The sequence below is a fragment of the Stegostoma tigrinum genome, chromosome 2 (genome assembly GCF_030684315.1).
Source record: "Stegostoma tigrinum isolate sSteTig4 chromosome 2, sSteTig4.hap1, whole genome shotgun sequence".
Taxonomy (NCBI): Eukaryota; Metazoa; Chordata; class Chondrichthyes; order Orectolobiformes; family Stegostomatidae; genus Stegostoma; species Stegostoma tigrinum.
The window spans coordinates 121,048,303-121,336,660 of NC_081355.1; the positions used below are offsets into that span (position 1 = coordinate 121,048,303).

The 288,358-nt window shown below is 43.6% G+C and overlaps 2 protein-coding genes across 3 annotated transcripts; one reads left to right on the forward strand and one right to left on the reverse strand.

Annotated features, from left to right (window-relative positions):
* Nucleotides 1-55,789: 55,789 nt before the first annotated feature.
* Nucleotides 55,790-88,818, reverse strand: enkur (enkurin, TRPC channel interacting protein). Of its 2 annotated transcripts, none has more exons than XM_059638934.1 (5): nucleotides 88,562-88,818; nucleotides 80,197-80,342; nucleotides 77,549-77,769; nucleotides 63,409-63,555; nucleotides 55,790-58,518 (listed from the first exon to the last, which is right to left on the reverse strand). In XM_059638934.1, exons 2-5 carry the CDS (start codon nucleotides 80,273-80,275, stop codon nucleotides 58,345-58,347), a joined length of 621 nt encoding a protein of 206 aa, XP_059494917.1. In that variant the 5' UTR covers nucleotides 80,276-80,342; nucleotides 88,562-88,818; the 3' UTR covers nucleotides 55,790-58,344. The 2 variants fall into 2 exon arrangements, with proteins under 2 accessions (XP_059494917.1, XP_048418563.1); XM_048562606.2 differs by having other exon boundaries at nucleotides 88,504-88,810.
* Nucleotides 88,819-91,196: 2,378 nt separating this feature from the next.
* On the forward strand, nucleotides 91,197-174,302 carry LOC125447038 (threonine synthase-like 1). The gene is made up of 6 exons (XM_059641980.1): nucleotides 91,197-91,233; nucleotides 104,846-104,951; nucleotides 115,461-115,502; nucleotides 150,877-150,978; nucleotides 154,372-154,735; nucleotides 171,845-174,302. The coding sequence occupies exon 6, from the start codon at nucleotides 171,874-171,876 to the stop codon at nucleotides 174,130-174,132; it is 2,259 nt and encodes a 752-aa protein (XP_059497963.1). The 5' UTR covers nucleotides 91,197-91,233; nucleotides 104,846-104,951; nucleotides 115,461-115,502; nucleotides 150,877-150,978; nucleotides 154,372-154,735; nucleotides 171,845-171,873; the 3' UTR covers nucleotides 174,133-174,302.
* Nucleotides 174,303-288,358: the final 114,056 nt, after the last annotated feature.

Below are 288,358 nucleotides of genomic sequence, written 5' to 3' on the forward strand. Positions count from 1 at the left end.
TCCCTGGAGCTGTGAGGCTGCAGTGCTAACCATGGAGCCACTGTGCTGCCCCATCTTAATTTTATATACTCTTATCAGATCATGCCTCAGCCTCTGCGCTGTAGTGAAAATAAAGTTTAACCTCTCCTGACACCTAATACATACCAATCCAGGCAATACCCTGTAAGCCTCTTTTGCATTCTTTCCAAAGTCTTAGGGCGGCATGGTGGCTCAGTGGTTAGCACTGCTGCCTCACAGCACAGGGACCTGTCTGTGTAGAGTTTTCATATTCTCCCTGTTTCTGCGTGGTTTTCCTCCCCACAATTCAAAGATGTGCAGGTTAGGTGGATTGGCCATGCTAAATTACCCATAGTGTTCAGGGGTGTGTTCATTAGGTGGGCTAGAGGGGGATGGGTCTGTGTGGGATGCCACTGATGGTCGGTGTGGACTTGTTGGGCCAAAGGTCCTGTTTCCACACTGTAGGGATTCTATGATCTCCACATTCTGTCGATCGTGTGATGGCAAGAATTACATAGGATTCTCCAAATAGGGCTGCAACACAACTTACCAATTTTTATTCCGTGTCCTGAGTGATGAAGGCAAGCACGTCCAACAACTTCCTTATCACCTTATCTATTTGTGTTGCCACTTTTAGGGAGCTATGGACGGGCACTCCAGGATCCCTCTGTATATGAACAATCCTGAGGGTCCTGCCTTTTACTGCATACTTTTCTTTTGCATTTACCCTCCCAAAATGCATCACCTCACACTTGTCTGGTTTAATCTTCATCTACCATTTCTGTGCCCAACTTTTCGGCTAATCTATATTCTGCTTTATCCTTTGACAGCCTTCCTCATTATTTTCAAATCCACCTATTTTTATCATCTGCAAACTTAATAAGCAGTTCACTGACACTTTCATCCTAATCATTTATATACACTACAAGCATCAGAAGTCCCAGCACTCATCCATACCAAATACCACTGGTCACAGACCTCTAGTCAGAAAAACACCACTCCATAATTACCTTTCTGTATTTTATGTCCAAGCCAATTTTGTAACCAATTTACCAACTTCCTATGGATCTCATGTGACTTAATCTTTCTGATCAGCCTACAATAAGGGACCTTGTCAAGTGCTTTAGTAAAATCCATGTAGACTACTTCCACTGCCCTACCTTCATCAATCATCTTTGATACTTCCTCAAAAAAACTCAATCAAATTTGAGACGCGAGCTATGCTGACTATCCCTAATAAATCCATTCTTTTCCAGGTGCAAATAAATCCTAAGGATTTAATCCAATAATTTCCCTATGACTGATGTAAGGGTCAATGGCCTATAATTTCCTGGATTATCTCTTGACTATTCTTCAATATTCTGGGATCTCACCTGAGGCTAAAGAGGATGTAAAGATCTCTGTCAAGGCCCCAACAACCTCCTCCCTCAGTATTCTCAGATAGATCCCATCAGGCCCTGGGGACTTATCCACCTTAATTTTTTGAGTCAGATGAATGCATTTTCGCACGTGGGGTGATATTTTGAATCCTTAGATTTCGCTGGAATGAGCTGTCTCCATTAATTAAGTTGCTTCCATAGAGGGGGGATTAAACACCACAAAAGATGACGTTCAAAGCGTGAATATAAAAAAACGGTCTCAATGCATTTTAAAAACGCCATGAATACTCCCGTAGCCAAATTACAAAAGATCTTAACTTTTAGGATTGGGACATCTTTGCTGGCTGCACTCGTAGATGACCGCAGCTTTGGAATTTCATGGAATGGGATTATCACAAGTAACAATGGGAGGTATCTGCCAATCACATACTTGGCATTACAGTCAGGTCGCTGTTGACTTGCTTGCCCGAGCGTCTCGCGTCACTGACTTCTCCATAGAATACATGCAGCAGTGAAACTGCTTCTTTACAGTTTGGTTGATGTTATTTACAGCATGTTTGCTGTCAGCACCCAAGCTTTCAGAAAGGATTTCCACTTGTTATGACCAAGGTTGGAGGAGTGCACAGTCCGTCCCTAGCCCCACCACTTAACTAGTCATATAATAAATTTAAATACAAAACCATGTTGGGATAAAAAAAATCAACATGACAAAATTATTGGTTTATTTTGAAAATATTTTATTTTGCCCGATATAAGGCTGATCAATGCACAATTTGAAACAGTAATTTGAAAGAGAGAACTTTCTGGGCAGAGGTTACCTTTGATAAAACACTTTGGCTAATATATTGTTCGCTTTTGAGAGAGCAAAGAATAAGTTACGAATTGTCTAGGCAACTTTCAGTAAGTGTCCCGGCACAGGTAAATGGATGTCACTAAACACTGACAGTTGTCACTATGAATTGTGCTGATGCAGAAATTCTCAAGGATTTTGTAGCTTTTCAGGACAGTGGCATTAGTTATACATGTCTCACGCTGGTCTCTCTAAAAAAGGGTTTGGCTCAGAATGGCAGTAGGATAGCTGGTAGCAGTAGGCAGTACCCCAATTGAATTATAAACAATATAAATGGAAATCTTAACTCTTAATAGCCACATTGATTTACAGTAAATAAGTGCAAGAAATAAGCTTAAGCTATGTGACTTCCAAGAAATGTCTTTAAAAATACTATTCCAATGATCTTTAAGTGACATCTTTAAAAGCAGAACAATCCTGATGAACCACTTCAGCACTCCCAACTGAACCATTGTCCATAACCTGGTTAAACATTACTGTCCAAAAATATGTAATAATAATGTATCTCATAACACACTGTGCAGCTGGAATGTGACTAAAAGTGCAAGACCATGGATGTTTCTGCTTGCCACCCTGGCAGTGGTATTGAATAATTAATTTCAGAACAATTTATCACTCCACTATTATTTTGAGGGCCATGAAAACTCAATAAATACTTACTAAGACACTAAGGCCATGGCTGTGTACCATAAGGGAAGGGATATTATCTTTGTACACACTTGATACCTTGAAGATTTACTTGCACCAAATTTGGAGCAGTATTGCAGTACACTCAAAGATGTTTCAAATTGTATTAGACCATTATGATGTTAATGATTTCTCCCTATGAGCGGACTTTAGTATGGGAAAAGCTGTGGAAACTTCAAAGCATCTACCATTCACAGATGACCTGGACCAACAGCCAGAAGATACATCTGTGCAAATATGTGACCAATCAGCTGCAGAGATAATGCAGCCTTTTAAAGAAAACACTTTCAATTAACTCCATAATCCAGCTAAACTATTCCAAGTTCTTTCGACATGTGTTTAAGATCCTAATCTGATAAAGTTCAACAAGAGTTTAGCTCTGAACCTACCATCAGAACCCTTGAATACAGAAGCACTCTCTGTAACAAAAACGGAAAATGCTGAAGAAACTCAGCAGGTCTGGCAGCCTCTGAGTAGAGAAAACAGCATTAATGTTTTGGGTCCAGTGACCCTTTTTCAGAAAATATCTTTGTATTGCCTTAATCTACTTTATACCAAAATAACTTGTCCTAATTATTTGTGATGGATATATGTTTAAAGTATATTGCCCTAATACTTTCTGCATCCTGTGAAAAGTTTCAATTTCTTAACCACCTCTTTGTAAACACTTGTCACCAACTCCAAGTTCATCTCCAGAAAAAATACAAGAAGCTCACAGATTTCTTTTTCAGTTGCATTGAGATAACCTGATCAGTTGCCTCTATTTTTGCTCCACTTACACCAGTATGCTAGGCTAAACTTCCTCCACGGCTTTACTGGCCAAGCTCTGAGCTCAGATTTCTTTGTTTTCTCTTCCATCTCCTGTCATACTCTCTCCAATTTTGTTCACGACCCCCACCTCTTGATCTCATTCCCAACAAACTGCCAATTCACCAACTTTCCTTCCTAGTCAGAGAAACTTCTTAGCATAAGAGCATAAGACCTGGAGCAGTCACCATACTCTGGAACAGAGAATTCTACAGATTCATGGCTCTTAGAAAAGTACTTTTTCCTCATTGCTGTTTTTAAATCTGATCCATTGTCCTAAAATTATAAGCTCTCATTCTAGATTGCCCTGAATGAGGAACCATCCTTTCTATGTATATTTTTAAAATCCACTTTAACATCTTATATACCTTAATTACATCTCCTCTCATTCTTCTAAGCTCCACAAAATTTTCGCAAGATTGCACTTGCAGGACATTCCAGCTGGAGCTTCTCTGCTTTGCCAGTTCTCTTTCCACATTCTTTCTTTTTTACCTTCTCTTTTCTGCAAATTTTCTTGCCCCTCCCCCAACACCAGCCCCACCATCTTCTAACTTGTTACACTTATCCAGAGGGAATGGAGAATGGAGGTGTGCCTGAGCCCAGCCTGAAGTGGGAGACAACTCAGAGACCATGGCAGTGTGGAAAGCAAGTCACAGGCTGGAGCCCAGAGTGGAAGGTAATCCGAGCCCAAGCTGGGCTGGAGGTGAATCCTGGAGGCAGGTCCTGAAGGCAAATCCTGGGCTGGAGGTCAGTGGTTAGAGGCAGCGAGGCCTTGTGTCCCGAAGCCTGATGGGCAAGTTCTCAGTGAAAAGGACTAAAGCTTAAGTACTTTTTAAAGATCATTTTTACTCTTACACTGTACTTAGAGTAATTTGAGTACTTTTTAAAACTTAGTATTCCTATGCTAGACTTTTTTTTTGCTCTTTCGATTCTGTAACAAACACTTACAGTGTCTGCACCTAGGTGACCTGTACCTAAGATGGTGCCAAAGCAGCGACATGACAAACTTTTCACTGCAGTCACTCGAGTGCAAATGACAATAAAGGTTGTTCTACTCAGAATATGTGCCTAAACTGCTCAATGTCTCTTCAGAACACAAACCCTTCATCTCTGGGATCAATCTAGTAAACCACCTCCAGATTGCCTCCAATACTGCTACATTCCTTTTCCATTAAAGGGATCATAACTCTGCACAATACTCCAAATGTAGTCTCACTAATGCCTTGTACAGTTGCAGCAACACTTCTCTACTTTCATAGTCCGTTCCTTGAGAAATAAATACCAAGATATTGTCTTCCTTATTACTTGCTGTATCTATGTTCTAGTTTAGCGCAATTCATGAAAGAGGATGTTCAGATTTCTGTGCACCTAAGCACTCTGAAGTTTCCCTCTATATGGAAAATAACAGTTGCCTCTTCTAAAATACTGTACTTCTTTGCTTCAAATCTACTGTCGTCAGCCTTGGCCTACAAATAAAACTTCATGGCCTTTCCATCCTTGTAAATCTTTGCCTGAGTTACAACCTCCCTTTTCCCTCCAACGTCCTTCAACATGGCATCACAACCCAAATTCATGCAGATTTTTTCTTCTGATTAGGTTTCAACCCCATTACAATGCAGAAGCTGTTCTTACAAAGTCACAATTGGCACCTTGCGTTACTGTGACAAAGGTAAAATATTATTCCTTGACCCCCTAGAACTGCCTTTGCTACAACTGATCACACTGTCTCCCTTCACTACCTTACCACTGTTATCTACTCTCATACTTTTCCTCTGGTTTTCCCCTCCGCAAAGGATGTCATCTTGGGTTCCCTATGATTTGTCACCTACAGCTCCTCCTCAGCCACATCGCCTGTAAACACAATGTTGATTTTCCTATTTACTCGAATACCTGCTCTATCTTATTCACCACACCTTTAAAATGATCAGACTGCCTTTTTGACCAGTATCACATGAGCAGAAATAATTAAGTACTGGGAAAGCTGAAACCATTATTCCCAGTTCCTGGCACAAATTGCACTCACTAGTCATTGACACCACACTTTAGTTGGCTTAAAGCTGAACAAGATTTTTCACAAATTTGTTGTCATTTTGATTTGGGAGGAACTTCCAATTATATACATGTGTCATCATTATACAGGCTGCTTCCATATCAGCTGATTTGCCACATCTCATTTGCTTCTGAAACTGACATCTTTATTATTTTCAAACCATTCCAACGCACACAAGGCCACTCCTACCCTCCGCACCTGAGGAGATTTAAAATTCAACGTGTAACAAGTTTTGTTCACTCGTCTTCCATCTGACACATGCCAGCCTCTCTTGTTAAACAATGGCTGCAGTTTAAAATTCCCATAAATTCCTCCATGACCCTCCCTCTCACTAGCTTAGTAATATCCTTCAGACTCTTAATCCTCTGAGATATCTGTTTTCTTCTACTTCTGGCCTCTTTCTGCGAACGGTTGCCTCAAAACTCTCGACCACTGTACCTCAGTTACATCTTTCAAGTTATTGGATCAAACATTCTTCTCTGACCCAGCTTTTGTTTATCTGCCTTAGTATTTCCTTATGTGGCTTGGTGTCTTCTATTGTTTATGTGCCCTATGAAGCAGTTGAGGTTTGTTTATTACCTTAATTGTGTTATATCAGTATAAGTTGGAGTCATTTTTGTTTTTGTTGCATGTTCCTCTCAAGTGTTGGTGGTTGAAATGCCCCTCATGATTAAATATTCCAAATCCCACTAATGGTTAAATTGGATAATATCAAAAAACAAGACAAGGGAAATCATGATGAACATTTTACCTGCTTCCAATGATTGCACAACAGGCAGTCAGTCATCTTCCTGCTGCCTGATTGCTGCAATGGTATAGCTACCAAACTTCATGTTACTTTGCTGCATGCATCAGCATAGAACATAGAACATAGAACATTACAGTGCAGTACAGGCCCCTCGGCCCTCGATGGTTTCACAGGTCGACGCAACAATCTGAAGCTCATCTAACCTACACTACTCCAGTATCATCCATATGTTTATCCAATGACCATTTAAATGCCCTTGAAGTTGGCGAGTCTACTCCTGTTGCAGACAGGGCATTCCACGCCCTTACTACTCTCTGAGTAAAGAAACTACCTCTGACTTCTGTCCTCCATCAATCACCCCTCAATTTAAAGCTATGCCCCCTTGTGCTAGCCATCACCATCCTAGGAAAAAGGCTCTCACTGTCCACCCTCTCTAATCCTCTGATCATCTTGTATGTCTGTATTAAGTCACCTCTTAACCTTCTTCTCACTAACGAAAACAGCCTCAAGTCTCTCAGCCTTTCCTCATAAGACCTTCCCTCCATACCAGGCAACATCCTGGTAAATCTCCTCTGCACCCTTTCCAATGCTTCCACATCCTTCCTACAATGCGGCGACCAGAACTGTACGCAATACTCCATGTGCGGCTGCACCAGAGTTTTGTACAGCTGCAACATGACCTCATGATTCCGAAACTCAATCCTTCTACCAATAAAACCTAACACACTGTACTTCCTTTTAACAACCCTATCAACCTGGGCGGCAACTGTCAGGGATCTATGTACATGGACACCGAGATCTCTCTGCTCATCCACACTACCAAGAATCTTACCATTAGCCCAATACTCTACCAACCTAAACAACTTTTGTCATTGAACTCCAATATGCAGGTGGCTCTTGTGTTGTCCACTCCCAGTGAAACTGAGCTCCAGGTCATTGTTAACTTCAGCTGTGAGGATTTTAGGAAAATGGGCCTTCCATTAAGCAGTCAGAAAATTGAAGTGCTCTTCCAATTAGCTGCCACAGCACAACATCCTTCTGCATCATCCTGGTAAGAACGGACAATTTTCCATACCTTAGGACACACTTCTAAATGAAAGCAGATAGCAATATGCCAATTCTGATTTTGGTCACCTGAGGAAGAGCTTATTTGAGAGCCAGGGTCTCAAACATGGACAAAGGTCATGGATTACTGCTGCCTATGTAGTTCAGAGACTTGGATAACTTACAGCAGGCACCCCAAACACTGGAGAAGAGCCACCAGTGGTGTCTTCACATTATCCTCCAAATTCAGTGGCAAGAACAACAGTAATGTCCTCTCTTCAACCAGCAAGGCCAGTATTAAGGTGCTAATCCCTCAAACCCAACTCCACTGAATGCGATAAGTAGCTCATACGTCTTAACACCAGATTCCCAAAGCAACTACTTGAGTGGGTAAGTAAAAACCAAAAGAACTGTGGATGCCATGAATCAGGAACAAAAGCAAAGTTGCTGGAAAAGCTCAGCAGGTCTGGCAGCATCTGTGGAGAGAACAGTTAACGTTTCATGTCTGGTGACCCTTCCTCAGAGGTACTCTTGTGGGTAGCTGGTTGTGAGAAGAGACTCCCAGGAGGACAGCAGGAATGGCTTAAGGATGTCCTCAAAGAATCCTTGAAAATGACAAATGTATGTGTTGACTTATGGGAATACCTGTCTACAGAAAGAGAAAAATGGAGAAGGTTCATGTGGCAAGGAAACAAATAAATCAAGAAATGTGGAGCGGCAAAACCAAGGCACAGACTGAGGGCAGAAAACTTTAACCAACGTATCTACACAACCTTCCGAGTATTACCTTTACTATGCGTGGTAGTGTCTGTAGATCACCGATTGGACTTACCAACATTTCAGAACCCATTAAACCAACGTGGAAGCAAATCATCCAGGGAGTTGTAAAGAAAAGTGTTCTCTCTCTATCACATGGCAATTCATACATGTTTGACTAATGTAAAATCAGAAAGTGCTGGAGAAACAGCAGATTCACAGCATTTGTAGAGAGAAAAACAAAATTAACATTTTAATTCCTTTATGACTCTCCTTTGGCACAAGTCTGATTAATGTTTGACGTCCAGCAAGCCAGAATGTTGTGAAAGACTTGTTGGCCACATTGTAATCTCATGAATTTCCTTTGCCTGTAGTGAGATGCTGTTGGCCCTGTCCACCTGAAACTGGGTGGTGTTTTGAAATGAAATCTTTATAAATTTCCATTTCCAACATCTTGATTTACTACTCCAAAATCCAGGACCTAATTGTAAAAAACCTGGGCTGGTATTGGCCTCTCAAACTTCCTGTCTTTTTGTGTTTATGTATTTTAAATGTTGTGATGAGATCTCATTCGAAGAGCAGATAATCTGCAATATGTCACTTTCCAGTGGCCTTAAGTTCCATTCCATTCCAGTGACCTCATGAACAGGGCGGTGGATACTGAACACCCCTCTCTCTCTTATCATAATGTCACTGGACTGGAACTTGATGATGTAACTGCATAGGGAACAATACAAAAATATGCATTCACATAAATCTGCATCTAATGAGTAACTTTAAAGGACTCGAGAGAGAATCAGATGAAAAACACCCAGGAATGATAGCTCCCTTTGTAATACTTTGCTTATACAACATTCCAGATGTATTTCAGTTTAATTTAAGTGATTAAATGTTTACACAAAATGACACAGGGTTTAACTGCTATTCAGTGTAGTTGGCTATTCAGAATTGTCATGCTAACTTTTTTTGCAAAAAGGTAGCTTGATTTTTCTACTAAAATGAAAATATGATTAAGCCAAATACTTCATCTTATTCTGATAAATGAACCAATGGTACATGATTTTTAACATATCCCTGATTCCTTCTCTCTGTAGGAGGTTCTTTGTAAATAGATTTCTAATTTAACAAGTGAGGAAATTTTGCTCCACACTGCTGTCAAGGTTTATTATGATATTAATCTTATTATACTGGGGCATTGTCTCTGGAGAAAAATACAATTGTGTGAAACATGCTAGCCAAATTCATTGCAAATGTTAACAAATGAAGTGATGAACCGAGTGGCCACCTCTTCATTGTTATAGTAGATTATGTAATCTTGAGGGAAGTAATTTCCTTTCCTACTTCTGCAAAAATGCAATTAGAACATAGAACATAGAACAGTACAGCACAGAACAGGCCGTTCAGCCCACGATGTTGTGCCGACCATTGATCCTCATGTATGCACCCTCAAATTTCTGAGACCATACGCATGTCCAGCAGTCTCTTAAATGTCCCCAATGATCTTGCTTCCACAATTGCTGCTGGCAACGCATTCCATGCTCTCACAACTCTCTGTGTAAAGAACCCGCCTCTGACATCCCCTCTATACTTTCTTCCAACCAGCTTAAAACTATGACCCCTCCTGTTAGCCATTTCTGCCCTGGGAAATAGTCTCTGGCTATCAACTCTATCTATGCCTCTCATCTATTGATGAGCTGATATTTAAATATGGCCTTTGTGAAATTATAAATGAGAAAATATTGAGTTGACTAGGATGGCAATTATCAGGATTATCAATACGGTGTTGGGTGATGCTATCTTTTTAAAGTACCAAAGTTTTGTTCATATTTCTGTGATCCTATTTCCCATACCTTCAATTTACAAGATGCTTTCCAGGGCAGGATCTGGTGTGCAAGGTATTCGTCTGTTTAGAAGTAGTAATCAAAATTGAAATCTCCTTTGAGGTTCTTTCACAATCTGCTTGTCAATTCATCACTAATATTGTCTAAGTATAATTTTTTAATAAAGACCTATGGTGTTGGCATGACAAGATCCCAGATGACAGCTTTACAATGCTCCAGAGGTAAATTAAAATGATTGAAATTAATAGTAACAGCTGAGACTGGCTGAAGAAAACCTCAAACATGGATTAGAAAAGAGCTTTTGCAGTGGTTTATCTTTGCTGTAAATCTAGATAAAACTGTGTATGTCTCTGACAGTCCAAGGGTCTGTGAGATCACAAGATTATTTAAACATCTTTGTAGCATTGTAGGCTGCTCACACTACAAGTTCCCCAAATTATAGATCTTTCACAGACATACGAAACTTTAATGTGAGCTTAGCAGGTTCTCCAATGCAAGTGTCCAGGCAAGTCATTTATTAACAGCTATGCCAAAGTTGTGAGTTAGAAAGTGGTGTCACTTCAATGACATTGCCAAAAAAAACCTTCTGTGTGAGCTACGATGAGACCAAAACAAAGTACAATTCAACAAGGAAGTACAATGACTTTGTTACTGGATGAGTGATGTAGAGCTTGAACTAGTGAACCGGGAACATGAGCTAAATACATCTCAAATAAGAGCCAATACCAGTAATGGTGACGGTGAAACACTGTGCATTTGTGAAACTATATCAGGTTCACTAAAGTTCATGGCTCCAGACTCAATATAAAGTGGCTTTTCCCTGTCATCTGAAATGGCCTAGCAAGCTACTTATTGCTATTTAAGAATGTGGCAATTGCCTTTTTAATGACAGTGAAAACAACAAATGCAAGCATTCCAGTGATCACCACATTCCAACGAATAAAAAAATTCTGCATTTGAATAAACATGGACCATGAACCACTACGTATTAGGTGCAGAACAATTCGGATCACGTCAGGTACAGAATGAACATGCTTGTGTCATGGAGACAACAAACACACTCTTATCACGTATGGAACAGCTCATCTCCAGCACAAAACACACTTGTGTGATGCATGGAATACATACATTCATATCAAACAGAACAAACATGCTTATGTCAAATTTGCCAGCATTTCATAATTTTCTTTGGAGGACCCCAGCCCTATAAGGGGCTTGACTATATGTATCAATGTGAACCCTTTTTTTTATTATATTTGACATCGCTAACAGAAGTCATCAATTTACGATAAATTGACAGATGGTTTTTGTTTGTGAAAGCAGACTAAGATCTAGGTTGAAAATGACAAACCTCATTTTATGTGGAATATTTCCAAGGTGGCTGAGACAGGACAATGTAAAAGGTCAATAGTCCATTTGGGTTCTAGAAAGGTGTGGCCACTTTATCAATGAATTACATCACTCTGTGCCTCTGTGATTTGAGTATTACTAATACGGATATTGCTGTCGCATAGCAATTCATTGTTCTGTCATTAGTTAGACATGTTTCTGCATGTTTAGGTTTCCACATTTTGTGTGGCAAGTTTGCTGAAAGTATGAGCTGGTATGCAGTAATGAAGTTTTTGATTCACTGTTGGGACATAGGCATCTCTGGTGGGGCCAGCATTTGTTACTCATCCCTAGTTGCCCTTGAAATAATGAAAAGGAACCAAACATCTGGACCTGACTGAGAAGCAGAAATATTTGTGTATTTTCCTAATCAGTCAGAATGTAGGATACTGAAATAAACAGACCGTGCTGGAGATGGAGATTTAAAGGCCAACTCGAATCAAATCTGATGCAGAAAGTAAAACTCAAAAGGGAAAGAAAGACTTTTGAAGAGATGATGAAAAAGAGACAAAGGAAAAGTAAATAATTTAAAATTCTAGCTTTAACATTTAAAAAACTTCAACAATATTTGGTACATGAAGGACTAGGCACATTAATAAGTAATTTTCAGAATCAACACAGATATTTGATTGCAAGTAACACCTACCAATTTGTTACAAGTGTACTTACACTTGTAATGGCAGCACATAACTTTCTGAGGCTTGTTTAGCTTCTGTCTCCAACAAAAATCCTGCAACTTATTAAAATTCACTTTGTTTCAATAATATAGCAATGTGAGGAGTCACTATCATGTAATTCAGATGGCAAAAACTTGGCATTTGCAACTATATCAGCTCTAATCCCTCAACTGAAGTTCCTGCACCATCTACAAATAAACAGCAAATGCCACATTAGACTTAACTGTTATTTTGACAGAAAAATCAGGCCCATTATTTTATGCTATTTCAGTATCTTTTCTGCACTTACTTGTGGAGACTTAAAGAGAGGAAATAGGGATTTTAAAACCTGTCATCCCTGCTTTCCCCATCATCATGTCCTAAAGGAGATGGGGGAACTCGTGGATTTCTATATTGCTCAGATCAAGACCGTCTGATCTGCTGCCTCTGTCACTTACCATACTTGCACTAACCTATTGAGCTTGTTGAGTATTCTCGGATATCTTAACCTCTCCTTAATACATCTCTAGCCACATTTTCCAGCAGTCTAGTGTCCATTCTTGCCTCTCTTTTAGCTTTAATATATATAAAAAAAACTCTTGCAATTTGCTTTTATATTAATAGCTAGTTCACCCTCCTATTTCATCTTATTTGCCCTTTTTGCTTTTTTTTAAGTGATCTCTGTTGGTTTTTAAAGGCTTTCAAATCATCTGGCTTCCCACTGATCTTCACCAAATTGCATGCTTTTGCTTTTGTTTTTCCATTGTCCCTGACTTCTCTTGTCCTCTCTTGAGTATGTTTCTTCTTCCTTGGGATTAAGTTCTGCTGTGCCTCACAAATTACCCCCGGAAACTCATAAACATTTCGCAAATTATTTTTCTTGGGATCCACTAAAACCTGATATTCCGAGTCCACCTACGTACTGAAGTGCCCCATTATTAACGTAACAGTACCTTTCTTACATGTCTTTTCTGTCCCCGATTTGTTTCCTGTACCACATCCTGACTACTGTTAGAAAGTCTGTTCATAACATCGATAGGGTTCTTTTCTACTTTGTGGCTCCTCAGCCCCATCCACAAACATTCTACACTTTCTGACTTTATATTTCTTCCTGCAATTGATTTAATTTCATTTCTTACTAACAAGGCAACTCCACCCTGTGCTCACCTGCTTATCCTTTCAATAGAATGTATATCCTTGGATTTTTAGTTGCCAGCCTTGATCCCCTTGCAGCCATATCTCTGTGATACTAACATCATTGTACCTGCCAATTTAAGCCTGCACTGTAACCTCAGTTACCTTGTTTCATAGTAACATGAACAAAGGACTGGTTGGCTAACAGGAAGTGGAGTGTGTGCATAAACTGTGTCTACATTTGGTGTTGGTAGGCCATGATGAATGGTGTGGCATGGTTATTTATGTTGGGGGGCCAATTGTTTATCATTTAAATGAATGAGTTTGATGGGACTGAATAAATGGTAAATAACTTTGCTGCTTATACAAAGAATGGTTATCAAGAGGATACAGAAATCTACAAAAGGTTGTGGACAGTTTATTGAGTGAGTAAAAAGTTGGGGGTTGGAGTGCATTGGAGTAAACATGAACTTGTACATTTTGGTGGGAAATTTAATAAAGTAGCAGATTTTTAAATGGATAGAGACGCAGAACTTTGAGGTAAATAGGCAACTGTGTGTTTTGATACTATATAGGTACAGCAAATGGAAGTCAGATGGAAAGTAATTTATTATAAGTTGAATGGAATATAAAAGAAGGAAAATATACCGCAGCTGTACAGGGCTTAGGTGAGACTGGAATATTGTGTACAGTTCTGGCATCCAAACTTGAAAGGAAGATATGAAAGCTCTAGAAACAATTCAATGAATTTTCGCTTGATTCATTCTTGGAACAAAGTGCTCATCTTCTGAAATAAGCCTGAATTGGTTGGCTATTTCAATGTACTACTGGCTGTCTTTTCCATGTTCCAGCTTTTATTAACTTGAGGTCACCCAGAACTTTGCTGTCTGTGCCTTAACTTGCAGCAAGATCCATTCCCCTATCAATTGTTTCTGACTGATCTACACAAGGCAAAGTCTTGATTTTAAGATTTTCATCTTTGTCTTCAAAATCATTAACAACCTTACATGTCCCAGCCTCCGATCTCCTCCACTCACACATAACACGTTGTGACATTTGTACTTCTCCACATCTGGTTTCTTGTACCTTCCCAGATAGAATCATTCTATCCTTGGCAGCCATGCTTTAAGTCACTTCAGCCCTTAGCTCTCTGGAATATATTCCCTGCTCTCATTTCCCTCTCTAAGTCACTTTTCCACTTGAAGACCCTTCTTAAAACCAATTTATTCACCAAGCTTTCAATAATCTCTTACTGGAGATTGTCATTGCCTATCGCTACATGGCAAAAATGTTGTAACTTGTCAGCACAAACCTGAATATTGTTCAGTTCTGGCTGCATCTCGCCAGTGACTGAGGAGTCACAAATGATGCTGAACATTGTGCAATCATCGGTGAACATCCCCATTTCTGACCTTATGATGGAGAGAAGGCCATTGATGAAGCAGTTGAAGATGGTTGGGCCTAGGACACCGCCCTGAGGAACTCCTGCACAGATGCCATAGACCTGAGATGATAGACCTCCAACAACTGTAGCCATCATCCTTTGTGCAGGAATAATTCCAAAAAAACAGGCTTTTCTTCTTGATTCCCATTGACTTAAGTTTTTCTTGGGCTCCTTAATGCCACAGTCAGTCAAATATGGTCTTGATGTCAATGGCTGACACACACACTTTCCCTGGAGAATTCAGCTGTTTTCTTCCCCATCTTTGGACTAAGACTGTAATAAGACCAGGATCTGGGTGATCTGAACATCAGTGTTACTTTTTCGCAAGTCCTGCTTGATAGCACTTTTGACTTCCTCCATCATTTTACTTGATTGAAATGCAAATGATGATTGAAAGCAAACTAATGGCTTTAATCTGCTTGAATGATTTATCATACCTCTTGTGTATGAAACATTTTGTGCAATTTTCTACTTGGTCAGGTAGATATTGTAGCCTATAGAAGAGCTTGGCTAAGGGAATGACAAGTTCTGGAGCACAAATTGTTTGTACTATTGCTGGAATGTTATCAGGCCTATAGTGTTTGCAGTATCCAATGCCTCCAATCATTTCTTGATGTTTTGTAGGTTTAGCTGAATTGTTTGAAGACTGGCGTCTATGATGCAGGGTGCCATTGGAGGAGACTGAGATGGATCATCCATTTGGGACTTCCAGCTGAAGATTATTGAGATGCTTCAGCCTTACCTTTTGCACTAATGCATTGGACATCCCCATCTTTGAGGATGGTAAAGTGAGTACCACTTGGGGGTCAGCTCAGTTGACTGGATGGTTGCTTTGTGATGTAGAATGATGCCTACAGCACAGGTTCAATTCATGCATACCCTTCACCATGAAGGTCCTGCCTTCTCATTATAGCCTCTCACCCGAGGTGTGGTGACCCTTAGGTTAAACTCACTACCAGTTGTCTCTCTGCCATGAGAAAGCAGCCCTATGGTCCCCTGAGATTAAGGTAATTTTATCTTTACCATTAAGGGTGGGGGTTATTTATGGAGCCTCCTCCCCTGTTGTTGACTCGATGTGGCAGGGCTGCATTGCTTATAGCTGATCTGTTGATTGTGGAATCCCATAGCTCTGTCTATCACTTGCTGTTTATGTTGTTTGGCACTAAAGCTGGCTCATTATGTAGCTTCATTTGTTCAATTCCAGCTAAGTACTCATCTGGTGCTGTGCCTCACATGGCCTCCTGTAGTCTTCATTGAACCAGGGTTGATTATGCTGATGATGGAAGAGTGGGTGATATGCTTTTTCATGGTTGTATTGAAATATGATTCTGTGGCTGCTGATGACCTAACGTGGTTCACAGTTGTCTATTTTGAATGGCACCACATCCACAAAAATCTACCCCTTCCACCACCTGATGCTCAGTTGCAGCAATGTGCACAATCTACTAGATACACTACAGAATTTCACCAAAGATCGTAAGATAGCACCTTCAAAACTCATGATCACTCTCATCTAGAAGGACCATGGCAGGAGATGCATGGGAACACTAGCATATGCAAGTTCCCCTCCAAGTCACTCATTATCCTAAATTGGTAATATACCACTGTTCACTAACAGAATCATGCGTGCACCTACACCTAGTAGACTGCAGCTGTCCAAGAAGGCAGCTCACCATAACTTTGAAAAAATTCAAAAAGGAAGCATATTATCTGAATGATGCATGATGGTAGACTCTGAATTACAGAGAGATCTGAGTGTCCTAGTACATGAATTGGAAAAGGGTCATATACAGGTCCAATTATTAATTAGGAAAGCTAATGTAATGTTATTCTTTATTGCGAGGGGAATTGAATACAAAGTAAGGGGGTTATGCTTCAGTCATATAGTACATTGGTGAAAGCTTGTCTGAAGCACTGTGTACAGTATTTAACAAAACCAGTTTTCCTTATTTAGGAAAGAATGTACATGCATTGGAAATAGTTCAACGAAGGTTGACCTGAACTGCGTGGATGACTTATGATGAAAGGATAGGGTTAAATCTGCTGTAGTTTAGAAGGGTAAGAGATGATTTTGATTGAAATATATAAAATTCTAAGAAGCCTTGAAAAGGTGCATGTGGAAATGATCTTTCATCTTGTGAAAGAGTTTGGAAGTTTCACTGTTTGAGAGTAAGGTGGCACCCATGTATAACAAAGTTGAGGGGAATGTTTCTTCCACAGGTTTGAGAGTCTTTCGAAATCTCTTCCTTTTAAAGGTGCTTTAAAACAAAGTTTTGAAGGCAGAGATGGATTAATTCTTGACATGCAAAGTGAGAGAAAGGTGGTTATGGTAGATGGGATACAAAATTCAAAATACAAACAGATGTTGTTAAACTTGAAAGGATACAGAAAAGATTTACAAAGATGTTGCTGGGTTTGTTGGATTTGAGCTTTAGGGAGAGGCTGAAAAGGCTGGGTCTATTTTTTCTGGAGCATCGGAGACTGAGAGGTGACCTTACAGAGGCTTATAAAATCATGAGGGGCATAGATGGGGTGAATATCCAAAGTCTTTTACCCAGGGTGGGGGAGTTCAAGACTAGAGGGTGTAGGTTTAAGGTGAGAGGGGAAACATATAACAGGAACCTAAGGGGCAACTTTTTCATTCAGAGAATGGTGTATGTACGTAACAAATTGCCAAAAGAAGTGGTGGAGACTGGTACAATTACAATGTTTAAAAGGCATCTGTATAAGTACATGAATAGGAAGGGTTTAGAGGGATATAGGCCAAATGCTGGCAAAAGGGACCCGATTTATCTAGGATATCTGGTTGCTATGGACCAGTTGAACCAAAGGGCCTGTTTCCATTGCTATACAACACTATGGCTCTATATGAGCCACGTCTGCTATCCTATCCCTGATAACCCCACATTAGGACAGGGAGAGTGCAGGGAAGTGGAGTTGAAATGCCCATCAGCCATGATTTAAATGGCGGAGTGGACTTGATGGGCTGAATGGCCTTACTTCCACTCCTATGTCTTATGGTCTTACGATCTTAGTGAATGGCAGAGCGAGTTTGATGGGCCAAGAAGACTATGTCTGCTCCTGATTTGCTGCTGGTATGGTGATTTACCTTCAGACTCAAAAACATTTCTTCGTCAACATCTTGAACACTGGTATCGCAGTCATTTCAGATTGGTTGAATATTAGGATGCAAATATAATTCCACGCCAGTGACTATTTGGGACATCTGTTACACTCTGCTTGCTTTAGGATGGAATTATTTTGTAACCATTTAATGTATTCACACTCTCCACAACACAGAAGGGCAGGAGCTTCTATTTATTTTTTAATCTATCTAATAGTGTAGGTTAGATGGGCTTCAGATCGGTATGACAGGTCGGCACAACATCGAGGGCTGAAGGGCCTGTACTGTGCTGTAATGTTCTATGTTCTATGTTCTATCTCAGAACAAAGCAAGAAGCAGGAGCCTGACAGGAAAGAACAATGCTTCCCGGGCTTTTCCCCCTTATCATAAATAAATAAATCAATTTATGTTGATCCTTGCTTGCTTTCCCTGCATATTTAACTATTCATTAGGGAGACAATAATTGACACCGAAACTGTCTTTACTGAAGGGAAATGAAGTAAGGAAGATGAATACGTGTAATATTGGTATATGGGGAGTTAGCAAGCAAAGATCCAATCTTCAATAGTTGGAAAGACAAGTTTTAAAGGGAATGCAGATTAAATGACAAGCCTATTGTCTGCCATGAAAATCCTAAGACTTAGCTTTGACTTGGACCAACAGGAGGAAGTGCTATTAATTTAAATGGTGTTTGACTAAGAAGGTAAACAGGTATAATGGGAACTGCAGATGCTGGAGAATTCCAAGATAATAAAATGTGAGGCTGGATGAACACAGAGGGCCAAGCAGCATCTCAGGAGCACAAAAGCTGACGTTTCGGGCCTAGACCCTTCATCAGAGAGGGGGATGGGGTGAGGGTTCTGGAATAAATAGGGAGAGAGGGGGAGGCGGACCGAAGATGGAGAGTAAAGAGGATAGGTGGAGAGAGTATAGGTGGGGACGTAGGGAGGGGATAGGTCAGTCCAGGGAAGACGGACAGGTCAAGGAGGTGGGATGAGGTTAGTAGGTAGATGGGGGTGCGGCTTGGGGTGGGAGGAAGGGTTGGGTGAGAGGAAGAACATGTTAGGGAGGCAGAGACAGGTTGGACTGGTTTTGGGATGCAGTGGGTGGAGGGGAAGAGCTGGGCTGGTTGTGTGGTGCAGTGGGGGGAGGGGACGAACTGGGCTGGTTTAGGGATGCAGTTGGGGAAGGGGAGATTTTGAAACTGGTGAAGTCCACATTGATACCATTAGGCTGCAGGGTTCCCAGGCGGAATATGAGTTGCTGTTCCTGCAACCTTCGGGTGGCATCATTGTGGCAGTGCAGGAGGCCCATGATGGACATGTCATCTAAAGAATGGGAGGGGGAGTGGAAATGGTTTGCGACTGGAAGGTGCAGTTGTTTGTTGCGAACTGAGCGGAGGTGTTCTGCAAAGCAGTCTCCAAGCCTCCGCTTGGTTTCCCCAATGTAGAGGAAGCCACACCGGATACAGTGGATGCAGTATACCACATTGGCAGATGTGCAGGTGACCTCTCAGTCTCCATCTCAGGCAACCAGCTTGAAACTGATGTCCATTTCAAGCCCACCGACTCCCACAGCTACCTAGAATACACCTCCTCCCACCCACTCTCCTGCAAAAATTCCATCCCCTATTCCCAATTCCTCCGCCTCCGCCGCATCTGCTCCCACGATAAGACATTCCACTCCCGCACATCCCAGATGTCCAAGTTCTTCAAGGACTGCAACTTTCCCCCCACAGTGATCGAGAGCGCCCTTGACCGTGTCTCCCATATTTCCCGCAACACATCCCTCACACCCCGCCCCCGCCACAACCGCCCAAAGAGGATCCCCCTTGTTCTCACACACCACCCTACCAACCTCCGGATACAACGCATCATCCTCTGACACTTCCGCCATTTACAATCTGACCCCACCACCCAAGACATTTTTCCATCCCCACCCCTGTCAGCTTTCCGGAGAGACCACTCTCTCCGTGACTCCTTTGTTCGCTCCACACTGCCCTCTGACCCCACCACACCCAGCACCTTCCCCTGCAACCGCAGGAAATGCTACACTTGTCCCCACACCTCCTCCCTCACCCCTATCCCAGGCCCCAAGATGACATTCCACATTAAGCAGAGGTTCACCTGCACATTTGCCAATGTGGTATACTGCATCCACTGTACCCGGTGTGGCTTCCTCTACATTGGGGAAACCACGCGGAGGCTTGGATACTGCTTTGCAGAACACCTCCACTCAGTTCGCAACAAACAACTGCACCTCCCAGTCGCAAACCATTTCCACTCCCCCTCCCATTCTTTAGATGAAACGTCCATCATGGGCCTCCTGCAGTGCCACAATGATGCCACCCGAAGGTTGCAGGAACAGCAACTCATATTCCGCCTGGGAACCCTGCAGCCTAATGGTATCAATGTGGACTTCACCAGTTTCAAAATCTCCCCTTCCCCAACTGCATCCCTAAACCAGCCCAGTTTGTCCCCTCCCCCCACTGCACCACACAACCAGCCCAGCTCTTCCCCTCCACCCACTGCATCCCAAAACCAGTCCAACCTGTCTCTGCCTCCCTAACCTGTTCTTCCTCTCACCCATCCCTTCCTCCCGCCCCAAGCCGCACCCCCAGCTACCTACTAACCTCATCCCACCTCCTTGACCTGTCCGTCTTCCCTGGACTGACCTATCCCCTCCCTACGTCCCCACCTATACTCTCTCCACCTATCCTCTTTACTCTCCATCTTCGGTCCGCATCCCCCTCTCTCTTTATTTATTCCAGTTCCCACTCCCCATCCCCATCTCTGATGAAGGGTCTAGGCCCAAAACGTCAGCTTTTGTGCTCCTGAGAAGCTGCTTGGCCTGCTGTGTTCATCCAGCCTCACATTTTATTATCAAGGTAAACAGGTATTCAGTTTTCAGTCGCCATCAAAGAACCCTTTTCATGCACAACATAGGCAGTGGCTGAGAATGACTCACTAACTCACATCACGTTTGGAAGCATATAGGAACTGAAAATCCGTTCAAGTCCTAATTTTCCATTGGATCTGTAAAATCATATTTTCACTTGCATCGTCAAATTGACAACAGCAGTATCCAGGTATTTAAAACGTCAAAAGTTAAGCAAAAGACTATTTCAGATGATACATATTCATCTGGTAAAATGTGGAAAAGTGATCCCTCATTCTGCTGAATAGACAGGTGACAAATTTGGCTACAGACTATTATAGCTGAACATCGTAATCGGTTCAGGTGTTATCTAGTTAGTGTGTTTGTCATTTAATCTGCATTCCCTTTAAAACTTGTCTTTCCAACTATTGAAGATTGGATCTTTGCTTGTTAACTCTCCAGATACCAATATTACACGTATTCACCTTCCTTTCGTCATTTCCCTTCAATAAAGACATTTTCGGTGTCAATTATTGTCTCCCTAATGAATAGTTAAATATGCAGGGAAAGCAAGCAAGGATCAACATAAATTGATTTATTTCTTTATTATAAGGGGGAAAAGATATTGCCACAAATTCTTTTCCAATTTATGACTTATTCTTGTTATTCATTGGTTGCACGATAATTCTGTGCAGGGCAATTAATTACATCTTTGGGGATTAAAGACACATGCAAATAGGGAAATTATTAATGATTCATATGGAATGTCATGTCTGGACAATCTTAAATATAATCTAAGATAATAAAATGTGAGGCTGGATGAACACAGCAGGCCCAGCAGAATCTCAGGAGCACAAAAGCTGACGTTTCGGGCCTAGACCCTTCATCGAAGGGGTCTAGGCCCGAAACGTCAGCTTTTGTGCTCCTGAGATGCTGCTGGGCCTGCTGTGTTCATCCAGCCTCACATTTTATTATCTTGGATTCTCCAGCATCTGCAGTTCCCATTATCACATAAAATATAATCTATTGCTTTTAGTATTTTTCTGCTACACTTGTAAACAAATATATTGTTTTTATATAAACCGTTAATATTTTGAATTATTTATACAATTGCTAACTTAACAGGACATGTTATCAGTTTAAAGCCTCCAATGGAAGAAACTAGACAAATAACAGTAAGGATTTATTCTCACTGGATAAAATTGTAAAAATAAGCTAAGATTGCTTCAGTATATATTTGGCTGATGAAACGGCGATGCCGTCAAGTTTGAATTGTTGCCACAGAAGCTCACAAAGACATATTTTAATGGCTATTCAATCACCGTAAAATAAAGCTAGGAAGAAGGGTCTAGGGTCTGAAGAAGTGTCTAGGCCCGAAATGTCCGCTTTCCTGCTCCTCTGATGCTGCTTGGCCTGCTGTGTTCATCCAGCTCTACACCTTGTTATCTCATGTGAATCTGTATTCAGCTTTGTGATCAGAGTTTGTACATTCAGTGTAACGTTATTTCAGTAGCTAAATTCCTACTGGCTTTCTGTCGCAAATTTGATTGCCATCACATTCCTTTACATGGGGCGGCACAGTGGCTCAGTGGTTAGCACTGCAGCCTCATAGCACCAGGGACCCAGCTTCAATTCCAGCCTCGGGCGACTGTCTGTGTGGAGTTGGCACATTCTCCCTGTGTCTGTGTGGGTTCCCTCTGGGTGCTCTGGTTTCCTCCCACAGTCCAAAGATGTGCAGGCTAGGTGGATTGGCCATGCTAAGTTGCCCGCAGTGTTCAGGGGTGTGTGGGTTATAGGGGGATGGGTCTGGGTGGGATGCTTCAAGGGGCGGTATGGACTTGTTAGGCCGAAGGGCCTGTTTCCGCACTGTAGGGAATCTAATCTAATTTTCTGATCATCTTACTAAATCCCAAGTGAGCATATTTACATATACTATAATTTGAGACATTAGCGCCACGGGTCCGAGTTCCCATTTTTTTTAGGACCATACTGTGTTAGGCCATGGTGCAGCAGTTGCCAGGATCAGCTGAAATAGATGGAAGTGAACCTGGAAGTTGCGGATACATAATGATTCCACAGCCATGAGTTTCTAGGTACAGATATTTACACAAAAATCACTTCACGCCCTTTTCAGTGCAAACAGCAATATGACAATAAGTTAATCTTACTCATTTTATTCTTGAATTGTTATTGTGTGAATTAAATGCATTGGGGATTATCACCCTGAATCTTTTTAAGACTCCTATAAGAACTTGCCCTTTATTTATCTGAGAAGAAATCTGTTGGTACACTTCAAGTAGAATTGTCAGCGGAAGTGTTTAACCTTGTTTTTGTTTACATTCTAAAATTGTCATGAAATATTCACCAGAGACACAACAATCAAAAGAATCAAAAAGAATATGGTCTTATTCAAATTCCACCACAATTTTGAGTGTCAGCTTTACGTCTTTTATAGAGAAGGTGCAGCTGGAGCAGTTTTAGATTCATTGATGCCAATTTTCTCATATAGATGGTATAAGAATTATTTGCAATGGATATGAGGCTTGCTTCCCATTTTCATCCACTGATGGCCCCCCCCATTATAGCAGCTTTTCTTCTTCCCAGACTGACCTTTACCAATTCCTGTGTCTGCCCAACTGCTGTTCTGGCTCTAGGCTTCATCTCCACCTATTGTTTACTCCTTTTCTCAGCACCCCCCCCCCTTCCCCCATCTTCAGTATATATACCAATCTTTTTCCAACTACAATCAATTCTGATGAAGGGTCACCAGCCCCAAAACATTGACTCTGCTTTCCCTCCACAGATGCCGCTAGGCCTGCTGAATTTCTCCAGCTATTCCTGTTTTTGTTTCAGATTTCCAGTATCTGTAGTTCTTTGTTTATTCTTATTTAGCTCTCTCTGGTTTCCGTTCTAAATCTGTAATATGTGACCCTATACCGATGATTTAGAGCCATCAGACACTGAAAACACTGGGTGGTTTTTAATGTCCCACCCCAGAAAGGGTCAGCAGGAACATTCAATCAGGTGGGAAACTTTCCAGTTTAGACCCTGCTTCCAGCTCGACTAAGAAGCTTAATTAATGCCCGCTTAAGGACCTCATCCCATTCCTCTGGTATAAACCCAGCTGCAGGAGCGGTCGGGTGGGGAATGTGGCCATGGAGTGCTGCTTGCAGGCACTTCATTCAATGGAGCTGGCATCAGGAAGGGTGAGGCCAGCTGAGAACCAGACGCTTTGCCCTAACTGCTGAACCCCCCACTTCACCCCACTCCTTCACAACTCCCACTCTGTGACTCTGCGTGCCCTTCTGCTGTGTTTACCCATGGCTTGGAATCTACAGATGATAACTATGCATCTCAGTGGTTAGCACTGCAGCCTCACAGCCCCAGGGACCGGGTTCGATTCCAGCCTCGGGTAACTGTCTCTGCGGAGTTTGCACATTCTCCCTGTGTCTGTGTGGGTTTCCTTCGGGTGCTCCGGTTTCTTCCCACAGTCCAAAGATGTGCAGGCTAGGTGGATCGGTCATGCTAAATTGCCCGTAGTGTTCAGCGGTGTGTGGGTTGTAGGGGGATGGGTCTGGGTGGGATGCTTCAAGGGGCAGTGTGGACTTGTTGGACTGAATGGCCTGTTTCCACACTGTCGGGAATCTAATCTAATCTCACGTGGTCTCAAATTGGCTGCAGCCACATCTTTCCTGATGGCACTGCTGGACTTTGAAATGCTGCCATCTTTGGGCAGATGGTGCTTCTGCTTCCTCCCAGCACCCACAGTGGCACTTACTTCAACAGAGCCTCCCCAAAAGATAAGACACAGTGTCCTCAGCAGCTCTGCAGGCAGCAGGCAAGACAGCTCCTGTCTCCATTTAATAATGTACACTGTTGGTGGCCAAAACCATGCAGAAATGTAGGAACAGGGCAATCAACCATATTCTGCTGTTCTGTTATTTAATCAAATTATGGTTCTTCTATGCCACAACTCTACTTACTTGCTTGTCCCTTTGTCAAAGAAAGATCTAGTAATTGCTGCCAAGAAATGCTAATGACTCAGCATCTTCACCCTTCTGGGCAGAGTGTATACAATGCCCCATGTATGAAAAAAAATTTCTTGCTTTCATTCCTAAACAATTTACCATTAATTTTAACATCATGTTCTTATTCTAACTTCTCTCACACCATGTGGGCATCACTGCCAGAACCAACATTTATTGTTGGACCCTAACTGCCATTGGGAAAGTCGTGAAGCAGCTTTCTTGAGCTTCGATAATAAACCCACAATGCTGCTTAGACGGGAGTTCCAGGATTTTGACCCATTGACAGTAACAGTGATATATTCCCAAATCAGGATGGTGTGTGAGTGGGAGGGGAATTTGTAGTTGGTTACATTTCCATGAACCTGTTGCTTTTGTCCTTCAAGGTGTCAAAAGGTGTGATCCCACTAGAGAAATAGTTTAACTTTATTTCCCATCCCTTCGTTCACTTAAATGTCTATCAAATAAAGCGTTAATTTCCTCTGTACTGATGAAAACAGTTCCAATGTTTTCAACCTCTCTTTCCATTTATATTTTCTCATTGTCATGACAACTGAGTAAAAGAAAGTGTGTGAGTAAAAGACAGCTTGTGTGACCACTTTGTTGGCATTTCCAGTCATTTTACAAGCAAGATCTTGTGCTTCCTGTCTCCTATGTTTTGAGTTCTCCAACTTGCTCCGACTCTGACCCCTCTTTTTCTTGGCCAGTTACAGTGCTCCAATGAAGTTCAATGTGTACTTGAGGAACCAGATTTTGTCTTTGCCCTTGTCAGCCTTTTAGAATCAATATTGATTCTGACAATTTCAATCATAACCTCTGCCTCCCTTTTGTTTTCTTTTTCAGGTACTGCTTTACCTTGTTTCTTTATCTATTCCTTCATGTTGCATTCAGACCTTTACAGCTCATCTGGATGTGCTTTTGTTTCACTGCTGTACTCATTACTACTCTCCTTGGCCTTTGTATCACAAAACCTTCAGTCATTTAAACTCTCATGCCTTCCATCCTACCACAGGGCTTACTTTTTGTCCTTCACTCTCCTCTTGCCACTTGTTCAATATCCATTATATGACCTGTCCGTCTTCCCTGGACTGACCTATCCCCTCCCTACCTCCCCACCTATACTCTCTCCACCTATCTTCTTTTCTCTCCATCTTCGGTCCGCCTCCCCCTCTCTCCCTATTTATTCCAGTTCCCTCTCCCCATCCCCCTCTCTGATGAAGGGTCTAGGCCTGAAACATCAGCTTTTGTGCTCCTGAGATGCTGCTTGGCCTGCTGTGTTCATCCAGCCTCACATTTTATTATCTTGGAATCTCCAGCAGCTGCAGTTCCCATTATCTCTCTCTCCATTATATTTCCGCCTTGCCCAGTTCTGATGAAGGGACATCACAAACTGAAATGTTGTGTGGAACTTCCAAGCTGCATCAGAGTGGTATATAGGATGTCCATGGGATTGTTTTAGAGTTCTGCCCCACCGCCAAAAGTCAAGCGAGGCCTGAAATGGCCCAGAAGTATCTTTGGTGAGCAAGCATTTCAGTCTGAGCTTTAAATTGACAGTTGATATTTACTCAGAGAGTGGTAAGGGCATGGAACGCCCTGCCTGCCAATGCAGTTAACTCAGCCACATTAGGGGCATTTAAACAGTCCTTGGGTAAGCATATGGATAATGATGGGGTAGTGTGGGGGAGGGGCTTAGATTAATTCACAGGTCGGTGCAACATCGAGGGCCGAAGGGCCTGTTCTGCGCTGTATTATTCTATGTGCTATGTTCTATGATCAAAGCGTCAACTGTCATTGGCAGAAGAGAGCTCGAAACATCTCCAACCATTTATGTCCAGAAATATTTCTTCAGTTCACTCCCGACAGACCTGGCTCTGTTTTGCTCACTATGCCTTCTCATCCTGGACACCTTGACCAATTGAATAGTTTCTGCCATTATAACTTATCAGTCCACCTTAATATCTTGAAAAAATTGATCAAATCATCCATTCATCTTCTAAATTTCAGGGTTTATAAGCTTGGTTTGTGTAATTGGTTCTTGTAATATAATACTTAGAATCCAGGTATCAAGCTGTTAAACTAACTTTGCACCACATCCAAGGCTAATAGAAGGAGGTGTCCTGGTTATATTGCTCACAGGACTCCTGGCATGTATCTAATCACCATGGTTTTGTATAGCTGAAGCATGACCTTTTTCTTCAGAATTTTAATTCTCCAGATTAAGGTGTGCATTCTATTAGCTTCTTTGAGTATGTTCAATGCCAATTCATGACATTTTATTATTGGGGTTTGAATTAATAGCCACAGGGAAAAATGTGTATTGTTTCCAAAGAGTCAGCATGGGTTTGCTAAGGAAAAAGGTATCGAACGAAGTTATGAGGAAAGATTGTAAGTTAGGCCTGTTTTCTCTAGAATTTAGAAGATTCAAAGGGTAAAATCTGTTTGAAATCTTCAAGATATTTACAGGAAGTGACAGGGAAGGTAACTATAAACTATTTCCACAGTTAGTAGATTCTAGAACTAGGGGACATCATCTGAGTATTAGGGCCAGGCCATTCTGGAAAGATGTTAGAAAGCACTTCCACACACAAACTCTCTTCTGCAAATGGATGCAACATCAGTTGTTAATTTTAAATCTGAGATCATTTTTTGTTAAGCAAAGGTATTAATGGATATGGGCCAAAGGCAGGTATCTGGACTTACGCCAGATCAGCCACGATCTTATTGAATGATGCAATGGGCTCAAGGGACAGAATAGCCTATTCTCATCCTATGTTCCATTGTTCTTAATGTGCTGGAGGTTTATGAAAAGGGTTTATGACAGAAGGCTGTTGATATAGTATACACATAGAACATAGAACATAGAACATAGAACATAGAACAGTACAGCACAGAACAGGCCCTTCAGCCCACAATGTTGTGCCGACCATTGATCCTCACGTATGCACCCTCAAATTTCTGTGACCATATGCATGTCCAGCAGTCTCTTAAATGACCCCAATGACCTTGCTTCCACAACTGCTGCTGGCAACGCATTCCATGCTCTCACAACTCTCTGTGTAAAGAACCCGCCTCTGACATCCCCTCTATACTTTCCACCAACAAGCTTAAAACTATGACCCCTCATGCGAGCCATTTCTGCCCTGGGAAATAGTCTCTGGCTATCAACTCTATCTATGCCTCTCATTATATTGTATACCTCAATTAGGTCCCCTCTCTTCCTCCTTTTCTCCAATGAAAAGAGACCAAGCTCAGTCAACATCTCTTCATAAAATAAGCCCTCCAATCCAGGCAGCATCCTGGTAAACCTCCTCTGAACCCTCTCCAAAGCATCCACATCTTTCCTATAATACAGCGACCAGAACTGGACGCAGTATTCCAAGTGCGGTCTAACCAAAGCTTTATAGAGCTGCAACAAGATCTCACGACTCTTAAACTCAATCCCCCTGTTAATGAAAGCCAAAACACCATATGCTTTCTTAACAACCCTGTCCACTTGGGTGGCCATTTTAAGGGATCTATGTATCTGCACACCAAGATCCCTCTGTTCCTCCACACTGCCAAGAATCCTAGCCTTAATCCTGTACTCAGCTTTCAAATTTGACCTTCCAAAATGCATCACCTTGCATTTATCCAGGTTGAACTCCATCTGCCACCTCTCAGCCCATCTCTGCATCCTGTCAATGTCCCGCTGCAGCCTACAACAGCCCTCTATATTGTCAACGACACCTCCGACCTTTGTGTCGTCTGCAAACTTGCTGACCCATCCTTCAATCCCCTCATCCAAGTCATTAATAAAAATTACAAACAGTAGAGGCCCAAGGACAGAGCCCTGTGGAACCCCACTCACCACTGACTTCCAGGCAGAATATTTTCCTTCTACTACCACTCGCTGTCTTCTGTTGGCCAGCCAATTCTGCATCCAAGCAGCTAAGTTCCCCTGTATCCCATTCCTCCTGACCTTCTGAATGAGCCTACCATGGGGAACCTTATCAAATGCCTTACTGAAGTCCATATACACCACATCCACAGCTCGACCCTCATCAACTTTTCTAGTCACATCCTCAAAAAACTCGATAAGGTTTGTGAGGCATGACCTACCCCTCACAAAGCCGTGTTGACTGTATTTGATCAAGCCATGCTCCCCCAGATGGTCATAAATCCTATCCCTCAGAATCCTTTCTAACACCTTGCAGACGACAGACGTGAGACTTACTGGTCTGTAATTGCCGGGGATTTCCCTATTTCATTTCTTGAAGAGAGGAATTACATTTGCCTCTCTCCAGTCCTCAGGTATGACTCCAGTGGAGAGCGAGGATGCAAAGATCTTCACAAGTGGCGAAGCAATTTCATTTCTCGTTTCCCAAAGCAGCCGAGGACAAATCTGGTCCGGGCCTGGCGACTTGTCAATCTTAATGTTTGACAAAACTTTCAGCACATCAGCTTCCTCTATCTCTATCCATTCCAGCATGCACGCCTGCTCTTCAAATGTTTCATTCACTACAAAGTTTGTTTCTTTAGTAAAGACAGAAGCAAAAAACTCATTTAGGGCTTCCCACACCTCCTCAGACTCCACACACAAGTTCCCTATGCTATCCCTGATCGGCCCTACTCTTTCTTTAACCATTCTCTTATTCCTCACATAAGTGTAAAATGCCTTTGTGTTTTCCCGGATTCCTTCTGCCAAGCCTTTCTCGTGCCCCCTCCTGGCTCTCCTCAGACCTTTTTTGAGCTCCTTCTTCGCCTGCGAGTAATCCTCTCTAGTTGAACTTGACCCTAGCTTCCTCCACCTTATGTAAGCTACCTTCTTCACTTTCACAAGAAGCTCCACCGCTCTCGTCATCCAAGGTTCCTTTATCTTACCCCTTCTTGCCTGTCTCAGAGGGACATATTTACTCATCACTCGCAACAACTGTTCCTTAAACAGTCTCCACATGTCTATAGTTCCCTTACCATGGAACAATTGCTCCCAGTCCATGCTTCCTAACTCGTGTCTAATCGCGTCATAGTTTCCTCTTCCCCAATTAAATATCCTCCCATTTTGCCTAATCCTCTCCTTCTCCATAGCTATGTAGAATGTGAGGCAGTTATGGTCACTATCACCAAAATGCTCTCCCACCACAAGATCTGATACCTGCCCCGGCTCGTTTCCGAGCACCAAGTCTAGAATGGCCTCTCCCCTCGTCGGCCTGTCAACGTACTGAGTTAGGAAACCCTCCTGAACACACCTTACAAAAACAGCTCCATTCAAATCTTCTGCTCGAAGGAGGTTCCAATCAATATTAGGAAAGTTAAAGTCACCCATTACAACAACCCTACTGCGACCACACTTTTCCAAAATCTGCCGACCTATGCTTTCTTCAATCTCCCTGCTGCTATTGGGGGGCCTGTGGTAAACCCCTAACGAGGTGACTACTCCCTTGCTGTTCCTAATTTCCACCCATACTGACTCAGTAGGCAGATCTTCCTCGACAATGGAAGCTTCTGTAGGCTTCCAAAAGGTGGTCAATATGCCACAGAACAGACTGGTAAGGAGTTTTAAAGGTAAAAGGTACAATAACAATGTGGATATAAAATTAGCTGAGAGATAGGAAACAGAGTATTAATATGTGGGTATTTTTCAGACTGGAAGAAGGTTTGCAGTGGAGCTCCCTGGGGGTTGATATTGGCATGCTGGCTTTTCTTGATCTCAGTGTGCAGGAGACAAAACTAAAGTTTGAGGATGACACAAAACTTTGGGGAACTGTAAACTTTGTAGAGGCAGTGTGTATTGGCAAAAAGGACATTTGCACACTGCACTGGCCAAGTAGGTGGCAGATGAAACTCGATGCAGAGTAGCATGAGGTAAAGCTCTTTTGTACAAACAACGCAAGAAAACAGTATGAAACAAAGGATACAATTTTAAAGGTTCGGCAGGAACACAGAGACCTGCATGTACCTGAACATAAGCTGCTAAATGTAGCGGGACAAATAGAAAGACCCTTAAATAAGGCGTACAGTATTCTAAGCTTCTTATGTAGGGGTATAGAGTACAAGATCTGGCAGGTTATGCTGAACTTACATAAGACACTGGTTGGACATCAGATGGTGCATTTTGGACAGTTCTGACTAAATGTTTTGGAGAAAGTGCACAATGAGGTTGACGAGAATGGTTCCAGTGATGAGGCACTTCAGTTACGAGGAAAGATTGAAGAATTTTGGATCTGGTGCCTTGGAAAGGAGAGAGCTGAGGGGAGATTTTGAAGTAGTTTTCAAAATTATGGGATTGTGGACAGAGTGGACAGGGAGAAACTTTACCCACTCTTAAAAGGAATGCGAACTAGAGAATACAGTTTTAATGTGTTTTGTTCAAGAAGCAAATGTAAGGTGAGAAAAACATGTTCACTCAGTAAGCAGTTAAGGCCTCAAAGGCAGTGCCTGGAACTGTGATGGAGACAGGTTTAAGTGAGGCATTCAATAGGGCATTGATTATTTAAATAGACACAAAGTGCAGAGTTACATAGAACATAGAACATAGAACATTACAGACAGTGCAGGCCCTACGGCCCTCGATGTTGTACCGACCTGTCATACCGATCTCAAGCCCATCTAACCTACACTATTCCATGTACATCCATATGCTTGTCCAATGACGACTTAAATGTACCTAAAGTTGGCGAATCTACTACCGTTGCAGGCAAAGCGTTCCATTCCCTTACTACTCTCTGAGTAAAGAAACTACCTCTGATATCTGTCCTATATCTTTCACGCCTCAATTTAAAGCTCTGCCCCCTCGTGCTCACCGTCACCATCCTAGGAAAAAGGCTCTCCCTATCCACCCTATCTAACCCTCTGATTATTTTATATGTCTCAATTAAGTCACCTCTCAACCTTCTTCTCTCTAACGAAAACAGCCTCAAGTCCCTCAGCCTTTCCTCGTAAGACCTTCCCTCCATACCAGGCAACATCCTCGTAAATCTCCTCTGCACCCTTTCTAAAACTTGCACATCCTTCTTATAATGCGGTGACGAGAACTGGACACAATACTCCAAGTGCAGCCGCACCAGAGTTTTGTACAGCTTCACCATAACCTCTTGGTTCCGGAACTCGATCCCTCTATTAATAAAAGCTAAAACACTGTAGACCTTCTTAACAGCCCTGTCAACCTGGGTGGCAACTTTCAAGGATCTGTGTACATGGACACCGAGATCTCTCTGCTCATCTACACTACTAAGAATCTTACCATTAGCCCTGTACTTTGCCTTCCGGTTACTCCTACCAAAGTGCATCTCCTCACACTTGTCTGTATTAAACTCCATTTGCCACCTCTCAGCCCAGCTCTGCAGCTTATCTATGTCTCTCTGCAACCTACAGCATCCTTCGTCACTATCCACAACTCCACCGACTTTAGCGTCATCTGCAAATTTACTAACCCATCCTTCTACACCCTCATCCAGGTCATTTATAAAAATGACAGACAGCAGTGGACCCAACACCGACCCTTGCGGTACACCACTAGTAACTGGTTACAGGGAAAAGGCAGGAGTTTGGCAGTAAGATTATAAACTCAAAGAGCCAGTGCAGACATGGTGGGCCAAATGGCCTCATTCTGCATTGTAACACTTTTGTGATTCTCAGCAACTGGAGCCTCAAGTACAATGTCCCATTTGTTTGTTTTTTGTTACCTTTTTAGCTGCTTGTCAAAATATTCTAATAAAGCCAAAATACTGTACTTGCTGGACATCTGAAACAAACACAGAAAATTCTGCGAAAACTCAGCAGGTCTGACAGTATGTGTGGAAAGAGAAACAGAATAGATATTTTGAGAGAGATAATAGGAACTGCAGATGCTGGAGAATCTAAGATAACAAGGTGTAGAGCTGGAGGAAGACAGCAGGCCACGCAGCATCAGAGGAGCAGGAGAGCTGATGTTTTGGGCCTAGACCCTTCATTGGAAAACTGCTTTGAGTCTGGTATGACTCTTCTTTATCACATCAAAATAATCTGTTCTGCTTACTTCAAAGAAAATCTTACTTTATTTCTCAATTTCAGTTCAAAATAACACTATGCATGTTTTTCCAGAGTGAATAACATTTGCCATGCATTTGCCCATATTATTACCCTCCCTGCGACTTTCTGATATATTCCAAAATTGCTACAATATTGGATAAATCTCTGTTGTTCAGGAATACAGTGGCTTCTTAAAGACAAAACAAACTTACAATAAACTGTATCAGCAGATATGATTCATAACTTTTAATATGCATGGCATCTGCAGGGATATTGTCAACAGAGAAATATTAATTTTATCTCAAATAACTTAATAATTAGGTATGGAATTTGGCATAAACTGACTGTGTCCTGATATTTGTGCCAGGCCACATCAGAAATGCTGAATGAAATTAGTACAATTGGATGGGACTTAAATTCTATAGAGAATTTAAATTTCTTTCTTTCTCCTATTTCACAGGGATAGATTTTTCAACTGAACCAGCACTCTTTAATCAGACTTACAGGCATGTTTTTATAAGGTTTGTATGACCTCAGGCAGTAATGAGTAATTTCGGAGCCATGCTGCGCACTTATGCTCTGTCATGATTCTTAACAGTGATTTTAAGGGCTTTAATTCTGTTGTTTGATTTTAATCATTGCATCCTTCAGTTGGCAAGAATACCTTGTATTTTTCAACCAATAAGCTATTTGTGTTTGAAGGGCTTCAAGCAGCAGAGATTAAGTCACAGAGGAACATTTATTTTCGAAGTAATTTCTCATCCCAAGCCTACAGCATCTGCTGCAAAGCTAGATGGGATGTTAAGCTTGTTGACTTCGAGTCATTAACAGTAAAGAGACAATTTTAATCCAATTCAACTAACTGAAACCAGATGGTCAGGCAGCAAAATTAGGCCAACAACTTACCCTCTCTGATCCCACTAAATTCCCATGGGATGTTCCCTGTTTTAGCAGGTGAGTGGGACACCACCAAAAAACAGTTGGCTCCTGAATTTATATGTGGAGGTTAGTCCTTGGTTTCATCAGCAGGGCCTAGCTGCTTTTTGACAGAAGGCATGTGCTATAATTTGTTGCAATTCCTCCCCAGGCCAACAAGGAAGTAATCAGGAATGGAGCCAGAAGAGACACGAGGTACCTGGTAAATTCATTTTCTTAATTTGTTTTCTTGCTACCCATGAAGTGCAGGATTTAAGGAGTTCAGTCAGGTGTTGACTTCACTCTGAAGATGATTCTTGTCTGCATGACTCACACCAGAGTCAAAATGTAAGCTTAAGGGTGGAAATGAGTAATAGAATAATGCTTCTATATTGACAGTTGGTACGTAGCACAAAGCTTGTAGAAAAAAATAGTGTCAAAATATTTCTTTTCAAGATAAAAACCAACATTTGATACTGTTTAAGAGGAGACTGCTTATCAACAAATCTTTTTAACTAGCAAATGTCAGAGTTTTAAAAATATATTTCATTCAAATCATGAGTTATTTAATATCACATAGCTAGAAAGATACAGAGAAGTGTTTTATTGCCACAATAAAACACCATTTTGAGTTAGAAAAACAATAAAAAGAAACTACATAAATAGAGTTCATTGTCTATACAAAGGGTCTGCAAACAAAGCTCATTCATGGGATGTGGGTGCCACTTAAATGCCTATCCTTTCCTAGCGGTCAACCTGTTCTTGTGGGCAGTATTTATGTTTCTATTCCAATTCAGTTTCTGGTCAATGGTAATTTCCAGGAAGTTCAGTTGTTAGATTTTTTTTGTTGGAGGTGGTTATTGTGGCAGTTGTATGGCATGAAGGCTACTTGCCACTCATCAGACGCAAACCTGGATTGTCCAGGTCTTGCTGCATTTTGACATGGGGTGCTTCAATATCTGGAGGTGCAAATTGTGCTGAATAGAGTGCAATCGTTGGTGAATAGCATCACCTCTGACCTGATGATGGAGGGAAGATTGTTGATGGAACAGTTGAAGATGGTTAGATGGAGGCAGTATCCTGAAGAAATCCTAAAGTGATGTCCTTTTTATCTGAGATGATTGTACTCTGACATCTGCTCGCATAGAGTCATACAGCACGGAAACAGATCTTTCCGTCCAACTCCTTCACGCTGACCACATTCCCCAAGCTAACCTCATCCCTTTTGCCTGTGTTTGGTTCATATCCCTCTAAGTCTTTCCTATCCATGTATCTGTCCAAACATCTCTTTAAAAAAAATTGTAACTGTACCTGCATCTACTGCTTCATCTACCCGTTCATTCCACATAAGAACCAGCCTCTGTGTGAAACTCAGCTGACACTCTGGTCCCTTTTCAATCTTTCTCCTGTCACCTTAAACCTAAGCCTTCTAGTTTTGAACTCCCTTGCCACAGGGAAAAGACCTTTGCTATTCCTGTTATCGATGCCCCTCATGATTTTTTATAAATGTCTATAAGGTCGCCCGCTAACCTCTTGCACTCCAATGAAAAATGACCCAGGCTCTCATTGTAACTCAAACCCTCCAGTCCTGTTAATATCCTTGTAAATCTTTTCTGGACTCTCTCCAATTTGATAAGATCCTTCCTATAGCAGAACAACCAGAATCATACACTGTGCTCCAAAAATGGCCTCACTAATGTCCTATGCAACGTGATTGGTGTGTCTCAAACCAGTGGAAAGTTTCGCATGGTTCTCATTGACTTAGTTTTTCCACAGCTCGTTTGATGCTGCACTTAGTCAAATGTGGCCTTGATGCCAAGGGAGTTACTTTCACCTCACCTTTGGGTTTAGCTCTTCGGACTAAAGCTATAATGAGGTCAGCTATTGAGTGACCCTGGTGAAACCAGAACTGAGCATCAGCGACCATGCTGCTCTCTTTAAAAAAACACAGGAAGTTGGAGAAATTTAGCAGGTCTGGCAGAATCTGTAGAGAGAGAAACAGTGTTGATGTTTTGAGTCCAATAAGACTCTTCAGACTTTCCGAATGTCCTGATTTCAGAACATTTCAGATTTCCAGCATACTTAGTATTTTGTTTTTATTAGTAATTTACAAGTGCTGCTTAATAGCAATTTGACAATCACTTTCATCGCCCTACTGATGATGGAGAGTTGACAGTAATTAGCAAGGTTGGACTTGTCCAATTTTTAATGTCCAGGACATACCTGGAAAATTTCCTGCGTTGTCAGCTAGATGCCAGTTCTTTAACTGTACTGGAATAGCTTGGCTAGAGGTGAGGCAAGTTCTTGAGTGCAAATCTTCACTATTATGATGGAATGTTGTCATGGTCCATTGCTTTTACAGTGTCCAACAATTCCTTGATCACATGGAGTGAAATGAATTGGCTGAAGGCCGAAACCTTTGATGCTGGGTCTTCATGAGATGACTGAGTTGTTTATCCACTCTGTACTTTCAGCGAAGATGGATACAAATAGCGAGTTTTGAGAAGATTTGTAGCTCAGGTTGAGGTTCTGGATGTGAGTTTGCTCGCTGAGCTGGAAGTTTCGTTTTCAGATGTTTCGTCACCATTCTAGGTAACATCATCAGTGAGCCTCCGACGAAGCGCTGGTGTTATGTCCCGCTTTCTATTTATCTGGTTAGGTTTCCTTGGGTTGGTGATGTCTTTTCCTGTGTTGGTGATGTCATTTCCTGTTCTTTTTCTCAGGGGATGGTAGATTGGCTCCAAATCAATGTGTTTGTTGATGGAGTTCTGGTTGGAATGCCATTCCTCAGCAATAAACCCAAACAAACAGACAAAACGGGCCCAGAAACCATAACCACTCTCCCCTACATCAAAGACATTTCTGAAATGACTGCCAGACTACTCGGACCTCTTGGCATCAGGGTAGCCCACAAACCCACCAACACACTAAAACAGCAGCTAATGAACTTAAAAGACCCTATACAGACAACAAATAAAACGAAAGTCATCTACAAAATACCTTGCAAGAACTGTGACAAACACTACATTGGACAAACTGGCAGAAAGCTAGCCACCAGGATACATGAACATCAACTAGCCACAAAACGACATGACCCACTATCACTCGTATCCTTACACACAGATGAGGAAGGACACCACTTTGATTGGGACAACACATCCATCCTAGGACAAGCCAAACAGAGACATGCACGAGAATTCCTAGAAGCATGGCATTCCAACTGGAACTCCATCAACAAACACATTGATTTGGAGCCAATCTACCATCCCCTGAGAAAAAGAACAGGAAACGACATCACCAACGCAGGAAATGACATCACCAACCCAAGGAAACCTAACCAGATAAATAGAAAGCGGGACATAACACCAGTGCTTTGTTGGAGGCTCACTGATGATGTTACCTAGAATGGTGACAAAGCATCTGGGAACAAACCGGCAAGCTCAGTGAACTAGCTTACATCTCGAACACAACAAAGACCCACTCTTTTGTGGACCGAGAGGAGGAGAGTGCTATCTTGGAGGTGAAAGGAGGACGTCGGGTTGGCTGTGCACCCTTGCGACCAGTGGATCTTAATACTGGCTTCGGCCTAACGCTGGTTCAGGGGAGCAGCCAACGTGCAACGATGGCTGCAGCAAGTGCTCGTGCCCCAGGTCAGGGGGTCTGGAACACCATCCGTGTTTCTGTAAAGAAGGTGGATGAAGGTGCGCCTGTGGACCGCACCTTCTTTGTGAAGAGGGTCCTGTTGGACTGTTGTGGGTTCGCTGCTGCGGACATTTACTGCCTGCAGGATTTCCCCGGAGGAGGGTTTTACGACGTGACCTTCAGGAGTGCCAAGCTTTGCGAGCGCTTCCTGGACGTTTTCAAGGAGAAAGGAGGTGAGGGCCCCCTCTCTGTATTGACTGCTGTCCAGCTGTTTGTGATGCCAGCGCAGAGGAGCCGTATGGTGACTGTACACATGTACAACACGCATGTGCCAGCAGTTGATGTCCTGACCTTCCTCGGAAGGTATGTGAAGGTGGAAGGGGACCTAACTGACATCATGGACCCCTTTGGCATCTGGACGAGTAAGATGCAGGTCAAGGTGTCGCTGAGGATGGGCGCAGACGGGAATGTCGCACACCCACCGTCCAGCTTCGCGATCGGCGGGAGCAGGGGCTACCTGACCTATGCAGGGCAACCTAAAGTCTGCCATGCCTGTAGTAGGTCAGGTCACATGGCGGCCGACTGCAAAGCCACCATCTGCAGGGAGGAGGGACACCTTGCAAAGGATTGCCCACGAGAGAGAAGCTGCAACCTTTGCGGGGAAGCGGGCCACTTCTATAGGGCATGCCCACGGTGGGGTACCACCTACGCCCAGGTCACCGGCAGGGGAAATGCGGGGCCAGCCCCCCCCGGAGGAGAGGAAGGCACCAGGGCCCAGCAAGGACCCCACTAATGTGCAGGAGGGCCCAGCCCTGCAGGATGGGCCCGAGGCCAGCAAAGCACCCCTGCAGGCTCCGATCCCCCCCGACAACCCGGAGCCAATGGAGGCGGCGACAGACGACCCAGGGGAGTGGACAACAGTCTGGAAAGTGAGGAGGAAGGTGCGTCGACGGGCCCAGGAACCGCAACCATCAGGCGGGAAGAGGCAGCTACAGGGGGGCTATAAGAGCTCCTCTGACGAGGAGGATTCGGAGAGGGCCCACCCGAAGCAGAAGTTAAAGGTCTCGAGGGGGGAGGAAAGCAGCACCCCGCTTCCAGGTGATGGGAGGCGTCCTGAGGCTCCCTCCGACACCCAGTCAAGTGCCGCTGGAGCACTGGAGGGCCCCCCGGAACTTCCAACCGGGAAGGAGGAAACAGCGCGTCCCCAGCCTGACCCGGAGCCGGACCCTCCTGCCTCCGCACCACTGACGGGGGGATGCCACCCGGAAGGCAGCACGGACGGTTTCCTGAGCTCAGAGAGCGTCCAGCAGTTAGCCCCGGCAATGGGCATGAAGGGACAGATGGAGGGGCTGGACCTTGGACCTGGGGAGGGTACTGCGGCCACTGCCCACAATGGGGGTACGAGTTGCGAGCATTAATGTGCGCAGCGTCAAGTCAACCGCGAGATGTGTGTCCACATTGGCCTACCTGACCACCATCAAGGCGGACCTCCTGTTTCTGCAGGAGTGCGGGATACCGCACATCGGCAGGTACGGGAAATGGTCCGGCGCCTGGACCTGTGGGCCTTCGATCTGGTCGGGGGGTAACAACTGTCGCTCCTCGGCCTGGCTATTCTGCTGCGGGGGCGCGACTTCACCATCTCTCAAGTTCAGGAGGTGGTGGGGGGGCGCCTCCTAGTGGCTGACATCACCTATAGGAACGCTCCCCTGAGGCTGATCAACGTGTACGCCCCAGCGGTACGGAGTGAGCGGTTGGCTGTCCTGCAGCGGCTTCCACCCCTGCTGGCTACGTCATGGCCGGCCATCCTAGGCGGGGACTTCAACTGCATCATTGATGCAGATGGAAGATCCAGCGTGGGGACAGCGGGTGGGGGGAGTCAACTGGACGTCATGTCCAGATTCCTGATGGGCACGGTGAAGGACGCCAAGCTGCTCGACGTCTTCAGCACCCCTGCAGACGGAGCGCAGCAGAGGTACACCTGGTCGCGGCCAGACGGGTCTATCCGCTCAAGGATAGACTTCCTGTTTGTGTCACGGACGTTCTCGGTCAGATCCACCGGTGTCGAGCCGGTGTTCTTCTCTGACCACTGCCTCCTGTTGGCCGACTGTCACTTACAGGACGACCAGCCGGCCGGCAAGGGGACGTGGAAGCTTAACACGCCTCTGTTGACCCCGGAGAACGTCGAGGAGCTTAAGAGGGAGTACGTGGGTTGGAGAACCGTGAAACCCCTCTTTGAGTCTCCAGGCGACTGGTGGGAGACGGTGAAGGAGAACATCAAGAGGTTCTTTGTCCTCAAGGGTGTTCAGAAGGCAAGAGAGAGGCGGGGAAAGCTGTCGCGACTCCAGAAAAGGGTGCAGAACCTGCTCCTTCTGCAGTTGATGGGGGTCGATGTCACGGAGGACCTCTGCGAGGTGAGGGGCCAGCAAGCCTCGCTCTTCGCCGCGGAGGTCTCCAGGATAATCTTCCGGTCCAGGGTCCGCTCCGTGGAGAAGGACGAGACGTGCTCACGTTTCTTCTTTCAGAAGGTGCACAAAGAGAGCTCTGTGCTTAGCCGGCTGAAGGAGGACGACGGCTCGGTGACGTCGTCTCGGCCCGACATTTTGAGGATCAGCAGATCCTTCTATGCCGAACTGTACGACACGAAGCCCACGGACAGCACGGCCTCCGAGTCATTCCTGTCGTCTATCACGGAGGTCTTAGATGACGGCATGAGGGAGTGGCTGGATCGGCCGATATCCCTGGACGAGCTGGCCAGAGCCCTCAAGTCCTTGCAGAGGAATAGGACTCCCGGAAGCGACGGCTTACCGGTCAAGCTGTATTCTACCCTGTGGGACCTAGTCGGCCAGGACCTGCTGGAGGTGTACGATAGTGCGCTTCGGGCAGGGGAAATGTGCAAGTCCATGAGGAAGGGCATCATCACCCTCATTTACAAGAGGAAGGGGGAGAGGGAAGAAATTAAGAATTGGCGTCCCATTTCACTTTTGAACGTGGACTACAAAATCCTGGCCAAGGTCATTGCCAACCGGGTCAGGTCTGTCCTGGAGTCAGTGATTGACCCTGACCAAACCTGTGCTGTGCCGGGCAGGAAGATCGCTGAGAGCCTCGCACTCATCAGGGATACGATCGCCTACGTACAGGACAGACGGGTGGACACCTGCCTCGTCAGCCTGGACCAGGAGAAGGCCTTCGACAGGGTCTCTCATGCTTACATGAGGGACGTCCTCTCCAAATTGGGGTTCGGGGACGGCATCCGCAATTGGATCCGGCTGCTCTACGCCAACATCGTTAGCGCAGTCTCGATCAACGGGTGGGAATCAGACAGTTTTCCTGTTAGATCTGGAGTCAGGCAGGGCTGCCCACTCTCTCCTGCCTTGTTCGTGTGCTGTGTGGAGCCCTTCGCCGCCTCCATCAGGAAGGACGTGAGCCTGAAGGGCGTGACTATCCCAGGCAGCGGAGGCCTACAGGTCAAGACGTCCCTGTACATGGACGATGTCGCCGTCTTCTGCACCGATCGTTGGTCGGTGAGTAGACTATTGGACATCTGCGGCCAGTTTGAACTGGCCTCGGGTGCCAAAGTCAATAGGGGTAAGAGCGAGGTCATGTTCTTCGGGAACTGGGACGACCGCTCCTTCATCCCCTTCACCGTCAGGACAGACTACCTGAAGGTGCTGGGTGTTTGGTTTGTTGGAGCTGGGGCATGCACTAAGACTTGGGAGGAGCGTATCGCCAAATTGAAGCAGAAGCTGGGCAGGTGGACGCTCCGGTCCCTCTCCATCGCGGGTAAGAACCTGGTTGTCAGGTGCGAGGGGCTTTCGGTACTGTTGTATGTGGCGCAGGCCTGGCCTATTCCCTGGACCTGCGCCGCTGCGGTCACCCGGGCCATCTTCCACTTCATTTGGGGGTCGAGGATGGACCGGGTCCGCAGAGACACCATGTACAAAGACCTGGGAAATGGGGGAAAGGGCGTACCGAACGCCACCCTCGCCCTTACGGCTACCTTTGTGTGCGGCTGCATCAAGCTGTGCGTAGATCCTCAGTACGCAAACACCAAGTGTCACTACTTACTGAGGTTCTACCTGTCCCCGGTGTTGCGAAGGATGGGCCTGGCCTCATTGCCGTGGAACGCTCCGAGTAGTTGGACCGTCCCGTACCACCTGTCCTTCGTGGAGAAATTTTTGAAAGGAAACACCTTTGACCACAAGGCCGTCAGGCAGTGGTCAGCACGTAGTATCCTCGGGACCCTTCGGGAAAAGGAGAGGGTGGATCCCGTCGTGTGGTTCCCCATGCAGACTGCCAAAGTCATTTGGCAGAATGCCTCATTGCCAGAATTTTCAAACAAGCACAAGGACATTGCTTGGCTGGCGGTGAGAGGGGCTCTGCCAGTGAGATCCTTTATGCATGCCCGGAATCTCTGCGCCACCGCACGCTGCCCTCGAGGAGGCTGCGGGGGGGACGAGACTGTCGATCACCTCCTTCTGGAGTGTGCCTATGCGCAGGAGGTCTGGAGGGGGATCCAGTGGTATTTGTTGAGGTTCGTCCCTAGCAGCTCCGTGACACGGGACTCCGTGCTCTACGGGCTGTTTCCGGGGACGCACACCGAGACCAACATCAACTGCGCCTGGAGGACCATCAATGCGGTGAAAGACGCTCTTTGGTCTGCCCGCAACTTGCTGGTCTGCCAGCTGAAAGAACTGACCCCGGCCGAGTGTTGCAGACTGGCACACTCCAAGGTCCAGGACTACGTGCTGAGGGACGCGCTAAAGCTTGGGGCAGCCACCGCCAAGGCGCGGTGGGGAAAGACCACCGTGTGAGCCCCCTCGTCCAGAAAAGGGAAAAGAACCCTATCTGGTAACTGGGCCCAGCTGGCGCCTTCCCCAACTGGTCAGGGGGCCAACTGGGACTGTGCGGGGTGACCACTGCCGGGGCGGTTTCTTTGCTTTGTTTCTTTTTTCTCTCTGTTTTGTTTTTTTCCTTTAGTTGGTGTACGTACCCACGGGTAACCTGGAGTGGCTTGCATGACTGGGTAGGTGTATGAACGTTTTATTTTTTGTACATTCTATGAATAAAGTATATTTTTTCAAATAAAAAAAAGTGACGAAACGTCTGAAAACGTACCTTCCAGCTCAGTGAGCAAACTCACATCCATGGATACAAATGTTTCAGCCTTATCTTTTGCACTGACGTGTTCCTTAGTTTAATAGGAAAGATTGCACTCCGGGAAGTACAACACCCCTTCGGAACTGCATCAAGGTGTCACCCAGATTCTGTGCTCAAATCTGGGAGTGAACTTATAACCATTTAATTTAGAGGTGAATGAACAACCTATTCAGCTAAGTTTATAAACAAGGTCATGAGCTCTGCAGCTGATACATTTGCTTTCAGTCAAAAGCTAGCTGGTTGTAATGCAGAAATGAACAGAAGTTTGTGTACTTTAATATATTCTATTTATCTTGGGATTATAAATTTCAATTGCCTGGTTAACTTTAACTCTTTCCCCCCGATTGTCAAGGCATGAATTTTGCTAATCTTGCTTTGTAGCTCAATTCCTTGACATGTGATCAATTCCTGATGCACTTTTCTGGCTCACTTGGCAGAAGTATTTCCTTCCAATAGCACGGTGTCCAGAAATAAATAGAATAGGTTTATAGGGGCCTGAGTGACTTGGACTGGGGGTGAGATTTATGGCAGAACTGGATGAGAAGATATAGCGCAACATTGTTTTTGAGGTTGCGCAAACCCAGTCTAAGGTCCTAATATGTTCTAGATTTTGACTTGCAAGTTTGAAAAGAATCTAAAATTAGCACTTAACGTTATATAATGCATGGGCTGTGTATAATTATCCACAGAACTGTCAGTATAATTTATCGCAATCAGAGTAATTTAGTATAATGTATTAACTATCATGCAGGAAAAGCAGCAATTGAGGAAGCAAGATACCACAGAACAGTGAAGTTGGTAATTAGGTTATCTGTGTAAGTTGTATGTTAAAGAATGAATATTGGAAGGAATATGAGGGAAATTTCTCTGTCTTTCCTTAAAATACTATTATGTTTCTTTTAATCTCTACTTGAGAGGGCTGGTTCATTTTAATGTTTAATCCAGGTCAGCACCGTTGACAGTGCAGCGCTCCCTCAGACCGATGCAGTCTGGATGATGTACTCAGGGCCCTAGATTGCAGTTGAACTCATAATCTCTGATTTAAAGTCTTCAGGAAAACTGTGGAAAGATCTTGAACTGTATTAGTATCAGTTCTCTGAAGTCTGTCTTTATGCAATGTCAATTTAGAAATTTAAACAGTGTAATATTTTCCACAAATTCCATCAATTTACAAAACATCGGAACAATTTAAAATTAAACACTCGGCCACAAAAAAACACAAGTGATAAAGGACCATGATACTTTAAATTAGCTTTCTATAATCTTTAAAGTCACATGACACAATAATGAAGTTGCTGTATTAATTTCTCTTTCTTTTAGCCTCTCTGCTGTAAAAATGAAGCAAATTTGTTCACTCACATTTCGACAAAATCGGATATTAGTTTCACAGTTATGACAAAAAAATTTTGTTCACGAGAGGTGGATGTTACTGGTTAGGTCAGCATTTATTGTCCATTCTTAATTGAGCTTGAGAACGTGTTGATGAGGTACCTAATGACCTGTTACAGTTTGTGGGATGTAGATACACCACTGTCCTGTTCAGAATGAATTTCCACGATTTTTACCCAAAGGCAAGAAATGGCAATATGTTGGCTTTTGGGGAGGTGGAGGGCTGGGAACAAAAGCAACAAGTCAGAAAATAGCACAAGTTAGAGGTTAATAGGATAAGCAGACAGGGCCAGTCTAATGATCATGATGGGGGAAGGAATCACACAAGATCAAAACCGGAGTTGAAAGTTGGAGCAAATGATAGAGATGAGGCTCGGTGTTATCAGGGATTAATAAAGAAGGATGGCGAGTGTAGTGCACAAGGAAGTATTAAAAGAGAAAGACAAACCAGCAGAACCTGTTTTAAAAACTGTGTACCTAAGTGTAATTTGGAATAAATTTGAACTGAAGGCACAAATAAAGACAATGGGTAAGATCTAGTGGAATTGTGAAATGGGGTTATAGGAAGATCAGGACTGGGAGTTCAATGCCTAAGGGTCCTCAGTTTTCCAAAAGGATCAACAAGGGGCAGGAGGTGGAGTTGCTTTATTGGTTAAGGACGTATTAAGAAATGATATTGGCACTATGGAACAAAATGTTGAAACAGTCTGGGTGGAAATAGAAACAAGGAAAGAAACCCCTTGGTGGGAGTAATTTACACATCCCCGAACGTTACTTCTGAAGTGGGGCATAGGATACTCAGACATAAAACCAACTATGATTGGCAGGAGCAGACAGCTGACCATAGCCAACTCCATGACTGTTTGAGGACTGTGCCCATGACTGATGACACCAGGACTCCCTGGCCATTATCAGCTCCCACTTGGGTAGACTGAAGACTGACCCAATTTACTTTCTGACATGGACATTGTGTTGAATAAATATGACGTGTGTTTGCTGCTCATGCAAATGACATTGAGATAGGCCTTGCTTGTTCTCCTGTGATTGTACCACCTAAAGAATATTCCCACGAAGGGTGAAGATAGGGCAAAAAAATCCAAGGCTTGCTTACAAAACAAATACAGATTAATTTGAAGCAGGAAAACTGTGCTTGTGACAAATGTAATGTGGAAATACCAGGCTGAAACTAAAAAGTTCAAAGAGGAATAACAAAAGCTATGAAAAGAAACAATCGGTGTACGAGAAGAGACTAGCAGCTAACAAAAAATGCAATCTAAAAGTCTTCCAGTGACATAGAAATACTAAACGGTGATAAAAGAAGCAATATAGTTGATTAAAGACCAAAAAGATTGAGAAACAGAAGGCACTGATTCAAGGTACTTGGCAATAGATGCAACGTTAAAATGAAGACCATCTTTTTCATGCAGTCAGTGGTTGGGATTAGAAATGAACTATCTGTGAGTGTAGTGGAGATTGGGTTATCTGAGGCTTTTTACAGAGATATAAGTTACTTTAGAAAAAACAAAACAATATAGGTCTGTGGAGAAAAAGCAGGGTAATGGTGATCGAGTTTTTAAGTGGGATGTGGCTAGGTTAGGCTACCCTTCTCTAATTGCCTGAAGGAGTTGGTAATGAGCTGCCTGCCTGAATTGCTCAACTCCATGGAGTGCTAAAGCACCCAGAGAGGGAAATCCAAGATCTTGACCTTGTTACAGTCAAGAAGTAGCAATATTGTTCTGAGTCAGGCTAGAGCACGGCTTCAAGAAAGTTGCAGATGATGGTTTTCCCGTGCATCTGCTGTTCCTGACTTGGTAGTTGATAGAGGTTGGTGTGTTGGAAGGTGCTGTCTAGGAAGCCTCAGTGAGTTGTTGCCATGCGTCTTCTAGATGGTATGTGTTGTAAGTTGGTGGTGGAGGTTGAGAGCTTTAGATGTGATGCCAATCAAGTCGGCTGCTTTATCCTGAACGGTATCAAGCTTCATGAGTATTTTTGGAGCTGCACTCGTCCACGTAAGGGGAGAGTATTCCATCACACTCCTAAATTGGTCTTGTTTTGTAGATAATGGAAGTCAGAAGATGCGTTACTCATGATGAGTTCATAGTCTCTGACCTGCAGTTGTAAGCACAGGAATGATGTGGGCAGTCCAGTCAGATTCTGGTCAACAATAACTCCAGGATGTTGTTGGAAGAGATTTTAGCGGTGGCTTTGTCGTATCAGTTGGATAACAATATCACTTTGTAAAGTCCTAATTTACATTACATTTGGATGTATTGCAATTGTATCAAACTTGATTGAACTGTGTGATTTAGAAAACGTTTCCTTGAAAAGAAGTAGCAAAAATACTAAGTAGAGAAAAAAAGACTTGTAAAATGTTAATACATGGTCTTGCATTTGGAAACTCCATTTGAGACGCAGATAATATTGGAAATTTTCAGTCCACTTCAAATGCAATGTGCTTTTTTAAAATCAAAATGTAAACAATTACTTGCTGTTATTAGGTTACAGTGACAGATGTGATAGTAACCATCTTGCTTCTGTCCCTGTAGGTTATGCTGCCTAGGAAACAGGTCAGGCTGCAATGCAGAGAAATGAGTAGCCAAAGTTAGATCCACCTACAGGCACTAAAAGTTGCCCCAGGCAGAGTAAGATTTCTCTTCTGATTTTCATTAATGTTTACTGAAATCCAAAAAGCCTTGATGAGAAACAAAACAAATATACATTCGATTGACAGATTGTTTGTTTGCGTTATTAATGATCATATCACTAACAGATGATTGCAAAGCCATACTGGAAAGGATTATTTATGTGTAGTTCTTTATATGTAGGTATATGATCTATTGAATAGAAAGTTGCTTTCCCTAGTCTAGCCAGAAAGTGGGAATAAGTTTAGAAATGCATTTCAATACCACAGTCATTGAGATTTGTACTAATGTAAGATCTTGGATACAACTAGGATTCCAGTGAACAGGCAGCAGGTTGGGCCTGAGCGAGGTATCAACGCAAGCTATAGCATTTATGGTTATCCTGGATCACTTCCGATAAAGGGTTAATTTGAGAGCACGAATAGAAAGTGTGTATAAATTTGTCATTCTGGTCTCAGTAATAGAAGAATGAAAATTTACGCTTTTCTCTATCATCTTTCATCATCTCAGGACATCACAAGGTACTTATTATTGTGTTGTCACAATTATATTTTAGAAATTGTGCCACAGTCAATTTGCCGACAAGAAATTTGTACAAACAGCAATGTAATAATGACAATGTTGCTTATTTCTGTGATATCAATTGAGGAATATGTAATAAACAAGACATTGGAGCTAACTCACTTCTTTGAAATAGCACCACAAGATCCTTTATATTTAGACTCTTAATATCATATCCAAAAGACAGTACCTCTTCAGTGCAGCACTCCCCTAGAATTGCACTAAAGTTTCAACATTAACATTTGTGATGATTGCTTGGATTTTTTTGCGACTGATGGTAACTCCAGGATGTTTGTGGAAGAGGTTTCAGCAGAGGCTTTGTAAAATCCTAATTTACATTACATCAGTATGCATTGCAATTGTATCAAAATTGAACTGTGCCTACTTACCTGTGTTTCTACATTGCTGTGCATTTACATCTTTTTTTTTAGATGGTTTCTTCAGAAATGTGAAGCATACAGTTCGCAAAAGAACTCTGTCACAGCACTGGAGAGTCAGGAGTGAGACTGAGCATGTTCCCATTTTTAACACATTCAGTAAGGTGAGCTTAAATGTCCAATGTCAGTGAAAAGGTGAGTGGATGAATAAGTGAATAGGCAGAGTGGTGGGGTGGATAGGTAGATGAGGTGGAAGTGTGTGGAGTGTCAGATGGGTAGGATGAGAGGTGGGTAGGGCGTTGGTAGGTGGGGTGGCAGATGGGCTGGCAAATTAATGTTTAAGTGGGTATTGAGAGGCAGTCAGGTTAAATAGGGATGGTTTGTCAGATTGGGGATAATCAAACTAGGTTGGGGAATGAAGATTATGGTGTAGTCTGGATATCAGGGGATCAAGAGGGGGTGAGTTCAATGTGAGTTATTGGATGTGAATTGTATAGTTAACCAGGAACTAAATCTTTCTTTCTAACATTTCTTAGGTAACTTTTCAGGTAAGTACATCAGAACTGTTGAATGTCTCCAACACTTCTGTGAAAGGTTGTCTGGCTGGAAGAGATTGCAGAGGTAGGGAGGACTGAGACTATGCAGGTCTTGCCTAAGAGAATTGCTCAAACCTTTTACCCAGGTGTTCTTCCCTTGCGTGACAGACAAAAGGCAGGGAACCAACTAAGAATTTAGTTAAACAAACCCTTCTTTATTTTATACCATAAGCACTAATGTTTAATATAATACATATTTTAGTTGCAACATTTACTTCTTACTTCATCTAACTTCAACTTTAGTTCATTTCATCACTTTAGTTGACTTAAATCACATTTATCTCTAACTTTAACTTGATAATTTTTTGGCTTGAATCAAATGCTACCCTGATTCAAAAGAACTGGCCAGCTTTGCTCTTGGTGTAGATCTTGCATTGTGGTTCTTTGTCTTCTCTGAAGATACTTCAGGGTGTGTACTTCTTAAATGTTGGTCTTGAAAGCTACTCCTGCAAAATCCTACGTTCTGCTAACTTTTATCACAAAAATGGGTGCTCTTCCTCTCAGAAACACTTCTGGCATTTAGTCAATGAATTGACTTAACCCTTACCTCATTGTTTGATCCCACCCAATGTAGTTTTACTGGGAAACAGCTCCCAAATATTAAACAGCAACATTCCATGCTCTCTATGAGGTATTATGGTGCCAGGCTGTCTAGCCTACCACATGACACTACTCTTCTTTGGTTAACACAGGAAACTGCAGGTCATAGTTTACAGATCACAACATGTCCTGACTGCAGCTTTAACTGAGGTCAGAATTTAAACTAGCTTGATCAAAATTCCGAGCATGTTTGATTGTAGCTCTTAAGCATTTCTGCTGAAGCAGATGCAAAGTCTGGCAATGGTACACGGGTGTAATAGTCATTCTTAGCGATGGATTAAATATCTGGTTGGAGCTCACCTTGGGATCAAATATCATACTAGCATTTCAAACAGTCTAGTTTAGCATCAAATAATTGCTAGGAAGAAGGATGGAATTTCTAGCTAGGAAATGGAGTTTGGAGAGGATACAGAAAATAATGCTTTCATTTCCTAATGTTTATTTGGAGAAAATATTTGCCTATCTAATCCTGGGTGTTGGAGAAGCAGTTCGATAATTGAGCAAGAGTGGGAAAGCTAAGCATTTGAAGATGTTGCCATTTTAAAAGTAATGCTGCGCTTTCAAAAAATATCACTATGAAACAAATTAAGTGAGAAGTATTAAACAAACATCAAATAAATATCTCTTCATGGTAGATGGCACAACTTACATTCTGGAGATAATGGGGAATTAGGAGTCTAGAAAACAAAAACGACAAATGAAAAAAAACAGTCGAAAGAAAATGGTATTGGAGAAATTTGTGGGACTATGTGGTATCATTTTCATGAGCTCACTGACTTATATCCAAAAGTTATAAAAGAGACAGTTGCAGAGATATAGGAAATACTGACTTTGATTTTTCAGAATTCCATAAATTATAGAACAACTTTCAAGAATTCCACAACAGTCAACTTATTTCAGAAAAGAGAGGAAAATGGAGAACTTTAGACCCATTACCCTAGCATCAGTATTATGCACAATACTAGAAATCATTATGGTTTGGATGAGGCCCTAAATGATTAAAAAAACATAATATCATTAAGAGTCAACATTGACTAATGAGAGGGAAATTGAGTTTGGTAAATCTTTCAGATTTTTGGAGTCATAGTGTTGTACAGCACAGAAACAGACCTTTTGGTCCAACTCATCCATGCCAAACAAGTCTCACTTGCCTGCATTTGGTCCATATCCCTCTATACATTTCCTAACCATTTATCTACCAAATGTCTTTTAAATATTGTAATTGTACCCGCATCTACCACTTCCTCTGGAAGTTCATTCTACATTCGAACCAACATCAATGTGAAAAAGATGTCACTCAGGTCCCTTTTAAATTCTTCTCCTCTCACCTTAAACCTATGCCCTCTAGTTTTGAACTTCCCCACCCTAGAAAAAAGACCTTGGCCATTCACCTTAACTATTTTATAAATCTCTATAAGGTCACACCTCAAGCTCCAGTGAAAGAAGTCGCAGCCTATACAGCTTCTCCTTATTACTCAAACAGTCCAGTCCCAATAACATCCTTGTAAATCTTTTCTGTACCCTCTCCAATTTAATAAGATCTTTTCTAAAGCAGGGCAACCAGAACTGTACACAGTACTCCAAAAGTGGCCTCATCAATGTCCTATGCAACTGTAACAAGACATCCCAACTCTCATACTCAATGGTCTGAGCAGCGAAAGAAAGTCTGCTAACAGCCTTCTTAGCCTAAGGTTTTGGAGTCGATCTGTAGCTTGGGTTGTGGGTTTTGAGGTTGGTTAGCTCGCTGAGCCAACCAACCTCAACAACCTTCTTAACAATCCTACCTACCAGTAAGAGATAGTAAGAACTGCTGATGCTGGAGTCAGATTTAATACAGTGTGGAGCTGGAGGAGCACTGCAGGCCACGCAGCATTTTTAAGAATGGTCCTAAACCGAAATGTCAACTTTCCTGCTCCTCTGATGCTGCCTGGCGTGCTGTGCTCCTCCAGCTCCACACTATATTTTCTCTCCATACCTTTCAAAAAACTATATCCCTGGATCCCTAGGTCTCTCTGTTTGACAACACTACCCAGATGTTACCATTAACTGTATAAGTCCTGCCCGTGTTCATCTTAGCAAAATGCAACACTTCATATTTATCCATATTAAACTTCACCTGCCACTCCTCAGTCCATTGGCTCAATTGATCAAGATCCCTCTGCAGTCTGAGATAACTTTATTCACTATCCACTATACCACCAATTTTGGTGTCATCTGCAAACTTACTAACCATGTTTCCTAAATTCTCATCTAAGTCATTTACATAAATGACAAACAACAGTGGACCTAGCACTGATCCCTGCAGAACACCACTGGTCACATGTCTCCAGTCTGAAAAGCAACCAAGATTAAACTGGCAAGATAATAAGGGGGAATCAGTGGATGGCCCGAAAGGTCAGCTTTTGTGCTCCTCAGATGCTGCTTGGCCTGCTGTGTTCATCCAGCTCCACACTTTGTTATCTTAAATCAATGGATGTGTTGTATTTGGATTTTCATTAAGTATTTGTTAAGGTATCATACCGAGAGTCATTATAATAAACGGGGACACATGCACATATTAGCATGGATTGAGGTTTGATTATTGAGAAGGAACTAGGACTAGAAATAAACACTACACTTCTTAGTTGTTAAACTGTAAATAAACATATAAAGAAGGGTTAGTTTTTCAACGACAGTATTTACAATTCATAACTTAAATTAAGCAACTGAATCCAATATGTCTAGAGTTATTGCCAATACACGGTTAAAAAGAACCATTTCTATAGCACCTTTAAAGGCTATCGGACACTACAGAAAATTTTACAACTGTATTTCTTTTGAAAAATGACACTATTATAATATATGAATCACTGCACTTAATTTTCAAATGTGAAGTTTTCACAAATGTAATAAAATATTTTTGGGATATTGATTGAGAGATAAACATGAGACAGGACACCAGGCATAACTCCTCTGCTCTTCTACATAGGAGCCCCAGGTATATGCACCCAACTGGCCTCAGATGGACATCTCATCTGAAAACCCTGGGGGGAGATTGAACCCAAAACCTTGTGCTTGAATGGTAAGAGCACTGGAGCTGACATAGGGAAGTAAGCATTGAGGATGGCACAGAGACTGCAGAAGGGTATAAAGTATGTAGGCAAAAAATGGCCACTAGTGCAATTTATGACAAGGTATCAAATTATCCATTTTGTAAGAAAAATAAAAATGTAGATTTTTTTGAATAGTGAAATGGGAAATGTTTGTAATCAAAGGTTGGTTGTAATTGTACATGAATCACATAATATTAACTCACAAGTACATTGAAAAATTAGGAAGGTTGAATTTTGTCAAAAATGTTGTGTTAATTTTTGATTGGTTCATAGTTGGAGGGTTTCTTTCTGTAAACTCTAGAGAAATAGCAATTTTATAGCGTTCACCTCATTAAGATTGCACTATGACCCCAAAGCACCACTCTTAGCCAAGGAAATGCTTTCCTCTGCTGGGACCTTCCAGGTTTAGAGTTACTGCTACCATATTTAAATTTGCCAGAAATTGCCCTTCGTGTGCAAGAATTGCACTGGGAATGGCTGACAGAAGCATGTTGGCATCCTGCATTGTTGATAAGGCCCTGAAGGCCATGGTGGATGACATGGCGGAGAACAGGCTCATTGTCTTTCCATGAGACAGCCAGAGGATCAACAATGCAAACCCCGTCAGCCTGAAGTAAAGGTACCAGCCAGCAATGCAGGAATAGGAAGAAGGTTAAAGATCCTGTGTGCCACTAGCTTCTCTCTGCTATCTCACACCCAATGCATCTCTGCTATTGCACCCACCTCCTACTGAGGATCATGATCTACAATTTTTGCCATTGCCTGCAGCATCTTTTCTCACATGGTTTTACCACCCAATCCTGCAAAATTACTAAGCCTTCCCAACCTCTGAACATCCAATCATTCAGTCAGGATAATTCATTACCCTTCCTCCATCTGCACCAACACAGCTGTCAACCACTTTCATTTGACTCAGTCCCTCCTTTTGTCTCATTGTCAGAGAAGGTTGCCTGTAGTAGGGCTCAGAGTGTCAGGATGGGTGGTGGGATACCCAGCACTTATTGCCTCACGCAGTATGAGAAGATCCTTGAACAATGGGAGATTATGTGGTAACACTGGGACCTCAATGTCACAGAAACCAAATAAGATTCATTGACCATTGTGTTACTGTCCCAATACCACCACTAGGCATATTCTTAACAGGCTTCAGCTCCCATTTGGATATTCATTCCTGCTGTTGTCTTCTGCAGGTATCAGAGGCATCCATACAGTCTCAGTGCTCAGGGGACAAGCTCCATCAGCCAATATCTCCTCCATCATCTGACCTCTTAGAGGATCTATGCAGCAAGGCCGTATCCTGTACCCTCCACCAGTTCATTTCTTGACGCTTTGGCTGATACTGCATCTAGATTAGAGTCCAGAGCATATTCTAATGAGCACATCACTACCATGTCTCTGCTGAGGAAGAAATGCCCCAGGTCGCTGGCACCCTTGTAGAACTGCTAGAGTCCAAACGTCTGCAGGAGAGCACTCCATGGCATTGGTCACTAATAGTTTTGCCAAAATGCACTAGCTGTCACGGGAGCAGCAGACAGATTTGTCAGAGACACTCAGCAAACTGGATTAATGTTGGAGCAGTCCATCAATTTGTACCATGCTGGCTTTGGCATGCGAGCATTTGGCTTTCTCCAGAGACAGTTTAATGGCTGACATAGAGAGCAGATCCAGCATGTTCAGTATCTACCGCCTATGTGGACATTCTTATACACCATCTTTGTAGAAGACAATGGGGGTGTGGTGTTGGTGAATGAGGAGCCGACAACATTCTAGATGTTGTCCTTGCAAGGAATCAGGGTGGTGCCAGTAGGAACCCAGCTGGATGTAGAACTACATTCAGTCTCTTCTCAGCTTCCTTCAGAGGTACTTATCCCTTCCAACCACCACCTACCAACCCCCATCCACCCAACTAACCTTGCCTACAATTCCCAAAATAATGGAAGTTCAATCTAATCACATTGAGCTCACACTTGGACAGGACTGTCTCAACATGCTCGACCTCTTCAGTCACAAATTCACCGGGGGTCACCCACCCAAAGCACCAAGGCCACCAGCTGTGAACCCAAAGACTACATATAGATTTAATAGGATATAATGGGAAAAGGAAAATTCATTGTAATTATAATACCACATTTGGAAATACATGTTCACTGTTCATTATCAGATATGTGAGCAACATCTTAGTTGCAATTGTAAGAATGAAGATAGAGTGGCCTGCTATCCTTAGCAGGGCACAATGTTCTAACCTAGTCTTAGCAAATAGCTGTTCTTTCCCTAGCTCCCATTTCAGCATGAAACTGTCATATTTGAATGAAGGATCATCAGATTTTATGAAGACTTTCTGTTCAGTAGAAGTTCAGATTACAAAACAATGTGAAAGTGGAAACGAAACAAACCAGTAAGTTTCTTTTTCAATTTGGATTAAACAGGGGATGCTGGCCTCTGCAACGTCAGAACCTTTATAACAAAAACAGAAGTTGCTGGAAGAGCTCAGTAAGCCTGGCAGCATCTATGAAGAAAAAAATCAGTTAATTTTTTGGGGCCGGTAAACCTTCCTCAGAGCGGATATATTAACTCTGATTTTTTTCTTCACAGATGCTGCCAGACCTGCTGAGCTTTTCCAGCAACTTCTCTTTTTGTGATCAGAGATAATGGGAACTGCAAATGCTGGAGAATCCAAGATAACAAAATGTGAATAGGTGAACACAGCAGGCCAAGCAGCATCTCAGGAGCATAAAAGCTGACATTTCGGGCTCTCTGATGAAGGGTCTAGGCCAGAAATGTCAGCTTTTATGCTCCTGAGATGCTACTTGGCCTGCTGTGTTCATCCAGCTTCACACTTTATCTAACTTCTCTTTTTGTTCCTGATTTACTGCATCCGCAGTTCTTTCAGTTTTTATTAGAACATTTATAGTCTGTTGAAAGTGGTTTACAAAGAAGGCCTGTCTGGGTTGTTTTGTAGGATGGTCAGAGTGGTATTCCTTTAGATGAATGTCCTTATTTTCCTGTCCAGTGCAATGTTCCCACAGATCCTCACCACTCGTCACCATGTCTTATTCTATCCTTCAGTTGTCCACAACTATTATCCATGGATAATAGTGTTTTCTGTTTGTACCATACTTCAACAAATCCCAAGACCTGATAAGCATGGGAGTCTGATGTTGAAGATATAGCTTATGGTCCTTGTTGGCACAAGTGGAAGCTGGGCATTATTAGACTGCATTCTGTTACCTCTAAACGGAGAATAGTATCATTGTCCCTCCCTTATCTGCATGGCATTCCATGCAAGATTAGCATTTTTGAGAATTCTAAACCTTCACCACATTGGCAGGAAAGCTTTGGATGAAAAATCTGCATTAGGATGCTGCTTTTTATATACTGGAAGTTGCTGCTGGTTCTGGGATCCAAGATGGCTGTGTTCCTCATCAAAGTCTGTGGCACTCTTGGTACAACAGGCACATAGATGACAGCATCTTCCATGTCTAGATGCGCTGAGGATGGTTCCATGAGTCTACGTGGGCAATTTCAGAAAAAGCTTCTTCAGCCGTCGCAGTACACAATAGTGACATTTAAACTCTTATAACATTTTTACATGAAAACCTGCAACAGGGTGGGCAATGGGATATTTCCACATTAACCTTCACAATGATAACTTGATTTAGATGTATGCTACACATACTGCTTGGCGCACATACAGTGTGTGATTATAGTGTGTGAGGAAGAATGAGAATTTCTCCCATACGTTCCAAATTGTGCAAAAAAGGCAGATTACAGGGTGCACAATTTATAGTCGAAGGTGTGAAGGGAGCAACTCCTGGACATTACACAGATCTTAGAATGTTTGTGAATTATGGAACTTTGGTGAAACTTTATATCTTGCTTGACATTATTCTGTTTCACATGATATATGGATTAATTTGTACTGTTCAATGACATGGTCAAGATTGCTTGTAGCCAGGACTTTAAGTTGACATAGTTGGTCAATGCATGAGGTTCATCTCCAGAATTCAGATAACAAATGTCTTTAATCTGTATTATACAAGTGTTTATTCAATGTTATTGCCCTTTTGAAGGGCCTCATATTGCTCACAAGTAGATCCCACTATCACAGTTAAAAAAATCTTAATCTTCAACTCTTGGTGTTGAAACAGTCATTTTCATTTAGATACATAGAACAGTAAATTATGAAGACGACAAAAAGGAAGTTGCACCAAGGTACAGATGGGATGTAAAGTTGCTACAGGACATAGATAGGTTAAGTAATTGGTCAAAGTAGTGGCAAATGGGCTTTAATGTGGGAAAATTTGAAGCTGTTTATTTTGACAGGAAGAATTAAAAATGCATGCCATCTAAATGGCGAGAGGTTGCAGACCTCTGAGATAGAGAGAGATCTGGGTGTCCTTGTTTATGAATCATATTGGTACAGCAGGTAATTATGCAAGTTAATATATATGTTATCATTTATCACAAGGAATCAAATGCTAAAATATCTGGGGTAGTGTGCATTGTATTGGTCACTTTAACGAAAGATGCAAATACATTGGACGCAATTCAGAGAAGGTTTGTTCGATGTTTAATGGGTAGGTTGTCTCATGAGGAAACATTGAACAGGCTAGGCTTGTATCCACTCCAGTTTAAAAGAGAAAGAGGCAACTTGGATGAAACACAAAATCCTGAAGGGTCTTGACAGGGTCGATGTGGTCAGGAAACTTCTTGTCATGGAAGGACCTACACCTAATCACAGTTTAAAAATCATGGATCATCCATTTAAAGCACAGATTAGGCAACATTTTGATCTCTGAAAGGCTCGTCTTTGGAACTCTGTTCTGGAAAAGGTGGAAGCAGAGTCCTTCAATATTTTTAATACCAAGATAGATAAATTCTTGTTAAGCAAAGGCATTCATGGTTATTAGGGGTTGGCAAAATGTTGATATAAAGTTACTATCAAATCAGCCATGATCTTATTGAGTGATGGAGCAGACTCGAGGTTGAATAGCCTTCTGTTCCTGATTCATAATGTTCCTATCAGGCATTTTGGGTAGTGGAGCTGAGATAATCATACACAACTTTGTTGAACAGTAAAGCAGACTTGAAGGATCGAGCAACACACTTCAGCTTCTATTCCTTACACTGAAGTGTCAGGCTAGATTTTGCACTCAAGTTATTGGAGGATGACATGAACTCCCAACCTTCCCAAAAGGAAGAACACTACTTACTGAGCTGCAGCTAACATCCAGCATATTAAGTTGTCCAGCATCCTTTGGGAAGTATAGCTGTAACTGCTTTTGTTTCTAACTTACTTCAGTCTTTGTGTCAAAAATAACATTGTTAGAGACAATGCATTCTATTTTCAACTTCTGCAGCTATTTTGCTCCAAAGCTTCCTTATATACTCAAGTTATATCATTTAAGCATAGATAGGGGCTCAGTCAAGGTCATCATAATAAGGGCAATTAGCTTCTTCAATTCTCTGGTTTGCCATCATGGCATATGTCATTTCATTGTACTGACGTCCTTTCTTTGTAAATTTATTGTGCAAGTGCTATGTCAATATTTTTTGTATGTCCATTATGGCCTGTACTGTAATATTACAAGAATGTTTTTACTTTGGTATTGCTGAAAAAAATACTCTGTTGGAATTCTTCATCTTGCACTCCTCTGGGCAACATGCAAAAATTCCAGTTCAAGTGGAAAAACAACATTCATGCTGCATGACAGAAAAGAGTACCAGTTGGTTAACAAGTGACCTCTGATTAATAGAGGGGTCGGCATTGGCAATGTGCTGATAAATGCTGATGTACAGTAAGCTGTCAGGTTTTCCTTACATTTTAAACTAGACTGTGGTCACTGCCCTTAGATGTGAACAAGCAAAGGCATGCCATTTTGTAGACACAAAGAACATGAACATGTGTTGCATCTGGTTCAATTCATGAGACTGGGTGTTAGACATGGCTGGATCTGTGAACCAACTGAACAACACTGCCCATAGTATAACTGTTGGCTGAGCTCTTGCATTGGCCTGATGAGTGCAAGATGAAAAACTTCAACAAAACATTTTTTTCAGCAATACTCCAGTTTGGTACTTTCAAATAACTATTCTTGCTTTACTTTTGTGATACTTCTTCTGCAAGTTCCTTTGAACGATGAACACCAAGTTCACTTTCTCTCATACGTGTTCCACTATCCACTGTAAGTTAGCGACTTTTGTTGCTCAGTTACTTGAATATGCCATATCAAAACCTTGCTTCTCTAAATGCAAATCCAGTGACAGTTTCTCAGAATAAACCACTGTTATTGATATACAATGAATATTTAACATTTGTACAATACATTGTCATTTATAACAATGTGTTGTCAAATGAAGTAAAAGGAAAACTTAAATTGCAACTTTGTTGTCGATGTCACAAATTCTTCATTTTTGTGCTTCCATAAGAGAATCCTTTAAGTATGAAATATGTAGAAACTTTTACATGCACAACGACTAGGATCAAAATTGGAACAAGATTTGCATAATAGTTTTTCTAAAAAAGTAATATTAAGATGCAATGAGCTTATAATTGAGAAAACAACATTATCTTGGGCTTTAGTTTCGTGGAATGTAGATAAATTTATGTTTCTCAAACACGTCAATGTCTTGTTCTAGTTTTTTCATTTTGGTCTCAAGTAGTTCCTTGTGCATTTGCTTTGAATGAGTGTCTATCAAAATGGAAAGGCTTTGATAGGCATGATTCAGCTCTGCCCAATTCTTCTTGAGTCCCTAAAATAGAACCAGAAACAGAAAAGCAAATTAATCAACACTTTGATTAAACTTAGAATGAAATTTCTTTAACAGTTAACATTACAATAATTAAATTAATTTAACTTATTCAATCCTTAAAAGCAGGAATGATTATTTATGACTCTTTAAACCATCCTTTCTTAAAATCATTCACAGGATGTCGGCATTAGTGGCTAAGTCAACGTTTATTAATATAGAACATAGAACACTACAGCACAGTACAGGCCCTTTGGCCATGATGTTGTGCGGACCTATTATCTTACTCTAAGATCAAACTACCCTGCATACCTGACATTTTACTATCATCCATGTGCCTATCCAAGAGTCACTTAAATGTCCCTAATGTATCTGACTCTACTACCACCGCTGGCAGTGCATACCACAATTTCCACCACTGTGTGTGTAAAGAACCTACCTCTGGCATCTCCCCTATACCTTCCTCCAATCACCTTTAAAATTATGTCCCCTCATGACAGTCATTTCTGCCATGGGAAAAAGTCTCTGGCTATCTACTTTATCTATGCCTTTTATCATCTTGTACGCCTCTATCATGTCACCTCTCATTCTTCTTTGCTCCAATGAGAAAATCCCTAGCTTCCTCAACCTTTCCTCATAAGACCTACCCTGGTAAATCTCCTCTGTACCCTCTCTAAAGCTTCCACATCTTTCCTATAATGAGGCAACCAGAACTGAACACAATATTCCAAGTGTGGTCAAACCAGGGTTTTACAGAGCTGCATCATAAACTCAATCTCCCTGCTAATGAAAGTCAACACCTTCTTAACAACCCTATCAACCAGGGTAGCAACTTTGAGGGATCTATGGTTGTGGACCTCAAAATTCCTCCGTTCCTCCACACTGCCAAGAATCCTGCTATTAACCCTGTATTCTGCATTCAAATTCGACCTTCCAAAATGAATCACTTCACACTTTTCTGGGTTGAATTCCATCTGCCACTTCTTTGACCAGCTCTGCATGCTGTCAATGTCCTGTTACAACCTACAACAGCCCTCCATGCTATCCACAACTTCACCAACCTTCGTGTCATCAGCAGACTTACTAATCACCCTTCTGCTTCCATATCCAAGTCATTTATAAAGATCACAAAAAGCACAGGTCCCAGAACAGATCCCTGCGGAAAACAACGGGTCACCGAGCTCCAGGCAGAATACTTTCCATCTACTAGACAGCCAATTCTGTATCCGGACAGCCAAATTTCCCTGAATCCCATGCCTCCTTACTTTCTGACTGAGCCTACCATGGAGAACCTTATGAAACGCCTTGCTAAAATCCATTTATACCACATCCACTGCTCTACATTCATCAGTGTGTTTTGTCACATCAAGTAGTTTTCAATTCAGTAAGGCTTGTGAGGCATGACTTGCCCCTCACAAAGCCATGCTGTCTCTCAGCAAACTATGCTTTAACAAATAACCATAAATACTCTTGCTTAGAGTCCTCTCCAATAATTTGCCCACCACAGAAGTAAGATTGACTGGTCTGTAATTCCCAGGATTATCCTTATTCCCTTTCTTGAACAAGGGAAAGACATTTGCCACCCTCCAATCATCTGGTACTTTTCCAGTGGATAGTGAGGATGCAAAGATCAAAGACCATCACTAAAGCTACGGCAATCTCTTCCCTCGCCTCCCGTAGTAACCTTCGGCATATTCCATCAGGCCCAGTGGGATAATCTATCCTCATGTTTTTCAAAATTTCTAGCACATCCTCCTGCCTAGCAAACGACAAGGTCCCTCTCATTCTTGAATACTGACGCAAAGTATTCATTAAGGACCTCCTCACCTCCTTGTAATTCCCCCTCCCCCAATTAAATACTTTCTCATACCATCTGCTCCTATCCCTTTCCATGACTGGCTATAGTAAAGATCAGGGAGTGGTGATCATTCTCCCCGAAATGTTCTCCCACCAAGAGATCTGACATCTGGCCTGGTTAATTGCCAAGCACCAAATCCAATCACGGTCTTCCCGTTAGTCAGCCTATCTACATACCAAGTCAGAAATACTTCCTGGACACATCTGACAAAATCTGCTCCATCCAAACTATTTGCACTTAGGAGATTCCAGTCTATATTATAGAAGTTGAAGTCACCCATGACAACAACCCTATTACTTCTGCACCTTTCCAAAATCTGTCTCCCAATCTGTCCCTCAGTGTCTCTGTTGTTATTGGGGGCGTGGTCTATAGAAAATTCATTATAAAGTGATTGCACCTTTCCTGTTTCTGAATACCACCCATACTGACTCAGTGGACAAACCCTCCTCGACGATCTCACTTTCTGCAGCTGTGATACCATCCCTGATTAGCAATGCCACTCCCCCGCCTCTTTTATATCCCTCCCTATTTCAATTGAAATGTCTAAACACCGGAACATCCAACAACCATTCCTGCCCTGTGATACCAAAGTCTCCGTCATGGCCACAATATCATAGCTACAAGTACTGATCCATGCTCGAAGTTCGTCACCCTTATTCTTGACATTTTTTGCGTTAAAATAGACCATCACATTGACTGCAACTTTGCCCTATCAACTGTCTACCTCCTCACAGACTCTCTGCATTCTGTATATGCCTGTACTACAGCTCCCCAATCCTCTGATCAGTAGCTCTGGTTCTCATCCCCCTGCCATACTAGTTTAAACCCTCCTAAAGAGCACTAGCAAACCTCCCGCCCAGGATATTGATTCCCCTCCAGTTCAGATGCAGTCCTTCCTTCTAGTACAGGCACCACCTTCTCCAGAAAGTATCCCAATGATCCACATATCTGAAGCCTTCCCTCCTACACCAGTTCTGTGACCACATGTTCAGCTGCACTCGATCTCTCTTCCTAGCCTCACTAGACCATGGCACCGGTCGTAATCCTGAGATTACTCCTCTGCTCAGCCTGCCTTTTAGCTTCAAACCTAATTCTTTATATTCACTTTTCAGGTCCTCATCCCCTTTCCTAGTTATGTCATTGATACTAATGTTTCCACGACTTCTGGCTGCTCACCTCTTCCCCTTAAGAATTCTGTAGACTCGATCCAAGACATTCCTGACCATGGCACCCGGGAGGCAACGTACCATCTGGGAGTCTCATTGACAATAACAGAATCTCCTGTCTGTTCATTGTATCACCTACCATTATCGCTCTCCTATCTGCCCGATTGAGCCTGGCTCTGTGACTCAGAAGGCAATGCCAGAGACCTGACCGCTATGGCCTTCCCCTGGTAGGTTCCCCGCTTAGCAGTATCCAAAGTGGTATACTTATTATTGAGGGGAATGGCCACAGGGAATCCCTGCACTGTCTGCCTATTCTCCTTCCCCTTTCTGACGGTCACCCAGCCACATTTATCCTGTAACTTAGGTGTGACTACCTCTCCATAACTCATCTCTATCACCCCCTCAGCCTCCCGAATGATCCGGAGTTCATCCAGCTAGTGCTCCAGTTCCCTAATGCAGTGTGAGAGGAGCTGGAGTTGGGTGCACTTCTTGCAGGTGAAGTCGGCAAGGACACTAGTGGTTACCCTTACCTCCCACATCTGACAAAAGGAGCATGCAGCTGCCCTAGCTTCCATCCCTTCTGCTCCGATTTGCCATAAGAGATAGAGAAAGAAAAAAAACCTCACCCTACTGACTCTTCACACAGTCTCTTTTTTGGTTAGAGGAGGTGGATGGGTGGAAGACACCACACGTGTACTATTTCGGGTTTAGCCACTGCCTGAATATATTAGTTCAATTACCCAGCAATCCCTGGGTCTGTGTTTGCTCCTGCTCAGCCTTTGCTCTGCCTATTCACAAGGCAAATATTTTATAGTTTATTGCCACCTCTTGAACCACTTATAGCAATTTGATACAATCTATAGCTTGCAAAACCATTTTACTGGGCTGAGAGTGTAGAATCACATGTAAGCCAGACCAGGTAAGGATGACAGATTTCAAAACCAGACGGGTTCTTACCTCATTCAACAATGGTCATCATTACACTAGCTTCTTAATTCCAGATTTATTACTATATTGATATTTCATCACCTGCTGTGGGACATTATCTCACATCTGTGGATTAGTAGTGCAGTGACATTACTAATACTTCATCGCTTTCCCCCCTTCTACTTTGGAGAATAGTTTGTGGTAATGCTATAAATATACAAATGCCTTGTTAAATTAGACAATTAATGTTTTGAATATATTAAAAAATTGCACTGATTTTCCATTTTTTCACAGATCTTGCCTCATGTTCTTCTTTTCAGATTTTTAAATTCACTTACTCAAAATCTACCTGCCCCCAGCCTGACGAAAGGGAGAATGTGAGGAAGATCTGTTTTGCAGCATATGGTAATAACACGGAACGAAATGTGATGGATTCAGAATGTTGAATGATACCAAAAGGACACTGGATAATAAACTTGCAAGGCTACATGAAGAACATCTGAGAATTGGATTGACTGGATTGCAAAACAAGAATGCATCATGGATTCGGAGAGCCAAATATCCTCTTTCTGTGCCAAAATGACACTATGAAGTGTGATTTCAAGCATAAATGCACTAGCTATGGTCTAAAAGCATGAATTGGGAAGTTGGGGAAGGTGCTGGCATGATGCTTGACCATAAAAAGATTGTCAACATGAACTGGGAAGGAGGTTGGGACAACATAAATAGGAGACAATGGAAAAATATACCATTCTGAATTCATACAGAGACGGAGAAGACAGTGGGTGTAAGCTACATTGGGAGAATTACAAGATAACAGAATGGTGAAAAAGGTTTGATGGCCTCTTGGCTTATTCCTTTTCATTTCTTTTCTTCTGTTTTGAAATTTTAGCCAGATAGCTGATTTTTCCATTATACCATGAAGTGATAATCATTGCTAACCGATAACACGTTGTTCCGCTCCTCTTCAGTCAACATTTTCATGGAACCTTGCCGTATACGCTCTTTTACATAGGCATCATATTCTTCTTGTGCTTTCTTCTCCTCTTCAGACTGCTTGATTAGATAATCTGGGATTTGACCAAAATCCTGCAAATGAAATTAACCCATTGAGTACTAAGTATCCATTTTAATGCTGAATTAATATTTAACACACATTTGGATACTGGAATCAATTCCAGATGTATGATTCTGGAATATGTCTGTTGACTTTAAACATAAGTAAACATTAATGCATGGTATGCAATTCCTATCTACAAACTTTTACATAATATTAAAAGTTAAAATGTGAAATGATAGTTAAACATTTCAAATTAGCATTGCAATGTTAAACATTCACTTACCTGTCACACTTACTTATAACAACTACCTGTCATATCAGTATGAGATGCTGTAATAGGACTACCAAACTAAATCACACTTGTGATAATTACTTGTTGTAGCACTAGGTGGCATTGCAAATCACTCAACTACTTCAAAAGAAAGTTTTTGGCACTTCTTTTCATCAGTAACTAAAACTTTTAGTATCGAAAATATGAAACCTGGTCTTTACAATTTCAAATAATTTCATATCTCACATTAATGGTTTAATGTATCCGTTGATATTTTGTCATTTTTATTGTTTGCATTACAATTTTTAGTTGAAAGCCTCAGCCTCTCCTAAATGATCGGATTTTGAATAGATTTTGCTTTTGCTTAGTTCCAAGATCCAAGTTCCCCTCCAAGCCACGCACCATCCTGACTTGGAAATATATTGCCATTCCTTCACTGTTGCTGGGTCAAAACCCTGGAATTCCCTCCCTAATAGCACTGTGGGTCAACCCACAGCAGAAGGACTGCAGCGATTCAAGAAGGCAGCTCACCACCACCTTCTCAAGGGCAGCTAGGGATCAGCAAATGTTGGCTGCCCGTATCCCACAAATGAAAAGAAAATTCTTTGGCTTAGTTAAAAGTAAAGTTTGAATATTAAGCAAGTGCAGTGTACTAAACATTCTAGAATGCATCAGCAACAAGTCAATCTGCTAGAACATTTTCTACAACTTTTAGTTGCTTTCATCCACTTGTTTTTCACAATATTTGAAGAAAAACTACAGGTCATATTTGAAAGCTTGATTCAGATTCAGTTTGTACAAATGTAAGAGAAAGAGTGAAGGATGAAGAGGGAATGATAAATAGCAGACCAAACTGTTACATGTATATTTTGTTACATGTTCCATAAATTTCAGAAGATATATTCACCTTGGAGCTAGAGTTTGAGTAATAATCGCAATGGGTGAACTCGATGTAAAGTAAGTACAGTCAGTATGGATGAAACCCAATACTTTCTGAAGAAATGATGGAGTTATCAGTGCAGAATTTTAACAGCCAAGTGGATGTCAGTTTAGGTATTGGTGGAGCTAGGGATTAGTGAATTAAAAGGTGGCACTGAGTCAAGAACCTGACAAGATCCCATTGCTGGCGTTTAACTTGTAATGCAAACAGGATATCCCTGTGGGGCTATTAGGTAAAGAAATTTAAATATTGTAAGATGCAGTTAACTTTATCAGCCACTACATAGGTTTCCTGGGTATTTTCTACCAGGGGTTCACAAGATTAGAGTGTAGCAGTGATTAATTGAAATGTGAAACTAACTAGCAGGAATCCTTTTAAAGAATGAAACCTCAAAATGTGTTCTATGTTCAGTGCAAGACTTTATTCAGATAGTTCTGAGTTACATTCAAGTCAAAAGTTAATTCTCTCTCTCTGCACACAGATGCTGCCAGTCCAGCTGAGCATTTTCAGCACATTCTGCTTTTATTTCAGTGAAAGACTTTTTTGTGCTTGAAGGTTTAGTTGAGAGAGTTTGATTTTACTATTTTGAGGGTCATTTCCTACATTTTGGAAACAATTTGAATTACCTTGGAGTTTACTCATCTTCGTCTAACTTCCCTGCTGTGAACCTGCACTACATCATGGGAGTAACAACTTAATGCAGCAATAACCTGGACCTGTGATGAGAAGCAGCAGGGGGAATAACCGCAGTAACAGCAAGTGGCTGCAAAAAAATGCAAGAGTGCCAACAGTGGCAGAATTCTCTGCAGCCAGCTACCACTCCATAAGACAGTAGGGATGGAGGATGGCTATTGACTGTGTTCCAGTTTGAAGGAGGTGATAGTCCCAGCGCAGAGTGTACAAGCAATAAGCATCCTCAACATGATGGAACAACAGTGCCTCTTCAATAGGTCATCGTTGACATCTGCAGTCTCATGGAAGGAGGCCTGCTTCCAAGGCGGCCAGGTGGGTGACCATTCCAGTTACCAACAAGATTATCAATGCCTTGAATGTCTTGCTGCTAATTCTTCAGTTCGCGCGAGAGGTGTGTTAGTATCTTCTGTAGAATCTCACATTCTGTTGCCTATAAAATGTATCTCTCATGATACCGATGTCTTATTTCTGAAAGCCACCACTTAAGTACATTTTGATGTGGATGCCGCTAACAAAAGGTGGTTGTCAGCTTCATTGCATTGAAAGGTTTTTCACAGGCTCATAGACAACTACTGGCTCCACACATGTGGGATCCAAGGTATCTCAGTTCAGCCAGGAGTCCTTATCAATTGCAAAAGATTGCATTTCTTCAGTTTGCAATAGTTTTCGCAACCAAAAATTCATCATGCGTCTACTTTAGATATCCAGGGAGCTACTGCTATCCATTCATTCTCGAGCAGTCACATCTTGCACAGTTTTTTGATCTGCCACACAGTATCAGTGGCAGCGTCCTGAGAGGGTAGACCTGGCCAATGACTCCAATAAAGGAACTGTTTGTGAAATGAACAGCCAGAGGATGTGGTAGATGCAGGTGCATTTATGACATTTAAAAAACATTTGGACAGGTACTCAAATAGGAAAGGATTAGAAGGATACGGGCCAAATGCAGGCAAATGGGACTAATTTAGTTTGGGAAACTTGGTCAGCCTGGATGAGTTGGACTGAAGGGTCTGTTTTCATGCTGTTTGACTCTATTTAGGAACCTTACTGGTGAAAACAAGCAGAGAAACAACAGCACTTATGTGGACCAAGTGTAGTAATGGAGCAACAGATCTAAAAGTGCCATTTATTATATCCTATTAAAGGCCTCCAACAATTGCCGTCAACATCACCTTGTAAAACTGCAGCCAAAGCAAAAGGTAGAGAACGATTGCTATCCTTCTCCAAGAAGCCAGCTGTGACCATAATGCCTGAAACTACTGGCAGAGAAGCCTTATAATATCATAAAGGCATGCTTTCCCTATCTGTGCACATAAGGAGGTCCGACAGTCCCATCAGAAGTGTTGTGCTCACTCCTTAATTCAAATAATTCCTACTGTCAATAATCCAACCATCAACCTCTTACCCTTTCATCCTTAAAATGAGATCATAACCAATCACACTACCATACATACTATATAGGGTCAATAATAATGCAACAGAGAGAGGTCAGAAGAATGAGAATTTCAAACAAAATGTTATGGTGCAGAGGGAGGCCACTTGGGCAATTGTGTCTGCACCAGCTATCCAGGGTGACTTTGTGCTAATCTCCTGCCTTTTCTTTTTTAAAAATATTCACTAGTGGGATTTGTACTTCGCTGGCTGGCCAGCATTTTATTGCCCATCCCTAGTTGCTCTTGAGAAGATGGTAGCGAGCTGTTGCCTTGCACTGCTATAGGACACTCTTGTAGATCATTTCTTTTTAAATAATAACCCAATGCCCTCTTGAATGCCTTGATTGAACCTGCCTCCAATACAATTCCAGGAAGTGCATTCTAGTCCCAAACAACTCTTATATGGAAAAGTTTTCTTTCCTCACCTCTCGTTTGCTCTCTTGCAAATCACTTTAATTACATGTCCTCTTATTTTTGATCCTTTTATCAGCAGGGACAGTTTCTCTCTTATCTACTCTCATCTCTCTCATGATTTTGAAAACTTCAATAATGAGATGTCCTCTTAGCCTTCTTCTCGCCGAGGGGAACGGTCCCAATCTCTCCTATCTATCTTTTTATGAGTGAAGTTTCTCATTTCTGGCGTCATTGTTATAAACATTTTCTGCACTCTTCTCAACACGTTTACGTTCTCCCTACAATTTGATGCTCAGAACTGTACAAAACTAAGTACAAGTTAGGAATATGATTGAATACTTTCCACATTGCTGGATGACTGCTGCTCCGATAACATTCAAAAAGCTCAAAACCATTCAGGATAAAGCAGCTACTTGGTTGGCACCAGAACAACCACTTAATATAGTCACGATCTGCACTACCAACAACAGTGGTATCAGTGCATACCATCTACAGAACAAACTGGAACAACTCCCAAGGGTTCCTTATAGAGCACTTTCTAAACTCATGTCTTTTCCCACCTAGAGTACAAGGCAGCAGATATGAGAACACCAACACCTGCAAGTTTTCCTTTGAGTCATACACCATCTTAACGTGGAACAATATCAATTTTAGGTGGCATAGTGATGCAATTGTCAGCACTGCTGCTTCATAGTAGCAGGGACCTGGATTCGATCCAAGCCTGGGATTACTAACTGTGTGGAGTTTGCATATTTTCCCCATGTCTGCATGGGGTTTCCACTGGGTACTCTGGTTTCTGCCTACAGTCCAAATGCATTCAGGTTAGGTGGGTTGGCCATGCTAAATTGCTCCATAGTGTCGCAGGGTGGGTGGATTAGCCACGGCAGAAACAACAGAACTGAGGAAACATTAACTGACTTTTTTTCTTCACAGAAGCTGCCAGACCTGCTGAGCTTTTCCAGCAACTTCTGTTTGTGTTCCTGATTTGCAGCATCCACAGTTATTTTGGTATTTAGCCATGGCAAATGCAGGGTTAGGGTAGGATGTTATTTGGAGGGTTGGTGCAAAATTGATGGGCAGAATGGTTCCTTTCTGCACTGTAGGAATTGTGAGATTTCCTTACTACTGTTAGGTCAAAATTCTGGAACTCCCTCTCTAATAGCACTGTGGGGGTCCCCACACTTCATGATTCAAAAAGGCAATACATCACCACTTTCTCAAGAACAATTAGGGATGTGTAAGAAATGCTAGTCTAGTCCAGTGTACACTACATCCTATCCATTCATGAATTAAAGAAACCTGGCTATGGTTACAAAATAGCATTTCTGCCTGCACAGATGGTGGGAGCTTAAGTTGTGGTGTCACATAACAGGGCCACAAAGTGCACAAATGAAGAATGGAACCATTGTCAACAAAATAAAGATAAATGTTACGTTTATTTATTGTCTCACAATCTCAGGACATTCTAATTAATTATTGTTTAAGTGCAGCGACTACCATAATATAGGGAAAATTGACAACTAATTTTCATTCAGCAAGGCTCCACAGATTATTGAAATAAATACCAGATTATCCAGTTAAATGACGTGAATTGGAAGTTAATTGCTAGCCAGAGTAATTTCTTCTTTGAAAAGTCATGAGGAATTTTTTTTGCATCCATGATGGCAACTCTGACTTAGCAGTTATTTACTACTGTACTGAGGCATCAGCATAGGTTAAAAGTTCAACGATCTGAAAGGAGGTTTGAATCCCTGATCTTCTGGTTTAAAAGGCAAAACTGCTAGCTATGAAATAAGTATGTCACATTGACAGCCTTATCTCCCCATCAGCAACACAAGTCCCTTCACAATTCCACTGTTTCATATCATATTTTCTGTAGTTTTTCTGGAAAGGGAAGTTGTTGCATTATGTGCATTTGAAAGAAATTGCCATAAACAGAATATTTGCTAGTTAATAGTACATCTAAATCAGTATTTTCTGGAGGAGAGACTACATGCACAGAGGAAAATGGGTGCCATTTTGGGAAGGAAAAGGAAACATCAGAGCTGAACAGACATGATCAGGAAGCTCTACTTTTCCTAACAAACAAGTCAGAGATAAAAGATTAGAAGAGAACTGCCAGTTCAAGATGGTAATGAGATAAATTGCATAGGGTGCTGAGAGTTTAGTTCTCTGAAATTCTAGTTATTTGAAATCTCACCCATCATTATTCAGTCACACTTACTTCACAATTTAGAGTACACACTCCTAAAATAAACATTTCTTGTATACCTCATTAAGAAATTTGACAGCTCCATAATATCCATTGTGATTTCTGACTCAGTGATTCTGGCATGACACCTTACTTAAGTCCCAGCCCACACACATCCACTTAGGAGGAGGTTTAAAAAAAATGAGATCAAAAGCACAGACATGGATCTGCTTATGAAAATATCTTCTGCTAAGAACATTAGTAGAAGGACCTTCTGTAAGGTTGAGTATTGATAATTATTATTACTACACATTCTTGAAAATTATTAATATTTAGCATATATTTTCAGGTTCTGCATTGTGCAAACAATCACAATTTTAGTAGATTTTTTGATAATAGGTAATCCAGTTGTATGAATTACATTAGTGAGGCAGGTTTGCAAACCCAAAACTGTACCATAGATTTTTCAAAGTCAGTTCATATCAGTCTGTTGTATAAATACCTACAGGTTCTTACCTTGTGACTGTGATAGTGATCATTTAAGTCCCTCCTGTGTCAGTTTCATCTCCAAGATATACCAGGTACAAGCTACTTCCTTTTATGGTTTGCTAGCTGTCAGTTTCCTTTATAAACTTTCTAACTAACATTGGAAAAATATGGGCTTATTAGAGATAGACAGCATGGCTTTGCGCAGGGAGATCGTGCCTCACAAACCTGATTGAGATTTTTGAGGAAGTGACAAAGATGATTAATGAGGACAGCAGGACAGTGAATGTTGTCTACATGAACTTCAGCAAGGCCTTTGACAAGGTTCCTAATTGTAGGCTGGTGCAGAAGGTGAAGTCACATAAGAATCATGGTGAACTGGTAAGATGAATACAGAATTGGTTTGGTTAAATAGACAGAGTAATGGAGGAAGGTCATTTTTCAGTCTGGAGATCTGTGGTCAGTGGTGTTCTGCGGGGATTAATGCTGGGACACCTGTTGTTTATAATACATAAAAATGACTTGGAGGTGAAGACAGGTGGTCTAATTAGGAGATTTGTAGATGACACGAAGACTGGGGTTGCTGCGGATAGTGCAGAAGACTGCCAGAGGACACAGTGGGATGTAGTTAGGCTGGAGACTTGGCAGAAAAATGGCAAATGGAATTTAAAGTGAGGTGGTGCATTTTGAAAGGTCTAATAGAGGAGGGAAGTATGTGGTAAATGACAGAACCATAGAATCATTAACATACAGAGGGATCTAGGCATCCAGGTCCACAGGTCCCTGAAAGTGGCAACACAAATGGACAAGGTGGTCAAGAAGGCTTATGATATGCTTGCCTTCATTGGTCGGGATGTAGAATATAAAAACTGGCAAGTAATGTTGCAGCTATGTAGAATTTTAGTTGGGCCACATTTGGAATAGCGTGTGCATCTGGTCATCACAATACCAGAAGCAGATGGAGACTTTGGAAAAGATATAGAAAAGGTTTACCAGAATATTTGGAGGGTATTAGCTTTGAGGAGAGATTGGACAAATTTGGTTTGTTTTCATTTCAATGGTGGAGATTGAGGAGCAACCTGATTGTAATTCTGTAAATTTCTAGAGATATAGAAAGAATACAGTCGGAGTCTTTTTCCAGGACAAGTTAATTTTTAAACACAGATAGGTGATAGAAGTAGATTCAATAGCAACATTTGAGAGATACCTTGGCAGATACATGAATAGGCAGGAAACAGAGGAACATAGATCATGTAGAGGAAAAAGATTTTTGGTTTAGAAAGGCATCATGTGTCAGCACAGGTTCAGTGGGCCGAAGGGTCCGTTCCACTGCTGTACTGTTCTTAGCACTTAGTATTACCTAAATTTACTTGCTCCTTTGAAAACTAATTCTACCAAAGTAACATTTGGAGGCCAATTTACATTTTTTAACTTATATGTTGATTTAAATAAATAAGTCTTTCAAAAAACTGTCTTAAAACTCTTAATTTATATAGTTGTTTTTTCATGAGCTTCTCTTAACTTCTAATTTAGGTGAATAATATGTAATTTGTACCTTAAGGTATTAGAGTTCAATATCACTTTGGGTAATCTGACCAAACATAGTCAATCTGTGGAAGCCATTGGTTGTCTGGAAAAAGATGCAGTGTTTTTTAATCGAGGTTTGTCCCGTGACATAGGACACAGTACTCTACGGTCTGTTCCGCAGGATGCACACCAGGACAAACATCTATTCACCCGAAGGGCCACCAACTTGTTGAAAGATGCTTTTTGATCTGCCCAAAACTTTTCAGTCTTGCAGAACAAGTAGTTGACCTTGACCAAGTGTTGCAGACTAGCATGCTTTAAGGTCCAGGACTATGCGCTGAGGGCTATACAAAAGTTTAGGACATCTGCTGCCAAGGCACAATGGGAAAAGACTACATGGGGTTTTTCCTTCTGAAGTTAAATGGAGGTCTGTTCAGTTGTCAGGCCCTCCTGGTACCTCAAGTGCATGTAAATGTAATCTTGTTCAAATAAGAAATGCTTTTGGTTTGTCTGGATAAAGTCATATTCTAGTGTTTGTTTGTCATATTGATATGCTGCTGTACAGAACAGACTATTTTTGTGACAGAGATGGTAGGAACTGCCGATGCTGGAGAATCTGAGATAACACGGTGTGAAGCTGGATGAATACAGCAAGCGTGAAGAAGGGTCTTGACCTGAAACGTCAAACTTCCCTGCTCCTCTGATGCTGCTTGGCCTGCTGTGTTCATCCAGCTTGACACCGTGTTATCTCAGACTGTGTCTCAGGCAACCAGCTTGTAAAGTTACGTGCAACAGTCCCTCTTCCGCACCTACACAGGCCCCAAACCCCACCTCTTCCTCCGGTACATTGATGACTGTATCGGCGCCGCCTCTTGCTCCCCAGAGGAGCTCGAACAGTTCATCCACTTCACCAACACCTTCCACCCCAACCTTCAGTTCACCTGGGCCATCTCCAGCACATCCCTCACCTTCCTGGACCTCTCAGTCTCCATCTCAGGCAACCAGCTTGTAACTGATGTCCATTTCAAGCCCACCGACTCCCACAGCTACCTAGAATACACCTCCTCCCACCCACCCTCCTGCAAAAATTCCATCCCCTATTCCCAATTCCTCCGCCTCCGCCGCATCTGCTCCCACGATAAGACATTCCACTCCCGCACATCCCAGATGTCCAAGTTCTTTAAGGACCGCAACTTTCCCCCCACGGTGATCGAGAACGCCCTTGACCGCGTCTCCCGCATTTCCCGCGACACATCCCTCACACCCCGCCCCCGCCACAACCGCCCCAAGAGGATCCCCCTCGTTCTCACACACCACCCTACCAACCTCCGGATACAACGCATTATCCTCCGACACTTCCGCCATTTACAATCCGACCCCACCACCCAAGACATTTTTCCATCCCCTCCCCTGTCTGCTTTCCGGAGAGACCACTCTCTCCGTGACTCCCTTGTTCGCTCCACACTGCCCTCCAACCCCACCACACCCGGCACCTTCCCCTGCAACCGCAGGAAATGCTACACTTGTCCCCACACCTCCTCCCTCACCCCCATCCCAGGCCCCAAGATGACATTCCACATCAAGCAGAGGTTCACCTGCACATCTGCCAATGTGGTATACTGCATCCACTGTACCCGGCGCGGCTTCCTCTACATTGGGGAAACCAAGCGGAGGCTTGGGGACCGCTTTGTAGAACACCTCCGCTCAGTTCGCAACAAACAACTGCACCTCCCAGTCGCAAACCATTTCCACTCCCCCTCCCATTCTCTTGATGACATGTCCATCATGGGCCTCCTGCACTGCCACAATGATGCCACCCGAAGGTTGCAGGAACAGCAACTCATATTCCGCCTGGGAACCCTGCAGCCATATGGTATCAATGTGGACTTCACCAGTTTCAAAATCTCCCCTTCCCCTACTGCATCCCTAAACCAGCCCAGTTCATCCCCTCCCCCCACTGCACCACACAACCAGCCCAGCTCTTCCCCCCCACCCACTGCATCCCAAAACCAGTCCAACCTGTCTCTGCCTCCCTAACCGGTTCTTCCTCTCACCCATCCCTTCCTCCCACCCCAAGCCGCACCCCCAGCTACCTACTAACCTCATCCCACCTCCTTGACCTGTCCGTCTTCCCTGGACTGACCTATACCCTCCCTACCTCCCCACCTACACTCTCTCCACCTATCTTCTTTACGCTCCATCTTCGGTCCGCCTCCCCCTCTCTCCCTATTTATTCCAGTTCCCTCCCCCCATCCCCCTCTCTGATGAAGGGTCTAGGCCCGAAACGTCAGCTTTTGTGCTCCTGAGATGCTGCTTGGCCTGCTGTGTTCATCCAGCCTCACATTTTATTATCTTGTGTCTGTGACTTTGTTTTATATAAATATATAATTGTAAAAAATATCTTTTTATATAAAGTATAAAAAAAGTTACGTTAAAAAAATCATTGTGTAGCCTTTCCAATAGGAATCCCAGATTTGTGAAGTGTGGGAATCTCAGTATAATGGGTACCCACAATAACACATTTGTCTTAATCATCTTTATATTAAGCTGCCAGTCTGAACAAAAGAGATAGAGAAAAAAACCTGTCCTAATCCTGCTGCTTGTTGATGATTTGTGTTACCATAGAATCAGTATGGTGCACCAATATCAACTAAGAGTATGTACTCTTTGCTTTACTGTCCAGCTGAATTTCCGACATAAAATTGCAGTAGTCCATTTTCCCTATCCAATTCATGTTGTTCCAAGATTTCTGCAGCTTTTCCCGACTGAATTGGACATCTGCTTCACCAACAGGTATGGACTAAGGATAGCTCTTTAATATGGAAGCACGGGCTGTTCCTCACAGCCACTCTCAGAACTCATTTACCTCTGCTTGATGGTGAGGAGTGCCCAGCTGTGGTTCTAAGATGCAGTGCCCTGCACCTCTAATTAGACATTCATCAACAATAAGATAGCACACTTACAGAGGCATCAATAACGTACGTATCTTTTGTGGCTTTACAGGATAATCTCTGGTACTGGACAGCAACGAGAAGGACCTTACATTAGTAACCATTTGTATTACTTTAGTCCTGCTCCACTTGTATATGCAATAGTGCTGCCAGGATGCAAACCTGCAAAATATTTGTGTGTGTAATTTCAACAATCTCAATTTCTTCAGAAATATTGCTTCTACAGAAATCCATGGAGAGAAAGCAGAGTTAATGTTTTGGGTCCAGTGACCCTTCACCAGAATTGTTTGTAGATAGGAAAAAAGGTTGGTATGTGTGCTTAAGATGGGTTGGGTGAAGGAGTAAGTGCAAATGGAGCCAAGAGAGAACAGGAGTTGGGCAGACAAACAAATGAATAATGGTCAGCCTGGGAGAATCAACAGCTGCTAATAGGGGTCACTAATAGCTGATATTGGTTGGTTGTGGTAGCTGTCCATGTGATGACAAAACCTGGTGGGTAGGGATGGGGTAAGGACTCCCGCCTCCTTATAACACCAATGGGATTCCTCGTGTCTTCGCTAACACTATCAGCATCCACATGCAAAAGATCATTAGCCACCATTTCTGCCACCTCCATCAACAGATACGTATTCCTTTCTCCTCCCCTCCCTTCTCAGCTTCCACAGCGACCACTCCCTCCAGGACACACTGGTTCACTCCTCAATAACAAAGTGTGGGGCTGGAGAAACGCAGCAGGCCAAGCAGCAACTTAGGAGCACAAAAGCAGACATTTCAGGCCTACCCTAAGATGCTGCTTGGCCTGCTGTGTTCATCCAGCCCCACACTTTGTTATCTTGCATTTTCCAGCATCTGCAGTTCCCATTATCTCTGGCTCACTCCTCCTTTGCTTTCAATGTCTCCCCATAACCCCATAGTACCTTGCTAAACTATCACAAGAAGGTGTAACAACAGCACCATTTACTTCCTCCCTCCTCACTATATATGGGTCCAGGCACACTTTCCAGATGAAGTAGCAATTTACCTGCACTTCACTCAATCTAGCCTACTGTAGTTGCTGATCACAATGCGCTCTCCTCTACACTGGGGACAAAATCACAGACCACTTTTAGGTGCCCGCTTTGCAGAACACCTGCTTTCTGACTGCAGAAATGACTCTGAGTGTCAGTTGCCTGCCACTTCAATAGATCACCATATTCCCTGATCAACATCTCAATCTAGGGCTTGCTTCTGTGCTTCAGCACTTCAGCGAAACTCAGCGCAAAGCTGGAAGAACAGCACTGCATCTTCCTTTTGGGAACCTGACAGCCTTCAAGATTTAACATCAAGTTCAATAATTTTATGGCTGAAGCACCTTCTCCCAAGACCTTACCCCACCCCATACACCAGGCCTTGTCTGGTGGGCTGCTACTACATACTAGCCATTGTCAGCAACTAATGAAACCCATTAAAAGCTGTTGATTCTCCCAGGATGACTATTAGCCATTCCTTGCCTGCCCAAATAGTGTTCTCTCTCAGGGCCTCATCTCCACCAATCATTTACTTCTCACTCCTTCTCATCTTCAGCATGTACCAATCTTTCCTCACTACTATCAGTTCTGAAGAAGGACCATTGAGCCCGAAACATTAACTCTGCTTTCTCTCTACAGATGTACCAGGCCTGCTGAGTTTTTCCAATAGTTTCTGTTTTTGTATCAGATGTCGTAGCTTGTTCTTTGGTTGGCTTCAGAATAATCTGTTCTAAGAAACTATCTGAAAATATGCTACAAACTTCTTTACTAGACTACTTTTGTTCCTCATGATTATTGCCTGCCATTCTGAAAATCTTTCATTATTTCTTCCTTTATGCTCCACCTTACCAAGTTAGGGGGCTGTGCATTAATCTCAGAAATGACTTCTTGCCTTTATCATTTTTCATCTCTATCGAAATAATTTTGAAATCCTGGTTTCATGAAATTAGGACATCCCTTTCTATTTTGCTAATTATTCACTAGCAAAGCCACCCCTCTACATTTTTCGTAGCTTAATGTCCTGTCTAAATTTCCTGCAACTCCAAGATTTGGGAATCAGGCTGGTTCGGTACGGCAAGTCCCGGTGAGAAGGCAAGGCCTCCATGAACTGGAAGTGAGGCCTCGAAGTCCAAAGCGCAGCATGGTCTAGAGACTTGGCCCGGGCGGTTTGGAGCACGGTGCTGGAACTGACTTGGTGAAATGACTAAAATTCAAGTACTTTTTAAAAAAATTCTTTATTCTTATGCTGAATTTTATCATTAATTCTTTCAAGTCTGGAACTCATGCTTAAGTATTTGTGCCTAGGTATCCCGTACCTAAGAAGGTATCAAAGCTGAAATATAACAAACTTTTCACAGTACTCATTTGAGTGCATGTGACAATAAAGCTAATTCAGTCCATAAAATTCTGTAGTCTGTCTCTATAATAACTAGCAGTTCTTAAGTATCTGTGCTTTAATACAGTGGCAATTTCCGGCATGATCTTTCTGAAAAGTAATCTGACTTTTAAGGGAAGAAATTATTTCTCAACATGAAAATTTGAAATATTTTAAATTGTGTGGTGAAATGGGGTGGTAGATAGGGGTGGTTCAGTGATTAGCACTGCTGTCTCATAGCACCAGAGACCCTGGGTCAATTCCACCCATTAGGAACTGCGTGTGTGTGGAGTTTGCACATTCTCCCCATATCTGCATGGGTTTGTTCCAGGTGTTCCAGTTTCCTCCCGCAGTTCAAAAGATGTGCAGGTTAGGTGAATTGGCCATGCTAAATTGCCCATTGTGTCCAAGGATGTGCAGGTTAGGTGCATTAGCTACAGGAGGTGCAGGGTTACAAGGACAGGGTAGGGTGTTTAGGTCTGGGTGGGTTGCTCTTCAGAGGGTCAGTATGGAGTTGATTGTCAAAATGGTCTGCTTCCACACTTTAGGGATTCTATGACAAGATAAATTCAGTATTTGAAAGACAGCCTTTTGTGCAAGGGATGGAAAATATTTGGTAAGTGAGAAGTATGTAAAAAGAGTCATTGAGGATTTAAAAGCTGACACAAGAAAGGTAAAAAAAAACACAGCAAATATTCATTCTAATGTATTAACACACAAATACTGGTATCTACCTTTCTGTAGAGTTGAGTTGGAAGAAGCCCTGATGGTTCCAAAAAGATTTTATTTCCTTTTCTAGTATCAACAATGATTGGCACAGGTTTCTTGGGGACTGACATCTGAACGTCAACTATGTTGGCTTGAACAAAGTTTTTCTTGGTGCGAAGTCCCATTAGTGGTTTGTCAGATGGGATGGAGGATTTAATTCCTTCTACAGGAACTTGGTAAGGTTTCCCTGTGAAGTTAAACAGACTGAAATAATGCAGATTGCAGACTTATTTTATGACCACCGATGTTCAGCAATGGCTCAAAACGAGATGTGATGTGATGTTTCTCCACCCAAAGGCTGCCTGGGAACTGATACATCACAGGCACCTGTGGACATGGATGAATTGACAGAAAAATTCTGCAAGCTGTAATTACTTTCTAACAAGTGTAGACACTGCCTCATGTAGTGCTAAGCAATATAACATTCTTAGTCTATGCTAAATTAACTGATCTCAGCTATGGCAGTGGATCATCTTTCTTGATTCCAATAGCCTTTAAGTAGAGAGAACGAGTTAGTAAAAAAGCATAACAATGGGAGGAATCTTGACTTCATCTGGAAAAGTAGCTCACTGAAATTGCACCATTTATTAATAATACTGAAATTTCCCTCAAAACCAACATTCATAGAATAACTTGATAATTTATATGAAATTGGCTGTAACATCTAAAATGCCCCACTCTTCAGCTATAACTGGCAAAAAAAATCTTTATCAGCTAGTAGCCAGGGTTCACCTTTACTACAAAAGGTTTGAACTCAAGCTTGTGTGAAGATGACAGTTATAAACTGGTGGTCCTCAATCACATATTAATATGTGCCAGGGCAGATCAGCCTGCATAAAACAAAGGCATTGCACAAAGAACAAGAGGGTCAGCATTTGACTTTCTTCTCACAAGGCACATCGTTATAAACTCAGCTCAGCAACAGTTATTCCAGAGGTTGGACTCAATAAAATGACATTTTGCAGAATGATAAATACTACAGAACAGGGGAAAGCTCTTCAGCCCCAATACTGATACTTCCATAACTGTGTACCTTTAATATACTTCCCATTTAAATATTTACTTCAATTCCTTTTCAGTGATATTCTAGAGTCTATTTCAATAGCCACTATGGTATAACATCTTCTGGTCTAATTGTCTTCGGTGGTAAAAGCAACTTTGTCCCTTGGTTACAATTAGATCCTCATTTTCCATCCTCTTGCTCCATTTGTCACATGGGAGAGAAATCTGTTTATACATCGTAAAGCCTCCAGACGTTATTCACCTTTGGTTGCCCTTCTCTAGCTATTATTCACACTCATTATGGTGCTGCCACTGCTTCTACGTCAGCAAAAAATTCCTGGTTTCGACATCAACCTCATTTCACTGTTGCATCTCTCTTCACTCCTCCCAGTTTGAGTTCCAAACCTTCTGTTATTCAATTTGCTGAACCATTGTCTCTATTTCCCTCAAACCAGCTTCGAAGCTTTGCTCTTTCCTCACCTGAGCGCCATGCAATTCTTCAAGTACCTCTCCATTCCCCCTTGAGAAATAAGCTCAAAACACATTTCAGTCACCTTCTTGCCCACCCTAATCTCTTGAAGGCAACCCTCCTCCCTTCTGTTCTATGTTTCAATTCACCAGACACCCTCACCCCACTCTGATGTGAGACCTCCTCTACTTGTTAAAATATGGGATAAATGAATTAGGGTCACAGATCATTGACCTCACTTAATAGAATAAAAACCTCAAGTGGATAAATGATTGGTTTGTTGTCTTTGCTCCTCTCAATAACCATGTTCCCACACTTACATCCTCTTGCCATTTTCCTTTCTATTGGCTGCAAGCTCCAACAATCGCTGCAATTTTTTTTCCTCCTGGCTCCATATATCTACATCCTGGCTCCAGGTCTCCCTGATCTTTTATTCATTTTTTCTTTCTTCACTCGTCTCTATTTCCAGAGTCTTTCTTCCCTCATCCCAATCCCTTCTCTTCAATTGTAAATCCCATTCTGTAGTCATTCTCACATCTTTTCCCATTTTTCTTCTTGCCTCCAAACAGTTTCCATTCACTCTCACTATTCCAAATTCCTGAGCCTTTGCCCTGTGTTCAGAATGTAAACGCCACAGATAGGGATAGTATCTGACTTTATTTGACATCCTGCAATAATAATAACACATGGAAAAGAAAATCAGCTTGTACATACAATGTAAATGCAATATGCCCAGTAAAAATTGAAAGCTGTCATCATGCTGTCCAGACTAAGTAATGAAGAACAACACTTCAATAAATACTGACAGTCAAAGTGGGTATTAATTTCTAGCCTCAGTTGTTTTACCATGAATGAATGAACTTAAATGTCAGCCAACTCTGTAGCTTGTGGACCAAATCCATGCTGACACTACTAGTAAAGAGTAGGCTACAGTCTGTGGTTTTACAACTATTAAAATTGATCAGTGAAAACAGCATGCTGTGGGTCAGCTCTTGGAGAAATTACCAAACTGTGGTTTAGAATCCCACGAAAGCAATTCTCTACTTTCAAGGTGAATGACCCTTCTAAAAAAAAATTAATTTCAGTTTACAGTTAAGATATTGGAAATAAGGAAACCTTTTGCAATATTTTGCAGAGACTTACTTTCTGGTAGCTTTTGTTCCTTGGAATGCTTCAACAGATGGTGCTTTGGACAAGGTGGGTCAACTTTCGGCAAACCCATTGTTTTGTGCGCTGATTTCTTACTGTCCCAGTCTTTCTGTACAACTTTGCGCTGTTTTGAATGATAACTGACGACAGGAAAGAAAAATTCTAAATGTTTTTGAGCATTTTCACATGAATAAACAACCAGCTGTAATTCCGGCACAACACCAGAGGAAAAATCTATCTATAAAGTAAAACCCAGTTGAGACATACAGCAAAAATTAATTCCAACCAAGGAATCTTCAACCACTAAAATAGTATGTTGCACTGCAGAGACAGTTATGTTTAAATTACAAAGTATTTTCTATTAGATTACTTTATATAGACATCCTGTATGGCACTATCTCCATACTAAAGAGTTAAGACTTTGAACAGAACTTACAACTCTAGACAGGGAAATCATGAGGCTGCCACCAAATTGCATTCCAACACAACTGCAACCGCACGGTCCAGCACATTCCATATCCTAACATTACTGTCATGCCAAGATTTCAATGGCTCAAAGAAGAGTAGAGAAGGGCATGTCAAGAACAGTACAAGGCATACCTTAAAGAAAAATGCGTTAACCTGGCATAGCTAAAAACAGGACTACTTGCGTGCCAAATAGCATAAGCAGCTAGTGATGCAAGAACAAAATGATTCATAGCCAACAGATCAGATATAAGCTTTGAACTCCTGCCACGTCTAGTTGTGAAAAGTGGTGGACAATGAAACAACTCGCTGGAGGAGGTGGTTCCACAAATACCCCATCCTCAATAATACACATCAAATGGAAGAGAAAAAGGTTGAAGCATAAGCAATTCTGGCTGAAGATTTTTGCAAAGTAGACTATTCCTCTCAAACTCCTCCAGTGGTCCCCAGCATTAAAAATTCACAGATGCCAGTCTTCAGCCAGTTGCATTCATGCTACATGACATCAAGAAATGTTTAGAGGCACTAAATACTGCAAAGGTTATGGACTCTGCGAATATTCTGGCAACAGTACTGAAGACTTTTGATCCAGAACTTGCCACACACCTGTTCCCATGCAGCTACAACACTGAAATTTACCTGACAATATGGAAAACTGCCTAAGTACGTCCTGCACAAAAATAAACAGGCTAAATTGAACTCAACACATCACCATTCCAACAGTCTACTCTCAGTCATTGGTAAAGCAATAGAAGGTGTCAACAATAGTGCTATCAAACATCATCTGCTCAAAATAACTCTGTTTTGCCCGAGTTATTCAGCTCCTGACCTCATGAGAACATTGGTCCAAGAGACATGGACAAGAGAGCTAAATTCCAGATATGAAGTGAGAGTAACAACCTTTGATATCAAGGCTGCATTTGACCAAGCATGGCATCATGTAGCCACAGCAAAACTGGAGTCATTAGGAATCGGGGAAGACTGTCTGCTGTTGAGTCATATCTGGCACATTGGAAGATAGCTGTGGTCAGTGAAGGTTAGATATCTCAGTTTCAGGACATCGCTGCAGGAGTTCCTCAGGATAGTGTCCTAGGTCCAACCATCTTCAGCTACTTCATCAATGACCCTCCCTCCATCATGAGTGAGGATGTTGCCAATGAGTGCACAATGTTCAGCTACATTCACAACTCCTTAGCTACTGAAACTGTGCATGTAAAAATGTAACAAGACCTTGACAATATTCAGGTTGCGCTGAAAACTGGGGTGTGACATTCATGCCACACAAATTCCAGGTAATTGCCATCACCAGTAAGAGACAATCTAATCACTGTCTCTTGGTAATGCCATTGATTGTCATCACTGAATCACTCACTATCAACGTCCTGAGGTTACAATTGAACAGAAACTCAGCTGGGCATGTTACATAAATATACTGCTACAAGAGTAAGTCAGAGGCTAGTTAGGAAGGCTGCAGCAAGTAAATCATCCCCTGACTGCCCAAAGCCTACCTACCATCTACAAGGCACAGGTGAGGAGTATGATGGAATGCTCCCAAATTGCCAAGATGACAGCAGCTCCAACAATATGCAAGAAGCTTGACACCACTCAGGAAAAGGCAGCCTGCTTGGCTGGCACTCCACCCAAAAACCTTCAATCACCACCACAGAAATAGCAGTATGCACTGAATGACGATCTCCAAGACACACTGCAGAAATTTGCCAACGATACCAAGACTGCACCTTTCAAACCCAAGCTCAGTTCCATCTAGATGGACAAGGGTAGCAGATAGATGAGGACACCACGACAACAGACTTCCTCTCCGAGCCAATTGCCATCCTGACTTGGAAACGTATCACTTTTCCTTTACTGTCACTTGGATCACAGAATTCCCTTCCTAAAGGCATAGTAGGCTTACCTGCAGCTCATGGCTATATTGGTGCGAGGCGGCAGCTCAGCACCACCTTCTCAAGGGCAACTAGGGATGAGCAATAAATGCTGGCCTAGCCAGAGATATGCATGACCCCAAGTAAACCAAAGAAAACAAAAATCCTTGTCAATCACTTCTGTAGTTCCTCCAGTGTAATCTCAGTCTACCTTTAGTGTAGCAACCAAAATTGCACACACTATCATACAGTCATAGACTAATAGAGTAATATAGCATGGAAACAGGCCCATCAGTCCAAACTGGTCCATGCTAACCATGGTGCCCACTCAGCTGGTTCCAACTGCCTGCATTTAGATCATATCGCTCTCTAAACCTTTCCCATCCATGGACCTACCCAAATATAATTTTTAAATATTGCTATTGTACCTGCCTCAACTACTTTCTCTGGCATAACATTCCATATACAGACCACTCTCTGTGTGAAGAAGGTCCTTCTTAAATTATTCCTCTCTCACCTTAAAACTATGCTCTCTAGTTTTCAATTCTCCATCCCTGGGGAAAAGATTATATGCATTCATCTTATCTATGCCCCTCATGATTTTAAATATCTCAACAGGTTCACCTGTCATTCTCCCAAGTTCCAAGGAATAAAGTTCTATCCTGGCCAAACTCTCCCTATAACTCAGGCCTACTCTTCCCGACAACATTCTTATAAATCTTCTTCGTGCACATTCCAGTTTAACTGTGTCTTTCCTATAAAAGGGTGACCAAAACTGTACACAATACTCCAAGTGCGGCCTAACCAACGACTTATATAACTGTAACATAATGTCCTGACTCCTATAATCAATGCCTCGACCGATGAAGGTTAGCATGCTAAATGCCTTCTTTACCACCCTGTTTACCTGTGACGCTGCTTTCAACAAACTATGTACTTGTGCTCCTAGGTCCCTCTGTTCGATAACACTCCTCAGAACCTTACCAAGCACTGTATAAGTCCTACCTTGGTTTGACTTTCCAAAGTGCAACACCCGAAACTTATCTGTATTGAATTATTTGCCAATCCTCAGCCCACTTCTCCATCTGTTCAAGATCCCTCTGTAATTTTTGATAACCTTCCTTGCTATCAACAATACGTCCTAATTTTGTATTATCATCCTCGAACTTACTAATCATGCCTTGTACATTCACATTCAGGTCATTTATGTAATTTGTTGGGTATAACTTCCCTCTGAGAAAGCCATGCCGACTATCTGTGACCAAACCTTGCCTCTCAAAGTGGAGATTAATTGTCTTCTTCAGAATTTTCTCCAATAGTTTCCTTACCATTGAAAAAAGGCTCTCTGGTCTATAATTTCTTGGTTTATCCCTACAATCCTTAAAATCCAACCAGCTGTCCTCTAGTCCTCTGGCACCGCCCCTGTGGCCAGAAAGGAATAAAAAATTTCGGTCAAAGACCCAGTAATTTTCTCTCTCACCTCTTTAGGAGGTAACACGTGACCTGGGATTTGTCCATTTTTAAGCACACCAAAACCTCCAATAGGTCCTTAAGTCCTATGACAATCTGCTCAAGAAACTAATACGTGCTCTCCCCGAATTCTGTGTCTACACATTTCTTAATAAACCTTTTCAGAAGTGTTATGATACACCTCCAAAGCAGGTGGGACTTGAACCTGTGTCTTCTGGCTCAGAGGGACAGGTACTACTACTGTGCCACAACAGTCTTAAGTCTGCAGCTACATCCTCCTTCTTCTCATTGATGACAGATGTAAAGCACTCATTTAACACCCTAACAATATCCTCTGGCTCCATGCACGAGTGTCCTTAATAGGCCTTAGTCCTGCCTCCAATGTAGAATGGACTATCTTGGGATTTCACCCCACTTTAACCTGCCAATATTTTATTTCTTAATGCCCCCTTTATTCTCGTAATTGCTTTCTTAAGAACCCCCTTGCATTTTCAGGAATTAACTAGAGCCTCCATTCAGTTTCTCCTTTTCTACCTGGCAAAAGCATCTCCTTTCCTTCTTATCCAGACATCAGTATTCCTAGGCATCCAGGATTCTCTGGGCTTGTTGCTCTGACACTTCACCCTATAGGAAACGTGTTGGTCCTGTCCTCTCCCCATTCCATTTTGAATACACCCCGCCTGTTCTGTTGTACATTTTCCCACAAATAGCAGTTTCAGTCTGCCTTGGCCAGATCCTGCCTTCGCCCAATTCAAAATCATTTTATACAGACCATCATTTTCCTTTCCCATAACAAACTTAAATCACATCGTTAATGTTTCTGAGGAGCTATTCTATTCTGTCAGCAGATCCAAAATGTTAACTCTGTTTTTTCCTTCACAGCTGCTGCCAGTCCTGCCTGAGCTTTTCCAGCAACTTTGATTTTGTTTCTGATTTACAGCATCCAAGGTTTTTCAGTTTTGAAATCACACTGTTGTGGTTGCTCTCACTAAATCCTTTTTCACTGTTACCTTAATCATCTGTCTGACTTTGTTCCCCAGAATTAGGTTCAGCACTGTTCTGTCCCTAATTCGATCTTCTGCAGGTTGATTCAAAAAGCTTTCCTGAATACATTTCAAGAGATCTGTCCTCTCTAAAATCTTTACTCCATGAAAATCCCAATTAATGTTGGGCAAGTTGAAATCCCCTAACACCATACATAGAACATAGAAAAGTACAGCACAGCACAGGCCCTTCGGCCCACGATGTTGTGCCATGGAATATTCCTAATCCAAAAATAAAATAACCTAACCTACATTCCCCTCAATTCACTGCTGTCCATGTGCATGTCCAGCAGTCGCTTAAATGTCACTAATGGCTCCGCTTCCACGACTACCACTGGTAAACTATTCCATGCGTTCACAACTCTCTGGGTGAAGAACCTTCCTCTGACGTCTCCTCTATACCTTCCTCCTAGCACCTTAAAGCTATGACCCCTTGTGGCAGTCAATCCTGCCCTGGGGAAAGGTCTCTGGCTATCAACTCTATCCATGCCTCTCATTACCTTGTACACCTTGATCAGGCCACCTCTCTTCCTCCTTCTCTCCAGAGTGAAAAGTGAATACTCTATTATACAATTACTCTTTTTTTTACACTCCTCAGATGAATATCTGCTCTTCTGTTGTCTGTTTTTTCTTTGGGGGTTGGGGGGGAATCCATAATATACTCCCAGCAATGTGAGTTCCCTTTTTATTCCTAAATTCTGTCCACACTGCATCATTTGAAAACCCTTCCAAAAAAAATCATTCCTCCCTATTGGAGTAACTAACTTGTTAATTAATAGTCCAATACCATCTCTTCTATTGCATCCTCCCCACCTCTCCTAAAGATCCTAAACACCAGAATGTTGTATTGACACTCCTGTTCCTTCCTCAACCACATTTTTGTGATGGCAACAATATCAGAATTCCATGTGTCAATCTGCACCCTTAACTCTTCAGCTTCACGTATGATACTACTTACACACTTGCAATTCAATATAGCTGAACTCTATCTGTCTTGGCTCCTTTATTATAGTAAGTTGTGTCCTTATTGTCCTAATACTCTGTGTCCCACCCTCCTGTTGAACTAGCTTAAACTCCTCCCAACAGCTCTAGCAAACCAATACACAAGGTTCCATTTTGGTTCAGATGCACAATGCTTCACTTGTGCTGGTTCAACCTTTCCCAGAAATGGTCCCAGTAATCCAGGAATCCCTCCTGCCTGCACCTTCTCTATTGCCATGTATTCATCTGCCCTATTCTCCTATTTCTATACTTGTTAGTACTCATGTTAAGCAAATCATCTAAGTCAATGACTGGGAATTTAAATATCATTTAAAAGATTATTAGCCTCCAAGGGGATTGCAACAGCTGGTGATTGCACAATATTCCATCCAGCTTCCTTCACCATTTCTCTGATAATGATATATATGAGTAGCAAGCCCTGGACAACATCCAGACTTAGGCTGATAAACAGGGAGTATTACAATCCCCGTAGACACTAAAAACGTTTTAAAAGAGATTTTCAAGTGACTAATAGGTGGAACAGAAAAATAAGGTTCCACATTTTAAAATTTTTACTGTAAACAGAGGATATTACAATCCCTGTAGACAATGAAAGAATTTTAAGAGATTTTCAAGTGACTAATAGGTAGAACTGAAACACAATGTCCCACATTTTAAAACTTTTTCTGTAAACTTCCTAACAAATCTGTCTCTAAAATTGTCTGAGGGGTAGAATTAGCCACGTTGTCTTTCCTGTGAAAACAACACAAAGAAATGTGAAATCTTTTTTAAATGATGGAAAACTCCAAGGTATCTATTTCAAAGCCACTGAGATCTATCGTGTAACAGTCTCTTGTTTGTTACAATTCCCATAAAGTATCTAAATTTTATAAAGAGATGAATTTCCCCTGCAACTGACAGGAAGAACTAAAAGGACAAGATGTTAAGAATTGTTCTTTGCCAGAAAACTAAAAACTTACAGAGATCAAACATTACTGAGTGGCAACTAATACATTAATCTCAAAGAAGCATGATTTTCCATTTACAAAATGTTTCAGTGCGCCATACTTTGAACAGATTTGTAGCATTTCAAGAACAGTTCCACAGTCACTCCTAGCTCGCCAATGGAATGTCACTTCTCCCTACCACGTCAGCCTCCAGTTCAAACAGCAGCTGTCTTTTTAACATCTTTTTACTCCCACCTCAACAGATTTCTGTTCGCGCCTCTCCTCTTATGACAACCAGATCATACAGATATGTGTCTGAGCTGAGGTGTTTATCCAGAATTCCATGTTTCATTTTGAATGAAAAGTATATTTCATAGAATAAGTAATATTTACCTCTCAAATGCCAAACAATAACCATCTCCAATAAAAAGGGACATAAACTATATCTGCTTGACATTTAATAGCAATATCATCAGCAAATCCAGAAGAAATACTTTCCTAATGGTTATTAGTGATCAGAAAACTTAACTGGACCAGCTGCATAAATAAATAGTCAAGATAAGGTATCCTGCACCAAGTGACTCACCTTAGCCCCAAATGTCTGTTCACTACCTCTTCACAGCATTCAGGAGATTCAAGACCAGGCTGGACAAAGCTATACACTTGACTGCAAACCATTCTCCAAGTTAAAGATTCAAAAATTCTAAAACCATGCTTCTTATCCCCCATTATTTGTTCTTCTCAGACACATCTTTATTCATTCTCTCGTTCTTTATGCTTTCCACTTTTGACTCAATTTCTCTCATTCCGTCCCTTGAGAGTCTCCTTTCCATTCATTCCTTCTCTTCATCTCAATCTCTGCGGCTTTATATCACTTTTCTGCCCCCTTCCCTTTCGGTAAATTCTGTCTCCCTCAGTCCTCCATATCAAAGCAAAATCTCTCCCTCCATACTCTAGCTCGTCGTTGACTCTCTCTCTCCAAACCATAACTCCGTTCCCTTATACCCTCTCTCCAACCATCACCTTCACTCTAACCGCACTCACCTGTTCCTTCTTTCCAAACTCTAAGATCCAGATTCCCTCTACCCTCTCTTCCCTCATTTGAAAAACCCCACTCTCTCTCCTTCCATGTCTCCAAATCCCCTCACTGTCCTCAACCCGCACTCATTCACTTTTTTGTCATTTTCTCTGTCCGTCGTCCCTCCTCTCCTTCCGCCTATCCAAGCCCTCTGTCCGTCGTCCCTCCTCCTCTAAACCCCATCTTTTTCCTCCATGCACTTCTTCCCTCTCTCCAAACTCCCCATCTTTCTCTTCCATCTATTCGCTCCATCTCTCCAAACTCCCTCTCTCCATTCCCCACATTCTCTTTCTCCTTCCCTTCCCTCCCCACATTCTCTCTCTCTCTCTCTCTCCCCAAACCCCCGATCTTTCGATGGGTCTCCTACTCCCTGAACGACACCTGGCGGGGTCAGTTCCATGTTTTGGAAACAAGCATTCTGTCCGGAAACTCACTTGAGGCGGTGGCGAGGCGGAGGCTGGGGCCGGGGCAGCAGGTTGTAAATACACTCACTCGGAGTCTCGTCGTCCATCGCGGAGATCCGACAAACCGTTTGAAGCTGGTGGAACGAGAAAGACCACGAAGCCACGTTGCCATAGCCACCGTTACCACCAACAGACTTAGGCCAGCATACGTCATTTCCGAGATAATAAGATGTGAAGCTGGATGAACACAGCAGGCCCAGCAGCATCTCAGGAGCACAAAAGCTGACGTTTCAGGCCTAGACCCTTCATCAGAGAGGGGGATGGGGAGAGGGAACTGGAATAAATAGGGACAGAGGGGGAGGCGGACCGAAGATGGAGAGTAAAGAAGATAGGTGGGGAGGTAGGGAGGGGATAGGTCAGTCCAGGGAAGACGGACAGGTCAAGGAGGTGGGATGAGGTTAGTAGGTAGCTGGGGGTGCGGCTTGGGGTGGGAGGAAGGGATGGGTGAGAGGAAGAACAGGTTAGGGAGGCAGAGACAGGTTGGACTGGTTTTGGGATGCAGTGGGTGGGGGGGAAGAGCTGGGCTGGTTGTGTGGTGCAGTGGGGGGAGGGGACGAACTGGGCTGGTTTAGGGATGCAGTAGGAGAAGGGGAGATTTTGAAACTGGTGAAGTCCACATTGATACCATATGGCTGCAGGGTTCCCAGGCGGAATATGAGTTGCTGTTCCTGCAACCTTCGGGTGGCATCATTGTGGCACTGCAGGAGGCCCATGATGGACATGTCCTCTAGAGAATGGGAGGGGGAGTGGAAATGGTTTGCGACTGGGAGGTGCAGTTGTTTGTTGCGGACTGAGCGGAGGTGTTCTGCAAAGCGGTCCCCAAGCCTCCGCTTGGTTTCCCCAATGTAGAGGAAGCCGCACCGGGTACAGTGGATGCAGTATACCACATTGGCAGATGTGCAGGTGAACCTCAGCTTAATGTGGAATGTCATCTTGGGGCCTGGGATGGAGGTGAGGGAGGAGGTGTGGGGACAAGTGTAGCATTTCCTGCGGTTGCAGGGGAAGGTGCCAGGTGTGGTGGGGTTGGAGGGCAGTGTGGAGGGAACAAGGGAGTCACGGAGAGAGTGGTCTCTCCGGAAAGCTGACAGGGGAGGGGATGGAAAAATGTCTTGGGTGGTGGAGTAGGATTGTAAATGGCGGAAGTGTCGGAGGATAATGCGTTGTATCCGGAGGTTGGTAGGGTGGTGTGTGAGAACGAGGGGGATCCTCTTGGGGCGGTTGTGGCGGGGGCGGGGTGTGAGGGATGTGTTGCGGGAAATACGGGAGACGCGGTCAAGGGCGTTCTCGATCACTGTGGGGGGAAAGTTGCGGTCCTTGAAGAACTTGGACATCTGGGATGTGCGGGAGTGGAATGTCTTATCGTGGGAGCAGATGCGGCGGAGGCGGAGGAATTGGGAATAGGGGATGGAATTTTTGCAGGAGGGTGGGTGGGAGGAGGTGTATTCCAGGTAGCTGTGGGAGTCGGTGGGCTTGAAATGGACATCAGTTACAAGCTGGTTGCCTGAGATGGAGACTGAGAGATCCAGGAAGGTGAGGGATGTGCTGGAGATGGCCCAGGTGAACTGAAGGTTGGGGTGGAAGGTGTTGGTGAAGTGGATGAACTGTTCGAGCTCCTCTGGGGAGCAAGAGGCGGCGCCGATACAGTCATCAATGTACCGGAGGAAGAGGTGGGGTTTGGGGCCTGTGTAGGTGCGGAAGAGGGACTGTTCCACGTAACCTACAAAGAGGCAGGCATAGCTGGGGCCCATGCGGGTGCCCATGGCCACCCCCTTAGTCTGTAGGAAGTGGGAGGAGTCAAAAGAGAAGTTGTTGAGTGTGAGGACGAGTTCAGCTAGGCGGATGAGAGTGTCGGTGGAGGGGGACTGGTCGGGCCTGCGGGACAGGAAGAAGCGGAGGGCCTTGAGGCCATCTCCATGCGGAATGCAGGTGTACAGGGACTGGACGTCCATGGTGAATATGAGGTGTTGGGGGCCAGGGAATTGGAAGTCCTGGAGGAGGTGGAGGGCGTGGGTGGTGTCACGGACGTAGGTGGGGAGTTCCTGGACCAAAGGGGAGAAAATGGAGTCCAGATAGGTGGAGATGAGTTCGGTGGGGCAGGAGCAGGCTGAGACGATGGGTCGACCAGGGCAGGCAGGTTTGTGGATTTTGGGAAGAAGATAGAAACGGGCCGTGCGGGGTTGGGGAACAATGAGGTTGGAGGCTGTGGGTGGGAGGTCCCCTGTGGTGATGAGGTCGTGAATGGTGTTGGAGATGATGGTTTGGTGCTCGGGTGTGGGGTCATGATCGAGGAGGTGGTAGGAGGTGGTGTCGGAGAGTTGGCGTCTGGCCTCGGCGATGTAGAGGTCAGTGCGCCATACTACCACTGCGCCACCCTTGTCTGCGGGTTTGATGGTGAGGTTGGGGTTGGAGCGGAGGGCTGCCCGTTCTGCGGGGGAGAGGTTGGAGTGGGTGAGAGGGGTGGAGAGGTTGTGGCGGTTAATGTCTCGACGGCAGTTGGAGATGAAGAGGTCGAGGGAGGGTAGGAGGCCTGGGGGTGGTGTCCAGGAGGAGGACTTGTGTTGGAAGCGGGTGAAGGGGTCAGTGGAAGGAGGGTTGGGTTCCCGGTTGAAGAAGTAGGCATGGAGGCGAAGACGGCGGAAAAACTGCTCTATGTCCAACCGTGACTGGTATTCGTTGATGTGTGGTTGTAGGGGGACAAAGGTGAGCCCCTTGCTAAGGACTGACCGTTCGTCCTCAGTCAGTGGGAGGTCTGGGGGGAGGGCTCAGTGTGGCTGTCTTCTCTGGGGTTGCTGGCTGTGGAGGTTGTGGGCGGAGCGATGAGGTCGTCGGCCGTGGGCGGGGTTCCGTCGGCGTCGGCCGTGGGCGGGGTTCCGTCGGCGTCGGCCGTGGGCGGGGTTCCGTCGGCGTCGGCCATGGGCGGGGTTCTGTTGGCGTCGACCGTGGGCGGGGTTCCGTCGGCGGTTGGAGGATGGGGGTGGGCGGCAGCAGCTGAGGTGAGGGTGGTGTGTCGGGTGTTGTACCTGGACGTGGAGGTGGTGACTGCAGCAGCGGTTCCGGAAGTTCTGTGGCCGGCGGAGGCGGATGTGACGTCATCGGTGGGGTCTCCGGCCGTGTCCTCATGGTCAATGGCGGCGGGTGCATGGTGGGAGAGGGGCAGGGACAGAGTCGGGATTTGGGAGGCGCAGGAATCCTCTAGTGGGTGGCAGGGGCCCGTGAGTTGGTTGTACTTACGATTTTTGGTGTCCAATAAAGCTGAGTGGAACTGGGTGTTCAGTCTGTGGATCCTGCGGAGGGTAAAAAACAGCAGGGGTCCTTTGCAGGTCTGGGAGATGGAGGCTCTGAGCTGGGGCAGGCTGGATTGCAGTGTGTGGAGGTGCCGGCACATGGCTGCGAGTGTCTGTTTCAGGAGTCGCAGGGAGAACCGCTTCTGTTTCAGTCATTTCCGCCCCGCTGCCCTATCTGTGCATGGTCAAAACATTGACCAAAACCTGCCCCCACCCGTGGAAGGGGAAAACCAGAAAGACAAGGGAGATTCCATGCATTTGTGGGATGTGGGCTTCTCTGACTGGGCCAGCATTTCTTGACCATCCCTAATTGCCCTTGTGAAGGTGGTGGTGAGTTGCCTTCTTGAATCGCTTGCTGTCCACCTGCTGTAAGTTGGCCCACAATGCTATTAGGGAGGGAATTCCCAGATCTGACCCTGCAACAGTGAAGGAACGGAGATATGTTTCAGGTGGTAATTCTATAAACTTCTTCACCAAAAGGGCTGTGAATCAATGGAATTCTCTGCCCGGTGAAGCAGTTGACACTACCTTGTTGAACATTATTAAGGCAAAGATTGATTTTTGAACAAGAAAGGAATTAAGAGTTCCAATGAGCAGATAGATAAGTAGAGCTGAGTCCATAAAAAGATCAGCCATGATCTTACTGAATGGCAGAGCAGGCACAAGGGGTCAAATGGCCCACTCCTACTCTTGTTTCTCATGTTGTTAAAGTTTTTCCTCTCACTTTGAACCTATGTCCTTTTTTGTGAAGACAGTAGTGATGTATATGTCAGGATGGCGAGTGGCTTTAAGTGGAACTTGAAGGTGGTGCTGTTCTCATACGTCAGCTGCCCTTGTCCTTCTAGATGGAAATGGTAGTGGGTTTGGATGGTGCTCTCTGAGGATCTTTAGTGAAAAAAGTAGAAATAAAGATAGAAAGTAGGTGTTAGTTGTGATGAAGTGGGAAATATTACTGAGGGGAATGACAGTGGATAGGTAATGGCAAACATTCAAAGAGCGAATGGGTGAACTGCAAAAAAATGTTTATTTCTATCTGGTGCAAGAGTGCAGAGAGAACAGTGGCTAAACAATGGGGTATAATGGAAGTTAGTTATAATACTAAATGCAAACAAGAGGTATACAAATTGACAAGAAAAACACCATAAAAAGTCCTGAGGATTGCGAACAGTTTAGAAGTCAGCAAAGGAGGATCAAAAAATTGATTAAGAAGAGGGGAAATTGAGTAGAGAGTAGGCTTGCGGGAAGATAACTGTCAAAGTTCTATAGGTATGGTAAAGAGAAAAAGATTGGTGAGAACTGTTGTAATTCCCTTACAGTCATTAATGCAGGAATTTATATGTGGAACACGAAAAAGGCTGACAACCTAAATTCATACCTCTTCGCAAAGGAGGACATAGGTTCGAAGTGAGAGGAAAAGATTTAAGGACATAAGAAATAAGAGTAGGAGTAGGCCATTTGACCCCTTGAGCCAGCTCTGCCATTCAGTAAGATCATGGCTGATCTTTTTGTGGACTCAGCTGTACTTATCCACCTGCTCATCATAATCCTTAACCCCTTTATTGTTCAAAAATCAGTCTTTGCCTTAATAGCATTCAACAAGGTAGTCTCAACTGCTTCAGAGATAATAGGAGCTGCAGATGCTAGAGAATCTGAGATAACAAGGTGTGGTGCTGGATGAACACAGCAGGTCAAGCAGCATCTTAGGTGCAGGAAAGCTGACGCTTTGGGCCTAGACTCTTCATCAGAAATGTTTACTGACGAAGTGTCTAGGCCTGAAACGCCAGCTTTTCTGCTCCTAAGATGCTTCTTGGCCTGCTGTGTTCATCCAGTCTCACCTGTTTCACTGGGCAGAGAATTCCATAGATTCACAACCCTTTGGGTGAAGAAGTTTATAGAATCCCCACAGCGTGGAAACACGCCATTCAGTCCAACAAGCCTGCACCAACCTACCGAAGAGCATGCATGCAAACCCAATCCCCTATTCTGTATTTACCAGAGCTAATGCACCAAAGCTACACATCTCTGAACACCACAATCCACCTAAATTGCACATCTAAGTTCTTTCTCAACTCTGTCCTAACTTTTGAGGCCTTGTCCGCTAGTTCTAGTTTTATCTGACAGTGGGAACCTCCCTGCTTCTATCTTATCTATTCCTTCGTAATTTTATACATTTCTATCTGATTCCCTCTCATTTTTCTAAATGCCAATGAATATAATCCCAGTCTACTCAGTCTGCCCTCATAAGACAACCCTCTCAACTCTGGAATCAGCCTAGTGAATCTCCTCTGCACCCCTCCAGTGCCAGTATATTGTGTCCCAGTAAGGAGATGAAAACTGTACAAAGTACTTCACATGTGGCCTCGACTGCACCCTATACAGCTGCAGCATAAACACTCTATTTCTAACGATGACTCTAAAATGAGGGCTGTAGAGCCAAAGTATGCAGAGGACACTGAAAGTCTACAGAGGAACATAGGCTTAGTGAGCGAGCAAGGGTCTGGCAAACGGAGTACAATATTGGTAAATGTGAGGGCATCCATTTTGGTCGGAATAACGGCAAAATGATCTGTCATTTAAATGGTAACAAAGTGTGGAGCTGGATGAACACAGCAGGCCAAGCAGCATCTCAGGAGCACAAAAGCTGACGTTTCGGGCCTAGACCCTTCATCAGAGAGGGGGATGGGGAGAGGGAACTGGAATAAATAGGGAGAGAGGGGGAGGTGGACCGAAGATGGAGAGAAAACAAGATAGGTAGAGGGGAGAGTATAGGTGAGGAGGTAGGGAGGGGATAGGTCAGTCCAGGGAAGATGGACAGGTCAAGGAGGTGGGATGAGGTGGTAGGTAGGAAATGGAGGTGTGGCTTGGGGTGGGAGGAAGGGATGGGTGAGAGGAAGAACAGGTTAGGGAAGTAGAGAACGGCTGGGCTGGTTTTGGGATGCAATGGGGGGAGGGGACGAGCTGGGCTGGTTTTGTGATGCAATGGGGGGAGGGGAAGAACTGGGCTGGTTTTGAGATGCAGTGGGGGAAGGGGAGATTTTGAAGCTTGTGAAGTCCACGTTGATGCCATTGGGCTGCAGGGTTCCCAAGTGGAATATGAGTTGCTGTTCCTGCAACCTACGGATGGCATCATTGTGGCACTGCAGGAGGCCCATGATGGACGTGTCGTCCTAGGAATGGGAGGGGGGAGTTGAAATGGTTCGCAACAAACAACTGCACCTCCCAGTCGCGAACCATTTCAACTCCTCCTCCCATTACTCAGACGACATGTCCATCATGGGCCCCCTGCAATGCCACAATGATGCCACCCGTAGGTTGCTGGAACAACAACTCATATTCCGCTTGGGAACCCTGCAGCCCAATGGCATCAATGTGGACTTCACAAGCTTCAAAATCTCCCCTTCCCCCACTGCATCCCAAAACCAGCCCAGTTCTTCCCCTCCCCCCATTGCATCACAAAACCAGCCCAGCTCGTCCCCTCCCCCCATTGCATCCCAAAACCAGCCCAGCCGGTCTCTACTTCCCTAACCTGTTCTTCCTCTCACCCATCCCTTCCTCCCACCCCAAGCCACACCTCCATTTCCTACCTACGACCCCATCCCTCCTCCTTGACCTGTCCGTCTTCCCTGGACTGACCTATCCCCTCCCTACCTCCTCACCTATACTCTCCTCTCTACCTATCTTGTTGTCTCTCCATCTTCGGTCCGCCTCCCCCCTCTCCCTTTTTATTCCAGTTCCCTCTCCCCATCCCCATCTCTGATGAAGGGTCTAGGCCCGAAACGTCAGCTTTTGTGCTCCTGAGATGCTGCTTGGCCTGCTGTGTACATCCAGCTCCACACTTTGTTATCTTGGATTCTCCAGCATCTGCAGTTCCCATTATCACTGTCATTTAAATGGTGTAATTTGTGGCATGCTGCTGTACAGAGGGATCTGGGTGTCCTTGTGTACGAATTGGTTCGCAAGTGCAGCAATAATTAAGAAGGCAAATGGAATATTGCTAGGAGGATGGTGTTTACTCAGTCCCCAACTCCAAAGTATCTATGTAAGTTGTAAACAATTGCAGTCTCAACGCTGATCCCTGAGGCACCCCTACTAGTCGCTAATTGCTAACCAGAAAAACACCCACTTATCCCCACTAGTTGCTGTCTGTTAGTTAACCAATCCTCTGTCCTTTGATTATAAAAGTCTTACCTCGCGTGACTTGGCCTTTCTGTTGTGGTGGGAGTTGAGAAGGAAGTGCGAGGGCATCCTGGGAAGGCAAGCGTTTCGATTATAAAAGTCTTGCCTTGCATGTCTCATTTTTCAGCAGCGGGGGAGAGGTGAAAGTGAGGACCGGTGACTGCCGGGAATATATTTGGGCAGTGGCTGAACCTGAGACGCTACACATGTAGTGTCTCCCACCCGCCCTCCTCCTCTAACCAAAAAAAATGTCTCAGCGGTGTGTTGGTTAGGTAGGGTGTTTCTATTTTTTTCTATTTCTTCTGTATTGTGTAATTGGTTAAAATTTACTTTGTTAATTTATCTATTAATTGGTTATTTGAAAAAGACCATAGCAGAGAAGTATTGGAAAGTATTTAACTCATAAATTTATATAAAGTAATGCAGTAATTAACTACGTAGAGATGGCTGAGCAGGTGATATGCTGTATCTGTATGATGTAGGAGCTGGCTGATCCCATTGTGAACAGCACTGACCACATCTGCAGCAAGTGTTGGTTGCTGGAAGAACTCCGGATCAGAATTAATGATCTGGAATCTGAGCTTCAAACTCTGCGGCACATCTGGGAGGGGGAGAGTTACCTGGACGCTATGTTTCAGGAGGCAGTCACACCTGGTAGATTAAGTAACTCAAATTCAGTAATGATCAGGGACAACAGGGTGTGACTGCAAGTGAGGCAGCTAGGGGGATTTTGAGTTCAGGAGTGGAGGAGCCTCAGCTTTTGACTTCATCCAACAGGTATGAGATACTTACTCCCTGTGGAGATGAGGAAAAGGGCTACAGGGAGGATGAGCCAGCTCACCATGGCACCATGATGTGGGAGGCCATTCAAGAGGGGGGATCAAAAATACATGTGGTAGTTATAAGGGATTCTATAGTTGGGGAATAGATAGTATCCTTTGCAAGCTGGATTGGGAGTCCCGCGTGGTGTGTTGCCTGCCCGGTGCAAGGGTGCAGGACATCTCTGTCTGGCTTGAAAGGATATTGGAGCGGGAGGGGGAGGATCCAGTTGTGATCCACATTTGGACTAACAACATAGGCAAGGCAAGGATGGGGGACCTGTTTGGGTATTATCAAGCACTAGGAATGAAATTAAGGAACAGGTCCTTGAGGGTCATAATCTCCAGATTACTGCCTGAGCCACGTGCAAATTGGCTTAGGGATAAGAAAATTAGGAAGTAAATATGTGTCTAAGGGAGTGGTGTGGGAAAGAGGGTTTCCATTTCATGGGGCATTGGCATCAATTTTGGAACCGGGCGAATCTGTACTGATGGGACGGTCTCCATCTGAACCGATCTGGAACCAGTGTTCTCGCAAAAAAGATAAATAGGGTGGGCACTCAGACTTTAAACTAGTGAGTTGGGGGGAAGGGAAAGGGAAAACGACAGGGAATGTGATGGTAAATAAAAAGGTTAGCATGTGTCAGGAGGGTTTAAGCTCAAGGCAGACTGTGAACGAAGCAAAAAGGAAGGATAACTCAGGTGATATTATTAGAGATGTTGGGAATCATGAGGGTAAGAAAGCTAGCATAAACGCACTTTTCCCAAATGCTCGTAGCATTCGTAACAAGCTTGATGAGTTAACGGCACAAATCATCTCGAATGAATATGATTTGGTAGCCATTACGGACACATTGTTACTGGAGTTAAATATCCAGGGTACCAGACTATTTGGAAGGATAGACACCAAGATAAGGTGGTGTAGCTCTGATATTCAAGGATGACATCAAGGCAGTGCTGAGAGATGATACAGTTTCTAAGGAGAATGAGGTTGCATCCATTTGGGTGGAAATTAGAAATTCGAAGAGGAAAAAGTTACTGATAGGCGTGGTCTATAGGCCACCAAATAATAACATCACTTTGGGGCAGACAATAAACAAATAAATAACTAATGTCTGTAAAAGTGGTACTGCAATTATCATGGGGGATTGTAATCTACATGTTCCAGCTCGGTCAGGGTTACCTTGAGGAAGAGTTCGTTGAGTGTATCCGTAATAGTTTTCTGGAACAGTATATAATGGAACCGATGAGGGAGCAAGCTATCCTAGATCTGGTCCTGTGTAATGAGACAGGAATAATTAACGACGTCATAGTTAGGGATCCTCTTGGAAGGAGTGATCACAGTGTGATTGAATTTAGAATACGGATGGAGAGTGTGAAGATAAAATCCAATAGGGTCCTGTGCTTGAACATGGGGGACTACAGTAGAATGAGGGAGGACTTGGCTAAAGTAGACTGGAAACAAAGATTTTATGGTGGGACAGTTGACGAGAAGTGGAGGACTTTCAAAGCAATTTTTCGAAGTGCTCGGCAAAAGTATATTCCAACGTAAAAGGAAGGACTGTAAGAAAAGGGGTAATCTGCCACGGGTGTCTAAGGAAATAAGGGAGGCTGTCAAATTGAAGGAGAAGGCATACAAAGTGGTCAAAAATAGCATGAAACTAGAAGATTGGGAAAACTTTAAAGGTCAACAGAAAGCCGCAAAAAGAGCTGTAAAGAAAAGCAAGATAGAACATGAGAAAAATCTAGCACAGAATATAAAGACAGATAGCAAAAATTTCTATAAATATATAAAACAAAAAAGAGTGGCTAAAGTAAATGTTGGCCTTTAGAGGATGAGAAGGGGAATTTAGTTATGGGATATGTTGAAATGGCCAAGGCATTGAACAGATATTTTGTATCGGTCTTCACAGTGGAGGACACTAATAACATGCCAGTAATTGACAAAGAGATGAAGGTAGGTGAGGACCGGGAAACAATCATTATTACGGAAGCGGTAGTGGTGGGCCAGCTAATGGAGCTAAGGATTGATAAGTCTCCTGGCCCTGATGGAGTGCATCCCAGGGTACTAAAAGAGACGGCAGGAGAAATAGCAGGTGCACTGGCAGTAATTTTCCAAAATTTGCTGGACTCTGGGGCAGTCCCAGCAGATTGGAAAACAGAACACTGGCAGTAATTTTCCAAAATTTGCTGGACTCTGGGGCAGTCCCAGCAGATTGGAAAACAGAAAATGTGACACCATTGTTTAAAAAGGGAAGTAGACAAAAGATGGGGAGTTATAGACTGATTAGCTTAACCAGTGTCCTGGGGAAGATGCTTGAGTATATTACCAAGGAAGAAATAGCAAAGCATCTCAATAGTAGTTGTGCTGTTGGGCAGATGCAGCATGGGTTCATGAAGGGCAGGTCATGCTTGACAAATCTTTTGTAATTCAATGAAGACATTACGAGCCAGGTGGACAATACCCAGTGGATGTGGTGTACCTAGATTTCCAAAAGGCCTTCGACCAGGTGCCGCAGAAGAGGCTGCTGCATAAGATAAGGATGCATGGCGTTAGTGGTAAAGTCATAGCATGGATAGAGGATTAGTTGACTAACAGGAAGCAAAGAGTGGGGATAAATGAGTGCTATTCTGGCTGGCAATCAGTGACTAGTGGTGTGCCTCAGGGATTGGTGTTGGGACCGTAATTATTTACAATTTATATAGATGATTTGGAGTTGGGGATCACGTGTAGGGTGTCAAAGTTTGCAGATGACACTAACATGAGTGGCAGAGAAAAGTGTGCAGAGAACTGTGAAACTTTGCAGAGGAACATAGATACGTTGAGTGCGTGGGCAAAGGGTCTGGAAAATGGAATACAATGTAAGTAAATGTGAAGTCATACATTTTGGTAGGAGTAATAGTAAAAGGGATTATTACTTGAATGGTAAAAAGTTGCAGCATGCTGCTATGCAGAGGGACCTGGTTGTCCTTGTCCATGAATCACAGAAGGTTGGTCTGCAGGAACAACAAGTAATTAGGAAGGCAAATGGAATTTTGTCCTTCATTGCTAAAGGGATTGAGTTTAAAAGCAGAGAGGTTATGTTGCAGCTGTACAAGGTGCCGGTGAGGCCACACCTGGAGTACTGTGTGCAGTTTTGGGCTCCTTCCTTGAGGAAGGATGTACTGGCACTGAAGAGGGTGCAGAGGAGGTTCACTAAGTTGATTCCGGAGTTGAGGGGGTTGACTTATGAGGAGAGACTGAGTAGACTGGGATTATATTCATTGGAATTCAGAAGATTGAGGGGGTTCTTACAGAAACATATAAAATTATGAAGGGAATAGATAAGATAGAAGTAGAGGGCATGTTCCCACTGGCAGGTGAAGCTAGGATAAGAGGGCATCACCTCAAGATTAGAGGGAGCAGATTTAGGACTGAATTGAGAAGGAACTTCTTCACTCAGAGGGTTGTTAATCTATGGAATTCCTTGCCCAGTGAAGTAGTTGACGCTACTTCAATAAACATTATTAAAGCCAAGGTAGATTTTTTTGGACAATAAAGGAATTAAATGAGACGGTGAGAATGCGGGTAAGTGGATCGGAGTCCACGAAAAGATCAGCCATGATTTTATTGAATAGCGGAATGGATTCAAAGGGCCGAATGCCCTACTCCTGCTCATAGTTCGTAGGTTCTTATGTATCCATGCTACTACATTATCTGTAACAGCATGCATCTTTATCATAAATGCTCATAATGTCCTCAAAGAATTCCAGTAAAATAATTAAATGTAACCTGCCTTTTATGAATCCATGCTGCATCTGCCAGATGGGACAATTTCTATTCAGCGGTCGGCACAACATTGTGGGCTGAAGGGCCTGTTCTGTGCTGTACTGTTCTATGTTCTATGTTCTATGTCTCAAAATTTCTTCCTTGATTATTTATTCAAGTATTTCCTCCACAACAGAAATCAAGTTAATGGGCCTATAGTTATTTGCCTTTTGTCTACCCCCTTTATTAAACAGTGACATCACATTTGCTGCTTTCCAATCTGCTAGAACCACCCCAGAGTCGACCCAATTTTGGTAAATTACCATGAATGCATTTGCTATTTCTCCTGCCGTTTCTTTTAGCCCCATGGGATGCATTCATCAGGACCAAGAGACTTGTCTACTTTTAGCTCCATGAGCTTGTCCAACCCTTTAGTGATAATGAACATTTCTTGGTTGACATTTAAAGATTTCCCAAGCTTCTAGCTTCCCACTAATCTTTGCTACTTTGTATGTATTAGCTTTAAAATTGATACTCTCTATTACCTTCAATATCCACAGCTAATTACCTCTTTTCCTACAGTCCTTCTTTTTCATTGATATATACTTTCTCTGAGCTCTGCGAAAATCACTTTGAAAGTCCTTCAATGTTCCTCACCATACAGTCCTTACTCCCAGTCTATCTTAGCCAACTTATCCCTCATTCCATTGTAGTCTGCTTTGTTTAAACACGAGACACTGGTATTAGATTTTACCTTCTCAACCTATTTTAAATTCAACTGTACTGTGATCACTTGAACAATATGTAATGGAACCTATGAGGGAGCAAGCTATCCTAGATTTAGTCCTGTGAAATGAGACAGGAATAATTAATGATCTCACAGTTAGGGATCCTCTCAGAAGGAGCGATCACATATGGTCGAATTTGAAATACAGATGGAGCGTGAGGAGGTTAAATCCAGTACTTAGTCTCCTTTGTTTAAGCACAGGACATATGATGGGATGAGGGAAGAGTTAGATAAGGTAAAATGGGAGCAAAAACTTTAAAGTATTAAATTGAGCAACAGTGGAGGACTTTCAAAATGATTTTTCTGTGCTCAGCAGAAGTATATACCAGTGAGAAGGAAGAACTGTAGGAAAAGAAATAGTCAGCCATGGATGTCTAAGGAAATAAAGGAAAGTATCAGATTGAAAAAAAACATAAAAAAGAGCAAAGATTAGTGGGAAATGAATAGACTGGGAAATCTTTAAAGGCCAACAGAAAGCCACAAAAAAATTCTAAAGAAAATTAAGATAGATTATGAGAGTAAACTAGCTCAAAATATAAAAACAGGCAGCAAAAGTTTCTATAAATATGTAAATCATAAAAGTGTGGTGAAGGCAAACATTGGTCCTTTAGAGGATGCAAAGGCCTATTTAATAACTGGGAATGAGGAAATAGCCAAGACATTAAACAGTTATTTCATGTTGGTCTTCACAGTGGAAGACAGAAATAACATGCCAAAAACTGATAGCAAGAAGGTTATAGCAGGAGAGGATCTAGAAACTATCGTTACCACTAAAGAGGTAGTGGTGGTCAAGCTAATGGGGTGAAAGGTAGACAAGGCACCCAGCCTGGATGAAATATATCCCAGGGTACTAAAGGAGGTGATGGGGGAAATAGCAATGGCACTTGTAATTATTTACCAAAATTCACTGGACTCTGGGGTGGTTCCCACAGATTGGAAAACAGCCAGAGCGACACCACTGTTTAAAAAAGGAAGTAGACAAAAAGCAGGTAACTTTAGGCCAGTTAGCCTAACTTCGGTGTCGGGGAAAATGCTTGAATCTATCATTAAGGAAGACATAGCAAGACATCTGAATATAAATTGTCCCATTGGGAACACCCAGCATAGGTTAATGGAGGGTAGGTCATGTTTAAGTAATTTGGTGGAATTCTCTGAGGATATTACTTGCATGGTGGACAATGGCGAACCTATGGATGTGGTATATCTGGATTTCCAGAAGGCATTTGACAATGTGCCACACCAAAGACTGCTACGTAAGATAAAGATGCACGGTATTACAGGTAATGTATTGGCATGGATAGAGGATTGGTTGAGAGTAGAAAGAAAAGAGTAGGGGTAAATGGGTGTCTTTCTGGTTGGCGGTCAGTGGCTAGTGGTGTGCCTCAGGGATCAGTGTTGGGACCGTAATTGTTTACAATTTACATCGATGATTTGGAGTTGGGGACCAAGTGTGGTATGTCAAAATTTGCAGATGACACTAGGGAGAGTGGTAGAGCAAAGTGTGCAGAAGACACTGCAAGTCTGCAGAGGGATATTTATAGTCTCAGTGAGTGGGCAAAGGTCTGGCAGATGGAGTACAATGTTGATAACTGTGAGGTCATCCATTTTGGTAGGAATAACAACAAAATGAATTATGTTTTAAGTGGTAAAAAATTGCAGCACGCTGCTGTGCAGAGGGACTTGGGTGTCCTTGTGCATGAAGTGCTAAAAGTAGGATTGCAGGTGCAGCAGGTAATTAAAAAGGCAACTGGAATTTTGTCTGTCATTGCTAGAGGGATGGAGTTTAAAAACAGGGAGGCTATGCTGTAATTGTATAGAGTCCTGGTGAGGCCACACCTGGAGTACTGTGTGCAGTTTTGGTCTCCTTACTTGAGAAGAGATATACTAGCATGGGAGGGGGTACAGAGGAGATTCAATCAGTTGACTCCAAAGTTGAGAGGGTTGGATTATGAGGAGAGATTGAGTAGACTGGGATTATTTTTATTGGAATTCAGAAGAATGAGGGGAGATCTTATAGAAATATATAAGATTATGAAGTGAATAGATAAGGTGGAGGCAGGGAGGTTATTTCCACTAGCAAGTGAAACTAGGACTAGGGGGCACAGCCTCAAAGTGAAGGGAAGCAGATGTAGGACTGAGGTCAGGAAGAACTTCTTCACCCAAAGGGTTGTGAATCAGTGGAATTCTCTGCCAAGTGAACTGGTTGAAACTACCTCACTGAATGTGTTTAAGGGAAGGCTAGATACATTTTTGAACAGTAAAGGAATTAAGGGTTATGGTGGGCAGGCGAGTAATTGGAACTGAGTCTCAAAAAGATCAGCTATGGTCTTATTAAATGGCGGTGCAGGCTCGAGGGGCCGGATGGCCTATTCCTGCTCCTGGTTCTTATGCTCTGATGTTCTTATGATTTGTTCAGTCAAAATTGTGGAACTCCTATCATCCTATGTGGGTGTACCTGCACTAAAAAATGCTGGGTCCACTGCTTTTCAACAGTAATATAAATGATTTGGATATGAACATAGGAAGTATGCTTAGTAAGGTTGCAGATGGCACCAAAATTGGAGATGTAGTGGACAGTGAAGAAGGTCACCTCAGAGTACAACAGCATCTTGATCAAATGAACTAATGGGCTGAGGAGTGGCAGATGGTGTTTAATTTAGATAAATGTGAGGTGTTGCATTTTGGTAAGGCAGATCAGGGCAGGACTTATACATTTAATCGTGAGGTCCTGGGAGTGTGGCTGAACAAACAGAACTTGCAGTGCAGTTTCATAATTCTTTAAAAATGGAGTTGCAGATAGATAGGATAGTGAAGAAGGCATTTGGTGTGCTTTCCTTTATTGGTCAGTGCATTGAGTATAGGAGTTATTCGGTCATGTTGCAGCTGTACAGGAGATTGGTTCAGCAACTTTTGGAATACTGCATGCAATTCTGGCCTCCCTATTATAGGAATTATGTTGTGAAACTTGAAAGGGTTCAGAAAAGATTTACAAGGGTGTTGCCAGGGTTGGAGGGGTTTGAGCTGTAAGTAGAGACTGAGGCTATTTTCCCTGGAGCTTTGGAGGCCGAGGGGGTAACCTTTATAGAAGTTTATAAAATCATGAGGGGCATGGAGAGAGTAAATAAACAAGGTTTTCTTCCCAGAGGGGGGAGTCTGAAACTAGAGGGCATGGGTTTAAGGTGTGAGGGGAAAGATTTAAAAGGGACCTGACAGGCAACATTTTCATGCAGAGGGTGGTACATGTATGGAATGAGCTACCAGAGGAAGTGGTGAAGACTGATACAATTACAATATTTAAAAGGCATCTGGATGAGTATATGAGTAGGAGGGTTTAGTGGCGTATGGGCCAAATGATGGCAAATGGGACTAGATTAACTTAGGATATCTGGTCGGCATGGACAAGTTGGATCGAAGGGTCTGTTTTTGTGCTCTACATCTCTATGACGTCATGGCTCTGTGGCCTTAATATCAAATAATGGTCATTCTCACTTCTCCTCAGGAATTCAGCTCTTTTGTCCATGGTTGAACCAAGGCTGTAATGAGTTCCAAAGCTGAGTGGCTCTACAGGAACCCAAACTGAGCATCATTGAACAGGTTATTGCTAAGTAAGTGCTGCTTGATGACACCACTGATGACCTCTTTTATCAGTTTACTGTTGATTGAGAGTGGCCTGATGGTACAAGTAATTACTCAGGTTGTACTTGTCGTGTTCTTTGTGTATAGAACTTACCTTGTGGTGTGCATATATATGGTCCCCATGGTACCTGAGATGTTGGTCCTTGATGTTAAACATGAAGACACTTTGGAGCAAGCTGTGAATTGAAGTCACTAGCGACTTGCTCTGACCTCTATGGTGAAACTTTTATATGTTGGGCACCTTCCAAGCTGGGGTAGGTGACAACTGCAACGCCTCCTGGTTGCTGTACAGATAGAGAGCATTTATTGCATGTCCTTAGTTGCCTTTGAGAACGTGATGGTGAGTTGCCTTCTTGAACCCCTGCAGTCTCCAAGTGCTGTAGATTGACCTATAATGCCATTTAGGTTTGATTTACAGGATTTTGACCCCAAAACACTGAAGGAATGACAATATATTTGCAAGTCAGGATGACAAGTGGCTTGGATGGGAACATGCAGGTGTGTCATTCCCAAGTAACTATGGTGTTTTTGTGAGGGTTCCCATGTTACAATGTTATCATTGACTGCACACATGCTAGTTTATGGCCAGTACTGTCACAACTCTAAGTAGAACCACAAAAATGTGTTCAACTTCTCCAATATATAGAAGAGAACATTACAGCACAGTACAGGCCCTTCGGTCCTCAATGTTGTGCCGACCTGTTATACTGATCTCAAGCCCATCTAACCTACACTATTCCATGTACGTCCATATGCTTATCCAATGACGACTTAAATGTACCTAAAGTTGGCGAATCTACTACCGTTGCAGGCAAAGTGTTCCATTCCCTTACTACTCTCTGAGTAAAGAAACTACCTCTGACATCTGTCCTATATCTTTCACCCCTCAATTTAAAGCTATGCCCCCTCGTGCTCGCTGTCACCATCCTAGGAAAAAGGCTCTCCCTATCCACCCTATCTAACCCTCTGATTATTTTATATGTTTCAATTAAGTCACCTCTCAACCTTCTTCTCTCTAACGAAAACAGCCTCAAGTCCCTCAGCCTTTCCTCGTAAGACCTTCCCTCCATACCAGGCAACATCCTCGTAAATCTCCTCTGCACCCTTTCCAAAGCTTCCACATCCTTCTTATAATGTGGTGACCAGAACTGGACACAATACTCCAAGTGCGTCCGCACCAGAGTTTTGTACAGCTTCACCATAACCTCTTGGTTCCGGAACTCAATCCCTCTATTTATAAAAGCTAAAACACTGTACACCTTCTTAACAGCCCTGTCAACCTGGGTGGCAACTTTCAAGGATCTGTGTACATGGACACCGAGATCTCTCTGCTCATCTACACTACCAAGAATCTTACCATTAGCCCTGTACTTTGCCTTCTGGTTACTCCTACCAAAGTGCATCACCTCACACTTGTCTGCATTAAACTCCATTTGCCACCTCTCAGCCCAGCTCTGCAGCTTATCTATGTCTCTCTGCAACCTACAGCATCCTTCGTCACTATCCACAACTCCACCGACCTTAGTGTCACCTGCAAATTTACTAACCCATCCTTCTACGCCCTCATCCAGGCCATTTTTAAAAATGACAAACAGCAGTGGACCCAACACCGACCCTTGCAGTACACCACTAGTAACTGGTCTCCAGGATGAACATTTCCCATCAACTACCACCCTCTGTCTTCTTTCAGCAAGCCAATTTCCGATCCAAACTGCTATATCTCCCACAATTCCATTCCTCCACATTTTGTACAATAGCCTATTGTGGGGAACCTTATCGAATGCCTTGCTGAAATCCATATACACCACATCAACCGGTTTACTCTCATCTACCTGTTTGGTCACCTTCTCAAAGAACTCAATGAGGTTTGTGAGGCACGACCTTCCCTTCACAAAACCGTGCTGACTATCCCTAATCAGTTTATTCTTTTCTAGATGATTATAAATCCTATCCCTTATAACCTTTTCCAACACTTTACCAACAACTGAGGTAAGGCAATGATATGACTGGGGAGACTAAACATGAATTTATGAAAGCAAATCACATTTGATAAACCTGTTGACTTTTTTTGAAGATTTTACGTGAAACACAGATGATATATGTGGATTTTCTAAATGCTTCCAAGAGGGATCCACATGGGACATTAACAAACAAAATTACAGCACGTGGTATTGAGGGCAATACACTAGTATGGACTGAAAATTGAATAGCAAACAGTAAATTGAGAACAGGAACGAATGGATCACACTCAGGATGGCAGGATGATACTATGAGGGTATCAGAAGAATCACTGCTGGGGTCACAGCTTTTCTCAAGACATTTAGATGATTTGGATGTGGAGATCAAATTCAATGGTGATAACATTAAAGTAGGTGGTAATACGAATTGACAGGAGGATGCAAGGAGACTTTAAGTAGACTTGTATAGAGGAGATGAATGGGCAAGACCACGTCAGATGGAAGATAATGTGAATGAGAAAGAAATAGAAATGGGAAATACTTTCTTAAATGGTGAGAGGTTGGGAAGCTTTGACGAACAAAGGTTCATGGGTGTCCATGTTCATGAGTCATTAAAAACTGGGATGCAAATGTCATGTTGAGCTTCATCGCAAGGGGATTGAAGTACAGCAGCAAAAAATATCTTCCTACTGTGATATAGATGCTTGGTGAGATGGCAGCTGAGGGGATCCAGCAGCAAGATTTTTTTTTCACTTGTTGTTGTGTATGTGGGGCTCATGAGCAGTAGGATTCTGGGAATCAGAGGCATGGACAGATGGCTGACTTTCAGAGACCACATTCTTGTCTGCCATCTGTGTCTCCAAATTGGCAGGCAGGTCACCTGTTTTCCCAGTCAAGAAACTAGCTACTTTCTCACCTGCTAAGACAGCTGGTAATCTGGGAGGAAGAAAATTCAAAGTGTTAAATGGAGAATAAATCACAATTTAAGGGTCATAATTGGTGTTAAGTCACTAAAGGACCTTTTTGCCCATAATTTAATTGGTGAGTTGGCAAGAAATGAGGGACTGTCTGGCCAGGACCAAATCACCCAATTATTTACCCTTTTGTTGGGGCTGTTGTGGTGCAGTGGCAGTGTTCTATCTACTCCAGTGTTGTGCCATAATATTTATAAATTCTTTTTTACCTTTCTTGCTACTCCTTTCACCATTTCAAGGAAGGGGAATACTGTGTAGTTTCAGGTTTATGACCTGTCACCATATAATTCAGGCTCTGTCTCATTAAATTCAACAGCCTCTCTATCCCACATTGAATATTGTAGATATTCAATTGACACTTCCCTTTCTGAGACTTCTCTAAAACAAATTTCTATTCAATTAATTTTTATCTGGGCTGTATCTTGTAGTTTACTGCTTTAGCTGAAAAACAATCTTCCTGCAGAACTTGTGAGCATTTGCTTAAAAACCTAAGCACACAAAAATATGGGTTAGTTACAGCTCACCAAGAAGGTTACATAAGCAGGATTTTCTCTTTCAGCTTGCTATTTACTAATTTAGTAGTGTAAGAGTTACCCTAAAGTTTACACCTATCAATTAGTTTCAGCAATACACCTATTATTAAAGTGAGACTACTGATCAATTCAAACACCCAATAAGGAAACAGGTATGTGAATGAAATGAACACAGCAATTGGACCTAGGCATAATATCAGTACTTAATTCATTACAAACATTTTATGAGTTGGATGTCATTAGTTTCCCTCAGAAATATGGGCACAATTTACAATCCCTTTGCTTGAAATTGTAAAGCTTGAAAGTTCTTTGGCTTTAATGCCCAAATGTCATTGCTTTTAAACTAATGGTGAAAATGAAAGAATAAAACAATTGTCCCCTTTTAATGTCTGCTATGAGAATCATGTATATTTATTAAAAATGTATATGTACTTTGAATAACATATATTTAAGCATAATTTGCTGGAACATAGGTTCAATTTTTCTACTACATATGGTATGGGGGTTGGTGGGCTCTGGAAGCCAGTGTGATTACCCAAAATACGTGAAATCTTGGCAGTGAATTCAATCTCTAAGTGCCTGTTTTACCAGGTTACTTATTTATTCACATTCTTTGTATGATTCAAATATAATATAAAAACTTGGAAATCACAACATCCATGACTCTGTGCACATGATAAATATCACAAATGAATGTTCTTAATATCTCAAATTTTATGTGTATGTTTGAATGTCTGTGAGGCTGAATACAAAAGCTGAATGCTTTGGCTTTAAAATTTCAGGCTTTCGCAGCTGGCAGGCTTGGTGATGTTTTAAATTCTGCATCTGATCACGTTGAATTTCATTTTAAATGGAAAATATAAATTTATCTTCAAATGATATTAACTTACAGCCTCCAAGTAGTCTTATACATCTCACAGTTCAAGGGGTTTATATTTTCTTAAGCATATTCTCCCACATGATTAAAATGTGGCATGTTGAAATATCACTGGCATAGCAATTGCCTTGGCCCCATTAGATGTGCATTTTGCCTTATGTAACTGATGTATTTCGTGCAGTGTATCAGGCTCTAATTCAAGGTTGGTGGTGACCTAACTGATTGGCAAAAATTAAAATATGATAGTATAATTTAGACTATAGCCTGTGGCTGACCTCACCATGGAAACATGGCACTAATGTGCAACAAGCTCAGAAGTGGGCTGAGAAAGTGGCTTATTGTTTTTTTTCACGTTTCTTGTGGGCTGAGGCAAACAAGAGGACCAGGCTCATGTCTAAAACTTAGGCTTCCTCAGTCCTCCATTTCCACTCCCCTCCTTGAGCCAGATTGCTTTTATTCCTGAGCCCTTTCCTATGTATCCCCAGCAGACCTTAAATGTGTCATTCTTAATGCAGTTCTGGATATCTCACGTTATTGAGTTTAGGTTCACGTCATTAATGTACTTGATGTATTTAATTGAGGCCAGGGATGAATATGATATTTTAATCAAATCAGTGAGGTGTGACAAGTCTCATGTATGTCCCACTTGCTCCTGCTTTGCTGATGGTCTTGATTTTAAATTGGTAATGAAGTTCATACCATATTCTAAATTTGTTTCAGTTGTTTGGATATTGCTAACATTGCTAGTCCATGGCACAACTTTGACAGACTGAGAAGTCATTTGGGTGAGTTACATAGATAACAAAGTGTGAAGCTGGATGAACACAGCAGGCCAAGCAACATCTCAGGAGCACTAAAGCTGATGTTTTGGGCCTAGACCTTTCATCAGACAGGGGGATGGGAGAGGGTTCTGGAATAAATAGGGAGAGAGGGGGAGGAAACAGGTGAGTTACATGCCAGTTTTTGTCAATCCTGGTATTCTAAGAGAAGCCCTGAGACCTTCTGAAATATCCGTCACCCTTCAGGGAGACAACTGACCATAACTTCACACTTTCAGCAGTTAGGAAAACGTTGTTTGTGGAATTGAACCAGCACACAGCCACTCTGTTTCTGATGTTGGAGTCACTCCTGGAAACATTATTACACAGTGCAAGACCTAAACTGAGAAAAAATAAATTACATAGTAACAGGCAGCCAATTTAAGCATATTAATCCCTATTAAGTGCAAAAAGGTTATTTATTTGGAAACCCATGCTTGATGATTATATGAAGAAAAAAGATCAAATTAAAATAAACTTCACTCCTAAACTGATAATGATATTACAGATGTAGGACCTGTGACATAAGTGGTCACATCTTTCACATACTTAAAGCTTTTGTACACTTTCTGAATTATTTGAATTCATACAACTGTGTGTTAACAGTCCTCTAATTTTGTCAGGGAATTTATTTGTAAGGAACAATCATCGGTTACAATTTTTATTCAATGGTGTCTAAAATTTGAAGCAAAATTAGCTCAATTGGAATTTTTTTAATACATGTGGTTAACAGCAGGAAAAGAAGCTGGTGATCTACAAAAAGAAAGCTTGCTTTAGTTTGTGATACAAATGCTCTGTGAAATAAGAATTCCCATTTTCAACATTCTCAGAATACTTGAAAAGGCTTTCTATACTACTGAAAAAAACCAAAAATCCTTTGAAGGTTTTCCACCTTTGATCCATCTGCCATATTATAATCAAAGATTTACAACAAAAGTGGTCTGAGGTCAAGCTGAAGTGTTATAGCTCCTTCAGCTTTGCCATGAATACACAGAATAAATAATTACTTATAACTCAGCCAGATTTTGTTATAGAGATATTAGGAACTGCAGATGCTGGAAAATCTGAGATAAACGAGGTGTACAGCTGGATGAACACAGCAGGCCAAGTAGCATCAGAGGAGCAGGAAAGCTGACGTTTTGGGCCTAGACTGTTCTTCAGAAGAAGGGTCCAGGCCCAAAACGTCAGCCTTCCTGCTCCTCTGATGCTACTTGGCCTGCTGTGTTCATCCAGCTCTACACCAGATTTTGTTACATTTTATTTTACACTGATTTATTCAAATGCAAAGAATTCTCACAAATTCACACATACAAATTATCACAGTGGTTAAAATATCTACTTTCTATACGTTAATATTCATTGGTCAAATGCATTTCTAAAATGTTCACAATTTTGTTCCAAACTAATCTACACTGACGTGGATGTGGGTGCAGGTGACAGTCAAAAACTGCAGGAGTGTAAACTCGTATGTCAGCAGCTTACGTCAGCATTGACATTATATATCATGAAAATAGATTCATATATAGCTTTGCGTTTTGCACACTCCTCGTTCTTCACTTGTACTTCCAGTGGCATAATTAATTTGGTACATCATCTCCTCACACCTGAACATTATTTTTAAAGTGAATGCATAGAATTACATAAATGTTACGAAGTAGAAAGAAATGTAATCGGTTCACATACTTATTGTCAACTTAAGTAGTGGTCCTCAAGCCATGTGCTTGCTATGGTCTAATATCTCTTTATTTACCCTGCTCTTTTAAAATATATCTTTTTTCTATTCATTTCATGGGATGTGGGCATCGCTGGCTGGCCAGCATTTCTTGCCCATCCTGCTTTCTTGAACTGCTGCAGTCCTCCTGCCACGGGTTGATCCACAATGCTAATGGGAATTGCAGATGCTGGAGAATCCAAGATAATAAGATGTGAAGCTGGATGAACACAGCAGGCCCAGCAGCATCTCAGGAGCACAAAAGCTGACGTTTCGGGCCTGGACCCTTCATCAGAGAGGGGGATAGGGTGAGGGTTCTGGAATAAATAGGGAGAGAGGGGGAGGCAGACCGAAGATGGAGAGAAAAGAAGATAGGTGGAGAGGAGAGTATAGGTGGGGAGGTAGGGACGGGATAGGTCAGTCCAGGGAAGACAGACAGGTCAAGGAGGTGGGATGAGGTTAGTAGGTAGATGGAGGTGCAGCTTGGGGTGGGAGGAAGGGATGGGTGAGAGGAAGAACAGGTTAGGGAAGCAGAGACAGGTTGGACTGGTTTTGGGATGCAGTGGGTGGAGGGGAAGAGCTGGGCTGGTTGTGTGGTGCAGTGGGGGGAGGGGACGAACTGGGCTGATTTTGGAATGCGGTGGGGGAAGGGGAGATTTTGAAGCTGGTGAAGTCCACATTGATACCATTGGGCTGCAGGGTTCCCAAGCGGAATATGAGTTGCTGTTCCTGCAACCTTCGGGTGGCATCATTGTGGCAGTGCAGGAGGCCCATGATGGACATGTCATCTAAAGAATGGGAGGGGGAGTGGAAATGGTTAGCGACTGGGAGGTGCAGTTGTTTATTGCGAAACGAGCGGTCACACCTCCTCCCTCACCCCTATCCCAGGCCCCAAGATGACTTTCCATATTAAGCAGAGGTTCACCTGCACATCTGCCAACATGGTATACTGTATCCATTGTACCCGGTGTGGCTTCCTCTACATTGGGGAAACCAAGGCGGAGGCTTGGGGACCGCTTTGCAGAACACCTCCGCTCGGTTCACAATAAACAACTGCACCTCCCAGTCACAAACCATTTCCACTCCCCCTCCAATTCTTTAGATGACATGTCCATCATGGGCCTCCTGCAGTGCCACAATGATGCCACCCAAAGGTTGCAGGAACAGCAACTCATATTCCGCTTGGGAACCCTGCAGCCCAATGGTATCAATGTGGACTTCACCAGCTTCAAAATCTCCCTTTCCCCCACCGGATCCCAAAACCAGCCCAGATCGTCCCCTCTCCCCACTGCACCACACAAGCAGCCCAGCTGTTCCCCTCCACCCACTGCAACCCAAAACCAGTCCAACCTGTCTCTGCTGCCCTAACCTGTTCTTCCTCTCACCCATCCCTTCCTCCCACCCCAAGCTGCACCTCCATCTCCTACCTACTAACCTCATCCCACCTCCTTGACCTGTCCGTCTTCCCTGGACTGACCTATCCCCTCCCTACCTCCCACCTATACTCGCCTCTCCACCTATCTTCTTTTCTCTCCATCTGCGGTCCGCCTCCCCCTCTCTCCCTATTTATTCCAGAACCCTCACCCCATTCCCCTCTCTGATGAAGGGTCTAGGCCTGAAACGTCAGCTTTTGTGCTCCTGAGATGCTGCTGGGCCTGCTGTGTTCATCCAGCCTCACATTTTATTATCTTTGATCCACAATGCTATTAGGCAGGGAATTCCAGGATTTTGACCCAGCGACAGTGAAGGAACAGTAATGTATTTCCAAGTCAGGATGGTGAGTGACTTGGAGGGGAATTTGGAGATGGTGGTGTTCCCATATATCTGCTGCCGTTTTTCTTCTAGATGGAAGTGGTGGTGGGTTTAGAAGGTGCTGTCTTCGGATTTTTGGTCAATTTCTGCAGTGCATCTTGTAGATAGTGCACACTGCTACTACTTTGCATCGCAGTGGTGGAGGGAGTTAATGCTTGTGAATGTAGTGCTAATCAAGTGGGCTGCTTTGTCCTGGGTGTTTTCAAGCATTTGAGTGTTGTTGGGGCTGCACTCATTCAGGCAAGTGGGGAGCATTCTATCACAGTCCTCACTTGTGCCTTGTAGATGGTGGACAGGCTTTGAGGAGTCAGGAGATGAGTTACTCGCTGCAGTATTCCCAGCTTCTGCTCCGTTCTTGTAGCTACTCTGTTAATGTGGTGAGTCCAGTTGAGTTTTTGGTGAATGGTAACCCCCAGAATGTTGATAGTGGTAACATCATTGAGTGTCAAGGGCCAGTGGTTAAATTGCCCTTTCATTGGTGATGGTCATAGCCTGGCATTTGTGTGACGTGAATGTTACTTGCCACTTGTCAGCCCATGTCTGGATGTTGTCCAGACCTTGTTGCATTTGAACATGGACTGCTTCAGTATCTGAGGAGTCATGATTGGTGCTGAACATTATGTAATCATTGGCAAACATCCCTACCTCTGACCTTATGATGGAGGGAAGGTCATTGATGAAGCAGCTGAAGCTGGTTGGGTCTAGGATACTACCCTGAGGAACTCCTGGAGAGATGTCCTGCAGCTGAGATGATTGACCTCCCACAACCACAACCATCTTCCTATGTGTCAGGTATGACTCCGGGGAGCATTTGCCCCTGATACCCATTGATTCCAGTTTTGCTAGGGTTCCTTGATACCACACTCGGTTGAATGTAGCCTTGATATCAATGGCTGTCACTCTGACCTCACTGATCTATTCTTAAATGTTGATTTGGGACAGAGTTTTAATTCTGTGCAAGTGAAACTAACACGTTATCCCAGAGACCAGGCAGAGTATCATTCTCTATCAACATACAGGAGTTACCATTGACCAGAAACTGACTTGAGCTTTACAGACAAATACAATGGCTGCAAGAGCATGTCAGACACCAAGAATCCTGTGTGAAGTGTCTCACCTTCTGATTCCCCTTCCATAGCCTCTATAACATCCACAGGGCACAAATCAAGAGTCTGACGCAATATTCCCCACTTGCCTGCACGAGTGCAGCTCCAACAACACTCAAGAAATGTTACTCCATCCAGGCGAAAACAGACCTTTTGATTGGCATCACATTTACAAAGATTCATTCCCTCCACCACCAATGCTCAGTAGCAGCAGTGAGTACCATCCACAAGATGCACTTCAGATTTTCATGAAGGCTCTTAGACAGCAACTTCCTAACCTATGATCATTACCATCTAGAAGAACAAAGACAATGGATGACATGAGAACATTACCACCTACAAGATCCCCTCCAAGACATTTACCATTCTGATTTGGAAATATATCATCTTTCCTTCAGTGTCAGTGGGTCAATTTGCTGAAATGTCTTCCTTATCAAACTACAGCAAATGAAACTGCGGTGATTCAAGACGACAGCTCATCACAAACCTTCTCAAGGACAACTAGGGACAGACAATAAATATTAGCCCAACCAGTGATGTACTCATCACATGAATGAATTTTTAAAAAAAACTCATTACAGGCCACAAACATTTTTAACTGGCACCTTCCTAATATAAATAAACAATTGCTTAGCTTCTGTTACATCTATTAATCTATGGTCTTTTTAATCTATTTTCCATTTCTCTAGGTCCTTTTCAACATCACAATGAAAGAAAACACCTTAAAAATGGTTAGTGATTCAAAGGAACACAACTATGTTCTGTTAAAAGCAGCAATCACCATTCGCAAACACAAGCAAGGCAATTGATTTTCCAACTGAGTTAGAAAGTGAAATGGAGAAGTCTCCAAGTGATGAATCACCCAGCACTGGTGAGCAGCAGTGGGTACTCAAAGCAGGAACGGTACTGGAAACAAATTACTAATGTCCTTTGCCATCTCTGCTAAGTAGACTTGGAATGAGGCCATAAAGGTCTCATATGCCAAAGCTAAATTACAGCTCCAGGTAAGTAGCTACATCAGGGGTTGGAAGTCATGAAAGGCATTTAACCATCTTAGCGGTAAGACTACTTCAGTTTGTTTGGTGTTTGGTTCCTAGTACATCAGCATTCTGCAATCTACCTTGAAAATGTGGTGACCTCCATTGATACTACAATTAGCCCTTTTTGATTTGATTTGCTTTGATTTATTATTGTCACATGTTCGAAGATACAGTGAAAAGTAGTGTTTTGCATGCTATCCAGACAAATCATACCTTACATAAGTACAACAGGGTAATAGAACAGAATGCAGAATTTAATATTACAGCTGCAGAGAAGGTACAGAGAAAGACTTAAAATGGAGACTTAAGAGACTAAAAGAGTTATAAGAAATGTGAGGGGGACAGATTGCAAAAAAATTGCCACGCTCCAGTGCCATCTTCTTGGATTACAATAGGAGTCAACGTTTATGTCTGTAGCTGAAGGCTCAAACTGTTCTCCAGAAAGTTCAGAGTTCAAGTCTGCCTTGAACTTGGACAATCAAGTAACTAGCTTAGAGAAATTGGTGGAATACAATGATAGTGAATTTGAAGACATCAAAATCTCCCTCATACAGCCTTTCAGCAAATCAGCGGGAGTGATCGGTTATAGGCCGAGGGGAGCAACAATGGTGCAATGGGAAGAAATCTTCTCTGGTCTAGAGGAATTATCACTGTACTATTAATCCATAGACCCACGTAATGTTCTGAGGACCCAGGTTTGAATCTCACCACTGCAGATGGTGGAATGTGAATTCGATAAAATTGGGTTTTGAATCTAACAATGACCATGAATCGATTGTTGGAAAAACACATTTGGTTCACTAATGTTCTTCAGAGAAGGAAACTACTATCTTTATCTGGTCTGGCCTACACGTGACTCTGGACCCACAGCAATGTGATTGACTCTTAAGTGCACTCCAGGCATTTAGGGATGGGCCTTAAAATGCTGGTCTAACCATTCTGTGAATGAACAATAAAACAAACGTAGGCACATGCACTCCTTCACCTCTCTCTCACGTCACTACCAGTAATGAACAGGATGGCAAGTAGGTCACGCTATCCAACAGCAAATGAAGAGCAGTCTAAGAAGTGCCCTAGGTTGATCATTATTGCATTTCAGCCTAAAATAAAATTAAATCTTTATCACATCTGGAATTTTGATCAGAGATAATGGGAACTGCAGATGCTGGAGAATCCAAGATAATAAAGTGTGAAGCTGGATGAACACAGCAGGCCAAGCAGCATCTCAGGAGCACAAGAGCTGATGTTTCGGGCCTAGACCATCAGTCTCTTTCTTTACAGCTCTTTAGTCTGCACTTCAAGAAATCATTAACTTTGAGGTTGGCTTTTGGTTTTAGAGGTGACTGAGGAAAATATTGATGGTTTCATTGTCTCAGCTATTTTTTGCCCTGCCTGGTTGCAATGTGTGTGTTACCCCAACTTCTTATGATTTCCCTCTCACATTCATTTTTCAGCTGATGTTGCTTCAAATTGTCACTACGCCTTCTTCAATTCCAGTTCAGGTTTGCAGGTCATGCAAAATGGGGCAACTACAATGGTTAAAGTTTAAATAAAAACAAAATACTGTTGATGCTGGAAAATAGCCAAAGTGATACCCTTATTTAAGAAAGGAGAGAGGCAGAAGATAGAAACTGTAGGCCAGTTAGCCTGTTCTCCCTCCGTCATTGGTAAGATTTTATAGTCTATCGGTAAGGATAAGGTTGTGGATACGTGGAAGTGTATGGCAAAATAGGGCAAAGTTAGCATGGCTTCATTAAAGGGAGGCCATGTCTGACAAATCTTTAAGAATTCTTTCAGAAGATAATGAGTAAGTTAAACAAAGGACATCAAGCGGACAAGATCTATTTGAATTTCCAGAAGGCCTTTGACAAGGTGCTGCACAGGAGGCTGCTAAATAAACTAAGAGCTTATGGCGTAAGGGGCAAGGCACTAGCACAGATAGAGGATTAGATGACTGGCTGACCAGCAGAAGGCAGAGTGTGGGGATAGAGGGACCTTCATCAGGATGGCAGTAACTAGTGGAGTTCCACAGTGGTCAGTACTTAGACCGCAATTATTCATGTTATACATTAACGAGCTGGATGAATGAACTGAGGACATTGTTGCAAAGTTTGCAGGTAAGACAAAGGTAAGTGGAGGGACAAGTAGTATTGAGGAGGTGGGAAGGCTGCAGGACTTGAACAGGCTAGGAGAGTGGACAAAGAAACAGTAGATGGAATACAATGTTGGAAAGTGAAGTTACGCCCTTCAGTAAGACAGATAGACACATAGACTACTTTTTAAATGGGGGAAGTCTTTGGAAATGTGAGGCACAAAAGAATTTGGTTGCCCTAGTTCAGGATTTTCTTAAGGTTAACATGCAGGTTCAGTTGGCAATTAGGAAGGCGAATGTAATGATTTCAAGAGGGCTGGCATACATGAAACGAGGTGTTCTACTGAGACTGTAAAAGGCTCCGGTCAGATGACATTTAGAATATGTGAGCAGTTTTGGGCCTAATATCTGAGAATGGATGTGCTGGCTTTGGAGTGGGTCCAGAGGAGGTTTACAAGAATGAGCCCAGGGATGAAGGGCTTGTCATATGAGGAGTGGTTGAGGACTCTGGGGTCTGTACATGATGGAGTTCATAAAGATGAGGCGGTATCTCATTGAAACTTACAGAATACTGAAAGGCCTGGATTGATTGAATGTGGAGTTGTTTCTACTAGTAGGAGAGATAAGACCTGAAGGCACAGACTCAGTGTGAAGGGATGCCCGTTTAGAACTGAGACAAAGAGGAATTCCTTCAGCCAAAGTGTAGTGAAATTGGAACTCATTGCCACAGAAGGCTGTGGAGGCCAAATCAATTTGTGAATTTAAGATAGGGATGGATAGGTTCTAGATTAATAAGGGGTTCGAGGGTTATGGGGATAGGGCAGGAGAATGGAGTTGAGAAACATATCAGCCAAGATTGAATGGTGCAGCAGATTCAATGTGTCAATTGGCCTAATTCTACTCCTTCATCTTATAGTTTATGCTCTGGCCATAAATATGTAGATTTTAGTGATCTAAGTTCTTGAAGGTTAGTGAACCTTTAAATAGAGTTTTGAGTCATACAGTCATACAGCATGGAAATAGGCCCTTCAGTCCACCTTGTCCACACCAACCAGACATCCTAATCTGACCTTGGTTAGGAAGAGGATAAAGTTACAGGAAGAAGGCAGGACAATGGGGTTGAGAAACATATCAGCCAAGATTGACCAGATGGACTGATTGGCCTAATTCTGCTCCTCCACCTTATGGTCTTATGATGATAACTAGCTCTCTATTTAACCAGAGAGCTAAAAATAAAACTTCATGGCATCATGCTTGCTCTGGATTTTGGTAGCTGTTTCGCTCCCATCATTGTTTGAGCGAGGATCCGCAAGGATGCCTGCATCACCCACATCATGACAGAGCTGATGATTGCTGGACTGACTGTTGCCTAACTGAATCTACTACTTCCATGATAACAAAGTGTGGGGCTGGATGAACACAGCAGGCCAAGCAGCACTCAGGAGCACAAAAGCTGATGTTTCGGTTTGTGCTCCTGAGATGCTGCTTGGCCTGCTGTTCATCCAGCTCCACACTTTGTTATCTTGGATTCTCCAGCATCTGCATTTCCCATTATCTCTACTACTTCCATGAACCTGGTGAGAGGAAAAAAAACCAACAGCAGCAGAAGTGCTGCCACAAGAAATTCAATGTCAATAGATTCAATGTCTCGACCTACTCAGTCAGTGCCTCAAAGTCAAGCAGGCAACTTGAGGTTGGTTGGCTCGCCAAGATGGTTTGTTGTTCCGCAGATGTTTCATTATCCTGCTGGGGAACATCATCAGTGCAGCCTTCAATGAAGTGTCGGTGTGTTTTCCCGCCTGGTTTTTAAACTCTGGACTCCATTGAGCTGGATTGCCTTACTTCTGGCTTTTCTTTGTAGTAGAGTGTATATGGGGTCGAGTTCTATGTGTTTATTGATGGCAACACCAAAATCCTGGGACAAGCTAAGCAGAGACAGGCACAGGAATTCCTAGAAGCCTGGCACTCCAAGAAGAAAGCCATCAACAAACACATTGAACTTGACCCTGTACACACTCCACTATGAAGAAAAACTGGAAGTGAGGCAGTCCAGCTCAACAGACCCCAGAGTTTAAAAAGCAGGCAGGAAAACACACTGACGCTTCATCGGTGGCTACACTGATGATGCTACCCAGCATGGTAATGAAACGTCTGTGGAACAACAAACCAGCTCGGTGAGTGAACCAACCACAACATCCACAACGCGAGCTAAAAATCTTCTCCAAAATTAAGCTGGCAATGTTCAATTAACAGGAACCACAGAACAGTCACAGTGCCTTGTCTGCCCTTAAATCCCTCATAAACAGCAGCTATGGTGAAACTCTATTTTTAATGCCTGAAATATGGTGGAGAGGCACTCCTGACATGAATACTTGGATTCAACTTCCTTATCTGGAAGGAGGGAAGCATGCCTATGGATGCTGTAATTGTGAACATCTTCAAAGAAGGAGGTAAGATGGATCATGGTAACTACATAAGGATCTCCCTGCTGTCCATCACAGGGAAGGTCATTGCAAACATTTTCCTCCATCACCTCCCCACAGCTGCTGAAGAGTTCCAACTGGAGTCACATTGTGCATCCGTCAAGAAACACAGCATGTAGTTGCTATTGCAGATTGCAATAGCAAACTGATTTTTTTTTGAAAAGTTATCATTTTGTTCAAGATTATTGGCCTGGATTTTTTTAGATTTTGCCCTGCATCTCCAGTTATTTGATGGAAACAACATAGTTACCTTCTTTAATCTCACAAAGTCCTTCAACTATTAACTGGGAGAGACTGTGGAGCCTCTCTTCCAAATTTGGCTGCCCACAAAAATGAGTCAGTATCCTGTTTATTGTATGACATGTAGCAAATAATGATCCTCACTGACTGATCCATCACAGACACAATATGAGTGCAAACTGGTGTCAAGCAAGGCTGTGCCATCAAATCAATACACTTCCTCGGTGTCTTACTCTATCCTATAGGGAAACTTACAACTAGTATGCAGCTAATCTGCAGGATAACTGGGAAACTATTCAATCTGTGGCATCCTCAGTCCAGAACTGAGACAATGCATCCTCAGTTGTGAAACTCATAATTATTGCTAGGACGTGAGGTGAATGGTACACATATTACGTAACTTTGCCTCTCATACATAAGGTGGGATTGTGTTTAAAAGCGATTAAGGACATCGTGCTGACAACTTCTCCTGGGTCGCGTTTGCTTGGACAGATTACTCAAATAAATATTGCCTTTTTGACAGGCTGATTGCTTTTAAATTGTTTTCTATTTAACTTTTTAAAAAATTGTATAGATTTGAATCTTATCTCAACAAGTAAATGTTGGAGAACATTGAACTATCACCTAGGTTTGATGGCTTTGTACCTTTGAAGTTCCTGTACCTGGGTGATCATATAAGGTATGGGAGTATATGGGTGGCTCAGTGGTTAGCACTGCAGCCTCACAGCACCAGGGACCCGGGTTCGATTCCAACCTCGGGTGACTGTCTGTGTGGAGTTTGCACATTCTCCCCGCGTCTATGTGGGCTTCCTCCGGGTGCTCCAGTTTCCTCCCACAGTCCAAAGATGTACAGGCTAGGTGGATCGGCAATGCTAAATTGCCCGTAGTGTTCAGCGGTGTGTGGGTTATAGGGGAATGGGTCTGGGTGGGATGCTTCAAGGGGCGGTGTGGACTTGTTGGACCACAGGGCCTGTTTCCACACTGTAGGGAATCTAATCTAATCTATTGTCCAAATCAGTTTAACTGATCATTGCATTGGCTAATGACTGGGAATCATGCCTATGCGGTTTGAGTTCTATTAAATCCCATTCACTGCCATTGTTAATGCACATATAGTTTATTTCACTTCACTTAGAATATTCTTATTCACTGTAGCATTGCATTTTATTAATGCATGCTGTTTTATGCTTTTGATTGCTTTGAAATATGTGGTAAGTTGTGGACAGGAAGGGAGGAGTTGCTAATAAACTGGTTACATATGTGCAGCTGGCTTCAGGGATCAGGATAGTGGAATTGTTCCATTGGCTCAGAGTGAGGGAAAGAAAATGTTGATCCTTGCCTTTCAGTCAGAGGAACCTAGCAGGGGTGGGATGGAGAGGTATGATAACCTCTATCATAAATATTTTTTGGCAGGAAAGTCTGTACAAAGATGCAAGTCTGTGAAACAGTACTATGGTGAGTGCCTGCTGGAATATAGCCTTTCTTTAGTTATCCCAAATATATCTTCTACATAATCCTTGTTATGCTCAAGATAAAGTAGAATGTCATAATTATTGCTAGGAAGTGAGGCAAATGGTGCACATATCACATAATTTTGCTTCTCATACATAAGGTGGGATGTGTTTAAAAGCGATTAAGGACATTGTGCTGACAACTTCTCCTGGGTCGCGTTTGCTTGGACAGATTACTCAGATAAATATTGCCTTTCTGACAGGCTGATTGCTTTTAAATTGTTTTCTATTTAACTTTTTAAAAAATTATATAGATTTGAATCTTATCTCAACAAGTAAATGTTGGAGAACATTTGAACTATCACGTAGGTTTGATGGCTTTGTATCTTTGAAGTTCCTTGAAGTTCCTGTACCTGGATGTTCATATAAGGTATGGGAGTAGATTTACTTCTTCAGCACAGAAAGGGCTATAATCTACGTGAATCACAGAATTTCTGAGCACTTGTCCAAAACCTCTGAGCAAAATCTCTGCTGATTTACAGTACATGGACTGTAACAGTTCACCGGCACCTTCTCAAGGGAAACTATGGAGGGGCAATAAATGCTGGCAAGGCACAGATGCTCACATCTCATGAGTGAATAGAAAAATCAAAAAGTCATAAGTTGGCTGCAACTTTTAGGTTGCAAAGCTCACTAAATGCAAAAAGCCAACGTCATTTCCCAGCAGAAGGTCAAGTCTCTATGATCCTTTCCTTTGCAAAGCGATAAATACAAGCTATTATTCCTGATAAGTCGTGGCTCTAGTGCACTTTCACGTGTTCCTAAATGCCTTCTTTTTACCATCTGAAAGCACGCAGAACTAAATGCAGTACTTATGTTTGATTTCCTAAGGTGCTGTGACATCTCCACATTGCATTCTTGTCAAAACAAATTCTTAACTGTGAAAATTAGGTATGAGCTGTTTCTCATTTGACACTTTGTACTAACAGGAAAGCCACTGAGGATAAACAATTGTCTTTCTGCTTTACAAGATTTTATTTCTGGGGAGGAAGACATTCTCCATCAAATATTTGTCAGCAATATCATAAACCTAATGGGGGAAATTCCCTCAGATTACCATTTCTCAAGGAATCATAAATTATTTTTGTGTTTTTCCAAAATTGTTTGGAATATCAAACGTCCATTGTCTCCTACACTTCCTGGTAAGAATGCAAAATCAGTGAGATTTGCGTCCTGTTGAGATCTGCCAGAAGCAAATCTACAGATTGGCCTCACAATAATCATCCAGAGCTTGCCATCAAAGGAGATCCTGTAATCTCATGGATGAAAGGGTCCATTGGTTCTTGCTTTGGAGCAGCCGAAGTAGCAGTATTAGCTATGGATACACCACAAAACATCAGGGACCCAGTTTATTTCCTTTGAAGTATCTTAACATATCAAGGAAGTGAAATTAATTTACAACACAGTGTCTTTTGCCATGGTATGCAGAGTACATTGCTATACATTGGAATGACTGACAAGTAACAGAGTATTACTGAATCTTAATAATTAACAGTGTGGAGCTGGAGGAACACAGCAGGCCAGGCAGCATCTCTTGCATCGGCATTTCTTATTAATTGTGACTCCAGCATTGGCAGTTCTTATTAGCACCATTTCTGAAGAAGGGTCCCGACCTGAAACATCAGCTTTCCTGCTCCTCTGATGCTGCTTGGCCTGCTGTCTTTCCCCAGGTCTACACTGTGTTATCTCTGACTCCAGCATCGGCAATTCTTACTATCTCTCATTAGTGAATAGTTGTTTGTAGGACTGTGTAAAGGCAGCCAGTAGGGTTTCCCATGGGTTAGTACTGGAACCATTATCTTTCTGGATCTACATCATGACCTAGACTTGGGTGTGCTGGGCACAATTTCAAAATCCTAATGATGAGAAGAAAGGGGCTTTGACAAAATTTTAGGGTGCCACAGTGGCTAGCACTGGTGCCTCACAGCACCAGGGGACCGGGTTTGCTTCCACTCTCAGGTGACTGTCGATGTGGAGTTTGCACATTCTCCCTGTGTCTGCATGGGTTTCCTCCAGGTGTTTTGGTTTGCTCTCACATTCCAAAGATGTACAGGCTAGGTGGACTGGCCATGCTAAATTGACTGTGGTGTTCAGGGATGTGTAGATTAGGTGGGTTTTAGGGGGTTGGGTCTGGGTGGGATGCTCTGAGGGTCAGTGTGGATTTGTTGGGCCAAAGGGCCTGTTTCCATACAGTAGCGATTCTAAGAAAATGTGTCTTTTTCAGCAATACTCAACTTCTGTACAACCAAACAATTATTTGTAATCATGATATCAAAGTGTGCAGCTGGATGAACACAGCAGGCCAAGCAGCATCTCAGGAGCACAAAAGCTGACATTTCGGGCCTAGACCCTTCATCAGAGAAGGGGATGGGGAGAGAGGGGGAGGCGGACTGAAGATGGAGAGAAAAGAAGATAGGTGGAGACGAGAGTATAGGTGAGGAGGTAGAGAGGGGATAGGTCAGTCCAGGGAAGATGGACAGGTCAAGGAGGTGGGATGAGGTCGTAGGTAGGAAATGGAGGTGCAGCTTGAGGTGGGAGGAAGGGATGGGTGAGAGGAAGAACAGGTTAGGGCAGTGGAGACAGGCTGGGCTCGTTTTGGGATGCAGTGGGTGGAGGGGACGAACTGGGCTGGTTTTGTGATGCAGTGGGGGGAGGGGAAGAACTGGGCTGGTGTTGGGATGTGGTGGGGGAAGGGGAGATTTTGAAGCTTGTGAAGTCCACATTGATACCATTAGGCTGCAGGGTTCCCAAGCGGAATATGAGTTGCTGTTCCTGCAACCTTTGGGTGGCATCATTGTGGCACTGCAGGAGGCCCATGATGGACATGTCGTCTAAGGAATGGGAGGGGGTGTTAAAATGGTTTGCGACTGGGAGGTGTAGTTGTTTATTGCGAATCTAGCGGAAGTGTTCTGCAAAGTGGTCCCCAAGCCTCCGCTTGGTTTCCCCAATGTAGAGGAAGCCACATTGGGTACAGTGGATACAGTATACCACATTGGCAGATGTGCAGGTGAACATCTGCTTAATATGGAAAGTCATCTTGGGGTCTGGGATGGGGGTGAGGGAGGAAGAGTGGGGGCAAGTGTAGCACTTCCTGCGGTTGCAGGGGAAGGTGCTGGGTGTGGTGGGGTTGGAGGGGAGTGTGGAGTGGACAAGGGATTCACGGAGAGAGTGGTCTCTCCGGAAGGCAAACAAGGGTGGCGATGGAAAAATGTCTTGGGTGGTGGGGTCAGCTTGTAGATGGCGGAAGTGTCAGAAGATGATGCGTTGTATCCGGAGGTTGGTGGGGTGGTATGTGAGAACGAGACAGATCCTCTTGGGGCGGTTGTGGCGGGGGCAAGGTGTGAGGGATATGTTGCGGGAAATGCGGGAGACTCGGTCAAAGGCGTTCTCTACCACTGCGGGGGGAAAGTTGCAGTCCTTGAAGAACGTGGACATCTGGGATGTGCGGGAGTGGAATGCTTTATCCTGGGAGCAGATGCGGCGGAGGCGGAGGACTTGGGAATAGGGGATGGAATTTTTGCAGGAGGATGGGTGGGAGGAGGAGTAATCTAGGTAGCTGTGGGAGTCGGTGGGCTTGAAATGGACATCGGTTTCTAGCTGGTTACCTGAGATGGAGACTGAGAGGTCCAGGAAGGTGAGGGATGTGTTGGAGATGGCCCAGGTGAACTTGAGGTTGGGGTGGAAGGCGTTGGTGAAGTGGATGAACTGTTCGAACTCCTCTAGGTAGCAAGAGACGGCGGATACAGTCATCAACGTAACGGAGGAAAAGGTGGGGTTTGGGGCCAGTGTAGGTGAGGAAGAGGGACTGTTCCACGTAACCTACAAAGAGGCAGGCATAGCTTGGGCCCATGGCCACCCCCTTTGTCTGTAGGAAGTGGGAGGAATCGAAAGAAAAGTTGTTGAGGGTGAGGATGAGTTCGGCGAGGCGGATGAGGGTGTTGGTGGAGGGGGATTGGTCAGGCCTGCAGGACAGCAAGAAGCAGAGGGCCTTGAGGCCATCTGCATGTGGAATACAGGTGTATAGGGACTGGACGTCCATAGTGAAAATTTGGTGTTGGGGGCCAGGGAATTGGAAGTTCTGGAGGAGGTGGAGGGCGTGGGTGGTGTCATGGACGTAGGTAGGGAGTTCCTGGACCAGAGGGGAGAAAATGGAGTCCAGGTAGGTGGAGATCTCCACCCCTCTCACCCACTATCAACCACCTCAACATCTCCACCCCTCTCACCCACTATCAACCACCTCAACATCTCCACCCCTCTCACCCACTCCAACCTCTCCCCCGCAGAACAGGCAGCCCTCCGCTCCAACCCCATCAAACCCGCAGACAAGGGAGGCGCAGTGGTGGTATGGTGCACTGACCTCTACATAGCCAAGGCCAAACGCCAACTCTCCGACACCTCCTCCTACTGCCCCCTTGATCACAACCCCATCCCTGAGCACCAAACAATCATCTCCAACACCATCCATGACCTCATCACCTCAGGGAACCTCCTACCCACAGCGTCCAAACTCATTGGTCCCCAACCCCGCACAGCCCGTTTCTATCTCCTTCCCAAAATCCACAAACCTGCCTGCCCTTGTCGACCCATTGTCTCAGCCTGTCCCTGCCCCACCGAACTCATCTCCACCTATCTGGACTCCATTTTCTCCCCTTTGGTCCAGGAAGTCCCTACCTTCGTCTGTGACACCACCCAAGCCCTCCACCTCCTCCAGAACTTCCAATTCCCTGGCCCCCAACACCTAATTTTCACTATGGATGTCCAGTCCCTATACACCTGTATTCCGCATGCAGATGGCCTAAAGGCCCTCTGCTTCTTGCTGTCCTGCAGGCCTGACCAATCCCCTGCCACCGACACCCTCATCCGCCCAGCTGAACTCGTCCTCACCCTCAACAACTTCTCTTTCGATTCCTCCCTCTTCCTACAGAAAAAGGGGGTGGCCGTGGGTACCCGCATGGGCCCCAGCTATGCCTGCCTCTTTGTACGCTCCGTGGAACAGTCCCTCTTCCGCACCTACACAGGCCCCAAACCCCACCTCTTCCTCCATTACATTGATGACTGTATCAGCGCCGCCTCTTGCTCCCCAGAGGAGCTCAAACAGTTCATCCACTTCACCAACACCTCCCACCCCAACCTCAAGTTCACCTGGGCCATCTCCAACACATCCCTCACCTTCCTGGACCTCTCAGTCTCCATCTCAGGTAATCAGCTGAAAACCGATGTCCATTTCAAGCCCACCGACTCCCACAGCTACCTAGAATACACCACCTACCACCCATCCTCCTGCAAAAATTCCATCCCTTATGCCTAATTCCTCTGCCTCCGCCGCATCTGCTCCCTGGATGAGGCATTCCACTCCCGCACATCCCAGATGTGCACGTTCTTCAAGGACCGCAACTTTCCCCCCGCAGTGGTCGAGAATGCCCTCGACCGTGTCTCCCGCATTTCCCGCAACACATCCCTCATACCCTGCCCCTGCCACAAACGCCCCAAGAGCATCCGCCTCGTTCTCACATACCACCCCACCAACCTCCGGATACAATGCATCATCCTCCGACACTTCCACCATCTACAAGCTGACCCCACCACCCAAGACATTTTTCCATCGCCACCCTTGTCTGCCTTCCGGAGAGACCATTCCCTCTGTGAATCCCTTGTCCACCACACACTCCTCTCCAACCCCACCACACCCGGCACCTTCCCCTGCAACCGCAGGAAGTGCTACACTTGCCCCCACTCTTCCTCCTTCACCCCCATTCCAGACCCCAAGATGACTTCCCATATTAAGCAGATGTTCACCTGCACATCTGCCAATGTGGTATACTGTATCCATTGCACCCAGTGTGGCTTCCTCTACATTGGGGAAACCAAGCGGAGGCTTGGGGACCGCTTTGCAGAACACCTCTGCTCGATTCGCAGTAAACAACCTCACCTCCCAGTCGCGAACCATTTTAAGTGCCCCTCCCATTCCTCAGACGACATTGTCCATCATGGGCCTCCTGCAGTGCCACAATGATGCCACCCGAAGGTTGCAGGAACAGCAACTCATATTCCGCTTGGGAACCCTGCAGCCTAATGGTATCAATGTGGACTTCACAAGCTTCAAAATCTCCCCTTCCCCCACCACATCCCAACACCAGCCCAGCTCGTCCCCTCCTCCCACTGCATCCCAAAACCCGCCCAGCCTGTCTCCGCCTCCCTAACCTGTTCTTCCTCTCATCCATCCCTTCCTCCCACCTCAAGCCGCACCTCCATTTTCTACCTACAACCTCATCCCGCCTCCTTGACCTGTCCGTCTTCCCTGGACTGACCCATCCCCTCTCTACCTCCTCACCTATAGTCTCCTCTCCACCTATCTTCTTTTCTCTCCATCTCCGGTCCGCCTCCCCCTCTCTCCCTATTTATTCCAGAACCCTCTCCCCATCCCCCTCTCTGATGAAGGGTCTAGGCCCGAAACGTCAGCTTTTGTGCTCCTGAGATGCTGCTTGGCCTGCTGTGTTCATCCAGCTGCACACTTTGTAATCGTGGATTGTCCAGCATCTGCAGTTCCCATTTTCACTGATACGTTTGTAATCATGATTTGTGAAAGATATGAAATTGAAAATGGTAACGTACTTAGAAGCTGCTTGAAAGTACTTTTAAAGTTACATATCACTGCTCCAATGACATTCCACTTAATGCCCATTTGGGCACAACATTTATAAGTAGACTCCCATTGTAAAGCTGTCACAAATTTCTCTTTCATTTTTTCATTCAGTCTCATTTGCCACAGCAATTGTGAAAAGTGTATCATTTAAATTATATGATGGAGTTTTGACAATACATGAACAACCCACACATGTGGTTAAATCATATGACTGCTGGCACATGTAATAAGTGATCCCTTATACAATCTATGTGTGTTAAATATATTATGTAGCTGATGCAGAAAAGAAAATAAATTTCTGAAAGAAGCAAAAGAAATTGAACAGATAATACATTTACAAAACAAAAAGAATAAACAAAATCATCTGGGATTCATACTTCTGCTTTTGGAATTTTTTTGGTAATGTGATTAGTAAGACAAATAATTAGTCATTACTAATGTTATCCAGGAGAGAGATCTGGGAGATAATTTGATAGACAACACATCATAAGAAATAGAAACACCAATAGACTGTTTGGGCCCTCGAGTCTGCTTCTCCTTTCAATAGGCTCATGGCTGAACCAACCTTTCTTATATCCACTTTCCTGCATTTTCCCTGTAACCCTTGACTCCCCCATTGATCAAGAATCTATCCATTTCAGTTTTAACTACACATAAGGTCTCTGTCCCCTCCGCTCTCTGTGGCAAGGACTTCCAAAGACTCAATTCTTTTGGCTATCTCTGGCTCTGAGGTTGCAGAGACTTCAGTGTCAGCAGTGAAGCAGCCTGGAGCCAGGACCCCAGCAATGCTGGAGGCAGCATCTGGAGGAGCATCAGATTGAAGCAGAGGTATGACACCAGGCCCAGGGATCCATCTAGGATGCAGTGGTTGCAGTTGTGGCAGCAACAATGGATGTGGGCCCGTAACCACGACCCCGTTAGAGGCTCTGACTGATGTCGAGCAACAAATGGAGGAGCAATGGAGGGTAACAAAAAGAAGAGGGAAGGATGAACTCTGTTGCAGTAAAATCTTGCATTATATTCAGTGTTTCAAAAAGATGACGGAGCATGGTAACACTTTACTTTTTGCCACAAATAAACAATTTTCACCGTATTTTGTATTCATGTGAAAAATAAATCTAAATCAAAAATTAACATCTAAAATCAAATTAAAAATAAAGATGTAGTAGACTTTAAGCAAATCAACAAAGGAGAGAGCAAAAGTGAAGGTTTAAAATTGGCAGGAGAGATTCGTTGGTAAAAGGCATAATGATGCATTCTCAGCAAAAGGATATAGTAGTAGGATAGTCTGCCCAAGGTGGCAGCAAATGCATCATGGGGGAACATCTTGCTGTAAGACACTGAGATGTCAATCTACCTACCTGCCTGGCAAATACATGTAGTCAAAAGAATTGCCACATTGGAAAGTGGATGAATGCTAGTCCTTAGTCTAGATTCAGCCGCTATTGGTCCCATCAATAATGAGCACAGTACTCAGACGGTGCAGGGGTTGGCCTTTTGTTCAGTCGTCTGCTCAGGCCAGTCGTAGTTAGGTGTTACGTCTGATTACAGCTGAAGAAGTGAGCCATAGCTGGGAAGGGATTACTGCCAAAAGGCGTGGGGGAGTCAAGGCTGGGATGTTGGGAAGGCAGAGGCATTTTTGGGGCAAAGATGGTGACCTGGGCACTCAAAGTGTAGGGGAGGAGGCAGAATAGCATCAGAGAAGGAGTAGGTTAGTAGCAGTGATGACCAGCATGGCTTACAGAGGCAAACTGAGGACCAGGTGGAGCCCAGTACTGATGGTGTCCACCGTGATCTGTATTCCTGCCATCAATTGCTGTTCTCTGGATGTGAAATGTAACTGGAAAATGTTTGGGACAATGCCCAGGGTTAATGGAGATGATATCAATTTGATGGATGAAAGCATGGAATCCATGTGTGCTGGATTCTAAGATATTAAAGGGAAAAATACATGAAGCATTTGTTTGCAAACTCCAGCTTTGTAAAGGTTTCCTCAGCCATTTGCAATGCATGCAGAGTGAAAGCACTTAGCGTTTGAATGCTGGTCATAGACGAACTACATCATGCCAATATCACATGTAAATGTAACATTAGCATCTCAATGATACAGAGGTTAGTGACAACAACTTAAAAAGAGGCAAATGCTAGCCAGAAGCATCCCATCACTTGTGAAACTTCCAGGATACTGTGGGAAGTGGGGAACATCACTTCATCATTTGGCAGGTAAGTATGACAATGGACTCCACTGAATGCAATGATTGAACAGTAGATGCAATCCTGCAAAAGGGGTCAGAGTGCAACAGGCACTCCCATTTTGATGTATTGTGTTCGTTTCTCGACCAGCACTGCCTCTTAACCAAGTTGGATCAGGGCTGTGATGGAGCAGATGATAGGGCTGCTAGGTTCTAGTGTACTGTGCTCTGCACAAGGCAGTGAGGCAATACTCTGGATGCTAAGCAACTGGAGAAATGGGGCAGCCTTCTGAGGAAAATGATAATACTAAGGACGGGATGGCTCTCTTGTTCATGACACATCAAGTGTTACAAGCCAGGTAGGGCCTTATTGACATCAATTTGAGGAGATGAAAGCTGGGGGCCAGCAGACTATCATAGAGCATAAGACAGTCATTGACCTTGATGCCAGCATTTGGTTTGCACTGTGGGAGCGAAATGCAGCTTCAATTTGTTTAGTTTGTGTTGCTTTTGCTGGCTATAAATAAAAACTCATGATTGCAATATTTTTGTGAAGAAAAAAATCAGAGTTAATGCTGCTGAGCTTTTGCAGCAACTTCTGTTTCTGTTCCTGGCTTACAGCATCCATAGTTTTTTGGTTTTAAGATTGCAACATTCCTGTTGCTTGCCAGTTTGTGATGTTCCCCTACAGGACAATGACAAGTCGTGGGTCTCCAGTGAGCATTAGAGTTGTGATGACTTAGATGGGGTGTTTCTTTTGTTCTGAACACAGCACCAAGACAGGCTGAATAGAAAGAAAATCCAAGAGTGAGGATACTGGAAATCTCTAAGATTATTGGTTGGTAAGAAGCTCCTGGAGGGAGTGAGTCTAAATAGCTTAAAACTAAAAAATAAGTAACATTTTTTAGGAAGAACAGCTACCTCGATTTCAGGAAGTAATGCTAACAGAAGATAGGTAAAAGTAAATTAAGTCAAAGTAAAAGGAAACAATAAAGTTAAACTGAAGGAAAATAATCTTAATGTAAACAAATCAGGTACCAGTAAAGCTTTATACTAAGTTTATATTTATTCCAAAGGTAACAAATATTTCAACATGAAGGTTTGGCAAGTCAGCACAGACAAGTGCCATGTATATTCTGTGGTATTTGTGAAATCATGGACATACCACTTGTCCCAGATAAACACGTTTACAGGAAGCATCTCCAGATGCACAAGCTTGAACTTTCTGGTTCTGGAACTTGAGCTGTGACTGTTGTGCAACTATAAAGCATAGAATTACTTGAATAGCATATACAGGGAGGTGGTCACACCATAGCTTGGAAGTGAAAAGGAAGAAGGGAAATGGGTGACTGCCAGGCAGTCTAAGGAAATCATGCTTACCAAGTGGTATTCTATTTTGGAAACTAGTGAAAGTCAGGACTTCTGAGGGGAGTGAACCACAGACAAGCCCATGGCACTAAGGGTGCCTCAGCTGTACTGAGGGCAGAAAGAAAGAAAGGCAATAATGATGGTGGACTGTATGATGTGTGACTCCAGGATGGTGTGTCGCTTCTATAATGCTAGAGTCAAAAATGTAACAAACTGTCACAGGACATCATTCTTGGAGTTGAGGATCAACCAGAAGTCATTGCCCACATTGCAGCAATGACATAGATCAGAAAACGGATGAAGTCCTTAAAGCAGAATTCAGAGTGTTGGGAAGGAAGTTAAAAAGGAGGATCACCAGAGCATTAATCTCAGAGTTACTCCCACTGTCATGAACTAGTAAGCATAAAAGTAGGAGGACGAATTGATTGAACTGGAAAACTATTGAAGGAAGGAGGCATTAGATTCTGGAGGTGGTGGGATCAATTCTGGGTTGGGTAGGACCAGTACAAACTGGGCAAGTTACATCTTAGCTGGACTGGAACCGACATCCCCACAGAAATTTGCTGGTGTTATTGAGGTTGGTTTAAACTAACTTGTCGGGGTTAACCCAAATTGGAAGGGAGTTGAGTTGATAACAGGAAATAAGAAAGCTGCAAGGGAGACTAGAAGCCAGGAGAAACAAAGCTGAGCATCATAGAGTCATAAAGCAGGGAAAAAGACCCTTTGGGCCAACCAGACCAGGCCAAACATAATCCCAAACTAAACAAGCCCCATCTGCCTGCTCCTGGCCCACATCCCTCCAAACTTTCTTATTCATGTATCTATCCAAATGTCTTTGTCTTTTTGACATCATTCACTTTCAAGGTAAACAAAGTAAAGGGCACTCTACCTGAATGCATGCAAAATTTTCAACAAGTTGGATGACATAAAGGCACGAATAGAGACAAATGGTCTTGATATAATTGCAATTAAAGGAACATGGCTGCATGGTGGCCAGGACTTGGAACTGAATTTTCAAGGATATTCAACATTTAGGAAAGAGAAAATAGCTGGAGTCGAACTGATAACATGTGATGGAATAAATATATTTGTAAAGGAGATGTCAGATTGGAAGAACAATGGGTTGAATCTGGGTGAAACCAAGAAACAGCACGCAGCAGCAAATACTGATTAGAATTATTTACAGGTCAGTAGTGGTACTGTGAGGAACAATATAAATCGGATGAGAAAAGTTTATTGCATCTGCAACACAGTAATCTTTGGTGACTTCAATCTGCATTTCGACTAAGAAAATCAATTGGGCACTAAAACTGTGGTGGACAAGTTCCTGGAGAGTCTTAGGTACGTTTTTTTTAAGAACAGCAACTGAAGAGCCGACTAGTAGAATGTAACAGAAAGGGCTAATTAATCTTCTTGTAAGTGAAGTTTTTCGGGGTGAGTGACAGCAAGTTGTTAAAATTTTACATTGTATTTGAAAGTGAAATGATTCAATCTGAAGCAAGTGAGTTAAATTTGAATAATGGAAATTAAGAAAACATGATGCACAGGTCGGCTGAGCCACGTGAAGAAACTAGATTAAAAGGAATGACTGTATATCGGCAATGATCAGTCTTTAAAGAACGACTGCATGACTCACAGCAACTATACATTTCATCAACGTGCAAAAACTCAAAAAAGATGAGTCAATTTTGTCTGATAAAGGAATTTCAGGACCATATAAAGCCAAAAGGCTTATAAAATAGCCAAAGACAGTAATAAATCTGAGGATTGGGAAGCTTTCAGAATACAGCAAAAGAAGACCAACAAGTTGATAAGGGAAGGAGGAACAGAATATTAATACAATCTAGCAAAAACATAAAATGGATTATGAAAGCTTTTATCCATACACAAATAGGAATATTTTGGATAAAATGAATGTGGATCCATTAAAGGCAAAGTCAAGAGAATTTTTTTCTGAATAGAGAAATAGCAGGTATGTTAAATGATTATTTTATATCTATTTTTAATGAGAAATGAGAAATACAGAAAAAGTCCCATATTAGAGATCCAAATGACTGGAGAAAATGAGAAGCTGAAGAAAATTAGTATTAGTCAGGAGGTTGTACTGGAGAAATTATTGGGGTTTAATTCCTTGGGATCTGATAGCCTATATCCCAGAGTGTTGAAGGAGGTGGTTACAGAGACAACAACTCTCACATTAATAAACAAGTTCTAAACTTGCAGATTCTGGAATGATTCCTGCTTGATTGGAAGATAGAAAATATCACCACACTATTTTAGAAAGGAGCAAGGGAAATAAACAGGGAACCACAGACCTATCACCTTTATATCAGTAGTATGGAAATTGCTAGAATGTGATAAAGGTACATAGATTAAATTGTGCATAATCATAGACTTGCAAATGTAAAATTGTGTTTGACAAACTTGTTGAGGACTACTAAATAAATTGACAAAGGTGAGTCATTGGTTGTAGTATATTTGGATTTTCCAAAAAAAGTTAGAAAGTGTAGACATGCAAAGGGTGTCCTTGTCAAAACATCATTAAAAGCTAACATGCAAGTGGAGCAAGCTAATAAGGAGGAAATTGGAATGTTAACCTTTTTTGCACGAGGGTTTGAGTACAGGAGTATTGAAGACTTGCTTCAATTGCTTGGGAGTTGCTGAGGCTGTACCTGGAGTACTGTGTACTGTTGGTCTCCTTATGTTAGGAAAGACATGATTGCCAGAGAGGGGTTGCGATGAAGGTTCATCAGACTTGATCCCAGGATGGCGGGATTCTTTTTATGGAGATTGGGCGAACTAGGCCTTTATTCTCTAGAGTTTTGAACAATGATCTCATTGAAAACCACAAAATACTTAAATGATAGATTCCGTTAAGATGCTTTCCCTAACTGGGGAGTCTAGAATCAGCGAGTACATTTAATGATGTGAATTTAGTAAGATAGTGAGAAATCTTGTTAAGCCTCGAAGTGAAAACCTCTCCAAAAGATTCAGTGCAGGTTGCAGTTAATTAAAAAAAAGATCCAGCCCAGTGTATTCATTGAAAAAAATGTATACGAAAATTATTCCTTTACCTGGAAGGAGTGTTTGGAATATACTTCAGCTCATAAAGGCAATTCAATTGATTTGCAACCTTGGTCAAGTTGGAAAGGGCAGGTGAATAAGATGAGGCATCTACATGATACCGAGAAGAATCTATGCGCCTAGAGAAAAACGACAGGGCAGCCCAATGTTTAACTCTTATCTGATGCCCACTAATATGATGGCGGTGCATAATGCGGTGATTATTATTAACAGCATTGCCAACTTGGCCATTCTTTAGTACCGCCTCTACAGTTGTCATTGCTTGATGAGTGTAGGGAGATTCATCCAGAATTTATGGTTCTAGTGATTGCCACCATCACTGGATATGTTGGTCTTATGGTGTATGGTAGCCTTAGTTATCATTGGAAGAATGACAGTGCTCAAAATTTGCCTTGTTGTGACTTTTAGCCTATGAAAACACTTCCCTATGGTCACCATCTGGCAGATTTGCCTGAACCTGCCTAGGTCGTCAAAGGCATCTTTGTGTACGCAATCATTCAGGGGATGCTAATGCTTTATCGTTCTGATATACCTTCTTTCACCCAGTATCACAAAGTATGACATGCTGAATTGGGGTCCTTCTGAAAAGCCATAGTGGTCAGCTGTTCATATGTCGGAGCAATGTTATCATGTTGTCTCTCTCTGCATATTGGGATGCATAGCTTTGGCGCTTGGTGGATGGGGGTGGTCAAGAAAACTTCTGAAGGAATATGACAGACGTGGTATCTCTCTCCAAAATGCTCCTGTCTTCTGGAATCCTCTGCAATACTGGTCCTTATAGTGGATTACAGTAACCTTAATATTACTTTGTCCTCTCCATTACTTTGTGCACATCATAATTAACAATATTGCATTCACATGGGTATGATATGGAATTGATGCTCTTATCTGAGTATTAGGAAATGTCTTAAAGCAAACACAACCAGTTTTTAAAGAGATTTCAGCAGGAAGAAATATTGGGCAAACTAGTAAATGCCCCTATCCGATCTGCCTCCACCACCACTCCTGCAGCAATTTTCCAGACTCCTCACATCTCCTTTGAACTTCCCCCCCCACCTTAAATGCATGACCCATAGTTTTAGACATTTAAACTCTTGGAAAAAGATTCTGACTGTCAATCCTATCTGCGCATCTCATTACTTTATAGACTTCTAACAAGTCTCGCCCCCAGCCTCTGCCGCTCCAGAGAAAACAACCCAAGATTTTCTAGCCTCTCCTTATAGCTCAAACCCTCTAATCCAGGCAGTATCCTGGTAAACCTCTTCTGTACCTTCTCCAAAGCATCCACATCCTTCCTGTAATGTGGTGACCAGAACTAAACACAATAATCTAGGTGTAGTCTAACCAAATTCATATAAAGTTGCACATGACAACCTGACCCTTGTACTCAGTTCCCCGAACAATAAAGGCAAGCATGCCATACACCTTATTTGCCACTCTGTGTACTTGCAAGGACACTTTCAGTGAGCTATGGACCTGAACTCCAAGATCCCTCTGTACATCAATGCTGTCATTACGTGTAGACTTTTCCCTAACATTTGATCTTCCAAAGTGCTGCACCTCCCACTTACCAAGATGAAACTCCACCTGTTATTTTTCCACCCATAGCTGCAACTGATCTGTATCCTACTGTATCCTTTGACAACCTCCATCGATCTGTGTTGTCTGAAAACTTACTAACCCACCCATTAATGTTTTCATCCAAATCATTTACATATATCACAAACAGCAGAGGTCTCAGTATGGATCCCTGCAGAATATCGCTAGTTGTGGACCTTGAGTCTGAAAAACACCCTTCCAGCACTACCCTCTACCTTCAATGGGCAGGCTAATTCTGAATCCATGTGGCCATACATCTTAATCTTCTGCATGAGCCTACCAAAAGGGAGCTGATTGAAAGCCTTACTAAAATTCATGTAGAACTTACTTTGAAATTTGTTTCTTATGCATAATGTTAAGAAGTTTGAACATAATTAATATTTTTACATTTGTGCTTTATTGCTTCTCTCATTAGAGATTTTCTATCATGGTGCCACAGTTATAGTTCATTAATTGCTTTGTGATTAGTTGGATGGGACTCAAGTGAACATGGCTGAAGCAGGCAGTAAGTGCTGAAAACAATATTAATAATTTGGGTCTTTTATCTGACAGTGATAAACACTGAAAAAACAGTATCAAATGCATTTAATGCTACAACAACGGAGGATTAGGAGTAGTTATGACATGTTTAAGTGATCACCATGAACAGATCTCCTGTCTATCCAATCGACACAGTTAATTCTATTCATCAAATCGTATTTTCTCGCTTTTGAGTGAAGCATATTTCAGTGACTTTATTATTGTTTATTTCTCATTGTTCTGCAGGCTATTCCTTTCAAAAGAAAATATCTTCAAACTATTTGCCACTGTGCATACATTTTGGAATATAAGCAGAACACAGCCTCAACAATTTGCACAGTACAAACTCCCTGGTGATTGTATTTTTCTGAATTCCTCCCTCCCTTTTAATTTCTTATTTAAATTTGGCATGTTACTTGCATCGTCTACAATGAAAATGGATACAAAATCGATTCAATTCATGTTTCATCTCCTTATTTCCAATTATTAATTCCTGCCTTACTTTCCATAGGACAAACATTCATTTTATTAATTAATTTCCTTTATAAAAATCTTTTTAAATTTTTGTTCCTGTTTTTACATTTCAAGCTAGCTATCTTCTTTGCTTTTTTGTCCCCTTAATAATCTTTTAACAAAGGACAAAAACGTTATAGCAAAGTACAATTTTCCTGATTTCTTTTAATATTCTATTCAATCTTCTGATTTTCCTTTTAACTTACTGAAATTTTTGCATTTTCTTTAGGTTTTTAACTAAATAGTAAACGGTGGAAAGTGAGTCATCCCTTTAAAAATTTTCTTTCTCCTTACCATGTTTCTAATTTGTGTATTCTAAACTATCCCCTTAAAGGCATGCTACTGCATCTCTATTCCCTTAAACCTTGACAAAATTGAGAAAAATAGATTTAAACAACTTGTTTGGTGACATCCACTGTCAGAATAGGGCATTACAAGTTAAAATTTCACTACATAGTGAAAAGGAGCCACCAGCTTTTTAAAGGAATACGTCTAATTTCTGCTAGAATATATGAAAATGATGATAGCCCCAGCTTGTTTCAATTGTGTCCCCAGTAATGAATAGTTCTATGCTTTGCTGAAATGACTTGGAGTGACTATTCACTGTTCATGTACTCTGGGGTAGAAATTCTTAACAATACCTCATTTTCATAGTGTATAGTGGGTGCAAACTCAATTTAGCAGTGAAACATTGTGTGCAGTTTGTACATCAGTAGTTCCAGTGCAAAACTGTAGGAGACCACACTATAGATTTCCTACACAGACCTCGAAAATAATGTCAGATCCCTTGAGTACTACAGACCAAACACTTGTTCAAAGTCTTCTTTGATACTTTTGGTAATACCATGAGTAGGGCTAAAATTAAAACTTCTACTTCATGACTTGGAGCAAATGTTTCCCCTGCAGTGTTTTAATAAACAATGTAAAGAGGTAATATAGTGTAAGGTACGTATGAATACTTAAAAAGAAAACCTCTGATGTGTGTCAATCAGTATCTGTGCTACAAATGGTCAGCAATCCCACATCAATCTCTGAACCATGTATTTAACTCCTTGACTTTATTTACTCCATGCAGTTAGGCAATGGATCAGATAGTAACCTAGAAAGTATTTTGATGGAGATTGGGCTTTTTCAATTTACCTCTTAACCGTTCAAAACTTTTCAGCAAAATTTCCTTTCTAGTCTAGTGTTTTCTAGATGTGAGGGCTACAACTACTGGATTCCTCCCCTCTCATTTCAAGTTCTACTCCAGCCCCATAAAGATGTCATAAACCGTTGTACCAGGCAGACAACACAGCCTTTGGATTTCCCAGCCTTAGTTCTATCTGCCTGCAATTGGCCCATATTCCTCCAAACATTTCATATCCATGTACTTATATCAATGTCTTTTAAATGCTGAACTGTACCTGGATCCGCCACTTTCTCTGGAAGTTTATTCCATCCACAAACCGCTTGTTTTTAGAAAAAAATGCCCCTCGTGTCTTTTTTAAATCTTTCTCCTCTCGCCTTAAAAATGTACCCTGTTCTCGAAATCTCCTAGCCTAAGGTAAAGACACCTGTCATTCACCTTATCTATACACCTATATCTATATTGCAGCTATATTCCTATTTCTGCCTCCCACTTGAATGACTTCCTGTACTATGGTGCCATGTTCGGTTTGCTCATCTTCCTTACAGTCTCCAGACTTGTCCATGCAACTTGCAAGGACCTCATAACTGTCGGACAATTGCAGGGGCCAAAATTCCTCAATTTCATCCTGCTGGGGGGGTGTCCTCAGACCTGCCACACCCACAGTCATGGGAGAGGTGATGGTCTAGTGATATTATCACTGGACTGTTAACCCAGAGAGCCAGACAAAGTTCTGGTGACTGAGGTTCGAATCCTGCCACGGCAGATGGGGGAATTTGAATTCAGTAAATATCTGGAATTAAGAATCTGATGATGAGTATGTGTCCATTGCCGATTGTCAGCAAGACCCATCTGGTTAACTAATGTCTTTTAGGGAAGGGAACTGCCAGCCCTGATGAAGGGTGTAAACCTGGAACGTCAACTTTTCTGCTCCTCTGATGTTGCTTGACATGCTGTGTTGACTTTGACTCCAGCATGAACAGATCTTGTTATCTCCAAACTGCCGTCCTTACCTGGTTACATGTTACTCAAAACCCACAGCAATGTGGTTGACTCTTGACTGTCCCCTGGGCAATTAGGGATGTACAATAAATGTTGCCTAGCCAGCAACACCATCATCCCGTGAATGAATAAAGGGACTCACACATCCTCCTGTCCCTATTGTTCTCCATGGCATTATTTTAAAGAACTGCTGTAGAACTATCTCTGTAACCTGTCCACATTTAATACTTAATCAAAACCATAAAAACAGATTATCTGATCATTGTTGCACTACTGTTTGTGAGAGCTTGTGCACAAATGCCCTGCTTCTTATATAAACAATGATTATACTGCAAAATATTTCATTGGATTCTAAGAAATGTCTTGTGATGTGTTTCATACAAAGCATTTCACAAATCTTAGTTTACGTTTTCTGACTTCTTTTAACTTATTTTGCGTTTGCTGTGTCTGGCCTTGTATTATAATATTTTAGCGTAAATTTTAGTTCACTGGATTTGTATCCAGGCTACTAAGGTTTCCATTAGACGTTGACTAAAGAGCTCCCGGATTATCTGCGACAACAAACACGTGTTAATGTGCAGTCATCATGATGAAAGGCAATTACTTGTATTTATAGAACAATTTTAAGGTAATGCACAAATTTATCAGACAATTTGACAACCAGGGATATTCAGGGCATGACCAAAGTTTGCTAAACAACGTAATTAGAGAAAAGTTAAGATAGGGATCGGGAGCATTTTACAGTAAGTGAATTTCAGGTGGGTCGGAAACAGACAGACAGACCTATTGTGAAATTAAAATCAGGAACCCTCAAGCGTCCAGAACTAGAGTACAGAAATTTAGCAGGAGACAGGACGGTTGAGACCACACAGGGATTTAAACGATTCCATGCTATGTGTTTTATTGATAAACGCTATACAATCAGTGACTCAGCTTTTCAAGACTAGGGAATAATCAGGCCTTGCTTGTGGCTAGAAATGAGAAGTGCGCATGAATTAAAAATATACTTACATACACTAACTCCTCCCTTTATCAAGGATGGGAATGATGATGATGATGATGATGATTACGATTGCTTCGGCCACACGTGGTCAGTGACCGAGCGGTCTCTCGGTGAGTATTCGGTCCTGAACCAAAGCTCTCAAACTCCCACCGGGGTCGGCGCCACCCCATCGGGACAACAGCTCTTCCCACAGCCAGGGTTGCGAGAGGCAGTTCGCGGCCGTTGGAACCCATCAGGGACCGAATCGGGCCCAGAGTAGAGCCTTCCGTGTCCGGAGCCCGCTCTCTATGGAGCTGTCAGCCAGAGTCACTGACGGTGTATAACTGTCAATAACCGCCGTCCAGTAACTGACATGCGCTGTTGGCCAAATCCCAGAGTGCTCCCTGAGGATTCCAGAATAATCTGTGTAGTGTGTCACGGTGACGCATTGATTTTAGTTGTTTTTACATTGTAGCCACAACGGGTGCGATTTATATTTTTACTAGATTTATATTATCAGACACAACATAAGGATATACTTCCGTCTTGCTTGCATCCTGTGAAGAAAAATAACAGTAAAACTGGCAAAAGAGACAGACTGGTCTGACGGATATTTTCTACCCAAACTGTTCAGAAGTATTCTCAAACGTCTCGAGCAGGTGGGGCTGGAATTCGGACTCCTGGCTCAGAGGTATTGACATTGCCATCGCACCATAAAGAACCCTGAAACAGTGCCTGACAGTCTGACCAGGTCCTATATAATTCACAATGGATGCTTATTTCCAAGCATTTATTTTTTTTCCCACTTGGATTTTTTGAGAAAGGCCACTCCACAGGTGAAGGGACAACAACAGTGACGCCTTCCTTACGACAGAGGATTTGCATTATTCGGCTTTCTCCTCAATTTGGGAGTCTATATTTCAGCCACCAAAAGTAGACCCCGGCCATTTCTGTTATTCGTACCATATCGGGTTGCTCTTGGTGTATTTTTGTTTTGCAGCACCTTTCCTCTCAATGGAGTAGGAAATACACACTCTCATTCCCACATTAAACACTCTGATATGGACAATCCCACCTCCTGGACAGGTAAGAGATAGTAGGAACTGCAGATGCTGGAGAATCTGAGATAACAAGGTGTGGAGTTGGGTGAAGACAGCAGGCCAAGCAGCATCAGAGGAGCAGGAAGCTGATGTTTCGGGCCTCGACCGTTTTCTGAAGAAGGGTCTAGGCCTGAAATGTCAGCCTTCCTTTTCCTCTGATACTGCTTGGCCTGCTGTGTTCTACCAGCTCTACACCTTGTTATCCTGGACAGGTAAGGGCTGTTTCTATGACAAGGCTTTCCTTCCCAGAGTAAATCAACTACAAGGAACAAGACTGGGTCTGTCCTCTCCATTTGGCAAGATGTGTGACAGTACAGTTCCAAACCCATAAGGTGAGATGTTGCATGCAAGTTGCAATGGCAACTTTGTGTCGAAATGAGTCAGGGCTTGCTTCACCTCCTGGAAAGGCACCTCCGATTCCTGTGCCCATTTTTATGTTCATCCTTCTCCCAGAAACTAATGTTCGGGCATTACCATTGTTGGCCAAACATTCACAAACTTGCCAAAGTAATTTACAAGTCTCAGGATCAATCTCAGTTGAGACACATTTTCTAGTCTAGGGGCTTTCATGATAGCCTTCATCTTCCTGGGTGCTTTGTGTCGTCTCTTGCCATCAATTGTGTGGCTCAAATCTCTATGATAACGAAGTGTGAAGCTGGATGAACACAGCAGGCCAAGCAGCATCTCGGGAGCTCAAAAGCTGATGTTTCGGGCCTAGACCCTTCATCAGAGAGCACCTGTGCTCCTGTGATGCTGTTTGGCCTGCTGTGTTCAATCAGCTTCACACTTTGTTATCTTGGATTCTCCAGCATCTGCAGTTCCCATTATCACAAATACTCTATGGACTCTTTGAAAAACTCATTTCTCCCTTTTTACTTGTAGATCATGTTCTTGGAGCCTTTTTAAGAGTTTCTTCTCCTTTGAAGAGTTTCAAATGATCCTGTTTGGAGGATCCCATAATCAAAGAATCGTTCAGATAACAAAAACAAAGTTGCTGGAAAAGCTAAGCAGGTCTGGCAGCATCTGTGAAGGAGAAAACAGTTAACATTTCAAGTCCAGTGACCCTTTCTCAAAACTGATGGTGGCTGGGAAAACATCAGTTTATATGCAAAAAATAGGGAGATGGTTGGGGTAGGGAGTAAATGATAAGGTAGAGCTCAGAGAGAGAGAGACAGTCGAACAGATAAAGGAGTTGCTAACAATTAGGCTGGGAGGGTGAGTAGTTGTTAATGGGGACTGTTAGTGACTAACAACAGGGGATATGCAGTGGCAGACTATGTGGTAACAAGGCCTGGTGTGTGGAGTGGGGGCCTGGGACATGGGAGAGTTTAGGCCCTAAAATTATTGAACTCAATATTGAGTCCGGAGTGCTGTATGGTCCCCAAGTGGAAAATGAGGTGTTGTTCCTCCAGCTTGCTTTGGGCTTTACTGGAACACTGCAGCAAACCAGAGACAGATGTTGGCCAGGGAGCAAAGTGGTTCACTGAACAGATAATTCAGGGTCTTTTCTGCGAGCAGAACGTAAATGTTCTGAAAAGCGGTTGCCAAGTCTACATTTCATTTCCCCAATGGAGAGGAGACCACATTGTGAGCGGTGAATGCAGTGGACTAGATTCTTGGAAGAGCAGGTGAAGTGTTGCTTCACCTGAAAGGTATATTTGGGCCCTTGGATTCTGGGGAGGTAGGAAGTAAATGCGCAAGTGTTGCACCTTCTCAGGTTACTGGGGAAGGTGCCATATGGTTGAGGGGTGGTGTTGGCGGTGATGGAAGTGTGGACGGCAGACAAGGGAGGGGAGGGGAATATGTGTCTGGTGGTGGCATCTTGCTAGAGCCGGCAGAAATGGTGTTCTGTTTCCATTTCTGGGGATAGACAAGTCACTAATATCCATTACAAACCCACTGACCCCCACAGCTACCTGGACTATACATCTTCACACCCCACTTCCTGTAAAGACTCCATCCCATTCTCTCAGTTCCTCTGTGACCTTTGCATATGTTCAGATTCAACTTGGATAAGGGAGCTTCTGAAATTTCCACCTTCTTCCTCAACCAAGGATTCCCCAGCTCCGGTGTTGACAGTCAATCCAGGTCCAACCCATCTCCTGCACTTCAGCCCTCATCCCCTCTCTTCCCTTCTGCAACAGCGATAGGGTTCCCCTATTCCTTATGTACCAGCCCACCAGCATCCACATCCAGAAGATCATCAGACACCATTTCTGCCAGCTCCAGCAAGATGCCACCGCCAGACACATATTCGCCTCCCCTCCCTTGTCCACCTTCCGCAGGAACTGTTCCCTCCGGTACACCCTGGGCCACACTTGCATCATCCCCAACACCTCCCCCCAGCCCTATGGCACCTTCCCTGTTAACCGGTGAAGGTGCAACACTTGCGCATTTACTTCCTCCCTCCCCAGAATCCAAGGACCCAAATATACCTTTCAGGTGAGGCAACACTTCACCTGCTCTTCCAAGAATCTAGTCCACTGCATTCGCTGCTCACAATGTTGTCGCCTCTACATTGGGGAAATGGAATGTAGACTTGGCGACCGCTTTGCAGAACATTTACGTTCTGCTCGCAAATAAGATCCAGAACTACCTGTTGCCTGCCACTTCAATGTACCACCTTGCTCCCTGGCCAACATCTCTGTCTCTAGTTTGCTACAGTGTTCCAGTGAAGCCCAAAGCAAGCTGGAGGAACACCACCTCATTTTCCGCTTGGGGACTCTACAGAGCTCTGAACTCAATATTGAGTTCAATAATTTTAGGGCCTAAACTCTCCCATGTCCCAGCCCCCCACCCACACACTGGGCCTTCTTACCACATAGCCTGCCGCTACACACCCTCTGTTGTTAGTCACTAACAGCCCCCATTAACAACCACTCACCCTCCCAGCCTAATTGTTAGCAACTCCTTTGTCTGTCCAAATTTCTGTCTCTCTGAGCTCTATCCTATTGTTTACTCTCGACCCCACCCACCTCCCTATTTTCTGTATATAAACTGACATTTTCCCAGCCACCATCAGTTCTGAGGAAGGGTCACCGGACCCTAAATGTTAACTCTGTTTTCTCCTTCACAGCTTGCTGCCAGACCTGCTGAGATTTTCCAGCAACTTTGTTTTTGTTCTTGATTTAAAGTGTCTGCAGTTCCTTTGATTTTTATTTAGTATTGTTCAGATAACACTGGACACCTGGTATTACACTCAAAATTTGGTTCAGGTTCTCTGGAATATAAAGCTGGAGCTGATGTAATGCAAATGCCAAAAGGCAGTAACTTGTAGCAGAACAGTCCCGTGTGCCACCATCATTAAGCAGCAGCTTAACGACACCCATCTGCAATGTGGTCTGCAACAGATCCATTGTTGAGAATTTCTTTCCCTCAACCAGTCCACTGAACATGTCCTCAATGTGTGGTTGTGGGTATTCATCCACATACAGGGCTGGGTTCACTGTGACATTAGTCACCATAAATCCTCACCAACCATTTGTTTCTAAGACCGGGGTGATTGGAGTGGCCCATTCACTGGTTCTAATATTTCCAGGTTCACTGGCTGTTCCAGTTCACTGCCCAGCCTAAAGTGGAGGCATACAGTACTGGGTGCACATTCAGACTCTTTGGATGAGCCTCCAGCTTCAACCGACTTCTAATTTCCACTCCTTTCATCTTCCTACAGGGTTCCTTGAAGACATGTCCAAAATTTCTTGCAAACTTGTTTTTGAGTCTGCCAGCCTATTAACCACACCTCGATTTATCTTTCATTTCTGTGACCAGGAACATTTGGATAATGCAGGGTATCACCTTTCACCATGTACAGTGGCAGTTCAGCACTGTTGCTCCTTAACTGTATTTTAACCTGTATGTAGCCCTTCAGCAGCACCACTTGTTCCATGTATATCTATGGTGTAATCTTGGAGGCTTTGGTGGCAGTGCATTTAACTTTTCCCTACATATTGATTCAGGAACCAGACTCACCGCTGCACCTGTATCCACTTCCTTGTTTGCTGTTTTACCCTCTAATATGGGAAGAACCCGGAACTGATAGCTTTACCCCATACCGACAAGATACTTAACTGATACTGCTGTGTCTGGGCCTTCTGCTTCTCCCGCAGACCCAGCTAACGTGGTTCATGTAGCGTATGTCTTCTCTTAATTATCTTCTTTAGGCAGTTTCAGACAATTTGGCCGATTCACTTATACTTGCGGCACTGGGCTTCTGGTGTTCAATATGTTGACTCCTTGTGACTGTTCTCACCACATCGATGGCATTCTACGGTTGGTACTGCACTGTGCTGAATTCCTACTCCTCTGCGTACCTAGGTTTGTCACTCAACTGTATTGCTTTGCTAGCAGCCAATTCCATTAAGGTAGGAATTTCGAAAGCTGAGGTCTCTCCGTCTTAGTAGCTTTTATTGGATGATTTTGTGTTGAAGGCCACAAATCAAATGGTTCAGCAAGGCATCTTGGATGAACTCTCCGAATTTGCAATTTCTGCTACCCTCTTTCAGGCTGTCACAAGTTGACCGGCAGACTCTCTTTTGTGCTGTATCTGTTTACAAAAATAGAAAAGTTCCATGTTCATCAGTGGCTTTGCTGCAAAATAACTCCCTAACAAACCTTCTCCATGGATTTCTGTGGTTGCACCAGACTCCTTAGAATTGTGATGGTCTTGCCCCCAGCAGTACTCAAGAAATCTGGTACCATTATGTCTTCAGCGACCTTATAACGTTTAGGTTGCAGTGTCCAACATTCAGCCTCTTCATCAAATTGTCCCGTTGCTCCAAATTAACCTGCCATTTTCTTTTCCCGCCATTCAAGGCTAGTATTCTTTTGCTGTCCAAGTCCCCTTAGCTTCCGCTGTCTGTGCCAGCCTTTCTCACACCGACTATGTTGGTGCACCATTTTTCCCCACTGTTGCTCTCAGCCTGAGTCATCTTGTGACAGTTCTCCGCAATGACTTAGGTAGGCTTCTGGGTGAGTACTCCCCTCTTCGTTCATTGGTTGTAGAACAAGTCACCTCATGACCACTACTTTAGCTGTCCCCAGTACATTCCATTCTTCCCTGACTTTGACCACAGCCCGAGACCCCTTGTGACCATTTCCCTCGACATTATCTCCACAATTCCATGCCATTTTCAGAGTCTGGATGACATTCTTCCTCTCAACAAAAAAAAAGGCAGTCACACGGTTTCTGGCCCAAATTCAATCCTCATCGCCTGTTATTGTGTTTGTGGTTCACAAGAACCAGAAATAGAACACAAGGTAGACAGAAGGTAAACTAGAACAAGGAATACTTCATTGTCCTCCCAGACTGCCCCTCTTTCTCCTGCCTCTGAGAGACCTGACCATCCCTCTTAAATAGGCAATGTGCATCTAACTACGTTCATGACTGCTAACGTCTCAACTTGTTGGTTTTGTAAAGGTGGGAAGCCCACCTTCTCCCAGGGAATAGGTTGGCATTGATAATATGTCAATGAAGCCTACTGCTTTGGATTTTAATTGCTGCACCTTGGGTGGCTGAGGCTTCAGTTGTCTCAGTCTTATTTTCTGAAATTTCCTTCCTTCTCTATCTCTGTACCTCCCTTTATTTCTTGCATTCTGTGGAGTTACATCTGCACAATGTTATGAAAAACAGACTTGATCAAGCTCCCTCCCTGCTTCCAGCAAATCACAATGTTTGAGATTCCCAGTGTGTCCCATTGAATGTATAAATTCTACTCCTCCTGTATTGCCCAGGAATTTCTAGCAATTCCAACATGCAGTTGGAAACTACAAATAACAGTAGGGATGTTAACCCTTTTTTTAACCTAAATTTTCTTTAATCGCTATTGTTTATAATGTTGAACAGCATTTGTTATACATCTCTAATTGCCCTTAAACTGAGTCGCTAACTTGGCCATTTCAAGGTAAGTTAATAGGCAACCACGTAGTTCTGCGTCTGGAATTGCATTGACAGAGTGGGTAAAGACAACAGACTTCCTTTCTTAAAGAGATTAATGAAGAAGGTGGGTTTTCTGACTATCATTGATAGTTTCATTCATTGTCAATATTACTAAGATTAGCTTTAAATTCCAGATGTATTAATCCAGTTCAAATTCTCCAGGTGCTGTGTCTCCAGAGCATGAATCTGGGTATCTGGATTGCTAGTCCAATAATGTTACGACTATGCTACCATCTCTCTCAAATGTATTGAGTGACAAATGACAGGACTGTTGAAGGCAAGGTAATTGAAGTGAAAAGTTGTATTGTGAAATTCCTTTGAAAAAAAAGGAAGGTCTGAGAAATACTTTTGTATAAAATTTCAATGCACGGAGTCCAGTTTCAAAAGTCAAGTGGTGTCCTGGTGTAATGTGGACACTGCCATTGCAGGACAATCCAAACACTTCTCCACCAATGTTCAAATGAGCACAGTTTATATATGTTTCTATTATAAGTTACAACTTAATGGCATAAGTAGGCAAAGGCCACAGCACAGTGGCCTGTGATGAATTGATAGTTGTGTTCCTGAACAATAATTGCAATGCAGAGACTTGGTAACATCTCCCCTGCAGTGGTCGAGAATGCCCTCAACCATGTCTCCCACATTTCTTGCAACTCATCCCTCACACCCTGTCCCCGCAATAGCAACCAAAGAAAATCCCCCGCGTCCTCACGTGTCACCCCACCAATCTCCGGATCCAACACATCATCCTCCGATACTTGCGCCGTCAGCAATCTGACCCCACCACCAAAGACATTTCTCCCCCCAACCCTTGTCTGCTTTCTGGAGGGACCACTCTCTCCGTGACTCCGTTGTCCGCTCCACACTCCCCTCCAGCCCCACCACACCTGGCATTTTCCCTTGCAACCAGGAAGTGCTACACCTGTCCCCACACCACCTCCCTCACCCCCATCCCCACCCCCAAGAAGACTTTCCACATCAAGCAGATGTTCACCTGCACATCTGCTAATGTGGCATGCTGCATCTGCTGTACCCGTTATGGCCTCCTCTGCATCGGGGAAACCAAGCGGAGGCTTGGGGACTGTTTTGCAGAACAACTATGCTCGGTTTGCAACAAACAACTGCAACTCCCAGATATGAACCATTTCAACTCCCCCTCCCATTTTTCAGACAATATGTCCATCCTGGGCCTCCTGCAGTGCCGCAGCGATGCCACCGGAAGGTTTCAGGAACAGCAACTCATATTCTGCTTGGGAACCCTGCAGCCCAATTGTATCAATGTGGATTTCACAAGCTTCAAAATCTCCCCGCCCCTACCGCATCCCAAAACCAGCCCAGCTCGTCACCGCCTCCCTAACCTGTTCTTCCTCTCACTTATCCCCTCCTCTCACTTCAAGCCGCACCCCCATTTCCTACCTACTAACCTCATCCCGCCTCCTTGACCTGTCTGTCCTCCCTGGACTGGCCTATCTCCTCCCTATCACCCCACCTTTACTGGCTCCATCCCCGCCTCTTTAATTTGTCTGTCCCTCTGCACCTATCTTATCCTCTATCCTTCTTCGATCTGCCTCCCCCTCTCTCCCTGTTTATTTCAGAACCCTTTCCCCTCCCCATTTCTGATGAAGGGTCAGGCCCAAAACGTCAGCTTTCCTGCTGCTAAGATGCTGCTTGGCCTGCTGTGTTCATCCAGCTCTACACCTTGTTACCGCACTTTATCTTGTGTATTGTTTTTGTAGTTCCCATTTCTTAATTGGATCATTGTTCATATTTTGTCAATGCATTGACGCCCTAGCTGTTGATCCTGACTGGCACTCGAAAATTAAGCCAAATTTTTCTCCTTCAAAAGCAGAATTGAGAGCATAACAGCATCGAAAAATGCTGTTTGGCTGATTGTAATGGCTGTACAGCTGTTCTGCACTCGCTGAACAGCATGCCAAAGTGTTGACCTCTGATTTTGGGAATTCCTGCTGTGCATGGACCTTTTGAAGGTCTGCATGCCGAAGAGAGGATTAGTGGGATATCACCTGTGAAGTGTAATCTAATCATTTTCACTGCTGTGTAATGTTCCGTATCTATCCAAAACGTTACTTTTCAAGAACATTTTAATTTCACTTTTGAATCTCCCACCACCCTTTCGCACACTGCATTCCAGATTTCATCATTGACTACCTTAAATAAATCCTTCACTGTATCTCCCCCTTGTCATTTTGCTAGTTGTCCTAAATTTGTGATCTCCAGTAATAAACTCACTTACTTGTGACACCTGTTTCTTCCTACCTGTTCTATCAAAACAACTAAGTTTTAGCATCACTGTGAATCTTCTGTAATACCACAAAATTTTAAAAACAATCCCAGCTCCTCTAGTCTTTTTACATAACTGAAGTTTATCGTTCTTGGTATCATATGAATAAATCTTCTTTGCACCCTGTTTAGGCCTTATCATCCTGAAGTACAGTGCCTAATATTGGCCACGATATTCTAGCTGGAACCTAACTGGTGATATTTTAAAGGGTTTGCATAGCTTCCTTCTTTTACTTGCGTCTATGTATAATTGCAAGGATCCTGAATGCTATTTTAGTAACACTATCAAATTGTACTACCACCTTCAAAAATTTCCGTATATCCAAGTTTCTATATCTGCATTTCCTTTAAATTTGTATCCTTATTTTACAGGCAGTCCCATGTTGTGATTGGGATCCTTTCTGGAGTTCATTTGCAAGTTGATTCTTGTAAACAAGTTGGGACACGGTGCAAGATGATATAAAGGAGCTGTTTGTAAGTACATGAAATGTTTGCATGTTGGGTTTTTAAAATTACACCCCTTGTATGGGATTGTGTTCATATTATGAGTGTTCTTAAGTCAGACACTCGTAAGCCAGGGACTCCCTGTATATTGCAGCGCCTCATTTTCTAAAAAAGTCTCAAATTCAACCTGCTGTATGTCTGCCCATTTCTTCATGTTCCCCAGAGATTTGCTGTGATCTGCACCGTCCTTTTGTGGTGACCTGTTGGGCTACTTTATTGAAAAAAAATTAGTGGCCTCATTCCTGTCAGAGAGTGGTTATGGTATTCAGATAAGTGCATTTGGCTAAAGTTGCACAATCCATTTTTATGAAACAATTGATTCTTATCCCTCTGGCCAAGGGTCCAGTATTTTTATTCATTCATTCACAGGATGAGGGTGTCATTGGCGAGGCAGCACTTATTGCCATCTCTAATTTCCCAGAGAGCAGTGAAGAGTTAATCACATTGCTGTGGGTCTGGAGTCACATGTAGGCCAGACCAGGTAAGGATAAAGTTTCCTTCCCTAAAGGACATTAGTGAGCCAGATGAGTTTTTCCTGACAATCAACAATGCATTCACAGTCATCATTAGAGTCTTAATTCCAGATATTTTAGTGAATTCAAATTTCACCATCTGCCATGGCAGGATTCACACCCAGGTCCCCAGAACATTATCAGGTTCTCTGGATTAACAGTCCAGCGATAATACCACTAGGCCATTGCCTCTCCTGATTTACACAGTGAGTTTCAGTTTTAGTTACATGAGTTTATGAAAGTAGGGACAGTTTAGTAGACCATTAAAAAAATTGTCTGTTTCTAGGCAGCTAAAGCTGAAAAACGTAAAAGTTGTGTCAAACATTGACTATTGTGCACCATTTTGGGCTCAACATTATAACATACGTAAGGACGTGGTGAAGACGTGCAATACAAATGCACTAGATAAAATTTAGATGTTATACTTGACAGAAATATTGAACAGGGTGATGGATAATTCCTGTAGAAAAATCACTGGAAGACCTAGGCCTTGAAGATTCTGAATGGTAGACTTAGATACTTCCATTTGCTAGCAAGACCAGAGAAATTCAATTCCTCTTGTTATGAAGGCCAGCATGCTGTTAGCTTTCTTCACTGCCTGCTGTACCTTCATGCTTGTTTTCATTGACTGATGTACAAGAACACTTAGATCTCATTGTACTTCCCCTTTACCTAACTTGACTCTATTGAGGTAGTAATCTGCCTTCCTGTTCTTGCCACCAAAGTGTATAACCACACATTTATCCACATTAAACTGCGTCTGCCATGCATCCATCCACTCACCTAGCCTGTCCAAGTCACCCTGTATTCTCATAACATCCTCCTCACATTTCACACTGCCACCCAACTTTGTGTCATCAGCAAATTTGCTAATATTACTTTTAATGCATTCGTCTATATCATTAATATATATCGTAAACAGCTGCGGTCCCAGCACCGAACCTTGTGGTGCCCCACTGGTCACTGCCTGCTATTCACGAGGTCAATTCCCAGAATGGCGCGACTATCATATGTTGAAAGATTGGAGTGACTGGGCTTGTATACACTTGAGTTTAGAAGGATGAGAGGGGATCTGATTGAGACGTATAAGATTATTAAGGGATTGGACACTGTGGAGGCAGGAAGCATGTTTCCGCTGATGGGTGAGTCCAGAACCAGAGGTCACAGTTTAAAAATAAGGGGTAGGCCATTTAGAACAGAGTTGAGGAAAAACTTCTTCACCCAGAGAGCAGTGGATATACGGAATGCTCCGCCCCAGAAAGCAGTGGAGGCCAACTCTCTGGATACTTTCAAGAAAGACATGGATAGAGCTCTTAAAGATAGTGGAATCAAGGGTTATGGGGATAAGGCAGGAACAGGATACTGATTGTGGATGATCAGCCATGATCATAATGAATGGTGGTCCTGGCTCGAAGGGCCGAATGGCCTACTCCCGCACCTATTGTCTATTGAAATAAATTCAACAAAGAATTCAGGAAAAAACTTACACTAGTTTTAATATGAAACCTGCTACCAAAAGGAGTAATTGAGTCAACCAACATAAAGGCTCTTTATTCATTTTTGGGATGGGAGCATCACTGACATAGACAGCGTTTATTGCCCATTCCCAGTTGCCTCTGAATAGGTGATAGTAAGCCACCTTATTGAACTGCTGAGGCCATATGGTAGAGGTACCCTTGCAGTGTTGTTTGTAAGGCAGTTTCAGTGTTTGGAGGATGCTCACGCTGGTACGCTGATCTTGCTAGTGGACTTGCCAATATTTTGTGAAGGTCGTTCTGGTGATAACTTTCCAGGGATTTGAGGTGTTTGCTGCATGTGGTCCGTTTGTGATGCATTCAGAAGAGTAGGGACCATGGCTGCTTTGGAAACATGAGGTTGGTGCTAGGCTTAAGGTCTTGGACTTGGAAATACTCTTCTTTAGGTGTCCGAAGGCTGTTCTAGTACATTGGAGTCAATAGCCATCGTCAGCGTTCTGTCGCACTGAAAGGAAATGTTGTCCAGACGTTTGCTGTGGATTTTACTTGCCGGGGGCCAGTGATTACCACAGGGGCAGATTGTCACAGACATCTACCAGTCAGTATCCCCAGTATCGGTACACTGTAGTGTATGACCTGCTGCGATGAGTGGGTAACATTGTCCACCACAAGCCTCCTTAAACAAATGCTGTATTCCAAGCTCTGTATTGACAAGCGATCACCAGGACGGTAAAGGACACCCTGAAAGCCTCTCTGAGCAAATGCAACATTTCCAGTGATGTGTGGGAATCACTGTCACACTGGGAAACAGCAAATGTATCAACGATGAGTGTGCCACATCCAGATGGCGGTGCCAGTACAGAAGGTAGTGTTCGGGCTCCTGAGCCTGTATGCTTCCTTTTGTTTTTCTCCTTTTTTAATCATTTTTCTTTTCTTCATCTTCTGATGTGGTGGGGAAATGGGTTCAGTATTGGCAGGGAGTCAGCTGAGGTGGTGCCTGTGCCGAGAGCAAGGACTACGAGTTGCGGTAGGCCCAGAGCCTGGATTTGATGACTCAGGTTGTCAGCTGCGATGGTGCTTAGTGCCTGGAGCAGGGATGTGGTAGCCTTATAGTGTGGACTTGAGAACTCAGTGGGTTGTTGGATGCGATGGTCACAGTGCCTGGCTGAGGTAGACCCCTGGCATGGACTCAGTGGGTCTCGAGTTGTGGCGGTGGTGGTGCCTGGAGTGAGGACTCCTTGAGGCCTGGCACACCTTGCAGAGACATTGCAAAAGCTCTGGAGCCCTTGTGCAGAATTTATGTAATATCTTTCATTTTGTAACAGAAAATCTTGCTGTATTGTGGTGACAAAACTTTTTTCACTGTATCTTTCTAGATATATGTGACAGTAAATAATACTGCACAAACTGGAGCAGAAGCATGGGCAAAGGTAACAGCCACTTCGAGCGTGACTGAGTGGAGCACTTGGAGGTCAAACAGAAGGTTCAGGCAGAATTCAGAGCATCCCACCTACCTCAACACGCCCTCCACCCCCACCCCAGCAACCCGAGGGGTAACAAGTCATCTTTGACCTTGAGGATCTGCCAGAGAAGAAGGAGTTTGACCTAACAATGGTGAAGGACTGGCCATTATAGTTAAACATCAGGATTGTGGATGACTTAAACAGAAATTGCTATTCATCTGCCACCCTCAACCTTCTAGGAATTAGGGATTTAGAAGGTACAGTTGGAGAAACATTGGTAAGTTGCTGGACTGCGTCTTGTGATGGTACTCACTACTGCCACTGTGCATCAATGGTAGATGGATGAAACTTGCAGAAGAATCCACCCTGTTTAGTTCAATTTTCTTGCGTTGTATTTGTCATGGACACTGATAATTTCTCCTTGTCATTCCAGTTTAATTCTCTGGAAACACTTACCTATAAATTGCCGCATATTCAAAGCCCTTGAATAATGTAGGCAATAGTAAGAAATTTGGGAGAATCCTTTGAGATAGCCAACAAGAAGCTTCTCAGTGTTGCGAGCAAAATGCCCCATTTCCCAACCAAGTGTCTAATGGCAAGATGAGATTCTCACTTGTTGGTGGCAAGAGCCCTGTTTCAATGTATTTTGCATGTATTAGCATGTTTTACTATCCAATTATTGCTTATTAATGTGCAGCTTCCCATCTCTCATGTGCCATGCTAGCTGGCAGCAATTTATGACATGAAAGTCAAAGCCAAGCATCAGCATCTTGGGGCACACTCAATGGAAGTTACCACATGCACCTCCTGTCCACTGACCTTGTTAATGGACTCATATCAGTCTCTTCACCTCTCATGGATATATCTCCAACCCACTTGCAACACTGTTCTGCATTTCAGAGCTGCAGTTAAGATTCCACAGGCTTTCATTAAAATGTTGCTGGCATGACACTTTGCGCAAGGCACCCAACTCAATCAGAGTGCACCACTGGGATCCTTGCTTGCTCACCGTGCTCATTCACTTTATGCCTGCTTGGATGCCCACAATATCCTTGCTTTGCCTTTCCTTACCGTGTGTCTTTGTACTTTGCTCCCTCAGCTGGACTTTGCGTGCTCACAGTTCTTCAGGACTCAAAACGTTGACTCTATTCCCAATCCCACTTCCTACAGACACAGTGGCCATGGGGACCCGCATGGGCCCAAGCTCTAAAACATAGAACATAGAACATAGAACAGTACAGCACAGAACAGGCCCTTCAGCCCACAATGTTGTGCCGACCATTGATCCTCATGTATGCACCCTCAAATTTCTGTGACCATATACATGTCCAGCAGTCTCTTAAATGACCCCAATGACCTTGCTTCCACAACTGCTGCTGGCAACGCATTCCATGCTCTCACAACTCTCTGCGTAAAGAACCTGCCTCTGACATCCCCTCTATACTTTCCACCAACCAGCTTAAAACTATGACCCCTCATGCTAGCCATTTCTGCCCTGGGAAATAGTCTCTGGCTATCAACTCTATCTATGCTTCTCATTATCTTGTATACCTCAATTAGGTCCCCTCTCCTCCTCCTTTTCTCCAATGAAAAGAGACCGAGCTCAGTCAACCTCTCTTCATAAGATAAGCCCTGCAGGCCAGGCAGCGTCCTGGTAAACCTCCTCTAAACCCTCTCCAAAGCATCCACATCTTTCCTATAATAGGGCGCCCAGAACTGGACGCAGTATTCCAAGTGCGGTCTAACCAAAGTTTTATAGAGCTTCAACAAGATCTCACGACTCTTAAACTCAATCCCCCTGTTAATGAAAGCCAAAACACCATATGCTTTCTTAACAACCCTGTCCACTTGGGTGGCCATTTTAAGGGATCTATGTATCTGCACACCAAGATCCCTCTGTTCCTCCACGCTGCCAAGAATCCTATCCTTAATCCTGTACTCAGCTTTCAAATTCGACCTTCCAAAATGCATCACCTCGCATTTATCCAGGTTGAACTCCATCTGCCACCTCTCAGCCCATCTCTGCATCCTGTCAATGTCCCGCTGCAGCCTACAACAGCCCTCTATATTGTCAACGACACCTCCGACCTTTGTGTCGTCTGCAAACTTGCTGACCCATCCTTCAATCCCCTCATCCAAGTCATTAATAAAAATTACAAACAGTAGAGGCCCAAGGATAGACCCCTGTGGAACCCCACTCACCACTGACTTCCAGGCAGAATATTTTCCTTCTACTACCACTCGCTGTCTTCTGTTGGCCAGCCAATTCTGTATCCAAGCAGCTAAGTTCCCCTGTATCCCATTCCTCCTGACCTTCTGAATGAGCCTACCATGGGGAACCTTATCAAATGCCTTACTGAAGTCCATATACACCACATCCACAGCTCGACCCTCATCAACTTTTCTAGTCACATCCTCAAAAAACTCGATAAGGTTTGTAAGGCATGACCTACCCCTCACAAAGCCGTGTTGACTGTATTTGATCAAGCCATGCTCTTCCAGATGGTCATAAATCTTATCCCTCAGAATCCTTTCTAATACCTTGCAGACGACAGACGTGAGACTTACTGGTCTATAATTGCCGGGGATTTCCCTATTTCCTTTCTTGAAGAGAGGAATTACATTTGCCTCTCTCCAGTCCTCAGGTACGACTCCAGTGGAGAGCGAGGATGCAAAGATCTTCGCAAGTGGCGAAGCAATTGCATTTCTCGCTTCCCAAAGCAGCCGAGGACAAATCTGGTCCAGGCCTGGCGACTTGTCAATCTTAATGTTTGACAAAATTTTCAGCACATCAGCTTCGTCTATCTCTATCCATTCCAGTATGCACACCTGCTCTTCAAAGGTTTCATTCACTACAAAGTTCGTTTCTTTCGTAAAGACAGAAGCAAAAAACTCATTTAGGGCTTCCCCTACCTCCTCAGGTTCCACACACAAGTTCCCTATGCTATCCCTGATCGGCCCTACTCTTTCTTTGACCATTCTCTTATTCCTCACATAAGTGTAAAATGCCTTTGTGTTTTCCCGGATTCCTTCTGCCAAGCCTTTCTCGTGCCCCCTCCTGGCTCTCCTCAGACCATTTTTGAGCTCCTTCCTTGCCTGCATGTAATCCTCTCTAGCTGAACTTGACCCTAGCTTCCTCCACCTTATGTAAGCTACCTTCTTCCTTTTCACAAGAAGCTCCACCGCTCTCATCATCCAAGGTTCCTTTATCTTACCCCTTCTTGCCTGTCTCAGAGGGACATATTTACTCATCACTCCCAACAACTGTTCCTTAAACAGTCTCCACATGTCTATAGTTCCCTTACCATGGAACAACTGCTCCCAGTCCATGCTTCCTAACTCATGTCTAATCGCATCATAGTTTCCTCTTCCCCAATTAAATATCCTCCCATTTTGCCTAATCCTCTCCTTCTCCATAGCTATGTAGAATGTGAGGCAGTTATGGTCACTATCACCAAAATGCTCTCCCACCACAAGATCTGATACCTGCCCCGGCTCGTTTCCGAGCACCAAGTCTAGAATGGCCCCTCCCCTCGTCGGCCTGTCAACGTACTGCATTAGGAAACCCTCCTGAACACACCTTACAAAAACAGCTCCATTCAAATCTTCTGCTCGAAGGAGGTTCCAGTCAATATTAGGAAAGTTAAAGTCACCCATTACAACAACCCTACTGCGTCCACACTTTTCCAAAATCTGCCGACCTATGCTTTCTTCAATCTCCCTGCTGCTATTGGGGGGCCTGTAGTAAACCCCTAACGAGGTGACTACTCCCTTGCTGTTCCTAATTTCCACCCACACTGACTCGGTAGGCAGATCTTCCTCGACAATGGAAGCTTCTGTAGCTATGATACCCTCTCTGATTAGTAGTGCTACACCCCCTCCTCTTTTTCCCCCCTCCCTATTCTTTTTAAATGTTCTAAACCCTGGAAGATCCAGCAACCATTCCTGCCCCTGAGAAACCCATGTCTCTGTTATGGCCACAACATCATAGCACCAGGTAGTGATCCATGCTCTAAGTTAATCACTTTTATTCCTGATACTCCTTGCATTAAAGCAAACGCACTTTAACTGATCCCTTGGTTCCTTCCCAGGAAAATCCTTCCCACTAGCTGGTCTACCTCTTGCTACTGCCTCACCTGCATCAACTCTCACCTCCGGTATACAGCTCAGGTTCCCACCCACCTGCCATACTAGTTTAAACCCTCTCGAACTACTCGAGCAAACCTTCCACCCAGGACATTGGTCCCCTTCCAGTTCAGATGCAACCCGTCCTTCTTGTACAGGTCCCACCTTCCCCAGAAGGCATCCCAATTATCTACATATCTGAAGCCCTCCCTCCTACACCAGCTGCGTAGCCACGTGTTTAGCTGCGCCCGCTCCCTGTTCCTCACCTCGCTATCTCGTGGCACCGGTAGTAAACCAGAGAACACTATTCTGTTCGTCCTGCTCTGCAGCTTCCATCCTAATCCCCTGAAATCACTTTTTATATCCTCAATCCTATTTCTGGCTATATCATTAGTGCCAATATGTAACACGATTTCTGGCTGTTCGCCCTCCCCTTTTAGAACCTTATACACCCGATCGGAGACGTCCCGGACCCTGGCACCAGGGAGGCAACATACCTTCCGGGAATCCCGATCCTGACCACAAAATCTGCTGTCGATTCCCCTAACTATCGAGTCCCCTACCACAAGTACATTTCTATTCTGCCCCCTTCCCTTCTTTGCCACAGTGTCAGGCTCAGTGCCAGAGAACTGACTACTGTGGCTTACCTCTGGTCGGTCATCCCCCCCAGCAGTATCCAAAATGGTATACTTATTGCTGAGGGGAATGCCCACAGGGGATCTCTGTACTGTCTGTCTGTCCCCTTTCCTCCCCCTAACCGTAACCCATCTATCCTTGTCCTGAGCCTTAGGAGTGACCAACTCCCGATAACTCCTCTCAAATTACCCCCTCTGCCTCCCGAATGATCCGTAGCTCATCCAGCTCCAGCTCCATTTCCCTAACACGGTTTTCAAGGAGCTGGAGTTGGGTGCTGTTCCAGCAGATGTAGCCAGCGGAGACGTGTGCCTGTCTCCCACCTGCCACATTCTGCAGGAGGAGCAAGCAACTGCCCTAGCATCCATACTCCACTTATCTGAACACGCACTCAGTACTAAAGTAGAAAGCTTAGTTCAAGTTGCTATAAAATTAATAACAAACTTATATTCAATAGAGAAAGTTTAGAATGAACCTTGCCTTATTAACTAGGTTAGAGGAGGAGGGCAGGTGGGAGACACTACAGTTGTAGAGTCTCTGGTTTAGCCACTTTGCTGATATATATGGTCACTGCTTTCCTTCCCGGCTGCCCCTCTGGTCCTCATCACTTCCGCTGCTGCTCCCGCTCCTTCTCTGAAAGAGAAAAACACCGCTGCCCGCTACCGGTAAGTAATTTTAAAAATAAACTGCTTTACCTTAGCTGCAGTCTTCCGGGTCCATCTTACCTCCGCTGCTGCTCGCACTCAAAATGGCCGTTGGCGTCGAAGGGTGAGTATTTATACTCACTGCTTTCCTTCCCGGCTGCCCCTCTATGCCTGCCTCTTTGTAGGTTACATAGAACAATCCCTCTACTGTAGCTATACAGGCCCTAACCCCACCTCTTCCTCCATTACATTGACTGTATCGGCGCCGCCTCTTGCTCCCCAGAGGAGCTCGAACAGTTCATGCACTTTACCAACACCTTCCACCCCAACCTTAAGTTCACCTGGACCATCTCTAATGCCTCCCTTACCTTCCTGGACCTCTCTGTCTCCATCTTGGGCAACCACCTAGAAACGGATATCCATTTCAAACCCACTGACTCCCACAGCTACCTAGAATACACCTCCTCCCACCCACCTTCCTGCAAAAATGGCATCCCCTATTTCCAATACCTTCGCTTCAGCTGCATCTGCTCCCCGGATGAGGCATTCCACTCCTGTACATCTCAGATGCCCTCGTTTTTCAAGGACTGCAACATCCCCCCTGCAGTGGTCGAGAACACCCTCCTGCATTTCCCGCAACTTATCCCTCATACCCCGTCCCGGCAATAGCAACCAAAAAAAGAATCCCCCTCGTCCTCACATATCATCCCACCAACCTCTGGATCCAATGCAGAATCCTCTGACACTTCCACCATCTGCAATCCGACCCCACCACCAAAGACATTTTTCCCTCCCACCCTTGTCTGCTTTCTGGAGGGAACACTCTCTCCGTGACTGTCTTGTCCGCTCCACGCTCCCTTCCAGCCCCACTACACCCGGCATTTTTCCCTGAAACCGCAGGAAGTGCTACACCTTCCTCCACACCACCTCCCTCACCCCCATCGCAAGCCCCAAGAAGACTTACCACGTCAAGCAGATGTTCACCCGCATCCAATGTAGCCTCCTGTACATTGGGGAAACCAAGCGGAGGCTTGGGGACCGCTTTGCAGAGTACCTATGCTCGGTTCGCCATAAACAGTTGCACCTCTCATTCATGAACCATTTCAACTCCCCCTCCCATTCTTTAGACGACATGTCCATCCTGGGCCTCCTGCAGTGCCACAATGATGCCACCTGAAGGTTGCAGGAACAGCAACTCATATTCTGCTTGGGAACCCTGCAGCCCAAAGGTATCAACGTGGATTTCACAAGCTTCAAAATCTCCCCTCCCCCTACCGCATCCCAAAACCAGCCCAGCTCACCCCTGCCTCCCTCACTTGTTTTCCCTCTCACCTATCCCCCCCCCACCTCTAAGCCACACCCCGATTTCCTACTTACTAACCTCATCCTGCCCCCTTGACCAGTCCTCCCTGGACTGACCTATCTCCTCACTACCTCCCCACCTACACTCACCTTTACTGGCTCCATCCCCACCTCTTTGATTTGTCTGTCTCCTCTCCACCTATCTTCTCCTCTATCCATCTTTGATCTGCCTCTCCCCCTCCCCATTTATTTCAGAACCCTCTTCCCTTCCCCCATTTCTGATGAAGGGTCTAGATGCTGCTTGGCCTGCTGTGTTCATCCAGCTCCACACCTTGTTATCTCAGATTCTCCAGCATCTGCAGTTCCTATTATCTCTGACCCTATTTTCTCTTCAGATACTGCCAGACCTGCTGGGTTTCCCTGGCAATTGCAGTTTTAGTTTGTTTCAGATCTCCAGCATCTACAGTTTTTGTTCTATTTATTATAGTTTGTCTGTCTTATGTTGTTGTTTAGTGTAGACATAAATTCAGGCTGCTTGTTGTTCCTCACACGGTCATTCGTCAAGGGGGTGGACATGGTGCTGTACGGCATTGCGTGATGCCACTTTCACATCTGCACCGTGCGTCAGTTACATATGTGGTAAATACATTGCAGGCACAACAACCAAATGGCCATATCTCAAAGTGTAACGAAATAGTCCTCAGTCAAGTCAAGGGAGACACTTTTCAGTCAGGGGCTTCTGACGCAGAAAATCAAGGAACATCTCTAATATCAGTCCAGGAGTTGGGTATGGGTATTGTGCCAGTTGGGGTGCATACCTCTGCAGTCCGGAGAATGAGCTTGGGTGCTCCCTGTGTGTCCAGCACAACTGGGAGTTGTGGTTAGTCAGCAGGAGAGCTGAACAGATCTGAGTTGGGTCTGGCCAGCCATCATTCGTGACTTCATCAAAAGGGCAATCGCATTGCAAAGACATATATATCATATAACCTGAAGGACACCACAACACTATATCGGTGTGTGGACCTTGGCCATTAACCTACTGTGTGATCTACAAATCCCGTCCCCAAGTACCCTTAACCTCATCCTGCAGTATGAGATATCCATCTTACTATTGGCTGTGATATGCAAGCAATGTATTGCAGCCTGAAAAGATTCACCCTAGATCTCAAAGTAGCAATCACTTTTTAAGTTCCCGTAACTTGCACATGCTGAACCACAAAACCCTAAGGATGGCTGTGTTCTTCATTTTCTATCTTATAGTTGCAGCTAGTCAGAATTTTTGCACATAGCTGATGTTGATAAGTGAACATATATTTCAAATATGATAATATATTTACAATGAAGTGTCACCCAGGTCACCTGTGTGCCCTCAGAAGGTTCGTTCATTCCATTCCCTCTACTACATCTCGGTGCAGCCTTGGGTTCAGCAGCTGTGATGGTTGGAGTCTGCCACACTGTGGAGTCCATTGGCCGTTGAATTTTGTTTGGGGAACCCTGAGGCTATATAGGGTTATTGGAATTAGATATGCTGAGTGTGTCATCCGTAGAGGTAGGTGTGCTCATGTGGGTTTGAGCTCCCACAGGACTGAGGGAGGCAGGAAGGTTAGAGGTGGAAGGCCAGCCATCTCTGGAGTATCCTGAGAGAAGATTTCCACAGTGTGCTGGATCTGACTCCATGGCAGCTGCCAGCCTGTCTAGGCAGGCAGCTAAATGCTTGCATGCCTGAGGCAAAATGGTGCCATCAGGTTTGGTGCAGTTCAGTTTGTCCAGTCCCTCCAATGAACCTGTCTGCTGCTCCTGTGTCTGATTGTTCATTTTGGTGAAATTCTTACTCACCGACTGGATGAGATGCTTTCTGCCTGAAGCTGAACAAGTATCAGGTTTCCAGCTGTCCTATGTATGCAGGTGCCTGGGGTGTTTCTTCCTCCAAGAACTGCAGAGTAATAGCAGTGATCTGCTCATTAGCATGTGCTCCCAACTCTAAGCTAGCTGAAGTATCCTTCAAGGTGTCAATATCACAGCTAGTGGAGGGTGCAGGGCACAGTCTTGCCAGTGAACCCATTGTGGGATCAGTGGCTTGTTTCCAGAAGTGGAGGCTGAAACATTTTGTGGTGCATGCTTCTTAGATGTTGAGACCATGCTGTTTAGATTGGATTTTTTTGTTCATCATGGATGAGGGCATCACTGTCTAGGCCAGCATTTATTTTCCATCCCTAATTGCCCAGAGTACTGCTAAGAATTGACCACATTGCTGTGGATCTGGAATCATGTGTAGGCCAGACCAGGTAAGGATGGCATTTTTCTGTCCTAAAGGACATTAGTGAACCAGATGGGTTTTTCTGACAATTGATAATGGATTCATGGTCATTAGACTATTGTTTCCAGATTTTTTTCAGCGCCTGTGGGAGACGAGAAAAAGTGATGAACAGCTTGGAATATTGGGCATGTTAAGACTACGTTTGCAGTGGTGGTAATGGGAGAGTATTACATCAGTGGACAGTGCTGCTTACTCAGTTGCTGGGACATGTTTGTTACAACATCACCCTAGCAACAGTCTCGGTCCTCTTGACGAGTGCCAGTATCCATTCAGTGTCGTGAGTAAGGAGTTGAATGTGGGGCACCTGACTACCTATTCTGACTTTCTCCACCCTGCAGGTCATTTTCTCCTGGAATGAAACACGGGGAGACATTAAAGGATAGTAGCTGGCACCTGCTGATGCAGGTGGTGAAAGGTGGTGAGTGTCCCAAGTGAGTGAGTAGGCAACAGATGGGGTATGCAGGGTTAGTAGGGAGTTTTGGCTGGGTGAAAACCAATGAAGGAAGATGTTGCATGAAATAGTGTAATGTACCATGAGGTTTGGAGGGAGATATGTGCATAGCAAAAATAAAGCGAGTATTTGGTGATAGAAAGAAGATAGTAGCATTTATTCTGTGTGAGCGGAGAAACTCATTGACGTTCTTGCTGTCTGCTGAATGTTCCTCAGGATTGTGTAAATGGCACAGACCCCAGTGGGAATTGTGGATGAGGCTGGCAGCATCTGGTGTGATGACCTCCTCTGCTAGTCCTAGGGAAGAGGAAGGCCGTCCTCCATATTTATCCAGGATCTCCAGCTCGCTGCAAGCAAAGCGGGAGGTAAATTTCCCCTTGTCTGCCATGTGTGGTGCAGAAAAAATATGCTGCGCAGAGCAGCTCCAGCCTGCTGACTGGATGCATGATTGCCTTTCAGTACGGTGCCCCTGCGACAATCTGCTTGTCACTTTCTCCAATTCACCATAGGCAGAAGCACTCACCAAAGCCAGGATATCCCAGGATCCATGACATTGGCTAGCACCGTACTGAAAGGCAATCATGCATCCAGTCAGCAGGCTGGAGCTGCTGAATGCAGCTTATTTTTTTCTGCCCCATACATGGCAGACAAGGGGAAATTTACCTCCTGCTTTTCTGCCTGTGGTGAATTGGAGAAAGTGACAAGCAGATTGTCAAAGGGGCATGATGCAGAGATAATAAGGCTGGTTCGGGACGAGACCATGAGAAAACCTGCTAGGCCTCACATTGGGACACCGTTCAACTCACTTAGAATGACAGCGATTTGTGGTTCAATTTAGCCCATAGTTTTAAAAGTATAGGTAAAAATTAAATGAGATTAATTGGGATTTTAATTGCAAGGGAAATTTAAGCAAGATAAAGAAAATTATTCAAAAGACTTTGAACTAACTATGGGAGTCATTTAATACTAGAACATCACTGAACCCTGAGTTAAGATTTGACAGAGAATAGCTCATTCCCAGGAGAAACTGCCAGGACTTGAAATTTGAAGAGTTTGCAATTTATCTGATCCTTGAGATAAGATTTACTCACTGCAAAGTCATTTCCTTATGTTGACCAATGGATACTGTGGAATTAGTGAAGCCAGTGACTTTTAAGTCAGTAGCAAATGCCATTGTAGAGACAGGTGGCTCTGATTCTGCACGTCACTGATTTGTAGAGATGCCCACTCTGCTGTGTAAACAATTGTATATTGATAATTGTATATTGTCGAAACTTTGCACTTCATTTATTTTTCAAAATATTGCAATTATATACAGTAACCGTTTTATTTAGCTTGAAGGCTTGATGCTTCTCACAGTCTTACCTGCACGTAGGAAAATGGTTTTGGTTGTTGAAGATCAGTCATCTCAGCTCTAAAACATCTTTGTTGGAGCTCTTTAGGATAATGTGCTAGCCCAACCATCTTCAGCTGCTTCATCAATAACCTGTCCTCCATCATAAGATCAGAAGTAGGGACATTTGGTGATGATTACACAATGTTCAGCACCATTTCTGACTCCTCAGCTGTAGAAGCAGTTCATGTTCAAATGCAACAAGACCTGGGCCATACCTAGGCTTGGACAGGCAAGTGGCAAATAACATACATGCTACACAAATGCCTGGCAGTGACTATCTCCAATAAGAGACAATCTAACCACATTCCCTTGATATTTGATGGTGTTACCATTATTGAATCCTCCACTAACAGCATCCTGGGTGTTACCATTGACCGGAAACTCAACTTGACTCACCGTGTAAATACAATGGCTACAAGAGCAGGTCAGAGGCTAGGAATATTTTGACGAGTAAGTCAGCTCTTGATTCCCCATGTCTGTCCACTAACTACAAGATGCAAGCCAGGATTGTGATCGAATGCTCCACACTTGCTTGGATAAGTGCAGCTTCAACATGACTCTTGAAGTTTGACACCATCCAGGACAAAGCAGTCCACTTGATTGGCACCAAATCTAGAAGCATCCACTTCCTTCCACTACTGATGCTCAGTAGCAGCAGTGTGTACTATCTACGAGATGCACTTCAAAAATTTTCCATAAATCCTCAGACAGCACCTGCTAAACCCACAACTGCTTCCATTTATAAGGACAAGGGTATACATGGGAACACCACCACCTTCAAATTTTCTTTTAAGTCTCTCACCATCCTGACTTGGAAATATATTGCCATTACATTACTGTAATTGGGACAAAATTCTCAACCCCTCTAATGGTATTGTGGGTCTACTGAAAGACCTGGGCTTGAATTGATCCTTTACCCAAAAGATAAATGCTGTGACAGTGCAGCATTTTGACAGTACTGATTGAGTTACACTTAAGCGTCTGCAGTGAGGCTGTAATTCACGTTCTTCTGACTTTGATATGTCTGCTCCTTATTTCTATGTTTCTATGCATTATGAATACTTGGCTGTGTTTCAGATGGTAAGTTATCTTAGAAGAGAGTTTGGCGTTCGCATTTTTTTGAAAGCTTAAAGAGACTAGTTAAAGTTTGGCTGTCTTTTTTGTGGGAGCTGAATAAATTTTTTTTCTAACTATTGGTGGAGTTTTAAAAGTATTGAATGCATTTTATGAATGGGAAGGTTTTCATTATTAATTATGTGAAAATGAGAACGATATCAGATTTTCAGAAGTGTTTCTTTAATGATCAAAGGACTCCTGAGGCCTGCTTGTGGTACATTTGGTGAATGGCTGTGGAAGTGACTTAGAGGGTATAGGGACCCACCATGGAGGGGTTGTTGGTGAAAGCTGGATGACCTAACAATGCTAAAAGGGACAAATTCACAGAGATCTAAGTTGGGTCTACTAACCAGCTTGCCAGCCTTGTGGCAGCCTGTGCTCTGCTCCCAAACCCCTGGATCAAAAATGCTGCATTTGGGATCTTGTATTTATGTGGGTTTGGCAAGTTTGTAAGTTTTTCAACTTGGAGTGACTGCCTTTGGTATCCAAAATCTGGCCCAAGTGTGTTTTCCAGTACAACCTTAGACAGCAGATGCTTTAAATTATGTAAATTTGTCATTAGTTAAATGGGTTTCGTACTTGACCAATTGAGAAAGGCCTTACCTGCACAGAACAGAACACCAAGATGTTTGAAATGACCATAAAAAAGGGAGGTGATGGTCTAGTGGTATTATCGCTTGACTGTTTATCCAGAAACTCATCTCATGTTCTGGGGACCAAGGTTCGAATCCTGCACAGCAGATGGTGGAATTGAATTCAATAAAAAAGTATGAAATTAGGAATCTACTGAATCATTGCTGATTGTTGGGGGAAAAAAAACCATCAGATTGACTAAGGTCCATCACGGAAGGAAATCTGCCATTCTCACCTGGCCTTTGTGTGACTTCAGAACCATAACAGTGTGGTTGACACTCAGATGCCCTCTGAAATGGCATATTAAGCCATTCAGTTGTACCATTTGCTACAGAGTCTTAAAGAAATGAAACCAGACAGATTACCTGGCTTTGATTTAGGCACCAGAAAAGACAACATCAGAAACAGCCCCGTTGACCCTCCAAAGCCCTCCTGACTAACATCTGAATGCTGGAGTCAAACTTAAGAGAGTTATCTCACAGACTAGTCAAGCACCAGCCTGAAATATGCATACTCATGGAATCAGACCTTACAGATAATGTCCTAGACATCACCATCACTGGATATGTCCTGTCCCACCAGAATGACGTAGCTAGCAGAGGTGGTGCACAGTGGTGTACAATTGTGAGGGAGTTGTCCTGGGAGTCCTCAACATTGATTTCGGACCTCATGAAGTATTGTGGCTTCGTGTTAAACATGGACAAGGCAACGTCCTGTTCATTACCAAATACTGTCCTTCCTCAGCTGATGAATTGCTACTCTTCCACGTTGAACAACACTTAGAGGAAGCACTGAGGTTGTCGCGGGTGCAAAATGTACTCTGGTTGGGCGATTTCAATGTTCACCACCAAAATGGCTCAGCAGCAGTACAACTGATCAAGTTGGTTTGGTCCTAAGAGGTCACAGCTGCTAGACTACGTCTGCAGCAAGTGGTGAGGGAACCAACGAGGGAAAAACATACTTGACCTGATCTTTACCAGTCTGCTGGCTACAGTTGCATCTGTCCATGACAGTATCGGTAAGAGTGACCACTGCACAGTCCTTGTGGAGATGAACTCCTGCCTTCAGGTTGAGAATAACCCTAGATAACAAAGTGTGGAGCTGGATGAACACAGTAGGCCAAGCAGCATCTCAGGAGCACAAAAGCTGACGTTTCAGGCCTAGACCCTTCATCAGAGAGACCCTCGAGACCCTCTCTGATGAAGGGTCTAGGCCTGAAACGTCAGCTTTTGTGCTCCTGAGATGCTGCTTGGCCTGCTGTGTTCATCCAGCTCCACACTTTGTTATCTTGGATTCTCCAGCATCTGCAGTTCCCATTATCACTGAGAATAACCCTATTGTGTTGTGTGGCATTATCACCATGCTAATTGGGACAAACTTCAAACAGATCTAGCAACTCGAGACTGGACATTGAGACACTGTGGACCATCAACAGCAGCAGAATTGTGGTCCAGCACAATCTGTAACTTCATAGCCTGTCATATCCCTCACTCAACCATTGCCATGAAGCCAGGGGATCAACTCTGCATTCAATGGAGAGTGCAGGAGGGCAAGCCAGGAACAGTACCAGGCATACCTGAAGATGAGGTGTCAACTGGTGAAATCAGCAAACAGGACTCCTTGCATGCTGAGCAGCAAGTGACACTTAGCAATTCCACAACCAACTGATCAGATCTAAGCTCTTCAGTCCTGCTTCATCCAGTCATGAATGGTGGTGAACATGAAACTGGATGGGCAGATTCCAGAAGTAACCCCATCTGCAGTGATAGAAGAGCCTAGCACATTAGTGCAAAAAATAAGGCTGTAGCATTCGCAGCAGTCTTCAGCCAGAAATGCCGAGTGGGTGATCCATCTCGGCCTCCTTCAGTGGACCCCAGCATTACAGATACTAGTATCCAGCCAATTTGATTCACTCCACATGATAACAAGAAATTATTGGTGATACTTGATGCCGCAAAGGCTGCGGGTCCTGACAACATTCCGGCAATAGTACTGAAGACTTGTGCTCCAGAATTTGCTGCTCCCCTGGCCAAGCTGTTCCAGTAGAGTTACAACACTGACAGTGTGGAAAATTGCCCAATTTATGTCCTGTACATGAAAAGCAGAGCAAATCTAACCCAGCCAATTGCCAGCCCATCACTCTACTCTCAATCATCAGTATGGTGATTGAAGGTGTGATCATTAGTGCTATCAAACAACACCTGCTCAGCAGTAATCTGCTCAGTGGCGTCCAGTTTGGGTCCTGCCAGGGCCACTCAATTTCTGACCTCATTACAGCATCGGTTCAAACATGGACAAAAGAGCTGAATTCCAGAGATGAGGTGAGAGTGACTGCCCTTGACATCAAAGTTGCATTTGACTGTGGCATCAAGGACCCCTACCAAAACTGGAATCAATGGGTAGCCGGCGGCAAACTCTCCAGTGGTTAGAGCCATACCTGGCACATAGGAAGATGGTTGTGGTTTTGGAGCTGAGTCATCTCAGCTCCAGGACAACTCGGCACGGTGGCTCTGGTTAGCACTGCAGCCTCACAGCTCCAGGGACCCGGGTTCAATTCGAGCCTTGGGCGACTGCCTGTGTGGAGTTTGCACATTCTGCCCGTGTCTGCATGGGTTTCCTCCGGGCGCCCCGGTTTCCTCCCACAGTCCAAAGACACGCAAGCTAGGTGGATCGGCCGTGCTAAATTGCCAATGCTAAAGTGTTCAGGTGTGTGTGGGTTATCGGGCCATGGGTCTGGGTGGGATGCTTCAAGAGGCGGTGTGGACTTGTTGGGCCGAAGGTTCTGTTTCCACACTGTAGAGAATCTAATCTAATCTCTGTAGGTGTTCCTCAGGGTAGTGTCCTAGGCCCAACCATTTTCAGCTTCTTTAACAATGACCGTCCCTTCTTCATGAGGTCAGAAGTGGGATGCTTGCCGATGATTACACAACGTTTCGCACCATTCGCGACTCCTCAGAAACTGAAGCAGTCCATGTTCAAACAATATGCAGGCTTGGGCTGACAAGTGGCAAGTAAACTTCATGTCACTTAAATGTCAGGCTCTGACCATTACAAATAAGAGACAATCTAACCACCGCCCTTGACCTAGGGGTTATCATCGACCAGAAACTCTGCTGGACTCGTGGCTACAAAAGCAGGTCGGAGGTTAGAAATACTGTGGCAGCTGACTCACCTCCTGACTCCCCAAAGCCTGTCCAGCATCTACAACATGTAAGTCAGGAATGTGATGGAATACTCCCCATTTGCCTGGATGAGCGTTGCTCCAACAACACTAATGAAGCTTGACATCATCCAGGACAAAGCAGCCCAATTGATTGGCACCACAGTCATAAACATCTACTTCCTCCACTATCGACACTCAGGACACACTGCTGCTACAATTTACAAGAGACACTGCAGAAATTCACCACATATCCTCAGCCAGTACATTCCAAATGCATGACCCCTTTCATCTAGAAAGACAAGGTCAGCAGATACATGAGAGTACCACCTTCAAGTTCCCCTTTAAATCATTCAACCGGCCTGACATGGTAATATGTCACTATCACTTCACTGTTCCTGGGTCTAAATCCTAGAGTTCCCTTCCTCATGACATTATCGATCAACCTACAGCAGGTGGACTGTAGCAGTCGATAGGTCAACTCGTCACCACCTTCTCGAGGGCGGCTAGCTTTGGGCAATAAAGATAACACGGTGTGAAGCTGGATGAACACAGCAGGCCAAGCAGCATCAGAGGGATAGGAAAGTTTGACATTTTCGGTCTAGACCCTTCAGAAAAATTCAGAAAATTTTTGGCAATAAATGCTGGCTAGTCAGCAATGCCCACGTCTCAGCAATGAGGATAAAAAATAAAAGTGATTAGATGTCAACAAGCTTGCGTTTAAAAATATTTGGGATTGTATAGTAAAGAATTTCACAGTTCACTTATGGAGTCATACACAATGAAAACAGACCCTTCGGTCCACTCAGTCCATGCCAAACGCAAACCCAAACTAAATGAGACCTACCTGCCTGCTCCTGGCCCATATCCCTCCAAACGTTTCCTATTCATGTTTTTATCTAAGTGTCTTTAAAACATTGTCCTGTATACACCTCTTCCTCAGGAAGTTCATTCCACATGTGAACCACCCTCGTGTTAAAATTTGCCCCTCATGTCTTTTTTAAATATCCCTCTTCTCACCTTAAAAATATGCCCCCAGTCTTGAAATGCCCCAATCTAGGGAAAAGACACCTACCATTATCCCTACCTATATGCTTCATGATTTTATAAACCTCAATTTGGTGACCTGTCAACCCCCTACTCCAGGAGAAAAAAGTCCTAGCTATCCAGCCTTTCTTCCCACACCTGGCAACATTCTGGTAAGTCTTTTCTGAACCCTATCTAACTTAGAAATGTCCTTTCTATAACTGGCCATAGAAGACCCCTCACCAGTGTCCTGTACAACCTCAACGTGACTTTCCAACTCCTATACTCAAAGGACTAAAGACAAGTGTGCTAAGTGCCTTTTTAACTACCCTTTCTACCTGTGATGCAAACTTCAAAGAATTATGACCCTGAACACTTAGGTCCCTCTGTTCTACAACATTACCCAAGGCCCTACTCTTAACAAACTGACAAAATAGGAAATGCTACAACAAATCTAGTATTCAGTTCTGTATGTATTTATTGATTTTATTTGTTGTTTCTTTCAATTGTACTTGAAGAAGATTAATGGTGCTTTAATATTGTAGTTACTGTAATTTAGAACAGCCTTTTCTTATTATTTTAGGACACATCCTTGTCTGACTGAAAAGCAGAATGCCCGGTCTGATGTATACAGGTATGTGTCATCTGGTGCATAGACTCTTTCACACATGGATATACAATCAGTCTTTAATTCCTTGCCACAGAAAGGTCGCTCTAACATTTCTAAAGACATTCCTCTTTTTAAAACCTGCTAAATCGATGCAATCTACGATGCTGTCTACACCCAAGTCGATTGCTGGTGAAAAGAACATTGTTCTTCTTGGTGCTCCTGGTGCAGGGAAGACAACAGTAGCAGTGTTTCTTGGTCAGATTACTGGCCTACGTGTGATACATATTAATGAGACACTTGAAAAGGCATGGCATATGAGTGTTGCTCAGAAGCTGCAGGAGGTTGGTGAGGAACTATTTTTGCAAGAGGAGGGGGAAATCCTTCAGAAGCTTTCAACAGCCAGAAGTGTTATTTCTCTTACTGGATCCAATCCAATGCATCCCTCTAGTATGTACCATGTTAAAAAGAAAGGAATAGTGGTTTACCTTGATGTACCTCTTGAAGATATACTGGAAAGACTTGGAGGGATGAATATCGACCATATTGTTGGGCTGAGGCCTGGTGTTTCAATGCAAGAAATATTTCAGTCCAGACAACAATTTTACCATCAGTGGTATGATGTACGTGTCCTCTGTCAGGCTGGTGACACAGCTGAAGCAGTCGCTGTGAAGGTACTTGATGGTATAAAGAGGTATCATGACTCTAAATCAGGAATATTTCTTTCCACAAGAAGTATAGATAAAAACGTTGACTTCATGCAAAACCCCAGCTTCTTCACTGATGTTGTTATCGATGGCATAGCTTTAGATGGAGGTCTGTTTGTGCCTGCAGATCCACTTCCAGAATTGACTGCTGGAGAGTGGCAAAGATTGGTTGAAGCTTCTTACACTGAGCGGGCACAAGTCCTTCTTGAGAAGTGTATCCATCCTAATGATGTGCCAGCTGTCAATCTGCGAGAGATAGTGATGAAAGCATATGGACAAAACTTTTCTTGTAACGCAATAGCACCTGTCAGACATTTGAGTGGCAGCCAGTTTCTTCTTGAATTGTTTTATGGACCCACAGCTTCCTTCATGGACTTTGCATTGCAGATGTTACCACAGCTATTTGCATTTTGTATGCCTAGAACTTGCAATTATCTAATTCTAGTAGCTACGTCTGGGGATACAGGGAGTGCTGTTTTGGATGGTTTCCTTCGCCTCAGTGATACTGACAAACAAAGAATTGCAATTCTCACATTCTTCCCTGAAGACAGAATTAACCAGCTTCAGAAGGCACAGATGATTAGTTATAAAGCAGAAAATATAAGGTCTGTTGGTGTTAAGTCTAACCTTGAGTTCTGTCAAATGATTGTAAAACAGATATTCACAAATCCTGTCTACACAGGCTTCCTAACTGTTGAATATGGTACAGCTTTGTGTACTGTAGACTCAACAAACTGGGCTTGTTTGCTGCCACAGGTCATCTATCATGCCTCTTCTTATCTTGATCTAATTAACCAAGGTGTAATTACCTTTGGAGATCCAATTGATATTTGCATTCCCACAGGCAACTTTGAGAATATATTGGCAGCAGTATATGCAAAACGTATGGGGATTCCAATTCGTAAATTTATTTGTGCTTCTAATCAAAGTAGCACACTGACTGATTTCATAAGGACTGGCAAATATGATTTGAGGGATGGAAATGTGACTGCTTTTCCTCTGACATTAGATGTTCTGAAAGCCTCCAACATTGAAAGATGTTTACACCTTGTTTCACAAGGTAATGGATTGCTGATGACCAAGCTATTTTCCCAGCTTGAAGAACAATATTACTTTCAGGTGCCAAATCCTTTACTTGAGAGAATTCAACATGATTTTGTGTCATACTGGTGTTCGGAGGGAGAGTGTCTAGATGCTATCTATTCTGTTTATAGAGCCACAGGTTACATTCTGGACCCAGACACTGCTATGGCAAAAGTGGTAGTGGATCGTGAACATGATGGGACCTGTCCTGTTGTTATTGTGTCAACAGCTCATCCTTGCAAGTCAGCAGCTGCTGTGCTGCAGGCTTTGAAGGTTAAAGAAAAAAGTCAGCGACCCATTGATCAACTGCAGATGTTGAACTCCTTAAACTCCATGCCTTTAATTCACAGTGCTGTGCTGGAAAGGATTAGAAAGGCTCACACTCAGGATAACCAAATATGTCCAGCTGATCCAAGTGACATTATGGCCAACATAGAAAGATTTATTTATCAGAAATTCATATATGTGACGTAAGTTTGTTCATGCTTTGATGTTGACCTGTAAATTCCTAACTCATCATGATCTAAGGTTGAAGAATTTTTTCTGCTTAAATATTTCAACATTTAAAAATACAACATCATTTTATGTTGCTGGAGTACATTTAGTGTTATCACGTTAAAAATCGATTTGTGAACTTGAGACATCTACATCCACTGTGCTTTCCGGCTAATATAATTAAAAAAACAAGTGTTTCAACTAGGTTGAAAGCAATATGTGATAACATGGTGTGAAGCTGTATGAATACAGCAGACCAAACAGCATCAGAGGAGCAGGAAAGCTTGACGTTTTGGGTCGGGACCCTTTCTTCGAAGAGAAAGGGTCCTGACCTGAAACGTCAAGCTTTCCTGCTCCTCTGATGCTGCTTGGCCTACTGTGTTCATCCAGCTTCACACCATGTTATCTCGGATTCTCCAGCATCCGCGGTTCCTACTGCCTCTGAAAGCAATATGTACCTGTTTCTGTGAATTTAAGTGGAATATTTTCCAGTTAGAGGTCATGTGGCTAACAACGGCCACAATATCATAATGTTTGAATAAGTATGTTAAAAAAAATCAGAAAATAGAGAAGGTAAAATGTTTAACTGGTGAAGAGCTCATTTGTGTGACTTAAGAAGGGACCTAGCATGGATAAATTGGGAAAGGCATTTGCAGGATGAAGCAGTAACTATGTAAAATGAAAAGTAGATATTGGTCATATACAAGCTGGACATATTCCTTGGAAAGAAAAAGGTAAAAAAAAAATCCAAAGCTAATACACCCTAGATGAGATAGAAAATAAAAGTTAAAGCTGGAAAAGGATGCTTATGACAGACTTTGGAGACAAGATTTTGTTAATAACCAAGAAGATTATGGAAAGTAATAGAGCAAGTTCAGATAGTTTTATAGAAAGCAGAGATGTTATAAAAGATTAGTATACAAAATTAATTTAAACTGAGTAGTTTACAAATATATGACACTTAAATGGTTAGCTAAGAAATAAGCTGACCCAACCAAGAACCTATAGGCAGAGGCTGTGGCAAAAAAAATATTAAGTAATTGTTTTGCATCGGTTCGCAAAGCAAAATAAGCTGAACCAACCAAGAACCTATAGGCAGAGGCTGTGGCAAAAAAAACATTAAGTAATTGTTTTGCATCGGTTCGCAAAGCAAAATAAGCTGAACCAACCAAGAACCTATAGGCAGAGGCTGTGGCAAAAAAAATTAATTAATTGTTTTGCATCAGTTCGCAAAGCAAAGAGACAGTGTGAAAATTACAAGAGAAGAAGACAGATGATTTTCAAACAAGATATTGATTAAGAAGATTCACTAAAAAGATTAGCATTAATGAACCCTGCTAAGTTGCCTAGCCCAGATGGACTGAATTCTAAATTGCTGAAAGAAGCAAAGGTAAAAATTTGAGGCAATGACCATGTTCTTTCAGTCTTCACTGGATGCACTAGTATAGCTGGAGACCATAACGTTGCTGATACTGCATTGTAACTCAAAGGGGACAGAGAGGGAGTCAAACCTCCAAGTCAATCAGCTGAACATTCAGGTGTGACAGTGTTATTGGAGACCTCTATCAGAAATAAATTAAATTTCAGTTTGTAAATTTAGACAACATAGTGGCTTAGCAGTTAACGCTACTGCACCTTATATTACCAGTATGTCTGTACAGAGTTTACATGTTCACCCCGCGTCTGCATGGGTTTCTGTTGGGTACTTCGGTTTCCTCACCTAGTCCAAAGATGCACAAGATAGGTGGATTGACCATGGTAAAATCTCCCATAGTTTCCAGGGATCTGTAGGCCAGGTAGGTTAGCCAAGGTAAATCTAGGGTTATGAGGATAGGGGGCTGACTCTCGGAGCGATTTTCTTCAGAGGGTCAGTGTACACTTAATGGGCTGAATAGCCTCATTCCACACTGTAATATTCTATAAGACAAAGGTTAACCGATGCGAGTTGACGTGGATTTGTGAAGGGCATATTGTACCTGCTTAATATGACTGAATTTTTTTGGTAGGTATTGAATAAAGTATGACACAGGAGGCTTGTTATGAATGAAAGACCATGGAATTACATGAAAGGGGTGGAATGGATACAGATTTGGCTGAGTGACAGAAAGCAAATAATGACAGTGAATGGAACTTTTTAGACTGTGGAGGTTATTTGCACTGATATATGTAAGAAATCAATTTTAAATCCATTTAGTATTTGCAAATGACAAAGATTCAGTGTAGGGACCAGCATTCAAAATAAGCAGATGACATAATAACTTGACAAAGTATTAGATCAGAATGAGGATATTCGGAGATCTTGGGATGACTTAGACAGTGTGGTGCAATTTGAAAAAGATATGCATTTACATAGCACTTTTAACAATCACTGGCTGTCTCAAACTATTTCAGCCAATGAAATATTTTTTGAAATGTCACCTTTATAGGAGACATAGCAACAAATCTGTACTCGGAAATCTTTACAGGTGATAGAGCAAGTTTATAAAGTGGTTACAAAGCATATGGATTACTTAGATTTCTAAATAGAGGAATAGAATATAAAAATAAAAGAATTTTTAAAAAAAACTTAGGTTAGTCTTAAATGGAGTACTTTGGATAATTCTGGCCATCTCTCAAAGAAAGGATTGGAAGGATCACCAGTCTGTTTTAAAATCTCCCCACCACTGGGCTCATCCCATGTCCAACCCTCCCTCTCAACCCTGTCTCCTTAATCTGACACAAGCTGTCCATCATCTTTACCATCTATCCACCTTACCCTTGCCACTGACCAATCCTCACTACCCCCTACCTACATCCACCTATTGCCATTCCACCTACCTTCCCCAGCCTCAACCCTCCTCCCTCTATTTACTTCCCAGCTCCCTTCCTCCTCCTTAGTCCTGATGAAGGGTTCCGACCAGAAACATCGACTTTCCTGCTCCATTGATGCTGCCTTACCTGCTGTGTTGCTCCAGCTCCACACTGTATTGACTGTGATTAAAGTTGTTTGCTTTTTTTTCTTCTTATTCTTTAGGAACTTAGTCTTAAAATATAGATAAATGGAATTCTTAGTTTTCTGTTTTGTAGGAGACTTATTTTAAAAGAGTCAGAAACTTTTGGTTTTTGAACAGGAAGTTCACAGCAGCCTTTTCAAGAAATTATGTGACTTAGGTTAAATGACTAGCAAAATAGCCAGGCTGATACTTGCTAAGGTGTTTGCTAAGCGCAAATATTATGTCGCACAGAAGAGTTCCATTATCAGGAGCCAAAAGCATTTTAAATTCAGAAGAAAAATTGCATTCCAGCGGAAGGGCACTTTATCCAACAATGTGTCCACTGAGAGTCTAACAGAGAGAATCGCATCCTGTGAATATGCAGAAATTAATTGAAAGTTACAGAGTCACTTATGACCATGTCAGTAAAATCAGAAATTTTAAATTGAAGATAGTAATGATACTTTACCAGGATTCGGTATTTCTCATACATTGCTGGGAGAGAGGATTGAATCTTCTTGCTATTTCAATGAGATCTTTTAAAAATAGCCTTTAATAGGGAAGGTGATAGCCTATTGACATTATCACTAAACTATTAATCCAGTAAACTCAGCTAATATTCTGGGGACCTGTTTTCAAATTCTGCTGCAGCAGATAGTGGAATTTGAATTCAAGAAAATGAAGTACCTGGAATTGTGAATCTATTGATGACCATTAAACCATTGTTGATTTGGCTCACTAATGTCCTTCAAACTATTGTTGATTTGGCTCATTAACGTCCTTCAAGAAATCTACCATCCTTACCTGGTCTGGCCTACATGTAACTCCAGAGCTATAATAATGCTGTTCACTCTGAACTACTCTCTGAAATGGCCTAACAAGTCACTCAGTTGGATCAATTGCTACAAAGTCTCAAGAAAATCTTGCAGCTGGATGGACAATCTAGCATGGACCTAGGCATTGGAAAAGACAATGACAGAAACAGCCCAATCGACTCTGCAAAAGCTGCCTTACTAGCATCTAAGGGACTGCCAAAATTGGAGAGCGGTCGCAAAGTCTAGTCAAGCAACAGATTCATTCTTACAAACAATGTCCCTGACATCACTATTGTCATCCCAGGATATGGTCTGTCCTACCAACAGGACAGTGGCAGCATACTGGTATGCAGTCAGAAGGCAGTTACCCAGAGATTCCTCATCATTGACTGTGGACCCCATGAAGACACATGGCTTCATTTCGAGAACAACCTCCGTTGTGTTGTATGGACTATCACTGTGCAAAATGGGACAGACTTTGAATGGACCTGGCAACTCAACTGGGCATGCATGAAGCGCTGTGGCCATCAACAGCAGCAGAATTGTACTCTAGCACAAGCAGCATCTTCAAGGCTTGGTATGTCCTGTATTCAGTCATTGCCGTCAGGCCAAAGAATTTAGCCAGTCACAGAACATAGAACATAGAACAACACAGCGCAGAACAGGCCTTTCGGCCCTCGATGTTGTGCCGACCTGTGAACTAATCTAAGCCACTCCCCCTACACTATCCCATCATCATCCATATGCTTATCCAAAGACTGTTTAAATGCCCCTAATGTGGCTGCGTTAACTACATTGGCAGGCAAGGCGTTCCACACCCTTACCACTCTCTGAGTAAAGAACCTGCCTCTGACATCGGTCTTAAATCTATCACTCCTCAATTTGTAGCTATGCCCCCTTGTACAAGCTGAAGCCATCATCCTTGGAAAAAGACTCTCACTGTCCATCCTATCTGATCCTCTGATCATCTTGTGTGTCTCTATTAAATCCCCTCTTAGCCTCCTTCTCTCCAATGAGAACAGACCCAAGTCCCTCAGCCTTTCTTCATAGGGCCTGCGCTCCAGACCAGGCAACATCCTGGTAAATCTCCTCTGCACCTTTTCCAATGCTTCCACATCCTTCCTGTAATGGGGCGACCAGAACTGTATGCAATATTCCAAATGAGGCCGCACTAGCGTTTTGTACAGTTGCATCATGACATCACAGCCCCGGAACTCAATCCCTTTACCAATAAAACCTAACACACCGTAAGCCTTCTTAACAGCACTATCAACCTTGGTGGCAACTTTCAGGGATCTATGTACATGGACACCAAGATCCCTCGACACATCCACACTACCAAGAATCTTTCCATTGACCCAGTATTCTGCCTTCCTATTATTCCTCCCAAAGTAAATCACCTCACATTTATCCGTATTAAACTCCATTTGCCACCTTTTGGCCAAATTCTGCAGTTTATCCAAGTTTCCCTGCAACCTGCAACATTCTTCCACACTGTCCACCACTCCACCGTCTTTAGTGTTGTCTGCAAACTTGCTAACCAGTCAGTTTGAACCAGACATTTAGACACCAAGAAACCAATTAAATTTAAATCTGGTGATTTTGACAAGAGAGGACCAATCTTATTGTAAGAAATAGATATGTCATCAAGGGTATAAAAGAAGGGGCAGTTGGGCAAATAGAGAGCTAACTACCAATGGCAAGAGTGAACAGCCCTCAGCTCCCAAGAGAGAATGGCTGGCTCTTTCAGACTCGTCTGCATCTTAGAGAAAGCACTATCTAAAAAAAGCAAAGGTACCCACATCACAACTGGTTAACATTCCTGACAGAAGAATCGACGGAAAAGGCCTTCCTGACAAAAGAATTGATGGAGAAGTCACAGAGCATTCCAAAAGACATGTAAGCCGGTTGTAATTTTGAGAGACCAATTCTGTTTTTTTAATACATATAAGCGGAACTTGCATTTATCGGAACAGCATACCATTAGAACCTTGTTTTATTTGGGAATAGTTAGCAGAAGACATTTATTTGATTTGTTCATAGTTTAGTTAATTTTTTCACTTAGAGTTAGATAAATTAGCAGTTGTTGATTGTAAAGTGAGTGTCAGGGGTTTATTTAATCACTGAATTAGTTGCTGAAAGGCAGGCTACACCACTTTTTGTACTCCTTTTACAGATTATAGGATGAGGTGCTCCTCTATGGTTGTTTCAGTTTTAGTTCTGGGGGAGGGGTGGGTCAACCTCCGCTTTATAATACAAGGAATCATTGGAGGCACTGGGAGACATTGAGGCAATAATATTGAAGATTTGTGTTCCAGAACATGGCACTCTTCTAGTCTAGTTACAACACTGGTATCTTCTGACAATGTGGAAAATTGCCCAGGTATGTTGTGTACCCAAAATGCAGGACACATCCAACCTGGCCAGTTACTCATCAGGCTACTCTTGATTATCATTAAAGTGTTGGAAGGTGTCAGCAACAGCACTGTTGAACATTCCCTGCTCAGCAATAACCTGCTTAGTGTTGCCCAGTTTGGGTACTGCCAGGGGAAGTCAGCTCTTCATTACAACCCTGGTTCAAACATGAACAAAAGAATTGAATTCCAGAGGTGAAGTGAGAATGACAACCCTTGACATCAGGGCTGCATTTGACTAAGTGTGGCATTACTGAGCCATATCATAATTGGAATCAATGGGTATAAAAGAGCAACTCTCCACTGGATGTAGTCAAAACTAACAAATAAGAAGGTTCACCCCCATCCCAGGCCCCAAGATGACTTTCCACATTAAGCAGAGATTCACCTGCACATCTGCCAATGTGGTATACTGTATCCACTGTACCCGGTGTGGCTACCTCTACATTGGGGAAACCAAGCGGAGGCTTGGGGACTGCTTTGCAGAACACCTCCGCTCGGTTTGCAATAAATAACTGCACCTCCCAGTCGTGAACCATTTCAACTCCCCCTCCCATTCTTTCGACGACATGTCCATCATGGGCCTCCTTCAGTGCCACAAGGATGCCACCCGAAGGTTGCAGGAACAGCAACTCATATTCCGCTTGGGAACCCTGCAGCCTAATGGTATCAATGTGGACTTCACCAGCTTCAAAAATCCCCTTCTCCCACCGCATCCCAAATCCAGCCCAGTTCGTCCCCTCCCCCCCACTGCTTCACACAACCAGCCCACCTCATCCCCTCCTCCCACTGCATCCCTAAACCAGCCCAGCCTGTCTCTGCCTCCCTAACCTGTTCTTCCTCTCACCCATCCCTTCCTCCCACCTCAAGCCGCACCTCCATTTCCTACCCACTAACCTCATCCCACCTCCTTGACCTGTCTGTCTTCCCTGGACTGACCTATCCCCTCCCTACCTCCCCACCTATACTCTCCTCTCCACCTATCTTCTTTACTCTCCATCTTCGGTCCGCCTCCCCCTCTCTCCCTATTTATTCCAGTTCCCTCTCCCCATCCCCCTCTCTGATGAAGGGTCTAGGCCCGAAACGTCAGCTTTTGTGCTCCTGAGATGCTGCTGGGCCTGCTGTGTTCATCCAGCTTCACACTTTGTTATCTTAAGTAAGAAGGTGGTTGTGGTTGTTGGAGTGGAGTCATGTCAGTTCAGGATATCTGTGCAGGAATTTCTCGTGGATGTGTCGTAGGACCAACTACCTTAGCTGTTTTATTTTACTGATCTTCCCACCATCATAAGATCAGATGTATGTCTGTCGATGATTGTGCAATATTCAGCAGCATTTGTGATGCCTCAGATACTGAAGCAGCCCATATTCAAATGTAAGAAGATCAGGACAATATTCAGGCTTGGACTTACAAGTGGCCAATAATATTTGTTCTATGCAAATGATAGGCAATGACCATCTCCAGTGAGAGACAATTTAACCACTGTTCCTTCATATTCAGGTGTTACCATCCCTGAATTCTCCATTAACAACATCCTTGGGATTACCACTAATGAGAAACTCAACCAGTCCTGCCACATAAATACAGCATCTACAAGAGTAAGTCAAGAGGCTAGGAATATTTTGGTGAATAACTCATGTTTTGACTCTCCATGTAATATGCCCCATTTGCCTGAATGCATGCAGCTCCAACATCACTCAAGTAGTTGGCACCATTCAGAACAAAGCAGCCACCTGACTGGCACCATATCCACAAGCATCCACTCCCTCTGCCACCAACAGGCAGTGGCAGCAGTTTGCACTATCTACGAAATGCACTGCGAAAAGTCACCATTTTAGACAGCATCTTCCAAATCACCTTCTAGCACCTCTTCCCCATGACGGATAAAGGCAGCAGATACATGGGAGCACCACTCCTTGCAAGTTCTCCTCAAGCTGCTCACCATCCTTACTCTAAAATATGTCACCATTCCTTCACTGTTGCTGAGTCAAAACCCTGGAATTGCCTCCCTAATGGTATTGTGAGTCGATGGACAGCAAGTAGACTGAAGCTGTTCAAGAAAGCAGCTCACCACCATCTTTTCAAGGCCAACTAGAAAGAGGCAATAAATGCTGGCCGGTCAGTTACTCCCACACCCATGCATGAATAAAACAAAAAGTAGTCTTGATTTTTACTTCTGTGTTGCAAACTTATGTTCTTTTGTTAAAAGTACATTGACTGCCTTGTGTAAAAATATTTAGTGACTGCCCATCATGGTAAACAAGTTGAAGACAAATAAACTTAATTTTCCATCAAGTCAGCTTGCACTCTGGAAACTGACTTATCTAGGATAGCAATCAGTTGGGATCATAGAATCATGCATTACGGAAGAGGTCATTCAGCCGATCGAATCTGTACCACCAAAGCTACACTGTTATAGTGATTGGAATGAGGTCAGCCACGTGGATCTCATTGAATATGAGTTCCCTGATTGGGGTTGTTAACCCGGTCCCACCAGGAAGTCCTGTCTGACAGATATAAACAGGAGAGTCAGGAATTTTGTTTACTCTAGGGCCAGCTCTGTGTTAGCTGTGTCAGTGTCATGTACTATCTGCATGTAAATAAACAGTGACTTGGTGATTGGATACCAGCCTTCGTGAAATTATTTCAGTGGCAACAAAAGAAAATCACGCCCCTGAAAAGATTCTCTTGCTCTTAGTTGTCTTTGAATTGGGGTAAGCATTTCTGACATCATGCTGCTATTAGGGAAACTTGATTCATTCAATCTTGCTGGGCCCAGTATGTGGCACTTACCCTGCACATCTTTGGACTATGGGAAGAAGCCAGAGCACCTGTAGGACACCCATGCAGACACAGAGAGAATATACAAGCTCCACACATACAGTTGCCTGAGGCTGGAATTGAATCTGGGTCCCTGGTGCTGTGAGGCAGCAGTGCTTAACCACTGTGCTACCATGCCACCCCAAAGGGCTATTACAACCGCAAACCTCTTTTAATTCTGAGATGCTATCAGTTTTATTCAACAGTTCAAGAACCAGAGAAATCCAAATCAACACCATTGACGAAGATGACTGGCAGAGGCAAAGAGATTTTGATTTGATTCTAAAGTGAGATGACAAGAGCCATTTGTTCTGTAAGATTAATTATGTGACCATGCAAAAGTACCTATGAGCTGTAGCTCAACTGGACCTAAGAAAGGCACTACAACTGGCTTTGTCTTTAGAAATTGTTGATCTTATGAGTTATAGGTATGCCAATGGAAATGAATAGCCTCACCAGGCCTATTGTGCTTGGGGAACACCACTTGAATGAAGGCAGTTGCATAGCCTCACTCAGGACATATCCTGTACAGAGGAACCCTAGGTCAGCCCATAATAAAACCTCAAAACAAAGCCAAGCTTAAGTCTGCACATCCGCCAATGTGATATACTGCATCCTCTGTACACGGTGTGGCTCCCTCTACATTGAGGAAACCAAGCAGAGGCTTGGGGTCCACTTTGCAGAACACCTACACTCGGTTAGCAAGAAACAACTGCACCTCCAGTCGCGAGCCATTTCTCCTCCTCGCATTCCTTAGACGTCATGTCCATCCTGGGCCTCCTGCAGTGCCATAATGATGCCACCTGTAGGTTGCAGGGACAGCAACTCATATTCCACTTGGGAACCCTGCACCCCAATGGTATCAATGTGGATTTCACCAGCTTCAAAATCTACCCTCCGCCCACTGCATCCCAAAACCAGCCCAGCTCGTCCCTGTCTCCCTAACCTGTTCTTCCTCTCACTTATCCCCTCCTCCCACCTCAATTTCCTAACTACTAACCTCATCCCGCTCTTTTGACCTGTCCGTCCTCCCCAGACTGACCTATCCCCTCCCTGCCTCCCCATCCATACTCTCGTCTCCACCTATCTTCTCCTCTATCCATCTTAGATCCGCCTCCCCCTCTGTCCCTATTTATTTCAGAATCCTCTCCCCATCCCCCTTTTCTGATGAAGGGTCTAGGCCCGAAACATCAGCTTTTGTGCTCCTAAGATGCTGCTTGGCCTGCTGTGTTCATCCAGCTCAACACTTTGTTAACTCTCACCTCACCTTTTCATTTATTCACTTATGGTACATGGGTGTCGCTGGCTGCCCAGCATTTATTGTACATCACTGGTTGCCCTTCAGAATGTGTTGGTGTGCTGCCTTCTTAACCACTGCTGTCCATATGTTGTTGTTGATCCACAATGCCCTTAGGGAGGGAACCCCAGGGCTTTGACACAGTGACAGTGAAAGAACGGCTATATTTCCAGGTCAGGATATTGAATGGCTTAGAGGGGAATTTGCAGATGGTGGCATTCCCATGTAACTGCTGCCTTTGTTCTTTTAGGAACAGGTGGTCATGAGTTTGGAAGATGCTGCCTATGGATCTTTGGTGAATTTCTGACGTACATCTGGTAGACAGTACACACTGCTACTATTGAGTGGCACAGTTGAATTTCTGGTTAATGGTAACCCTAAGGATATTGATAGAGGGGTTTCACTGATGGTAACACCATTGAATGTAAAGGGGCCAATGGTTAGATTGTCTCTTATTGGAAATGGTCATTGTCTGGCATTTGTGTGGCACTAATTGCCACTAGTCAGCCCAAGTCTGTCCAGTATTGTCCAGATCTTGTCGCATTTGAATCCCCCACTATGATCAGAAACTGAAATGGACTCACCTCATCAAAACAGCAGGTCAGATGCTAGAAATATTGGAGCAAGGAACTCACTTTCAGACTCCCTCAAGCCTGTCCACCATTTCCAAGGCACAAATCAAGGCTATGAAAGAATATCCCCACTTGCTTGGATGAATACAGCTTCAACAACACTCAAGAAGCTTGACATTAAGTAGGATAAAACAGGCCAAATGATTGGCACCATATGCACAAACATCTACTGCCTCCACCACTGACACTCAGCAGCAGCAATGTGTACCATCTACAAGATGCCTTGCAGAAATTCACCAAAGATCCTTAGTTAGCAGATTACAAACTAATGATAACTACCACGTAGAAGGACAAAGACAACTTGTGCATAGAAAAACCACCACCTGCAAGTTCCCTCCAAGCTACTCACTGTCCTGACTTGGGAATATTATGCCGTTCCTTTGCTGATACTGGTCAAAATCCTGCAATTCCCTTCCTAAAGGCATGTGAGTCAACCCATGTGGACTGTAGCAGTTCAAGAAGGTCACCATCATCTTATCAAGGGCAACTAGGATAGGCAATATGTGCTGGCCAGCCATGCCCATGCCCCACAAGTGAATAAAAAGAATCTGTAGAGATATGCTGGAGGAGGATGTGTTTCTTTTAACATAGAACATAGAAAAGTACAGCACAGTACGGGCCCTTCGGCCCACGATGTTGTGCTGTGGAATAATCCTAATCCAAAAATAAAATAACCTAACCTACACTCCCCTCAATTCACTGCTGTCCATGTGCACGTCCAGCAGTCGCTTAAATGTCACTAATGACTCCGCTTCCACGACTACCACTGGCAAACTATTCCATGCGCTCACAACTCTCTGGGTGAAGAACCTCCCTCTGATGTCTCCTCTATACCTTCCTCCTAACACCTTAAAACTATGACTCCTTGTGGCAGTCAATCCTGCCCTGGGGAAAAGTCTCTGGCTATCGACTCTATCCATGTCTCTCATTACCTTGTACACCTCAGTCAGGTCACCTCTCTTCCTCCTTCTCTCCAGAGAGAAAAGTCCGAGCTCAGTCAACCTCTCCTCGTAAGACAAGCCCTCCAATCTAGGCAGCGTCCTGGTAAACCTTCTTTGCAACCTCTCCAAAGCCTCCACATCTTTCCTATAATAGGGTGACCAGAACTGGACACAATATTCCAAGTGTGGTCTCATCAGGGTTTTGTGGAGCTGCAGCATAACCTCGTGGCTCTTAAACTCGATCCCCCTGTTAATGAAAGCCAAAACACCATATGCTTTCTTAACAACCTTATCAGCCTGGGTGGCAACTTTGAGGGAGCAATGCACTTGAAATCCAAGATCCCGCTGTTCCTCCACACTGCCGAGAATCCTGCCTTTAATCCTATATTCAGCATTTAAGTTCGACCTTCCAAATGCATCACTTCACATTTATCCAGGTTGAACTTCATCTGCCATTTCTCAGCCCAGCTCTGCATTCTGTCAATGTCTCGCTGAAGCCTGCAATAGCCCTCGATACTGTCAACTGCACCTCCAACCTTTGTGTCATCAGCAAACATATTAATCCTCCCCTCAACCTCCTCATCCAAGTCATTTATAAAAACTACAAAGAGCAGAGGCCCAAGAACAGAGCCCTGCGGGACACCACTCAACACTGACCTCCAGGCACAATACTTACCATCTACAACCACTCTCTGCCTCCTGTCAGCCAACCAATTCTGAATCCAGACAGGCAAATCACCCTGTATCCCATACCTCCTGACTTTATGAATGAGTCTGCCATGGGGAACCTTATCCCACTCTTTCACAGTGTGTAGGTTTCACTGAAAGTCTAGTGTATAGTGCTCATTCCTAATTGCCCCCGAACTGAGAACCTTGTTTGGCCATTTCAGAACACTTTTAAGAGTGAACTAAGTTATTGTGCACCTGGAGTTTTACGTAGACCAGCCTAGGTACAGTTGACAGACTTCCTTCCCTAAAAGATATTGGTGAACGAGTTGTCTTTTTCCAACAAGTGATGACAGTTTTCATGGTCAGCATTACGGAAACTAGCTTTCAATTACAGCCTTTAAGAACCGAACTTAAATTTTTTTAGTTGCAGTCATTGGAATTGAACTTCTGGATTGTTAGTCCAATGTCATTACCATTATGGCACTGTCTTCTTATGCTATAGGAGAGCCTGTCTACTTAGCTTGGTCTATTTACAGAGATCTAAATTATTGTTTAATATAAATCTACAAGCTTTTTAAACATTAAATCTTTAAATGGGCAGCACAGTGGTTAGCACTGCTGCTTCAGTGCACCAGGAACCTGGGTTCAAATCAAACCTTGGGTGACTGTATTTGTGGAGTTTGCATGTTCACCCCATATCTGTGTGGGTTTCTGCAGATGATCCGGTTTCCTCCCATAGTCCAAGGTTTACAAGTTACGTGAATTGGCTATGCTAAATTGCTCTGTAGTGTGCAGGCTAGGTGGATTAGCCATGGTAACCATGGGGTCATGGTGATAGGGTGGTGTATCTGGGTAGGATGCTCTTCAGAGGATTGCTGCAGACTCAATCGGCCAAATGGCCTGTCTGCACTGTAGGTAATCTATGATTATATTATTGATTCACCTGTTTTATATTTCTGGATCATATTAGCTAAACTAAAACATATATCTTATTATTACAAGCAAATTCTTGTTAATGTCCTCATTGACGAGTAGTGCATGCAAATAAGTTGTTCTCTGATACCATTTTAATTTCATGTGGAAGCATGGTTTGTTGCTTATTTAATATTGAACTATAATAAAGATATATTAAATCTTATCTCACAGACATTTCTTGAAGGAATTAACAAACACTTAATTCCGTAAAAGACAGTTACTGTTGGAATGTGTGCAAATATGTGAAACATCAACTTTGAACTTTTGAGCCTATCTGTGAACTTGATTATTTCTAAGAGGCAGGCTTCTGTTGACTTTGCTGGTTGCAGGGTCAACTGCAATTAGAATCACAAATTACTGAAATAATTTGATGTAGTTGTGGAACAGATTACCAGCACAAAACAATTCCTCTAAAACTCAATAAATGTATAGAGAAGAATGAAATCAATAATTTCTTTTCTCAGTTAATTCCAGATTGAAGTATTCCATAGACTGTACAGTTTCTGCTTCACAGAGGCATGGATGTTGAGTATTCAGCTCTCTGTTCGAAAATAAATGTTTTTTTTTCCACTCCATTGAAGCCTCTCATAATTTTCTATGCCTAAATTAAATCTTGCTTCAGGCTCTTTTGTTCCAAACAACTCCAGCCTACCCGATTTTTTCTCATAACTAAATTTTTCAAATCTGAGCAACATCTTTGTAAATCTCCTTCGCATCTTCTTTAAGGAAAGCACGTCCTTGGAGGCCTGTGACCAGCGGTGTGCCACAAGGATCAGTGCTGTGTCCACTGCTTTTTGTCATTTATATAAATGATTTGAATGTGAATAAAGGAGCTATGGTTAGTAAATTTGCAGATGACACCAATATTGGTGGTGTAGTGGACAGTGAAGAAGGTTACTTCAGAGTACAATGGGACCTTGATCGGATGGGCCGATGGGCTGAGGAGTAGCAGATGGAGTTTAATTTAGATAAATGTTAGGGCTGCATTTTGGAAAGGGAAATCAGAACAGGACTTATATACTTAATATCAAGTTCTTGAGAGTGTTGCTGAACAAAGAGACCTTGGAATGCAGGTTCATAGTTCCTTGAAAGTGGAGTCACAGGCAGATAGGTTAGTGGAAAAGGTGTTTGGTATGCTTGCCTTTATCGGTCAGTGCATTGTGTATAGGAGTTGAGATGTTATGTTGCGACTGTACACTACATTGGTTAGGCCACAACTGGAATACTGCATGCAATTCTGGCCTCCCTGCTGCAGGAAAAATGTTGTGAAACTTGAAAGGGTGCAGAAAAGATTTACCAGGTTGTTGGCAGGGTTGGAGAGTTTGAGCTACAGGGAGAGACCAAATAGATAGGGGCTATTTTCCATGGAGCGTCAGAGGCTGAGGGGTGACCTTATAGAGCTTACAAAATCACGTGGGGCATGGATAGCATAAATTGACAAGGTCTTTCTCCCAGGGTTGGAAGTCCAAAACTAAAGGGCATTAGTTTAAGTGAGGCGAAAAATATTTAAAAGGGACCCAAGGGGTAACTTTTACAGGCAGAGTTTGGTGCATTAGTGGAATGAGCTGCCAGAGGAACTGGTGGAAGCTGGTACAGTTACTTCATTTAAAAGGCATTGGGATGGATATACGAGCAGGAAGGGTTTAGAGGGATATGGGTCACATGCTGACAAATGGGACAAAATTTATTTAAGATTTAAAGTTTTGGCAAAGATCTGTAGCTCGGGTTGTAGATGAGGTTGTTGACTTGCTCGCTGAGCTGGCTTGTTTTTATTCAGATGTTTCGTCATCATGTTAGGTGACATCATCTGAAGAAGCGATGTTATTCTGTCCCACTTGGAATTTATACTGCCCGGTTTGTTCTGGTGAGTAGTGTCATTTCCGGTATATAATTTTGATCTGTATAGGTATGTACATGGTCCCATTCTATATGTTTGTTGATTGAAGTATGGGTGGAGAACCATGCCGGTAGGAATTGCCGTGCGTGCCTGTGTTTGACTTGGGCTACTACGGTTGGGCACATAGAACATAGAACATAGAACATAGAACAGTACAGCACAGAACAGGCCCTTCAGCCCACAATGTTGTGCCGACCATTGATCCTCATGGATGCACCCTCAAATTTCTGTGACCATATGCATGTCCAGCAGTCTCTTAAATGACCCCAATGACCTTGCTTCCACAACTGCTGCTGGCAACGCATTCCATGCTCTCACAACTCTCTGCGTAAAGAACCTGCCTCTGACATCCCCTCTATACTTTCCACCAACCAGCTTAAAACTATGACCCCTCGTGCTAGCCATTTCTGCCCTGGGAAATAGTCTCTGGCTATCGACTCTATCTATGCCTCTCATTATCTTGTATACCTCAATTAGGTCCCCTCTCCTCCTCCTTTTCTCCAATGAAAAGAGACCGAGCTCAGTCAACCTCTCTTCATAAGATAAGCCCTCCAGTCCAGGCAGCATCCTGGTAAACCTCCTCTGAACCCTCTCCAAAGCATCCACATCTTTCCTATAATAGGGCGCCCAGAACTGGACGCAGTATTCCAAGTGCGGTCTAACCAAAGTTTTATAGAGCTGCAACAAGATCTCACGACTCTTAAACTCAAACCCCCTGTTAATGAAAGCCAAAACACCATATGCTTTCTTAACAACCCTGTCCACTTGGGTGGCCATTTTAAGGGATCTATGTATCTGCACACCAAGATCCCTCTGTTCCTCCACGCTGCCAAGAATCCTATCCTTAATCCTGTACTCAGCTTTCAAATTCGACCTTCCAAAATGCATCACCTCGCATTTATCCAGGTTGAACTCCATCTGCCACCTCTCAGCCCATCTCTGCATCCTGTCAATGTCCCGCTGCAGCCTACAACAGCCCTCTACACTGTCAACGACACCTCCGACCTTTGTGTCGTCTGCAAACTTGCTGACCCATCCTTCAATTCCCTCGTCCAAGTCATTAATAAAAATTACAAACAGTAGAGGCCCAAGGACAGAGCCCTGTGGAACCCCACTCACCACTGACTTCCAGGCAGAATATTTTCCTTCTACTACCACTCGCTGTCTTCTGTTGGCCAGCCAATTCTGTATCCAAGCAGCTAAGTTCCCCTGTATCCCATTCCTCCTGACCTTCTGAATGAGCCTTCCATGGGGAACCTTATCAAATGCCTTACTGAAGTCCATATACACCACATCCACAGCTCGACCCTCATCAACCTTCCTAGTCACATCCTCAAAAAACCCGATAAGGTTTGTAAGGCATGACCTACCCCTCACAAAGCCGTGTTGACTGTATTTGATCAAGCCATGCTCTTCCAGATGGTCATAAATCTTATCCCTCAGAATCCTTTCTCACACCTTGCAGACAACAGACGTGAGACTTACCGGTCTATAATTGCCGGGGATTTCCCTATTTCCTTTCTTGAAGAGAGGAATTACATTTGCCTCTCTCCAGTCCTCAGGTACGACTCCAGTGGAGAGCGAGGATGCAAAGATCTTCGCAAGTGGCGAAGCAATTGCATTTCTCGCTTCCCAAAGCAGCCGAGGACAAATCTGATCCGGGCCTGGCACAGTAGAATAACATTGCTTCATAGGAGGTTCCACTGATGATGCCACCTAACATGGTGACAAAATGTCTGAACAAAAACAAGCCAGCTCAGTGAGCAAGTCAACAACCTTATTTATATAGGATATCTGGTCAGCATGGATGAGTCGGACCTTGCAATATATCTCTATGACCAGAATTGTTGCAGTACTGCAGTACTTTTTAAAAAGGATCAGTATCTTCATAAATACCTTGTTTCGTTTATGAAACTTGTAGGACTTGTGTAACTTGTACATCTGGTCACATTGATGAAATAACATGGTCCGCTTCTCCCTGCCAAGAAATAATTTACAAACTAGTTTGGTCCCACAAATTACTCTATGAGATGAGGATTTTTCGTTGAGTTTCTACTGTAGAGAATATTGTTGGACTTTTCATGTAGATAATAAAAATATCATGAAATTCAAGAGAATTTATGAAGAAAGTCATAATCAACAATAAATAATAATGGAAATAAATATTTGAAAACTTTAGATTCCAGCACATTCCTAATAAAAGTAAGATAATTACAGGAATGACACCATTGGCTCTAATCTCGTTTTAATTTTCTTTTAAAATTTCTAGCCTTGGCTTTATGATGAAATTACTAATGTAGCATTGATTTAACATATACTGTACGTGCAAGCATTCATTTTTGTAAGTTAGACCGTTGTTTCCGTCTGAAAGTGTCCTTTGTGTTCTGCTGACCTACCACAGGATGGCACTGTTGGAACTTTGGAATCTATTACGCAGAAATAGTGGCCTTTTAATTGACAAGAAGGTTGTCCATTAGAACAATGGTAAAGAAGAGTAAAATAACAAAAGAAGTTTGTATTTAGTGGTGGGATGGGGGGAGTGGTCGTGACATAGAAATAATATTCCATAAATTATCAGCAAAGGATTAAAATCAAGTAGTGAAGAACTTGAGAACCTATTTTAAGGCTGGCTGTCAGCTCATTAGTGTCAGGAGGTGATAAGTCGGTTTGCTGCTCACATGTCAGTTTCTGCCAAGCACCACCAAGGTAGTTTTATATGAAAATCAGAGCTAGGCAGTTGATGCAAGATTTCCAGTACTGTTTGTCCACATATTAAGCTGTGTTAAATTCAATTTGAAACATTTACATTACCATAAATTAAACATATTTTTAATTAAATCTCTGAATGATTGACGTCTTATTCACAAGACTTGGGCTGTCTTTTTGCTGTATTTGGAGACATTTCTTTCATCCTTTATCTATTACTATTTCTGTCAGAATCTCTCTCCTCTGCCTCTTTTCTGTGTAACTGTGAATATCTCTGCAGGATATAAACATGTTTCAGTGCTCATCATTGTAGATTTCTAGCTTACACCTGTTGGAGTTCAGGCAATGCAGCAATGTGTCAGTCATTCATATACCAGAGTGAATACTGGCATAGAGTTTGTTTGGAGTTACGTAAATTTGAGCACTGTGACTGTTGGCTCAGGCCGTAAAGCAGTGTGAATCTCTTCCAATATGTGGCCTTGAGTAAGGGTTGCTTGAGGTAGTTCTCTGTCATTATTCCTTTCTTCATTTTTGCTTTGTTTGAACCTATATAGAGATTAGTGAAAGAGGAACACTGCCATAAAGTAAAACACTGATCTTAGGTAATAAGAAAGTTTATTGGATAGAGTAGATCTTTCTCTTCACCCATAGACAATGTGTGACATCAGTAGAATTGGTGTAGTCAATAAGCATTAAACCCTTCAGAATATTATCTTATGAAACATTGAGCTTCTTCATTGATAAAGCCCCATTCATCCAGAATAATCCAACTTACTCCTGACTTATGCCTTATAAATTCTGGACACTGGAGCACTTGCTGTAGACTTCCCGGACTCTTACCTGTTTTTATAACCACAGTATTTACCTCATGGGTCCACTTCAGTGTGAGGTCAATGGGACACTCAGAAAAAATAATGCCATTGAATGTCATGGGAGGAAAGTTTTTTTTAAATACATAATAGGTGGTTATTGATTTACACCTGTGTAATGTGAATATTAATTACCACCTAACGGCCCAAATCTAGGACTAGCTGCATGGACTCTCTCACTATTTAAATAGTCATTCATGATACTGAACATTTGTGTGTCTCTCCATTAGACACCTGATGTTGGAGAGAGGTGGGCTGATAAAGTAGTTGAAAATAGTTAGACTGAGGACACTACTGTGAAGGAATTGATGGCTCAGCAGATGAATTCTGATGTGGGCATGGCCCTGAAATTACTGCAATTTTCTTGGCCACCGTTAATGTAGGCTGCAGGATTGATGTAAGGAAATTTAATGTCAATGTGGCCCGTTTCTATATTCAATATCTGCATTCACTATCTAAAGGAATTCATGAGTTGTTGAGTGCAAACACAACACATTACTAGTGTGATAAAATGTGAGGCTGGATGAACACAGCAGGCCAAGCAGCATCTCAGGAGCACAAAAGCTGACGTTTCGGGCCTAGACCCTGAGGTGATGAGGTCATGAATGGTGTTGGAGATGATGGTTTGGTGCTCGGGTGTGGGGTCATGATCGAGGGGGCGGTAGGAGGTGGTGTCGGAGAGTTGGCGTCTGGCCTGAGCGATGTAGAGGTCAGTGCGCCATACTACCACTGCGCCACCCTTGTCTGCGGGTTTGATGGTCAGGTTGGGGTTGGAGCGGAGGGCTGCCCATTCTGCGGGGGAGAGGTTGGAGTGGGTGAGAGGGGTGGAGAGGCTGAGGCGGTTAATGTCTCGACGGCAGTTTGAGATGAAGAGGTCGAGGGAGGGTAGGAGGCCTGGGGGTGGTGTCCAGGAGGAGGACTTGTGTTGGAAGCGGGTGAAGGGGTCAGTGGAGGGAGGGTTAGGTTCCCGGTTGAAGAAGTAGGCGTGGAGGCGAAGACGGCGGAAAAACTGCTCTATGTCCAACCGTGACTGGTATTCGTTGATGTGTGGTTTTAGGGGACAAAGGTGAGCCCCTTACTAAGGACTGACCGTTCGTCCTCAGTCAGTGGAAGGTCTGGGGGGATGGTGAAGATGCGGCAGGGTTCAGTGTGGCTGTCTCCTCTGGGGTTGCTGGCTGTGGAGGCTGTGGGCGGAGCGATGAGGTCGTCGGCCGTGGGCGGGGTTCCGTCGGCGTCGGCTGTGGGCGGGGTTCCGTCGGCCGTGGGCGGGGTTCCGTCGGCGTCGGCCGTGGACGGGGTTCCGTCGGCGTTGGCCGTGGGCGGGGTTCCGTCGGCGTCGGCCATGGGCGGGGTTCTGTTGGCGTCGACCGTGGGCGGGGTTCCGTCGGCGGTTGGAGGATGGGGGTGGGCGGCAGCAGCTGAGGTGAGGGTGGTGTGTCGGGTGTTGTACCTGGAAGTGGAGGTGGTGACTGCAGCAGCGGTTCCGGAAGTTCTGTGGCCGGCGGAGGCGGATGTGACGTCATCCTTGGGGTTTCCGGCCGTGTCCTCATGGTCAATGGCGGCGGGTGCATGGTGGGGGAGGGGCAGGGACAGACTCGGGATTTGGGAGGCGCAGGAATCCTCTTGTGGGTGGCAGGGGCCCATGAGTTGGTTGTACTTACGATTTTTGGTGTCCAGTAGAGCTGAGTGAAACTGGATGTTCAGTCTGTGGATCCTGCGGAGGATAAAAAACAGCAGGGGTCCTTTGCAGGTCTGGGAGAGGGAGGCTCTGAGCTGGGGCAGGCTGGATTGCAGTGTGTGGAGGTGCCGGCGCATGGCTGTGAGTGTCTGTTTCAGGACTCGCAGGGAGAAACGCTTCTGAAGGGTCTGAATATTCTGGGTGTAGAGGTGGCCACGATTGGGGCCAAATTGGGAAGGCTGAAATGTAGACTGTAGTCCCTTGGGGATGATCTGGTTCCGTAGGCAGGTGCTGAGGAAGGTGATGTGGCTAAGGTACCTGGTTTGCTTCAGGACATGGTCGAGCAGTTTCAAGGCCGAAGAGATTACAAGAGAGTTGCAATGGGAGACAGATTCCCTGAGGTTGGTCCGGAGGGAGGAGGGTAACTTCTTCAGGTTAGGCATCCCTGGAGGAGGCTTCGCAGTGAGGTTGAAATAGTATCAGAGATAATGGGAACTGCAGATGCTGGAGAATTCCAAGATGATAAAATGTGAGGCTGGATGAACACAGCAGGCCAAGCAGCATCTCAGGGGTACAAAAGCTGACGTTTCGGGCCTAGACCCTTCATCAGAGAGGGGGATGGGGAGAGGGAACTGGAATAAATAGGGAGAGAGTGGGAGGCGGACCGAAGATGGAGAGAAAAGAAGATAGGTGGAGAGAGTATAGGTGGGGAGGTAGGGAGGGGATAGGTCAGTCCAGGGAAGACGGGCAGGTCAAGGAGGTGGGATGAGGTTAGTAGGTAGATGGGGGTGCGGCTTGGGGTGGGAGGAAGGGGTGGGTGGGAGGAAGAACAGGTTAGGGAGGCAGAGACAGTTTGGACTGGTTTTGGGATGCAGTCGGTTGGGGGGAAGAGCTGGGCTGGTTGTGTGGTGCAGTGGTGGGAGGGGACGAACTGGGCTGGTTTAGGGATGCAGTTGGGGAAGGGGAGATTTTGAAACTGGCGAAGTCCACATTGATACCATTAGGCTGCAGGGTTCCCAAGCGGAATATGAGTTGCTGTTCCTGCAACCTTCGGGTGACATCATTGTGGCAGTGCAGGAGGCCCATGATGGACATGTCATCTAGAGAATGGGAGGGGGAGTGGAAATGGTTTGCGACTGGGAGGTGCAGTTGTTTGTTGCGGACTGAGCGGAGGTGTTCTGCAAAGCGGTGTCCAAGCCTCCGCTTAGTTTCCCCAATGTAGAGGAAGCCGCACCGGGTACAGTGGATGCAGTATACCACATTGGCAGATGTGCAGGTGAACCTCTGCTTAATGTGGAATGTCATCTTGGGGCCTGGGATAGGGGTGAGGGAGGAGGTGTGGGGGCAAGTGTACTGAACCCTGCCGCATCTTCACCATCCCCCCAGACCTTCAACTGACTGAGGACGAACGGTCAGTCCCTAGTAAGGGGCTCACCTTTGTCCCCCTACAACCACACATCAACGAATACCAGTCACGGTTGGACATAGAGCAGTTTTTCCGCCGTCTTCGCCTCCACGCCTACTTCTTCAAGCGGGAACCCAACCCTCCTTCCACTGACCCCTTCACCCGCTTCCAACACAAGTCCTCCTCCTGGACACCACCCCCAGGCCTCCTACCCTCCCTCGACCTCTTCATCTCCAACTGCCGTCAAGACATTAACCGCCTCAACCTCTCCACTGCTCTCACCCACTCCAATCTCTTCCCCGCAGAACAGGCAGCCGTCCGCTCCCTCCGCTCCAACCCCAACCTCACCATCAAACCCGCAGACAAGGGTGGCGCAGTGGTAGTATGGCACACTGGCCTCTACATCGCTCAGGCCAGACGCCAACTCTCCGACACCACCTCCTACCGCCCCCTCGATCATGACCCCACACCCGAGCACCAAACCATCATCTCCAACACCATTCATGACCTCATCACCTCAGGGGACGTCCCACCCACAGCCTCCAACCTCATTGTTTCCCAACCCCGCACGGCCCGTTTCTATCTCCTTCCCAAAATCCTGCCTGCCCTGGTCGATCCATCGTCTCAGCCTGCTCCTGCCCCACCAAACTCATCTCCACCTATCTGGACTCCATTTTCTCCCCTTTGGTCCAGGAACTCCCCACCTACGTCCGTGACACCACCCACGCCCTCCACCTCCTCCAGGACTTCCAATTCCCTGGCCCCCAACACCTCATCGTCACCATGGACGTCCAGTCCCTACACACCTGCTTTCCGCATGCAGATGGCCTCAAGGCCCTCCGCTTCTTCCTGTCCCGCAGGCCCGACCAGGACCCTCCACCGACACCCTCATCCGCCTAGCTGAACTCGTCCTCACCCTCAACAACTTCTCTTTTGACTCCTCCCACTTCCTACAGGCTAAGGGGGTGGCCATGGGCACCCGCATGGGCCCCAGCTATGCCTGCCTCTTTGTAGGTTACGTGGAACAGTCCCTCTTCCGCACCTACACAGGTCCCAAAACCCACCTCTTCCTCCGGTACATTGATGACTGTATCGGCGCCGCCTCTTGCTCCCCAGAGGAGCTCGAACAGTTCATCCACTTCACCAACACCTTCCACCCCAACCTTCAGTTCACCTGGGTCATCTCCAGCACATCCCTCACCTTCCTGGACCTCTCAGTCTCCATCTCAGGCAACCAGCTTGTAACTGATGTCCATTTCAAGCCCACCGACTCCCACAGCTACCTAGAATACACCTCCTCCCACCCACCCTCCTGCAAAAATTCCATCCCCTATTCCCAATTCCTCTGCCTCCGCCGCATCTCTCCCACGATAAGACATTCCACTCCCGCACATCCCAGATGTCCAAGTTCTTCAATGACTGCAACTTTCCCCCCACAGTGATCGAGAACGCCCTTGACCGCGTCTCCCGTATTTCCCGCAACACATCCCTCACACCCCGCCCCCGCCACAACCGCCCAAAGAGGATCCCCCTCGTTCTCACACACCACCCTACCAACCTCCGGATACAACGCATCATCCTCCGACACTTCCGCCATTTACAATCCGACCCCACCACCCAAGACATTTTTCCATCCCCACCCCTGTCTGCTTTCCGGAGAGACCACTCTCTTTGTGACTCCCTTGTTCACTCCACACTGCCCTCCAACCCCACCACACCCGGCACCTTCCCCTGCAACCGCAGGAAATGCTACACTTGCCCCCACACCTCCTCCCTCACCCCTATCCCAGGCCCCAAGATGACATTCCACATTAAGCAGAGGTTCACCTGCACATCTGCCAATGTGGTATACTGCATCCACTGTACCCGGTGTGGCTTCCTCTACATTGGGGAAACCAAGCGGAGGCTTGGAGACCGCTTTGCAGAACACCTCCGCTCAGTTCGCAACAAACAACTGCACCTCCCAGTCGCAAACCATTTCCACTCCCCCTCCCATTCTCTAGATGACATGTCCATCATGGGCCTCCTGCAGTGCCACAATGATGCCACCCAAAGGTTGCAGGAACAGCAACTCATATTCCGCTTGGGAACCCTGCAGCCTAATGGTATCAATGTGGACTACACCAGTTTCAAAATCTCCCCTTCCCCAACTGCATCCCTAAACCAGCCCAGTTCGTCCCCTCCCCCCACTGCACCACACAACCAGCCCAGCTCTTCCCCCCCACCCACTGCATCCCAAAACCAGTCCAACCTGTCTCCGCCTCCCTAACCTGTTCTTCCTCTCACCCATCCCTTCCTCCCACCCCAAGCCGCACCCCCATCTACCTACTAACCTCATCCCACCTCCTTGACCTGCCCGTCTTCCCTGGACTGACCTATCACCTCCCTACCTCCCCACCTCTACTCTCTCCACCTATCTTCTTTACTCTCCATCTTCGGTCCGCCTCCCCCTCTCTCCCTATTTATTCCAGTTCCCTCTCCCCATCCCCCTCTCTGATGAAGGGTCTAGGCCCGAAACGTCAGCTTTTGTACTCCTGAGATGCTGCTTGGCCTGCTGTGTTCATCCAGCCTCACATTTTAACATCTTGGAATTCTCCAGCATCTGCAGTTCCCATTATCTCTCACATTACTAGTGTCATGAGTACACTAAGTGTGTATGCTCAGTGGTGTATGAACTGCAAAATTGTGTAGATCGTTGAGTCCACTTTGAGTTTCTTGATGTTCCAATTTAGAAATAACAAACAGCAAAGCTTTAGTCTAAACAAGATAAAGGCTTATTTATTGTTTAACTATTCCTAAAAGTTATGAAGTAAAACATGATAATTAGTACTGAAAATACAAATACAAAAATTAAAAATGAGTGGGTAAAGATACTCATACAAGTAAAATTACATCAAGCTTATTACTTGCTTGAAGACTTCTCTTTTTGAATTGTAGGGATTGAACGCTTGAAGTCAGAATTTACGAGATGCCACGTCTTCTGTCGTTGACTAATTTGGGATTTCTTCAAGATGGTAGACCTAGCAGAACAGGTTCTGGGAGAACGTAAAGACTTCTTCATTTTGCTTTTATGGAACTGTATGTGGTGGTCTTTGGTATCTTGGTAAAATAGAGCAATCGTTTCGCTGGATTGTCTTTCTCTGTCTCCCTGAGACCCCTTCTCTCTCTGATGGTGCCATTCAGAACTCTTTTCAGAACTCCACTCTATTTAAGGCCATGTCTCATAACCTGTCTTGTATGGATCAAAAAGTTAAGATGACTGCAATGTTAACATTGTTCAATAATTGTTTCAGAGGGCAAAGTCAATTATGCTGGAATTTTCTGTGGTGTGTTTTCAGTCTTGGTTTTTTTTCTCAGATGCTATGAATTCAGACAACGTTAGTATGACAAACTGTGTTGTCCAAGTGCTCCAGTGTCCAAGATTTAATCAAATTCTAAATATCTGCCTTTATGTTTGATACCAAGGTAACACAGCAGACTTTCTGTTTTTGGCTGCAACAAATCAACAGGGACAGCAATGTGAGTTCTGTGAACTACTTTTCAGGATTCCATGTCCATTTTTACAAATACATAAACCTCTTTACTCAATACATATTAGAATTACACAGTCATGACATTTCCTTAATCCAAGCTCTGCAGGTCCATTGGCGCAAAGGTAACTGTTGATAATTGGGATTGGCCAGGATGATGGCCTTGCCTGCCTGCGGCCCTGGAAGTGAGGTAGGTAACCTCCAGAATCAATGTCTCCTCGCTGTAATTAAACTTACCCAGGTGGTGAAGGGAGAGATGAAGGGTACTGGGTGTGGGCGTGGTGATAGATTCGAGTATGAAAAGATGTGGTTGGGGGGGGGGTTGCGGGAGAGGTGAGGGAGTTAGGACATGCAACTGGAAACAATTTGCTGATGAGCCTGCGAAGTTGATCTAATGTGGGTGTCAATCACCTTAGCTGGCAGCTTGCCTCAGTAGTTTTGGTTGATAATTCTTTTCCCAACACACCTGTGGGAAACACAACCTGTTATCAGGGATAACAAGGTGTGAAGCTGGATGAAGACAGCAGGCCAAGCAGCATCTTAGGAGCAGGAAAGCTGACGTTTCGGGCCTAGATCTCCAGCATCTGCAATTCCTATTATGTCTGTTATCAGGAAGCTATCTTAGTTGGGGGATTGGAGGAGATGCACATAAAATCGGGAGGCATCCAGCCCACTTCCAAGGTTTCCACCATATTATGAGAATGAGAGGGTGCAAAAACCAACAGCCTTCTTCCAAATGTGAATGAACAATTGAGGATCAATTGAGCTTTTTAAAGAAGTCTGAAGCTGGATGAACACAGCAGGCCGAACAACATCTTAGGAGCACAAAAGCTGATGTTTCGGGCCTAGCCCCTTCTTCAGAGGGGTTTAGGCCCGAAACATCAGCTCTTGTGCTCCTAAGATGCTGCTTGGCCTGCTGTGTTCATCCAGCTTCACACTTTGTTATCTCGGATTCTCCAGCACCTGCAGTTCCCATTATCTCTGAGCTTGTTAGAAGCTTATTTGACCCTAATATCCTGGTGCCCATGCATAATCCATCTGGTGTGGCAGGTGGAATGGAATGAACGGTCTGTCCTTTTTCACAAAGTTTAAATTGTCAAAGGAGGGAGCTGTTATTCCCTGCATTCCCCCCCCCAATCCCTTCCACTTCTCTGCAAATTCTCCCTTGCCTCCTCCAAATGCATCACTCCCTTGCCTTATTAATTCGCCTCTTCCTCTTTGGTCTTCAATGTGCCAGTGCAGCAAGGGCCTTAGAATGTTATTGGCTGTATGGAAAGATCTTAGTGGCAATGGCGAGTGATCTTTTATTAGTTGCTGGTGCATGACAGTGTAGCTGAACTCATGCTGACCGTGGCTTGCTCAGCATGTCATTCATTGTGCCCCTGGAGCATTGCTAAAGCATTCAAACAGGCTGACCTTCTTTTTCTGTGGAAAATCACTGTGTATGTGCGGAAAGGCTTGGATCATCACCAGTGTCATGTCACCTTCAAAATTAAATCTGGACTTATTAAACTCCCGTGGAATAAACCTCAGTCACTGCAAGACTATTCTGTACAAAAATATCTTCCTTTACTGTGGAAATACAGAAAGCTTGATGACAGCAGCTGTTCAATTCATTCCCGAACCACGGGGCTGCTCTGTGAAGTTGCACAGTTTGTTCAGGTAGACATCTGTCTGTTAGATAACATGTTGAGATGGCCAAGAATGCAAAGACCACATGATGCATCAGAGACACCACTTCATGAATTCATATTGCATTATTATTAAGAGATATTTTTCACCTATTGGTTTATGGGGAGAGAATTATTTTTGACATTTATCTCTTTCCTCACTCTTGACTTGTTTATCACAGATGGGAGAGTTAACTTGTTTCTTCAATCCACTGTAGAAAGTTATTATTCTAAAATTCTTAATATTGATTCAAAATATTAAGCGCAAAATCCCTCTTTTTCTAAAAACTCCTTTCATATATTTGTCTACACATTTCTGTATGTTTTTTCATATGGTAGTCTGGAGTTTATTGCTAATATTGTGATTGATTTCTGCATCCTTTGTCTCTATAATTTCAGTCCATATGCTGAATCGGGAATATCATTATTCTCTGTTCTGGTTTTATTGAGTAGACCATTTGATTTGCAAAACTCATCTAAGATTATAAGATCATAAGACGATAAGACATAGGAGCAGAAGTTGGTCATTCAGCCCATCAAGTCTGCTTTACCATTTCAATGAAATTATGTCTGATAAATCTCACTTTCCTGCATCTTCCCCATAACTCTCAATTCCCTGACTGATTAAAAATTAGAACCTTTTTCTGATTGCAGCCAATGGCCAGCATATCTTTTCTTAGATAAAAGGCCCAAAACTATTCACAGAATTCCAGCTGTGATCTGTACAATGTCTTCTCCAGTATTAGCAAAGCCTCCCCATATTTATATTCCATCTCCTTTGAAAAAAAGCTAACATTCCATTTGTCTTGCTGAATAAACAATGAGCTTGTATGCTAGCTTTTTGTACTCATAAATGTCTACAGTCTTTCTCCATTCATATAATATTAAGCTCCTTTATTCTTCAATAGACAAAGTGCATAATCTCATATTTCCTCAAAATAATAGCACACTGATCTAGTTTTACGCCTATCCACTTTCTATAACCCTCCTTAATCTCATCCTCGCTATTTTCCTTCCCATCTATTTTTATGACATTCACAAACATGACAATGATGCATTCATTTTCCTCATCCAAGTCATTGACATATTATAAATAACTGTGGCCTCTGCCCTGATCCCTTCAGAGTGCAACAGATTGCTATCCTAAAAATATTATCTCCTATTAGTTAGACAATTATCTATCCATGCTAATATACCATCTCTAATGTATGCTACCTTATCAATGGTTTCTGAAAATCCAAATATAATACATCCGCTGCTGTCTGTTTATCTATTCTGCTTGTTACCACCTCAGAGAATTCTAGCAAATTTGTCAGGCACGATTTCCACTTCATGAAACTATGCTGACTACATTTGATCATATTATGCTGTTCTAAATGCTCTGCTATGGCTTTCTTTATAATAAACTCTACCATATTTCCAATAACAGACATTACGTCAACAAGCACAAATATAATTTTTTTGTCTCCTTCCCTTTTTAAGCAGATATGATACATTGGCAGTTTTCTAATTCCCTCAGACATTTCCAAAATCTAAGGATTTCTAGAAGATTATACCAGTACTTCTCCCAACCCTGTCACTGAATCCATTAATATCCTGGGATGCATGCCATCAGGTCCAGGTGGCTAGTCGGTCCCATTAGTTTCCCTTGCACGTTTCCTCCAGTGATTGCTATGGTATTTATTTCCTCTTCTTTTTCTTCTTGAATATTTAGTTAATTTGGGATTCTATAAGTGTCTGCTGTTACCTGGTTAGTCATGGAGATATACAACGCAGAAACAGACCTTCAATCCAACTTGGCCATGTTGACCAGACATTCAAACTAAAATTTAATTTGATTTTCCAGCATTTGGCTCACATCCCTCTAAACTCTAACTATTCATATACCCATTCAGATGCCTTTTAAATGGTGTAATTGTACCAGTCCCCAGCTTCCCCTCGCAGCTCATTCCGTACATTCACCACCATCTACCTGAAAAAAGTTGTCCCTTTTAAATCTTGCCCCTCTCACCTTAAACCTATGCCCTCAAGTTTTAAACTTCCCCAACTCTGGGGAAAAGGCCTTGTCCGTTTACCCTATCCATGCCCATTATGATTTTATAAACCTGTATAAGGTCACCCCTCAGCCTCCAATGCTCCAGGGAAAATAGCCCCAGTCTATTCAGCTTCTCCCTATTGGTCAAACCCTCCAACCCTAGCAAAATCCTTGTAAATCTTTTCTGAATCCTTTCAAGTTTCACAACATCCTTCCTACAGCAGGGAGGCCAGAGTTGCATGTAGTATTCTTAATAGTGGCCTAACCAGTGTCCTGTACAGCTGCACATGACCTCCCAACTCCTATACTTAATGCACTGACCAATAAAGGCAAGCATACCAAACACCTTCTTCACCATCCTTTCTACATGTGACTCCACTTTCAAGGAATTATGACCATGTACTTCAATGTCTCTTTTTACAGCATCACTCTCAGGATCTTACCATTAAGTATATAAGTCGTGCCCCGAATTGCTTTTCCAAAATCCAGCACCTCACATTTATCTAAATTAAACTCCATCAGCCACTCCTCAGCCCGTTGGCCTATCTGATCAAGACCCTGTAGTACTCGCTGTCTACTACACCACCAATATTGGTGTCATCTGCAAACTTACTAACCATACCTCCTACATTTATATCCAAATCATTTATATAAATGATAAAAAGCAGTGGACCCAGCACTGATCCTTGTGACACGCTACTGGTCATTGGCCTCCATTCTGAAAAGTAAATCACCACCACTCTGTCTTCTGCTTTCAAGCCAGTTCTGTATCCAAATACCTAGTTCTCTGTCTTTTCCATGTTATCTAACCTTGCTAACTGGTTTTCTATGAGGAACCTTGTCGAATGCCTTACTGAAGTCCATATCTCCACTAATATTTTGCAGCCTCATTCTTGAAGGAAGCTAGGTTCACTTTGGTTTCCCTGTTTTATATATTTAAAGAAGCTCTTGTTGTCCATCTTGATATTGCTTATAAATTCATGCTCAAAGTTTATTTTCTCCCTCGTTCTTATATTTCTTAACCATAGTTGGGCTTATCCCTTCTTTCTCACTGGAATAGGCCTTTTCTGTGAGCCATGAATTATTGTCTTAAATGTCTGCAGTTGTTACTCAGAAATCTTTGTTGTTGAACTCCATCCCCAGCTCACTCCAACCAGCATTGCCGTCACTCCTTTGTAATTACCCATATTTAATCTTAGCACTGTTGGCTCCAATCCAACTTCCTCCCTCTTAAATTGAATGCTAAATTCTACTGTGTTCTGATCACTGTTTGCAGAGGGATCTTTTAATGTGACATAATCTGTTAAACCTGCTTCATTACACTTTACCTGGTCCAAATCAGACTGATCCCTCATTTGATCCATAACATGTTGTTTTAGGGAACTGTCCCAACTACAAACTATTTACCTTTGTCGTGCCCTCCTCTGCCAATCTGACTATCTAAATCTACATGAAGATCAAAGCCTTCCATGATTAATGTCCTGCTTTTGGTATATGTTCTCATTATCTTCTGATTTATTCTCTGTCTCACTGTATAGCTAAAGCTAGGGGGCCTATACACTGCATGTACGAGTGTCGCTTTCCCTTCTTGTTTCTTACCTCCACCCTTTATTTTATTCTACATCTTCTGATCCCAGGTCATTTGTTGCTATTAGTATTACATCCTGTACCAACAATGCTACTCACCACCCTTCCCTTCCTGCCTATCCTTTCAGAAACTCACACGCCCCTGAATATTTAGTTCCCAGCTTTCATCTCCTGTTAACCATGTCCTTGTAATGGCTTTAAAATCATAGCAGAATTTGGGAAGTTATTTTCTCTATTTTGTTCCGAATACTATATGCATCCAAGTAAAGAGCTATTAATTTGCCTTTCTAACCCCTATTTCCCCCTTTCATGCTATTTACTGCTGATTTTCATTGTTTGTATACTCTGTCCCTTCCCACTTGCAGCATCCAATAAGATACTCAGTGATTCCACCATATTGTCTTGCTTAGTAAGATTTCCTTCTTCCAAACCCTCCCCCACCCTATCTAATTAGTTTGAAGTCTTAGAGCCGTACAGCCCTAGTTAATTAATTTGCCAGGAACTTTGGCTCTAGCTCACCAAAATAGCTCCCTTCTACTCCAGTACTAGTGCCAATGCCCATGAATTGAAAGCTGTTCTGCCTACACAATCATTGAGCCACACATTTAATTCCTTTAACATGGCTCAGGTAGTAACCTTTACTAATTACTTTAGAGGTTCTGGTTTTTAATTTAACTTCTAACTGATTAAAGTCTTTCAGAAAAAAAACTCTTTTCTAGTCCAACCACTGTTGTTGGTCCCAATTTGGATGATGACTACTAGATCCCTCCGCTCTTCTCTCCAAGTCTTTATCTTTGTAAAATATCCACAAAACTTTCCCCTTCTATAATGTAACACAATGTCTGCAGTGCTGATTCCAGCTTCAAAACCTGGTTCCAAAAAGGTTCAAGTTAGAAATGCTTACTACAGATGTCTGGCAGCATTGTTGAAGGAAGACACAGAGTTAATGCTTCAGGTCCCTTTCTGAGGAAGAATCACCAGACCCAAAACATTAACTCTGCTTTTTCTTTCACAGATGCTACCAGACCTGCTGATTTTTCTAGCAACTTTGTTTTTGTTCTTGATTTACAGCATCCGCAGCTCTTTCGTGTTTTACTGAGCACAGATGCATTGGCTTTGGATCACATTGACTTCCAGCAATTTCCACATGTTACAGCAGCAACAGATCAACTGCCCTGCCACCACTATTGTGTTTGATTAACTGTTAAGTTAATTACGCAAGATTCCCTGCCCTTCACATTTCACAGTATTGATATATCGCTCTTATATCCTAAAAAAGAGAAAAAAGTCACCAGCATTAATCTAATACTTCAGTTGTTTTTAAGGAATGAAAGAAAAAACTGCAGATCTAAACACAAACTAAAGGCCAGATGTTAACTTTAATGACCAGCAATATTCACCTTTCAGTTTCTTTCCCGGCACTCAGTTCACACAATAGTTTGTGATGTCACCCAGCTGCTGCTGTCGCTGCTGCAAGTCAGCCTGTTGATTCATGTCTTATATGGACAGCTCTTTCTCTGGAAAGTTTATTTTTTGAAGTAAACCTTAGTTGAAGCACCTCTTTCCTGCTTTGCACTGAATTTCCACTTTGGATCAACTTCCATTGGTTGTTAGTCAGTAATTCACTTGGGTTTCTTCTCACTCTTCTGAGATCTCACACTAGCCATGTTCCTTACCAAATTTAACATATGCTGTCCTTTCACTGAGGACGGGGGAGGAGTGGAGAGACAGACACACTCACATTCATCACACACACACACACACACACACACACACACACACACACACACACCTGATTTATTGTAACCTGTGCTGCCACAGAAATTGAACTGCTGCTACTTGCCTTATTCTGCATTGTAAACCAACCACAAGGCGGTTAAGTCAGTCAATCCCTAAATACTATCAGATATAATTGATCTATTTTGCTTTATGCTCATTCTTGGTAATCTAATCAGAATTTTTTTCTTTACTATACTATCAAGCTTTCCAACTTGGCACATTCTAACATCACATGTTTCTAATTACTGTGCCTCTACCCAGAGATGTCCAGATGTCAGTTCCTCTTGTTATCCTGATTACTTTAGTAGTATTATGCTACTGGAATTTCTGATTAAAAATTTGTGAGTTAGATTTCGGACACTATATCTTCTCTTTCAACTGTATTCTCATTTCTCCTGGCAAACTTATACGTATAATTTTTGTTCATTAAAAAAATTATTTACTGCTTACTTCAGCTACAGTGAATTCTTTCATTTGAGTCAGCAGATTGGCAATTGAACATAATAATTTTGACTCTCTAGGGCATCTTTCAGTGGCACTTCACATTTTTTGAAGACAGGTGCTTTTCGTTTCAAGATGGGGCATTCACCACTGTGAACTTCTAAGACCTGGTGAAACTGGACAAAGCCAGCATCAAGAGTTGCTCAAGATTTCCAACATGGGGGTTCTAGCAATTAAAAACTATATCAGTTTGATACAGTTTATCATTTTATTTGTTAACATTTAAGATAAACAGAGTGAAACCAGACAAATGTACATTCACAGTCAGAGCTAGTTCAGGGTTCTCAGATTAAATCAGATGTTTGAGATAATATATACAAGAGAGCACTGCTCTAAAACGATGACTTTAAGCCACAAGAGATAGCCTCTCTTTACCAGTTTGGCTTTTCTATTTCTGATATTCTTTGTCCATGAGAACTTTATTGACGTGACATCACTGAATTTAGAATCAGTGCGGAGAAAATGTGGGCAATAGACTTGTTCATTGAGAATGCGATTGAATTTGGCCAAATTGATTTATTTGCAATCCTTTGGAAAGCACCATCTGATCAGTCTTTGACTCACATTATGCACAAAGAAATGGAGAAACAAGATTTTATCACAACTTTTCAGCTATTCCAATCAATACGCAAGCATTTATTTTATCTCTGTGTTCATTTGATACTTTTTAAACGATCAATTCTGAAAGCCATTCAGGATTTGGAATTTTTATTCTTTCATAATATTTCAGGCTGGGCCTGCAGTTACTGCCAATTTCTAATTATCCGTGAGGTGGTGCTGGTGAGCTGCATTCTCGAAGCACTGCAATCTGTTTGGTGTGGGTAAAGCCACAATGCTATCATGAAGGGAGTTCCAAGATTTAGACCCAGTAACATTGAAAGAATAGAGACATATTTCTGAGTCAGGACAGTGAGTGGCTTGAAAGGAGCTTACAGGTGATGGTGTTCCCAAGTATCTTCTGTCCTTGTCTTTCTAGATGGGAGTTGTTGTACTTTGGTAGGTGCTGTCTAAGGAGCTTCGGTGAATTTCTACAGTGAGGGAGCGTTGGATGGGGGAGGGGTGGCAAATGGTAATCAGGAGGTGGTTTGATTGCTCAAATTTGACCTGGTGCGCTGAGACTTCATGGAATTTGGAGGCAATGCTGCTGATAGGGAATTTGAAATAACTCCACAGAGATTGGTATCACATCACCAAATAGCCCTTTATTTACACCTGCATAGTATTTGACACTGGTCTGGCATCCTCAGAGCAGGCTCTCAGAGTGAACAGACCTCTGACACTTCTGTCAGCTGGAGCTCACTGATTGAAGCAAGTTAGCAGTCCCAATCAGGAAATGGCTTTTCCTGTGATTTTGTCGGTGAGGACTTTGAGCTGAAACTGCCATTGTACTTTTGATTGTTTTTTTTCAGAGTCCTAAATGGTTTTATATGAAAGCCAGGTATTTCGCTCAGATGGCAGACTTGGTTTTGCTGCAGCTGCAATTTAGGTCTCCCTTGATCTTCAAAAAAACCTTTCTTATATATCCCATATGACACATCAAATTCTTATAATATGATTGGTTTCAGGTTGTCAACACCATCAATTTTTAAATTCAATTGCTTTTGAATCGCTGCTTGGTTTAAATTAATTGGCCAAATTCAAACTTGTCAAAACATCAAAACAAGACTGCTGTTTTATCTGCCACCTGTAAGACCTTTTAATACACATGGTTTGAGGATCTCTGTACTGTACATGCCAGTCCCAAACACAGACAAAACACAATTTATTTTAAAGGGACCATACACTGCTTATCTCCCCACTATTGTTTTTACCAACAAATTCTAACCTCCTGTTTTCCAATTCATAAGTATTTGACCTAACTTCACAAGGCTAGGCACATCTCATTTTTTCAGAAGTCATGCTTTCCCAAAATGTAATTTAAGAATATTTCTTATACTTTATAAACAAACATACTAGCTACATTATCAGTGTACTCATGGAACCTTTAAAATTGCGACCCACCTTTTCTATCAGTGCCTCCTCTAGATTTAACTGCATCTCAAAACACTTTTTGAAACCTAATCTGTTGGAAGTGAGAGCTGATAATATTTTGGCAATGTAAATAAAACATCTGGGATTTTAGTGAATAGTAATGAGATTTAATTGTTGGAAAATAATCAGAGAAACTTTTGAGAGGGAAGGAAAATTACAATTAGAATAAAATCAAGTTCAGAAAATGAATGAAAGAGAATGAGTGGACTGAGATAGGGAGAGCAAACAGTGAGAAAGGAAAGGTTCTGAGGAAGGATCCTCTTGCTGTCAAGGGAGTACCACAAAGGTTCATTAGGCTGATTCCAGGGATGGCAGGTCTGACGTATGAGGAGAGATTGACTAGGTTGGAATTGTTTTTGCTGGAGTTCAGATGAATAAGGGGGATCTCTTGAGACTTATAAAATTCTAACAGGACTGGATGGGGTAGATGCAGGGAGGATGTTCCCCATAGTGGGTGTGTCCAGAACAAGGGGTCACAGTGTGAAGATTTGGGGTAGACAATTTAGGACGGAGATGAGGAGACATTTCTTCATGCAAAGAGTGGTCAGCCTGTGGAATTCATTACCACAGGAAGTAGTTGATACTAATACATTGAATATATTCAAGAGGTGACTAGGTATAGTATGTGGGGTGAATGAGACCAAAGATTATGGAGAGAAAGCAGGTTTAGGCTGTTTAGTTGGACGATCAGCCATGATCGCGAAGAATGGCGGAGCAAGCTCAAAGGGCCAAATTGCCTCCTCCTGCTCTTTTCTTCTATGTTTCTATGTTAAATATACAAAATTGACATTTTCAGAATTATTATGATTTCAACTGATGTTACTGCTTGTGAAGTATGAAAATAAAATAGAACAAACCAAGCTATTTACACATTAGGCAGGAAGACGGCTTCATTGGCGTTGGGAGCATGGCGGAAGCTGGTGAGCCCTTGAGCAGGACTCTGGCAGATGGCGGCCAGGCATCTGGCGGAGGGACGAGCACAAGGATCTGGCATTGGCTGTGACATTGGTGGAAGTGATATCAGTGAGGTAGGCCCAGCGACAAAATATAGCATCTGAGGAATGGTGATTTTGACTTTGGTTGGGTCTGGTGCTGGTGGTGACGAAGCAATCATGGAAGGGTCATGGACTATCTTTAAGCTATACCTTTTGTTTATTTCTCTTAAACTATTCAACTAATCATGATGGGATGGGCCATTGGGCCAAGGAGTGCAGATGGAGTTTAATTCAGATAAACATGGGTTGTTGCATTTTGGAAAGGCACATCTGGGCAGGACTTATACACTTTATGGTAAGATCCTGGGAAGTGTGCTGAACAAAGAGAACTGGAGTGCAGGTTCATAGTTTCTTGAATGCAGAGTACCAGGTAGACAGGTTAGTGAATAAGGCATTTGAAATACTTGCCTTTATTGGTCAGTGCATTGTGTATAGGTGTTGGGAGGTCTTGTTGTGGTTATACAGGACATTGGTTAGGCCACTTTTGGAATACTGCTCACAATTCTGGTCTTCCTGCTATAGGAAGAATGTTGTGAAACTTGAAAGTGTTCAGAAAAGTTTACGAGGATATTTCCGGGGTTGGAGGGTTTTAGTTCTAGGGAGGAGCCGAATATATTGGGTCTATTTTCCTTGGAGTGACGAAGGCTGAGGTGTTACCTTTATAAATGTTTATAAAATCATGAAGGGCATGTACAGGGTGAATTGAGAAGATCTTTTCCTTGGGGTGGGGGAGTCCAGAAATAGAGGGCAAAAGTTTAAGGTGAGGGGGGAAAGATTTAGAAGGAATGTAAGAGGCGACATTATCATGCAGATGGTGGTGCATGGATGGAATGAGCTGCCAGAGGAAGTGGTGGAAGCTGGCACAATAACATTTAAATGACATCTGGATGGATATACGAGTAGGAAGGGCTTAAAGGGTTGTAGACCAAATTTTGGCAAATTGGGGTAGATTTATTTAGGATATAGAACATAGAACATAGAACATAGAAAAGTACAGCACAGTACAGGGTCTTTGGCCCACGATGTTGTGCAGTGGAATAATCCCAATCCAAAAATAAAATAACCTAACCTACATTCCCCTCAATTCACTGCTGTCCATGTGCACGTCCAGCAGTCACTTAAATGTCACTAATGACTCCACTTCCACGATGACCACTGGCAAACTATTCCATGCGCTCACAACTCTCTGGGTGAAAAACCTCCCTCTGATGTCTCCTTTGTACCTTCCTCCTAACACCTTAAAACTATGACCCCTTGTGGCAGTCAATCCTGCCCTGGGGAAAAGTCCCTGGCTATCGACTCTATCCATGCCTCTCATTACCTTGTACACCTCAATCAGGTCACCTGTTTTCCTCCTTCTCTCCAGAGAGAAAAGTCCGAGCTCAGTCAATCTCTCCTCGTAAGACAAGCCCTCCAGTCCAGGCAGCATCCTGGTAAACCTCCTTTGCACCCTCTCCAAAGCCTCCACATCTTTCCTATAATAGGGTGACCAGAACTGGACACAATATTCCAAATGTGGTCTCACCAGGGTTTTGTGGAGCTGCAGCATAACCTCGCGGCTCTTAAACTCAATTCCCCTGTTAATGAAAGCCAAAACACCATATGTTTTCTTAACAGCCTTATCCACCTGGGTGGCAACTTTGAGGGAGCTATGCACTTGAAAACCAAGATCCCGCTGTTCCTCCACACTGCCGAGAATCCTGCCTTTAATCCTATATTCAGCATTTAAGTTCGGCCTTCCAAAATGCATCACTTCACATTTATCCAGGTTGAACTCCATCTGCCATTTCTCAGCCCAGCTCTGCATTCTGTCAATGTCTTGCTAAAGCCTGCAATAGCCCTCGATACTATCAACTGCACCTCCAACCTTTGTGTCATCAGCAAACATACTAACCCACCCCTCACCTCCTCATCCAAGTCATTTATAAAAACTACAAAGAGCAGAGGTCCAAGAACAGAGCCCTGTGGGACACCACTCAGCACTGATCTCTAGGCAGAATACTTACCATCTACAATCACTCTTTGCCTCCTGTTAGCCAACCAATTCTGAATCCAGACAGCCAAATCACCCTGTATCCCATACCTCCTGACTTTATGAATGAGCCTTCCGTGGGGAACCTTATCAAATGCCTTGCTGAAGTCCATGTACACCACATCCACTGCTCGACTCTCGTCAACCTGTCTCGTGACTTCCTCAAAGAACTCAATAAGATTTGTAAGGCATGACCTGCCCCTCTCAAAGCCATGCTGACTCCCTTTAATCATGCTATGCTTTTCCAAATAGTCATAAATCCTATCCCTCAGAATTCTTTCCAAAACCTTGCTGACCACAGACGTAAGACTGACTGGTCTGTAATTTCCAGAGATTTCCCTATTCCTTTTCTTGAAAAGAGGAACAACACTTGCCTCCCTCCAATCTTCCGGTACAACTCCCGTGGAGAGTGAGGAAGCAAAGACCTTCGCCAGCGGCTTAGCAACCTCCTTTCTCACTTCCCGGAGCAACCTAGGATAAATTTGGTCTGGCCCTGGGGACTTATTAATCTTAATGTTTGCCAAAATTTCCAGCACATCAACTTCCTCAATCTTGATCTGTTCAAGCCTGTCTTCCTGCTCCTCAAAGTTCTCATTCACAGCAAGGTCCCTTTCCTTAGTGAAAACCGAAGCAAAAAACTCATTTAGGGCTCCCCCATCTGCTCAGACTCCACGCACAAATTCCCTACGCTATCCCTGATCGGCCCTACCTTCTCCCTGATCATTCTCTTATTCCTCACATATGAGTAAAATGCCTTCGGGTTCTCCCTAATCCTTCCTGCCAAGCCTTTTTCATGCCCCCTCCTGGCCCTCCTCAGTCCACTTTTGAGCCCCTTCCGAGCAAGCCTGTAATCCTCTAAAGCTGTGCTAGATCCTTGCTTCCTCCACCTTACGTAAGCTGCCTTTTTCTTTTTGACGAGAAGCACCTCTGTTCCCGTCATCCAAGGCTCCTTAATCTTACCCCTTCTTACCTGTCTCAGAGGAACAAATTTATGCATCACTCGCAACAACTGCTCCTTAAACAGCCTCCACGTGTCTGCTGTGCCCTTTCTGTGGAACAATCGCTCCCAATCTGTACTTCCCAACTCCTGTCTGATAGCGTCATAGTTTCCTTTTCCCCAGTTAAATATCTTCTCCTGGGAACTGCTCCTTTCCCTTTCCATGGCTATGGCAAATGTGAGGCTGTTGTGGTCACTGTCGCCAAACTGTTCTCCCACCACGAGATCTGACACCTGTCCTGGCTCATTGCTGAGCCCCAAATCCAAAATGGCCTCCCCCCTCGTTGGCCTGTCCACATACTGAGGAAGGAAACCCTCCTGAACACACTTGACAAAAATGGCTCCATCCAAACCATCTGCACTAAGGAGGTTCCAATCTATATTGGGAAAGTTGAAGTCACACATAACAACAACCCTGCTACGTTTGCACTTCTCAACAATCTGCTGGCCTATGAGTTCTTCGATCTCCCTATTGCTATTTGGGGGTCTGTAGAAAACCCCCAATAAAATGACTGCTCCCTTGCTGTTCCTAACTTCCACCCATGCTGACTCAGTCGATAAACCTTCCTCGGCAACCTCAGCCCATACCACCTCACAGTAGACGAGTCCTCATCAAAAGTTCTTTCAGCCACCGTTATACTGCCCTTGACCAACAAAGCCACACCTCCCCCCTTGTACCACCTTCCCTGACCTTAATGAAAAGATCTAAACCCTGGAACCTGCAACATCCATTCCTGACCCTGCTCTATCCATGTCTCCGAAATGGCCACAACATCGAAGCCCCAGGTACCTGTCCAAGCTGCAAGCTCACCTACCTTATTCCGGATACTCCTGGCATTAAAGTAGGCACATTTCAATCCAGCTTGCTGTCTGCCAGCACACTCCTGTGACAGTGAGGTCCTGACCATGTCCTCCGTATGCTCATCCTCCTGTGTACTAGGACTACACCTCAGTTTCCCATCCCCCTTCTGAGCTAGTTTAAATCCACCCGAATAGCACTAGCAAATTTCCCACCCAGGATATTAGTGCCCCTCTGGTTCAAGTGGAGACCATCCTGTTTGTAGAGGTCCCACCTTCCCCAGAATGAGCCCCAATTGTCCATGTACCTGAAGCCCTCCCTCCTGGACCATCTCTGTAGCCACGTGTTCAGCTGAAATCTCTCCCTGTTCTTTGCCTCGGTATCACATGGCATGGGTAACAAACCAGAGATGACCACTCTGTTTGTTCTAGCTCTCAGCTTCCACCCTAGCTCCCTGAAATCCTGCCTGACATCCCTATCCCTCTTTCTACCTATGTCATTGGTGCCTATGTGGACCACGACTTGGGGCTGGTCACCCTCTCCCTTCAGGACCCCAAAGACACGATCCAAGACATCATGGACCCTGGCACCTGGGAGGCAACACACCAACCGTTAGCCTCTTTCGTTCCCGGCAAACCTTCTGTCGGTCTCTCTAACTATTGAGTCCGCAATGACTATCACTCTCTTCCAGCCCTCATTCCCTTCTGTACAAGAGGGACAGACTCAGTGCCAGAGACCTGCACCCTACTGCATGCCCCTGGTAAGTCATCCCCCACAACAGTATCCAAAACGGTATACTTGTTTTTCAGGGGAACGACCACAGGGGATCCCTGCACTGACTGCTTCTTCCCCCTTCTAACAGTTACCCAGCTTTCTTCACGCTTAGGAGTAACTACTTCCCTGAAACTCTTGTCTATCACTGACTCTGCCTCCCGAATGATCCGAAGTTTATCCAGCTCCCACTCCAGTTCCCTAACACGGTCTTGGAGGAGCAAGAGTTGGGCGCACTTCCTGCAGACGTATTTGGATGGGATACTAATGGCGTCCCTCACCTCATACATCATGCAGGAGGAACATTCCTCTACCTGCACTGCCATCCCTGCTAATCCCCTAAACAGAAAGTAAAAAAAAAAGAGGAGCTTACCTTGATTTGTCTCTGGTGTATAAGGTTAGAGGAGGTGGATGGGTGGGAGGCCCTACAAGGGTAGAGTCTCAGGTTTACACAACGATCTCTTATATAGCTGAGGGATGTAAAAGAAGGTCACTCCCTTCCCAGAAACCTCTGCTCCGAGGTGCTGCTGATTGAGGTAAACTTTTTAAAGATTTAAAATCTCTGACTTACCGGCTTCCCGACAGGCCCCTGATCCAAGCTCCCACTTGCGCTGCCGCTGCAACCAGAAATGGAAGGCTCCGACGTTCGAGGTAAGCTTTTTAAAGGTTTAAAATCTCTGACTCACCGGCTTCCTGACAGGCCCCTCGTCCAAGCTCTCACTCGCGCTGCTGCTGCAACCAGAAATGTAGTCGACATAGACGAGTTAGGCCGAAGGTTCTGTTTCCGTGCTGTACAGCTCTATGACTCTGTTCAGAATGGTGCTGGAATCATGGTGACAATTGAAGCTTTTCACACTATTTTACTATGTTTTTCCCTGTAAAATACGCATGACATAAAATCATTCATTCATTCATTCACGCACTATATTTACATATAAGATTTCAACTATAATTCCATTTATTTCCAACATATTTATAGTAAGTAAAATCATATCTATAAGTTTCAACTTAACTGTTTCTTTAAATTCCCAGTTTTGAGTGCTTGTTAGTATCTCCTTTGATTATTCACATAACTGAGCTTAAACTTTCTGAGCTTCAACCAACTCCTTCAGAGTTTTAATCCCTAACATTTTTGGTCTGGAATTCTCAAACTAAAACCCTTATGTTCCTAAGTATTCTGAGTTATCTGCTTTCTCCAAGAGAATGTGTTCATAAATCTGACAAAAAACAATTAATCTATAAATACAGCAAGTTCTTAAAACCAATGGTATAGCTAAAAGTGAAATGCTGTTTATGTGAGGAAAGCAGGATAGATCAACCATCAAGTACTGGATATCCATTACTAATAGCCTCATTCCTACTCTCCTGTATTTGTAGACAATTTGCAATTTAGAAAGTCTACATCATGCTTGCACTTTTTCAGCAAGTTTCAGTTCAATAACTGAACTGATTATGGTTGATGACCCCAATTAAAAAAAAACCTAAATGGTAGTAAAGAAATGTTGTCCATGCTGCCACTAAATCTAATGCAGACTACATTATTAAAGTGGTGTTAAAGCCCTGATGGTACTCATAGTTCCTTCAACTATTAGAAAGAAAAGTCATCAAGATTAGTTCTTAATTCTCATCTTATGCTGAATGTGTCTATTCTGTGCACCTGAACTACTTAATGGGTTCACTGATGGTTGTTTCTCTACAAATGGATTAATCAACATTTTATTCCACAGATTAGTCATAGAATAGCTCAAAGGTTGAAGAGTATAGAATAAAGTTTTTCTTTGCACAATGGTGACCTTTTACTGAGTCACGGCACATACACACAACCATAGATGATGGGGTGAAGAAATAAGCACTACATCTGTATCGTGGTAGTGTGGGGGAATATTTAAAAGTAAAAAAACAAAATAGATTAGCTCGAAGGGGGCCTCTTGTGGTACAGTGGTAGTGTCCCTACTCCTGGATTGGGAGGCCAGGGTATCTTCTCAAAACTTGCTAGGCCAGGGCTCAATTCCCACCTGCCCCAGAGGTGTGCAATAACATTACTGAACAGGTTGTTTAAAAAAAAGCTCTAAATAATTAAGATGTGCCTTAAAGACAGCATTTTTGAGTAAACACTTGTTCACCAACCTATTTTTGTTTCAGCCCACATGGTTTGGTGTCATATTTTGCTTTATAACATATCTGTGAAGTATCAAACATAGGAACACAGAACAGTACAGCACAGTACAAGCCCTTTGTCCCGTGATAATGTGCCGACATATTTTCCTACTAAAATCAAACTAACCTGCATACCCTACATTATACTATCAGCCATGTGTCTATCCAATAGTTGCTTAACTGTCTCAAATGTATCTTCGGACATTTTAATTTATTATAGTCACTAATGTTGTTAAAAAGGCAGGACTAAGACGAGACCTGAGAGAAACCATTAAAATTATGAAATGGATCGATAAGATACATGCAGAGAAATTGTTTCCATTTGTGGATTAGCCCAGAACAATGGGACATGAATATAAAAGATCCAATAATGGATCGTCACAACAATTTAGGATGATGTTCTTAAAATCTAGTGTTATGACTCTGTAATTACTTGTCATATAGGATGCAGCAATAAATGACAGCATATTTAAGTAGAAGTTTCCTGCATACATGAAGGGAAAAGGGAGTAGAAGAATGTGAGAGTAGGGTGGAAGGAAGTCATTGGAGTCAGACAAACTTAGCTGGAGTATAAATATTGGCATATATATTTGGGTTGAATAGCCTGTTTCTGTGTTTTATTGATTCTATATAATAGCTATGCTGGTTAGCTTCTAAATAAATAACGGAAGGTAGTACTGAGGAGGTGGGGAAACTGCAGAAAGATTTAGACAGTTTAGGAGAGTGGTCTAGGAAATGGCTGATGAAATTCAATGTGAGTAAATATGAGGTTTTGCACTTTGGAAAAAAGAATACAGGCATGGACTATCTTCTAAATGGTGAGAAAATTTGCAAAGCAGAAGTACAAAGGGATCTGGGAATGTTGGTCCAGGATTCTCTAAAGGTTAACTTACAGGTAGAGTCCGTAATTAAGAAAGCGAATGCAATGTTGTCGTTTCTCTCAAGAGGGTTGGAATATAAAAGCAGCGATGTGCTTCTGAGGCTTTATAAAGCTCTAGTTAGGCCCCATTTAGAATACTGTGTCCAACTTTGGGCCCCACACCTCAGGAAGGACATAGTAGCCCTGGAGCATGTCCAGTGGAGATTCACACGGATGATCCCTGGAATGGTAGGTTTAACATATGATGAACGGCTAAGGATCCTGGGATTGTACTCATTAGAGTTTAGAAGGTTGAGGGGAGATCTAATAGAAACTTACAAGATAATGTATGGTTTAGAAAGGGTATATGCTAGGAAGTTGTTTCCGTTAGGCGGGGAGATTCGGACCCGTGGGCATAGCCTTAAAATTAGAGGGGGTAAATTTAAAACTGAAATTAGATGACATTTCTTCAGCCAGAGAGTGGTGGGCTTGTGGAATTCATTGCCACGGAGTGCAGTGGAGGCCGGGACATTGGATGCCTTCAAGGCAGAGATCGACAAATTCTTGATCTCAGAAGGAATCAAGGGCTACAGGGAGAGTGCAGGGAAGTGGTGTTGAAATGCCCATCAGCCATGATTTAAATGGTGGAGTGGACCTGATGGGCCGAATGGCCTTACTTCCACTCCTCTGTCTTATGGTCTTATGGAAGTATTGTTCAACTTCCAGAAAAGTTGGAGAAAGGATGTTAGAACTGATATATTTCAAATGTTTACACTTAGTCTCAGGTGACATTTTGAAATTACTTTTTAAAATTTCTCATTTACTTGAACGGATTTAGGCAGTTTCCCTGTCTGAGAGTGGGATCCTGCTGTATGATCTGAGGCAAGTACAGCTTCTGTATGATCTCAAAATAGCTGTATTATTTCAGCTAGTTGTGTGATAATTTTTTTTTAGAATTTGTTGGTGTCCAAAATACAAAATCACAGGCTATTTGGAAAAGTCATGCTGTTGAAGTGGAGAAGATTATTGAAAGTATTTAACAATTTTAACAGAAATAATGATGAAGAGGCTATTTAACAATTAATTATTCTGAAACCATTTTTTACTAAATGCATGAATAAGTTTATGAGTGCCAGGTTAATTCTTTTCTGTGCCAGGGAAAGGCTAATTGTGATTGTTTACATCCAAACTGAAGATTATGCTCATGAAATCATGGCAAAGAATTTAATTTTGCTGATTAGTAGCACAAACATTTGGAAACTTGATCGTACTATCAACCAGGTAACTGTGAGCCGGAATGCCAGAACTGCCTGCCACTCAAACTTTGTAGTCTCGGTTGGATGAATTTTGTCAGCTCTGAGTGATGTAAGCACAGCCATTGCCCAAAGGAAATCATTTGTCTGTTGCAACTGGCATAACTCAAGATACTTTGCGCATGAATATTATGCAAGAGAGAATCCGTAGGAATTGACCAGGTTTATCTAAATGACTAGGTGGCATTGCTGAATAATTCCATCAATGGGATTGAAATAGGATTAATAAACTGGTTTTAGGGGACAGACAATGGTAAAAATAGAAGTAAGAAAACAATTACTTCAAGACCCAGAAACATGTGAAGTAAATATCAAATTTTATCACTAAATTATTGTATCTATGGGATAGATTTAGAAAAGGAGAGACAACCTGAAAATGTTGAAAACTGAAATAAAACCAGAGAATAGAGCCTACCAATAGAAGAGAAAGCAGGCCTTCTGAAATACCTGCCCTTTTCCAACTCTGACCTGATGTGCATTTTTGCCTTTCCATACTATAGTATTACCATCTGTGCTTTCAGCTTTCTAGGCACTAATTTCTGGAATTCTCTACTGCTTTCCTCTTTTTGAAAACTTCTGGGTATCTTTAAGCAACCTGTTGAGCAATGTTTTTACACACTTCTGGAGCAGGTAGGATTTAAACCCAGGCCCCTGACCTTAGAGGTAGGGGCACCACCCCTGTGCCTCAAGAGCCTGTTGAAAACCAGCTAACTGTTTGAATTGAATTGAATTAGATTTATTGTCACATGTACTCACATGAGTAGAGTAAAAAAACACACAAGTCACTACTTATTGGCATTGTCATAGGTACAAAGGTAACTAGGTACAGAATCTTGGTGCAGAGCAGAAAAATTCAATCAAAGTTAAAAAGTTAAACATCATTGTCATTCTTACGAAACAGTACAAAAACAATGACACACAGTAACAGTTCAACACCACAGTCCATAAGTGCCCAGAATGCTGGACACACACCTCTCACAAGGGCTTGACCTCTCTGGCTTTGGCCTTGACATCTGTCCCACTGCTGCCATAGGCTGCTTGCTCTTACCACTTTGCAACCTGTTCCTGCTCCTGCTGCCGCCTTGGGTTGGCTGCTGTCAATCTTGCTGCCTGCCGCCTTGGGCTGCCTGTTCTCGCTCTCGCCCTCAGCTCTCATGGGCTGGCTGAACACACTGTTGCCACCAGTGGCTCCAGGCTGCCTGCTGCTGCTCACACTGCTGGCTGCTTACTCCCGCTCTCGCCTCCAGCTGCTTTTGGCTACCTGCTCCTGCCTTTGCTGTTGCTCGCCATAAGTTGCCTCCAACGCAGGAACTGCTACCTGGTCTCGTTGCCAGCCACCTCATTCTGCAAGTTCCTGCTCTCACTGCCACTCGGGATGACTGCCATTGACGCTGGGATCCTCTCTTGCTTTCATGTTAGGCTCGCCCTCCCTACGCTAGCTCAATCTCCTCCATGATACACAAACCTGGATTTTTCCTAATGTACGTAGATTAACCCAAGAAAAAAAAAGTTGTGAAAGAAAAAACAGTTTAAAAAAATGTAAAAGCAGACGGAGCTGCACTGCTGCTCTTTATTTGACAAAGCTTTTGGTCACTTGGCCTTAATGAGTGTTAAATTGTGTTTGATAATTGTTTTCTGAAGTACCTTGGGTCACTTTACAATGTTAAAGGCGTAAGAGAAATGTAATTGTTGCTTTTGTTGTATTTTCTAGAAATTGATAACAAATGATAAAAGTTATTGAATTTGATTCTGGAAAAGAGCTCTGACATTTATTGATTTAGGAGACAGAATCTGCTACTTTGTATCCATTGGATAGAGTTACTATTTGATTTTAATGAGGAAGATCACAAGTAGGGCGTATCTTCTGCGGTTCACAGCAGTCATTGTTATGGCATGGAAGGAGGCCATCCAGCTTAATTTATCCATGCTTGTCCTCTGGTGAAGTAATTCATTTAGTGGCATTTCCCCATATGCCAGCCTCCACATTCTTCCTGTCCAGATAATAATCCAATTCTTTCTTGAATGCTTCAATTGAATCTGTCTTCACCACACTCTCAGGCAGTCCATTCTTGATCCCAAGAACTGGTTACATGAAATGATTTTCCTTGTATCACTATTGTTTTTTTTTAAATTCATTCATGGGATGCAGGTATTCCTGTCTAAGCTAGCAATTATTGTCCATTCCTAATTGCTCAGAGGGCAGTTAAGAGTCAACCTACATTGCTGTGGCACATGTAGGCCAGACCAGATAAGGTCAACAGTTTCCTTCCCTAAAGGACATCAGTGAACCAGATGGTTTTTTTTCCTAACATTTGATAATGATTTTGTGATTATTAGACTCTAAATTCTAGATTTTTAAAAATTCAATTCAAATTTCACAATCTGCCATGGCAGGATTAATAGATTAACAATAGTATTGCTAGGCCATAGCAACCATCCTTTAACATTTATCTTGAAGCTATGGTCTCTTGCTTTCCTCTCTACTGTCAAAACATGTCATGATTTTGAACATCTTAATCCAGTCTCCACGCAACCTTTCTTTTTGTATTCAGGTCAATGTGATTTATTTCAGAAAGGACCAGAAAGATTTTTTTGATGATTGTTTTTGAACATAGGTAATGAATGACTAATTTAAATGTATTGGAAATAATTATTTCAGAAATAAACATGTTGTGCTCACAATCAGTAGTAAATTGCTTATTTCCTGTTGTTGATGATTTAAATATATATGGGCTATAATTTTATCTTGCTCAGGAAGAATAAATTGGTTTCTGTTGTGCAGCTGAATGATTAGCAAACTTGAAATAATGCAAAATGTTGTGGAAATAGAATTTTTAAAAAATGCTGGAGAAACTCAGCAAGTCTAGCATCATCTGTGTAAACAGAAATACAGTTAATGATTTGAGTTTGATATAAATCTCCTTCGGAACTGAAAGAGTTGGAAAAAAATAATTTTAAGCTGTGGACAGAACTCAGTGATATCAGCTGCTCCTTCCTTTGTGTACAAGTGTGAACGCTGGCACTTCAATTTCAACAGGACTCGTTCTGGGAACCCTGAACTCTCACAGACAGGTCACATGGACTTATTGCCAAGCAGAAGATGCACAGGTGAGGTGAGGTGGATTAACCATACAAAATGCAGGAGTACTGAGGGGAGGGTTGGCTTGAACTGGGATGCTGTTTGGAGGGTCAGCACAAACTCAATGAGCCAAATAGCCTCCATCCACACTTCAGGGATTCTATGATTCAGGAACAGTCAGTGACCACTTAACATTATAATAAAATGTGAGGCTGGATGAACACAGCAGGCCAAGCAGCATCTCAGGAGCACAAAAGCTGATGTTTCGGGCCTAGACCCTTCATCTGATGAAGGGTCTAGGCCCGAAACGTCAGTTTTTGCGCTCCTGAGATGCTGCTTGGCCTGCTGTGTTCATCCAGCCTCACATTTTATTATCTTGGAATTCTCCAGCATCTGCAGTTCCCACTATCTCTGATACCACTTAACATTAATCTATTTTACCTTGTGTAAGAGTCAACACAGTTTTGTGAAAGGCAAGTTGTGTTTGATTATTGTGTTGGGATTCTTTGAGGAGGTAACATATGCTGTGGATAAAGGGGAGCTGATGAATATACTACACTTAGAGTTCCAGAAAGCTTTTGATAAGATGCCACATCAAAGGTTTTGCAGGAAATAACACCTAATGGTGTTGGAAGTTCTATATTGGCTTGGATAGAGGATTTGCTGCAGTTCAGGAAACAGAGAGTAAGTGTAAATACATATCTTTCAACTTGGAAGGATGTAACAAGTGAGGTATTGCATTGGTGCTGGGAACTCAACTATTTTCAATTTATATAAATGACTTAGATGAAGGGACAGAGATATGGTTGTCAGATTTGCTGATGATACAAAGATAGGTATAAGGTATGTTGTGGAGAGGACACAAAGAGGTTACAAATAGAAATAGAAAAGTTAAGTGAGTTGGAAAATCTGTGGCAAATGAGTATAATGTGGGAAAATATGAAATTATCCATTTTGGCAAGAAGGATAAAAAGATACATATTATGTAAATGTTGAAAGATGCATGAACTGTCAAAGGTAAGTGTGCAGCAAATAATGGTGTAATTTTGTGTCAGTCTTCACACATGAGAGGGGTGATATGGATATAAAATCAGGGAGAAGGACTATATATTACTGAAAGTAATTGGCATAGTCAGAGACGAGCTTTTGTATGGTCTGGCAGGCTAAAAAGTAGATAAATAGCCAAGGCCTTTTGAAATGTATCCCAGGTTATTGAGTGAGGTAAGGGAGGAAATAGCAGGGGCACTGGCACAGATGAGGTGCCAGAAGACTGGTGGACAGCCAATATGACAGCAGAAGATTGAGATTTTAAAGTGCTGCTTCAAATAAACTCCACTCTTCCTGGGGTCGCAAAGTCCCCAATTTACCTGTCTCTAGGAATCAAGTTTCCAAGCACTGGTGAGGTTCCTCCACTTAACAAAAATTGTTGTTACTGCAAATAACTACATTCTAATTACAAATAAATAGCTATTGACGATCAGCATATGTCTGTAGTAGTTAAAACCCTAATCCCTTTTACAACTTCTACATACATACAGCCAAACAATCCACATTCCTGCCTGGATACCCAATCTTATCTTCTCATTCTCTCAAAAATCCTTTCCTGTTTACTGTTTCTTCATCATTACTGGGTCAATGTTCTGGAGTTTCCTTTCTGATGACATTTGCGGCAATAGCATCGCCCTCACTTTCTCAGGCAAACAGGGTATAGGTCTTTATAATGGTCTAGCCACCAATGCCAACAGTGTTCATTTAATGCAAACGATGTTGATACTGAAGGTTGAGGCTCTTCTGGCACAATGGTAGTGTCCCTACTTCTGAGCCTGAAGCCCCAAGTTCAAATCTGACCTGCTCCAGAGGTGCGTCTTGACAGTTTGATTAAAAATATCTCTATGTTAAAGCTTGGGATTTTGCGGCTCAATGATAGTGTCTGTACCTTTGAGTCAGGAGACCCGGGTTCAAGCCCCACCTGCTCCAGATATTTGTAATAGCATATCTGAACAGGTTGATTAGAAAACATAAAAAACTACACAATAGCTTGGAGCATTTTGTGGCACAGTGGTGGAGCCCCTGGAAGCCCAGGTTCAAGTCCCACTTGTGCTGGAGGTGTGTAATAACATTTCTGAACAGATCGATGAGGTAAATATCCTCGGTACTAAAGACCCCCTTAACAGGCTTTGCGTGTTCATTCGTCGGTTGGAACATGGGTGATCTAGTGATGGTAGTTCATAGATCAAAAATACCATCGGTGATTTGGTGGTGGGGAGAAAAAAAACTCTTTGGTTGTGTGTGTGATAGCATTTCTGGATGTAGAAAAAATGTCTACACCAAAGCCTGGGATCTTGTGGTACAATGATTGTGGCCTACCTTTTAATTAGGAGCCCTGGGTTCAAGTCACATTTGGTCCAGAGGTATGTACTATTATTTTTGACCATGTTGATTAGAAAATATCTCTACACTAAAGCCTTATTTTAAGCAGTGAGTAACAACACTAGTTTACTTGCAAATGCCACATGTCAACCATGGACATGAAGTAGGAACATCTCTCACTAAGAATGTACAGCAGTGTTTGAGTAAAAGTAATGTTCTGAGCTGCTATTTTGCACAAGTAGCTGCCGGCTATGCTTCAGAAAGCAGTGTAGCCACAGCAACCTCAATAAGTGGTTTTCCTGACAATGATGCTAAGAGAGGTGGTTACTGAGAAAGAGAAGAAATTAAGAGTCAAACAGAGCTCATTAGTTTACTTAGCACATTCCCATAACAAAAGCTAAGTTATGATAAATATCATCAGCTTTTGGCAGGGAGAAGGTGCCATTGTATGCTGAGAGGAGAGTCGTGGCTTGGGAAATTAGGGCCTCTTATATGAATGGACAAGGAGTGGACGAGCAGGCAAGAATTGCAGAGAACAGCATGGTTGGGGGAATGTATGGAAGTCATTGAACAGGGAAGGGACAGCCTTGGGAAAGGATGGGATGGAGAATGGGAAGGTGATCATATATGAGGGATGAAAGGAATGCTTAGAAAGAGTGGAATGGCAGAGATTGAGATTTTAAACTACTGTCTCAATAAAGACACTAATTTCATTAATAATGTTTAGCAGTCTCTGCTAGTGTGTAGATATTGGGGCAGATGACCACGTTTGGACAGTGGTAGGACATAGGCATGTATCTCTAAAGAGGAAAGGAAGTGAGAGAGGTTAAGGGACAGTATTTAAGAGATTGGGACCTAGGCAACTGAAGACACAACCAATGATGGTGATGAAAAGAAATCACAGGTAGCTTGAGAAGGCTAAGTGGGAAAAGCTCACCTTTGTCATGGGCATGGAGGAAGTCATGTGTGACTTCAAGAAGAACTATATTGGTGCTGTGATGAGATGGAAACTTGTTTGGAGGACCCTGTTGCAGCAACTTCATAAGACCTATGCCTCTGGCAATGTTGCACATCTCTAATGATAGCTAGATCCTCAACACTTCACAATGTGAAGGAGATTGGTAATCGTACCCAGAGACTGTTGAAAGGACCTCTGAACTCCGGAAGCCCACCACCATCACCTATTGAATGGGACTCCTAGAGACACCTTTTTAATTTATCACCTTTGAGAGGATTGTGCTTGACATCACATCACAACCGTTTCTGGGCTCCTGACTTGAATAAGGCCATTGTTGCGATTGTGAACCATTGGCAGAACTCCACTCAAAAACTGTTACAGTCTGTCTTTTTGCTGCTGTAGCTATTGATTGCAGCAAATACTAAAACATTTATTTCAGCTCTTCATTGTTTACATTAATTGTTTTAGAGCTGAGTCAGCACATTATTTGTATCCAAAAATTATCTGGAAAATTAAAACCAAAAGAACCGCGGATGCTGTAAATTTTGTAAAAATGCTATTTTGTGGAAGGGTCACTGGACCCAAAATGTTAACTCTGTTTTCTCCTTCACAGATGCTGCCAGACCTGCTAAGCTTTTCCAGCATCTGCGTTTTTTGGAAAATAGTGAAAGCAAATAACCTTTACTTTTACCAGAATGTACATTGTAAGAGAAGCATAATTGGAAAATAGGTTTGTAATATCTTATTTCTAAAACTTAGGTAGAGGATGCAATTATACAAAACTCTAGGCCTCATTTGGAATATTGCGTGCAGTTCTGGTCGGCCCATTATAGGAAGGATGTGGAAGCATTGAAAAAGGTGCAGAGGAGATTTACCAGGATGTTGCCTGGCCTGGAGCACAGGCCCTATGAAGAAAGGCTGAGAGACTTGGGTCTGTTCTCACTGGAGAAGAGGTGGCTAAGAAGGGATTTAGTAGAGACATACAAGATGATTAGAGGATTAGATAGGGTGGACAGTGAGAGTCTTTTTCCGAGGATGATGGCTTCAGCTTGTACAACGGGGCATAGCTACAAATTGAGGGGTGATAGATTTAAGACAGATGTCAGATGCAGGTACTTTACTCAGAGAGTGGTAAGGGCGTGGAATGCCCTGCCTGCCAATGTAGTTAACTCAGCCACATTAGGGGCATTTAAACAGTCCTTGGATAAGCATATGAGTAATGATGGGATAGTGTAGGGGGAGGGGCTTAGATTAGTGCAGCATTGAGGGCTGAAGGGCCTGTTCTGCACTGTATTGTTCTATGTTCTATATTACAGGTGAATAGAGTCTATTTCAATGTTTAGTAGGCTGTTCCTCTGACTACTTGATGTCCCCCATCAACCGTAAGGCATCATTCAATTACCTGCCAAACTTCTCCCATCCACCTAACGTGTATCCACTCAGCCATCTGGCAATCCAATCAACCACCCACTTGGCATCTTATGCTCCCCACCTGCCATCTCACCCTTCATCTACCTTTCACCCTATTCCATCCATTCACCCAGACCTTACTCCCAACCACTTGATATCCTATTTCCCAAACGAACTGCCACCCTCCTCTTTCATTTACCTTACAGACCTACTTTCTCTCAATAGCTGTAAAAGTGAAAACAAAGAATTCTAAATTCAGGGAAAATTAATCACCATGTTTCTGCCCTGAGCTGGTAACCCCTAAATTTAAAACAATGTCACCTAGTTCAGGATTGACCCACAAAAGGAAATGTTGTTTCCATGTTCACCTTCTCAAGACCATTCAGGATCTTATAAATTCAGTCAAGCCATCCCTCATTCTTTGAAGTTGAAATGGAAACAATCCCAGCCTGCATGTCTGTCCTCAAAAGACAACAACTCATTTCAGCTATCAATCTAGTAAATCACTCAACGATGTCCAATAATTTGCATTCTTCTTTATAAAATCAGACCAGACTACAGCAGCATCCAAGAGGTGGTCTCACGGAAGCCTTATATAACTGAAGCATAACCTTCTAACCTTTATAAAAACTAAAAGAACAGCGGATGCTGTAAATCAGAAAGAAAGACAGAAGTTGCTAGAAAAGCTCAGCAGGTACTGTGATTTCTTATCACAGATGCTGCCAGACTTGCTGACCTTTTCCAGCAGCTTCTGTTTTTGCTTCTAACCTTCATGTTCAATTCCTCTCATAATCAAGAATAGCATCCATTAGTTTTCTTGATTAGCTGCTGTGTCTGGATACTAACCTTTAGTGGTTTGTGCACCAGAACACCTATGTCCCTCTGCACCTTGGAATTCTTCAATTATTCTCCAATTAATTAATACTCTGTTGTTTCATTCTTCATCGCAAAGTGAACAACTCTATATTTTTCCACATTCTATTCCACTTGCTAGATTTTTGCCCACCAGACCAGGTGTCTGATCTCTTGGTGGGAGATCATTTCAGTGATAGTGAGCCTAACTCCCTGACCTTTACTAAGTAATGGAGAGAGATAGGAGCTGATGGTATGGGAAAGTATTTAACTGGGAGAGGGGGAATTACAATGCTATTAGGCAGGTACTGTGGAGCATAAATTGGAAACAGATGTTCTCAGAAATGTGGAGGTTGTCTGGATAGGTTTGTCCCACTGAGGCAAGGAAGAGATGGTAAGGTGGAGGAACGTTGGGTGACAAGACATGTAGAACATCTAGTAAAGAGGAAGAAGGAAGCTTACTTAAGTTTGAGGAAGCAAGGGTCAGACAGGGCTGTAGAGGGTTACAGGGTAGCCAGGAAGGAACTGAAGAATAGACTTAGGAGAGCTAGAAGTGGGTATGAAAATGCCTTGGCGGGTAGGATTTAGGAAAACCCAAAGATGTTCTATACTTATGTGAGGAACAAGAGGATAGCCAGAGTGAGGGTAAGGCTGATCAGGGATAGTGGAAGGAGCTTATGCACGGAGTCGAAGGAGGTAGGGGAGTTCCTTAATGAATACTTTGTTTCAGTATTTACCAGTGAGAGGGACCTTGATATTTGTGAGGAGAGTATGAATCAGGCTGATATGCTCGAACAGGTTGATGTTAGGAAGGGGAATGTGCTAGAAATTTTGAAAAATATGAGGATAGATAAATCCCCTGGACCAGATGGGACATATGCAATGTTGATACAGGAAGCGGGGGAAGAGATTGCTGTGCCTTTGGCAATGATCTTTGCATCTTCACTGTCTATTGGAGTAGTACCAGATGTTTGGAGGGTGGCAAATGTTTTTCCATTGTTTAAGCTAGGGAATAGGGGTAATCCTGGGAATTATAGACCAATCAGTGTTACTTCTGTTGTGGGCAAGTTATTGGAAAGGATTCTGAGAGAAAGTGTTTATGATTATTTGGAAAAGCACAGTTTGATTAGTGATAGTTAGCATGGCTTTGTGAGGGGCAGGTCATGCCTCACAAGCCTTATTGAATTCTTTGAAGATGTGACAAAGCACATTGATGAAGGTCAAACAGTGGATGTGGTGTATTTGGATTTTAACAAGGCATTTGATAAGGTTCTCCATGGTAGGCTCATTCAGAGAGTAAGGAGGCATGGGATTCAGGGAAATTTGGCTATCTGGATACAGAATTGTCTGTCCAATAGAAGACAGAGTGTGACACTAGATGGAAGTATTCAGCTGGGAGCTTGGTGACCAGTGGTGTTCTGCAGGGATCTGTTCTGTGACCACTGGTCTTTGTGATCTTCATAAATGATTAGGAGAGGAAATGGAGGGGTGGGTAAGTAAGTTTGCTGATATCACAGAGGTTGATGGAGTTGTGGATAGTGTGGAGGGCTGTTGTAGGTTGCAATGGGACATTGACAGGATGCAAAGCGGGGCAAAGAAGTGGCAGGTGAAATTCAACCCAGAAAAGTGTGAAGTGATTCAATTTGGAAGGTCAGATTTGAATACAGGATACACGGTTAATGGTAGGATTCTTTGCAGTGTGGAGGAACAAAGGGATCTTGGGATACATGTCCATAGATTCCTCAAAGTTGCCATTCAAGTTGATAGGGTTGTAAAGAAGGCCTATGTTGTGTTTGCTTTCATTTTTGGCAGGGGAATTGAGTTTAAGAGCCGCGAGCTTATGCTACAGCTCTATAAAATGCTGGTTAGACCTCACTTCAATATATTGTCTTCAGTTCTGGTTGCCTCTTTGTGGGGAGGATGTGGAAGCTTTAGAGAGGGTGCAGAGACAATTTACCAGGACGCTGCTTGGACTGGAGGGCAGGTCTTATGAGGAAAGGGTGAGGGAGCTCGGAGCAAAGAAGGATGAGAGGTGACTTGACAGAGGTGTACAAGTTGATGAGAGCATAGATAGAGTGGATAGCCAGAGACTTTTTCCGTTGGCAGAAATGACTATTATCAGGGGATATAGTCTTAAGGTGATTGTAGGGAGGTGTAGGAGGGATGTCAGAGGTAGATTCTTTACACAGAGAGTGGTGGGTTCATGGAATGCATTGCCGGCAGTGGTAGTGGAGTCAGATACATCAGCGACATTAAAATGACTCTTGGTTAGGCACGTGAATGATAGTAAAATGTATGTTATGCAGGGTTGTTTGATCTTAGAGTTGGATAATAAGTCAGCATGACATCATGGGCCAAAGGGCCTGTATTGTGCTGTACTGTTCTATCTTTTATGTTCAATCAAGCTTTATGTATCTGTCTGCAACTTCCTTATATCTTCTTCACAACATACTTTGCTACTTACCTCAGTGCCTTTGTGAGTTTAGTTATCATCCCTTTATTCCCCTCATCTAAGTCTTGGAATACAGCAACCAGTGTTGATAAAGGGCTGTGGTTTTAATGCCAATCCACATTGCTGCTGATTGTATGGTTTGTGTCTTCCACTGGACTGCTTCATCTACAATGGTTTCTGGACAAGGAGATAGCTTGTGATATCCTCCAAAGCTACGTGTTTTGCTTACCGTTTTGCACAATCAGGGTTGAAAATAGGATTTATGACACTGTTTTGAAGATAAGGTCCATTTTGCTTTGTTTAAGCAGGTGCACTTAGAATTATTAAAGAAGTGACCAGATGTGTTTATACCTGCAACCATGTGCCTCTAAACCCCTTTGGCAACCAGTGGACACTGGAGTGGAAAGGGCAGTGGGAATGACATTTAATTTAAGTTATTAAGTTTAATAGTTTGGCCTTCTTATGTTTCATTTGAATTTAACATAGCACATTACTAACATCCCTTTGAAATGGCACTTGAGTGGAAATAGATTTAGAAATGAGGTAAATTTTGTCGACTTAAGTGGTACATGTTTGTAAAATGTCTTTCTGTTGAGGCATGTAGAGGTTAGGTTTCAGAGCTATCCTTCACTGACTTTCAGGAATAGCTTTGTATATTGTGGAGAAAGGCTTGAGTAGACAATAGGAAGTACAAGAAATGAGCCTGGGGTTTCTTTTGCTTGTCTAGATGATCCTAGAGAAGAGTGGAGCTTTTACAGAGGTGGCCTGGTAGAACTTAATTTTTTAAATTAAATCTGACATGGATGGCTAAATCATTTGGACACCAGATTTTGTCAGGTTTGCCTCCTTAGACTTAAAGAAGTGAAGATGTTTTGGAGCAAACACAAATTGGACAATAATGAAAACTTTATTGATGTTTGGTTCTGGGGCTTATGTGAAATGTACTGTCATGTTGGCAGCTGGTTTGGAGGTGAAGGACATTTAATCAAGTGGAAGTATGTGAAGTAGCATCTCTGCTGTCTGACTGATAAAGTCTAAGCTAATGGACAACCTTCCCACCTGGATACTAATTGGCTCCATAAGTGGGCACATAGTACTCACCTGAGGACCTAATTTCACCTCTGCTGTTATTCGATAAGACTTGGGCAGGTGAGTCAATACTTGGGCAGGTTGCTTGTGGGTTTCCAGAGATGTTTGAGGGGTTGGGGTGCAGTTCTACATTCAATGGATTCTTCTAGGGACCTGGCATTGGGAAGAAAGGAATCACCTCTTTGCCCTTAGTTCTGAATTGCTTTCCACCCAAGGCATTGGTGGGCACTTAATTTCAGTGGGCCTTTCTGAGTGGAGGTGATGAGTGGATTTTGCCAGCTCCCCAGCCGTCAGGGAAGACTCCATTCTTACTCCACCTATACATTTCCAGTGGGAGTTTCTGCATTACAATCTGGATTGGAATTTTTGATTGACTTTTCCCCTTCTTTGAATTATGACTCACTGAGTGACTTCAATACCAACTCCACTCAAAGCAAGTACATTAGCACAAGTTGATGAACATACTTAGTATCTGGCTGGTTTGCTTGTTATTCACTGAATAAATGACTGGCTCTGAATTTATCTTCAACATTGTTCAGGTATAAGTAATACTAATTGATTTTAATTATGATGCCTTATTAATATGATGTATTTTAATGCTGTAATTATATTTTAACACTTGAATTGTGATATAAAAAAAAGCAATTGAGGGTGATGATTAAGCTCTTGAGCTTCACCATAATGAATTGATTGACACTGTAATTTGTTTCATAAATAAAATTGACAGAAGGCAGTGAAGTAATTTCTTATGAATGACAGACAGTAATTTGCTGGAAAATATTGATAAAATTACAGCCAAAACATAGTTTCATTTTTAGGTTGTGGTCAATGTGATGTACTCCTTTAGACTAAAAGTCCCTCATTTTAATACAGCACTGATAGAGATCAGTGTCACAGCTTATAATTATTCATACTTATTCAGGAAATAATTTTGAAGGAAATGGGTATTAGTTTAACTTAGTGAACTATATCTTATGTAATAAAGGAATTTACTTGTTTGAAATATCAATCAACTCGTACATTTCACTTTTATTGACAAATGATAATATTGTATTTCACCCTCCATTCTATTATTGTGAATGGCCAGTCATTTCTGTAAAAAGCTTTCCATACTTTTATCCGACATGAATTGCTTCCCTGAAACTTAAAATTTCTGTCCTGAATTTGCTTCTTGCATATGAGGCCTTTACTGTGGCCTGATTAATTAAGCTCATTTATATTAATGATGTTGAAGGAAAAGGGGCCAACTGTTCAACCGTGAACAAAACTTAATACGACTGCAGTATTTGTGTTTGTGTTGAGTGAATACTGATAATTATATCTGCTGGCCTTAGGATCTGAGGTATAGGATAGCATGTTAAGATGAGTGTAGCACAGATGCATTTCTGCTTTCGAAATGAATATTTGCTTGTAACTATGAATAAGGGCATTGACTCAAAATATCTTCATTTAATTGATTTTGATGAGTTGGTGCCCTGAAAAGCAAATGTGTTCCAACTCTGATAACAAATGATCAGGATTAAGTGGCCATGTAGCTTAATTAATAAGTAATATGCTACTTTGAATAGGTATATTTGTACTCAGCAGCTGTAAAATTACTTTATTAACTTTATTCATTCTGGGATTATGGACATCATTGGTTGGACCAGCATTTACTACCTTTACCCAATTGTCCGTGAGAAGGTGATGGTGAGCTGCTGCCCCTAAGGTGTAGGTACATCCAAAGTGCTGTTAAGTATGGAGTTCCAGGATTTGACATAGTTATATTGCAATAATGATGACATATTTCCAAGTCAGGATGGTGAATGACTTGGTTAGGAACTTGAAATAATGGTTTCCCCATGTATGTGATGCTCTCACGCGCCTAGGTAGATGATCATTTGTTTGGAAGCTGTTTTCTAGGGACTGTTGAATTTCTACATTAAGTTGTACACAGTACAGCTACTGTGCGATGTGATTAAAATACTGAATTTTTATGGAAGAATTGTGGATGCTCTGAACCAGGAACAAAAACAGAAGTCGATGGATTGACTCAGCAGGTCTGGCGGCATCTATGAAGAAAAAATCAGAGTTAATGTTTTGGGTTCGGTGACCCTTCCTCAGAACTGAATTTTTATGGATGTGGTTCCGAGCAAGCTGACTCCCTTCTTTTGGATGATGTCAAACTTCTTGAGTGTTGTTGAAGCTGCACTCATTCAGCAAGCGGGGAGTATTCAAAACACTCCACTTTCAGAGAGATGCTAGCCAATGAGAAGCAAGTATCTCTCCAGTACAGGCAAAGGCAATCCCACCAAATGCCTCTTCACAAGGGTTTGACATTGGATCCCTAAAGAGAGGTAAGTTGAGGTGAGGAGAAGGGCAGAGTAGAAGAAGGTGCCAGGGCCAGATGATCAGAAGGTGAGGGGAGCCTGTTGGTGGTGGACCTTTGGAGAACCTGTTGAGGTTTGTTGGCTCAACGAGCTGGTTTGTTGTTCCGCAGACGTTTCATTACCTTGCTTGATAACATCCTCAGTGCAGCCTCTGATGAAGTGTCGGTGTGTTTTCCTGCCTGGCTGTTAAACTCTGGGGTCTGTTGTGATGGATTGCCTCACTTCTGGGTTTCTTCCATAGTGGAATGTATATGGGGTCGAGTACAATTAGTACAAGTTATTAATAGCCTGCTTTGTGGAGTGCCATGCTTCCAAGAATTCTCATGCTTGTCTCTGCCTAGCTTGTCCCAGGATCTTGGTGTCGGCCCAGTCGAAGTTGTGGTTCTCCTTGTCCATGTGGTTGAGATGAGTGAGTATTGTTCGTGTCTTTTTGTAGCCAGTTGGCTTTTAAATATGGTGCAATATTAGTTGATATGGGTTTTGTTCAAAATGTTTTAGATTGGCTCAGCTGTCAAATTGTGAGCAGATTTTTCAGGGCAGGCCTATTGGATTGAATTCTGGTGCAACTATTACACAGAGCTTGCCAGATGAACGTGAAGTTGAACAAAAAAAAGCATGACTTTGCTTTGACCCAATTCAGTTTCAGCGGCGGGAGTCTGGGAGGAAGTGCGAGGGCAGCCTGGGAAGGTAAGCTTTTCGATTATTCAAGTCTTACCTCGAGTGACTACAGCCTTTCAGTTGTTTCAGTGGCGGGAGTCTGGGAGAAGGTGTGACGGCAGCCTGGGGAGTTAACCTTCCACCCAATAAATTTGGGAGTTAACTAACACCCGAGACACTACGCACGGAGTGTCTCCCACTCTCCCACCTCCTCTAACCTAATAATAACGATGAAGTGTGGTGAGCAGGTAAGCTATTTGCATTTTTTTTCCCTCATCTCTTTGTTATCTTTCAGGGTGGTCACCTAGACGCCAAATCCTCTGGGAGCGGGTCGGAAGGCAAAGCTGGAGTCTGTTTGAGAATATAATGGAGTAAACTTACTGGTGCAGCGAACACTGCGAAACTAAAAAAACTAATTCATTTAAAATGATTAACTAAGTAGAGATGGCAGGCCAGGCGATGTGTTGTAGATGTATGATGTGGGAGCGAGCTGATCCCATTGAGAACGGCAGTGACCACGTCTGCAGCAAGTCTTGGCTGCTGGAGGAGCTCCGGCTAAAAACTGATGAGCTGGAATCCAAACTCCAAACACTGCAGCACATCCGGAGGGGGGAGAAATACCTGGATGCTGTGTTCCAGGAGACAGTCACACCTGGTATATTAACTAATGTTAATTCAATTGGCGGGCAGGGACAGCAGTGTGTGACTGCGAGTGAGGCAGATAGAGGGACCCTGCAGACAGGAACACAGGAGCCGCAGCCCTTGACATTGCCCCACAGATATGAGGCACTTGCTCCCTGCATGGATGAGGAACAGGGGTGGAGGAAGGGTGAGTCAACTGACCGTGGCACCATGGTCCAGGAGGCCATTCAAGACGGCGGAGCTAAAAGACAGATTGTAGTTGCAGGGGATGCCATCATCAGGGGGATAGACAGTATCCTTTGTGAGCAGGATAGAGAATCCCACATGGTGTGTTGCCTGCTGTGAAAAGCTAGGAACAGAATTAAAAAACACGGCTTCAAGGGTCATAATCCCTGGATTGCTGCCCGCACCACGTGCAAATTGGCATAGGGAGGCGAGGATCAGGGAAGTAAACACATGGCTAAAAGAGTGGTGTGGGAAAGAGGGTTTCCTTTTCATGGGGCACTGGCATCAGTTCTGGGACAGGAGGGATCCATACCGTTGGGATGGACTCCACCTGAACAGGGCCGGGTCCAGTGTTCTGGCGAAAAGGGTAAATAGGGTGGTTAATAGGGCTTCAAACTAGTAAGTGGGGGGGGGGGGAGGGGGGGAGGGAAAAGTGAGCATAGAGGGAGAACAACAATTAATGTAAGGCAAAACAGCAGGTTAGCAGGTGACGAGGAAGCTTCAACTCCATTGAAAATTAGGAAAAAATGTTAAAGGGAAGGAGAACTCAAAAGTTGTTAGTAATGGAGGTAATAGGACACAAAAGAAGGTGCAAAAACTGGCATAGGGGCACTTTATCTGAATGCTCAGAGCATTTGAAACAAGGTGGATGAGTTGACGGTGCAAATCATGGCAAATGGGTATGATTTAGTGGCCGTTACAGAGACATGGTAACAGGATGGTCATAACTGGGAGTTAAATATCCAGAGGTATCACACTGTTTGGACGGACAGACAGGAAGTTAAGAGAGGTGGTGTCTCATTGTTTTTTAAGGATGATATCAGGGCAGTAGTGAGAGATGATATAGGTTCTACTGAACAGAATGTTAAATCCATTTGGGTGGAAATTAGGAATATCAGGGGAAAGAAGTCACTGATAGGTGTGGTCTATAGGCCACCAAATAATGACATCATGGTGGGGCGGACAATAAACAGAGAAATAGCTAATGCATGTAAAAATGGTACAGCAATTGTCATGGGGGATTTTAATCTACATATAGATTGGTCAAATCAGGTCAGTCATGGCAGCCTTGAGGAGGCGTTCGTAGAATGCATCCGCGATAATTTCCTTGAACAATATGTAGTGGAACCTACGAGGGAGCAAGCTATCTGAGATCTAGTCCTGTGTAATGAGACAAGAATAATTAATTATCTCACAGTTAGGGATCATCTCAGAAGGAGCAATCATAGTATGGTTGAATTTAAAATACAGATGCAGTGTGAGAAGATTAAATCCAGTACCTACGTTCTTGCTTAATCAAAGGAGACTATGAAGGAATGAGGAAGGAGTCAGCTAAGGTAGAATGAGAGCAAAAACTTTGTGGGGGTCAATTGAGGAACAGTGGAGGACTTTCAAAACTATTTTTCACGGTGCTCAGCAGAAGTATATTCCAGCAATAAGGAAGAACAGTAGGAAAAGGGAGAGCCAGTCATGGATGTTTATGGAAATAAAGGAAAGTATCAGATTGAAAAAAAAGACAAAAAAGCAGAGATTAGTGGGAAACTAGTAGACTGGGAAATCTTTAAAAGCCAACAGAAAGCCGCAAAAAAAATTATAAAGAAAAGAAAGGTAGATTATGAGAGTAAACTAGCTCAGAATATAAAAACAGGCAGCCAAAGTTTCTATAAATATGTAAATCGTAAAAGAGTGGCGAAGATAAACATTGGTCCTTTAGAGGATTGGAAGGCCAATTTAATAACTGGGAATGAAGAAATCGCCCGAGACATTAAACAGTTATTTCATGTCGGTCTTCACAGTGGAAGACACAAATAAATGCAGAAAACTAATGAAGGTTATAGCAGGTGAGGACCTGGGAACTATCATTATCACTAAGGAGGCAGTGCTGGACAAGTTAATGGGGCTAAAGGTAGACAAGTCTCCTGGCCCTGATGAAATGCATCCCAGGGTACTAAAAGAGGTGATGGGGAAATAGCAAATGCACTAATAATTATTTACCAAAATTCACTGGACTCTGGGGTGATTCCCGCAGATTGGAAACAGCCAATGTGACACCGCTGTTTAAAAAAGCAAGTCGACAAAAAGCAGGTAACTTTAGGCCAGTTAGCTTAACTTTGGTAGTGGGGAAAATGCTTCAATCTATCATTAAGGAAGAAATAGCAAGACATCTGGACATAAATTGTCCCATTGGGAACACCAAGCATGGGTTCATGGAGGGTAGGTCATGGTTAACTAATTTGGTGGAATTCTTTGAGGACATTACTTGCATGGTGGACAATGAGGAACCTGTGGATGTGGTATATCTGGATTTTCAGACGGCATTTGACAAGGTGCCACACCAAAGGCTGCTACATAAGTTGAAGATGCATGGTATTACAGGTAACAAAGTGTGAAGCTGGATGAACATAGCAGGCCAAGCAGCATCTTAGGACCACAAAAGCTGACGTTTTGGGCCCAGACCCTTCATCAGAAAAAGGGATGATGGTTTGGTGCTCGGGGGTGGGGTCATGATCAAGGGTGTGCCAGGAGGAGGTGTTGGAAAGTTGACGTCTGGCCTCAGCAATGTAAAGGTCAGTGTGCCATACTACAACTGCGCCTCCCTTGTCTGCGGGTTTGATGGTGAGGTTGGGATTGGAGCGGAGGGCTGCACGTTCTGCAGGAGAGACGTTGGTGTGGGTTAGAGGGGTGATTTCTGATCACGGTATTACAGCTAATGTGTTGGCATGAATAGAGGATTGGTTGACCAATAGAAAGCAAAGAGTAGAGGTAAATGTGATCAGAGAAAATGGGAACTGCAGATGCTGGAGAATCCAAGATAACAAAGTGTGAAGCTGGATGAACACAGCAGGCCAAGCAGCATCCCAGGAGCACAAAAGCTGACATTTTGGGCCTAGACCCTTCATCAGAGAGGCGGATGGGGAGAGGGTTCTGAAATAAATAGGGAGAGAGGGGGAGGCGGAGCGAAGATGTATAGAGGAGAAGATGGGTGGAGAGGAGAGTATAGCTGGGGAGGTGGGGAGGGTATTGGTCAGTCTGGAGAGGACAGACAGGTCAAGGAGGCGGGACGAGGTTGCTAGGTTGGAATGGAGGTGTGGTTTGAAGTGGGAGGAGGGGATAGGTGAGAGGAAGAACAGGTTATGGAAGCGGGGACGAACTGGCTGGTTTTGTGATGCAGTGGAGGGAGGGGATGAGCCAGGCTGGTTTTGGGATGCAGTGGGGGAGGGAGAGATTTTGAAGCTTGTGAAGTCCACATTGATACCATTGGGCTGCAGAATATGAGTTGCTGTCCTGCAACCTTCAGGTGGCATCATTGTGGCACTGTAGGAGGCCCATGCTGGACATGTTGTCTAAGGAATGGGAGGTGGAGTGGAAATGGTTCGCAACTGGGAGGTGCAGTTGTTTATTGCGAACCGAGCGGAGGTGTTCTGCAAAGCGGTCCCCAAGCCTCCGCTTGGTTTCCCCAGTGTAGAGGGAGCCACACTAGGTACAGCGGGTACAGTATACTACATTGGCAGATGTGCAGGTGAACATCTGCTTAATATGTAAAGTCATCTTGGGGCCTGGGATGGGAGTGAGGGAGGAGGTGTGGTGGCAGGTGTAGCACTTCCTGCGGTTGCAGGGGAAGGTGCCAGGTGTGGTGGGGTTGGAGAGGTGTGTGGAGCGGACAAGGGAGTCACAGAGAGAGTGGTCTCTCTGGAAGGCAGACAAGGGTGGGGATGGAAAAGGTGGTGGGGTTGGATTGTAGATGGCGGAAGTGACGGAGGATGATGTGATGTATCCGGCGGTTGGTGGGGTGGTATGTGAGGAAGAAGGGGATTCTGTTATGGCGGTTATTGCAGGGGCGGGGTGTGAGGGATGTGTTTCGGGAAATGCGGGAGACAGGGTCAAGGGCATTCTCGACCACTGCGGGGGGGACGTTGCGGTCCTTGAAGAACGTGGACATCTGGGATGTGCAGGAGTGGAATGCCTCATCCTGGGAGCAGATGTGGCGGAGGCGAAGGAATTGGTAATAGGGGATGGAACTTTTGCAGGGGGTGGGTGGGAGGAGGTGTATTCTAGGTAGCTGTGGGAGTTGGTGGGCTTTAAGTGGACATCACTTTCTAGCTGGTTGCCTGAGATGGAGACAGAGAGGTCCAGGAATGTGAGGGATGTGTTGGAGATGGCTCAGGTGAACTTGAGGTTGGGGTGGGAGGTGTTGATGAAGTGGATGAACTGTTCGAGCTCCTCTTGGGAGCAAGAGGCGGCATCGATACAGTCATCAATGTAACAGAGAAAGAGGTGGGGTTTGGGGCCAGTGTAGGTGCGGCGGAGGGACTGTTCCACATAACTTACAAAGAGGCACGCATAGCTTGGGCCCATGTGGGTACCCATGGCCACTCCCTTTGTCGGTAGGAAGTGGGGGGAATTGAAAGAGAAGTTGTTGAGGGTGAGGACGAGTTCGGCTAGGCAGATGAGGGTGTTGGTGGAGGGGAACTTGTTGGGCCTCCGGGACAGGAAGAAGTGGAGGGCCTTCAGGCCATCTGCATGAGGAATGCAGGTGTATAGGGACTGGACGTCCATAGTGAAAATGAGGTGTTGGAGACCGGGGAATTGGAAGTTCTGGAGGATGTGGAGGGCGTGGGTGGTGTCACGGACGTAGGTAGGGAGTTCCTGGACCAAGGGCGAGAAAATGGAGCCCAGATAGGTGGAGATGTGTTCGGTGGGGCAGGAGCAGGTGGAGACAATGGGTCGGCTAGGGCAGGCGGGTTTGTGGATTTTGGGAAGGAGATAGAAACGGGCAGTACAGGGTTGGGTAACAATGAGGTTGGAGGCTGTGGGTGGGAGGTCTCCTGAGGTGATGAGGTCATGGATGATATTGGAGATGATGGTTTGGTGCTCGGGGGTGGGGCCATGATCAAGGGGGCGGTAGGAGGTGGTGTCGGAGAGTTGGCGTTTGGCCTCGGCGATGTAGAGGGTTGGAGAGTTGGCGTTTGGCCTCGGGTCGGAGAGTTGGCGTTGGCCTCCTACAGTGCCACAATGATGCCACCCGAAGTTTGCAGGAATAGCAACTCATATTCTGCTTGGGAGCCCTGCAGCCCAATGGTACCAATGTGGACTTCACAAGCTTCAAAATCTCCCCCTCCTCCACTGCATCCCAAAACCAGCCCAGCTCGTCCCCGCCTCCCTAACCTGTTCTTCCTCTTTCCTATCCCCTCCTCCCACCTCAAGCCTCACCTCCATTTCCCACCTACCAACCTCATCCCGCCTCCTTGACCTGTCCGTCCTCCCTGGACTGACCTATCTCCTCCCCACCTCCCCAGCTATACTCTCATCTCCACCTGCCTTCTCCTCTATCCATCTTTGGTCTGCCTCCCCCTCTCTCCCTACTTATTTCAGAACCCTCTCCCCATCCCCATCTCTGATGAAGGGTCTAGGCCCGAAACGTCAGCTTTTGTGCTCCTGGGATGCTGCTTGGCCTGCTGTATTCATCCAGCTTCACACTTTTTTATCTTGAGCCAGTATAAATGGGTGTTTTTCTGGTTGGCGGTCAGTGGCTGGTGATGTGCCTCAGGGATCAGTGTTGGCACCATAATTGTTTACAATTTACATCGATGATTTGGAGTTAGGGTCTAAGTGTGGTGTGTCAAAATTTGCAGATGATACTAAGGTGAGTGGTAGAGCAAAGTGTGAAAAAGTCACTGAAAGTCTGCAGAGGAAAGTAGATAGTCTGAGTGGACAGAGGTCTAGCAGGTGGAGTACAATGTTGATAAGTGTGAGCTTGTCTATTTTGGTAGGAATTACAGCAAAATGGACTATGTTTTAAATGGTAAAAAATAGCAGCACACTGCTGTGCAGAGGGACTTAGGTGTCCTTGTGCAGGAATCACTGAAGGTGGGATTGCAGGTGCAGCAGGTGATTGCAAAGGCAAATGGAATTTTGTCTGTCATTGCTAGAGGGATGGAGTTTAAAAACAGGGAGGCTATGCTGCAACTGTATAGTGTCCTGGTGACTCCACACCTGGAGTACTATGTGCAGTTTTGGCCTCTTCACTTGAGAAGGGATATACTAGCACTGGATGGGGTGCAGAAGAGATTTACTCGGTTGATTCCAGAGTTGAGAGGGTTGGATTATGAGGAGAGATTGACTGGACTGGGCTTATACTTCATTGGAATTCAGAAGAAGGACGGGAGATCTTACAGAAACGTATAAGATTTTGAAGGGAAGTGACAAAGTGGAGGCAGGGAGGTTGTTTCCGCTAGCAGGTGAAACGAGGACTAGAGGGCATTGCCTCAAAATAAAGGGAAGCAGATGTAGGACTGAGGTCAGGAGGAACTTCTTCACCATAAGGGTTGTGAGCCTGTGGCATTCCGTGTTCAGTGAAGTGGTTGCAGCCACCTCCCTGAATGTTTTTAAGACAAGGCTAGATAAATTTTTGAACAGTAGAGCAATTAAGGGTTATGGTGAGTGGGCGGGTAAGTGGAGCTGAGCCTCAAAGATCAGCCATGATCTTATTAAATGGCGGGGCAGGCTTGAGGAGCCAGATGGCTTACTCCTGCTCCTAGTTCTTATCTTCTTATGTTATGATTCTGAAAAAGTTTTCACTGTAGTGGAACAGCTGTGAACAATGGTTATAAAAGTGTTCAGTTGACTTTTTGGATTTAAGAATGACTTAGCAGACTTGCTTAATTTGTCATCAGACAGTGAACCTCTATTCAAGCTCACTTCATAGGAGATACAATGGCATTGAGGCATCGAACAATAATCATCTTTCACCATTTAAAACAATTCGTCACAATGACACTTGTACTGAGTTACTATGACGTCAGTGATAAACTCATGCTGCTATATAATGTGAGTGATTAATGGAGTTTCATAGGGGTCAGTGTTGGACCACAATTATTCACATTATACGCTAATGACCTGTACAAAGGAACTGAAGGCATTGTTGTTAAGTTTGCATATGACAGAATGATAGGTGGAGGGACAGGTAGTGGTTGAGGAGGCAGGGAGACTGCAGAAGGACTTGCACAGGCTTGGAGAGTGGGCAGAGAGATGGCAGTGAAACACAGTATGGGAAAGTGTGAGGTTTTGCACTTTGGTAAAAAGAATAGAGGCATGGGCTATTTTCTAAATGGAAAGGCTTCGGAAATCCAAAATCTTAGGAGACCTATTTCAGGATTTTTTTAAAGTTAACATGTAGGTTCATTGGCAGTTAGGAAGACAAATGCATGTTAGCATTCATTTTGAGAAAGGTACTGTAGAAGCTGTATAAGGTTGTGGTTAAACCACAATTGGAATATTATGAGCAGTTTTGGGTTCTGCATCTGAGGAAAAAATGTGCTGGTGCTGGACGGAGTCCAGGGGAGGTTTACAGGAATGATCCTGGGAATGAAGCGCTTGTCATGAGTCGTGGTTGAGGTTTTTTGGTCTGTTCTCAATGGAGTAAAGAAGGATAATGGGGAATCTGATTGAAACTTACAGAATACTGAAAGGCTTGGATAGAGTGAATGTGGAGAGGACGTTTCTACCCATAGGTGACGCTAGGACTGGAACTCACAGCCTCAGAATGAAGGGATGATCTTTTAGATCTGGGAGGAAGAGAAAATTTTTCAGCAAGAGGGTGGTTAATCTGTGAAACCCATTGCTGCAGAGCACCGTGAAGCCCGAGTCATTGAGCATATTTTAGACAGAAATCGATAGGATTTTAATTGGGTAAGGCAATCAAAGGCTCAAAGACTCAAAGACTCGATGGCCTGAATGGCTAAATTCTGCACCTATATCTTACGGCAAAAATGTTTAAAGAATAACTAAAGAACAGCAGATGCTGGAAATCAGAAACAAAATCAGAACAGTCCTGAAGAAGGGTTTTTGGACCTGAAATATTAACTCTGCTTTCTTTTCACAGATGGTGCCAGAATGGTGAGTTGTTTCAGCAAATAATGATTTGGTCAAAATATTTACAGTTTCTCTCTCCATGGATGCTGCAGATATGCTGAGCTTCTTCCGCACTTCTTTTATTTCATATATCTCTAGGATTCACAGTATTTCTCATGTTACTATTGCATGCCTTATAATCATAGAACCCCTACTGTGTGGAAGTAGGCCATTCGACCCATTCAGATCTACACTGACCTTCTGAAGAGCATCCCACCCATTCCCACCCTCTTGCTGTAACCCTGCATTTCCCATGGCTAGTCCACCTAGCCTGCACATCCCTGGACGCTATGAGCAATTTATCATGGCCATTTCAACTAACTTACACATCTTTGGACTGTGGGAGGAAACCGGAGCACCCAGAGGAAACCCACGCAGACATGAGGAGAATGTGCAAACTTCTCACAGGTAGTCACGGAAAGGTGGAATTGAACCAGGGTTCTTGGTGTTGTGAGGCAACAGCAGTGAGCACTGAGCCACCATGATGCCCAGTCAATGCCTGTTTGGGAGAGACAAAGTGACAGTAGAGTCTGACCACAGCCACTTTAAAACAGCTCTCTCAAACTAATTTTATCTTCTCCGAAGGATCTGCAATGAATGTTACTTTATTTATCAAGATATTATTTGGAAGTCATATCCAAGAAAAGAAAGTGGCTTACATTGTTGACATATTGTCAATAGTTGCAGTCATAATGAAAGCAATCAAGGGTGCTAATATCTCAGAATATTGAGCATGAAATCTTTTGGGTTCAATTATAAGCAATTGCTTAACATACTTCAGAAGTCATCTTAAAGACAAGTGTCAGCTTTGCTCATGTACTTGCCACAGGAAGGAAATTCTTGGAGAAAGAATATTATCCTAGGTCTGAGAAGGTACCAAATAAGCAGCCAATAACCACTCATAGAATCTAATAAAATATCTGAACAATTTCGAGATTCCAGTTGAAATGCCTGTCTTGTAAATACATTCAGTTCAATGATAAGAAACTTCTAGTGCCTACAAATGAAGTAGACACATCTTGGGAGATATCATCATTTACTTTCAACAGCACACCCACAGACAGCTGCTGTTGATTGCCCAACATGTTGATCATCACAGAGCCCTAGCTTCCTGTGGTTTTTCCAATGTGGTCCTAGTCTTGACTTTTGAAAATTTGGTCTCCTTAAGATTGCAGCCTTACAACTTGCTGAAGATAACTTTTCAATGGCCTCAAAAATCATGCCATTGTGGAACCATCTCATTTTATGTGCCAGAAAGATGAAGCAGCAGGAGATCTATGGCCTGTCCTCAAGGTGCCATGCTGATTCCAAAAATAAAAGCCTTTAAGATTTTCTGGAGTGACAAACATGTCAGGGAGGAGACCCCAGCACAGTATAACTGAAGGAAACAGAATACAAACTTATGATGCAAAAGAATTATTACCAAAATTATTGCAGGAAACTCAAATAGCTCTGATTAATGTGACACAATTTCTTGTACATTTTACTTCAGTTGTGAGAAATAATAACACCTATCTTGTCTACTGTGATTATGTGTTTCACCATATAACATTCTTGATAACATTATAGTGTCTAAGATAGAAAAATATTTAAGATTTTCATATTTAAATACACCGTATATGTTCAAAGTGGAGGAAACACATCGGAAACGCATCAAGCACCTCAACTTGCTGTTGGGGAGAAAATGGAAGTCAGGCAAAAACAATGAACGGACCATGCTGCCACACCAATGCCTCACCCATCCCTTACCTTCATCAATACCTGTCCAAGCGTAGCAGAGCCTGTGGTAGCCGTATCAGCCTCTGTAGTCACCTATGGACTCACACTGAGCATGGATGAGAAACATCCTCATTTGCGAGGAAATGCAGATGCTGATGATGACATGTGCAAATAATTACTAGTGAAGTCTGGACATGTTTTTTAGGAGACATGAATCACTATTTCAACTGACACCAAATAATGGAGGGTCCATATCAAAGATCATAAGACCGTAAGATATAGGAGCAGAATTGGGCTATTTGGCCCATCAAGTCTGCTCCGACATTCGATCATGTCTGACGTTTTTCAACCCCATTCTCCTGATTTCTCCACATAACCCTTGATCCTCTTACTAATCAAGAAATAAACAATGTAAAACCTGGTTCCAGCAGGAAGGGATGCTAGATCATTAAACCAGTTTTTGTGTCTCTAAACTAGCAGTTCTGAAATCAATCCACTTCACTCTTAAGGCAGCTTGGTGCAATTATTTTCCCAAAGGATACAAGTTAGGATGACAGCTTCTCACTGAAGTCAAGGATTTTGGTCAAACGCAGGGAACCCCCATATTCATTCTGTTTTGGATAGACCTAAGCAAGCAGGAGTCAATGCTAGAAAAATAGGTGGAAGCTGTACTTTCCAAGATTTCATTTGTAAGTCAGGCAGATAGAAATGTGGAGATTGAAACAGAAAGATAATGACAGGAAAATAGGAAAATGGTAGGGGAAATTTTTCATTTAGTTCCTTAACAGATGCAGGAATTGAGAAGCGTGATTGCTTCGTGCCTGGTTGAATTGAGGGACGAAGCAAACATATTTTGTTCTGCTGGTCATCAATGTGTAATGCTGCTGGCTAGCTGCATGTCACTCCCTCTTAAAGGGAAGTTGCACTCAGGCTGCAGCAGTTGAAGGAACAGCCTCAGAATATCTTTGCTGTAAGGAAGAAGACTGCCAATACAGTAGCAGGCTAGAAAGACGGATCCTAAGTTCTCTGATGTGTGCTAGACGCTTGAGTCCAAGAAGTCAAGAGTTAAGAAAGAAGTTATTTAACCAAGAACTCAGAAAAAGTACCTCAAGAAAATTCAGTGACAGCTTACAAATGGTTGAGGAATGCAGAAGTGGATATGCTTTCAAAAGACATCTCCTACCTATTTCAGTCCTTAGTGTACCATTCTTACCCCAATACCACCATGATTCAACAATCAGGACTCCTGTTTAACATTCAGATGTTCCAACTCACCCTCACAACTTATCAATGCTACCAGTCATACAGCTTGCTGCTCACACATATTTCTATCTTTTTCAGATACAACTCTCAAATACGTTGCAAGACGCACACACATCATATTCATGCTAGGGCCCTTACAATCATGGTGCATCATAAGGACTTCACCAGAGATGGCCAGGAGAAGGTTTGCTGCCATTGCGCAGTGTTCTTTAGCACCAACATCAGTGCAATTACAGAACTGAATTTTGTGACTCATTGTACTAGATGCAAAGACTGCCAAGAGATTCGAATTTATGGGAGAGACATCTATTTCCATGTGATTTATTGCACTTGTACAATCCTAGACATTTAGAACTTACGGAACTGTTGCCTGTTCTTCTTTTAATGTTATGATGCCAATTTCTTTCTCTTTGGTGGCCCAGACCAATGATATACCATTCAAACCCTAAGCCTGACTGCACCTCACAGGTTGCATTCCTTCTTAGAATCATTACCAATGTTCAACTAAGAGAGACTTCTGGTAAATCTGCTGCAACCATTCAACGCATACTAGTATAAAACCTGCCATACCATAGTTATAGTGAGATTCTGTCAAAGCCTAAAATTCTAAACATAGACTTGCAGTTAAATCTGTTCCCTTCTTGATTGCCATGATTTAACACCATTCTGGCAAGTGTGCTCACACAGCTTCATTGAATCGTTATGGTGCAGAAAAAGGTCATTTTGCTCATCATATCTACAGCTTAATTATGCTGTTGAAGCATTTAAATGTCCTTGCTACCACTTACTAAACCTACCATGCATCACTACTTTTTGAATTTGCTCCCATCAGAGGGTGTGAATTAAATCCAAATACAGATTGTCATTTGAACTTTAATCCCTGTGTGGATGGGTTTTTAGAATCATAGAATCCCTACAGTGTGGAAGCAGGCCAGTTGCCCCATCAGGTCCACGCTGACCCTCCGAACAGCATCCCTCCCAAACTCACCCCCTTACCTTATCCCTGCTGTTTTGCTGCTTCTCACATGGTGTTTAGTGGAGATAAATTATAGAACTATTAGAAGAGGCAAATTTCTTATGGCTTCCTAATCAAAATAAATTACAGTGCAAGTGTGTATCATGAGGCTAAAAGAAACGTAAAGTGGTTCATCAAAATTCCAGGAGATGAATGCTAAGCAGTTGGACATCTATTTCAATTTCATAAGATTTTTCTAGTATGCAAAACATTAAGGTATATATAGATGCATTCAAAACCATTAGTCCCACTTTTGCTTTATTAGAAGGAATACTGAAACCTGATGAACGAAGATTTTATCCTCAGGAACAGTTAACACAGTTAATTTGCTTCAGACAGCCTGAGGATATCTCCAGTTGTCAAAATGCAACATTTGTTTATGCGTAATCATATTTCTTAAAATAAGTCTCCCAGGTCAAAATAGTGAAACAGATGCTTGTCAGAAAACTGCAAGGAATGTATGAAACATTGTCTTCATCAGTAAAATGTCATTGCTGGGGAAGGTCAAAGATAAACCGCTAGCATTCAGAATGCCTTCTGTCAACCCAAATGCCACTGACTGACAACCTGTTCCAAGGAAAAAGACAACTGGCTAGTAACAGTCTTGCATTGCTGAAATAAAAATGTTTGTATACTAAAGTATACAAACTGTCTGAAAATTTGGGGTGACATAGTGGCCCAGTGGTTCGCACTGCTGCCTCCACCCGGGTTCAATTCCTCCTTGGGTTACTACCTGTGTAAAATTTGCACATTCTCCCCATGTCTGTGTGGGTTTTCTTCAGGTGATCTGGTTTCCTTCGACAATCCAAAGATGTGCAGGCTAGGTGGATTGGCCAGGGTAAATTGCCTATAGAGTAGATTAGGTGTGTTTATAGGGGAATGGGCCTGGGTGCAATGCTCTATGGGTTGGTGTGGACTTGTTGACCCAAAGGGCCTGTTTCCGCACTAAGGATTCTATTATCTATGAAATACCACAATCTGCCATGGCAGGTTTCTACCCCAAGTCACCAGCATATTACCCAGTTCGCTGGATTATTAATACCAGTAGATCAATGACTTAAAATTTGCTCAGAAGTGTAGGTTCAATACACACTGTTGTTTGACCACTGTTGCTCCATTGTTAGTTAAAAACATATAGAAAAGGCCTTCCTTTGAAAGTATTATGTATTCATCTTCATCTATTATGACTGTCCAAAACATGCTGAAGATATAAGGTAGACAAACAGGAAACTGGAAGAACATAGCAAGCTAGGCAGCTTAGAAGAAAGGAGAAGTCAACATTTTAGGTAATACCCTTCTTCAAGACTGGATGGGGTAGGTGGAGTTGTAGATAAAGAGAGTGTTAGCGCAGTGGTGTTGATAAGGTGGACACTGGTAGCAGGTGCAACCTGGTTTTTCGGTGGGAGGGATAAATCGGTTGGTGGCTGGAAGGGAGGGTCAAAAGGTGGAATAGAAGGGAGGAGGTGGGGCTGGAAAGAGAGCCGGGGGATGAGTGGAAAGGTTATTTAAAATTGGAGAACTCAATGTTGAGTCCTCTGGGCCGTAGGGTAGCCAAGGGAAAGATAGTGTGTTGTTTTTCAACCGTGCGTTCTGAATCAGTGTGACACTGGAGGAGGCCAAGGGTGGACATGTTGGAGGGAGAGTGTGGGCGGGAGTTGAAATGGGCATTGACCAGCAGGTTAGGTTGGCTGTTATGGGCCCAGTGAAGATAGTCAACAAACTTTCAATTGCCCCCCAAATCTCCCTCCGACATGTCCACCCTTGGCATCCTCCAGTGTCGCAGTGATTCAGACACATTATGCATGGAGTTAGATACATTAGGAAAATTAAGGTGACTCTTGGCTAGGCACATGGATGATAGTATAATGTAAGGTATAAAATAAAAAAAGCATCTTGTCACTGCTTTTGTTTGACTATCCCTTGACTGTCAGAATACTGCATTCAATTCTGATTTTCCTGCCACAGGAAAGATGTTGTGAAACTTGGAAGGATTCAGACAAGATTTACAAGGATGTTTCCAGGGTTGGAGAGTTTGTGCTAGGAAGTTGCTGAATAGGCTGGAGCTATTTTCCTTGGAGTGCAGAAAATTGAGGGGTGACCTTATAGAGGTTTATAAAATCGTGAGGGGCATGGATTAGTTGAATAGCCAAGGTCTTTTTCCGATGGTGGGGCTTCCAAAATTAGAAGGCAAGGGCTTAAAATGAGCGGGGAAAAATTTAAAAACGACCTGAGGAGTAACTTCTTCACGTGGTGTGTGTATGAAATGAACTGCCGGAGGAAGTGGTGGAGGCTGGTACAATTGCAACATCTAAAAGGCATCTGGATGGGTTATGGATAGGAAGTACTTAGAGGGATATGGGCCATATGCTCACAAATGGGACAATATTAATTTAGGATATCTGGTCAGCATGGACAAGTTGGACCAAAAGGTAGCATTTGTAGGAAGAAAGCAGAGTTAACATTTCACATCTCGTGCCTCTTTATTAGAAGGTTAGTAGCTAGGATAATGTAGTATTTTCTGCTGAAGCTGAAATGAGGGAAGGAGTTGGTGAAGGGCAGAGATGAGTGGAAGGTGGAGATGGAACCCAGAGAGAGAGTCAAAAGGGGTAGGTGAACAAGGAGTTAATGAATAGCAGGCCAGGACAGAAGAAAAGCTGAAAAAGTGATAATAAGAGCAAAGAGTGAGAAAATGTACTGAATGCAACTTATATAATGAATAAAGGGGCGAAAAGTATTTGGGAATGGGTGACTCTGCTGAAAACAACCAATGTCATAACAGTGATAATGGGAACTGCAGCTGCTGGAGAATCCAAGATAACAAAGTGTGAAGCTGGATGAACACAGCAGGTCAAGCAGCATCTCAGGAGCACAAAAGCTGATGTTTCGGGCCTAGGCCCTTCATCAGAGCTATTTTAAGGTGGCAGAAGCCAGTGAATTTGTTGTACTTATGATTTTTGGTGTCCAGTAAAGCTGAGTAGAACTGGGTGTTCAGTCTGTGGATCCAGCAGAGGATAAAAAACAGGAAAGGTCCTTTGCAGGTCTGGGAGAGGGAGGCTCTGAGCTGGGGAAGGCTGGATTGCAGTGCTTGGAGATGCCGGCGCATGGTTGCGTGTGTCTGTTTCAGGACTCGCAGGAAGAAACGCTTCTGAAGGGCCTGAATGTTCTGTGTGTAGAGGTGGTTACAGTTGGGGCCAAACTGGGAAGGCTTGAATGTAGACTGTAGTCCATTGGGGATGATCCGGTTCCGTAGGCAGGTGCTGAGGAAAGTGATGTGACTGTGGTACCTGGTTTGCTTCAGGACATGGTCGAGCAGTTTCAAGGCTGAAGAGATTACAAGAGAGTTGCAGTGGGAGAGAGATTCCCTGAGATTGGTCCGGAGGGAGGAGGGTAACTTCTTCAGGTTAGGCATCCCTGGAAGAGGCTTTGCAGTGAGGTTAAAATTGTATCAGTGATAATGGGAACTGCAGATGCTGGTGAATCCAAGATAATAAAGTGTGAAGCTGGATGAACACAGCAGGCCAAGCAACATCTCAGGAGCACAAAAGCTGACATTTCGGGCCTAGACCCTTCATCCAGCTTCACACTTTGTTATCAATGTCATAACAGATCTGGATATGGGGTGGTTAAAAGACATGGAAGGATGGAATTAGGCTGTAAAGTTATCAAACTCGATGTGAGACTTAGAGGCTGCATCACCCCCGAGGGGAAAATAAGATATTCTTTAAGCTTACACTGAGTCTCATTGGACCATTGCAATCGGCTTGCAACAGAAATGTTGGCATGGTACCATGGTGCTGCACTGAAGTGGCATGCAACTGGAAACTTGAGATCATTTTTGTGGACAGAAATAGGTGTTCTGCAAAGTGATCACCCAGTCTGTGTTTCTTCTCCCCAGTATAGAGGAGGCCACAATTTGAGCAGTGAATACAATAGACTAGATTGAATGAAGGACAGATATGCTGCTGCTTCACCTGGAAGATATGATTGGGCCCTGAATGATGAGGAATGAGGAGGAAAACAGGCACGTCTGCACCTGAATTTGTATGAGAAAGTGCTTTGGAAATGAGGAAGGAGTGGACCAGAGTGACCTGGAGTAAGCTATTCCTGCCAAAGGCTGACAATGGAGGGGAGGTTTGTAATGGATATTGGTCGCCAGGCTGTTTCCCAAAGTAGAGACAGAGATGTTGGGAAAGGGAACAGAGGAGTCAGTGATGAACCAGGTGATGGTGAGAGCAGGGTGGAAATTGGAAATAGAATTGATCAATTTTTCCAATTCTAGACAAGAGAGGGAAGCAGCACCGATGATGTCAACAGTGTATCTTAGACAGAACTGGAGGAGGGGTCCAAGTAAGATTGGAACAAGAAATGTTCCTTGTATCCCACAAAGAGACAGGCATAACCCATAGCCACACCTTGGACCTTAGGAAAGTGAGTGGAGCTAACAGGGGAATTGTTCAGAGTGAGAATGATCTCTTCCAGATGGAGGAGGACGGTACTGAATGAGGATGACACAGACCTTCTTTTCAGGAAGAAATAGAGAGCCCTGAGACCATCTTGATGGAGATGGATGAGTAAACGGATTGCATTTCCATGGTAAAGAGGAGGCAGCTGGAGCCTGCAAACTGGAAATTCTGAAACTAGTGTAAAGTATCAGAGGAATGATGCACTTAAATGGGAAGGGTTTGGAGAAGAGAATAAGAAATATAGATAAGGTTAGATGAAAAGTTCTGTGGGGCAGAAACAGGCAGAAACAGTGGGTCTGCATGGGTAGTCCTGTTTGTATATTTTGAGAAGGAGTTAACAGTGGGCTGTGCGGGGTAGGGGAACAATGAGTTTGGAGGCTGTCAGGGGGGCATCTGCAAATGAGATGAGGTTGATGATAGTTGTGGACACAATGGCCTGATGCTTGAGAGTGGGTTCATAGTCAGTGTATCAGACAAGAACAACACCACGATAACAAAGTGTGAAGCTGGATGAACACAGCAGGCCAAGCAGCATCTCAGGAGCACAAAAGTTGACGTTTCGGGCCTAGACCCTTCATCAGAGAGGGGGATGGGAAGAGGGAACTGGAATAAATAGGAAGAGAGGGGGAGGCGGACCGAAGAGAGAGAGAAAAGAAGATAGGTGGAGAGAGTATAGGTGGGGAGGTAGGGAGGGGATAGGTCAGTCCAGGGTAGACGGACAGGTCAAGGAGGCGGGATGAGGTTAGTAGGTAGGAAATGGAGGTGCAGCTTGAGGTGGGAGGAAGGGATGGGTGAGAGGAAGAACAGGTTAGGGAGGCGGAGACAGGCTGGGCTGGCTTTGGGATGCACTGGGGGGAGGGGATGAGCTGGGCTTGTATTGTGATGCAGTGGGAGGAGGGGACGAACTGGGCTGGCTTTGGGATGCAGTGGGGGAAGGGGAGATTTTGAAGCTTGTGAAGTCCACATTGATACCATTGTCTCAGCCTATTCCTGCCCCTCTGAACTCATGTCCACCTTTCTGGACTTCATTTTCTCCCCTTTGGTCCAGGAACTCCCTACCTATGTCCGTCACACCACCCACGCCCTCCCCCTCCTCCAGAACTTACAACTCTCTGGACCCCAACACCTCATTTTCACCATGGACGTCCAGTCCCTATACATCTGTATTCCTCATGCAGATGACCTCAAGGTCCTCCGCTTCTTCCTGTCCCACAGGCCCGACCAGACCCCTCCACTGACACCCTCATCTGCCGAGCCAAACTCGTCCTCACCCTCAACAACTTCTCTTTCGATTCCTCCCACTTCCTACAGACAAAGGGGGTAGCCATGGGTACCCACATAGGCCCAAGCTATGCCTGCCTCTTTGTAGGTCACGTGGAACAGTCCCTCTTCCACACCTACACAGGCCCCAAACCCCACCTCTTCCTCCATTACATTGATGACTGTATCAGCGCCGCCTCTTGCTCCCCAGAGGAGCTCAAACAGTTCATCCACTTCACCAACACCTCCCACCCCAACCTCAAGTTCACCTGGGCCATCTCCAACACATCCCTCACCTTTCTGGACCTCTCTGTCTCCATCTCAGGCAACCAGCTAGAAACTGATGTCCATTTCAAGCCCACTGCCTCCCACAGCTACCTAGAATACACCTCCTCCCACCCACCCTCCTGCAAAATTTCCATCCCCTATTCCCAATTCCTCCGCCTCCGCTGCATCTGCTCCCAGGATGAGGCATTCCACTCCTGCACCTCCCAGATGTCCACGTTCTTCAAGAACCGTAACTTTTCCCCCGCAGTGGTCGAGAACGCCCTTGACCGCGTCTCCCACTTTTCCCGCAACACATCCCTCACACCTCGCCCCTGCCTCAACCGCCCCAAGAGGATCCACTCATTCTCACATACCACCCCACCAACCTCTGGATACAACGTATCATCCTCCGACACTTCCAACATCTACAATCCAACCCCACCACCCAAGACATTTTTCCATCCCCACCCTTGTCTGCCTTCTGGAGAGACCACTCTCTCCGTGACTCCCGTGTCTGCTCCACACTGCCCTCCAATCCCACCACACCTGGCACCTTCCCCTGCAACCGCAGGAAGTGCTACACTTGCCCCCACACCTCTTCTCTCACTGCCATCCCAGGCCCCAAGATGACTTTCCATATTAAGCAGAGGTCCACCTGCACATCTGCCAATGTGGTATACTGTATCCATTGTACCTGTTGTGGCTTCCTGTACATTGGGGAAACCAAGCGGAGGCTTGGGGACCGATTTGCAGAACACCTCCGCTCAGTTCACAATAAACAACTGCACCTCCCAGTCGCAAACCATTTTAGCTCCCCCTCCCATTCCTCAGATGACATGTCCATCATGGGCCTCCTGCAGTGCCACAATGATGCCACCCGAAGGTTGCAGGAACAGCAACACATATTCTGCTTGGGAACCCTGCAGCCCAATGGAATCAATGTGGACTTCACAAGCTTCAAAATCTCCCCTTCCCCTACTGCATCCCAAAACCAGCCCAGTTCTTCCCCTCTCCCCTCTGCATCACAAAACCAGCCCAGCTTGTCCCCTCCACCCACTGCATCCCCAAACCAGCCCAGCCTGTCTCTGCTTCCCTAACCTGTTCTTCCTCTCACCCATCCCTTCCTCCCACCTCAAGCTGCACCTCCATTTCCTACCCACTAACCTCATCCCACCTCCTTGACCTGTCCGTCTTCCCTGGACTGACCTATCCCCTCCCTACCTCCCCACCTATACTCTCCTCTCCACCTATCTTCTTTCCTCTCCATCTTCGGTCGCCTCCCCCTCTCTCCCTATTTATTCCAGAACCCTCACCCCATCCCCCTCTCTGATGAAGGCTCTTGGCCCAAAACGTCAGCTTTTGTGCTCCTGAGATGCTGCTTGGCCTGCTGTGTTCATCCAGCTCCACACTTTGTTATCTTGGATTCTTCAGAATCTGCAGTTCCCATTATTTCTATTCAAGAACAACACCACGACTGTTGGCAGGCTTAATGACAAAGTCAACACTGGATCTGAGGTCACAGAATGCAGTCAGCGCAGGTTTGAGTGGGTAAGTGAGGGCAAAGAAATTAAGACAGCCAATGTGGTGTCAACAGTTTTAAACCATGCTGAGTGCAGCTTGCTTTGTTTCTGTGTCAGAAATATTCCTGCAGTTTCTCATTGTCACAGTCTTTGGAGCATCCATTCATGACATAATTGAATTCTTTACTGGGCAAAACAGTAGGTCAGTGGCTAAAAATATATCATTATTTAGGGGAAATCTTGAAAAAATCTGCATCTGAAATGCTAACTTAGGATAATTAAAATTGAATGATAGCAAATTTTATCATGTGGTTCTCCTTGTTCAAAATGCTGTCTTTGCACTTTCCTCATGTTTTAAGTATTTTTACTGATCCGTCAGTAAGTACCTGTTTTGCCATGATTGTTAAAGCTAATCCTTCCCTGTCAGTGAGAATTTGTTGCCTCCTACTACTACCAATGGCAACAATTGGATTCATCATCGTATTCCATTTTAGAACTAATTTCAACGTTTTAAAAATATTGTACATAATATGTAGGTGTCACTGACTGGACCAGCATTTATTGCCATCCCTAAATGCTGTGGAAAAAGTGGTGATGAGCTGCCTTCTTGAACTGTTACCATCCTTGAGGCGTAGGACATCGAGAGTGCTATTAGGAAGGGAGTTATTAATAACGGAATGCAGTCATTGGAATAAGTTCCACATTAGTTTTACAAGTGCGAATGTGACTCACAGCATTGTTGTATTCTTCTGAGGTTACAGACATTGTTATATCTGTTGCATCAATGACAACAAGTTGTGATCTGGCACTGGAATTATATCTTCAGCCCTTTCATTCTCAAATTCCATGCGCTGTTTCTGTTTCTGTCTGACAGAGTATGTCTTGACCTTCTTCCTTCATGATATTATTTTTTGTTTTTACATCTATCATACATTTGAGTATTTCTAGACTCTTGAACTAGCTTTATATGTGCCACAATCTTAACCCTATGCAATGACTGACTCAGTCCATGACCTAAAATTTTACTACAAAACCAGAGAATTACTGTCTCCTTTGCTCCTGCGTGTCATTTGGAGGTGACTGATTTTCCCACACGCATAACATTCTGAATGGAAACAGGTGCATTTAAATGGCTGCTGGCTACCATGGCAATGGTAGCATTTAAATTTCTGACTTTAACACAATGGGTTTGGCTGGCCCACGAAGAGTGTACAGACAGTGCATTACACTGGGGTCTGCAATGCTAGCAGGGTCTGAGCTCTTTGGACGAGTATCTATACATCTGTATGGTCATTGCCCAAAGCTGCCAATCTGATGTGTAGATCATAAAACAGAAAATTCTGGAGAAACTCAGCAGATCTGGCAGCATCTTTGGAGAGAGAAACAGAATTAACATTGCAAATCCAATGATGTGTAGACCATCTGATTGCGGTCTACTCAATCAATGATTGGCTTTATTCAGTACGATAGTAGTCATTGATGGCCCATTATCATTCATGAATTCTCCTTTCTTACTTACCTCTTGTTGGGCCTAATGGACTGTTTTGTTTCAGTTTTGTTGGAGTTTTCTGTACAAGATAGTGGGGATTGCTGGAATATCAGCCACCCAGTATGTCTCCTCAGCCCACCTTCAGAAGGCCATTACCTGCCAACTCCCTTTCGATGGTGCGTGGTCCTGGGCCAGGCCCTTCCTGACATAATCTCCTCCCGCTTTGTACTGTGTGGCACTGACTCCTTGGCTGGGCCCTTCCTGACCTGCCCTCCACCTTCTTACCACATTCACAGGAACTCCGATCCCTTCTTCAGTCCCATTCGTCTCCATTTAACAAACATTGAAACCATCTGGTTTTGTACCACATGAGTAAACTTGATTCTTTTGAAAGTTATCTGTGATCGCAATGCCAGTGTGTGAAGAGAAAATAAACACATGTAGCATCAACAGTAAAGCTCATCTATTTAAATGCATTCATACGACTGAGCAGTAAAATGGATAGGAAGACTTCCTGACACTTAAGACACTCTGCAGGAAATACTGGGTGTTAAATGTGACCGAACTCATCTCCACCTATCTGGACTCCATTTTCTCCCCTTTGGCCCAGGAGCTCCCCACCTTCGTCCGTGACACCACTCACGCCCTCCACCTCCTCCAGGACTTCCAATTCCCCGGCCCCCAACACCTCATTTTCACCATGGACGTTCAGTCCCTATACACCTGTATTCCTCATGCAGATGGCCTCAAGGCCCTCCGCTTCGTCCTGTCCTGCAGGCCCAAACAATCCCCCTCCACTGACACCCTCATCCGCCTAGCCAAACTCGTCCTCACCCTCAACAACTTCTCTTATGATTCCTCCCACTTCCTACAGACAAAGGGGGTGGCCATGGGTACCCTCATGGCCCCAAGCTATGCCTGCCTCTTTGTAGGTTACGTGGAACAGTTCCTCTTCCACACCTACACAGGCCCCAAACCCCACCTCTTCCTCCGTTACATTGATGATGGTATCCGGGCTGCCTCTTGCTCCCCAGAGGAGCTTGAACAGTTCATCCACTTCACCAACACCTTCCATGCCAACCTCAAGTTCACCTGGACCATCTCCAACATATCCCTCACCTTCCTGGACCTCTCAGTCTCCATCTCAGGTAACCAGCTAGAAACTGATGTCCATTTCAAGCCCACTGACTCCCACAGCTACCTAGAATACACCTCCTCCCACCCACCCTCCTGCAAAAATTCCATCCCCTATTCCCAATTCCTCCGCCTCCGCTGCATCTGCTCCCAGGATGAGGCATTCCACTCCCGCACATCCCAGATGTCCACGTTCTTCCAGGGCCGCAACTTTTCCCCCGCAGTGGTCGAGAACGCCCTTGACCGCGTCTCCCGCATTTCCCGCAACACTTCCCTCACACCCCGTCCCCGCCACAACCGCCCCCAGAGGATCCCCCTCGTTCTCACACACCACCCCACCAACCTCTGGATACAACGTATCATCCTCCGACACTTCCGCCATCTACAATCCAACCCCACCACCCAAGACATTTTTCCATCCCCACCCTTATCTGCCTTCTGGAGAGACCACTCTCTCCACAACTCCCTTGTCCGCTCCACGCTCCCTTCCAAACCCACCACACCTGGCACCTTCCCCTGCAACCGCAGGAAGTGCTACACTTGCCCCCACACCTCTTCTCTCACCCCCATCCCAGGCCCCAAGATGACCTTCCATATCAAGCAGATGTTCACCTGCACGTCTGCCAATGTGGTATATTGTGTCCATTGCACCCGATATGGCTTCCTGTACATTGGGGAAACCAAGCGGAGGCTTGGGGACCACTTTGGAGAACACCCCCGCTCGGTTCGGAACAAACAACTGCACCCCCCCAGTTGCGAACCATTTCAACTCCCCCTCCATTAGATGACATGTCCATCATGGGCCTCCTGCAGTGCCACAATGATGCCACCCGAAGGTTGCAGGAACAGCAACTCATATTCTGCTTGGGAACCTTGCAGCCCAATGGTATCAATGTGGACTTCACAAGCTTCAAAATCTCCCCTTCCCCTACTGCATCCCAAAACCAGCCCAATTCGTCCACTCCCCCCACTGCATCACAAAACCAGCCCAGATCGTCCCCTCCCCCCACTGCATCCTAAAACCAGCCTAGCCTGTCTCTGCTTCCATAACCTGTTCTTCCTCTCACCCATCCCTTAATCCCACCCCAAGCCGCACCTCCATTTCCTACCTACTACCTCATCCCACCTCCTTGACCTGTCCATCTTCCCTGGACTGACCTATCCCCTCCCTACCTCCCCACCTATACTCTCCTCTCTACCTATCTTATTTTGTCTCCATCTTCGGTCCGCCTCCCTACTCTCCCTATTTATTCCAGTTCCCTCTCCCCATCCCCCTCTCTGATGAAGGGTCTAGGCCCGAAACATCAGCTTTTGTGCTCCTGAGATGCTGCTTGGCCTGCTGTGTTCATCCAGCTCCACACTTTGTTATCTTGGATTCTCCAGCATGTGCAGTTCCCATTATCACTGTTAAATGTGACTCAATGTATTTAACTAATTGAGATACCACAGCATTGAGCCACAAATATATATTTGAATGTCTATATGCCAAGCTTATGGTTGGCTTCAAATTGGCAAAAGATCTTGGGTTTCAAGTTGGGCAGTGAATAGGACAAAATGTGAGAGAGAGTGAGAGGGTTAGTAAGAATAAATCTAATCCTCTCCTAATCCAGGTCTTCACAGGACTGAGACAGGACGAAAGACCAGTCTGAAAGGCCATGTGCTTCCAAGCCCTCACTTTTGTATGAATTCCGCCGAGGTCAGCTTAGTGTGTGTGCCACCAGCTCGGAACAAAATTCAGTGTTGATTAAATCTACCTCTTTAACTCTGCACTGGTCCTCCTCCCCACTTCCGTAATGAACTGTTTGGGTCCCTAGGTCAGTCTCACTCTTTTGCTTTGCTTCTGAAGCAAATAGGCAAGAAAGGTTTCATTAAACAATTCCGTTGGTTGACAGTTTTCACTAATCATTTTTATTAATTATTCAACCTTTTTAAAATAAAATCTCAATTTATTGTTTGTTTCCTGCATATATTAACCCTTTTTGTGAAATGCACGTTTTTGGTTATGCCAAACCAGATCTCAAGCTGCTGGGATCTTGCTGAGTTTCTTGTTGAAGGAGAATGGGAAATTCAGAAGAAGTCTGATTGCTTTCTGAGGAGCCAGCATATTGTATAACTTCTCTGCTGTGAAATGGAATCACTCAGTTTCTTTCCCTTAGATACTGACTGGCCTGCTGTCTATTTTCAATATTTTCTATTTATATTTCAGTTTCTAATCTAGAGTACTTTGTTCTTCTGTTACATACTCCATGCTGGGCGTATGTAAGTGTAAAGTCTAAATTTGAAATTAAATTTGAAATTAGAATATATTTATCTCTCAGTGCAAAGTGTAATAATTGTTAACAAAGCCCACTTGTGCGGATCTATAAATAGTACATTATAGCAGATGGGTAATGTTAAATACTGGAGGATTTTGCATTTTTAAACTTATGTGAAATCAGAAGTTTTCTGCTGATAGAATACATCACCGCTAATTGAAGATATTCACATTTACACGTGTATTGTTGTTTACAATTCTTGTGAGGTTCAAGCCTTTTCAGTACTCCTATCTGGATATTGCATTCGGCCAGGTTCAAAGAAGTTGACAAGTTGTGTAGGGTTGTCTGATAAAGCTGCAGAGCAAAGTATATCGCACTGAAAGCTGACTTTTCGATGGCGTCATAAATAGACGCTCAGTGTACAAAGTCCATAACAGTTGCTAAAGCTGTGTGAAGCAAGTTAACTTGACTGTAAAAATGGTTCACAAACCTGGGTGCCAAATAATGTAAAGAAAGAGAATTAAAATGTAGGTAGGGAATATGTGTTGTCATTAAGGGGTCCAAAACAGGAAGAGAATGAGGCCCCATGATTTCACCCCTGGTCCTGCTGCTATGCCAATGGTCCTTCTGAATTCTCATTGCCATCCCCTGCTGGTAAAGGTAAGGAACTCCATTCATATTTGTAAAAATAGGCTGAAACTTTTGTTTTAACATCCATTTGTGCATATCTTTTGGAGATTTTTTGGCCATTTTCCCTAGTAAGATTTCTTACCGTGTCTTACCAAACTCATCTCATTAACTACCTACCTTATGGTGTTTTTCTTGTCTGATTTTATCCTCATCTTACCATGCACCATTCTTGGAACAATTCGTTACCTAGCAGATATCTGCCAAAAGAATGACACACTATTGTCTGGATATCTTTAAAAGGCCACTGTGCATCCCGACAAGCATTGGCAATTTTAACTCTTGCCTGCCCTGTAAAGGCACAGCGACTACAAAGTCACGCTCATGGCCCACAGCTGCGTGGCTGACTGTACCTTAAAAACAAAATCCCATTACCTCACCCAATTTGCTGTTTATCTTCTTTAGCTACATCCCTCTTTTCAACCTCTCTGTGTCACTACAGCTCTGTCCGAATGCCCAGTGGACACCCAGCATCTTGTCATTGCCCATTATAGGAACATCACATATGGGCAAGCAATCAGCCAATTCCAAACATGAGCATAGGTTTGCAGCCAGCAAGCGTGAATGCAAACAAAACAAGTAGAGTCTGCAGTTTGCCTTCGCAGTATCTGCCAAATGCTGGCACCATGATTGAAGACTATTCTACAGCCAATGATGGTCTGCAGCACTCAGTTCTTATCTACTATAAAGTGTGTTAATCACGTGTAGGCTGACTTAGACAATAAAGAATAGACAATAGAAAATAGGTGCAGGAGTAGGCCATTCGGCCCTTTGAGCCAGCACCACCTTTCATTATGATCATGGTTGATCTTCCACAATTAGTACCCTGTTCCTGCCTTATCCCCATAACCCTTGATTCCACTATCTTTAAGAGCTCTATCCATCTCTTTCTTGAAAGTATCCAGAGAGTCGGTCTCCACTACCTTCTGGGGCAGAGCATTCCATATATCCACCACTCTGGGTGAAGAAGTTTTTCCTCAACTCTGTTCTAAATGGCCTACCCCTTATTTTTAAACTGTGTCCTCTGTTTCTGGACTCGCCCATCAGCGAAAACATGCTTCCTGCCTCCAGAGTGTCCAATCCCTTAATAATCTTATACGTCTCAATCAGATCCCCTCTCATCCTTCTAAACTCAAGTGTACTCAAGCCCAGTTGCTCCAATCTTTCAACATATGATAGTCCAGCCATTCCGAGAATTGACCTTGTGAACCTGCGCTGCATTCCCTCAATAGCAAGAATGTACTTCCTCAAATTTTGAGACCAAAAATGCACATAAACTCCGGGTGTGGTCTCACCAGGGCCCTGTACAGCTGCAGAAGGACCTCTTTTCTCCTATACTCAATTCCTCTTCTAATGAAGGCCAGCATGCTATTAGCTTTCTTCACTGCTTGCTGTACCTGCATGCTTGCTTTTCTTGACTGATGTACAAGAACACCTGGATCTCGTTGTACTACCCCTTTACCTATCTTGACTCTATTGAGATAGTAATCTGCCCTCCTGTTCTTGCCACCAAAGTGGATAACCACACATTTGTCCACATTAAACTGCATCTGCCATGCATCCGTCCTCTCACCTAGCGTGTCCAAGTCACCCTGTATTCTCATAACATCCTCCTCACGTTTCACACTGCCACTCAGCTTTGTGTCATCAGCAAATTTGCTAATATTACTTTTAATGCCTTCGTCTATATCATTAATGTATATTGTAAACAGCTGTGGTCCCAGCACCTAACCTTGTGGTACCCCACTGGTCACCGCCTGCCATTTGGAAAGGGACCCATTTATCACTACTCTTTGCTTCCTGTCAGCCAGCCAATTTTCAGTCCAACTCAGTATTTTGCCCCCAATACCATGTGCCCTAATTTTGCTCACCAATCTCCTATGTGGGACTTTATCAAAGGCTTTCTGAAAGTCCAGGTACACTACATTCACTGGTTCTCCCTTGTCCATCTTCATAGATACATCCTCAAAAAAATTCCAGAAGATTAGTCAAGCACGATTTTCCCTTCGTAAATCCATGCTAACTCTGACCTATCCTGTTACTGCTATCCAAATGAGTCATAATTTCATCTTTTATAATTGACTCCAGCATCTTTCCCACCACTGATGTCAGGCTAACCAGTCTATAATTTCCTGTTTTCTCTCTCCCTCCTTTTTTGAAAAGTGGGACAACACTAGCCACCCTCCAATCCGCAGGAACTGATCCTGAATCTATACAACATTGGAAAATGATTACCAATGCGTCCACGATTTCTAGAGCCACCTCCTTAAGTACCCTGGGATGCAGACCATCAGGTCCCGGGGACTTACCAGCCTTCAGACCTAACAGTCTATCCAACACCATTTCCTGCCTAATATAAATGCCCTTCAGTTCGTCCATTACTCTCGGTCCTTCAGCCACTATTACATCTGGGAGATTGCTTGTGTCTTCCCTAGTGAAAACAGATCCAAAGTACCGATTCAGCCCTTTATATTTTTGGGCAGTTTTCCTTTATACCTCATTTTTTCTCTGCGTATTGCCTTTTTAGTTATCTTCTGTTGCTCTTTAAAAGCTTCCCAGCCCTCCGGCTTCCCACTCATCTTTGCTATGTTATACTTCTCTTTTATCTTTATACAGTCCTTAGCTTCCCTCATCAGCCACAGCTGCCCCTGCCTCCCCTTAGGATCTTTCTTCCTTTTTGGTATGAACTGATCCTGCACCTTCTGCATTATATCCAGAAATACCTGCCATTGTTGTTCGACTGCCATCCCTGTTAGGGCATTGTACCATTCAACTTTGGCCAGCTCCTCCCTCATAGCTCCATAGTTCCCTTTATTCAACTGCAATACTGACACTTCCGATTGTCCCTTCTCCCTCTCAAACTGCAGATTAAAACTTATCATATTATGATCACTATCTCCTAATGGCTCATTTACTTTGAGGTCCCTGATCAAATCCAGTTTGTTGCATGACACCAGATCCAGAATCGCCTCCTCCCTGGTAGGCTCCAGTACAAGCTGTTCTAAGAATCCATCTCGGAGGCACTCCACAAACTCCCTTTCTTGGGGTCCAGTACCATCATGATTCTCCCAGTCTACCCGCATGTTCAAATCTTCCATAACAACTGTAGTGATACCTTTGTGATAGGCCGATTTCAACTCCTGATTCAACTTGCACCCTACATCCTGACTACTGTTTGGGGGCCTGTAGATAACTCCCAATAGGGTCTTTCTACCCTTAGAATTTCTCAGCTGTATCCATACTGATCTACATCTCCTGATTCTATGTCCTCCCTCGCAAGGGTCTGAATATCATTCCTCACCAACAGGTCCACCCCACACCCTCTGCCCGTCAGTCTGTCCTTTTGATAGCACGTATAGCCTTGAATATTCATTTCCCAGGCCCTGTCCACTTGAAGTTACATCTCCGTTATCCCCACATCGTACCTGCCAGTTTCCAACTGAGCCTCAAGCGCATCCTCTTTATTTCTTATGCTTCATGCATTCATATATAATATTTTTAATCTGTTACTCCCCTCACCCTTCCTATCAATCCCTGTTTCACTTGGCCCTACTGTACGATCCCTTCTTGAGTTTTCTGCTCCGTTGATTCTGTTGTCTTTCTTAACTTCTCTTTTTCTCACTTGCCCTTTAATGTCATTCTTAAATTTCCAGTTTGGCCCCTCCCCCCCACTACTTAGTTTAACCACACCTGTGTTTCAGTGGCAAACCTGCCTGCCAGAATGCTGGTCCCCCACCTTGTAACACGTAACACTGTTGAGCTCTGCCATGCTGAAAGAGGACTTCCTCCATCACAAAATCCTTCACCTTCTTCTCGGAAGATTGCTTCAGTTTCCTGAGTTCCTCAGCATCTACCTCACCACCTCCAATTGTGTACATCACAACACACCAGTTTGATGTGACACACTGTGTCCAGACTATACTGGAGGACATACCCCAGAACTTTGCAAACTGTAGAACCATGTCTTTAACAGCTCTATTGTATACTCCAGCTCGGTTCTGGTCACAGCGTCGATAGCAACTTAGTGAATGTGTTGCACCATCATGAGTGACCAGCACATTACACTGGTAAAGTAGTGCCTGCTGTCCATCTGATCCCCTTCCCATCCTAGACTCACACCAATCAATCAACTTCCCATTAAATTCTGTCAAGTCCATTGCAAACTTACGTCACATATAATGCAGTTCCCCTTGTTCCTCAGTATCTTAGAAGTTTTATAAATTATGGGATGCTTTTAGCCAGCAGCTTTTAAGTCATTGCTGCTAACTTCCATGAGATGCAAGTATGTGATTTGCAATCACAAATGGCAAATTACTTTTGACCAGCATTCAAAACCTAAGCACATTCTCTGCATGCAGTGCAAATGGATTAAGAAATGAAGGCAAAAGAAATATGTTTGGAATTTGCAAATGCTTGCTTCATCTATTTACCACTCCAATGTCCTAGCATTCCACATATGTGGAGCCTACTCTTTCACCCATCAAAGTGACATTGACACTTCCCACGCTGGACATTGACTCAGCCAATTTTCAGTTGCATTTCACATCTTGACAATGGGAAGTAATGGTATTGAATGCAACTCACAGTGGGTGCCATCAGCACCAGGTTCCGTCTGGTCACCAGATAGATCCTCGTAAAATCCCCATGTTCTCTTTATCTCGCTCCACTCTGATAGCCCATTTCCACCTGATCTGTCAATGTGGTCACTCACCACATTGAACTTTGCTTCCAACTGACCTCCATGCCTTCCCCCATCTCTAAGCTCCCTTACTTGAAGTCATGGTCGGTGTTAGTCATTAGCAATAAGCCCCCTGCCATGTCCTCCACTACCTTTCTGCCTCACTCCACATACACCTTGCCTTCCTTGTCCCTGTCTTAACATATGGCACTGCTATCCACTCATAGCCTTGACACCTCCACCCTTTTTAGCGGTGATCCCTCACCAGGTAGTCCATGCAATTCTGCCACAAAAGTGAACATACAAACAGATGAATAAAGAATAAGAGCTGACCGCTCAGCCCTTCAAGCCTGCTCTACCATTCATTAAGATCATGGCTGATTTGATTTTAACCTCAACTCTACATTCCTGCAAGTCCCTAATTATCATTCATTCGCCTGGTAATCAAGAACTTATTTACATCTGCCTTAAAAATATTTAAAGACTCTCCTGCTAGTGCCTTTTGAGGAAGAGAATGCCAAAGACTCACAACCTTCTTAGATAAAATTTACTTCTTCATTTGTGTTTTAAATGCCACCTTCTCCACTCCATTTTTAAACTCCCCCCTAGTTTGTGATTCTGTCACAAGAGGAGACAATGTGTCAGATTCAACCTGGTCAAGTCCCTTCAAGATTTCATACATCTCAATTAAGTTACCTCTTGCCATAGCCTGTGTTGATCAGACCCCTATAAGACTCCACCTATGTCCTCCTGTGATTTATATGCCAAATCAAAAATCTAGTTACCTCCTCTTTAAGTATTTTCAGTGATCTAGCCTCCACAACTGTCTGAGGTAGAGAATTCAGACATTCATTACCCTCTGAAAGAAGAATTTCAGTTTTAAGTAAGTGTTCCTGTATTCTAAAACTTTGTCCCATTTCACATTCTGTTCACCTTCTTTGTGGTTCCTTAAATGCCACCTTAGCTTTCAATCTGAGTACTGAGTCTATTTTGAAAATGCTTTTAAAATAATTCTTAGGGAGCTTCCTATACAATTTCTGCAAATGTAGTTGTCAATAAATTAACTACTACTTCTTCAGGGAAAACATCCCCAACCAGTCACATTTCACAGTGGTTCAGTGGTTAGCATTGCTGCCTGACAGTGCCAGGGACCTGGATTTGATTCCAGCCTCCGGCAACTCTCTGTGTGGAGTTTGCACGTTCATCCCATGTCTGTGTGGATTTTGTCCAGTTGCTCTGATTTCCTCCCACAGTCCAAAGATGTCACCCTTTTCTGATGAAGGGTCCAGGCCCGAAACATCAGCTTTTATGCTCCTAAGATGCTGCTTAGCCTGCTGTGTTCATCCAGCCCTACATTTTATTATCTTGCATTTAGGTGGATTGGCTATGCTAAATTTCCCACAGTTAGCCATGGGAAATGTGGGATTATGGTAGGGGCTGAGTCTGGATGAGATGCTCTTCAGAGAGGATCGATGTGGACTGCTTCTCCACTGTAGGGATTCTGTAATAACAGTGAGTAGAGGTCTTGAGGCACAGTGGGCCAGGAGCTTCTGGTTCAAATTCCACTCAAATACATGATGGGTAAGGAAAGTGTGTTTTTTTTTCTAATGAATACCAACAACAGTTAGCAAGTGGGAGAGATGCCTAGTTAGGTATTTGTTGGAAAGAGAATTAGAGCTTCTTCCAATACTACTCCTAGCTTTGGAATTAGAACTTACGTGTAAAAATCCCTATTAACGTAATAATTCAGACACCTTTTGAGGAATTTTTGTACTCAGTTGGCTGCATAGCTGGTGTGGATCAGATTTGATTCCTGTTGTGGCTGGGAAAGTTTCAGGACCTGCCTCCTTGTCACTTATGCATGAGACTTGCTTTCAGAAAGTGAACTGAAGGAAAATGGTCAACCCATTGCTTTTCACAATGCATTTCATAATTTATGCTGCATTTTGTTTGCAAGAAAGGCCTAACAATGACTCAACTTTCTCTATATATTATTTTTAAAGTAGTATATATTTGATTGAGTCTCCAATGTAACATCAGTTCAAAGACAGGTTGAAAAGGGAAGTGAAACAGTGACAGAACAACATTAAAATTGCCAGCATGAGATCAAAGGTTAATTTACACTTCCAACTATTTTGCCAATGTTCATGAATGCTTTTAGGACACTCTGTTAAAACCAATGACGCGTGTACTCAATGACCTATCAGTATCATCAATAAAACAACAGTGATAACAGATATGTAACCAAATTACTCAGCATTTACAGTGGACACCATTCAGGACAGAAGTGTTGTTTAAACCATTGTAACTTATAATGTAAAAGAAATGCATTAAAGGCATATCACTGCATTTCATAAAACATGGTACTAATTATACTTAGTAAAGAGGTAGTTAGTGATGCTGTTTCATGACAAGCATTCAGAGAACATTATATTAACATACCTACATTTAAATAAGATAGTTTGAATGCTCATAATTTTAATGTTGCAACATGTAAATCCTCCTAACAGTTCCTGCTTTCTGACTGTGATCTGTGAATTCCTGCTGGGGTTTGTCTTGTTCAAATTCCTGTCCTGTAAACATTTTGCAAACATGCTTACCCTGAGCAGTCAGCCTCTTCCTCACCTCATTTCTCCAAAAAATCAATATTTAGAAAATCAATATTTTTTGTTGATCAAGTGATCTGTCATATATTTATTGTGAAGGAGAAGAGGTGTTTTTGTTGTGAGAGGTGCATGAACAAGTGGGCAAAATCATTGCATTATATTTGCTGAAAAGCAAAAGTGATTTGGGTCTAAAACCCAAAAAGCTTCTATTACACTGGCATTTTAATTCCAGCAGGATGGAATTACCAGAATGGTCACAAAACAACTGAAAGTCAGATATATAAAGTCCTTTGCCATTCCTGGAGCCCCACTCAGCTTTCAAAGAGCTGATGCTGCCTGACCTGCTGTGTTCCTCCAGCTCCATACTGCATTGACACTGATTCCAGCATCTGCAGTTCTTGCTATCTCCTTTGGAAGAGCAGTCTGCATACACCCCAAGAAAAATCAGGGATTTAATTCCTGTTGATTACGGCAGGAGCAAGAACATCTGAGCTGCGAGTTCCCTTGGCCATTTTCTGGGAATTGCCAGGAACATTAATAATCAACAAATCAAGTGAAAGTGTGTAGAATCTATCTTTGGACCCAAATCTGGACTGTGACCTGAATCCCTGATATTGAGATAAATTATACGTTTCAGCTTCTTGCAAAGAGAAAGCCAGTTGACACTTCTTTTATCTTATTCAGGAAAGGAAATTGGAACTATTTCTCATATCCATTATACTCTATTGTGATTTTACAGCAACACATGCACAAAATGTGTGCTAAGCAACCTTTGATGATAATAATGCAGTTTTTCCTGCAAACTTCACTGGGATCAATTGAGTTCACAGAGGAACAATTTGAGGTATTTACTGCAGACCATAACATTCAGGTTAACTTTCCATTATTAGACTTCAAATTATTTGCAAATAAGCCATGTTTTGATATTTGTGAACAGTTTCAGAGCTGAACTGTGGTGAAATACTTAAATGGGAAAATGAATAAGGCAACTCAGATGGGTCACATTAACCAGACATGTAGCAACTTACAAACTGAAATGGGCAGGATGCCAGCTGTTGGTCCTTACAGCTTTATTGCTGTGCCCTCATGATGGCAGGGTGCAGCTGATCATCTTAAATTGCAGTGCATTCTCTGTCAAGAATGTGCAGGATCTGTCTAGACCACTCCAGGCAGTGGAATCTTTGCCTAAGAGCTGAAGTGGTTTGCTCAATGACAATCTCAATAGAGCCATAGATCACAGAAGAAGACCCTTTGGTTCAACTCGTCTGCACCAACCAGACAACCTAATCCGACATAATCTGATTTGTGAATTTGTTAGCACTTGGCCCATATCTTTCTAAACATCTCTAAAAGATGCCTTTTAAATGTTGCAATTGTACCCATCTTCACTACTTCCTCTGGCAGGTCACTGCGTACAAGCACCACCCTCTGTGTGAAAAAGTTATTCCTCATGTCCTCTTACAATCACTCCCCTCTCACCTTGAACATATGCCCTCTAGCTTTGGATTTCCCCACCCAAGGAAAAATACCTTGGCTATTCACCCTATCCATGCTCTTTTTATAAACCTCTCTAAGATAACCCCTTATCTTAACATACCTTAACCATTTTGGTAAAATTACATTTTCAATGAGTTTCATGGCCTCTCAGTGAGGCAAAGTGAGTTTTCTCACTGGATCATCCCAAACTCACCTCATTAACAATCTCCAACGATGATAAGATGCCCCTCTTATCTGATGCTATCCTGATTCTCTCACTCATTGCTGTAAGTGCTTATCACTGCCAGGCCAATCCTGGAATTTCAGCCACGAGTGCCATCTTTCAAAGGCCTTTGTGTACCCAGTCAAGCATAGGCAGTCTGGAGCTGCCTGGCAGATTTCATGCCATTTTCACCAGACATCGCAAATAGAAGGAAAATGGAGCTCGTTTTGGGGGCAGGATTCTTGAGATCCTAGTGGGCGAGGTCGTGCAGAAGAGGGCCATCCTTTTTCCAAAAGATCGCCAGTAAAGGCCAGGCACCAGATCCTGCCAGCCTGGTTGTCTCCCAGGTTAGTGCATTCATCATGGCCTGGAGAAGTGCTCAGCAGTGTAGAATAAAAGTCAATGATCTTCTCTGTTCTGCCAGGGTAAAAGCTGTCATCTTCTCTCTGCTATCTCTATGTCTGCTACTATACATACCTTCCAGCAAGACTCACATTGTCCCACTCTCATTAATTTCTTCACTCACTCTCACCTACCTAAACCCTGCAATATTAACCCTGCCTGTCCTCTGCATTGTCTGCTAACACATTCAGATGCCCTATGATCAATCCCTAATCTGTACCAGCATCAACAGCTGTGCCACCTTCCTTCATATACCTTATTCCTTCCTTTTCTCTGACTACAAGAGAAAACAGTTCACAACAGTGCTAAAAGGGCCAGATGGGTGGCTCCTCACCCTTTATGAGAAAAGGTTCTTGGCTCTCACTAGCCAAATGGGGTCTGCTCCTGTGAAGATGTGGAAATCTCGATGTTCTGGCAACATCTTAACAGGCATTGTTTATTGTTGCACTGCTCTTCCATAACCTCACTGTGCATGTAATGTCAGTATAGCACAACACACACACACACACACACACACACACACACTCGCACCTTGGTCATGATAATCTTTCTTTTGTCTCCCCACTCATCAGCAAGATGTCCATGGTGGCTGTAGTCAAGAGTGCCACGTAGAAGATGTTCTCTTCCAACTCTAAGGAAAAGAGCACAGATGTCTCAGAACAAGCACTGGCAAGTTTGAAACTGCATCCCCAGCAGCTCAGTTACTAACACTTCAGTGAGTCTTTTCTCTAGAAGAGAGTCAGGTACATCTGCTGGTAAGCACTTCATTGCCACAGTCAATGGCACTTGAAAGACTACTGGAAACCAGGCATATGCTCAGTTTAGAAGAAAGAGAGGGGATCTCATTGAAATGTATAAAATTCTGATGCAGGGATGATGTTGCCCCTGGCCAGCAGTTGCAGAACAAAAGGTCACACTCTCAGGATATGCAGTAGAGCATTTCAGATTGAAATGAGGAGAAATTTCTTTGCTGAGGTAGACCTGTGGAATTGTCTACCACAGAAGTCTGTGGAGGCCATTGTTGAATATGTTTAAGAAAAAAAATAGATTTTTAAGTGCTAAAGACGTCAGGTGGTTTAGGACAGATGAGGCATTGAGAGACAAGGCATGATCAAGTTGAACGGTGAAGTGGGATTGATGAACTGGATAGTCTATTTCTGTTTGAATTTCTATGTTTATATGTTTCACCCTGCCTGCCACTTTCAATACTGTGGAAGTTCAAGCAGAGGATGGTGCACTTTGCTGTGGGAAAGACACACTCAGCAAGTCTGGACTATAGAGTGAAATGTCATTGGATAATCGGAGCAAAACTCCCAAAGCCAGTAGACCCAGTGCAATGTTCCCTCGATACCTGGCCAAATATATGAAGAGACAACCTCCTGTATCATTTGCCAGCCATTGGTAAATTATAAATGACCACTGTTTTGGCAACTATACTTTATCTTTCCAGGTAGACAATCATTGTTATTGTATCACAGGCATTAGTAGGTTAATTTGTAATCTTGCATTATATGATATGTTAGGAGAGCTTGGGGCAAAGAGTTGGTCTGTACACAGAGGTTAATGTCTTAGTCTCACAGAGAATGGAGTGCTCACAGAATGTTTCAGGTGCAATATATAGGTGCCTGTACAATGATATTGCCCTTTCAAAGGCCTCACATTACTCACTCTTACAGACCCCTTCTTTACTCAGCCCAAGAGTGGTTGCAACTAATCTCCTGTCCGTTGCCAGTCTTTTACTTATAGGAGCATGGTTAGGAATAGCAGCCATCGCCAAAGTCAGTGAGTTTCATAACTTGAACAAAACTGAAGCTGCTGAAAAAAGCTTAGTAGGTGTGGCAGCATCTGTGAAGAAAAAAACCAGTTAACTTTTCGGGTCCACAGGATTTGCAGTTCTACCCAATCTTTCTAAATGAATCTGCAATTGCTCAGTTTACTTATCCCCCACTCCTGACTTCCTGCCATAGAAAGTTCAAGGTTTGTTAGTGCACTGTCCCCCACATGAAAGTTAGGGTGCTGTTTACCATTGATAAGACCACTTCCTGCATGACTCCTTTCCCTCCTATTCTCTAATATCTCTCCATCTTATAGATTGAGTTGCTCCGTCTCACTTCAGTATTGTCATCCCTCTGCATCCCAGCATTCTGCCTTCAATCCCAATGATTAAGTTTCCTAGTGTCCCTTCTACAGCACTGACCTTCTCATAAGACCCCTTTTTACCTTGAGGAGACTAACCCTTCTGACTGACTGTGGCACACCCAGATGGAAAGCCCTGAGTGATGAGCGATCACCATCATGATGTGTCCAGCCATCAAACACTCAGAAAGAAGGAGGAACTGGACCCTGAGGAAATCATTGCCAGTCTCTATTGGTGACTGAAGGATGTGGTAGGCATCTGGCAGTGACCTCTCAGGGCACGGTAAATAAGCTCCACAGACTGGTCGTACTGGGCTTACAGGGATGACTGTGGCCATTTCCCTAGAGATATGGACTATCAAACTCTTTGACCGGATGCCTAATCATTTCGAAGTACTTGGGTCATTTTCACAGACTGCTCTTGATATACTGTGCCTGGACCCCCAGACGAAATGGCAGGCAGAGAAGAATACTGCGAGTAAATGCAAGATGTGCCATGATGGTGCATGGGGTGGGCACATGTCCCTGGACATAAGGTACATGCAGCCATTTCCTATAGAAATTGCCTGAACATTTGTGCTGAGTGTTCAAGATGAGATCCTAAGGAGCAATCTAGTTTCCATCTGACAGATGGTAGAATGGGAACCAGCATGTTGATGAGCTGAGAGTAAGTAATGATAGAGGTGATAATGAGCGACAATCCTCATTAATAGGCCTGTCACTGCTCACGAGTGAAAATCTCACCTCAACATCTGAAACTTAGTTGGAAAATGCGGCTTGTTATTCCCAACATTAAGTTCTCACTCAATCCTCCCAAATTTTCACAGCAAAGCCCATGTTGTTCAAGGCTTGGGAAGAATCTGCCACAGTGTGCTTCTTAGTATATACATATGAATGTATTTGCACAATGGAATCATGAGGTACGTATTGCCTATTTCAGTGCCAGAATACTTAACATTCATCTGCGTGATACATGTGTGGTTGCTCACCAATTCTACCTTCAGGAAGCGGAACGCTGTATGGTTGCAATATGTGTGCAGCTAGATGCAATGCTTGCAAAGCAACATTTATGCAGTTGATTGCATCCCGCACCATGGAGAAACTTTTTATCCTGACGAAGCCACAAGCATGTTCCATTTATTTTTCTCTGGTACACTCCTGGTAGAGACTGGAAGCATTTGAAAAACACTGAATTTCTCGGGAATGGTTTGAAAGATCCTATTACAAGATTTCAAATTTAAGGCTTTTACTCAAACACAAATAGGAGCAACTTTGATGAAACATTATTTCAATTTACAGCTTTTGCTCTAAACTAAGCAATAGATGCCCAACTTAACATTTAAAATAGCGAAAATATCTAGTGAGTTTTGAGAAGATTTGTAGCTCAGGTTGAGGCTCTGGATGTAAGTTTGCTCGCTGAGCTGGAAGGTTTGTTTTCAGACATTTCGTCACCATTCTAGGTAACATCATCATTGAGCCTCCGATGAAGCGCTGGTGTTATGTCCCACTTTCTATTTATGTGTTTAGGTTTCCTTGGGTTGGTGATGTCATTTCCTGTCGTGATGTCATTTCCTGCATTGATGATGACATTTCCTGTTCTTTTTCTCAGAGGGTGGTAGATGGGCTCCAAATCAATGTGTTTGTTGATGGAGTTCCGGTTGGAATGCCATGCTTCTAGGAATTCTCGTGCCTGTCTCTGTTTGGCTTGTCCTAGGATGGATGTGTTGTCCCAATTAATGAGGAAGGGCAGCACTTTGATTGGGACAACACATCCATCCTAGGACAAGCCAAATAGAGACACGCATGAGAATTCCAAGAAGCAAGGCATTCCAACCGGAACTCCATCAACAAACACATTGATTTGGTGCCCATCTACCAACCTCTGAGAAAAAGAACAGGAAATGACATCACCAATGCAGGAAATGACATCACGACAGGAAATGACATCACCAACCCAAGGAAACCTAAACACATAAATAGAAAGCGGGGCATAACACCAGCACTTCACTGGAGGCTCACTGATGATGTTACCTGGAATGGTGACGAAATGTCTGAAAACGAACCTTTCAGCTCTGTGAGCAAACTTACATCCAGAGCCAAAATATCTTCCTCAACAATTGTGCTTTACTCTGTCTTTTAAGTGGACACTTCCATATGGAGGAACCAGTCCAGAGTAATTCTTAGTTTCTTTTCTCTTTTTCAGGTGGAGACCTCTGAACCTCTAAACTGACTTTGATGGTGATGATATCTGATTGTCTTTCCCCTCTGCTGGGAACATCTTTCAACTTCAGATGAATCCTTATAGCTTTGATGCCGTCAATCTAAGTGTGAGCTCCCATTCACAATTTGTATGCATTCAAATATCTTGGCATAAGAGTACACATTCAAACGGGACAGATAGCAACTTCTTCAACCTATAAAGGCTCAAGGCTCACACACAGATCTCAGAACAGTTCGTAAGTTTTTTTGTTATTGATTCAGTTCTTACAACACATACTCCAGTTAATATTCATCTGCTTCTTGACCACATCACCTTCAGTCTCAGATTGCTTTGATTTTACAATAAGTCAAAAAAAAGTTTTATATAAAACATGAGAGATAATGGGAGTTGCAGATGCTGGAGAATCCAAGAAAACAAAGAGTGGAGATGGATGAGCACAGCAGGCCAAACCACATCTTAGGAGCACAAAAGCTGACGTTTCAGGTCTAGACCCTTCATCAGAAAAGGGGGAGGGAGAGGAGGAGAGGGTTCCGAAATAAATAAGGAGAGGGGGGAGGTGGATCGAAGATGGTCAGAGGAGAAGATAGGTGGAGAGGAGACAAACAAATTAAAGGTGTGGGAAAGGAACCTGTAGAGGAGCGTATAGGTGGGGAGGGAGGGAGGGAGGGGATAGGTCAGTCTGGGGAGGATGGACGGGTCAAGGGGGCGGGATGAGGTTAGTAGGTAGGAAATGGAGGTGCGCCTTGAGGTGGGAGGAGGGGATAGGTGAGAGGAAGAACAGGTTAGGGAGGTGGGGACGAGCTGGGCTGGTTTTGGGATGCATTGGGGGGAGGTGAGATTTTGAAGCTTGTGAAATCCACATTGATACCATTGGGCTGTTTCACCACCCACGCCCTCCACCTCCTCCAGGACTTCCAATTCCCTGGCCCTCAACACCTCATTTTCACCATGGACGTCCAGTCCCTATACACCTGCATTCTGCATGCAGATGGCCTCAAGGCCCTCCGCTTCTTCCTGTCCCGCAGGCCCGACCAGTCCCCATCCACCGACACCCTCATCCGCCTAGCCGAACTCGTCCTCACCCTCAACAACTTTTCTTTCGATTCCTCCCACTTCCTACAGACTAAGAGGGTGGCCATGGGCACCCGCATGGGACCCAGCTATGCCTGTCTCTTTGTAGGTTACGTGGAACAGTCCCTCTTCCGCACCTACACAGGCCCCAAACCTCACCTCTTCCTCCGTTACATTGATGACTGTATCGGCGCTGCCTCTTGCTCCCCAGAGGAGCTCGAACAGCTCATCCACTTCACCAACACCTTCCACCCCAACCTTCAGTTCACCTGGGCCATCTCCAGCACATCCCTCACCTTCCTGGATCAGCTACCTAGAATACAACTCCTCCCACCCACCCTCCTGCAAAAATTCCATCCCCTATTCCCAATTCCTCCGCCTCTGCCGCATCTTCTCCCACGATGAGGCATTCACTCCCGCACATCCCAGATGTCCAAGTTCTTCAAGGGCCGCAACTTTCCCCCCACAGTGGTTGAGAACGCCCTTGACCGCGTCTCCCGCATCTCCCGCAACACATCCCTCACACCCCGCCCCCGCCACAACCGCCCCAAGAGGATCCCCCTCGTTCTCACACACCACCCCACCAACCTCCGGATACAACGCATCATCCTCCGACACTTCCGCTATCTACAATCCGACCCCACCACCCAAGACATTTTTCCATCCCCACCCCTGTCTGCTTTCCGGAGAGACCACACTCTCCGTGACTCCCTTGTTCGCTCCACACCGCCCTCCAACCCCACCACACCCGACACCTTCCCCTGCAACCGCAGGAAATGCTACACTTGCCCCCACACCTCCTCCCTCACCCCTATCCCAGGCCCCAAGATGACATTCCACATTAAGCAGAGGTTCACCTGCACATCTGCCAATGTGGTATACTGCATCCACTGTACCCAGTGTGGCTTCCTCTACATTGGGGAAACCAAGCGGAGGCTTGGAGACCGCTTTGCAGAACACCTCCGCTCAGTTCGCAATAAACAACTGCACCTCCCAGTCGCAAACCATTTCCACTCCCCCTCCCATTCCATAGATGACATGTCCATCATGGGCCTCCTGCAGTGCCACAATGATGCCACCCGAAGGTTGCAGGAACAGCAACTCATATTCCGCTTGGGAACTCTGCAGCCCAATGGTATCAATGTGGACTTCACCAGCTTCAAAATCTCCCCTTCCCCCACCACATCCCAAAACCAGCCCAGTTCGTCCCCTCTCCCCACTGCACCACACAACCAGCCCAGCTCTTCCCCCCCACCCACTGCATCCCAAAACCAGTCCAACCTGTCTCTGCCTCCCTAACCTGTTCTTCCTCTCACCCATCCCTTCCTCCCACCCCAAGCCGCACCCCCATCTACCTACTAACCTCATCCCACCTCCTTGACCTGTCCGTCTTCCCTGGACTGACCTATCTCCTCCCTACCTCCCCACCTATACTCTCTCCAACTAACTTCTTTTCTCTCCCTCTTCGGTCCACCTCCCCCTCTCTCCCTATTTATTCCAGAACCCTCATCCCATCCCCCTCTCTGATGAAGGGTCTAGGCCCGAAATGTCAGCTTTTGTGCTCCTGAGATGCTGCTGGGCCTGCTGCGTTCATCCAGCCTCACATTTTGTTATCTTGATACCATTGGGATGCAGGTTTCCCAAGCGGAATATGAGTTGCTGTTCCTGCAACTGACAACCTGTAGCCCAGCTCATCCCCACCTGCCTAACCTGTTCTTCATCTCACCTATCCCCTCCTCCCACCTCTGGCCACACCTCCATTTCCCACCTAGTAACTTGATCCCGCCCCCTTGACCAATCCGCCCTCCCTGGACTGACCTATCCCCTCCCTACCTCCCCACCCGTACTCTCCTCTCCACCTATCTTCTCCTCTATCTATCTTCAATCTGCTTCCCCCTCTCTCCCTATTTATTTCAGAATCCTCTCCCCATCCCCCTTTTCTGATGAAATGTCTAGGCCCGAAATGTCAGCTTTTGTGATCCTAAGATGCTGCTTGGCCCCACACTTTGGTATCTGGAATTCTCCAGCATCTGCAGCTCCCATTATGTCTGATAAAGATCCACCAAGTTCAGATCTGCTCAGCCAACAGTCTTCAAGGTTTTGCTGACAATCCAGTGACAATCTCAAGATCATCGAGTGATAAAGGTTCTTAACTCAGAAACTGGATCACAGTGTCTTCTCTGCCAGAGAGACAACAGCACATAAATAAGTCAGTCCATACTTCCCAGTCTGCCTCACCACAGGACAACTTCACAGACAGTTTCTCTGCAATACTGACTGTAGACCACTCTTCCTAGCCTCTCTTTCTGCTATGCTGAGTGCAGGATAGTCTTCTCAGTCTAAATAAAAACTGAATAAAAAACAAATAAAAACTCTTCCCAGTCTGCCTCATCAGCTTTGCTAGGTAGTAAATAACAACTCCCTCCTCTATCATCACCACCATAATATTTTCCAAACAGACAAACAAATCATTCTGAAAGCTAATCTCAGAGTCTTTAAGTTAGATCCCAATACTTAAGGATAAAATAGCACTGGACAGATCCAAATAGAGATGTTCTGTCATTATGCATTCTTAAACTTTGTGAACAGAGCCAGGTCCCAACAGGATATGCAAGTATATCACAAAACCAATGCTTTCACCTAACCCTCTAAGATTGATTTTACGTGTAATATTGGCAAATAGATCTGCAGGTTTGGCTTAACATTACGTATGAGACAACGCCAGCTGGTGAACATTTATTTTCCTTCCTGAACACTCATCCATTGAGTCATAAGCACAGAAACAGGCCCTTCAGCTCACCATAAAGTGTTGGGAAGATCCATCATCAACACATTAAAAAAATTATCCACTTGACTGTTTTGTGGAACCATTAAGTAAATCCAAGTTGTATTCTTTGACTTCAGTTTTTCTAAACATTTTTGCCAATTTACCAAGAGCAAGGATCCTTATTTGATAAAGTGCTACATACCCAGTTTGTTAGTAGAGTTGAAAATCATGGAATAAAATGGACAGCGGAAGCACAGACACAAATTTGGCTGAATGACAGGAAAAAGAGGGAAATGATTTTTATTTCTGGACTGGACGAACTTGTACCGTGGGGTTACCGAAGAGTGGTGTTATTATTGATCTTACATTTGAGATGGAAGATGCAGTTTACATATACAGAAGTGATTAGCGTGACGTGCAAATGTATAATAATATTGTTAATATCTATATTAATAAGATAGAGAGCAGAGGACCTTCATGCAATTGGAAAAGAATGTCAGCCCCTATTATAAAAGCATGTGTGTTGATCCTTTGTCTCTACAAAAACACATCTGGATATTTCTTGTGCCGCTTCTATTGATCTCTCATGACACCTTATTTGCTCATTTTTATTTTGTAGCTATTCATTGCAGTAAACAACTTACCTGGAATAAATTTGAAGAAACAAGTTTTGATTTTTGATACTTTGAAACCGCTTGACAATTCAGCTCTGGTTACTCTTGAAGATAGAAATTTCAAGCTTGTTTTAGATTGCTGTGACATCAGGTTAGAGCCAGAGACTACAATCCGGATTTCACAATGACAATCAAGAAGGAGGTAAAAATTTATACAGCAGACATGGTTGCACCTTGCAACAAAAAAAACTTTACTTCCGAGTACTGTGATAATGGGAACTGCAGATGCTGGAGAATCCAAGATAACAAAGTGTGAAGCTGGATGAACACAGCAGGCCAAGCAGCGTCTCAGGAGCTCCTGAGATGCTACTTGGCCTGCTGTGTTCATCTAGCTTCACACTTTGTTATCTTACTTCGGAGTTACTACCAGTTTTACAAGAGCTGGATACTACAGCATTAGTAATGTAGCAGGGCTTTAGAAAATCAGCTCATGTAACCAAGTTTATTTGTTTCTACTGATTAGATATGGTTAATAACTTAGAAGCAAAAATCCTGATAACCTTTAAAACAATACAAGGCTAGTCAAGAAAATAAAACCTTGTGAAGCATAGCAGCAGACATGACCATGAGCTGATGCATTCAAACACATCCTTTTCATGTCAAATTAATGCTGCTGAAAATCACTTTAAGAGAAATAAATAGTGCAGAAAATGCAAGAGAACAGCTGGTCTACTTTGTTACACTTCATTTCTTTTACTGAAATTGTTGCAGTAATGCCATTGGTCTTCATTTTAGCAGAATCTCTTGAGGTTAAAAAATTGACATTGTCTCAATAAGACATGCAAAAGGGTTTGCAGGACAAGGAATATAGGCGGGTTACTGCTGCAAGCGCCAAAGAGAACTCAGTCAATGATGGGCAGCAGGAAAGTGACAAGAGATCATGTACAGAGTAAACTTGGTAGGTTAGAGACTAACTGGCATCTCCACATAGCTGTAAGTTTGGAACACTATCAGCCAGCATGAAAATATTCATGAAAATTGAACAACTTCACCCTGGTAGTGAAATGTATTCATATGTTGTGATACCCCGTGCATGATGAGATTATTAAACATGTAATCTTGCCACCTTTAGAATTAGTTGCACCCCTATCCAAGCTGTGCCGGTCCAGCTACAACACTGGCATCTTCCTGACCATTGAAAAATTGTCCATGTGTGTCATGTCCACAAGAGCATGACATAATCAAACCAATAATTACTGCCCTATCAGTCCCCATGGTCTCTTGAACATCAGTAAAGTGATGAATAAGGTCAGTGACAGTCCTACCAAGTGGTACTGCTCACTGCACAGAAAGAAAAACCTGACATACTGGTCCCACTTGTATGCTTCACAGTGGAACTCCAATTTGCTCATTTCCCAGCATTACTATATTTTGCTCCTGGTTTTTCCCTCTGTGGTGCTTACCATTTACAACATCTCTCCCTTCAACACTGATAAGAGGGATTTTCTCATCACTGAAGAGAACAACGTCAGACTCCCAGTCCATCCTCATTAATGTTATCAACATTGTTACTATGTCTTCACATCATTCCTAAAGTGTGGGGCCTAAAACTAGGCATAATACTCAAACTGAGGCTGTAGCTGTTCTTTAAAGAAGTGTACAGCATAACTTACTTGCTTTTGGGGCTTCTGGACAGAGTAGAAAAGGATAACAGTTCCCATTGGTGGCTGTTTCAAGAATCGGAGGACACCAGTCTAACGTGAATGGTGAAAGTTACAGGGGCAACTTGAAGAAAAACGTTTCTTGCTTGAGAGTAATTATGATTTGGAATGAAATTCCTGAATGTATGTGATTTCTTGAAGGGTAATTAATTCAATAATTAACTAAATAGAATTAAATCAAAAGAGATGATTAACTAAAGAGAAATAATTTCCAGGGCTACAGGAAAAATGTGGAGAAGTGAAATTAGTGGAGTAGTTCTTGCAGAAAGCCAACATGGCCACACCAGGCGAAATAGCTCCTTCAGTGCTACAGCCACTCTCTGATAGAAAAACCTACAAAAATATCTTTTCAAATTCCTAATGAAAATCCACCTCAAACTTGCAATTCAATGTTTTCCCCTGAAAGCACTGCAAATATCTTCTGCTGCTATGATTGTAGATTACAATTTTTCCTTTTCATCTTTCTATTCTATCTATTTACTATCTATTTACAGAAGAAATGCAAATACAGAAAAAAAGGGAAAAATTGTGGTGATTTTTCATGCACATCGGCAAGTGCAAATACCAATGGCAGGCCAGGAAGCATATTGATACACTAAAATCAAACAAAGAACTTTGGATGCTGAAAGTGTGAAACAAACTCAGAAGTTGCTTGAGAAACTCTACATGTCTGGAAAGAAAGCAGAGTCAATGTTTTGAGCCCAGTGACCCTTCTTCTCTACTCTGAATTTGAAGCTTTTAACACTGTTGCTTTTTCACAGATACTGCCTGACTTGTTGAGTTTCTCCAGCAACTTCTATTTTTGTTGCATATCGATATAGATTATTTATCTCAAATATGCTCCATTTTTATTGTTCTTAGGGCTAAATGGATTAAAGAGTATGAGGAGAAGGTGAATGTTCAGCCATGGCCATGTTGATTGGTGAAGCAGGCTTGAGGAATCCAATATTTTAAAATTCATAAGATTTATCTTCATCTAAATGCTTTCCTTAAATGGTGGTGCAGCTTATTAAAGTCTGGACCTCTGACAGATATTTTGCCTGCTGCTTTCCTGTCCTGTGGAGACCAAATGGGAACCCAGGGTTTTCCAAGTTAGGGCTGATCCAGAAAATATTTCAATGTTACAGTGTTACAATGTTACAGGGGCAATATTTCAATGTTACTGGCTCAAAATACTGGCATAAAGCTCTTACTGTTCTCAACGGAAAACCTGCCTTAATGAATTCAGTTTTTATTCATTCTTTGGGTTGTAGGTGTTGCTGGATAGTCCAGCATTTATTATCCATTCCTTATTGCCTTGGAGGAAACCATAGTGATCTGCCTTCTTGAAGTGCTTCAGTTCTTAAGGTTTGGGACATCCACAGTGTTATTAGGAAGAGAGGATTTTGGCCCAATTAAAGGTGAAGTATCAGCAATCTCGTTCCAGGTCAGGATGGTGTGTGGCATGGAGGGGTGCCTGAAAATGGGGGTATTTCTCTGCAGGTTCTACCTTTTTCCAGGTGCAAGAGGTCATGACTTTGGAAGTTTTTTGAGGCGTCCTGCTGAGTAATTGCAGCGCCTCTTGTTTTTACTGCTGTTCGGGTACATCGGTGATGAAGGAAATGGGTACTGATCTGGTGGATGAGTGTCAGTTAAGTGGGCTGCTCTGTCTGGGATAGTGTCAGTGTTCCCGTGTGTTGTAGAAGCTGAATTCATCCAGGCAAGTGGGGAATATTCTATCACACACCTGACTTGCACTTTGTGGATGATGGCGAAACAGTGGGGAGACAGAAGATTGAGTGACTTACTGCAGCATTCCCAGCCTTTGATCTGTACTTGCAGCCACAGTATTTGTATGGCCGGTCTAGTTGAGGTTCTTGTCAGTGGTTCACCTCTTGCTTATGTCCGTGCCTCTGCTTTTTCGTATTTTTTTCTGTTCTGAATCTGTGTGAAATTGTATAAGCATATACCCATTTTCTTTAATTGAGATAACCATTTCCTCACAAACAAGAACATATTTTCAGGGGTAGTAAAATGTGAGGCTGGATGAACGCAGCAGGCCCAGCAGCATCTCAGGAGCACAAAAGCTGACGTTTTGGGCCTAGACCCTTCATCAGAGAGGGGGATGGGGAGAGGGAACTGGAATAAATAGGGAGAGAGGGGGAGGCGGACTGAAGATGGAGAGTAAAGAAGATAGGTGGAGAGGGGAGTATAGGTGGGGAGGTAGGGAGGGGATAGGTCAGTCCAGGGAAGACGGACAGGTCAAGGAAGTGGGATGAGGTTAGTAGGTAGGAGATGGAGGTGCGGCTTGCGGTGGGAGGAAGGGATGGGTGAGAGGAAGAACAGGTTAGGGAGGCGGAGACAGGTTGGACTGGTTTTGGGATGCAGTGGGTGGAGGGGAAGAGCTGGGCTGGTTATGGGTGCAGTGGGGGGAGGGGACGAATTGGGCTGGTGTTGGGATGTGGTTGGGGAAGGGGAGATTTTGAAGCTGGTGCAGTCCACATTGATACCATTGGGCTGCAGGGTTCCCACGCGGAATATGAGTGGCTGTTCCTGCAACCTTCGGGTGGCATCATTGTGGCACTGCAGGAGGCCCATGATGGACATGTCATCTAAAGAATAGGAGGGGGAGTGGAAATGGTTTGCGACTGGGAGGTGCAGTTGTTTATTGCGAACCGAGTGGAGGTGTTCTGCAAAGCGGGCCCCAAGCCTCCACTTGGTTTCCCCAATGTAGAGAAAGCCACACCGGGTACAATGGATGCAGTATACCACATTGGCAGATGTGCAGGTGAACCTCTGCTTAATATGGAAAGTCATCTTGGGGCCTGGGATAGGGGTGAGGGAGGAGGTGTGGGGGCAAGTGTAGCATTTCCTGTGGTTACAGGGGAAGGTGCCGGCTGTGTGGTGGGGTTGGAGGGCAGTGTGGAGCGAACAAAGGAGTCACGGAGAGAGTGGTCTCTCCGGAAAGCGGACAAGGGTGGGGATGGAAAAATGTCTTGGGTGGTGGGGTCGGATTGTAGATGGCGGAAGTGTCGGAGGATGATGCGTTGTATCCGGAGGTTGGTGGGGTGGTGTGTGAGAACGAGGGGGATCCTCTTGGGGCGTTGTGGCGGGGGCAGAGTGTGAGGGATGTGTTGCGGGAAATGCGGGAGACGCGGTCAAGGGCGTTCTCGACCACTGTGGGGGGAAAGTTGCGGCCCTTGAAGAACTTGGACATCTGGGATGTGCGGGAGTAGATTGCCTCACTGTGGGAGCAGATGCAGCGGAGGTGGAGGAATTGGGAATAGGGGATGGAATTTTTGCAGGAGGGTGGGTGGGAGGAGGTGTACTCCAGGTAGCTGTGGGAGTCGGTGGGCTTGAAATGGACATCAGTTACAAGCTGGTCGCCTGAGATGGAGACTGAGAGGTCCAGGAAGGTGAGGGATGTGCTGGAGATGGCCCAGGTGAACTGAAGGTTGGGGTGGAAGGTGTTGGTGAAGTGGATGAACTGTTCAAGCTCCTCTGGGGAGCAAGAGGCGGCGCTGATACAGTCATCAATGTAACGGAGGAAGAGGTGGGGTCTGGGGCCTGTGTAGGTGCGGAAGAGGGACTGTTCCACGTAACCTACAAAGAGGCAGGCATAGCTGGGGCCCATGCGGGTGCCCATGGCCACCCCCTTTGTCTGTAGGAAGTGGGAGGAAGCGAAAGAGAAGTTGTTGAGGGTGAGGACGAGTTCGGCTAGGCGGATGAGGGTGTCGGTGGAGGGGGACTGGTCGGGCTTGCGGGACAGGAAGAAGCGGAGGTCCTTGAGGCCATCTGCATGCGGAATACAGATGTACGTCCATGGTGAAAATGGGGTGCTGGGGGCCTGGGAATTGGAAGTCCTGGAGGAGGTGGAGGGCGTGGGTGGTGTCATGGATGTAGGTAGGGATTTCCTGGACCAATGGGGAGAAAATGGAGCCCAGATAGGTGGAGATGAGTTTGGTGGGGCAGGAACAGGCTGAGACAATGGGTCGACCAAAGCAGGCAGGTTTGTGGAATTTGGGAAGGAGATAGAAACGGGCGGTGTGGGTTTGGGGAACAATGAGGTTGGAGGCTGTGGGTGGGAGGTCCCCTGAGGTGATGAGGTCATGAATGGCGTTGGAGATGATGGTTTGGTGCTTGGGTGTGGGTTCATGATCGAGGGGGCGGTAGGAGGTGGTGTCGGAAAGTTGGTGTTGGTGTTTGGTGTTTGGCCTCAGCGATGTAGAGGTCAGTGCGCCACACTACCACTGCACCACCCTTCTCTGCGGGTTTGATGGTGAGGTTGGGGTTGGAGTGGAGGGTGCGGAGGGCTGCCCGTTCTGTGGAGGAGAGGTTGGAGTGGGTGAGAGGGGTGGAGAGGTTGAGGCGGTTAATGTCTCGACAGCAGTTGGAGATGATTTTCAGGGGGTTCACTGCTTGATGGAAGGGAAGGTTGACCTGAATATTATGCTGTTCCAGTGCCTATATCTGTGCACTTTCAACAGCGAGAGCGATTTGGAGAGAATCAGGTTAATTTTTCAACTTTCTAGCGTGCACAGTCAATTGTAGCCTTCAAAACATCACCCTTACTGAATTCTACAGAGTCTGGAGAGATTGTTAGCACAGCAATAACCTAACATTTCAGGCAGGAAAAGACTACTGTTCCATTTTGTCAATTATCCAACATCTAAAAACATTTTGACTGGATTTCTAATTTAATCCTCATACTAGATAACAAGGTGTGGAGCTGGATGAACACAGCAGGCCAGGCAGCATCAGAAGAGCAGGAAAGCTGATGTTTCGGATTTGGATCTTTCTTCAGAAATGGGGGAGGGAAAGGAGAGTCTGAAATAAACTGAGAGAGGGGAGGCGATGGTAGAAGGTGGATCGAGGAGTAGATAGGCGGAGAGAAGATGGACAGGTCAAGGAGGTGGGGATGAAGCCAATACAGTTGAGTGTAGGTAGGGAGTTGGGATGGGAATTGGTCAGTGAGGAGGGAGGGGTGGGTAGTTGGGAGGGAAGATGGACAGGTCACGGAGCTGGGGATGAGGCTAGTAGGTAGGAGGTGGTTGGTTTCCCCGATGTAAAGGAGGCCACTTCGGGAACAGCGGATACAATATACCATATTAGCAGATGTGCATGTGAACATCAGTTTAATGTGGGAGGCTTTCTTGGGGCCTGAGATCGAGGTGAGGGGGGAGATGTAGGGACAGGTGTAGCACCTCCTGCAGTTGCGGGGAAAAGTGCTGGGAGTGGTGGGGCTAGTGGGGATTGTGGAGCAGAGGGGGGAGTCGCGGAGAGAGTAGTCCCTCCGGAAGGCAGATAGGGGTGGGGAGGGATATTTATCCTTGGTAGTGGGGTCAGATTGCAGGTGGTGGAATATGATGCGTTGAATCCGGAGGTTGATGGGGTGATATGTGAGGACAGGGGGAATTCTGTCTTTGTCACTATTGCAGGGAAATGGTGTGAGGGCTGAGGTGTGGGAAACGCAAGAGATGTGGTCGAGGGCATTTTTCACCACTGTGGAGGGGAAATTGCAGTCCTAGAAAAATGAGTACATCTGGGATGTCTGGAAGTGGAATGCCTCATCTTGGGAGCAGATGTGGCAGAGGCGAAGGAATTGGAATGGGGATAACATTCTTGCAGGAAGGTGGGTGAGAGGAGGTATATTCTAAGTAGCCGTGCAAGTCAGGGGGCTTGAAATGGATATTGGTTTCTACATGGATGCCAGAGATGGAGACAGAGAGGTCCAGGAAGGAGAGAGAGGCATCAGAGATGGTCCAGGTGAACTCAAGTTTGGGGCGGAAGGTGAGGGTAATCCTCATCCTGTTTGTTGATAGGACCATCTCTGCTTCCTTTCCAAGCCTACAATTATTCTTCCTTCTGTCACCTTGCTTGTCGTCTGTTAAATACGTTCAGCATACTTTCTCTGCAGAGATTTTAATTTGACATTTTCATTTGTCATACTTAAATTGCATCGAATCCATGACACGTTCTTGAATTTTCTAAGCAAAAGAATAATCAATGTCGATTCAAATTTTCCAGTTCCCTTTCTCTTGAATTACCTAATATCGCCTGGTAATTAAAAATGTCTTCACCATTGCTATTTACCATTTACCATGTTACCATTATAAATGGCAATTAACCTTTCCACAATCTCCTCAGTTCCAGAAATTAATCTAAATGTTTGTATATGTTTGTATGTGTGTGATTTGGGAGTCTATGCATAATCTAAATGTGAAATGGTATTTTTCCCATTGGATTTATTCAAAAACTGACTGGTTAATTGTGAGTTGTTCCTTGAAATTTCCGTTGTAGTTGAGTAGCTGCATGAAAATAATTCATGTGGTCTTCTTTGAAGGCTGGACATTTTCCCAGAATGCCTTTAACCACGGTGATATTTACTCATGATCATCACAGAGGAATCTGGATGAATTTCTCCTCTTGGGACCATGGACTGGAAAGTTTAAAGCCTTTAAAATGACTGGTTAGAAAGATATTCTTGCAGGATGGTGGGTGAGAAGACGTGTATTCTAGGTAGCTGTGGGAGTTGGTGGGCTTGAAATAGATGTCAGTTTCCAGGTGATTACCAGAGATGGAGAGAGAGGTCCGGGAAGGAGAGAGAGGCACCAAAGATGGTCCATGACCAAATGAGAGCTGCATTTTTCCCTCTCTTCTATAGATGTGGCCTTTGAATGAGACTGCAGTTTAATGTCACTTAGACCAAAATACAGCCCCTTTTTTTACTGTAACCTGAAAACCATCAGGAACTGAATGGAAATTGCCCATATCTATTCCTTGAAGGAGCCTCACAGCCATTAGCAAGAAGTGTATTTATTTTAATGCAAGGAGCGTAACAGATAAAGTTTAGAGCCTGAATTCGTACATGGGACTATGATGTGGTAGCTATTACAGACTTGATTGAGAGAAGGACAAGACTATTGTTTCCGGGTTTAAATGTTTCAGGAGTCATAGAGAGAGATGTAATAGAGAAGGGCAGTTGCATTACTGATGAAAGAGAATTGCCACAGCTGCAATGAGAAAGGACATCTTGGAAGGCTCAACCAGCAAGGCCATATGGGTAGAACTTAGGAATAAGAAAGGTGTAGTCACTATGATGCGCTTGTACTATTGGCCTCCCTTTAGCCAGCCGGAATTAGAGGGACAGAAATGTAAAAATGTACACAGAAAAAATGTAAAAACAACAGAATTGTGATTGATTTTAATTTCCTCAATCTTCATTGGGAACCCCTTAATGCCAGGGGCTAAGATGGGACAGAATTTGTTAGATGCATCAGGAAGGAATCTTAAAATAATATGTAGATAGTTCAACTAAGGAAACGGTTGCACAAGACCTTGTAATGGGGAAGGAGCCTGACCAGGTGATCAAAGTTTCAGGTAGAGGACGAGTTTGGGAACAGTGATAATAAATTCAGTCTGGTTTAAGATAATTATGGAAAAGGATAAGCCTGTTCTTTAGGTGAAAGTGCTAACTTAGGAGAATGCAAATTACAACAATATGAGGCAGGAACTGAAAAATATTGGACTGGGGGATGTCTGAAGGTAAATCCATACCTGACATGCAGGAATCGTTTAAAAGCCAGTTGACCAGAGTTTAGGACCAGCACATTGCTATAAGGATGAAGGATAAGGATGGCAAGATTCATGAACCTTACATGATGAGAAATATTTTAATTTAAGTTAAAACGAAAAGGGTAACATTTTCTGATGTTTAGGAAACAGAAATCAGACAAGGCACTTGAGGAGTATAAAGAGAGCAGAAGGGAATTAAAAAAGAGAAATTAGGAGGGTTAAAAAGGCCAATGAAATGTCCTTGGCATGTAGGATTAAGGAGAATTCCCAGTTTTTTTTGTGTATTTCTATATGTATACTATATATATGCATTATATATTCGGAGTGAGGGGGTAATGAGTGGAAGGGTGGGTCCACTGAAGGACAAAGGAGGGAATTTATGTGTGGAGCCAGAGGAAGTGGATGAGATCCTTAATGAGTACTTTTCATTGGTATTCACCAAGGACAAATACATAGATAATGGTAACTTTAGAGAGGGGTTTGTTGATATTCTAAAGTATGTCGAT

Bases quoted from the DNA above. Each gene is read 5' to 3' on its own strand.
- enkur (XM_048562606.2), bottom strand. From the start codon at position 88,739: ATGCTGCTGGGCCTGCTGTGTTCATCCAGCTTCACATCTTATTATCTC. The intron at 80,343-88,503 runs GTGAGTTTCCGG...TCCTGTCGTCAG, and splicing joins CCGCCTCGCCACCGCCTCAA to TTATCATTCAAAACAGCGCA. The intron at 58,519-63,408 runs GTTAGCAATGAT...GTTCTATTTTAG, and splicing joins AGCGGAACAACGTGTTATCG to GGACTCAAGAAGAATTGGGC.
- LOC125447038 (XM_059641980.1), top strand. From the start codon at position 171,874: ATGCCCGGTCTGATGTATACAGGTATGTGTCATCTGGTGCATAGACTC.